Source organism: Portunus trituberculatus, chromosome 48, assembly GCF_017591435.1.
Source record: "Portunus trituberculatus isolate SZX2019 chromosome 48, ASM1759143v1, whole genome shotgun sequence".
NCBI lineage: Eukaryota > Metazoa > Arthropoda > Malacostraca > Decapoda > Portunidae > Portunus > Portunus trituberculatus.
The window spans coordinates 17980695-18251073 of NC_059302.1; the positions used below are offsets into that span (position 1 = coordinate 17980695).

Sequence of the window (270379 nt, forward strand, 5' to 3'; positions counted from 1 at the left end):
GGGACTCATCTCGCAGCATCTTGTCCTCAAAAAGAACTAGAGCAGAAGCGGGTGGCAGATGAGCGTCAAGAGCAAGGATGAAGAAGAGCCCCAGAGCAACATTCTGTCCTCACAGGAAGAACTGGTGGGAGAAGAGACACGAGCAAGGCTACAACCAGCTTTTATACCCTCTGCTCCACTCCTATTGTCTCATTCACTAGCCAATCACTGCTGGATTATCCACCTGCTTCCTGCTGCTGCACATCCAGTACCCCTTAATACCACCTCTGCAACCAGAAGCAGCAATACCAACGTGCCAGCACTGCCAATGCTACCTACCCCACTCTGCGTCGCCACAACAATATATATATATATATATATATATATATATATATATATATATATATATATATATATATATATATATACAGGCAAACCCCGCTTAACGAAGGGGTTACGTTCCTAAAAAACCCTTCGTTAAGCGAAACTTCGTTAAGCGAACCGATTATAACAAGTTTAATCCCTGACTTGAACTTCCATTGCGAGTAAACAAAGCGAGAGTGCATCATAGTCCAGTGAAAGGATTAATAAAAGTAAAAATTATGAAGTTAAACATTTAGGCAGTTTAAGTCATTATAATGTACACTAACGTATATATGTACGTAACTTTATAATGTTGATGATCTTAAAATTATGAAGGGAGGGAGAGTGAAACGGGAAAGACACTAACCGGCAACCTGTAGAATGTAAACAAAGGGCGCATCATTGTATCACATACAAAACTTATGTACCACATTTCCACAAGGTTTTCCATTTTATCCATTGTAGTCATGAGTTCAGATGGTTCTTTTAGCTTGTAAGGAAGATACGGTCTCACCAGCCTTCATAATAGAGTCTGCTGACTTGAAAATATTAGAGACAGTAGATGGAGTCAAGATGGTGGCTAGCAATGCTATAGTTTTCTCGCCTCTCGTGTCTGTGAATAATATCCAGCTTCACTTTGAGAGTAAGAGACTTCCTGATCTTAGGAACGCTAGGCCACATTGCAGGCTGTTTTGGTGGTAAGTTGAGCGAGGAAAGACAAGATGTTGCTGATGCTGTTATTGTTTTGAACAGGGGAGTGAGTGATGCGCATGTTATCCACGAGAGGCTTGATCTTGATCTTGATTCCATAGGTGTCCCAGGATTTCTCCTGAGGCAGGCCTTAGTATCGGCAGCTCCTTGTGTATTGAAAAGCCTGTTGGCTTGTGTGATACGGTGGGGCTTTCAAACTTGGAAAAAATTACCTGGATAAAACTTTGTTAAAGCGAGTTTGGTGTTCGTTAAACGAGCAGATGGTAGTAAAATGAAACCTTCGTTGTAGCGAAATATATATATATATATATATATATATATATATATATATATATATATATATATATATATATATATATATATATACAGTAAGGTCCCAGGTTACGTCGGTCTCGAGTTACGTCAAACTCGCACTTACGTCAGTCCACTATAAGGCAATTTAAGATTTAGAAAATTGAAAATTTATAAATCGTAAAGCGCGGGGTTTATTGTTATTGTTGGCCGCCAGGCGTCACTAGTGGTTATCCACCACACCGCCCACCTCATGCTTGAATACAATAACACTCTACGTACCTCAGTTCCACCACACCGTCGCACCTGGCAAGAGTGTTCCTACATCTGCGTTTGCTGACTATCTTAGTATCTTGCTCAATGGCACCAAAAAGAAAACTCCTGAGTGATAGCAGTGATGCTAAGAAAAGGAAAACCATTACGCTACAAGAAAAAGTGGACATAATTAAAAGACATGAGAAGGGAGGCAGCAGCTGTGTGTAAGGGAGTGAAGAAGAAAATGGGAAGCCCATTACCATGACAACGGGGAGGTTGACGACCTTCAGGGCTCACGCACCTATCACAACAATAACAACTCCGGAGCCTTTGCCTGGGCCACACGACACTCGCAGCTCACTTGCACCGTCTGCGCTTGTCTGCTGATCCCTATTGCCCTTTCCTATTGCATTTCCTGCCCCACTGCCCATGCTTCTACTCCCACCGCACTGCACTACGTTCCCAGCTGTCTGCCCTGGGCATCACAACATTCGACCTGCCCACCCTCCTGGCGGCCTCAGGCGTCCACCCCTCTGGCAACATGCATTCCTTCGCGTTTGCGGCCCTAATCAACAACAAAAACAAGCTTGTGTTTCATATTCCTACATACTTGTAAATAATATAACAATATAACCTTTTACTTATATAACGCTTCTACTCCTACCGCACTCCACAAAGCTCCCAGCTGTCCGCCCCGGGCATCACAACATTCGACCTGCCCACCCTCCTGGCGGGCTCAGGCCGCCCCTCTCGGCAACCTGCAGTCCTTCGCGTTCGCGGCTCTAATCAATATATTCCTACATAGTTGTAAATAGTATACCAATATAACAATATAACCTTTTACTTACCTGAATAACCATAAAAAATTATTGGTTGAAAACTCGATAATATGCTTTGAAAGTACAAAAACTCGAGTTACGTACAAAATCGACTTACGTCATGTTTCAGGAACGTAACTCTGACGTAACTCGGGACCTTTTTGTATATATATATATATATATATATATATATATATATATATATATATATATATATATATATATATATATATATATATATATATATATATATATATATATATATCGTATTGATATATAAAGATAGTCTTGGTAAACTTCTATTTTTCTTTAGTTTTCTATTTTATTGTTTAAAGGATATATGACATTATTTGTTTGCCTGGTCCTGTCTTATTTTGAATAATAATAATGATATACAGTGGAGACTCAATACTCGAACTTAATTAATTCCAAATGGCCGTTCGAGTATTAAAAAGTTCAACTATTGATACCTATAACTCAGGTAATTCGTTCCAGCCATTGCCAAACCCAAGTTTAGAAAAAAAGCAACAGTTTAATTTTGCAGTCGCCGCTAGCATTGATGCACAGAAGCAGGGTTAGCCTGTCTTTCAGGGGCTTGTGTCCTGGCAAACACTTCTTTTCCTTTGTTATACAGATTATGCTTGGTATTTTTTTTCCAAAACAGGCCAGTTTCATCACAATTAACCCCTAAAACTTGGAGATGTTGGAAGTTTTAGCTTGTGCTAATTCGGCAGCTTTGGCGAGAAACACACAAAAAAACCTGTATTGATTGATTGATTGATAACTTTATTGTTGTAACAGTGTATACAACAAGGGAGGAGGTTGGGTCATGCTGACCACCCCTTTAAACATGGGACAAAAAGGATTTAAGAGTGCATCAGGAGGTAGAGGTGAAGCACGTCTAGCCACACGTCTGGCACCGCAGCGTCCTTACTCTCCCGCACCGCCAACCTGGGACAGCGATACATGCTGGTGCCCCCAAGCAACCCCCTTGGTCACAGCAGCGAGCTTGGCCTGCAGCTGGTCCAGTGTTCAAGGAACCTTGTGTTCCCACTCCTCCTCATCCGTGTCCATGTCATTACAATCCAATACCAGGTCCGCCTCCACAAAGGGGGATCCAGACCGCGGAGGCATGTGGTCCGGCACAGACAGGGGCTGGACCAGGGCCAGCAGGATTGGTGGCTGGATTTGCCGGGGCCGAGAACTAGCTGGGACACCCTGGGGCTGTATCAGGGGCAAACTGGGGCGAAGGATGTACCGGGACAGACATTGGCTAGGACAGCGGGCTGGCTGGCACACTCTGGGGCAGACTAGTTGCTGCGACTATCTTTGCAGCTAGGTTACCGTAACTCTCCCGTAACTCGCCTAAGGTGTATTTTCAAAAGACATTAGAGCTGTCATTACGGTTTTCGGACCGCCATCTTTACTCGCAGAGCACCCTGACACTGGCCGCAGGGTTGTGTAGTGGACATTTCTCCACTATAAGAGCTGTATATAAAGGAGTTTGATTATTTATTTACCCTGCCATGAGTAGCCATCCTTTGCGCTGCATATAAGCCAAGAGAGGAGGTAAGTAAGAGAGGAATTAGGAAGCTGTAGACTCATAATATATATGAATATACTGTGGCTAAAGTATTTGCATGGGTAATGAACGATAAAATAATGGAGTGGATGGAAGAAATGAAGACTTAGGGGAAGACCAAAGCTGATTTAGGTCAGCAGGTAGAGGAAATAGATTAGGGTGCCAAACATATGCAGATGACAGTGTTAATTGCTGACAAGAAAGAGGATATGGAGGAGTTACTTAGAATTGCCAGAATATGGAAAGGAATGGGACATTAGGTACAGTGACAGGAAATGTAAGGTGATAGAATATAACAGCACTAGGGGAATTCAGTGCTAGAAGTATTAGATAAATAAACATATCTCGGCTTAGAAATTAATAAAGAGTGTGTAAGAGAAAAACAAAGGTAAATAAATGAAGGGAAGGCCAGGAAAATGACAGGCATGTTAATTAATGAAGGGATTAGATGAGTTAACAAGTATGAATAGGAAAAAAATCTGTGGAAAGGAATGGCAGTACCATTTTGTTTGTATGGGTTAGAAATACCTTATCATTTGGAAGATGATCCTAACACTATAGGTAGTGGAGTTAAGGGATTCCAAATAGTAATGCAGTAGAGGAAATCAGAGGTGAAATGGGGTGGAGTTCATTTAGGGAAAGGGTAATGAAAGAGATTCTTACTGTGATGGGACTATATGGTGGCAAGAAAGAAAGAGAAAATATAGCAAAAGAGATAAAAAAGTTTCTTGTGTAAGTGTGGGAAACAGCAGAGAGGTTAGCAGCAAAGAGACATGTTAATATTGAATCTGTGTTCATCTTTGTCCCTCCCAGAGGCTGAGAAGGATGACCTGCTAAGTGATCCAAAGCAGAAAAGGTTACAAGAAGAAGCAGTCTTGTCAGAGATGGAGTTGCAACAAGTGCTGCAAAATAATGCTGCAGTAAACAGGGCACTGAGATGTGAGCAAGTACATGTAAACAGAGACCTAACTGATCCATTTTCCGTCTGTGATGAACACTTATTGAAATATTATAGATTCCCAAGACAAGAACCTCTTCAATTGTGCCACAGACTGGAACCAAAAAATTTGCTGAGAAGATCCCATGCAGTGCCTTGTCACTTACAGGTGATGACAGAATTTATGGAAGTGTATCTTTTCAAAGTGTGTTGGCAGACATATGGAGTACCACAGGGATGTGTCAGCTTCTGTCAAATGTGGAAAGATTGCTGCAGTGACCATATTACTTCATAACTATTGCAGAAAGAGAAATATTCCACTACTGGGTGAAGTAATGGTGAACCTTAAAGACATGGATGACCCACAGGCTGTTCCTGTACTGGCTGGGGGTGGAAGAAGGGATGCAAGGGTAATAGTTGGGAATGGAATAAGAAGGCAAATCATTGCATGACACTTCTCATGATATAAAAATGAGCGTATGTTTTTGAAAATTAGTTGTCTTTAATTAATAAGTTTTATAATATATATATATATATATATATATATATATATATATATATATATATATATATATATATATATATATATATATATATATTAAGACTATACATAATAGTTTCTAAGTTATTTATTGCAGATTATAGTACATTTGTATTTAACTCATAATAATAAGACTTAAACACTACACAAAATAATTTTTAAGCAATTTATTGCAGTTTGTAAGCCTACATATTTAAATAAAGTACAAAATTAAGAAAGTATAGATTCTTCTTTATATTCAGTAATTGTATCCTTATCAAATAATTCATTTTGTACTAGTCTAACTACAAATACACAGTTTATTTGAGTACTTGCCCCCCTCTCTCTCTCTCTCTCTCTCTCTCTCTCTCTCTCTCTCTCTCTGATTAATACTAAGTTACCAATCCTCCTTATTTGTTGCATTCCTCAGGCTCTCTTCGGTCTGGACACACTTCTCAGTCTCCTCACCAGAGTCTTCTGTCTGTACACTCTTATCTTCTTTCTGGCACCGGTAGCTCCTCCACATGTTTCTGGTGACCTCCTTGCAAGGATCACAGAAGTACATGAGGTTGTCGTTGACCAATGCCTTGGTGTTGGACTTGAATCCAACACAAACCATATAATACCGGACCTCACACCCCTCACACGCCACTGCACTCACCCTGACAGCCATGGCTTCACCACACACGCCACAGTTGCACACAGGCATCTTGTATACACAAGATATCCACACAGGGTCGCAGCAAGCACGCACACACACACACACACACACACACACACACACACACACACACATGTAAAAAAAATAAAAATGAAAGCTCGTTCCGTAACGTCTGGCTGTTCGTCAGGGCCTGTCAAACGTGCGAAATTTTCCCTCCATGCGAAAATATTCCCTGAATTTCACACCCCTGTCATCTTTGCTCAAACTCGTAGATAGAAGGATCTATGGTGCTGATATCCTAGCCAGAGTAAGCACGATCATCAATTGCCATTATGAGCGTATATAAGACATCGTCAGTGGTCTTATAATGTATTATTTATCGAATGTTTAAAGCCTCCAAATAGCTCCGACAGGCATAGTTCCGCACGACACTGACATACCATCACGCACTTTCACTTTTTAAAATAAATACAGAGTTTCACATTTATTTTGGTAGGCTAGAGAAAAGGATGATTCATGCTGCTCCAGGCAAATTTTCAGTGAGAATGTTCACTGTTTACTAGTTTATTGGTCAAAATCGGTCACCCTTTCACCTCCGATGGGGAGATGCTCATGTCCGCTCCGAAAGTCACTTAAATGTCGTGTTTCTTAATTATTTCAAGACATATAGTGATCGTGGTAACACTCATCAGTAGAAGTTGATCTTCTACAACTTTGGATGAAAGGAAAACATAGACTTACCCCAAATAAACATGCAATAATGAAAACTATGAGACGCAGTCGATCCGAGCAAAGCGGACTAAACATCCTCGAGTCACAAGACTCCTCGCACTTCCATATTTTATTAAAACTAGGCTACAAAACAAATTTCTTTGGAAATATTTCGACAGAAGAATGAATATATCTTATTGATACAAAATTATGACTTTCTTTGTACAGTAATATTAACATGTGAAGGGAAAATTGATGCCTATCTTCCTTGCAATCTTGGGAGCCGTCCCTCATGCGAGATTAGCCAATTATAGATCTGTCACTGTCAGATGATAACTATTTTTTATTTCTGAGTCTGTAACCAGTGGATTGTTAAAGGATGACCCTACCTGTTCAGCATCAATCTACCTCACTCCCATGGGTCTATCCTCCCCCATCCATGCATTATAGGAGGCCTACCTTTTCAACAAGCAAACTCCTTTACTTAAATTCCATTTCTAAAAGAATTCATGTCTAATTCTTCAATGTGCTCTTGGTATTGTTAATTGTTTGCTTTAACGAAATACGCTACGTTAATGGCCTTCTTAACAATAACACTGCTACTTTTGCAATAACAAACATGGTCTTCTTCTATTCCTAACTCATGGTAATATCCAGTTATGTATTAGTCACAACTGATACTACAGGATTAGTTATGAAACATGAAGTGTCTGGATGTTCATGTTACTTTTCTTACTGTCTTCAAGGTTTATGATGTTATCTACAGACCTTGTTGTATTGTAGCTAATAATGCTAGTCTTATTGACTTCATTTATTTTTGAAATGATAGGTGATTTTAACCTTCATACTATTAAGTAGGGAGCTGATGACATATAATTAGTGATACACCTCTCCTCAATTGTTTCACTTCTCTTGGATTATCCCAGTGTATTAAGGAACCTACATTCATGCCAACACATAATATACATATTGATTAAGTAGATGTTTTCTTACCTTTTTCCTCAGTGCCATATCATTCTACAGTATTTTTTCCAGTGTTTTTTTATAGCTTCTAGTTTAACTCTTCTTCCCCTATTATAGTTATGGTCAGAAGCTGATGAATTCCCCATGTTGATATATTGGCATAGAATGGAATTTTGAGTTAGCTTATCTTTGTTAATAATATGTACTTACATTTTTTCAATAACTTAATTCCTCTTGTTAGTAGGTTTGTGCCTCTTTAACCATATTGTCTCTTCACCTCCACGGCCTACCAAACCTCCTTCATCCTTCATGAATGAAAGGAAAGAGATTTGGTTATCATAAAAATAAGACAGTGATGGGTGCCAGACTCTTCTCAAACCATTAATGATCTTGCTCACTATAAGAATCAAGATTACTAATGCTAAAACTAGTATATCTCAGTCTCAATATGAATTGTCCTTAATTTACTCCTTCAGTACCAACTCTAAGCTATTCTGACCCAGTCTGATAGGCCTCTACTGACTAAGGAAGAAATAATGAATAATGATCACAAAGTTATGGCTGCCTATTTGTTAAGGCTTTTACCTCAGTGTATCAATTAAAGTTAATACTTGAGATAAAGTTGTTTTGTGACAGCTCTATCTCTGATATTGAATTTGATTTGTCTACAGTCAGCATTATCTCAAGTTTCTCAATATCTTCTCTAGTATGGGACCTGACCACATTTAGCCTCACTGCAATCTTGTGTCAATCAACTTCCTTACCCTTATATGTCATATTTAAATCCTCTCTAACATCACGACACTTGCCTGTCTTATAGAAGGTTTCTAAGGTTGTTCTCATTTTTCAAAAAGGGCTCCAGAACAATTCATCTCAACTAGAGATCAATTACCTTGACCTCTGTTTGTGTTGAAACTTTAGAAAGATTACTGACACAACAGTTTAATCAATACCTTGGAGAAAAATGATTTATTTCTGACTCTAAGTTTGATTTTAGGCCTCATCATTCAACTGAAGACCAACTGTTATTGACATAAAATGACATTACCTCTTGGATTAGGCAGTTGATGTATTTTTTGACTTCAGCAAGATTCTTAATATTGTACACCATAATACTGCATGTGGATTGTAAACTCTATGCTTTTGGGATAAAGTCTCTCTTAAAGACAAAAACAGGATGGTTATAGCGTTTGGCACTGAGAGCTATATACTTGTCCTGCTATAAGCGATGTAGTTCTCGGGTTATGTTGAACACCTTAAACTTTTAGAGTTGATTCAAAGTATGTGGACAAAGAATATATCTAGGCCAGAAATTCTTTCTTATGCAGACTGACTATGATCCTTGCCTTGTGTTCTGTTCAGGGAAGTTAATCAAAGTCTGACCTAATCAAGTGCTGGTAAATATTTCATGGTGTATCAGCTATTAATGTGTCTGATATTTTTCATGGGGCTCCTGCAATTGGTGGTGTATCAAGTGTGGGTCTTTCCTTCAAGATATTCCATCCTCATAGTTGTTTAAATTGTAGAAGGAGATTCTTCCATGTAAGATGTACTACTGTTACATAATATTGTTACAGCTGCCAATCTATCCCCTTTCAAAAGACTGTTGCATAATGCCATGGGCAATACTGTATATTATGATTAAATTGAGTAAGATACTTATATATAATTGTATAATTGTTATATTACAAACACAACTGAAGGTACATAACTTCCAGTTCTATTTGTCTTTTACTATTTATTTACTATTTGTCTTTTACTATTATTATTATTGTTATTGTTATTATTATTATTATTATTATTATTATTATTATTATTATTATTAGTGAAAATATATTATATATATATATATATATTATTATTATTATTATTATATATATATATATATATATATATATATATATATATATATATATATATATATATATATATATATATATATATATATATATATATATATATATATATATATATATACAGTAAGTCTCCACACATTTGGCAAGTTAATTAGTCAGGCGAAACTACCGCCAAATGCGAATTTCGCCAAAACACGAGTTCTTTACACCATATGAATTGCCTAAAAAATGCCTCAATCAGTCTTACGTCATTGCCAAAGTCCCTCTTTTTATCCCTAAAATACCATTTTTTGAGCTGAAATAAAGTCTTTTGCCTTCACAACACATGTACAAAACAGACCAATAAACAATAAATAAAGCTAATAAGACATGATATAAAAGTTGTAACTCCTTTTTTTCCTCCCGTTTCCCTCGCCCATTTTCGTCCTTGCCGCCACAACCATTGTCCTTAACCCCACTGGTACCACCTGTTGCGCTGGTAGAGGCCATGTTGGCGGTAAATCGCCTTGCTAGCAGAGGGTAGCAAAAAAAAAAATGGCTGAAGGGGATCTCACATTGCGTTCTGATAGGTTTAGAAAAAGGTTTGACGTCACCGGTTCGCCGTGCGGCCGCCAGGGGACCGCCAAGTTTGAATTCAAATCGCCAAGCGTGCACTTGGTGGTTCGTGGCCACCCTACAGCCAAAAGTGAATTTTGCCAAGCTGAGATTCGCCAAGTGCGGGGGCTTACTGTATATATATATATATATATATATATATATATATATATATATATATATATATATATATATATATATACAGTAAAGTCCCGGGTTACGTCGGTCTCGAGTTACGAGGGGGCCGCCGTGGTATAGTGCATCCGTGCGTGCTTTGGGATCCGAGGGGTCTCCAAGCGCACGGGTTCGAATCCTGTCTACGGTCTGAGTGTAGGTTGGGCTTCCTCACTCAGGGCAACGGTTTCCTAGCGGGTGGGCTTTGAAATAGGAGGTACCCTTAATAAGTATCCCCTTTAGCCCATAAATTCCCGTGAAAAGCCCACATGGTATAAAAAAAAAACGTAGTTACGTCAGTGCACTATAAGGCAATTTAAGATTAAAAAAATTGAAAATTTATAAATCGTAAAGTGCGAGATTTATTGTTATTGTTGGTGGTTGCCCGCCAAACCGCCCGCCTCACGCTTGAATACAATAACACCCTGCCCTGCCTCAGTTCCACCACACCATTGCCCCTGGCAAGAGTGTTATCCTACTTCTGCGTTTACTGACTCAAGTTCTTAGTATCTTGCTCAATGGCACCAAAGAGAAAACTTCTTAGTGACAGTAGTGATACTAAGAAAAGGAAAACCATTACGCTACAAGAAAAAAGAGGACATAATTAAAAGACATGAGAAGGGAGGCAGCAGCTGTGTGTGAGGGAGGGAAGAAGAAAATGGGACACCCGTTACCATGACAACGGGAAGGTTGACGACCTTGAGGGCTCGCGCACCCATCACAAATCACAACAATAACAACTCCGGAGCCTTCGCCTGGGCCACACGACACTCGCAGCTGACTTGCACCGTCTGCGCCTGTCTGCTGATCCCTATTGCCCTTTCCTGTTGCATTTCCTGCCCCGCTGCCCACGCTTCTACTCCCACCGCACTGCACTACGCTCCCAGCTGTCCACTCTGGGCGTCACAACATTCGACCTGCCCACCCTTCTGGCGGCCTCAGGCGTCCACCCCTCTAGGCAACCTGCAGTCCTTCGCGTTCGTGGCTCTAATCAACAACAAAAACAAGCTTGTGTTTGATATTCCTACATAGTTGTAAATAATATAACAATATAACCTTTAACTTACCTGAATGACCATAAACAATGATTGGTTGAAAACTCCATAATATGCTTTGAAATGTACGGGAACTCGAGTTACGTACAAAATCGACTTACTTCATGTTTCAGGAACGTAACTCTGACGTAAACCGAGACCTTACTGTATATATATATATATATATATATATATATATATATATATATATATATATATATATATATATATATATATATATATATGCATCTTTTTTCTTTAATGATTTTATATAGGACTGCATCTCTCTTAAGCAAGTTCCAACTCCCTCATTCCTTCATATTCCACAAGGAAGTGTAACTAAATAGAAACTACAGGGTCACTAATGCCATAAAGTATACATGATGCCAGAATTAAGAAGAAACTTTATTCTGCCGGACAACTAACAGCATACCATGAAAACAACTTTGTTGTATTGTTAACAATTTCCATTTTTTTTTTTTAAGACATCAATAATTATTGTAGCTACATATAATGATCAACTTAGTTTTATCCTAGATTAAAGTTTTATGTTTTTATGTTACATTAATTAATTAAGACTTACTTTAATTTCAGTTTTCTGTAATAAGTTTTTCCCCAAGGTGGTGGTAGTTGTGACTTAGGTCATATAGTCACACACTTACACACCCATAGTCTCTATCATGGATGACAACTGATCTAGGAATATCTCCCTATGCCTTATTTAGGTTATATCATTCATGTAATCATATACGCCTACATTTGATATAGTTGTTGGACATCCTATATTGGTTACTGTCAAGCAATGACATCCTGCAACATTCAAAATTAACATAAAAGATTCAGATCTTTTAATGAATTTATGCATAAATTTGTTGCAAATATTATATGATTCATGTAGGCAAGTCCTGTACATGAAGTATATTTACAAACTGGGAAAATGATTACTCAACAAAGTTTAAGCATGGTCAATACGTTCATCAGGAAACAAAAAGGTGAATACACACAGCTATACAATACTCCCTGAATGTATAGAAAGAGGAATTAGCTTAATGAGAAAAGATGTGGGTTAGGATACCTACTGAATCAGATAGCTTAGATGTAAGGGAGGAAGAGGGTGGAAATAAAACATTTAGAGTGAGATGTGTTGATGCTGAATAGATAAAGAATTATGCATTGTACATCCAGACGCCTTATGTTTCATAACTAATCCTGTAGTATCAATTGTGACTAATACATAACTGTGGATATTACCATGAGTTAGGAATAGAAGAAGAAGGCCATGTTTTTTATTGCAAAAGTAGCAGTGTTATTGTTAAGAAGGGCATTAACGTAGTGTATTTCGTTAAAGCAAACAATTAACAATACCAAGAGCACATTGAAGAATTAGACATGAATTCTTTTAGAAATGGAAGTTAGGTAAAGGAGTTTGCTTGTTGAAAAGGTAGGCCTCCTATAATGCATGGATGGGGGAGGATAGACCAATGGGAGTGAGGTAGGTTGATGCTGAACAGGTAGGGTCATCCTTTAACCATCCACTGGTTAAGGCGGCGTCACACAAGTACTTGTTCCGTCGTCTCAGGCGATTTCCGTCGTCTTTTTACTCTTCTGTCAACTCTTTCCGTCGTCTTGAGTCAGACGGAACGCGTCGTTTTCGTCTAGCACCAATTTTTTTTCAAAATAAGAACTATGTTTCTAATCAACACTTTTATTAAAAAAATCTTTTTTGTTAAACGGAAGAATGCTATTATCATGACATGAAATTTAAATTAATTGATGAATATACATTTGTATACATATTTTTTTATCTTCTAGCCTAGCAATGAAAAGTTCCTCAGTTGTTTGTGTACATTTCCAGGGGAGTGTGAATGTGCGACGCTTTTGAATATTTCCAAGGCAACTTCCAAGTAGCTGGCCAAGATGAGCAGTGGACAAAACACACTGACGAATTTCTCATAGAGAGTATTAGTTGCCTTTGGGATCACAGAACAGCTGATTACATTATAAGGTGCAAAAAAGCCACGGCTTGCTGGGCTGAATGAGGAGCCATGTTTGTTTACAATCGACAAGCGTGGCAAAGGCGGAAGCAAGCTTGTGTGTGACGGCCACCGTCTGCAAAAGTTGACATTCGTCAGAAAATTGACAGAAAAAGAAGACGGAAAAGTGCTAGTGTGACGCCGCCTTTACAGACTCAGAAGTAAAAATGGTTATCATCTGACAGTGACAGATCTATAATTGGCTAATCTCGCATGAGGGACGGCTTCCAAGATTGCAAGAAAGAAAAGCATCAATTTTTCCTTCACATGTTAATATTACTGCACCAAGAAAGTAAAAATTTTGTGTCAATATGATATATTTATTCTTCTGTCGTGATATTTCCAAAGAAATTTGTTTTGAAGCTTAGTTTTTATAAAATATGGAAGTGCGAGGAGCCTTGTAACTCGAGGATGTTTAGTCCGCTTTGCTCGGATCGACTGCGTCTCTTATTTTTCATTATTGCATGTGTATTTGGGGTAAGTCTATGTTTTCCTTTCATCCAAAGTTGTAGAAGACCTACTTCTACTGATAAGTGTTACCATGATCACTATGTGTCTTGAAAGGATTAAGAAACACGACATTTTAGTGAGACTTTCGGAGCAGACATGAGCATCGCCTCATCGGAGTTAAAGGGGTGACCGATTTTGACCAATAAACTAGTAAACAGTGAACATTTCTCACAGAAAATTTGCCTGGAGCACTATGAATCATCCTTTTCTCTAGCCTACCAAAAGAAATGTGAAACTCGCCGTATTTATTTTAAAAGGTGAAAGTGCGTGAACTGTGCCTGTCGGAGCTATTTGGAGGCTTCAAACATATGATAAATAATACATTTTAAGACCACTGACGATGTGTTATATACGCTCATAATAACAATTGATGATCGTGCTTACTCTGGCTAGGATATCAGCCCCATAGATCCTTCTGTCTACGAGTTTGAGCAAAGATAACAGAGTTACAGAGGGTGTGAAACCCAGGGGATATTTTCGCATGGAGGGAAAATTTCGTACGCGACACCGCCAAGGTTGTACCAATTTGTGTCTCAATATATAGACTTTGGAGAAGGCTAGTTTTCTTTTATCCTCAACTGCCTCTGGGAAAGCCCTGAGGGACTAGATACCACTCAGGACTTGAGTTTAGGGAATGAACTACCAGGGGATAACCAAGGAAGCCTAGTCTTGTCACCCGAGTTAGAAAGACATATGCGCCTAAGGGGAGCTTTGTATTGCTGAAATTTTGTACTCTGGTCCGCACTGTCTGCTAGCTTGGGGCGACGCCAGAGACGACAAGGCTGCAGACTACCTGCCCCAACCGCCATGAGGATACAGCAAGGCGAGGGGACACGATACGCCATCTAGAAGCTACGACGGGAGCATTTTCCCACTGGCAGTCTACAGGAGGACCAGTCCTGCCTCTGTGTTGCTCACGCAGATGAAGTGTTCTGTGTGCTCTCCCTGGCCTCCCCTGCCTTGCAGTGTTTGTTGGGATATGCCTGCTGTAGGCTGTCGTACCAGGAGACGAGAACAGGTGAGGTGGCGGATGACGTAGTGAGTAGTGCAGAAGAGGTGGTAGCAGCCAGTGCGAGCTGGATTGCTTCGCCAGTCTCGGAAGAGGATGCAGTGTCACCAAGTATCAGTGGGACTACCTCCTCTGTCCTAGACAAGGTTGACCTGTTCATGCAGTTGATGTCATAGTAGATGAAGGAATAGACACAATAGCTGAGACAGGAGGTAAGGAGACAGTCTCAGCAGATGGAACAGCTGTCACGGGAAATGTCATAGCTGTCGCAGCTGAAAGAGCAGATGGAACAGCAGTTGTACCAGGTGGCAAGTGACATGCAGGACGGGATCCAAGCAGTGCAGGACGAGAGTATACTGATGTGAAATGTGGCATTGTTAAGGAAGAGATGAAAGAACTGCGTGGCATTATTGAGGAGCGCGGTGTGCCTGTGCTGAGGAGAAACACCGGGAGGCTCTAGTCAGCGCAATCCACTTCAAGGAGGAAACAGTGGAAGATCTGGAGAACGCAGGGGCAGCGGTGAGGGCTGTGTGTTCAGTCCCGGCGCTTGTAGCTGGCACAGCCTTTCTGTGCCCTCCTCCTCCCATCAATGAGGAGGGGCACTGTAGGTACAGTCAGTCACCACCTCCTGGCCCGAGGGCTAGTCATAAGTGGAGGAAGTCAGCGGAGTTGAACGGCACAGCCCAATTCGAGTTGTTGGCAGACGTCCACGGGTGGAGCGACAGGGAGCGGGCACTGCGCTTAGTCACCTGTCTATGGGGCCAGGCGGTGGATATCCTGAGCCACTAGATGCCTGCTCAGAGGGAATCTTACAGGTATGTGGTAGAGACCCTGCAGCGTTGTTTTGGGCATCTCCAGCAAGCGGAGGTGTACAGGTCACGTCTGAAGGTGTGGATGAGGGGCCAAGGTGAGCCTCTGACGTAGCTGACACAAGAGGTGGAATCCTTGATTTGCCGAGCATATCTGATGGTGCAGGAGGACATGAGGAGCTTCCTGGCAAGGGACTGCTTTGTAGACGCCCTTTAGGACTCATGTCTTTTTTTTTTTCTATCTATCCCATTTGGGCTTTTTCACAGGAATTTATGGGCTAAAGGGGGTACTTTTTGGGGTACCTCCTATCTCAAAGCCCACCCACTAAGAAACCCTTGCCCCGAGTGAGGAAGCCCAACCTGCACTTGGACCGTGGACAGGATTTGAACCTGTGCGATTGGAGACTCCTCAGACCCCAAAGCACGCATGGTTCCACTGTACCATGGCGGTCTGCAGATCTACGTGAAACAGGCTCACCCAAAGGATGTTCAGGAAGTGCTTATCCGAACTTTTGAGATGGAAGCTTTCCTAAGACCACCACTGAAGCCCCGTGGTTAGTTCCGCCCTATAATGAAGGAGGAACTGACGCCTTGCCCTGCTATATCAAAGCTAGTAGGGCAACGATGGGGAAGACGAACCGCCGGTGCAAGGAGGGCCCTGGAGGGTTCAGAGGAGCTTACTGGGGATGTGGCAAGTTGGCGGGCCATAAGCGGGGGCAGTGTGGCCAGCCATGAAGATCACGCTCGCTGGAAGACACAGTTCATATACTCTTCAGGTCGTGCTGTTGGAGCTGTGGCCAAACTGGACACTGCATGAGGGACTGCCAGAACTCCAAAGGAGTGATGGAGGCAGGAAACAAAACCGGGCTGAGCAGCGGGGTGAAGTATTACCTGGAGACAGTACTGCCCCACCAGAAATAAGTTGCTGTCTGACTACATCACCAACAACCGTGCGTGTATCGGGGACAGTGAATAGGTGTTCCATTCAGCTAGTGGTGGATACAGGATCCGAGAAGACAGTCGTGAGAGCAAACTTGGTGGATATGAGCAGCGTGCCAAAAGCTACACAACAGCTGTGTGTTGTCACAGGTTAGTGCGTTGCTATATGGGGCCCCATTATGTTGAACATCGGCGTGAGAAACGTGGTGGAAAGATTGCCTGTCTTTGTTGGTGCCTTGGAAGAGTCTTGCCTGCTGGGGATTGACTTCCCCATGCATGTGGGAGCAAGTTTGGACCTCCGAGAGGGGAAGTTGAAAGGTACGTGGCCAGGAAGTACCTTTCATCCTCGGAGGTTATGCTCTGTGTAAGAGGAGTGGACAGCAGGGCGGTGTGTCTTGCCAAGCGGGCGAGGAGACAGCGGAGATGGATCTACTACAACCAGGACCCAGACATGGCCAAGGTGATGATGACAGTGACGCTGAGAGCCGCCAGAGCAGCGGGGATGACGTCGAGGAAGCTGCAGTGGAGCGCGGCGGTAACATCAAAAGGCCTGGGAAGAAAAGGAGAAAATCATGGTGGCACGAAGATTATATCATGCATTTTTTTTTTTTTTTTTTTATGTCCATGTCTCTATTTTCTTTTGTCCTTATGTTCCGTTTTGTTGTTGTGTGATTTGTGTTCTCAATAAATAGACTTTGGAGAAGGCTGGTTTTCTCTTATCCTCAACTGCCTCTGGGATAGTCTTAAGGGACTAGATACCGCTCAGGACTTGACTTTGGCGAATGAACTACGCAGGGAGAATAATAAGGAAGCCTAATCTTGTCACCTGAGTTAGAAAGACATATGCACCTAAGGGGAGCTTTATACCACGGGAGTTTTGTACTCTGGTTCGCACTGTCTGCTAGCTTGGGGCATCACCAGAGACGAGGCTGCAGACTGCTTGCCCCAGCCACCATGAAGATACAGTAAAGTGGGGAGGCATGGCACGCCATCCAGGAGCTATGATGGGAGCATTTCTTCGCTGGCAGCCAACAGAATGACCAGTCCTGTGTGTTGTTCATGTATGTGTAGTGTTGCATGTGCTCTCCCCAGCCTCCCCTGCCTTGCTGTGTGTGGGGGACAGCAGTAAGTGGGAGTGGTTGCGTAGCAATATACAGTAAAGTCCCGGGTTACGTCGGTCTCGAGTTACGTCAAACTCGCACTTACGTCAGTTCACTTTAAGGCAATTTAAGATTTAAAAAATTGAAAAGTTCTAAATCGTATAGCACGGGGTGTATTGTTATTGTTGGTCGCAAGGCGTCACTAGTGGTTATCCACCACACCGCCCACCTCATGCTTGAATACAATAACACTCTACGTACCTCAGTTCCACCACACCGTCGCCCCTGGCAAGAGTGTTCCTACATCTGCGTTTGCTGACTATCTTAGTATCTTGCTCAATGGCACCAAAAAGAAAACTCCTGAGTGATAGCAGTGATGCTAAGAAAAGGAAAACCATTACGCTACAAGAAAAAGTGGACATAATTAAAAGACATGAGAAGGGAGGCAGCAGCTGTGTGTAAGGGAGTGAAGAAGAAAATGGGAAGCCCGTTACCATGACAACGGGGAGGTTGACGACCTTGAGGGCTCACGCACCTATCACAACAATAACTCCAGAGCCTTCGCCTGGGCCACACGACACTCGCAGCTCACTTGCACCGTCTGCGCTTGTCTGCTGATTCCTATTGCCCTTTCCTATTGCATTTCCTGCCCTGCTGCCCACGCTTCTACTCCCACCGCACTGCACTACGCTCCCAGCTGTCCGTCCTGGGCGTCACAACATTCGACCTGCCTACCCTCCTGGCGGCCTCAGGCGTTCACCCCTCTGGCAACATGCAGTCCTTCGCGTTCGCGGCCCTAATCAACAACAAAAACAAGCTTGTGTTTCATATTCCTACATACTTGTAAATAATATAACAATATAACCTTTTACTTATATAATGCTTCTACTCCTACCGCACTCCACAAAGCTCACAGCTGTCCGCCCTGGGCGTCACAACATTCGACCTGCCCACCCTCCTGGCGGCCTCACCTCTCGGCAACCTGCAGTCCTTCGCGTTCGCGGTCCTAATCAATATATTCCTACATAGTTGTAAATAATATACCAGTAACAATATAACCTTTTACTTACCTGAATAACCATAAAAAATGATTGGTTGAAAACTCGATAATATGCTTTGAAAGTACAAAAACTCGAGTTACGTACAAAATCGACTTACGTCATGTTTCAGGAACGTAACTCTGACGTAACTCGGGACCTATATATATATATATATATATATATATATATATATATATATATATATATATATATATATATATATATATATATATATATATATATATATATATATATAGTAGAGACTCATTACTCGAATTTAACTCATTCCATATAGATGTTTGAGTATTAAAAAGTTCAACTATTGATACCTATAAATCAGGCGATTCTTTCTAATCTTAACAAAACCAAAAGTTTATAAGAATTTCAATTTTTTTTTTTTTACAATTTTGATTTGTACGTACCGTAAGTGAAGGCTGGTGATGGATAACTTAGAAGAGGATGGGAGAAGGGCGGGGAGGAGGAGGGAGGTCACAAGAGGACGAGTCATTATCCATGTAAACATCTTTGTAATTTTTCTTCTTGTGTGATACCTGTGAATCCACTAATGGAGTGCTGTAGCTCACTAACACTTGCACTCTCACCAAATTCCTTATTTTCATCACTAATAAGCTTCTTAGGTGCCATCGTAAGTTTCTAAATGAAAAACTACCAACAGAATGCAGAACATTGTTTTTTCTCAACACTGTGGTAGGAATACTCTCTAAAGGGATCACTGACCCCCCTGTATCATGATCCTCGCACTCCTACAACACCATACCTCAGGAAGATCTTGGGAGTACTGACAAGTGTAGGTGTAGCCGAGACTTGTATTAACGTTGTTATGTCACCGCTGCAACCCGCCTGGAACCCTCACCGTGTCAGTGTTGATATTCACTCTTTGCATCAGCCCAAGAGGGACTGGCTCCCTCATGTGCTGCAAGACATGTTCATGACTAAATTGTCCAAGTACCCACACGTTCAGGCTATTCATGTTTATTGTGATGGGTCAGTCAATGGCAGCAGGTCTGGATGTGGGCTGTTCATCCGTGACTACATCTCTGCCAGTCTCTACACTGACACTGAGGTTTCCAGGCAGCTCCCTGCACCCATGTCTTCCACTAGAGCAGAATTGTATGCTGTACTGGAGGCGCTCCACATTGTGATGCCTCTCCATAAGAATGTATATTTCTTTATTGACAGTCAGGCTGCATTGTACGCCCTTCAATCCACCTCCCCCATGGACTGTGATCTAGTTAATAAGTGTCTTGATCTCATCCACGCCCTAGAAGGTGCCGGTGCCACGGTCCATTTCATCTGGATACCCTCTCATGTGGGTATCCCGTTAAATGAAAAAGCAGACCACCTTGCTCAGTGTGCCCTACAAGATGACACAGTGGACCCTGGCACTGAGCACACTCTGGGTTATGTTAAGAGTAGCATTAAGGACTTTGTACAAAGTAGCATTAGTGATCAGTTGGAGCTTTGTTGCCATAGGGGCAGTAGCACTAGTCTTCACTATGCACGTGTCTCCCAGAGCTGTGCTTACACCTACGGGAGACACACTGCATCACATGACAGAGTGGCAATGAGGCTCAGATTAGGCTACAAATACTTTTGGGAAGTCAGTGCTTCTCCTGGTGTGTGCTGTGTGTTGTGTGCTGCACGAAGGGGACACACACTACGTCACTATATCATGGAATGTCCTCTCATTGCTAAATTTAGGCCACAAGGTCAGCATGACTTGTACTCTGCCACCCTCAGGGATATACTCAGGGAATATCCTCAGTTTGCTCCCAGACTGTAGGATGTTTTAGGCAATAAGGTGTGCAATATGTGTATTTATTTATTGAAATACTTGTATTCTTGTTGTGTATACTGTCCAGTTATTTTTGTGATACTTTAACCCAAGGGGTGGGTGGCAAGGCCCATCCTCCTCCTTTGTTGTAATTATTTATTAATTCAACAATAAATGTATCAATCAATCAATCAATCAGGGATAGAGATGCGTACCGGCATACAGTATACCAGTATTACGATGATACCGGTATTACCGGTTTTACTAATAATACGGTATCAACGGTACAGTGGTGGCTGCGTGAAGGGAGATGACAGAGCTTTGTATACTACCAAATGTGCGGTCATTTGATTGCCAGATATTTTCACCACTAATAAGCCTTTGGTGTTAATGTAATTTTATAAATGAAAAACTACAGATAGAATGCAGGAGAACGTTATTCTGATGACCGCGGCAGCACAAGTCACAACAGGCGGATTGGGAAAGGGAGCCTTTGTTTACAACCACGTTGTAAACGTCTATCAAGTATTTTTCTATTACTAAATTGAGTATTTAAAAGTTTGAGTATTGAGTCTCCACTATATATATATATATATATATATATATATATATATATATATATATATATATATATATATATATATATATATATATATATATATATATATATATATATATATATATATATATATATATATATATATATATATATATATATATATATATATATATATATATATATATATATATATAGTTAGGCCACCCCATGTCCTCATAGCCTCCACAACCATGACAGGAACACACATAACTTCAGCAGCAGCCCAGGAAAGCACAGTATGGGATGGCAATAGACACAGGGATACTTCAAGGCGAAGATTCTTGGCTAGCAAGGGGAAGAGAGGCACGAGTACCCACCAGACTCAGGCAGATTTACTCAGAGAGGCAGGGTATAGGAAACAATTGGCACAACTCCTTCAGTTTTTTTTTTTTTTTTTTTTTTACGGTAAGGCCTATAGCGCCTGTAGGCACACTTGAAGAGTGCATGGGAAGTGCTGTTCAGCTTCCGCCCATTAGTGGTGCAGGTAATTTTATTTATAGTGGTACCCATATTAGGGCCCATATCACTGCCCAAGGTCATCTTGAGTGTGTGGTAGTTGTCGTAAAACAGGGGTAGCATGGAGACACCTGAGTCCATTATGAAAGTGTATTTACAGTAGCACAATACACAACAAGTGTAATCCGAGCGAAACGAGAGGCAGGAGCGAGCGTGTCGCCCTTAGGCGGTGGCGAGCGAGGACTGAGGGGAAGGACGTGACGTCAGACAGAAAGGGAGTATGGGAAAAACAAAGCACATGCTAACATAAGTGTAACCACCAAGAACCTGGGTATCATGGTGATATGTAGGTAACTTTAAACCACTCGACAAATGGCAAAGTGTTTTAAGACTGTACGTGGTGGGATTCTAACCTACGCGTGGATGTCTGCCCGATCCCACGCGCACCACCTTATCCACAGTACAATACAGTACAGGCTGGCACACAGAGTACTAAGTGGCATGACAAGAGTGAAGGGCGGAGAAGAAGGAGGGTGCCTAGGGGACGAGCCAAGCTGTGGCCCGCTTATATACCACCCCTACGCTACTCTACTCCCATTGGTTCACCCATGAGCCAATCACAGTTGGCTAATCCACCTGCTTCCGGCTGCTCACATCTGGTATCCCTCAGCACCACATCTACCAGCCAGAGGCAGTGGTGCCAACCGGTTAGTGTTGCAAACGCTACCTTCACTACCCCCTCACCTCCTTGCATCGCTGCATCACTGCCCTCCCCCACAAAAATAGTCGTCCCGACCATTCATCATTACTTTCACATATGTAGTCTGTCCACCACTGAGGTCTTTTCCTCGCTCTGATGGGGCACAATACACACAGTTCGCTCGCAGCCTCGTTCAGTGGGTCCTCACGCGCACCAACAACACGCTCTGCAACATTGTCTATTCCACTGTCGCCCTCCACCTCACTGTCTGGCGACGACATGGTCCCTGCTGGCTCCACGTGAAGTGGCCTTCCTCCACAGCAGCCCACAGGCGATTGACAGATCTGACGTCTCTGACAGATGAAGCCTCGAGGTGGTACCAGTATCCATGCTATTGAAACTGTGGAGAGGGGCATCTGACGAGTTCCTGCCCTTCCATACCACCCAATCATGACGCATAGTGAGGGAAACCCTGTCAGGCTGCTAAGCGGAGCCAAGAACCAGCCCGTCCCTATGGGGCCCCGTTCTGTCTACGGTACCCACAACTGTGGGTGTCCATTCCATCCAGATGCAGGGTAAACCCTGCAGTCTGAAGGTGGACACTGGCGCAGAGTGCAAGTTCCTGCATGTGAAAACCATAGTAGCAGGGCAGCCCTTGGACAACCAGAACAGCAACTGTGTGGTATCACAGGCCACTGCACACAGCTGAAGGGACCAGTGCTGACCACAATTGCTGTCAAAGGGGAGGATGAGACCCTGCCTGACTATGTGGCTGACATAGAGGAAAACCTCCTGGGCCTGGACTATCTCCAGGAAAGCGAGGCGGTATTGGACTTTAGAGACATGACCATGGAAGTTGGGAACAGGAAGGAGCCTCTGCTGGAGGAGAGCAGTGGTGTGCAAGTGTTGGCAGCACAAGCTACTCACATACCCCCAATGTCAGAAGCCAGTCTCTGCTACCATCTTAGCAGGAAGATGGAAGGAGAAAGCCTGGTCAGTCCACCCCTGCAAACACTACCCGATAGTATAGTGGATGGCAGGATCCTGGTTCCCCCAGGTACGGAGGAGGCACGTGTGCTGGTCGCCAATCTCTCCACTGAGCTACACCAAGTACGGGAAGGTGCGTTAATGAGGATATGTGAGGAGGTGCAACAGGAGAGGTGTGCAGTCACCGTCATACCCAAAGTTCCATGGATAAGTGACACAGAGGTTCCAACTCATCTGCAGGATCTATGGCACTGGAGTGTTACCTGCCTCACGGAGGAGCAACTAGAAAAGTGGGGGGGTTGTTTTCACAGTATGCAGATGTCTTCTCCAAAAGGAACTACGACCTGGGCCACACCGGCCTCGTAAAGCACCATATTCAAACAGGTAATGTTGCACCTATCAAGGCGACATCTCAAAGGATTGCACTGGCTCAGAGGGTGGAGATAAAAAAAGACTGAGGCAGAACTGAAGGATTAGGGGGTGATTGAGAGGTCATCAAGCCCCTGGGCATCTGTGATCATTCTAGTGCGAAAAAAGGACGGTATGGCGCGATTTTGTATGGACTACTGTGTTTTGAATGCTGTGACCACCAAGGATTCTTATCACCTTCCCTCACGACTCAGCAGTGCAGCTTCAGCCTCTCGTCCTCGAACGTGAACTGGTCACGGGGCTCTCCACCTGTTTAGCAGCATCCTCAAGGATCAGTGGTACCGTTTCCCCCCGTACCTGCATCTGCATTCTTCCGAGGTCCAGACACGCTGCACTCTGAAGCAGGAAATCCAGCCCCAGCAGACAGGGTTCCTCCATGTCGGCCATGAATATTGGTAGCATCTCTTTAATGCCACCCACCATGATCGTGGACATCACGGGGTCTTGTAGCGTCGTACAGTGGCCAGTCATGCCACACAGCTACCTGTCTGATATAGGGGGATCTTGAGCTACCACTACTTCTTCCCTGATGAAGGCTTTTGCAGCACCAGTGTCCACTACCAGGGAACACGAGTGGCCGTCCACTGTGCCCGAGGCTCGGAGTAGCATTGCAGCGGCACTTTACACAGATGGGGTCCAGGGACAACTTGGCTGGATAGTGGCCTGAACTTCCAGCCTGTTTGCATTTCCCCCCACCATCATGATGTCTTTCAGCTGCGAGCAGTTTGCACGGCGATGCCTCCACTGTCCACAATTCTTGCAGCAGGCCTTGGTGGGAGAACGTGCTCGCACATCCTTCAGCAAGCGTGTCCTCCACTCACCTCAGCTGTCATTGCGGCAATGGCAATGTTGGCCACACTTCCAGCAGAGGCCACTAAACTCACCTGAGCTGGTGTGCCTCCTCCTTCCATGCTGGACTTGCGTGCAATGAGCTGGTAGGTGGCGGCGCTATGGATTCTGTGCAGTGAGGCGGTGATGTGGCGTCACAGTGGAGCTGACAGTATGCAGGAAGACCTCAAATTCCATGGCCCTCGCTAGTCCCTGCTGCACATCTGCTCGGTGCACCTGCTTCACGTAGATCTGCACCTGCTGATCCTCCAGTACATCTATGAAGGCGTCCCGGGACAGTTCTGTCACCATCTCTTCTGGGGCCACTGGTTACGCATGACGCACCAGTGATTCCACTGCCTGAGCCAACTGTGGAAGAGACTCACCTGGCTGATGTGTTCTGCCCTTCATTTGCTCCCTGTACACCTCAGCCCGGAACAGACTTCTGAAGCGCCTCCTTAACGCCTCAGCCACCCTATATGGTGTATGTTGATTGATGGATTGCCGTCATGTTGGCCGGGATCTCCAGCGCTGGCCTGCGCAGACTGGCCACGAGCTGTAGTGCTTTCTCTTGAGCACTCCAGGCCTGTCCTTGGGCGAGCAGCTCAGACTGTACCTGGTATTCCTCCCAGACCTCCTAAACTCAGCCAGTTTGCGCTGGACAGATGTTCCACCTGCATGCTGGGCGGAGACAGCGACAGACGGTGGTGGCAGAGATTATGGTGGGGTGATAGTATCATCCTCGGATACAGGTGCGTACCAGAGGTGCGTCGACTACATCCTGCCACCACAACAGCCGACATTACCAGTCTCCGAGGATGCATAGGAATGGCCCTGTCCTGCTGGCTCAGGATACTCAGGCCAGCCCTACGTGCTGAGAGACTGCTTCTCAAGGGAACACCGCAGTCTCGTCACCTTCTCCCTCACTTCCTCCACTTTGCTCTCGACGACTTCAGTGCATCCCTCGCACTGTTGTATCACTGCCACCAGTTCTTCCTTGAACTCTTATGACAGGTCCTGCCGCAGCCTCTTGCCGTGTTCCAAGGTGAACTGTCTTGCTTCCCTGACTGCGGCTCGCATCTCCTCTGGCATCAGGTCCATTCACACCACCACTGCACTTGTTTCCTGTTTCACTTCACTTGTTTCCTGTGCTATTTTGTCCATTCGCACAGCAACAGCACTTGTTTCCTATGTCATTTTGTCCATTGTCTGTGCCAACCCAGTGACAAAGTTTTCCAGCCTTTTCCAACCTGGCTCACTGTTTTTCAGCCTCTCACTGCCTCTCGTGTCTGAGTCTGCCATGGTGCACTCATACCCAGCAACCTCACTAGCCAAATTTTATCCCACAGCTCCTGACACCAACTGTTACGCCCCCCACTGTCCTCACAGCCGTGACAGGAACTCACTTACCACAGCGGCAGCCCAGGAGAACATAGGACGGTTTGGCAACAGACATGGGGATACATCTGGGTGAAGATTCGTGGCTAGCAAGGGGAGTGAGGCACAAACACATACTCCAGACTCAGGCAGACTCACTCAGAGAGGCAGGGTAACAAGAAACACTGGGCACAACTCCTTTAGTTTACTGGCATGGAAAGTAATACAGTACAAGATGGCACAAAGAGTACTTACATTACACAGTTGTGTACAAGTGCTGTGAAAGGACAGCCTAGCAGGGGCAGAAGGCAGAAGAGCGTCTCGTCAAGTATTCTGGTCTCAGCAACATCTTGTTCTCAGGAGGGAGTGGGTGGCAGAAGAGAGCTGTCTCAGCAACGTCTTGTCCTCAAGGAGAGAGTGGGTGGCAGAAGAGAGCTGTCTCAGCAATGTCTTGCCCTCAAGGAAGAACGGGTGGTAGAAGAGAGACTGAGGAAGGTCCTGTCCTCAAGGAAGAACTGGTGGGAGAAGAGAGCCAAGCGATGCTGCTACCAGCTTTTATAACCCGTGCTCCACTCCTATTAGCTCATCCACGAGCTTATCACAGCTGGAGTATCCACCTGGCCACCACGCTACTTCCAGTCGTGGCACATCCGGTAGCATCAATTACCACCTCTGCAGCAAAACAGCGCTACCAATGTGCCAACGCTATCCTCCCTGCTCAGCGTTGCCGCAACAATATATATATAGAGTGGTCCCTCATTTATCGTGGTTAATGGATACCACAAACCCCCGCGAAGGATGAAAAACAGCGAAGTAGGATTCCCCCAGGAATTTTCGTGTAAGTGTATGTGGGTACCAGAATGTTTAAAATATGTAATCAGTATTTATACTTTACATATACAGTATTTTACTTAAATCTATTTAAGTATAAAACCTTATACAGTAATTATACATTTATTCTCTCTCTTTTTCTCCCTCTCTCTCCTGCTCTCATACGATACGTAACACTCACCCTCTTCTGCCCTCTTTGATCATACCCAAAAGTTTCACTTTTTCACTTATGGTCATCATCTTCCTCTTCCTCTTGGGCTCACTAGATGAAGCTTTTGCAGGGGCACAGCGCTTAGGTGGCATTGTAAGGGCTTAACGAATCACTACTTAAACAAAAAAAAGTTATCGCAAACACAACACTAAAGGCAGCGTCAAACAAGCACTTTTTCTGTCGTCTCAGACGATTTCCGTCTTTTTTTTCCTCTTCCGTCAACTCTTTTTGTCGCCTTGAGTCAGACGGAACGCACCGTTTTCCTCCAATGCCAATTTTTAATGAAATTAAGATCTATGGTTTCTAATGAACACTTTTATAATGAAATTAATTTTCTTGTTAATTGAAATGATGTCATAATCCTAAATTAATAGAATCTTCATAAGTAGATGTAAATATATTTGTGTGTATATATATTTTGTTCCGGCCTAGCAGTGAAAAGTGACTCAGTTGTTTGTTTACATTTCTGTGGGACTGTGGTGCTTCAAGGCAGAACTTCCAAGTACCAACTGGCCAAGATGAGCTGCTGTGTTGTTTATGAGTGGACAAAGCTGTCTGAAGAGTTTCTCATAGAGAGCAATAAAGGCCAAAAGTAGCAACGGCTTGCTGGGGGTGAAGGGGCAGCCATGTTTGCTTACAGTTGACAGATGCAACAAAAGTGGAAGCGAGATTGTGTGTGATGACCAGCGTCAACAAAAGTTGACAGTCTTAACAAAGTTGATGGAAAAGTGCTAGTGTGACGTTGCCTTAAGATACAGTATGCGAGAGAGTCAACAGCGTGGGAGACTGGCGAGATACAACAAGAGAAGATGTTGGGTGAGGCTGCGATGATGCGCAGCCAATCAGCTCACGGGATAAATCCACTTGTGCTCTCATTGGTCGATCTCGCGCCGGGAACCAATCATGTGCCTTGTATGAGTGCCCATGGGTATGTACAAAGCCTTTGAGTCAACTAATTTCTTTGTTTGGCATGCTGGGAAACCTTCTCTCTCACGCATCAACATGGAACAACGTGTTTTTCTGCAATATGGCTGTACTTTTTCATTTTTATTGCAAACTGGAAAGTGGCGGGGGAACACTGTATATATATATGAACAATACATGTACAGTACTTTACGTACATAGTAACGTACATTGTCGTCGTTATTACACACCAACTTACCAAATTATTGTACGTACATTATTTGTGCCATGGATCCCGTGATATAGTGAAAAATCCGCAGAACGTATCTACGAATATGTATAAAACCCGCGAAACAGTAAGGCCGTGAAAGTCGAACCGTGAAGTAGCGAGGGAACACTGTATACAGTGGAGACTCAATACTCGAACGCAAAAGTTTGATTTAATACTCGAAAAAATACCTTATAGTCGAACATCCACACCTGTGGTTGTAAACAAAGGCTCCCTGGCGTCCTCTCCACTAGTTATGACGTGCTACCGCGGTCATCAGAATAATATTCTCCTGCATTTCATTTATAAATTTACATTAACACCACAGGCTTATTAGTGGTGAAAATTGTATTGTACATGAAAGCTACTCACTCGTACTACGGGTGAAATTCCACGAGTATAGGCATTTTATGCCCGCTCCTCGTTTTGTTACTACGTGATCAGTAGAATCTTTATTTAGTCTTACTAACTAAAGTAAACTTAGTAAAGCAAATCCATTACATTAATCAAAATGAAAATGTCACCATATGTGAAATATTAACATATTTTTGTAAGACCCTCTGGCGACCCTAAAAAACACCCTCGCGACCCTGGGGTTGGAAACCACTAGTATAGATGTATATACAGGCAACCCCCGCTTAATGAAGGGGTTACGTTCCTAAAAAACCCTTCGTTAAGCGAAACTTTGTTAAGCGAACCGATTATAACAAGTTTCACCCCTGATTTGAACTTCCATTGAAAGTAAACAAAGGGAGAGTGCATCATAGTACAATGAAAGGTTTAATGAAAGTAAAAATTATAAAGTTAAACATTTAGGCAGTTTAATTTAAGTCATTATAATGTACACTAATGTATGTATGTACGTAACTTTTATAATGTTGATGATCTTAAATTTGTGAAAAGGAGGGAGAGTAAAACGGGAAAGACACTAACCGGCAATCTGGGGAATGTAAACAAAGGGCGCATCATTGTATCACATACAAAACTTATGTACCACATTTCCACAAGGCTTTCCATTTTATCCATTGTAGTCATGAGTTCAGATGGTTCTTTTAGCTTGTAAGGAAGATACGGTCTCACCAGCCTTCATAATAGAGTCTGCTGACTTTAAAATATTAGAGACAGTAGATGGAGTCAAGATGGTGGCGAGCAATGCTATTAGTTTACTCGCCTCTCTCGTGTCTGTGAATAATATCCAGCTTCACTTCGAGAGTAAGAGACTTCCTGGTCTTCTTAGCAAAGCTAGGCGACATTGAAGGGCGTTTTGATGGTAAATTGAGCAAGGGAAGACGAGCTGCTGCTCATGCTGTTATTGTTTTGAACAGGGGCAGTGAGTGGTGCGCGTGTTGTCCACGAGAGGCGCTGGTGTATTCAAAAGCCTGTCAGCTTGCATGATACAGCGGGCCTTTCAAACTTGGAAAAACTTACCTGGATAAAACTTCGTTAAAGCGAGTTCGGTGCTCGTTAAACGAGCAGATGGTAGTAAAATGAAACCGTCGTTGTAGCAAAATTTCGTTGTATGAACCTTCGTTAAGCGGAGGTTGCCTATATATATATATATATATATATATATATATATATATATATATATATATATATATATATATATATATATGGAAGAAACTAAAAAAAAGCAGAGAAATGAAAGCAACAAACAGCAGTATAAGGATGTGAGAAATTAATATATTGGAGTAAGGAAAGAGGAAGAAAGATGTGGTGCAGAAAAGCGAAGATGAACCCAAGCTTTTCTACAAGTATATAAATGGTAAGTTGAAGAATAAAGAAACAATAGAAAAAATAGTTAAAGGACGGAAGACATACCAAAAACCAGAGGAAATGAGTGAAATAATGAATGAGAGCTTGAAGACTGTTTTCACTGAAGAAGAGGATTTTACAGAACCAAATTGGACGTTGCATTGTCAAGGCTTGTAAGAAATCATAGTGAATGATTAAGAAATTGGAAGACTACTAGAAAACTTTATGTCAGGAAAGTGATGGGACCAGATGGTATGTCAGGCTGGGCACTGTGAGGGGGCAACAGTCGTCATCCTACACCAGCCGTTACCCATCTCAGGATTCGGCTTCAAACTGTGGCAAGGGTTCGGAGGCCGCGAACGACTCGCTCTGGCGTTCGAGCAACTCGGGTTGGCTTCAACACATCCCCAGGTTCTCCCTCCCATCTACCCTGGGACCCGGCCCCGCCGAGGCAACGTTGGCGGCATCGAGTGACGGGTCAGGTAGACAGCTCGCAAGCCGGCGCTGGGTAACACCTCTCCCGCGCTACCTTCATCATCACCAGAGCTGCTCAACGCTCTGAAAGCTGCTCGGAAGGATTGGGCTCCCTGCTGACTGCCTTTCACCCTTGGCATCTTCACCACCATCGTTGCCACCTTCACCTGGTGAACTTAGCCGTCACGCCACGCCACCTTGTACCAAGCTGCCGCAACCCTTACCCTGCCTCACGACGGGTGTGTACTTCGCCTGCTGCATTCCTGGCGACTATCAACCACCTCTGTGGAGCTTCCTACAACCTCCGGCCCTGGGATTCATCTAGAACCAGCGCCTGTCTGACCAGGGCTCGTGAGTGTGAGTCTATGGACTGCTTCACCCTCTGTCCCTGCTGGTGTCACCTGTGGCTGCCTCTACCAAGGTAACTTCTACTGTGAAGCAGAGACGGTCATGAGGAGCTGTAGTGGAAGGTATGGACTGGCCCATCATCGTGTTACGCCTGTGATGTGTTGTGTTGTGTATGGTGTATCTTTAAATATTATGTTATATTTGCTTCTATGTTTATTTAACCCAATTCTGTAAAGAGTAATTGACACACGTCACACAGCCACCCGGCCCTGACATATGTGGTGACCTCCCCAGGATATGGCTGTTGTGTTGTTACTCTTCATGGAATTGGTAGTTTGAGTGTTTTAGTCGCTGTTGCGTGCCCTTGCTGCCTGAGGCCCAGGAGTGAGGTTGTTTGGTGTGGTGTGAAATCTTTATTCCTCTCACCTGATGCTATCAAGTGCCATTATTGGCAAGTTTGTGGTAAGTACTCTGGTACTTTTGTGTAGTGAGGTGGAATTTTTGGTATCCTCTCACTTTATTGGCCAGTGTTAAGTCGGTCCTTGGTGGATAAGCGCCGATCTTTGTTATTGTGGCTTTACACTACCTTGAGGTGCGGGAAACATTCCCTCTCACTTGTAAATAGTTAGTGGTGGTGGTTGAATTATTTTTGGTGCAGCTTTCAATCCATTCTGTGTGTGGAGATGGAGAATTTAAAAAAACTCAAGGCACAAGCAAATTTGTTGGGTCTTGAAGGCAAGGACCTGGGCCAGTGGATCCTTCAACAGTAACAGCAGGCTATGGAACGGGAAGAACGCGCCCATGAACGAGAAGCACGAGAGCGGCGAGCAGAGAGAAGAGCGAGAGCGGCAGGTAGAGAGAGAAGAGCGGCAAACAGTGCGAGAACAAGAGCTCAGACTGGCTGAACGTGCTTTGGGAGGTAAGAGTCACACCACATCCTCCTCTGACTTTGTCCCCAGACCTACGTTGCCTGCATATAAAGACGACGAAGACATCACTGTACCTGGTAAGGTTTGAACGAGTTGCCCAGTTACTTGAGCTTGAGGAAGACTCTTATGCCGTCAAACTTGGTTGTTTGCTCACTGGTAAGGCTGCTGAATTATACACTTCTCTACCTGCTTCTGTCATAAGTGACTACCAGCAACTTAAACAGGCTCTTCTCACTGGTTTCAGTAAGACCCCTGATATCTACCGAGTAGATTTCAGGTCGGCCAAGATCAAGGTAGACCAGAACTACCAGCAGTTTGCCACTCAACTTGGCAGGTACTTCGACACTTGGCTAGAGTCTTCCCAAATACCTTCAGAGTTTAAAGCTTGAAGGAGTTTATGGCGCTTGACCAATTTCTCTCTACACTAATTCCTGAACTCCATCTTTTCATCAAGGAGCAACGCACTACCAGTTTGAGTGAGGCTGTCCAGCTGGCTGATGACTGGGCGTCCGCCCGTAATGCTTACCCCAAGGCCGGCCCCACTCAACCCAAGAGGATCCCTCATCGAGATGAGCTAATCCAGAAGTCACAAGTCCAACCCTTTGGCTGACAAACGCCTTCCACGGTCAGATGTCACAACTGTGGGGAGACGGGGCATATAAGGCCAAATTGCCCCAAGAACCCGCGAGCCTTTAAGGACCAAGCTGCCAGTGGTGCTGCATACAAGATAAATTTCTGTTTGACGGACAGTAGTGTCCCCCGTTATCCTGTTGCCGGGACTGTCAATGGCTCTTGGACTTCAACCATCATGAGAGACTCTGGGTGCACTGGCATGATTGTTTCTGAAGAAGTACTACCTGACTTTGATCCTGCACTTTGTCCTAAGGTCAAGGTGGCAGATTATCTGGGGCGGATTGATGAGTTTCCTTTGGTTTGGTGCTTCTTACGGTGCCCCTACTATACTGGCTGGGCCAGCGCCGCCAGAGCCCCACTCAAGTTCGCTACTGTCCTCATTGGCAACGTTCCAGATCCCATGGACTTACCGGCGGCTAGAATATTGCAAGACGCTGATGGTCCCAAAGACTACTTTACCAGAACAGCCACGAGAAGTTAATGTCAGTGGGTAAGAGTGAAACCATCTCTAACCATCCTATTACACCCTCTGCAATACCTTCATCTGTCACTCACAGCTCTACCACCCAGGTGTGTGCTGTACAGACCCGAGCCAGCCAAATGAAGAGAGTACATCCCCTTGTTCTGCCTAAGCTCCATCCTTTAAAGGTGACACCTCAACGTTTCATACAGCTCCAAGGTTCCTGTCCCACTCTTGAGGGTGTCCGTCATAAAGCAGCGTCGGAGGAAATGGAGGAGGCACAGAATGGCTCCAGATACAAGTTTATCTATCAAGAAGACCTGCTATATCGTAAGTGCATCTCCTCTGACTGCCCTCAAAGGACAGATACTGTATGCCTCGTTGTTCCTAAGGAGTGTTGCCCGTTGTGTTGCAAGTTGCGCATGAAGGACCTCTGGCAGGACACTTTTCACATGGGAAGATCCAGATTAAGATATCACAAGATTTCTTCTGGCCAGGAATGGGAGCTGATATAAGGGATTTCTGTCATTCTTGTGATAAATGTCAGCGCCTCTCAGCCAGAGAACGAGTAAGACCAGTACCTTTGCAGCCTCTACCTATTATCACTGAGCCCTTCTCGATGGTTGCTATTGATTTAGTGGGTTCTCTGTCTCCACCCTCTTCTGAAGGACACCGCTACCTACTTACTTTGACTGACTTTTCTACGGGTTTTCCAGAAGCCATGCCTCTGAAGGACATCGACACCATCTCCGTCTCCGAGGCATTGCTCACCATCTTTGCCAGAGTGGGAATTCCCAGGGAAACCCTCTCCGACCGAGGAACACAATTTACATCCAATCTAATGGCTGAGCTTCACAAGTTGTTGGGGGTGAAACCCATCTTCACTACACCCTTTCATCCACAGGGAAATAGACGTGTCGAGTGACTACACAGCACCCTTAAGTCTGCTTTGAGGAAGTTGTGTGCGGATAAACCACGGGAATGGCACCGGTACTTAGTACCAACCCTGTTCGCTCTCAGGGAAATTCCTAACGACCAGACTGGATTCTCTCCTTTTGAGCTGCTCTATTGCCGCAACGTACGAGGACCTCTATCCGTTTTACATGATCTGTGGGAGAATAGAAAGATGACCGAGGACGAGAGACCAGCCTTCCAATACGTTCTCGAGTTACGTGACAAACTATCAGATTGTTCTCAATTAACAGCCAGACATGCAGATGTAAGTACCTCACGTTATCGGGCTTACTTTGACTTAAAGTCCCAGGATCGCCAGTTTAAGGAAGAAGATGAGGTACTAGTCCTACTTCCAAGTAGTACCAGCAAGCTCTTAGTGGCCTGGGAAAGACCCTATAAAGTGTTGGAGAGGCGTGGGAAGGTCGACTACTTGATCAAGACGCCGAAGGGACCGAAGTTCTACCACGCCAACATCTTGAAGAAATACCATCGGCAGGCACAAGTTAATCAAGCATATGTGCTGGACGAGACTTCATCCTTGGAGGAGACTGACGATACAGGTAAGATCCCGTGTATGAACGACATAATAGATGAAGTACCTGAATTTCCACTCGCTTCCCAGGCCCAGGATGATTCAATGAAGCTGGACATCAGTTCATCCTGCTCCTGGCATCAAGCTGCAGACACAGAAGACCTACTGCGTGCCTACGCCTCCACGTTCTCACAATATCCTGGGTGCACTACCACCTTAGAGTATGACATTGTCCTCACCACAACGAGAATAATTCAAGTGAAGATCTACCCGGTGCCGATCCACCTCAAGCATCACCTTCAGAAGGAGGTTAACCAACTTCTTGACCAAGGAATAATCCAGCTTTTAACATCACAGCACTGCTCTCCCATAGTAATGGTAAGGAAATCAGACGGTACATACAGGATGGCCATAGATTACCGTCTCCTTAACTCAGTCACCATGTTCCACGCTGAGCTGTCCTGCAATGCCGAAACTGAGTTGCACAAGTTTTCAGGAGCAAGGTATTTCTCAGAGTTGGATTTGTGTAAAGCCTACTATCAAGTCCCCTTGACAGCACAGGCTCGTCCCTTAACTGCTTTTTCAATTCACAAGGGACTGATGGAGTTTACCAGGATGTCTTTTGGACTTGTTACTGCCTGCACCACCTATGTGCGACTTATGAGCATTGTTCTAGCAGGCCTGTCAAATGTCTCCTTTTATTTTGATAATATATTCATTTATTCTGCAGACTGGCCAGCTCACATTTTTGCCATTAGATCTGTTCTTCATAGACTACAGCAACACGGCCTTACGATCAAGCCTTCCAAGTGCCGGTTCGGAGTGAGCTCCATAAACTACCTGGGATTTGTCTTGATGCACAACCAACTGAAGCTCCAGAAGGACAAGATATTGGCCATCCTCTCTGTCACCTCCCACCGTAAAGAAGTTACTCTGAAGTTTCCTTGGTATGGTTTCCTTCTATAAAGTCTTTATTCCCCAGGCTTCTGAGCTGGCTGGTCCTCTTTCTGATCTGCTGAGGAAAACGGTACGGGAACCATTACCATGGACTGAAGACCTGCGCACTCGTTTTGACCATCTGAAGAAAGCCCTGTCCTCCTCACCGGTATTACGACTTCCTGACCCAGACCTGACCTTCGCCGTACGAACTGATGCATCAAGTCATGGAGTGGGAGCTGTGTTGCTACAGTACCACGAGGATCATCCGCATCCCATAGCCTACGCAAGTCGGAAGCTGTTGGACCGTGAGAGACGCTATTCAACCATCGAGCGGGAATGTCTAGCTGTTGTCTTCGGCGTCAACAGGTTTGACTTATACCTTTGAAGTAAGGAGTTTATCCTGGAAGTAGACCACAAACCACTGGTATATCTGGAAACATTTAAGGGCTGGAATGACAGAGTGCTACGGTGAGCCTTGGGACTACAACCATACAAGTTTACAGTCGTCCATGTGACAGGTGCTGACAACATTGGTTCTCAGCCGCTATTTTGACCAAGGGATGCGGGGACGCAAGTTCAAGTGTTTCCTAGATAAATTTTCTTTAGGTTATTAGTATTTAGTGGTGTATCCTTCCTCAGTTGCTGTTCTCTCATCAGCTGTACAGCAGATGTTTCAGTGAGGGGGCAACATTCGTCATCCTACACCGGCTGTTACCTATCTCGGGATTCAGCTTCAAAATGCGGCAAGGGTTCGGAGGCCGCGAACGACTCGCTCTGGCATTCGAGCAACTCGGGTTGGCATCAACACATCCCCGGGTTCTCCCACCCATACACCCTGGGACCCGGCCCCGCCGAGGCAACGTTGGCGGCATCGAGTGACGGCTCAGGCAGACAGCTCGCAAGCCAGCGCTGGGTAACACCTCTTCTGCGCTACCTTCATCATCACCAGAGCTGCTCAACGCTCTGAAAGCTGCTTGGAAGGATTGGGGTCCCTGCCGACCGCCTTTCACCCTTGGCATCTTCACCACCATCACTGCCACCTTCACCTGGTGAACTTGGCCGTCACACCACACCACCTTGTTCCAAGCTGCCGCGACCCTTACCCTGCCTCACGACGGGTGTGTACTTCGCCTGCTGCATTCCTGGCGACTATCAACCACCTCCGTGGAGCTTCCTACAATCTCCGGCCCTGGGATTCATCTAGAACCAGCGCCTGTCTGATCAGGGCTCGTGAGGGTGAGTCTATGGACTGCTTCACCCTCTGTCCCTGCCGGCGTCACCTGTGGCCGCCTCTACTGAGGTAACTTCTACTGTGAAGCAGAGACGGACCTGAGGAGCTGTAGTGGAAGGTGTGGACTGGCCCATCATCGTGTTACGCCTGTGATGTGTTGTGTGGTGTATGGTGTATCTTTAAATATTTGCTTCTATGTATATTTAAACCAATTCCTTAAAGAGTAATTGACACATGTCACACACCCACCCGGCCCTGACAGGCACTAAAGAAATGTAAAGATCAATTGTTACAACCAATTTGGGAAATGGTTACAAACTCATTAAAAGAAGGGAGAGTGCCACTGGAATGGAAGAGAGCTAACATAATCACAATATTCAAAGGAGGGAAGTCAACTGAGCCATTAAATTACAAACCTTTGTCACTTACAAGTGTTGTGGGAAAGATATGTGAGATTATTATCAAGGAAAAATGGGAAAATATCTGAAAGAAAACAAATTATATCGATCAGACAATTTGGGTTTACGACAAGAAAATGATGTGTGTCAAATTTACTAAGTTTTTACTCAAGAGCAGCAGAAGGACTGAAGAGCAGAGATGGGTGGGTGGACACTGTGTACCTGGAGATAAAAAAGGCTTTTGATAAATTCCCACAGAGCAGACTAATTTGGAAGTTGGAGAACATAGGAGGACTGAGAATAATAATAATAGATTGGATAATGGATTACTTGAAGGACAGAAAGATGAGATCTGTGATTAGAGATACGTACTCATTGTGGAATTAAGTAACAAGTCGAGTGCCACAGGAGTCAGTGTTAGCCCCCATTATGTTCCAGGTATATGTAAATAACATACAGTATGGAGTGACCAGTTATATCAATTTATTTGTTGATGCAAAATTGTTAAGAGCAATAAAGACCTGAGAAAACTGTTTACTGCTGCAGGAAGATATAGGCAAAATTTATGAGTGGAGTAAGAAATAAAAGTTAGAATTCAATGCCAAGAAATGCTATGTAATGGAATTAGGAAAGAGTAGGAGAGGACCAGTATGGAACTACAGGCAACCCCCTATTAACGAACGTTCACACAATGAAATTTTGAACGTTTCCTTTTACTACCATCTGCTCGAATAACGAACACCAAACTCACTTTAATGAAATTTTATCCAGGTAATTTTTCCCAAGTTTGAAAGCCCCGCTGTATCACGCAATCCGACAGGCTTTTGAATACACCAGCGCCTCTCGTAGACAAACCACTCACTCCCCTACCCTTCCCCACTCTTAGTTCAAAACAATAACAGCGTCCAGCAGCAGCTCGTCTTCCCTCACTCAACCTTTCACCAAAATGCCATGCATCCAGCCCTGCAATGTCACCTAGCATTGCTAAAAAGACCAGGAAGTCTCTTACTCTTGAAGTGAAGCTGGATATTATTCACAGACACGAGAGAGGTGAGAAAACTAATAGCATTGCTCGCCACCATGACTTGACTCTATCCCCTGTCTCTACTATTTCCAAGTCAGCAAACTCTATTAAGAAGGCTGGTGAGACCATATCTTCCTTGCAAGCTAAAAGAATCACCCAAACTCGTGACTCTGCAATGGATAAAGTGGAAAGCCTTGTGGAAATGTGTTACATAAGTTTTATATGTGGTAAAATGATGTACCCTTTGTTTACATTCCACAGATGGCCAGCTAGCGTCTTTCCTGCTCCACTCTCCCACTCTTCATAAATTTAAGATCATCAACATTGTAAAGTTACGTACATGCATACATTAGTGTATATTATAATGACTTAGTCTTAAATTAAACTGCTTAAATGTTTAACATCATCATTTTTACTTTCATTAAACTTTTTACTGTACTATGATGCACTCTCGCTTTTACTTTCAATGGAAGTTCAAGTCAGCGATCAAACTTGTTATAATTGGTTCACTTAATGAAAATTCACGCAACGAAAGATTTTTAGGAACGTAACCCGTTCGTTAAGCGGGAATTGCGTGTATATATATATATATATATATATATATATATATATATATATATATATATATATATATATATATATATATACAGTGCTTACTCAATTTTGCGAGAAATGGGGCGGCATTGTGAGTCATAAATTTGGAAATCGCAAAATTGGAAGTATTATTCCTATGAGAAAAATTGAATATGGTGGACCCCTTGTCCATGGTCGCGTAATTTTTCAATATTTTCCTAATATTTTGCCCATATTTATATCACATATATATTGAGCCAGGTATCTTTCCATATGAATGATCACAGTGTTTGTACAATGCTACGAGAATAAAAAATCTGTCCACCATAGGTTTTTACAGCTTTTTCAATTTTCTGACTGTTTTTAAACACCATTCTCACAATTGATTCTCCCACACCAAACTCTCTGGAAATATTACAGTTCCTTTTTCCATCTCTTTTCATCTTAATTATCTTCATCTTCTGCTCTAAAGTTAGCCTAATGTTTTTCTTGGTTGGTGGCACCATGTCGCACAAAGTCGAGCACAAGGATTCCTCCGAATTTGCAGAGAGAACTCCGTGGAGGTGTCCATAAACAAATGGAAGGCGGGAGGGAGCGGGGCAGTGTTGCCAGATGAGCTTCGTTGAATTACTGCCAGATTTTTATGAAAACTAGCCAAAAACCACCAAACTATGATAAATATAATATAAATATGATAATAATATAGTACAATATGATAAATAAGAATAAATTAATAAAATATTGCCTATATAATACAGTAATATATAATTTCCGGGAATGCTCTCTCTCCCGCCACCACTCGCAATACCGGAAGAAAGGAGCAAGATGGGGAAATTTGAAAAATCGCAAAATTTGAACTCGCAAAATTGGAGTAAGCACTGTATATATATATATATATATATATATATATATATATATATATATATATATATATATATATATATATATATATATATATATATATATATATACAGGCAACCCTCGCTTAAGGAAGGTTCACAAAACGAAATTTTGCTACAACGAATGTTTCCTTTTACTACCATCTGCTCCTTTAACGAACACCAAACTCACTTTTACAAAATTTTTTCCAAGTAATTTTTTTCCAAGTTTGAAAGTCCTGCCATATCATACAAGCTGACAGGCTTTTGAATACACCAGCGCCTGTGGACAAAACGTGCACTACTCATTCCCCTAGTTCAAAACAATAACAGCGTCAGCAGCAGCTCGTTTTCTCTCACTCAACATGCCACCAAAACGCCCTGCAATGTCACCTAGCTTTGCTAAAAAGACCAGGAAGTCACTTACTCTCGAAGTGAAGCTGGATATTATTCACAGACACGAGAGAGGTGAGAAAACTAACAGAATTGCTCGCTACCATGGACTCCATCTACTGTCTACTATTTTCAAGTCAGCAGACTATTAAGAAGGCTGGTGAGACGGTATCTTCCTTGCAAGCTAAAAGAAGCACCTGAACTCATGACTCTGCAATGGATAAAATGCAAAGCCTTGTGGAAATGTGATACATAAATTTTGTATGCAGTACAATGATGCACCCTTTGTTTACATTCCGCAGGTTGCTGGTGAGTGTCTTTTCCGTTTCACTCTCCCTCCTTTCATAAATTTCAGGTCATTATAAAGTTACTTACATACATTATAATGACTTAGTCTTAAATCAAACTGCCTAAATGTTTAACTTCTTAATTTTTACTTTCATTAAACCTTTCACTGTACTATGATGCACTCTCACTTTGTTTACTCTTAATGGAAGTTCAAGTCAGCGGTCAAACATGTTATAATTGGTTAGCTTAACGAACGGATTTTTAGGAATGTAACCTGTTTGTTAAGCGGGGGTTGCATGTGTGTATATACATACATATATATATATATATATATATATATATATATATATATATATATATATATATATATATATATATATATATATATATATATATATATATATATATATATATATATATATATATATATATATATATATATATATATATATATATATATATATATATATATATATATATATATATATATATATATATATATATGTATATACAGTGGTATCTTGAGATACAAGCTGCCTGAAATACGAGTTTTTTGAGATGCGAGCTATGATTTGGTCATTGTTTTTATTTTGAGATACGAACAAAATTTTGAGATATGAATCACGCTTAGGGATGTTGCCGCTGTAGTCGGCAGCTCGGCACATTGGTCCAGTCTCAGCTGAACTAGTACCTACATGTTTCCTGTGGATCTCATGCACTGTGATTGTTCTTTCATCATTTTCACACTATTTACTGACATTTATTTTGTCTAAAGGAAGTGCAGTTTTATTTTACATTTCATGTTTCTGTGTGAATGGTGCCTACATCCTTTCCTCCCTCCTCCTCTTCCTCCACCATTTAACATCATCAGCCAAAAACCTCAACAAATTTCTCCTCTCTTTCTAGCTCCTCCACCAATGCTTACCATGGAGGGGAAAACAATGTAAACAAACCTCTCTCTCTTTCCTTCTTAAAACTTTATTTCTTCAATGAATAATGTTTACAGAATCATCAATCATCGTGATTAGTAGAGTACCCAATCTTCTGTGGATGGCTATATCCGAAGTGAGGGTTGGGAATGCAGTAACGTTCCGTGGAATGCATCCTCCGAGATAAATATACTCTATAAGAGTAGTTTATCTATTTATATTATCTTTTGTTATGTTTTATTATGTTTCTGTACAATAATTATTATTTATAAATACAGTGGTACCTCGAGATACGAAATTAATTAGTTCCGGAGTGGCTTTCGTATCATGGTTTTTTTTGTATAACGAGTTGCGTTTTACGTGTAAATCGCCTAATTCGTTCCAAGCTCTACGAAAACACCACATTAAATTTTATAATAAGGATAAAACCAGAATGACATATGAGCCAAATACATTTGAATCATCCAATATACCTAACCTAACCATTAATACCTGTAAATGAAGTAGATAATAGAACATAATACAATAATAAATGAAAAATAATATGAAAATGATACGAAAATGTGGAACCTTGACTTTCAAGTGAGACGATGTCCAAAAGCAAAAGTGGCTGCAGAGGAGTAGGGCAACTGGCAGAAAATATAGAAAATGGCAGGAAACATTAACACTTAACTTTAAAAAAACACTTAAAATTATTATTATTAGCTATTACAAGTATTTCCAATACTTGCAATCCTTCCTGCAGCCTACTCGGTGTGTGGAGAAAATGGCCTGTTCCCTCGTCTCATAGCAACACACACGTACGTACATGCACACGAAGGCACACACGCCCGGTAGCTCAGTGGTTAGAGCGCTGGCTTCACAAGACAGAGGACTGGGGTTTGATTCCCCGGCCGGGTGGAGATATTTGGGTGTGTCTCCTTTCACGTGTAGCCCCTGTTCACCTAGCAGTGAGTAGGTACGGAATGTAAATCGAGGAGTTGTGACCTTGTTGTCCCGGTGTGTGGTGTGTGCCTGGTCTCAGGCCTATCCGAAGATCGGAAATAATGAGCTCTGAGCTCGTTCCGTAGGGTAACGTCTGGCTGTCTCGTCAGAGACTGCAGCAGATCAAACAGTGAAACACACAGAGACGAGACGCGGCAGAGGAAGGACGCGATACCGTCGCTCCCGAGAATCAGCTGATCTTCACTACCTTTGTTTGGGTTTACAGTGGCCTGGGCGATAAGTGTGGACTCATTTTTTTTTTCATGAATACAGTGTTAAATAATAATGAGTGAGAAAGATATTCCATCTAAATGCAGGTATGTGACAAGGGAAAGAATGAAAGCTGATGATGACAATGTTGGTGAGGGAGGGAGAATTTGAAGGCTTTGATACGGCGCAAACTTCACTATTTGATAGAGTCTTAACTATCGAACGTAAATTAGATAAATTGATAAAGGAGAGTATGGGAATGAAAGAGAATGAAGAACAGGATAAAGAGCTCCAGAAATTGAAAGAAAGGATAAAAAGAGTGGAAGAAAACGAAACTAGGCTAAGAACCGAAAATGAAGAATTAAAAGTCCAAATAGCGAACTATAAGAAATTGATGGAAGAAGGACTCGGTAAAGCCGAGAAAGAAAAGAAAAGCTAAAAGATCTAGTTAACAAAGAAGAAGAAAGAGTACAAGACGTGATTAAAAAAGAAGTACAAGCATGGAGAATCCAAGATAAGAAAGACAAGGAATCATTTCAAGAAGTATTTCAAGAACAGTTAAAAGAAAGAGATGAAAATATGACAAGCAAAATGATAGGAGTCCTCAAGAAAAAGAAAATTTAGTAAGAGAAATTGCGGAAAAAAAAAAGTGTAATTATTTTTGGACTGAAAGAAAAAAATGTTAAATATAGACCAAGAAGGGAAAAAGACGAAATGAAATCAGTAAAAGACCTACTAAAACATCTGAATGACGAGGATAGACAGAACTTAGAAGAGGAAGTAGAAGAAATCCATAGAATGGGACCATATCAAGAAGGAACAGTGAGACCAATTAAGATATTACTAAAATCACAAGCAGCAGCAGAAGAAGTACTATATAGAAAAACGAAACTCAGAGAAACAGAAGGTTGCAAAGATATATATATATATATATATATATATATATATATATAAAGAAAAATAGAAACGAGGAGGAAAGGAAGAGACACAATGAACTGGTGGCAGAAGCAAGAGAAAAAATAATGAAAGGTCAGAGGAGGAGAAGAAGGCATTTTTGGAGAATTATAGGAGACAGGATAAGGAAATGGTATATAAAAGAGAAAGAAGAGAAAAGAATGGAGCAAGTTTAACTAAAATGATAAGAACAAGAGATTAAAAATGATGTATACAAACATAGATGGGATTTTATCTAGTAAATTAGAATTAAGAGATTACATAAAGAAAGAAGAACCAGATATTGTATGCCTGGTGGAAACAAAGTTAAATGAGGCAATAAAAATAGACATAGATAAAAGGTATAATATATGGAGGAGAGACAGAGTGGGTAAAGGAGGAGGAGGAGTCATGATGATGTTAAGGAAGGAGATAGTGGTAAATCAAGTGGAGTTTGGGGAAGGAAAATCAGAAATACTGTATGTTAAGATGCATATTAACAAAAAGGAGTTAACAATCATTGGAACATATGTGCCACCAAAAACAAACTCATGGACTAACCAAGAATATAGAGACATGATAGATGACACAATAAGGAGTCTTACAAGAATCATTAAGGAAAGGAGAAAAGTGATATTGGTAGGAGATTTCAACTGTAAGGAGGTAGACTGGGAAAATTATGAAAGTGGTATGGGGGAAGATGCCTGGGAGATAGATTCCTGAACCTAATGATAGATAATTTGATGGTCCAAAGAGTAAAGGAAAACACAAGATTCAGAGGAAACGATGAGCCGGCAAGATTAGACCTAGTTTTTACAAGGGATATACCAATTAACGATGATATAAGATACAAGTGCCCATTGGGAAAGAGTGACCATGTAATATTAGAGATGGATATAGAAGAAGGAAAGGAAGATAGAGATGAATCATACAAAGGAGACCGATTAAATTACAGAAAGGCTGATATTGAGAATCTCAAGAACTATTTTAAAACGTAAACTGGGAGGAGATGGAAAACTCATTAACGGTTCAAGAGAAATATAACTTATTTTTGGAAATATACAAAACTGGGGTCAGGGAATATGTTCCGAAATATAGACCTAAAGAAGAAGGAAAGAAAGATTGGTTTAATGCAAGATGTGCTAGGGCAAAGGAGAAACGAGATGGAGCATGGAAAAGGTGGAGAAGAAACAGAAATCCAGAAAATAAGGAAAACTTCAAAACAGCAAGAAATGAATATGCTAAGGTGAGAAAGGAAGAAGAAAAGAACTATGAAAAGGACATTGTCGAAAAATGTAAGGAACAACCAAAATTGTTCTACAGATTCATAAATGGAAAAATAAGACAAAAAGAAACAATAGAAAGGTTAAAAGGAGAAAACGGAATGGTGGAAGACCCAAAAAGTATGGCAGAACTGTTAAATAGTAAATTTCATGAGGTCTTTACTAAGGAATCCAAATTTGAAAGACCACAGGGTAATAGAGAGACTGTCTATATGAAAGAGATTAAAGTAACCAAGCTTGAAATAAAAAGTTGATGACGGAATTGGATGAGGAAAAGGCAATGGGACCGGATGAAGTCTCAGGCAGAATACTGAAAGAATGTAGGGAAGAACTAGCAAGTCCAATATACAACATCATAAAATGCTCAATAGAAAATGGAACAGTGCCAGTGGAGTGGAAAAGAGCTGAGGTGGTTCCCATATATAAGAGCGGAAGGAAGGAAGAACCTTTAAATTACAGGCCGGTATCACTAACTAGTGTAATATGCAAGATGTGTGAAAAAGTAATAAAGAAGCAATGGATCGAGTTTCTTGAAGACAACAAAATATTATCAAATAGCCAATTTGGTTTTAGAAAAGGTCGGTCATGTGTGACAAATTTATTGAGTTTCTACTCTAGAATAGTTGATAAAGTACAAGAGAGAGAGGATGGGTTGACTGTATTTATTTAGATCTAAAAAAGGCTTTTGATAAAGTGCCACATGAAAGATTACTATGGAAGTTAGAGGAGAAGGGTGGCTTAAAAGGAAGCACATTGAGATGGATGAAGAATTACTTAAGGGGGAGAGAAATAAGGACGATAGTTAAAGATATGAAGTCCAAGTGGAGAACAGTAGACAGCGGAGTGCCACAGGGGTCAGTATTGGCACCAATACTTTTCTCGTATATATAAATGACATGCCAGAGGAGTGAACAGCTACATAAATCTGTTTGCGGACGATGCGAAACTGTGCAGAGTCATTAAACAAAAGAGGATTGTGAAATACTACAGGAAGACTTAAACAAGATCTGGAAATGGAGCAAAAATGGGAGATGGAATTCAATGTGGACAAAAGCCATGTCATGGAAATGGGAAAAAGTGAAAGACGACCAGTGGGAATCTATAAGATGGGAGATGGAGTAGAACTAGAAAAAGTAAAAAGGAAAAGGACTTGGGAGTGACAATGGAAGAAAATAATCAACCGGTTAGCCATATTGATAGAATTTTCAGAGAGACGTATAATTTGCTAAGGAATATTGGAGTAGCATTTCACTATATGGACAAGGAAATGATGAAGAAATTGATAAGTACTAAAATAAGACCTAGATTGGAATATGCAGGAGTTGTGTGGACTCCCATAAAAGAAACACATAAGAAAATTAGAGACTACAAAAATGGCTACAAGAATGGTTCCAGAATTTAAAGGGATGGCATATGAGGAGAGACTAAAGGCAATGGATCTACCAACCTTGGAGCAGAGAGAGAGAGAGGGATCTGATACAAGTTTATAAATTGATTAACGGAATGGATGAAGTGGATAATGAGAAACTGATCCTGAGAGAAGAATATGACTTTAGAAGCACAAGATCGCATAGTAAGAAACTAAGGAAGGGACGATGTCTGAGAGATGTTAAAAAATTTAGTTTCCCGCAAAGATGTGTTGAGACTTGGAACAGTTTGAGTGAGGAAGTGGTGTCAGCAAAGAGTGTGCATAGTTTTAAAGAAAAATTGGATAAGTGTAGATATGGAGACAGGACCACACGAGCATAAAGCCCAGGCCCTATAAAACTACAACTAGGTAAATACAACTAGGTAAATACACCGTCGCCGTTGCTGAGGGAGGACAGCTCATCTCCGGCTGCGGACGGGAAGAAGTGAAAATACCTATGGTGTTACAGGGCTTGGGTACCTCTGAGTTAGTGTCCTGTTGATGTCCTACTGTCGCATAGTGCTGAAAGTGAGGGATATGGAGAGTGGTCCCTGAGAGGAGAGTGTGGGCGGTGATTGTTTTGGCCGTAATCAGCTGACGATAGCAAACATGGCGGCTACCCTAGACAACCCAAGGATTTTGAAGGTTTTGTAACTACTCCAAGAGGACTGGAGAAATTAGATATGGATGCAAGAATCCAGGCACTGGAAAGTAAGTTCCTAACCATTTTGTCCATAGAAGAATAACTGGATAGAGTTATAGCCGAGAATGATTCGTTCAAAAAAGAGATCTATTTGTTAACGATAGCGAATAAAGAGCTATTGAAGGAAAAAGTAGAGATGGAGAAAGAAAACCAACAACTAAGGAAACAATGTGAAGAGATGAAGGCTAAACTCTAGAAATGGAGATGAAAATATCCGAAGGGGACTTGAGGAAGGAGGAATGCCTTAATCTAATTGATGCCAGGATGAAAGAAGTGAACCATGAACATCAGGAGGTACAAAGGTCCTTTAGGAGATAGTGAAAAAGCAGGAAGAGGAAAATAAAGGGATTACGCAGAGGAAATGGTAAAGGCACTAAAGGAAAATGAGTATGTGGTGAGAGATATTGCTGAAAAGAAAAATGTGTGATCATAATAGGATTGAGGAGGAAACTAACAGGAACTGGCAGGACAGGAGGATAAGGAAAATGACAGGATTAAGTCTTTACTGAACAAGATCTCTGTGGAAGAAGAGGACCTATATGCTGAGGTAGAAGAAAGTGTGAGATTGGGAGCTTTTGAGGAAGGCAAGAATAGACCATTAAAATTGAAATTAAAGTCTCAGGTGGCAGCTGAGGCCTTGTTGAGGAGGGCTTGGAAACTTAAGGACTCTGAGGAAACCAAAACAATTTACATAAGAAGAAATATGTCACAGGATGAGCGAATGAAAATGAAAGAGCTTGTAACTGAAGTGAAGAGAGGAATGACGAAAGAACAGAGGAGGAAAAGACCAAGTTTTTGGAGGATGAGAAATGGGAGGCTAAAGAAGTGGTGGATAAAACAGACGGAATAGACATTACATGGAAGAAAGAGACTAGGAATGGAATACAAGTGACTTACATGAATATAGATGGATTTCTGTCTAAGAGGCTAGAATGTATGGATTACCTAAGAAATAACGAACCGGACATAATGTGTGTAGTGGAAACAAAGCTAAGGCCGAAATAAAGCTAGACTGGTTTGTTGTAAAACACTACAAAGTATGGAGAAATGATAGAAAAATAAAGGAGGTGGTGGTATAATGGTTCTTACTAAGGAAGATCTGATAGTGAAGGAGGTGAACTATAGTAAGAGAAATGAGGAAGTGATAAGTATGCTTATAACAGATGGCAAGAGGGACATTAATATTATAACAGTATACATACCACCCAGAACCAGTGCTTGGGAATATGAACAGTACCAAATGGTGATGAGAAATACTCTAGACAGAATGAAGCAAGAACTCATCAGAAAGGATAGAGTGATGATAGTTGGAGACTTTAATTGTAAAGAAATAGTGTGGGAAGACTACGAAGTGGTGAACGGTGGTGAGTGGGCAGAGGAATTGTTAAAGGTAGCAACAAATAACTTGATGACACAGTGGGTGAGATCACCAACAAGGTGCAGGGGACAAGATGTTGCAGCAAGGTTGGATTTGGTATTTACCAGGGGCATCTCTCTAAAGAGGAAATTGAACATAAATGTCCCTTGGGAGAAGCGATCATGATGTCCTAAGCTTTGAGCTGGATACGGAATTAAGCACGAATAAGATTGTGGAACGCAGGGAGGAAAAATTAAATTATATTAGGGCAAATTATAACCATATAAGGGAGTTCTTTAATGAAATTGACTGGTCCGTGGTATACCAGGAAAGGGATATGCAATTGAAATACGATAAATTTATGGATTTGTATAACTCTGCTGTGAAAAAGTTTGTGCCATATTACAGAAAGAGGACTTTAAATAATAAACAGTGGTTTAATAGAAATTGTGAAGAAGCAAAAAAGAACAAAGAAAAGGCATGGAAGAAACTTAAGAAAAACAGTGATGTATTATCAAGAGAAGTTTACAAAACAGCAAGGAATAGATATGTTGAAGTAAGGAGAACAGCACAGAAGGAATATGAACAGAGGGTGGTGGAAAACTGTGATAGTGACCCAAAATGTTTTACAAATTCATAAATGGAAAACTAAATATAAGGGAGGCAATAGAAAAGGTAAAAATGGGAAGAAGTATATGAGGATGCTGGAGATATAGCTGAAATTTTGAACGACAACTTTTGCAAAGTGTTTACAAAGGAGGAGCATTTTATGGGAGGAAGGCCTACGGAAATAAAGCAAATGCAGGACATCATGGTTACTAAGGAAGATGTAAGGAAAATTATAAGCAATCTGGATATTAATAAATCAATGGGGCCTGATGGCATATCTGGGAGGTTGCTAAATGAATGTAAGGATCAATTGTTGAACCCCGTATTTGATATTGTGGAAACCTCCATACGAACAGGATTAGTCCCGAAAGAGTGGAAAAGAGCTGACATTGTGCCTATATATAAGAATGGTAGTAGAATGGAACCGCTAAATTATAGACCAGTATCGTTGACTAGTATATTGTGCAAGGTATGTGAAGAAGTAATTAAAGCTAAGTGGAGTGAGTATCTAGAAAGTGAAAACATTCTGAGTGAAAGACAGTTTGGTTTCAGAAAAGGAAGATCGTGCGTATCCAATTTATTATGTTTTTATTCAAGAGTGACTGACATACTACAACATAGAGAGGGATGGGTGGATGCTATCTACCTGGACTTGAGAAAGGCCTTTGATAAAGTACCACACAATAGACTGATGTGGAAACTAAAGATGATTGGAGGAGTAAATGATAAACTAGCAAAATGGATGGAAAATTACTTAATGGGAAGAGAAATGAGAACAGTGGTGAGAGGAAGGAAGTCCGAGTGGAAGAAGGTAACCAGTGGAGTTCCACAAGGGTCAGTGCTTGGTCCCATCATGTTTTTGATTTATGTTAATGATATGCCAGTAGGAATTGACAGTTACATGAACATGTTTGCGGACGATACTAAAATTATGAGGAGAGTAAAGAATGTGGAAGATTGTAACAAGTTACAGGAAGATCTTGATAAAATATATGAGTGGAGTAAGGAGTGGCAGATGGAATTTAATATAGACAAGACCCATGTTATGAAAATGGGAAGAAGTAGATACAGACCAAACTGGGATTACAGGCTGGGTGATGAGAAAATTAAAGAGACCAATGAGGAGAAAGACTTAGGAGTAACCGTGCAAAACACTTTGTCACCGGAGAAACACATTAACAAGATTTTTTGGAAAACATATAACATGCTTCAAAATATTGGCCTTGCATTCCACTACCTAGATGAAGGAATGATGAAGAAGATATTATGTACCTTAATAAGACCCCAGTTAGAATATGCAGCTTGTGTCTGGTCACGCATATGAAGAAAAATGTGAAGAAGGTAGAAAGGGTACAGAGGCTGGCAACAAGGATGGTACCAGGACTCAGGAGTTAGACTATGAGGAAAGACTGAGGAAGCTGGGGCTGACCACATTAGAAGAGAGAAGAACAAGAGGAGACATGATAACTATGTATAAATTGGTGAACAAGATTGACATACTGGACAGAGAGTTGATAAAGGTGACCACAAGTAATCATCTCCGAGGACATGGAAAAAGCTAATAAAGACATCTGTCTAAATGACGTGAGAAAATACAGTTTCCGCATCGTAGCATTGATAAGTGGAATAAACTGAGCAGTGATGTCGTTGACGCGGTGTGTGTCAATCAGATGAAGAGAGATATGACAGGAATGGACAAGGAGACAGGACACAGAGAGCTTAGCTCGGGCCCTGTAATACACAAATAGGTAAATACAGGTAAACACACACACACACACACACACGTGAATGTGTTCTTGTATGAGAATGACTTTTTTTTCTTAGAAATTTCTTTCAAATATTAGGGTGTGTCTTCCAAGATGTAGTGTCTTGCAAGATGTAAAGTATGGTATTTATTTATTATTTTTTATCAGTTTCTAAATGGCGAGAATTTGAAAATTTTCTGCACGCAGAAATTTCGAGCTTTGTTTTGTATCTATTGTATGCTGAGTAATTTTTTCCTAATATGAAGCAAAAAAATCTTCACATCATTTCATAAAATGAAATTTTCATATACAGAAGCTTGTGAAGACCTAAGACCTTTTTCTTAGAAGAAAAAAAAAAAAAAAAAAAAAAAAAATGGGGCTGCTCTTTTTATGGTGGCTGGAACGGATTAATGGTATTTCAATACATTTCAATGGAAAAAATTCTTTTGAGATATGAGCTCCGTCACAGAATGAATTAAACTCGTATCTCAAGGTACCACTGTATATTGGTAATAAAAAAGGTAATAAATATCATATGATAATTTCTCTTGATATGCTAACTTGACAAACACAAAATAAGAGGTCTCACAAGAAAAACAATGCTGTCTGTATGAGAGTTTAATGCTGACATATACTTGATAGTTATGCTTTTGAAGAGGCTACTAACCAAAAACTATACTATACTTTTGTCTAGATTGACAGACTGTACTACTTAAAGACTTTCCCATACTTTGTCTAGATTGCACAATACTGTCTTTTAATTAGGTAATGGAAGTAACAAGAAGGTAAAATAAACAACAATAATTATGTACATAAATAGTGTAATTTCTTCATAAGGCCTCTAGTACCTTGGTGTTGGTCTTTTCTTTACAAAGTACCACTTGAAATAGTGACTAAGGAAGCCCTCAAATTACATCTGCTAAATTTTCTTAGGAAATTTACACATTTACAAAGTAACACTTACATTACACTATAATATCTTTATACTGCATCAGAAATTTCTTCAGTATTATCAATGAACCTGTTCTTTGCATTAATACTACAAATTCATCAAATACCTAATACACGGGGCTACTTATTTAGCAATTTATCAACAAAACCTTTAACTTCTTTGTGAGATACTAGACCAACAAACTTCTCAACCACCATCCCCCGATGAATACCCAACACTGCTGGCACTGCAGTAACCTCAAAGGCATGCAGCAGATCAAGGTGTTCATCCACTGCCACCTGTGGAGAGGCAATCATCAAGTGCAATATTAGTCATTTTCCTTTTCAGTTTCTTACTTATATTCTGTAATAAGTACATATATAATTCTATATATTATTTGCATTTCATTCAATATGTTAGATTAAAAATGTCAATTTTTCACTATTAGTAATGACAAAAATAGTAATGCAACTGTATTTTCTCATGAAAAGAATATGCAGGGGGATGGAAAGAGATATGCTGACTTGCATGATATGTATGGATGAAGAAATGCATAAAAGTGTGGATGAAGTGGCAAAAGGAGAGAGAGAGAGAGAGAGAGAGAGAGAGAGAGAGAGAGAGATACTGTAGATGAATGTTAAATGAATGACGGAGGTTGGGGAAAAAAAAGAATAATATTTCATGAGAGGAAAGGAGACAACGTTATTTACGATAAGATTTCCAAATAACATGCATAAAACTGAAGTATGAAGGAGCAACAATCAGGAAAATAATTTATATTCAACTCATGTTTGTAAGAGTATGATAGTCACAAATTAAAACTTTATCTATTAATTTTTTTGCAATTCATTCTTGCATATCCACTTTCATTCCTTTCTCTTATATACATAAAAAGTCATGTTATCTAAACAAAGTAACTTTCTTACCATACCTCAGCCAAGTGGAGGTGACCTTCATTTTCTTGAGCAATCTTCTCCAACAGAGGCTTGAGGGAATGACATGGCTCACACCACTCGGCATGAAAGTTCACTATGACTGGAACAGGACTTCGCATGACTTTGTTCTTAAAATCATCTTCACTATTTACCATAAAAATTTCCATGGCAGGCTCACTACTGTGGAAATTCCTGCCCACAGTGCATGCAAGCTGTTGCGCATGTCGCCCGACAACAGGTTTTGCCACTACCTGCTGTAGCAGAGATCGAACTGCTGGGTTGTTAAGCATTTCTGTTATTATTTTTTACACTCACAGTCACTTAACAAACTTCAACATGACCATGATGATTATCATAACTTGCATGGGTAATCTATAGCTTAATTTTCTTGAGAGGCCTGGCTAAATTGGGATCAGTCCAGTGCACAACTACAGCTCCAAGCCCTGCCAGTGATGACAATGCCAACAACAGCAAAATCACAACTCGAGGAATGAAGAGCTGGTCTGTTGCCTAAAATAAAAAGAAAAGTACTTTATGTAATATATCTAATTACAAATGAAATAATAGTTATAAGATAATCAAATGTTTACAAACAGTAAACTGTTATAAAAATAAAACTACTCCACAAATTATCCTACAGCAAAACCTCACTATGAGCTATTTTAGTTGCAGTACAAGTTGATTATCATAAAAGGTTAAAAAACATTTTCAATTTGCAATTTGATATCAATTAAGTAAATTTTGTCATTAACTGACAAAGAATTTCTGTAATTTTCAATTTCCATTTCCTACAACTCAATAACAATTTCAAAACACAGTTTAAAATAATTACGATAAAATACAAGTAGCTAAATCAGCAAATAAACAAATAAATCAGACATGTAAATAAGAAAATAAATAATTGACAAGTAACATTGTATTACATTATCATTGTATCTGGCAAAACACAATTACTGTCAGAGGAAAAAAACTTTTAATACTCATTTAATTTTCCACATAACATTAGAGAAATTAAACATATTACTAAAATAATGTTAAAACATACTCAATAGAAGAAAAGAAACAAATAATAAAAAAACATTTGTCAAAAGAAATAAGACACCAAAGAATGAATGAAACAAATGTATGTATTCATTCCTTATATTATCTGTTTATCAGTGCATTTACCTGTCTTCTGAATAAAAAGACAAATTAATCAAAAAGTTAAATAAAAAAATATTTAAAAAAATATCTATCATGCTAATGATCTACTTCCCATCAAATTTGTACACCAATTTTATGCCACTAGCAGGTTAGATTTAGAAAAACTGCTACAATATTAAATTTCTCCAAAAAGACTATTTCTAAAAATATTACTGAGGTTTTGCTGTATCAATAGGAAAGTTTATAAATTTTTCATACCACATTTTCCACAACAGGCTGGTGGGGATCTGAGTGCTGGGGCAGAAGGAGTAGGGCAAGGGATAGTACTGTGGCCATGAGGGCAATTCCAACTGCTGCTACTAAACTCCTATGCGCACAAGCAAGGAGAACCACACCAGCTACCACCCAAACCACTGTCAGCACTATCACACCTGCTCCTACACCCAGCACCAGCATGTTATTCCCATAAGGTACGTCATGCACTAAAAACCTGTTTAAAATAATGGTTGGAGGTTAAAATCTTAATCAACAAATTTTTTTTTAGCTATTTCAGACACTTTTCAGCTTGATCATTTCATGTTTATAAATACTCCATACTTAACTCTGGTTATTAAAGTCTACTACTAAACAAGGATAAAGGAACAACCCCAGGCACAAATACAGTGAAAATCTCAAAATGGTTCTGAATTAATCTTCTTAGAATGTTAGTCCGCCATTCTACATGAACTCTTCTCTTGTCTTCTCTTTACATATCCAGTTTCTCTTGTCTTTAGAAGTCAACTTTTCTTTTTTTATTTTCTTACGTTTTAAGGACAATGGTTCCTTCTTCTGCCAGTCAATAATAGAGATCTCCACTAAAAAGACTTAATCAGGAATTGAAAAACCATGTTTTCAAATAAAAATATTGATTAAATCATTAGTCATATTGAAATCTGCTTGGTCAGTATGAAATGAGAAAAAAAGTGACAATTATACTACTTTACATTTACATGTGATACATAACTTAATTTTCCTTGTCCAGGACAGTCTGTGAATATATTGTTGTCTCTCAAATCATGATTTTGTGAAGCTTTCACACTGATTTCAAATGCTATACAACAGTACAGCAAAGCCTGATGAAGATCAGAGAAAAGTTTGATCAAATAAAGTCTGAGTAATGTCTGCAACCATTTTGAAAACACACATGCTTGTAACTTTAGTGTCTTGAAGAAAAAAATTATGATTATGCAATACTATTTGGTAAGTTGCATTTATTCATCATACAACACTATCTATGAAAATTTGACAATACTTAAAATGAAGATACAATTATCATGGTGAAGACTTTACTCCAATATGCCCATATTGCATGCCTTACTTATTATAAAAATATTTAAGTATAACAAAAAGGTAGTAAAATATTACAATTATACATAGTTATTTCAAAAGAACACTTCTTGGAAAGTAATATTTACAGACATCAATACAGGATAAGTATACTGTACTGTCAAAGCCATATATGAGTTTAATTATTCATCAGCTGATGTACTGTTCAGTTAAATTTTTTCAAGCCCTTTATTGATTCCTTCTTAAAGTAATGAATTCCAAAACCTAATTGTCCAAATCTTCATTTTTGCTTATTGATGCTCACACAAGTCTGGCAATTATTATGTATTTTATTTATTTATCTATTTGTTTTTATCTATTTATTTTTTATGTCCTAGGCCACCTGTAGGGATACTTGAAGAGTATAAGTGGGAAGTGCTCTTCAGCTTTTGCCCATTAGTGGCACAGGCAATTTTATTTACCCATATTAGGGCCCATATCACCACCCAAGTGCATCTTTGGTGTAACCACCTGGGTATCATGGTGACATGTAGCTAACTTTAAACCATTTAACAAATGGCTTAGCTTCAAAGCGATATGTGCTGGGATTCGAACCTACACATGGGTGTCTGCCTGATCCCACACTCACCACCTTATCCACTATGCCACTGTTTTCCTTTGTATATTTGGTTAACCCCTTCAATACAGGGACACATTTTTACCTTGAGATTTGTGAATGATTACACTATTTTATTGACATTAGGAAGGGGCTATGGTGGTCAGAAAATTAATGGTCACAGTCTTCAATTTCAATATCTTAATCTTCCATGTGAGTTTTTGAAGCTGTATAACATCACCAAATAGTAACCAGAATTAATATGGAAATGCCTCATAGTATTGAAGGAGTTAAATTAACAAATTTTTCCTTGTATATATATTACAGGTATGGACAAACTATGGCCTGTGGGCTGCATGTGGGTTGCTAAAGGATTCATGTGGCCCAACAAATGTTAGTAAATTTGAAAGAAAAAGTTAATAAATAATGCCAAATAATATTGTGAGTATTTCATTTTCTTCCAGCAGGTGTGCATATGCATGGGAGAATGGCTTTTCTTTAGAAGCTTTTAATTTTGTATTTCAAATATTAATAATTGGGTTAATATAGTGCACATTCCTATAAGATTGTGATTCTTGTAATGTGGCCCCAGCACTGAAAAGTTTGCCCACCCCTAGTATATTAATTTTTGTTGTATTCTATAACAAATCAACCTTTATTTCACTTTAAACAGTATATATTTTGGGGAAGAAAAGCATGTGCTGTGGAACAGTCCAAAACCTTTAGTGAACTTGTGGCAGTAATAATACAAAGTCCAAAGTTTTCTTCTTTACTTAAACTAGTAGGTAAGTGCAACAACACAGATTCACAACTGGCAGTGGTAAGAGCTGATGAATACAAAGCTTGTTGAGGATGGTGGTGTTCGCTTCTGGATGCCTCTGTTGCACTGCTTGTGCTCATTAGATAACTCCATTTCGGGGCCTCGAAACTCCTTGGTTGACACCGTGCCAGTATACCAAACTACTTTCAAATACTTGTGCAACCATCAGAACGTTTGACAATACAAAAATATAAGAAGCACCTTCACACACACACACACACACACACGGACATCGTCGATGGCGGAGGTGGTCGCTGAGCTCCAGAGCAATCATCTCTAATTCTACAGTTACCATTGCCTAAGAGAAACCAAGGTGGGAAAGGAGCTGGTAATGTTTGTCCCGTCTCCATATAGTCATGTTAACTGTTGATTAGCAAAATAATGTCCAGGGAAGGTAAATATAAACTGTAGCCTGCGTTTGAGCCATCAGCTGGTTTGTTTACATCTGCGCAACATGGCGGCCGTGAACTCGAAAGATGAATCAGACTTCACAGGATTTCAAGGAATAATGGAGAAGAGCGCTTATGTGAAGAAAATTCTGGAGTTGGAAGGTAAAATTGAAAAACTGTTTGAAAAGTATGGGGGCCTGGAAACGAGTTATGACAATGTAAAGAAAGACTGTGCCGATATGAAGAAGGAAAATGAAGCACTGAAAGAGGAAGTTAAGCTAATTAAAGTGAATTGCGAAAATGTGGAGAATCTCTAGGAAAAGTGATGGAGAAGCAGGCTGAATGGAAAAAAAGTCAGGAAGTGGAAAGAAAGGAGGTAAATTACAAAGTTGCAAGTCTGGAAAAGGAAATCAAAGAGTCTGGGAGAAAACTTTGGGCCTTGCTGAAATTATAGATCAACAGATCATAGAAGAGAAGATTGCTGAGAAAGTGGTGAAGGTTATTAAGTCAAATGAGACATTGGTGAGGAAACTGTAGACAAAAAGAGATGTGTGGTGATATTTGGTGTGGAGGAGGATAAGACACCGAGTAAAATGGAGAGAGAAAAACATAAAAAGGTGATAAATAATATCATTAATGTGGTGCAGGAGGAGGAAAAGACCTAGTACAAGAAATAGAGGACTTCCATAGAATTGGAAAGTTCACAAGAGAAGGTATGAGGCCAATAAGAATCAAACTTAAGTCACAAAAGGATGTAGATGAATTGGTGGAGAAGTCATGGAGGCTAGCCCAGCAGGAAACAACAAGGAAGATTTGGTTGAGAAGAGATCTCGGTGAAAAGGAAAGAGAAATGTTAAATGAGTTGAGAAAGGAGGCTTTGAAAAAAATGAAGAGAGGACAGAAGAGGAGAAGAAAGAGTTTTTCTGGAGAATCTTGGATATGAGACTGAGGAAGTGGTTCATAACCCAGAAAAGTACAGCAAGAAAGGACTAAAGAAACTTACATATGAGCGGAATGTAATGTATTCCAACATAAATGGAGTGATATCGGGATTTTAGAACTCAACGATTACTTGAGGGACAAGAACCCAGATATTGTGGGTCTTACTGAAACAAAACTGAGAGAGGAGAAGACCTGATGATGGTTGGAGAAGGAAATATAATGTTTGGAAAAGAAATAGAGTAGGTAAGATGGGAGGAGGAGTGATGTTGCTGGTTAAAAAGATATAAAGGTGGATCAAGTGAAAGAAGGTATGGGAAAGGCAGAAGTGCTAAAGATCAGAGCAGAAACTAATGAAGGAAAAAGAGGCACTACATAGTGGTGTACGTACCACCTAAGACAAATGCATGGTCAGTACAGGAATATGAAGAAATGATAAGTGATACAGGAACATGTCTGGAAGAAATGTTGGGTGGCTGTGAACGAACTATAATGATGGGAGATTTTAATTGTAAAGAGGTGTGTTGGGAGGACTGGTCAATGGAAGGATCAGAGACAACATGGGGAAATACACTATTGACACTGGCAATGGAAAATGTGTTAACTCAGTGGGTCAAAGAAGATACTAGGTTTGGAGGAGAGGGAGCATCGTCAAGACTGGACTTGGTCTTTAGTACAGAGCCAATGGTCATTGAGGAGATGAGGGTGGAGTGCCCTTTAGCAAAGAGTGATCATGCAGTTTTGGAGTTCAAGGTGATAGATGAAGAGAAATCTAGAAGAAATGAAGAATATAAAGTGGGAAGATGGAATTATGCCAAGACAGATTTTGGAAACCTAAAGAAATTCTTTCAAGAGACAAATTGGATGAAATTCAAGAGTGCTAAGGAGCAAATGAAAAGTGGAAGGAATTTATAAAAATATACAAAGAAGGTGAGAAAAATTTGTACCAATAAGACAACATAGAGAAGTTGGAAAGCAGGACTGGTTTAACGATAGATGTGAAAAGGCTAGAACAAGAAAAGAGGATGCATGGAAGAGGTGGAGAAGGAAAAGACGGATTAAGCAGTGGGAAAGTTACAAAAGAGCAAGAAATGAATATGTGTTGATTAGAAGAGAAGAAAGAAAGAAACAAGAAAAGGATATAATTGATAAATGTAAAGACCAACCAAGGCTTTTTACAGACATGTGAACAACAACATCAAAAATAGAGAAAGTATTGAAAGTTTAGAAGTAAATGGAGTATGCAGTGAAGATCCCAGGAAATGGCAGAGGCTATGAATGGATGCTTTCGGAAGGTATTCACAAAGGAGACTGCTTTTGACAAACCACTGGTAATGGAACAGAAAGGGATTATGAAGGAGTTTCAAGTAACTGTGGAGGAGATCAAGAACATGATGGGGAGTTTAGAAGTGAGAAAAGCTGTGGGACCTGATGGGGTATCAGGATGGATTTTAAGAGAATGCAGGGAGCAACTGGCAGAAAAAGTTTGTGAAGTAATTGATGCCTCATTAAGGGAAGGTGTAGTGCCCCAAGACTGGAAAAGAGCTAACATTGTCCCAATCTATAAATCAGGTAACAAGAGAGACCCATTGAACTATAGACCAGTGTCACTTACAAGTGTGGTAGCTAAGATGTGTGAGAGGGTGGTGAAGAATAGATGGACAGACTTCTTGGAGAAAAATGACATACTTTGTGAGTGTCAATTTGGTTTTAGAAAAGGGCGTTCATGCACGACAAACCTGATATGTTACTATTCGAGGGTGATAGATGTAATACAGGAAAGAGATGGTTGGGCTGATGGAATATATCTGGATTTAAAAAAGGCCTTTGATAAGGTACCACACCGGAGACTGATCTGGAAACTTGAAATGGTAGGAGGAGTGCATGGCAGTTTACTAAAATGGATGGAAGACTTTTGGTAGGAAGAGAAATGAGAACAATAATTAAGGACAGACCATCAGAATGGGGATTGGTGGAGAGTGGAGTTCCACAGGGATCAGTGTTGGCACCAGTAATGTTCGCGGTCTACATAAATGACATGGTGGATGGGGTGTCCAGTTATGTGAGCCTATTTGCAGACGATGCAAAATTGTTAAGAAAAGTGAGATGTGACAAAGATTGCGAACTACTCCAGGAAGACTTGGACAGAATATGGAAATGGAGCTGTACATGGCAAATGGAGTTCAACACGACAAAATGCAAGAAAATAGAGTTTGGCAAGAGTGAAAGAAGAATCAGGAGTATGTACAAGATAGGAAATGAAGACATAAAACCAGTCATGAAGAAAAAGACCTTGGGGTGACAATTACCAATGACCTATCGCCAGAGAGACATATAAACAAAATAATTGGAGAAGTATTGAACTTATTGAGGAACATAAGAGTGGCGTTCGTATATTTAGATGAAGAAATGATGAAGAAAATAATTACTGCAATGATAAGACCGAGGCTTGAATATGCAACAATACAGTGGGCTCGAACTTAAAGAAACACATAAGGAAACTAGAGAAAGTACAGAGGGCTGCAACAAAATGGTGCCTGACTTAAGAGATTTGACTTATGAAGACAGACTGAAAAGAATGCAACTTCCGACCCTGGAAAACAGAAGAGAAAGGGGAGACCTGATAGCAATATACAGAGTGATGATTGGCATGGAAAAATGGATAGGGAAGATCTGTGTATGTGGAATGAAAGAATGTCGAGAGGGCATGGGAAAAAACTAAAAATGGCCACTTATAGGAGAGATGTGAAAAAATATAGCTTCCCTCATAGAAGGGTGGAAGCATGGAATAGTTTAGACGTGGAAGTGGTCAACGCAAGGAATATTCATGATTTTAAGAAAAAGCTGGACATTAATAGATATGGAGACGGGACAACACGAGCATAGCTCTTTTCCGTATGTTACAATTAGGTAAATACAATTAGGTAACACACACACATACACACACACACGGACGTGCCTCCTGCGCATGAACGGCATCTAAATAACACTCCACACGCTAAGCAATGTGCTTGAGTGAGAATAGTTATTGCTATTGAGGGGCGACCAGAGCGAGTGAACGAGTGTAAAGAGTGAACGTAGCCTGGTGACGTGTACATGGGAGTGATCGGAGGTGGGAAAACCTCCACACTCCAAACGGCGGAGCGGGAACCCACAAAGGCCAGCCATAGCAGTCGCCAACGCATCCAACCACACACGTAACTACCAGGCCTGGCCCCCAGTGACCACACACCCACATGTTCCCAGGAAAAATAAGGAAAAATGGATAGACCGGTAAGGAATAAATTACCAAATTCAAAATATGTTGATGAGGGCCAGGGAGCAAAGCCAAAAGTGGCCAGTCAAAGCATGAGTCCAGCTTCAACAGGGGCAACATTGCAAGGTAGATTGGTGATGTTGGAGAAGAGATTTGAGGAGTTACTGAAGGAATTAAAAGTTCAGAGGAGTGAGGAGGAGCAGGATAGAGAATTCTGCAAGGCTTTGAAGGAAAGAGTTAAGAGACTAAAGGAAAATGAAAAACGATTGGTGGATGAGAATGCGCATTTAAAGGTGGAGGTTGAAAAATACAAGAGACGGTTGGAGGAGAAAATGGAGAGAGTAGTAAAGGAGAAAGATGACTTTAAGGAAATGATTAGTGAGCAGAATGAAAGGCTTGAAAGGGAATGGGAACTGAAGAAAACACAATGGACTGAGTCGAGGGAAGCAGAGATGGTTGGATTACAAGAAATAATTAAAGATCAGTTGAAGGAAGACAAAAAAGAAAGGTCCAAGGAACTGGTTAATGTAATGAAGAATAAGGAAACATTGATAAGAGAAATAGCAGAAAAGAAGAAGAGTGTGTTAATATTTGGGATGAAAGAACAAAATATAACATATAAGCTGAAGAGAATTAAGGAAGAATTGAAAACGGTAAGAGATCTGTTCAAAAATCTAAATGATGATGAAAAAAAAGACCTACAAGAAGAAGTGGAAGAGATCCATAGACTGGGTCCATATAAGGAGGAGTGAACAGACCGATTAAAGTAGTACTGAAGTCACAACAATCTGGAGGATGTCCTATATAGAACATCAAAGTTAAGAGAGATAGAAGGTTGTAAAGAGGTGTTTGTAAGAAAGAATAGAAATGAGGAAGAGAGGAGAAGATATAAGGAATTGGTGGAAGAGGCGAGAAGGAAAAATGATGAGCGGTCTGAGGAGGAAAGAGAAAAGTTTTTTTGGACAGTTATAGGAGAGAGAGTCAGAAAGTGGTATATGGAAAGAAGGAATACGGAGGAACCCCTAGAGGGAGCAGTGGGTGGACCGTAATGTATACTAATATAGACGGGATACTGTCAAGTAGATTGGAATTGCAAGACTATATGATAGTGGAGAAGCCTGATATAGTGTGTTTGACTGAGACAAAATTGCATGGAAAAACAAAGATAAATTTGGATAATAAATATAATATATGGAGAAAGGATAGAGAGTAAAGGTGGAGGAGGAGTTATGATTATGACGAAGAAATAAATAAATGTGGATAAGGTTTGGTATGGGAAGAACAACGCAGAAGTGATAAGCATAAGGATAAAAAGTGATGGAAAAGAATTAATAATCATGGTGACCTATGTACCTCCTAAAACAAATTCTTGGACATTAAGGAATACGACAATATGATCAAGGATACTTTACAGAGTTTGGAAAGTGTATTATCTGGAAAAGAAAGGTGATACTAGTAGGAGATTTTAATTGTAAGGAGGTGGATTGGGAAAATCTAGTAAGTGGTGTTGGAGAAGAAGCATGGGAGAGAGATTTCTTAATCTAATGATGGAAAATATGATGGAACAGAGGGTGAAGGAAAATACTAGATATAGAGGAGATGATGAACCGGCTAGACTGGATTTGGTGTTAACAAGAGAAGTGTACCTATGTGGAGATATACAATACAAGTGTCCTTTGGGAAAGAGTGATCATGTGGTTATGGAAATGCAGATAGCAACAACACAGCGAAGGAAGGACGAGACATACAGGAGTGGTAGATTGAATTATAGAAAGATGGACACAGAAAGTTTGAAAAATTATTTCAGAAAATTAGATTGGGAGATGTTACAAATCAGAGAAGTGCAAAAGAAATATGAGATTTTTATGAAATATTATAAAGAAGGAGTTATGAAATTTGTACCAAAGTATAAACCAAGAGAGGAAGGAAGAAAGGATTGGTTTAATGCAACTTGTGTTAAGGCTAAGGAAAAGAGAGATGTGGCTTGGAAAAGATGGAAAAGAGCAGGAATATACTAAATAAGGAGAATTATAGAGTGGCAAGAAATGAGTATGTGAGGGTAAGGAGGAGGAAGAAAGAAAATTTGAAAAGATATTGTAGACAAGAGTAAGGAACATCCAAAATTGTTTTACAGGTTCATAAATGGTAAACTTAAAAGAGAGAGTCCATTGAAAGATTAAAAGGAGAGCAAGGGATAGTAGATGACCCTAAGAATATAGCGGAATTGCTAAATAATAGGTTTCAGCAAGTATTTACTAAAGAAACAATGTTTGTAAAGCCACAGAATGTACAAGGAAATGTGCACATGGATGACATTAAGATACCTAAAAGGAGTTATATAAAATGTTGGAGGAACTTAAAGATGATAAAGCGATGGGACCAGATGAAGTTTCAGGAAAATTATTGAAGGAGTGTAGAGAAGAATTGATTGATCCATTATATGATATTATAAGGTGCTCATTAGAAACAGGGAAGTACCAGTAGAGTGGAAGAGAGCTGAAGTGGTGCCCATTTATAAGGGAGGCAGTAAGGAAGAGCCTCTTAACTATAGACCTGTGTCTCTAACAAGTGTGGTCGGTAAGATTTGTGAGAGGGTGATAAAGAAATATTGGATACGGTTCCTGGAGGATCATAAGTTATTATCGGATCATCAATTTGGCTTCAGGAAAGGGAGGTCATGTGTAACAAATCTACTGAGCTTTTATTCAAGAGTGGTTGACAAAATACAGAGAGAGAGGGATGGATGGACTGTGTATATTTGGATTTAAAGAAAGCTTTTGACAAGGTACCTCACATGAGACTGTTATGGAAAGTAGAGATTTATGGAGGACTGAAAGGAAAAGTGTTAAAGTGGATGGAAAACTACTTGAGATGGAGGGAGATGAGAACGGTAATAAGGGATGCAAAGTCGGACTGGTTGGTGGTGGAGAGTGGAGTCCCACAAGGCTCAGTGCTGGCACCAATACTTTTCCTGGTATATATAATGACATGCCAGAGGAGTAAACAGTTATATTAATTTGTTTGCGGATGATGCGAAGTTGTGTAGGTGTGTGAAGAGTGAAGAAGATTGTGAAATTTTACAGGCAGACCTGGATAAGATTTGGGAGTGGAGCAAGAGGTGGCAAATGGAATTTAATCTGAGCAAAAGTCATGTGATGGAGATGGGAAGAGTGGAAGACGGCCAAGAGGGTCATATAAGATGGGTGAAGAAGTAGTGTTGAAAAAGGTGGAAAAGGAAAAGGATTTGGGAGTGATAATACAAGACCATGGGCAGTTTGAGGCTCATATTGATAAGATGTTTGGAGAAACGTATAATTTGATAAAAATATTGGATTAGCCTTCCATTATATGGATAAAGATATGATGAAGAAATTAATTAGTATGGTAATTAGACCAAGATTGGAATATGCTGGAGTGGTTTGGTCCCCTTATAAAAAGAAGCATATAAGGAAGTTGGAGAGATTGCAGAGAATGGCAACAAAATGGTTCCGGAATTGGCAGAAATGACCTATGAGGAGAGATTAAAAGAAATGAATTTGCCTACCTTGGAACAAAGAAGAGAAAGAGGAGATTTAATACAGGTTTATAAACTGTTGAATGGACTGGATGAAGTGGATAATGAGCAAATGATGTTGAGAGAGGAAAACTTAAATAGAACTACAAGATCGCATAGTAAAAAGATAGCCAAGGAATATGCTTGAAGGATGTGAAAAATATAGTTTCCACAAAGATGTGTGGAGGTGTGGAATGGTTTGAGTGAGGAGGTGGTGTCAGCAAGGAGTGTGCATAGTTTTAAAGGAAAGTTGGATGTGTGTAGATATGGAGACAGAGCCACACGAGTATGATACCCAGGCCCTGTAAAATTACAACTAGGTGAATACAACTAGGTGAATACACACACACACACACACACACACACAGCTCAGTGGTTAGAGCGCTGGCTTCACAAGCCAGATGACCGGGTTCGATTGGCCGGGTGGAGATATTTGGGTGTGTCTCCTTTCACGTAACCCCTGTTCACCTAGCAGTGAGTAGGCAGGATGTAAATCGAGGAGTTGTGACCTTGTTGTCCCGGTGTGTGGTGTGTGCCTGGTCTCAGACCTATCCCAAGATCGGAAATAATGAGCTCTGAGCTCGTTCCGTAGGGTAACGTCTGGCTGTCTCGTCAGAGACTGCAGCAGATCAAAACAGTGAATTACACACACACACACACACACACACACACACACACACACACACACACACACACACAAGGCCCTGTAAAACTACAACTAGGTAAATACACACACACACACACACACACACGCTACTACGAAGTCGAAGTGGTGAACGGTGGTGAGTGGGCAGAGGAATTATTAAAGGTAGCAACAAATAACTTGATGACACAGTGAGTGAGATCACCAACAAGGTGCAGGGGACAAGATGTTGCAGCAAGGATGGATTTGGTATTTACCAGGGGCATCTCTCTAAAAGAGGAAATTGAACATAAATGTCCCTTGGGGAGAAGCGATCATGATGTCCTAAGCTTTGAGCCGGATACGGAATTAAGCACGAATAAGATTGTGGAACGAGGAGGAAAAATTAAATTATATTAGGGCAAATTATAACCATATAAGGGAGTTCTTTAATGAAATTGACTGGTCCGTGGTATACCAGGAAAGGGATATGCAATTGAAATACGATAAATTTATGGATTTGTATAACTCTGCTGTGAAAAAGTTTGTGCCATATTACAGAAAGAGGACTTTAAATAATAAACAGTGGTTTAATAGAAATTGTGAAGAAGCAAAAAAGAACAAAGAAAAGGCATGGAAGAAACTTAAGAAAAACAGTGATGTATTATCAAGAGAAGTTTACAAAACATCAAGGAATAGATATGTTGAGGTAAGGAGAACAGCACAGAAGGAATATGAACAGACGGTGGTGGAAAACTGTGATAGTGACCCTAAAATGTTTCACAAATTCATAAATGGAAAACTAAATATAAGGGAGGCAATAGTAAAGGTAAAAAAACGGGGAAGAAGTATATGAGGATGCTAGAGATATAGCTGAAATTTTGAACGACAACTTTTGCAAAGTGTTTACAAAGGAGGAGCATTTTATGGGAGGAAGACCTACGTAAATAAAGCAAATGCAGGACATCATGGTTACCAAGGAAGATGTAAGGAAAATTATAAGCAATCTGGATATTAATAAATCAATGGGGCCTGATGGCATATCTGGGAGGTTGCTAAATGAATGTAAGGATCAATTGTTGAACCCCGTATTTGATATTGTGGAAACCTCAATACGAACAGGATTAGTCCCGAAAGAGTGGAAAATAGTTGATATTGTGCCTATATTAAATGTTTGTGGACTTAAAGAGTAAGTTACAAGTTCCAGAGTTTGTCAATGTGTATAAAATTCAAGATATATTGTGTTTTAGTGAAATAAGATGTGATGAAATTGATATGCAGAATGTGAAGGATTCATTCGATACCATTGGCTTTGAAGTTTTCTATCGCGTAAGAAGCAACCTCTGTTTACACAGATCAGGTGGAATCATGATTGCTGTAAAAGCTGAATTGAAGCATTGTTTCAAACTCATCTGTGGGACTTCCGATGCCTACCTTTCTCTTATTCTTGGCAAGTCATGTTTAGGTTTAGGCAAACATATCATTATTACATCTGTCTATATCCCACCAAGTAATTCCAGATTTTCGAGTGTAGAGCTTTTGGAGACATTGGATACTGTTTTGTTGGTATTATTATATTGATGACTATTACCATGTAATATGTGGTGACTTAAATGCACACACGAGTGTTGTTTCTGACATTGAACATGTTAATGAGTATGTTTCCGATGATGACCACTCAAACATTATATTGGGCATGATAAATAATTGAATTACGTGTAACATCCCAATAGATAGGTATTCGTGTGACAAAAGTAATGTTAATGGTTATGGTAAAAAGTTATTGGAAATGTACGAGAATAATATGGTGTGTATATTCCAAGGGAGAGTAGGTGATGATTTAAGAATTGGTAAGGCAGCAATGTTTTTCATTACTGTTGTAGACTATGTAATTGGCTCACCTGTACTGTTAACTATGGTGCAAACATTTAAGGTTTGTGATTTTGACCCACTCTTTTCAGATGTCCATTGTGGTATATCATTTACTTTAAAGAATTTTCTGAATAAGGAAGAAACTTGCTTGGGAGAGATAGGAAAGTTGAACCACTGTGAGAAAGATATCAAGCCAGGTAAATGGAATAAGAATAAAGCTGACGAATATACCCAAAACATAAACCATAACCATGTCCTGAGTGTAACTGAAAATGCTGATCATAAATCTGTTAATGAAATTGCTAATGAGTTAAAAAAAAAATTCTGGATACAGCCTTGAAAACATTTCCTCCCAAATATAAGAAATACACAAAGAAATCTAACAGCAGGGCAATGTTAACTTATGAGAAGCAATGTTATGAGAGTAGACAAGAATATCATAAGGCTAAACATAAGAACAACATTTTGAAGACCGATATCTCCTATAATGACATGATTAGAAAGAGTAAGAAATACAAACAAGAAATTAAATGAGTTCAAACAAGAGAAAAACAAGATTTTTTTCTCAAGGCTAAGAAATGCTAGAACCAAGGATTCCAGGTTGTATTGGCTAATTTTACAGCAAACAAAGAAAAAATGTGATATATCAATTCTAATCACAAAGTTTAAAGAACATTTTAAGCATTTAGCTGAAACAGAACACAGTAAAGAACACCTAGATATCAGTGTTGATATTCAGGCTAATATCCCATTAAATAAAGAAATAACTGAAGCTGAAGTATTAAAATGTATTAGTAAACTTAAAAACAATCAAGCTGGTGGTATTGATAACATCATTAATGAATACGTATATAAAAAGTTCAAAAGAGATGATATGTCCTTTGTATGTTAAACTATTTAACAAAGTTTTGGATACAGGAGACATATATACAAGATGACTGGTTGACTGGAATCATTATTCCTTTCTATAAAGACGTGGGAGAAGTTACTGAAGTGAATAATTACAGAGGCATCATACTGTTTGGGAAAGTTATTTATTACTTTGTTAAATGTGAGATTAGCTGATTTCTGTGAGGAAAATTAAATTATTAAAGAAATTCAGACAGGTTTTAGACAGGGACATTCAACTATAGACCATATTTTTGTAATGAAGAGTTTGATTGATTTGTTTTTGCACACAAAGAAAAAATAGTTTTGCTTGTATATTGATTATATGATCTTGTCTGGCGAGATGGTTTGTGATATAAGTTACTAAAAACATGAGTTGATGGCAAGATTATGAGAGTTATTAAGAACATGTATAATAATATTAAGTCTTGTGTCAAATGTAATCAGAAATACTCAGATTCTTTATAAGCTATAGTGGAGCAAGGCAGGGAAAAAATTTATCACCAATGTTGTTTTCTTCATTCGTAAATGATATTGAAGATCATTTACTACAGAATGATTGTGATTTTGTTAAAACAGGTGATGAATGGATTGAAACTATGCTCAAGGTTTTAGTTCTCATGCATGCAGATGACACTGTCATAGTAGCTGAAGACGAAAGAGGTACAAGTAATGCACTTAAAGCTATGGAAATATATTGTGACAAGTGGAAATTAGATATAAATTGTAGAAAGAATAAAATCACTGTATTTACTAAGAGGAAAGATTATGCAAGAAAATATAATTTTCTTTTCAAGGGGGCACAAATTGATATAATGGATGAATATAAATATCTGGGCATGACTTTGAGCTATAATGGAAGTTTTGAGATATGTCAGGAAAATGTGTCAACAAGGAAGGAGGGTAATGTATAGTTTGACTGCAAAATGTCGAAAATTTAGTTTACCAATTGATTTACAATTATAATTATTTGATGCAATGGTGTTGCCCATAATAACGTATGGTTGTGAGATCTGGGGATACAGGCAACCCCCGTTTAACGAAGGTTCACACAACGAAATTTCGCTATAACGAAGGTTTCATTTTACTACCATCTGCTCGTTTAACGAACACCAAACTCGCTTTAACGAAGTTTTATCCAGGTAATTTTTTTTCCAAATTTGAAAGCCCCACTGTATCATGCAAGCTGACAGGCTTTTGAATACATCAGGAGCTGCTGGTACTAAGGCCTGCCTCAGGAGAAATCCTGAGACACCTGTAGAATAAAGATCAAGATCAAGCCTCTCGTGGACAACACAGGCTCTGCCGATACAAAGGCCTGACTCAAAAGAAATTCTGTGTCACCTTTAGGATCAAGATCAAGATCACACGCACCACTCACTGCCCAGTCAAAACATAACAGCGTCACCAGCAGCTCATCTTCCTTAGTTGAACTTACCACCAAAACCCCCTACAATGTGGCCTAACGTTCCTAAGAAGACCAGGAAGTATCTTACTCTCGAAGTGAAGCTGGGTATTATTCACAGACAAGAGAAAGCCCAGAAAACTAATAACATTGCTTCCCACCATGGCTTGACTCCATCTACTGTTTACTATTTTCAAGTCAAGAAACTCTATTAAGAAGGCTAGTGAGACCTCATCTTCCTTACAAGCTAAAAGAACCACCAGAACTCGTGACTCTACAATGGATAAAATGGAAAGCCTTGTGGAAATATGGTACATAAGTTTTGTATGCAGTACCATGATGCGCACTTTGTTTACATTCCACAGGTTGCCGGTTAGTGTATTTCCCGTTTCACTCTCCCTCCTTCATAAAGTTAAGATCATCAACATTATAAAGTTACGTACATACATACATTAGTGTACATTATAATGACTTAAACTAAACTACCTAAATGTTTAACTTCATAATTTTTACTTTCATCAAACCTTTTACTGTACTATGATGCACTCTCAATTTGCTTACTCTCAATGGAAGTTCAAATCAGGGGTTAAACTTGTTATAATCGGTTCGCTTAACGAAGTTTCGCTTAACGAAGTGTTTTTTAGGAACGTAACCCCTTCGTTAAACGGGGGTTGCCTGTACAAGGTATTTAACGCAATTGAGATTGTACATTTAACATTTCTTAAACATATTCTTGGCGTTAAGAAGACTACTTGTGATCTTATGGTCTATGGAGAATTAGGTAAATACTCGCATCAAAAGTAGAATGTTAAATTATTGGTTAAGGTTAATTAATGATAAACAAAGAAAACTTAGTTACATAATGTATCAGTCTTTTGAAACTGCATGATGAAAATAGTTTCAGGTCCCCTTGGCTGAAGTATGTAAATTCACTGTTAGATCATTCAGGTATGTCAGGTGTATGGTATAAACAGAATGGAAGTAATCCTTTGTGGGTAAAACTTGCTTTAGAAAGAAACGTTAGGTTCAGTGGATCGCAGAGTGGAATGTCACGTTTCGTAACAAATCTTCATGCAGCACTTATATTTCTTATATGGATCAAAATGATTTAGTAAGATCACCAGAACAAGGAAGAAGTTCCTTGTGTAGATTCAGAACTGCAACCATAGACTACCTATTGTTACCAGAAGATACCTGGAGAAAATAGAATTTGCACAAAATGTAATGAAAATGATATATGAGATGAATATCATGTTCTATGTAAGGATCAAGAAATCTTGAGATTGAGGAACCAATTCATACCAGTGTATTATAGAAACCTACCAAACCAGTTCAAATTTGTTAAGTTATTTCAAGATTCTTGGTGCGGGATACAAAATGGGCACTGCCCCCGAGAAGCCGTCCTGCGCACTCGCCTCGATTCCCGGCTCCCCCCTCCGCAGCTCCTCCACCCAGCGAATTTGAGGTCACATTAAATGAGAAATATATGGTATATAAATTTATTTTTGTGCGGGGTTCCTTGAGACATGTGATGTATTTGAAGCGTTACGCAGGGGTAAAAAGGTTGAGAAACGCTGCCTTATTCATTGCCATACTCTCTCTCTCTCTCTCTCTCTCTCTCATTCATTTTCATATTCTCTCTCTCTCTCTCTCTCTCTCCTTATTCCTTATCATATTCTCACTCTCCTTAATCGTTTTCATACTCTCTATCTCTCTCTCCTCATTCGTTTTCATATTCTCTCTCTCTCTCCTTATTTGTTTTCATATTCTCTCTCTCTCTCTCTCGCTGACCAATAGCATGACTTCATGTAAGTGACGTCAAATCAGCTGGGTGGAGGAGCTGCGAAGTGGGAGCCGGGAATCGAGGCGAGCGCGTGGGACGGCTTCTCGGGGACAGCGCCACAAAATGATCTAGCTATGTTCGCCAAGGTAGTACTGTTTTAGTAGATATGAAAATTGTGTAACCATAATGTGCAAAATAGTATTTGGAAGCTGTGCTCTATACTTTGTACAAAGTCTGAGCCAAATAAATCTATCTATGTCTGTCTCTCTCATCCCTTTATTTGTTAGCATATATTCTCTCTCTCTCTCTATCTCTCATCCTCTTATTCGTTACCATATTCTCTGTCTTTCTCTCGCTGACTAACAGCATGGCTCCATATAATATGACGTCAAATCAGCTGGGTGGAGGAGCTGTGAAAGGGGAGTCGGAAATCGAGGAGAGCGGGCGGGACGGATTCTTTGCGTGTGCCTTAAAACCCAGCTTCGTAAATCTTTAGAATAGGACCTCCTCTCTAATCCATAATAATAACACAAAATGATGAGTAGTTAATGGAGAACACGTACCTTGTGGTCTTGTTTGGGGGTCACACACGGTTATGTCACATTGCCTCACTGAAATTAGAGACGTCACTCGGAGTCTAAGTCCAAATAGTAAACATTGCTATTGTCTATTGTATATATCTCGTGTTTGTGGGTAACAGGAAGTGACTGTCTGTTGTTGACATCCTGGGTTTGTGGGTAACTGCTGAATAGGATTCTTATTGTGTCTATAGTTCTTTTGTCCAATGACGTGCCACCACCTCTTAACACTACAAGCTGCGCCAATGAGAATTTGCTATATGTATATTCGTAGGCGGGGCACAGCTGGGCAGACAGGTGCACAGAGATCTGTGTGCGCAGTTGAACCATGGCCACCAGGGACATTAGTTGTAAAGGTTGCGAATTTGATTACTGGGAAATCATCGCTCCTGCGATGCAAGTCAGTGTACAATCGAGAAGAGGACCAGCCAGGATCTTCATCCTTTCATTAAGGTATTGTGAGGAGGGGTATCGGTAGAGGTAGGGCATATTGTGTGAAGCTATAAGAGAACCAGTGTGGGGGGAGGGAAGTTGCCCCAAAGCAAGGATACGGTAGGTTAGGTTTATGTTAAGGTTAGGTTAGTGTTGCAGGGGCGGGTCCGTGGGGCGCAGCCCCCCCGGCTAGGTTAGGTTAATGTTGCAGGGGGGGATCCGGGGGAGCGCACCCCCCCCCCCGGTTAGGTCAGGATACATTAGGTTAGGTTAGTGTTGTAGGGGAGTTAGGTTAGGTTACGTTAGGTAAGGTTTTTGTCCTTAGATTTTTTTTAGATCGCCATATCTCGCCTCTTTTGACTCCCCCCCCACAAAACCCCCCGATTCCCCACGTGCCCCCAAGCTTGTTGGGGGGAAGGGGGTGATAGCAAAGAATATGTAAGGAGTTGCTGTTCTATAGATTTACCCCCGGCTTACCCATTAGCAGGTCACTGTGCTTGTTGGGTATAGAAAAGGAGAAATGTCTTATAATTTTCCCCCTTCCAGAAGAAAAATTACATGCAGAAAGGATCGATTGCAGCATTGTATAAACTCACTCTCGTTAGTATCAATACTTTTCCTTGTTAATCTCTATCCTACATCAATAAAAAAACATGTAGGTATTCTGACTGAAAGAACTACAATACCTCTTAAACCATCCTTACAAATTCTTGTCTGTGCAACTTGAGAGACGAGTGACAGGAGTGAGTCACTGAATATTGAGTGACGACACACCACAAAACAGGAGTAATCGTCAACATCAGAATGCAGATGATAGGAGCCGTTGCTGAGGCTGTACCTGTCTCTTCAATCTTCATCTGATTTTATAGGCCATATAGAACTATGTGAAGAAGTAGAAAACATGAAATATTTTAGCTTTTCATTGTGCGGGTGTCAAAGTGTGCGTGAGACATCCACAGTACTGCAGCAACCCTACCAACAAGACATTAACATCGGAAAATTCCTATTTGTAGAAAACATTGCCAAATTAGAAGAAAATAAGAAAATATTACATAAAATGTGAAAAATAAGATATAACAAGAAAATGCAACAACAACAACAACAAACAAACAAAAATAACAAGAAGTCATGAGCTGCCGTTGCAAAGGCTACAGGTCCGCATCTTCATTTACATTTACTGAGAGAAACTGAGGATTTGAAGGAACCTTGCGACGAGAGAGGACGCGTGTGACTCCGCTCCTACATTTTTTTGAAGCTATTTCCCGGATTTCACAACACAGTAAGAACCAGGATGACTGTAGAGGATTGCAAGGTGTGCGAGGAGAGTGTGACGACCAGGTGTAGTGGCGTGGAGTGTGAGTTGTGGTTCCACACAGCTTGTGTGGGACTGAAGGCCTCCACCAAGATGCTTAGCCCCAAAAACATTATATCTCTGTATGATGAGTGTCTGGAGGCAACCAAGGAAAAACTGAAGGCAAGGAAGGATGACAGAGGCACCCAAACAATGGCAGCTTTGACCAGTAAAACCACACAGACTGAAACCTAGGAAAGCAACAAGGATGTGCACGCCCGGAAAGCCTAGAAGAGACAGAACATTACATTACATTAACGATTTAGATAAAGGAATTAGTAGCAAAGTATCAAAGTTTGCAGATGATACTAAGATAGCATGTGCAGTACAGGGTGAAAAAGACAATTACAAAATACAGCGAGACCTGGACAGGCTGATAGCATGGGCAGACAGGTAACATAACATAACATAACATAAATAATAGGATAACAAAGGGCCACCAGGGCCCATCTAGGTTATCCTGTATCAGTCGCACAGCGACCTCGTCATCAGTACTTAAAGATACACTTACAAGTACACAATACATTATATACTAATTCTAAATATTTGGCCCATTAACAGGGCTAAGTCCTGCAGCGAAATCATCTACAATTTGTGGTCCCCATACATGGGGATCATGTCTTGTTTAACTATAGTAAATTTCTTATAAAAACTATCATGCAGCGCTATACATAATTATAAATCTAATAAATTTAAGTGCTTATCTAATCTGTTTTAAACATTGTCAAACTAGTGCTATTTACAACCGTCTCTGGCAATGCATTCCAGAAGTCTACCACCCTATGACTAAAGAAATATTTTCTTATATCTAACCTGCAGCCTTGCTTTCTAATCTTCCTGCCATGATTTCTAGTCCTACTTCCCTCCTCTAAGGTAAAGAAAGATCTCACATCTATGTAGTTTGTATCTGAGAACATTTTAAATAACTCTATCATATCCTCTTATACATCTCCTCTCAAATGAAAACATGTTTAATTCCTTTAATCTATCTCTATACTCCAGGTGCTTCAAAGCTGGTATCATCCTAGTTGCTCTTCTCTGAACTGCTTCTAACATGTTGATATCCTGCCTATAGTGGGGTGACCAGGCCTGTATGCAATACTCTAAATGGGGCCTAACATAGGAATTATATAAGCTATGCACCACTTCCTTACTTTTATAACTAACATTTCTATTTATAAAACCCAGGATCCTATTTGCCCTATTTCTTGCTTCTAAACATTGCTTTGAAAATTTCAGTCCTGTCTATCACTACTCCTAAATCCTTTCCTTCCTCTACTGCCTCTAGCCAACATCCCTCCATCTCATAGTTAAAGTTTGTGTTGTCTTTACCTAAATGCATAACCTGACACTTTTAGAATTAAACTCCATCTGCCACCTGTCTGCCCATGCTATCAGCCTGTCCAGGTCTCGTTGTATTCTGTAATTGTCCTTTTCACCCTGTACTGCACATGCTATCTTAGTATCATCTGCAAACTTTGATACTTTGCTACTAATTCCTATATCTAAATCGTTAATGTACACCAAGAAAAGAAGAGGTCCTAGCACTGATCCTTGGGGTACCCACTAACCACTTCCTTCCACTCAGACATTGCCCCATTTAATACTACTCTCTGTTTCCTATCAGAAAGCCATTCACTAATCCAATCAACTAACCTACCCCTATCCCATGTAGTCTCAATTTGTACACTAGCCTCCTATGCGGTACCTTATCAAACGCCTTGCTAAAATCTAGATATATAACATCTATGCTATTTCCATCATCTAACTCCTTGGTAATATATTCTAAGATATCGAGCAAATTTGTAAGACAGGACCTCCCTGATCTAAAGCCATGTTGGGTATCTCTAATTAATCTATTCTCATTTAAATGCTCCCAAATACTACCCTTAATGATTTTCTCTAGTATCTTACATACTATACTAGTTAAACTGATCGGTCTATAATTATTCGCATCATCCTTCCTACCTTTTTTAAATATTGGAGTAACATTAGCTAACTTCCAGTCCTGTGGTATCTCAGCAAACCTAAGTGATCTTTCAAAGATTAACTTAAGTGCTTCAGAAATACTGTCTACACCCTCCCTAAGTACTCTGGCATGTTGCTCATCAGGACCACTAGCTTTCAGATGGCAGATGGAGTTTAATTCTAAAGTGTCAGGTTATGCATATAGGTAAAGACAACACAAACTTTAGCTATGAGATGGAGGGATGTTGGCTAGAGGCAGTAGAGGAAGGAGAGGATTTAGGAGTAGTGATAGACAGGACTATGAAATTTTCAAAGCGATGTTTAGAAGCAAGAAATACGGCAAATAGGATCCTGGGTTTTATAAATAGAAATGTTAGTTATAAAAGTAAGGAAGTGGTGCATAGCTTATATAATTCCTATGTTAGGCTCCATTTAGAGTATTGCATACAGGCCTGGTCACCCCATTATAGGCAGGATATCAACATGTTAGAAGCAGTTCAGAGAAGAGCAACTAGGATGATACCAGCATTAAAGTGCCTGGAGTATAGAGATAGATTAAAGGAATTAATGGAATTTAACATGTTTTCATTTGAGAGATGTATAAGAGGGGATATGATAGAGTTATTTAAAATGTTCTCAGATACAAACTACATAGATGTGAGATCTTTCTTTACCTTAGAGGAGGGAAATAGGACTAGAAATCATGGCAGGAAGATTAGAAAGCAAGGCTGCAGGTTAGATATAAGAAAATATTTCTTTAGTCATAGGGTGGTAGACTTCTGGAATGCATTGCCAGAGATGGTTGTAAATAGCACTAGTTTGACAATGTTTATAAACAGATTAGATAAGCACTTAAATTTATTAGATTTATAATTATGTATAGCTGCATGATAGTTTTATAAGAAATTTACTATAGTTAAACAAGACATGATCCCCATGTATGGGGATCACAGATTGTAGATGATTTCGCTGCAGGACTTAGCCCTGTTAATGGGCCAAATATTTAGAATTAGTATATAATGTATTGTGTACTTGTAAGTGTATCTTTAAGTACTGATGACGAGGTCGCTGTGCGACTGATACAAGATAACCTAGATGGGCCCTGGTGGCCCTTTGTTATCCTATTATTTATGTTATGTTATGTTATGTTAAGACAATCACAGTTCATCAAAGTAGATCTTCTGGAAGAGGCACTAAGCCTGTGTCTCCAGATCAGTAGCCTCATCGTCGGCACCGGGAAGCGTGGTGGCTGTGCAGCGTGTGGTGGTTATGCTTAGGGCTTTATACTGAAAACGAAGTTCATAGTTTATCCAAACTTTATCCAACCTCTTCTCGAACTCAGCCACGGACCCAGCCTCCACTACCCACTCTGGTAACTCGTTCCAGTTGTTCACAACTCGGTTTGGAAAAGAATATTTTCTAATATCCAATCTTGCTCTAGTTTTGAATATTTTCTTTGAGTTCCCCCAAGTCATGCCATCCTCCCTCATCTGGAAGAGTCCTTCGGTACATTCCCAGTCGTACTTATGTCTGATGATCTTGTACATCTCTATCTGATCACCTCGGGGCCTTCTGTACGCAAGGGTGGGTAAGGCCAGCTTCCTCAGTCTTTCTTCGTATGGCAGATCCTTCAATTCTGGCACCAGCTTCGTGGTTCTCCGCTGCACACCTTCCACAGCCTCTATATCTTTGACCAGGTGAGGACACCACACCTGATTTGCACATTCCAGATGTGTCCTCACCAAAGCAGTGTACAAGGGCTTGATGACTGCAGGCTTTAGATGGACAAATGTTCTTATTAGGCCTTCTATTCTATTTGCTTTATTAATCTTCTCTGCAAGGTGGTCGGAGAATTTCAGCCTGTCATCTATTACTACTCCAATGTCCTTTTCCATCCTGGTCTTTTCAATGTCTCTGTACATAGAGTAGCCTCTATCATCCACATTGGATTTACCTATGCGCATGTACCTACTTTTCTCAGGGTGGAAATTTAGTAGCCATTTTTCGGGCCATTTTCTGAGCCCGTCCAGATCCTCCTGTAGCTTGTCACAGTCTTCTGAGTCCTTTATCCTCCTGAACAAAGGTATGCACACCGAGAAAGAGAAAGACCAGCAACCACGAAGATGATGCAGAAGGGTAAATGTTTACAATAACATGAACAGCTCACTTCGGTATGAAAAAAAAAAATTCTGGTAAATTCTGACCTGTTTTGAGTGAATGTGCACTTCGTTTCCGTCGCAAATCTGTACAGGCAACCCTCGCTTAACGAAGGGGTTACGTTTCTAAAAAACACTTCGTTAAGCGAACCGATTATAACAAGTTTAACCCCTGATTTGAACTTCCATTGAGAGTAAGCAAAGCGAGAGTGCATCATAGTACAGTAAAAGGTTTAATGAAAGTAAAAATTATAAAGTTAAACATTTAGGTAATTTAATTTAAGTCGTTATAATGTACACTAATGTATGTATGTATGTAACTTTATAATGATGATGATCTTAACTTTATAAGGGGAGGGAGAGTGAAACAGGAAATACACTAACCGGCAACCTGTGGAATGTAAATAAAGTGCGCATCATGGTAACGCATACAAAACTTATGTACCACATTTCCACAAGGCTTTCCATTTTATCCATTGCAGAGTCATGAGTTCAGGTGGTTCTTTTAGCTTTCAAGGAAGATACAGTCTCACCAGCCTTCTTAATAGAGTCTGCTGACTTGAAAATATGTGACACTAGATGGAGTCAAGATGTTATTAGTTTTCTGGCCTCTCTCTTGTCTGTGAATAATAACCAGCTTCTCTGCGAGAGTAAGACACTTCCTGGTCTTCTTAGGAATGTTAGGCCACATTGCAGGGCGTTTTGGTGGCAAGTTGAACTAGGGAAGATGAGCTGCTGGTGACGCTGTTATGGTTTGACTGGGGAGTGAGTGGTGCACGTGATCTTGATCTTGATGCTACAGGTGACGCAGAATTTCTTCTGAGTCAGGCCTTTGTATCGGCAGTGCCTGTGTTGTCCACGAGAGGCTTGATCTTGATCTTTATTCTACAGGTGTCTTAGGATTTCTCCTGAGGCAGGCCTTAGTACCAGCAGCTCCTGGTGTATTTAAAAGCCTGTCAGCTTGCATGATACAGTGGGGCTTTCAAATTTGGAAAAAAAATTACGTAGATAAAACTTCGTTAAAGCGAGTTTGGTGTTCGTTAAACGAGCAGATGGTAATAAAACAAAACCTTCGTTGTGTGAACCTTCGTTAAACAGGGGTTACCTGTAGTTTGTTTTTACCCTCCCCTTCCGGTTCTTACGGAAACACAATTTTGCGGTTAAACGAACCAACTCTTTCTTGCTTATGTTAAATTTTGACCTGTTTTGAATAGATGTGCACTTTCTTTTCAATGCGAAAGTTTTTTTTTCTTTGTTTATCACCTCCCTCCTACCCCTGTTTGTTGTGGATATATGAGTTTCCAGTAAAACTGTGCATTTTTTTTTCTGGTATGTTTTTATTGGTTTTCAATTAATATACACTAAGCTAACCTATCCTAACCTAACCTAACTTAAACCTAAGCTTACCTATCCTAACCTAGCTTAAACCTAAGCTTACCTAAACCTAACCTAACCTAAACCTAACCTAAACCAAACCTAACCTAACCTAACCTAACCTTACCTAACCTAACTTAAACTAACCTAACCTGACCTAACCCAACCTAACTGCAATGGGTAAGATATGCATAGGAAGTCATTACCCTATTGGTGGTCCAGTCCTTCCTTGTCGCTGGAGATGTCTCAGAGAGAAGGTGGATGGGTAAATTTTTACAATAACATGAACAGGTCACATCGGTGAATGGCAAGGAAATAATGCGCGCTACACCCAACGCACGGTGACATCTTCCTAAGACTGATTCAAATATTTCAAATTGAACTGCTTCTCTCAGTACATGTTGAAATACGACACTGTGATTGGCTGACTTAATTAAAAAAAAATTTTATTGGCTACTGGTTTCATGTTGAAACAAAAGAACCAATCACTGTCATAATATATCGGGCTTGCGCAGATAATGTAACATACGCACACACAAATGCACACACCAAAATGGTGTTCCTCAGTGCCAGCCTGTCCATTGCACGTGGTGGTGCGTCGCCTCCCGCCATTGACATAGCAGTGAGTTTGATCTTGAAAAAAAATTAATAAATAACAATTTGCAATGGGTATGTATGGGTTCAAATTGATCAGAAGAACAAGGTCTTTAAGATGAGAAGGGTAACAAAAGCCAACTTGCTATTCATGCTAAGGTAAAATAATACCAGAAGTCCCCGATCACCCCGACACCATGGTAAAGAACGCTGAGCGGAAGCTCACATTAATGCCTGAGGGGAGCCAGAATTCAGGACATCAAGAAGACTGTGGCTGAGAAGACAGAATTTTGAGAATGGCCTGCTGGTGATCCAGGGTGGCGGAAATGACCTCGAATGAATTGGAGAAGAAGAAACTGTAAAGGAAGTGGTAGAGGTGGTGAAGGCAGCTGAAGAGAAAAACTTGAGTGTGGCTGATGTGGGAGCAATAAGGAGACTGATACGAATGACTGAGAAGGCGAACAAACCAGAGACGTGCCGATACCAAAATTTAGGCCAATTTCAATACTGATACCGATACCACCTAATTGGGCCGATACCGATACTACTACCGATACCGATGCTACTACTCATAGTGATTACTGCTCTGGACACCAGAATGAGTTGGTGGACGGCGAGCGTTATCAGATGGGAGGCTTTGTTTTGGGGGATGCTGTAAGTCCTTCTGAGAAGGTTTGTGAAATAGGAGCAATTCTAGAAGCTTTTTGAAGCCATTTGCAAAGGTAAATTGCTCAGTAATTGGAATAAATAGCTTCTCAGTCTTCTGATTCTTGTCAGTTATTTTAAATTCTTACTTCTTACTCCTTTAGTGACCATTTGGTCTTGTGCATTTTCATTATTAATTTTATTGACGATATTTTGGCGATCAAAAATATTTTTAAAATTATTAAAATTGTAACAGACACAAAATATTAGTAAAAGAAACTCATTTTGTTGTGTATGTTTCTCTTTAATTAAATCTGACATCCTTTGATATTAATTCATTAGACATTAGTAGACCAATTCAGAAAAATGAGCTTTCACCTAATCTTTTCAATTAAATAGAAAAAAATTTAGTTTATTTTAAATTTCTATGATCTTAAATAATTAATATGCAACAAATTATACACAATGCACATGATTACAAAACAGAATCGTTACTTTCTTAGTTATGGAATTTTTACATCCTTAGGTTAACACAAGTAACTAAAAAATTAAACTTGCATTAAAATTAATATACATATATAAATCGAGCTTCCACCTATTCCAGTATGATATCTTGGAAAAGGCTAGCACTAGCACTGTTAATTATAAATCAAATAAGAATATGCTGTTATTTACAATAATGCAAAATGCCTAACTATATATATATATATATATATATATATATATATATATATATATATATATATATATATATATATATATATATATATATATATATATATATATATATATATATATATATATATATATATATATACACCAAATCATTTTGTTGGATTCTCAATATCTGAAGTTTGACATTTTTAGGTTATAGTTCAAAAACATAAGCTTTTCACCTGTGTGAACTTTGTGTGGGTGGAGGAGCAGCGTCTGACTGAGAGACAGTGAGAATGTGTGGTGACTCATGACCGACCATGTGACAGGATGCTGGAGTTCAGCCTATACGTGTTTCATAAACGTTCAATTTAGAGGTTGTGGCTTATTACCACAGAAAACAGTATTCTATGACATACGGTAATCACCACGGAAACTTAATACGCCGTATTATATTGATTTGGTATCATCAATATCTTATATCGAATATATCACTAAGTAGTAAATTCCTTTTAGGTATTGGAAGTATTGGCATAAAATAAGCCGATACCGATACTGATACCAAAAAATAGGCCGATGCCGCCGATTCAGAATATATATATATATATATATATATATATATATATATTTTTTTATACGTAGGGAAGAGGGCCAGCCAAGGGTAAAAAAAAAGAAAGTTAGAAAAAGGCCCACTTGAGTGCTGGCTCTCCAAAGACTTCAAAAAGTGCCATAACCGTCAGCCAGAATTAGGGGAGCAAATGCCTCGATACCTCCCTCTTAAAGGAAGAGAAGTTGTAGGAATTCGGAAATACAGATGCAGGGAGGGAGTTCCAGAGTTTACCAGTGAAAGGGATGAATGATTGAGCGTACTGGTTAACTCTTGCATTAGAGAGTTGGACAGAATAGGGATGAGAGGAAGAAGAAAGCCTTTTGCAGCGTGGCCGCAGGAGGAGGTGAGGCATGCAGTTAGCAAGATCAGTAGAACAGTTACCATGAAAATAGCGATAAAATATAGAAAGGGATGCAATATTTCGGCGGTGAGAAAGAGACTGAAGACAGTTAGTCAGAGGAGGGGAGTTGATGAGACGAAGAGCTTTCGATTCCACTCTATCAAGCAAAGCTGTGTGACTGGAACCCCCCCAAACATGCGAAGAGTACTCCATACAGGGTCGGATAAGGCCCTTATACAAAGTAAGCAGTTGGAGGGGCGAGAAAAACTGTCGGAGACGCCTCAGAACACCTAATTTCATAGAAGCTGTTTTAGCAAGAGATGAGATGTGAAGTTTCCAGTTAAGATTATGAGCAAAGGACAGACCGAGGATATTCATTGTGGAAGAGGGAGACAGTTGAGTGTCATTGAAGAAGAGGGGATAGTTGTCTGGAAGGTTGTGTCGAGTTGATAGATGGAGGAATTGAGTTTTTGAGGCATTGAAAACTACTAGATTTTTTCTGCCCCAATCGGAAATCTTAGAAAGATCGGAAGTCAGGCGTTCCGTGGCGTCCCCGCGTGATCTGTTGATTTCCTGAAGGGACGTCTCTGAAAGAACGTGGAAAGATGTAGGGTGGTATCATCAGTGTAGGAGTGAATAGGGCAAGAAGTTTGGTTAAGAAGGTCATTAATGAATAATAGAAAGAGAGTGGGTGACAGGACAGAACCCTGAGTAACACCACTATTAATAGGTTTAGGAGAAGAACAGTAGCCGTCTACCACAGCAGCAATAGAGCGGTCGGAAAGGAAACTTGAGATAAAGTTACAGAGAGAAGGATAGAAGCCGTAGGAGGGCAGTTTTGAAATCAAAGCTTTATGCCAGACTCTATCAAAAGCTTTTGATATGTCTAACACAACAGCAAAAGTTTCACCGAAATCTCTAAAAGAGGATGACGAAGACTCAGTAAGGAAAGCCAGAAGATCACCACTAGAGCAACCTTGACGGAAGCCATACTGGCGATCAGACAGAAGATTGTGAAGTGACAGATGTTTGAGAATCTTCCTATTCAGGATAGATTCAAAAACTTTAGACAAGCAAGAGATTAAAGCTATAGGACGGTAGTTTGAGGGGTTAGAACGGTCACCCTTTTAGGAACAGGCTGAATGTAGGCGAACTTCCAGCAGGAAGGAAAGGTACAAGTCGATAGACAAAGTTGGAAGAGTTTGGCCAGGCAAGGTGCAAGCACAGAAGCACAGTTTTTTGAGAACAATAGGAGGGACCCCATCAGGTCCATAAGCCTTCTGAGGGTTTAGGCCAGCAAGGGTATGGAAAACATCATTACGAAGAATTTTGATTGTAGACATGAAATAGTCAGAGGGAGGAGGAGAGGAAGGGACAAGCCCAGAATCGTCCAAGGTGGAGTTGTGAGCAAAGTTTGAGAAAAGAGTTCAGCTTTAGAGACAGAAGAGATGGCAGTGGTGCCATCAGGATGAAATAAAGGAGGGAAAGATGAAGAATTGAAGTTATTTGAGATGTTTTTGGCTAGATGCCAGAAGTCACGAGGAGAGTTTGAGTTTGAAAGATTTTGACATTTCCTATTTATGAAAGAGTGTTTGGCAAGTTGAAGAACAGACTTGGCATGATTCTGGGCAGAGATATAAAGTGCATGAGATTCAGGAGATGGAAGGCTCAAGTACCTTTTGTGGGCAACCTCTCTATCATGTATAGCACGAGAACAGGCTGAGTTAAACCAAGGTTTAGAAGGTTTAGGTTGAGAAAAAGAATGAGGAATGTACGCCTCCATGCCAGATACTAACATCTCTGTTATGCGTTCAGCACAAAGAGATGGGTCTCTGACATGGAAGCAATAATCATTCCAGGGAAAATCAGCATAATACCTCCTCAGGTCCCCCCAACTGGCAGAGGCAAAACGCCAGAGGCACCTTCGCTTTGGGGGATCCTGCGGAGGGATTGGAAAAATTGAACAAGATACAGAAATGAGATTGTGATCGGAGGAGCTCAACGGAGATGAAAGGGTGACAGCATAAGCAGAAGGGTTAGAGGTGAGGAAGAGATCAAGAATGTTGGGCGTGTCTCCAAGACGGTCAGGAATACGAGTAGGGTGTTGCACCAGTTGCTCTAGGTCATGAAGGATAGCAAAGTTGAAGGCTAGTTCACCAGGGTGGTCAGTGAAGGGAGAGGAAAGCCAAAGCTGGTGGTGAACATTGAAATCTCCAAGAATGGAAATCTCAGCGAAAGGGTAGAGGGACAGAATGTGCTCCACTTTAGAAGTTAAGTAGTCGAAGAAATTACTATAGTCAGAAGAGTTAGGGGAGAGATAAACAGCACAGATGAATTTAGTTTGAGAGTGACTGTTAAGTCGTAACCAGATGGTGGAAAATTCGGAAGACTCAAGAGCGTGGGCACGAGAGCAAGTTAAGTCGTTGCGTACATAGACGCAACATCCAGCTTTGGAATGAAAATGAGCATAGAGAAGTAGGAGGGAACAGAGAAGGGGCTACTGTCAGTTGCCTCAGATAGCTGTGTTTCGGTGAGGAAAAGAAGATGAGGTTTAATAGAGGAGAGGTGGTGTTCCACAGATTGAAAATTAGATCTAAGACCGCGAATGTTGCAGAAGTTAATGTAGAAAAAGTTGAGGGAGGTATCAAGGCATTTGTGGTCTTCAACAGGAGAGGTGTCCGACCTGGGGACATTTTTGGTCCCCTCCCCAGAGGGGGACTCCGAGGCGTTGTTTATTTCGGGTCCCATTTTTCTTTTAAATTTTGATTTGGAGTGAAGGTTGTATGTGTGGTAAGTGCATGTAATTTTGTGTGAAGAAGGAGAGCTGTCTTTAGAGGGTAGGCTGTGACTACTCCCTTGAGTTGTGAGACACAAAGGGAAACATTCAACGAGATCACAACTAGCTTTAATGGAAGGTTCACAGCATCTCCTGAACTAGTGCTATTAGATCTCACTGGGAGTAAGTTATTGTTTCGGTAGGTGTCTACTACCTCCTCCATATATATATATATATATATATATATATATATATATATATATATATATATATATATATATATATATATATTTATGTACGCCACACGGTTGCGGTTAACTGCTACAGCTCACTAGACTGTTATTCTGGCAAAATCGCCAACTTTGTTACGGTCAGTACAGTGGGGATTATAAAACACTCCACAGAGTCCCCACTACTATAACCCACAGCCACCGTAACCCTCAGGTTCTTTCAAGGTCGCCAACAGTATGATTTCCCCCACTGTAAGGGAATCTCCTCAGCAACTCCTTCTCCTCCTGTACCCAACCAAGTAGAATTTATAAATGGTAGATGTTATGTGTAACAGGGCGAGGCCTTAAATCCCCCTAGAGAAACCGCCCACAAGGACAATTCCACCCACTTCTCTATGAAGTATTAATGCCTCTCCGCACGCCTTGTCCACAGACTGTGATACTCACAAACTGGGACAACATGCGCAGTATATATATTACTATACTATCTTACTACGACAAGTGCTTACTAACACCTGTTAGACTGACATCCTTGGCCTACTACTACTGCAATATATATGATGTGTATAGCACATCCGGTGATGTACACACAAGCCCAGACACCACCTACTGATGACAACCACTATACACTGAGTCCAAATATTTGTTGCAGACAAGTCTGGCGGACGACAACTACGTACCACTGGCCGACATGAAGCCTCTCAGCATTCAATAGTGTGCGTGGCTACTACCACTACAATACAGTATACTACTGAAACTATACAAAAGACGGTGGGGGCACACAGCCACCCACCAAACCCCACTGATGACCACGGCCACCAACAAACAAACAGGACGAGACAATGCCGTGTCTCTCCCACGCGTTGCCGCCACACTACAGGACGGACACAAAACAGAAGTGCAGCCAAACCAACTACACCTCTCCTAGAGCAACAAGCCCGTTGCTCAAGCAGTCACTGTCTACCCAGTAACAAGCCAGCTACTCAACAGGAGGGCACAACTCCCAGACCAATGACTAGCAAGTAACAAGAGAAGCCCAGCAACACGAATCTCCCTAACACTATGCCAGACCGACGAGAGTGCGTGTCTATCTTCGCTGAAGGCTACCTTGAAACTATAAACAGTATACTACTGATACTACACAACAGATGGTGGCGGCACACAGCCGCCCACCAAACACACTGGTGACCACGGCCACCAACGAAACTAACAGGACGAGACAACACGTATCTCTCCTCCGCGTCGCTACCCACAGTGGACAACGACGAGAAATGTAGCCCCAACCGGCCACACTTTCTCAGAACAACAAGCCCGTTGTTCTAACACAGCCACGGTCTACCGAGTAACAAGCCAGCTACTCAACAGGAGGGCACAACTCCCAGACCAATGACTAGCGATTACTTCGAAAGCCCAGCCAACACGCGTCTCTCTCACTGTGCCAGACCGACGAGAAGGGTGTCTATCTCCGCTGAAGGCTAACTCGGTACTGAGTCCCGCTCGCAACGAGAAGCAGGGAATGGGAGGCGGGTTGTCTGCTCAACAGAACAGCCCGAGGGGCCCACGCTGGGTGGCCATAGGCTACACATATAATGAAATAATAAATTAAAGGGGATTAATACGGTGCCCATCACAATATATATATATATATATATATATATATATATATATATATATATATATATATATATATATATATATATATATATATATATATATATATATATATATATATATATATATATATATATATATATATATATATATATATATATATATATATATATATATATATATATATATATATATATATATATATATATATATATATATATATATATATATATATATATATATATATATATATATATATATATATATATATATATATATATATATATATATATATATATATATATATATATATATATATATATATATATATATATATATATATATATATATATATATATATATATATATATATATATATATATATATATATATATATATATATATATATATATATATATATATATATATATATATATATATATATATATATATATATATATATATATATATATATATATTATTTACACGTCACCGGATGCGGTTAGCTGCTACAGCTCACTAGACTGTTATTCTGGCAAAATTGCCAACTTAGTTATGGTCAGTGCAGTGGGGATTATAAAACACTCCACAGAGTCCCCACTATTATAACTCACAGCCGCCGTAACCCTCAGGTTCTTTCAAGGTCACCAACAGTGTATAATTTCCCCCACTGTAAGGGAATCTCCTCAGCAACTCCTCCTCCTCCTGTACCCAACCAAGTAGAATTTATAAATGGTAGATGTTATGTGTCACAGGGCGAGGCCTTAATACCCCCTAGAGAAACCGCCCACAAGGACAATTCCACCCACTTCTCTATGAAGTATTAATTCCTCTCCGCACGCCTTGCACCCAGGCTGTGAGGGTTCACAGACTGGGACAAAACGTGCAGTATATATATTACTATACTATCCTACTACAACAGGTGCTTCCTAACACCTGTCAGACTGACATCCCTGGCCTACTATTACTGCAATATATGATGTGTATAGCACATCCGGTGATGTACACACAAGCCCAGACACCACCTACAGGCGACACCAGCTATACACGAGTCCAAATACTCGTCGCAGACAAGTCTGGCTGACGACAACTACGCACCACTGGCCGACATGAAGCCTCTCAGCCTTCAATGGTGTGCGTGGCTACTACCACTACTGAAACTATACAAAAGATGGTGGGGGCTCACAGCCGCCCACCAAACACACTGGTGACCACGGCCACCACAACAGCAAAAACAGGATGAGACAAAGCGTGTCTCTCCGCGTCGCCACACCCGAGTGGACGAACGCACTAGAAATGCAGCCCCAACCAGCCACACTTTCTCAGAACAACTAGCCTGTTGTTCTACACAGCCACGGTCTACCGAGTAACAAGCCAGCTACTCAACAGGAGGGCACAACTCCCAGACCGATGACTAGCGAGTACTTCGAAAGCCCAGCCAACACGCGTCTCGTTCACTGTGCCAGACCGACGAGAGTGGTGTCTATCTCCGCTGAAGGCTAACTCGGTACTGAGTCCCGCTCGCAGCGAAGCAGGGAGAGAGAGGCGGGTTGTCTGCTCAACAGAACAGCCCGAGGGGCCCGCGATGGGGGTCATAGGCTTCACATATAATGAAATAATAAATTAAAGGGGATTAAGACGGTGCCCATCACAATATATATATATATATATATATATATATATATATATATATATATATATATATATATATATATATATACAGGCAACCCCCGTTTAACAAAGGTTCACACAACGTAATTTCGCTACAACGAAGGTTTCATTTTACTACCATCTGCTCGTTTAACGAACACCAAACTTGCTTTAACGAAGTTTTATCCAGGTAATTTTTTTTTCCAAATTTGAAAGCCCCACCATATCACACAAGCTGACAGGCTGGTGAATACACCAGGAGCTGCTGGTACTAAGGCCTGCCTCAGGAAAAATCCTGGGACACCTTTAGAATAAAGATCAAGATCAAGATCAAGCCTCTCGTGGACAACACGCGCAACACTCACTCCCCAGTCAAAACATAACAGCCTCAGCAGCAGCTTGTCTTCCCTAGCTCAACTTACCACCAAAATGCCCTGCAATTGGCCTAGTGTTCGTAAGAAGACCAGGAAGTCACCTACTCTCCAAATGAAGTTAGATATTATTCACAGACACGAGAGAGGCCAGAAAACTATAGCAGTGCTGGCCACCATCTCGACTGCATATTATACTGTCTCTATTTTCAAGTCAGCAAACTCTATTAAGAAGGCTGGTGAGACTGTATCTTCCTTGCAAGCTAAAGAACCACCTGAACTCGTGACTCTTTGGAGGTAACCAGAACCATAGCTCCACTGCCGAGTTTTATTACAAGGTACGTGCGAGCGGTAACACAGAGACCTGCAAGTCAATTGCAAGGTTGTCACAATACGTTCATAAATAACACCCGATAACATTAACACAAGTACTTAAACGAACGGAAATACAAAATACTAAGAGTGACTCACCCAACAGGTATTACAGATGAACCTGGACTTGTAGGCAGGAAGGCAGCCGGCCAGCAAGTGACCTGCGCTGCTCTGATCGTACTATATATACAGTAGTATAGGTGACGGTGAACAGGCATGTTAACAAGCTTAGGGTACTTTGTTGGTAATAACAATCCAATGATAATCTTAACTCTTAGGCAAACACTCGGCAGTTTGTACATAAAAACCCTATTATTATATTCACAGTTTTACACCACAGTACTCCCTCCAGAAGTACGGAATACCAAAACATTACAAGCAAAACAGAACACAGCATACCCCAAATGAACATCAAGCAATAAAAAAAAAAAAAAAACTATAATAAAATAAATAAATAAACATGAAACATAGAGAGTTCACATAAATATCACAAAAGTGTGTATACAATAACAATCAAAAGTAGTGATACTCTGGCTTGACACGAAAACACACTACCCTACCGGAACGCGTACGTTGAGGAGAGCTAGAAACAAGGTCTGGAAAAAGAGGAATAGAAAGAGAGGAAGGAGAGACAAGAGGATTACTTAAAGAACTGCCGCAATCTACACTCGCATGAGGAACAGGGAATGGGTCCTTCGGCAGCTCATAGGCAGGCTTAAGGCGATCAATAGAAACTGCCGTTTCCCCCTGAGGAAGCTGAAGAAGGAAGTACTTTTGCTCTATCCGAACAACATCGTATGGACCAGTATAAGGTGCCTCCAAACTCATCCGAACACGGTCAACACACACCCAGACCCGAGGGCACGTACGCAAGTCCTTAGGGACATAAGAATCACTAAGAGTGTGACAATCACCAGCTGCAAAGGATTCAAAATTTATAGCCCTCATTTCCTTGATAAAAAACTGCAAGGTGTCATCCGTAGTGTGAGTCTGTGAAGCATCAGAAAATAGCAGGTGAGGACACATCATGTACGCCCCTGTAACAGCAGTAAAAGGCAAAAAATTAGAACTATTTGGCATCATACGGAGACCTCATAAAACAATGGGGAGGGCAGTAAACCAGTTTTCCTTTCGCGCTCTAATAGCTGCCTTCAGGCGTCTATGATGCCTTTCAAAAACACCGTTAGATTGGGGGTGATAACTCGTCGTGCGAACACGATGAAATCCCACTAGGGAAGCCAGATCGGAAAATAACTCTCCCTCAAACTGAGCACCCCTGTCAGTCACCACATGAAGGGGAACGCCAAAACGCGTCACCCAGCCGTTCATAAATGCAATTGCGACAGAGGTCGAGGTGGTATTGACAAGGGGAATGGCCTCTGTCCACCGCGTAGCCCTGTCAATACACGTCAAAAGATACTTAAATGGCAAGGGATAAGGATAATTAGGCAGTTCCGCAGAAGGTAAGGGACCCACAATCTATCCGTTGGTGCACTAATAGGTGTGACAGGTGCGCATACATGTCTGTGAATTTTAAAATCTTGGCAAGGAAGGCAATGCTTGACAAAGTCTTGTACATGTTTATCAATGTTTGGCCAAAAAAAACTTTCTTTAACTAACCTTGCAGTATACTTAACCCCAGGGTGAGAAATATTATGCAAAGATGAAATAACTGCACCCCTAAGAGAGGCTGGCACAAAAGGTCTAGGAGAAGCTGTTGATCTATCACACCACAATGTAAGATCATGGGAAACATCATATTTAACCAAGTGCTCTCTATAATCTTGAAGTTCAGCATCATCCAGTTGAGCTCTTGCTATACCATGGAGATCAAAAACATCCACTGTGACTGCATGAGTTGACCGAGACAGATAATCTGCAACAACATTATTGTCACCACGAATATATTGAAGTGAGGTTACAAATTCAGAAATAAAGGACAGTTGGCACTGTTGGCGATCAGATTTAGGTATAGACTTAGAATAGAAAGCAGACACAATGGGTTTATGATCCAGGAAAAGCGTTACATCATGACCATCTATAACAGATCGAAAATGCAGCACAGCAAGATAAGCTGCTAAGAGTTCTCTATCATATGTTGAGTAAGTTTTCTGGACATTAAACAATTTCTTAGAGAAAAACCCTATAGGCGATGGTTTAGCGTCCACCATTTGGTAGAGTGCCGCACCAACAGCCAGACCAAAACTGTCAGTTACAAGTTGGTATTGAGTGGAGGAAGTAGAGGGATAAACTAGAGTAGGACAGTCAAGTAAAGCCTGCTTCAAACAATCAAAAGAGGCTTTAGCTGAATCTGACCAATGGAGAGAATTAGTAGAATGGTTATGTCTCAACAATTCCGTTACCGGATGAGCTATTTCAGCAAACCTTGGGATCATTTGCCGGAAGAAGTTGAGCATACCCATAAACTGTCTCAGCTCTTTAGATGTTCCAGGTAAGGGGAATTCTGATATAACAGCAACTTTATCGGGTGGTGGTCGAACTCCAACAGCACTCACCTCATATCCTAGAAAACTCAATACAGGTTTAAAGAAAGTACATTTGTTCACATTCAGTCTTAGTTTGTGCTTAGAAAGTATTGCAAGAACATTATCTAAGTCAGTAAGATGTTCCTCAATTGAGGTACTAGCCACAAGGATGTCATCAAGATAACAAAAAACATCAGTGTTGGCTAGAATACTATCCATGAACCTCTGAAAGGTGGCCCCTGCATTCTTAAGACCAAAAGACATGTATTTATACTCAAAGAGCCCAAAAGGTGTACAGACTGCAGTCTTAGCAATGTCACAGGCAGCAACTGGGATTTGTAGATAAGCTCTCTGTAAATCTAATTTTGTAAACACAGTTTTACCATCTAAAGACATTGTTAACGAACGCAAATGAGGAATGGGATACTTATCGCTTACCGTGACACTGTTTAGACCCCTGTAATCACCGCACGGCTGCCATGTGCCTGGCTCCTTCTTGGGAACGAGGTGGAGTGGCGACGCCCAAGGTGAATTCGATCTCTGAATAATACCAGCATTTAACAAAAATTTGAATTCCTGTTTGGCTGCTTCAAGTTTCGTACCTGTGAGAGGTCTAACCTTGAAATGAACTGGAGAAGAATTTCCAGTATCTATGTGATGGGCAATGGCTCCTTCCGCACAGTTTTCAGAGTGAAGCTGTAATGGGGCTGTAAGTATAGGATACTTTAACCCCTTCATTACCGACTCCGTGATCCTGCGCGTACCAACCCCCTCCCCCCAGCACCGAGTTTTTCGAGTGCTCATAATTTCGCATAGGTAGTCTATTGTTCATTTCTATGCCCATATTTAGTCATCTAAGTATTATTTTTCATGTCTTTTGATAGATTTGGTCATGGGATGTATACTTTTTCAAATCGGAAGTTGTTATACATGATTTCCTATGACCTCGTCTGACATGAATAGCTGGAAGCAGTCCAAAACACTAATGTTATCCCGTGAGATATCAGGATGAACACCTGAAAAATCTTCTACTAGGGCAGGAACAGTGCCAGGACGATGATCAGAAAAGGGATCAGCCATGAGTGTGAAGGTGTGAGGTGAGGGGCTGGGTGGTGTCTCCTCATCGTCACCATCACTCTCATATAGGTCATCACTACTCGCCTCACTGTCATTTTCTGGCAAATATTCATCATCTGAATCACTTGTGAGGCCTTCTGATTGTGTCAGATTATCATCTGATCCTTGCAAGTCATTGTCAAGAGGGTATAACTCTCAGAATCACTGCTGGAGGAGCACAAAGATGCCATAATGCGCGTGTCAAAGTCAAACACACGCGTACCAACCCCTCCCCTGCACCGAGTTTTTGAGCGCTTCTCATAATTTCGTAGGTAGTCTAATGTTCATTTCTATGCCCATATTTAGTCATCTAAGTATTATTTTTCATGTCTTTTGATAGATTTGGCTCATGGGATGTTTCAAAGTCAAACACACACACTGATGGGTGGGCGGTTCACATCACCATCCCCCGCCACCACGGGCCAACGTCCTTAAAACACCAGGTGCCAATTAGTCAATTTGTCACTGTCGTAAATTACAACCATACAAACCGAGAAATATGGAGCCCTGGGTATCATTACTAAGCAATGAAGTACGCACGTACTTCATCGGTTCGGCAGCCGAAAGTTGACATGAAGTACTATGGTACCTCATCGGTAATGAAGGGGTTAAAAGTAAAGATTGAACATTAGAGTCATGAATACCATAATCGATATTATAAGCTAGCAATAGGGAACTTGAAGCTTCCAGGGGAATTTTACTTTTGGTTGTTTGATCAAAGAGTGTATTACTTCGACAATCCACAAGTAAATTTTGAGCACTCAAAAAATCTGTCCCACGGGAAAGAATGCCGTAGGCGTTGAATCCCGAGCTCCACATTGACTTCACCATGACACTTAATCACTTCACCTGAGGCATTAGTTAAATTAACATTAGTTGGTCTTAGGAATGGCAACATATCAGGGTGGTAAGGCAACAATGAAATAGAGGAACCAGTATCTATAAGAAAGGAATAAGTCTTACAACCGATTTTGGCACTAATCTTAAGTGGCAATCAGACGGTTGTTAAGTTCACAGATTGCCCACCTAGTTTTCCGAAAAATCAAGGAGTGGCTGGTTAGTACCTGGTCTACTTGGTGAACGAGAAGGGGATGACGAGCGTGAAGGTCGCCGAGAACTTGGCAACATGTTGAGACCAACCTTTGAAGAAGACAGCATGCACCAAGGTTTACATGATTTGGCATTTTGTCCATAATATAAATGATACCTACATACCTGTGGCCTTTGCTTGTCATGGAAAGCTCTAACACCAACTAGAATAGAAGAGTGGGCATAATTTATAGTCATATTTCCACCTGTTGGATCTCTGTGTGAGTATGATGGTTTGGATGTGTACACCTGATTGACTTGGGCACCACAGGTCACGTTATAAGACATAAGGGTGTCTGAGACTCTGGCTAGCTCCTCCAATGACGTGCTGGTATCATAAGTGGCAATTAGAGGCCTGATGTTGTTTGGCAAGGCTTTTATGAATTTTATTCTAAGAAATTCCTCACCAAGAGCCAATGGAGTTGCTATCTTGCGTAGTTCACGCAAATACTGAGTAGGTTTAGTGAACAAGATTTGGTTCTGAGTCACTAATGAATCAAAAAGTTCTGGCTTAGACTGTGAGAATAAATTAGTCAAGGCTGTCTTGAGTTTGTCATAACAAACGGATTGGATCACGTCATCACTCACCTGATTAAGAACCCTAACAGGCAAATTTGACAACACATGGTGAAACTTGGTGCTAGATACTGTTATATTCGCCAAAATGAACTGTGATTCAATGATACTAAACCATCTTGCTACCGCGGTCTCATCTAACACTGGTGGCTTAACCGCCACAGCCGCAGCAGCTATGCTAGTGGTGTCACTCTTGACAGGATCAGACATTATTGCGAGTCACTGTCACCCCAAAAAAAATTGTTCCTTACGGTGCGTAAACGTGATCACAGGCTAACACACTGCGCTGACAGTCCAACACATCTGAAGCAGTGAGGAATTAGGGAGCTTGGCAGGGTTTCGATCAGTACCACTGTAGCAGAACAGAGTGTTGGTATGTGTAACAGCCAGCTACACAGACCTGGAAGACGTAAATAGGCAACAAGCCGCCACATCACTCGTAACGACTGCCGCTTCACTCCCGGATGTGTCGCTGTGTTCCCCGCCTATCCACCGGTCGCCGGCCCGTCACTCCGTGCGCCTGTCACTCCGGGGTCACCAATTTGGAGGTAACCAGAACCATAGCTCCACTGCCGAGTTTTATTACAAGGTACGTGCGAGCGGTAACACAGAGACCTGCAAGTCAATTGCAAGGTTGTCACAATACGTTCATAAATAACACCCGATAACATTAACACAAGTACGTAAACGAACGGAAATACAAAATACTAAGAGTGACTCACCCAACAGGTATTACAGATGAACCTGGACTTGTAGGCAGGAAGGCAGCCGGCCAGCAAGTGACCTGCGCTGCTCTGACCAGACTATATATACAGTAGTATAGGTGACGGTGAACAGGCATGTTAACAAGCTTAGGGTACTTTGTTGGTAATAACAATCCAATGATAAGATATCTTAACTCTTAGGCGAACACTCGGCAGTTTGTACATAAAAACCCTATTATTATATTCGCAGGTTTATACCACAACTCTACAATGGATAAAGTGGAAAGCCTTGTGGAAATGTGGTACGTAAGTTTTATATGCGGTACAATGATGCGCACTTTGTTTACATTTCACAGGTTGCCGGTTAGTGTCTTTCCCGTTTCACTCTTCCTCCCTTCATAAAGTTAAGATCATCAACATTATAAAGTTACATACATACATACATTAGTGTACATTATAATGACTTAAATTAAACTACCTAAATGTTTAACTTCATAATTCCTACTTTCATTAAACCTTTTACTGTACTATGATGCACTCTCGCTTTGCTTACTCTCAATGGAAGTTCAAATCAGGGGTAAACTTGTTATAATCGGTTAAACGAAGTTTTTAACGAAGTGTTTTTAGGAACGTAACCCTTTCGTTAAAGCGGGGTTTGCCTGTATATATATATATATATATATATATATATATATATATATATATATATATATATATATATATTTAAACATATATATATATATATATATATATATATATATATATATATATATATATATATATATATATATATATATATATATATATATATATATATATATATATATATATATATATATATATATATATATATATATATATATTTATATATATATATATATATATATATATATATATATATATATATATATATATATATATATATATATATATATATATATATATATATATATATATATATATATATATATATATATATATATATATATATATATATATATATATATATATATATATATATATATATATATATATATATATATATATATATATATATATATATATATATATATATATATATATATATATATATATATATATATATATATATATATATATATATATATATATATATATATATATATATATATATATATATATATATATATACATGTTTATGAATATATATATATATATATATATATATATATATATATATATATATATATATATATATATATATATATATATATATATATATATATATATATATATATATATATATATATATATATATATATATATATATATATATATATATATATATATATAAATAATATATATATATATATATATATATATATATATATATATATATATATATATATATATATATACATATATATAAACATATACAGGCAACCCCATTTAACGAAGGTTCACACAACGAAATTTCGCTGCAACGGAGGTTTCATTTTACTACCATCTGCTCGTTTAACGAACACCAAACTCGCTTTAACGAAGTTTTATCCAGGTAATTTTTTCAAAGTTTGAAAGCCCCACTGTATCACACAAGCCAATAAGCATTTGAATACACCAGGAGCTGCAAATACTAAGGCCTGCCTCAGGAGAAATTCTGAGACATCTGTAGAATCAAGATCAAGATCAAGATCAAGCCTCTTGTGTACAATACGCACCACATAACGGCGTCAGCAGCAGCTCGTCTTCACTCGCTCAACTTACCACCAAAACGCCCTGCAATGTGGCCTAGCCCTCCTAAGAAGACCAGGATGTCTTTTACTCTGGAAGTGAAGCAGGATATTATTCACAGACATGAAAGAGGAGAGAAAACTATAGCATTGCTGGCCACCATCTTGACTCCATATACTGTCTCTACTATTTTCAAGTCAGCAGACTATTAAGAAGGCTGGTTAGACTGTATCTTCCTTGCATGCTAAAAGAACCACCTGAACTCGTGACTCTACACTAGATAAAATGAAAAGCCTTGTGGAAATGTGTACATAAGTTTTGTATGCGGTACAATGATGCGCCCTTTGTTTACATTTCACAGGTTGCTGGTTACTGTCTTTCCCGTTTCACTCTCCCTCCCTTCATAAATTTAAGATCATCAACATTATAAAGTTACGTACATACATTAGTGTACATTGTAATGACCTAAATTAAATTTAACTGCCTAAATGTTAAACTTCATAATTTTTACTTTCATTAAAACTTTCACTGTACTATGATGCACTCTCGCTTTGCTTACTCTCAGTGGAAGTTCAAGTCAGGGGTTATAATCGGTTCGCTTAACTAAGTGTTTTTTAGAAACGTAACCCCTTCGTTAACCTAACCTAACCTAACCTAACCTGTGTGTGTATATATATATATATATATATATATATATATATATATATATATATATATATATATATATATATATACAGTCAGCGCTAAAATACTTGGCGCGAAAATCCAAGTTTTCCTTCAATTTATTAAGTACCCCCTATAATCATGTAACAAATACGCCAGATTTCTTGGCGTGAGAGAGACGGTAAAAGGGGGCAGAGCTTAATCAGTTGAGTGAGTTTCAAGGCCGCTAGTCTGCCTCAGTCACTTGTGGGGAGTGGATTTAGTCTGTATTTTTATAGCGTCACGCGGTTTGCGACCCTGACCTTTGTGCCTTTTTGTGCCTTATGTGGGATAATGGGAGGAGGCAAAGACTTGACAGAAGACCAGATAGCTGCCATAACTTCCCTGAGCCTTGTGGGGAAATCTAATAAGGAGATCTCCATAATAAGTGGAGTAGCACTGCGCTCTGTGCAGCACTGGACCAAGAAAAAAAGGGAGGCGGGAGACGCTGATGTACTTCTTCACAAGAAGAGGCCAGGAAGGCCACGTAAGAACTCACAGAGGACCCTCAAGTTACTCCAACGTCAAGTGGAACAGGAACCTCGAATTACTGCAAAAGAACTCAAGGAAAGGAACACACAGTTTCTCGAAAACACCTCTGTTACAACAATCCAGAAACGCCTTCGTGACGACCTTGGGTTCCAACATCGTGCCCCTCTAAGAAAGCCGCTGCTAACAAACCAGCAAAAGAAGAAAAGGGTGATATTTTCAAAGAAATATCTCAATTGGGATCTGGAGAAGTGGAAGACTGTACTCTGGAGTGACGAAGCAACGTTCAATGTGACTGGCAATCGTGGGGGGAAGGTGAGGTTGCGGCGAGGTGCAGATCCCTTCCACCCCAAGTATACAGAGGGGACAGTGAAACACCCAGACAGTGTTATGGTGTGGGGTGCCTTTGGGTACCATGGGGCTGGAAAACTTATAGTGCTTCCCAAGAACCTTACAGTGAATAAAGACAGGTACTTAGAGCTGCTCGCTGACCACCTCGAGGACTGTTTTACCGTTTGTCAAAGTGAAATTTTCCAGCAAGACGGTGCCCCGGCTCACACTGCCAAATTAATCCGTGAAGGGTTTGAGTGGATGGGTGTGGACTATATCAGGGACTGGCCAGGGAACAGCCCTGATCTGAACCCTATCGAGAACCTGTGGGGTCTGATCAAACGGCGTCTAAGGGGACGTGACACCTCAACAGTCCCCAAGCTGGTTAAGGAAATAGAAGACATCTGGGAACACTTTGAGCCCTCACTCCTCCAGAACCTCGCCCTGTCGGTCCCCTTACGTGTAAAGAGCTGCGTGAAAAGAAAGAGTCACCCGACAAAGTGTTAAAGTCTAGGTAAGTACCCCATAAATATCTCTAACCATTCGTGAAAGGGCGTCACGAAGCGGAAAATGTTTGGCGCCAAGTATTTTGGCGCTGACTGTATATATATATATATATATATATATATATATATATATATATATATATATATATATATACATATATAACAACTTGAATTACAAACAAAAAATCGTGTCTTTTTTTTGCATTGGAGGACAAACTTTGCTTTGGAGTACGAACAATAACAAATGCGGTCAACAGATTGCGTGCAGCACTGCACGATCAGCTGACTGCATGCTGAGGCACCACGCTGCCTCACTGCCTCAGGACTGTTGTTTGCAGTTGTTTGGTTGTTTTGTAGTGCCTGGGATAATAATATTATGTGTTTTTAGTTATTAAGATCATTGCCTAGCGTAGCAGCACACATGGTTACAAGACATACAGACAGACGTATGGAAAACTCTAGAAGATCCAAGGGGAAGAGAGAGTATACAGCTTAGAACTAAAAGCCTTAACCCTTATAGCCTGTCAAGCACGATCGTTGCTCTTACGAAAGAGCACTTCAGGCATGATCTTGACGCTTTTCAGAAGCCGTGCTCCTTTATGCCACACAGTTTGTTTATGCTTGAGCCTATCTGTCATATATTGAGGCCTGTCATTCCCCCATTGTTTTCAAGATGGTGGACACTTAGCCAATCATGTATCAGCCTTTACAAGGATATGTTTGTGTAGGTGTGAGGGCGCCAAGCGTGAGGATGGTGAAAGCACTTATGTCAGTATGCTGTATTTTATAATTTTTTATGTATTTCTTGGTGAGATATAAGATATACATGTATTTCCGTGAATAAGTAAGCGGTTCAGAAACATATTATGATGCATGACAATATTGGAATTGTTATTGGTTTAGATAAGAGTGTGTAGTGCTGGCTTGATGGTGTCAGCTGAGGAGGATATGTTGACGCTGGGTCATGGTCAAGACGGCCCCTTACCACGATGGTCCTCCACAATGGTGCCCCCACCCCCCCAATGGCCCCACGTTTACCACGACGGCCCCACACTACAGACCACGGCAGCCTCAGTTTCTTTTTTACCCGTAAGATGGTTTTAAATTATGCTTGTTAATAGAGCATCTTATACTAAGACAGATTGTATTAATAAATCAATCGCTCCCTGCTCCCCCATCCCTCCCCATCCTTCCTCACCCATTGATAGGTACTGTACCACGTAATACTGTACGTGAGTGCTTACTTTTAATCACTGCAATAATGTTATCGTGTAATGTTTATCAGTAAATTGCATACTTGTTGATACAATCTGTCTTAAATGTAAGATAGCAAAACGTAATATTAAAACAGTATTTAGCCAAGTGGCACCTCCGGCTGCTGCAGCAAGCCAGCAACAGTCGTCGTCACTTCATAAAAAACACAATGGACTATTGTGCGCCTCTCAGAAATTTAAAATCATCTTACGGATAAACAAAACCTTAAAATGCATATGTGTATATAACATTTTCTGGTAAGAAATGCATGTTCTCTTACCTCTTTCAATATTTACAGAAAGTTGTGTTACACCCTGGATATGTATATGCACTATATGCGCAAGGTACAATACACTGGTGTACCAATACGTTATGGTTATTAATGCTCCATACTACAAAACACTATCTCAGAAACGCTGAGTAGCCATCCGTGGTTAACGTGTTAACATAATGAAAGAAATAAGAGGACAATAATCTAAAATTTGGTGTGGGATCGTCATGGTAAACATGGGGCCGTCGGGGAGGGCCGTCATGGTCAGGGGCTATCTTGACCAGGAAACATTGACGCTTGTTTCTGACCGCGAAGAAGTTGAATTTTCATATTACAATTTGCTTACTTCCCTGATTTATTTTCCATATTGAATGCAGTATATCAAAGAAAAACTTATTGGCTTATATAAGAGTGTGCAATGCTGGCTTGATGGAATCACATGGGGATGTGGTGATGCTTGTTTCTGACCACGAGAAGTTGAATTTTCATTATATAACATTTTGCTTACTTTCCTGCTTTATTTTCCTATCTTTTATAGTTATAGCATAATAGTAGTAATATATATAGTTATAGTATTCCAAAAGTAAGAAATTAGATGGAAAATAAAATTTTGTTGGTCGTGGGAGGTGGTTTGGAAACGAATTATAATTACTTCCATAAGAAAACAGTAAATCCTTGTTATATGGTAGTTCTTTATCCGGTAAAATCAGTTACAGTATTTGGATATTACTACCCTCGATTCGATATACAGTAAAACCTCACTTGACGAACGTCTCTAAGGATGAACAATTTGGGAGACAACCAAAATATTTGTCAATATATCGACCCAGGGGACGAATGATATTTCGGGGGATGAACGTGGTTAAACGGCTTGCCGGCAGGCGAGCCATTTGTGTGATAGCCAACCGGTTATATATATATATATATATATATATATATATATATATATATATATATATATATATATATATATATATATATATATACAGGCAACCCCCGTTTAACGAAAGTTCACACAACGAAATTCGCTACAACGAAGGTTTCATTTACTACCATCTGCTTGTTTAACGAACACCAAACTCGCTTTCGAATGAAGTTTTATCCAGGTAATTTTTCCAAATTTGAAAGCCTCACCATATCACGCAAGCTGACAGGCTTTTGAATACACCAGGAGCTGCTGATACTAAGGCCTGCCTCAGGAAAAACCTGGGACACCTATAGAATGAAGATCAAGATCAAGATCAAGCCTTTCGTGGACAACACACGCAACACTCACTCCCCAGTCAAAACATAACAGCGTCAGCAGCAGCTTGTCTTCCTAGCTCAACTTACCACCAAAATGCCATGCAATTGGCCTAGTGTTCGTAAGAAGACCAGGAAGTCTCTTACTCTCCAAGTGAAGCTAGATATTATTCACAGACACGAGAGAGGCCAGAAAACTATAGCAGTGCTGGCCACTATCTTGACTCCATATTATACTGTCTCTATTTTCAAGTCAGCAGACTCTATTAAGAAGGCTGGTGAGACCGTATCTTTCTTGCAAGCTAAAAGAACCACCTGAACTCATGACTCTACAATGGATAAAATAGAAAGCCTTGTGGAAATGTGGTACATAAGTTTTGTATGCAGTAAATGATGCGCACTTTGTTTACATTCCACAGGTTGCCGGTTAGTGTCTTTCCCGTTTCACTCTTCCTCCCTTCATAAAGTTAAGATCATCAACATTATAAAGTTACATACATATATACATTAGCGTACATTATAATGACTTAAATTAATCTACCTAAATGTTTAACTTCATAATTTTTACTTTCATTAAACCTTTTACTGTACTATGATGCACTCTCGCTTTGCTTACTTACTCTCAATGGAAGTTCAAATCAGGGGTTAAACTTGTTATAATCGGTTTAACGAAGTTTCGCTTAACGAAGTGTTTTTAGGAACGTAACCCTTCGTTAAGCGGGGTTGCCTGTATATATATATATATATATATATATATATATATATATATATATATATATATATATATATACAGTCCGCTCCAAAAGTTCGTGTGGCACCAACACAATAACCATAAGGGGCATCAAAAGTACATTAACAGTAATATAATGGGTACTTACAAATGGTTAGTATTTCAATGGTCTTCCTTTCTTCTTCAGGCACTCCTTGAGACATTTAGGTACAGAATCAGCTAAGTCTTTTAGATGCTCTGCGTTGATATTCCTCCACGCCTGCTGCACTGCCTCGATCAGCTGCGGGATGGTGCGTGTGTCGTGCTGCCTTAGATCCCTTTTAATGATGGCCCACAGGTTTTCGATGGGATTTAAATCTGGAGAATTTCCTGGCCAGTCTACAATAAAGTCTACCTGACAGTCTTTTAGCCATTGCTGTACATCACAGGCAGTATGACATGGTGCCCCATCCTGCATAGAAATGTCAGTCTGGCAAGCCTCAAAACACTCAGGCAGGTGGTCACACGAAAGCTCCAGGCAGGTGTTTTTATTGAGGTTTTCATTTCTCGGCAGCACAACTAATTGTCCCTGGCCATGGTACCCAAAAGCACTCCACACCATAACACTGTCAGGGAATTTTTCAGTCAGGCATGTGTAGCATGGGTCAAGCGGGTTGCTGCCACTGTGACGGTACACATTCCCACCTCTGTTCCCAGCCACAGAAAAAAGTTATTTATCACTCCACAGGACCCGCTGCCACTTTGTTGCATCCCACTCTAAATATTTCCGACAGAAAGCAATCCTGTTCTTCACTTGCTGCTGGGTGAGACGAGGCTTGTGGCGAGGGCGACAGCTGCGGTATCGTAGCCTGTCGTGGAGGGTATGCTGCACCGTCCTCTTGGAGACATCAGCCAGCAGGAGGGGGTTATTTTCCTTTATTTCACTTGCTGAAATCTGTGGGTTACCCTCAACTTGCCGCCTGATTATATTAGCAGTCCGTTATGTAACTCTTAATGGCCTCCCAGAGCGGTGTCCATGCTCCGGTAAATCCACGGCGCCACCATCCTTGTAGTGCTTGACCCACTTTTGAACAGTTCGATCTGCCAATCCTACAATTTTAGTAATATCCTTCACAGACTGCCCTAACCTGTAGAGGGACACAATGCTTGCCAGCTGCTCCTTTGTAGAGTGCCTGGGATTTTCCATGTACTCCGTGTAGGGAACAATGAGACTGTGTCAAGGTCACCTTACTCGCAGACCGTTTGAAAAAAACTGCCAGCTTGGAGCCAGTGAAACATACCCCAAGGTGGTTGCAGTAGCAGAGCGTTGCACTGACACTCCCTGATGTACGATGTCATTATCAGCTGGCTATGAGAGAGACTCAACACACTGTCTCTATCAGTGAATTACGTTACCATAAAAAGTAATTCACGGATAAAGGGCTATTTCAGCTGTCCATTAACTTTTGTTATTATAATGAGAACAGACGTATCTATCTTTCGTCTGTCATAAGTTTGAAAAATGCCATCTTAGTGAGTAATGTTCGATCAATCAATATACGCATAAAGTTGGGTATGACAATCATAATCATCCGTGGTCCTCACCATTGCCTCGTCACGCGATACCGGGCGATACATTGCGTAGAGTATCGTTCACTATTATAGAGAAAACGGAAAAGCCATATTATAGGGAAAACTTCTGTAAGATTGCTGAACAGTTAAAGGATGCCTCTATGACACAAAAAAAGTTCAATTCAAAGGTTAATAATATGTAGGGCTCACTCTCATTTGTTTTACGCTTGTTGTGTCGGAGCTGCACAAACTTTTGACGTGGATTGTATATATATATATATATATATATATATATATATATATATATATATATATATATATATATATATATATATATATATATATATATATATATATATATATATATATATATATATATATATATATATATATATATATATATATATATATATATATATATATATATATATATATATATATATATATATATATATATATATATATATATATATATATATATATATATATATATATATATATATATATATATATATATATATATATATATGTATACAGTAAGGTCTCGGTTTACGTCAGAGTTATGTTCCTGAAACATGACGTAAGTCGATTTTGTACGTAACTCGAGTTTCCGTACATTTCAAAGCATATTATGGAGTTTTCAACCAATCATTGTTTATGGTCATTCAGGTAAGTTAAAGGTTATATTGTTATATTATTTACAAGTATGTAGGAATATGAAACACAAGTTTGTTTTTGTTGTTGATTAGGGCCACGAACGCAAAGGACTGCAGGTTGCAGAGAGGGGTGGACGCCTGAGGCCGCCAGAAGGGTGGGCAGGTCGAATGTTGTGACGCCCAGAGTGGACAGCTGGGAGCGTAGTGCAGTGCGGTGGGAGTAGAAGCGTGGGCAGCGGGGCAGGAAATGCAATAGGAAAGGGCAATAGGGGTCAGCAGACAAGCGCAGACGGTGCAAGTCAGCTGCGAGTGTTGTGTGGCCCAGGCGAAGGCTCTGGAGTTGTTATTGTTGTGATGGGTGTGCGAGCCCTCAAGGTCGTCAACCTCCCCGTTGTCATGGTAACGGCCTTCCCATTTTCTTCTTCCCTCCCTCACACACAGCTGCTGCCTCCCTTCTCATGTCTTTTAATTATGTCCTCTTTTTTCTTGTAGCGTAATGCTTTTCCTTTTCTTAGCATCACTGCTGTCACTAAGAAGTGTTCTCTTTGGTGCCATTGAGCAAGATACTAAGAACTTGAGTCAGTAAACGCAGAAGTAGGATAACACTCTTGCCAGGGGCGACGGTGTGGTGGAAGTGAGGCAGGGGGTTATTGTATTCAAGCTTGAGGCGGGCAGTGTGGCGGGCAACCACCAACAATAACAATAAATCCCGCACTTTACGATGTATAAATTTTCAATTTTTTAAATCTTAAATTGCCTTATAGTGGACTGACGTAACTACGAGTTTGACGTAACTTGAGACTGACGTAACCCGGGACTTTACTGTATATATATATATATATATATATATATATATATATATATATATATATATATATATATATATATATATATATATATATTTACAGTGGTGCTTCGACATATGATTTTAATTCGTTCCGTGACGATCGTTGTATATAAAGAAAATCGTATATCAAATAAATATTTCCCATCTAAATTAATGGAAATACAATTAATTTGATGTTGTGATATAAATTTACAGTAACCCCACTCCAAAAAAAAAAATGAATAAATAATATGCTTTAAATACCAACCAAATATAGATTTGATATAAGAAAAATACCATGTTTATTGTATGCATGATATAGGTTAAATATATTGCTCAAAATAACAACTTAACCCACAAAACTCGGGACACATCGATAGACGTTCATCACACAAGACACGGGGCACGTCTATAGACGTTTAGGCTTTTTACGGCTATATTTTGGCTATTTTCTTCCCGTTTTCTTTGCTTGTGAGCTGGTAACACTCATCAGGAATATACATATGCTCTACGTCACTGGGTCACCAACGATAAATGGTAGGAGCGATCGACAGTGATTTCATTGTGTCTGATTCCACCACCTCTCCCACACGCCTTACTTCTATACCTTGGGTCTCTTGCCATGTTACTTTTGAATGAGAGTGGTATCAGAACAGGAGAGAGAGAGAGAGAGGGAGAGAGAGAGAGAGAGAGAGAGAGAGGATACAAGGTTTTTCTGCTAGCCAAGGCTGCTGAACCCGATTGAACGCAAGGCCACGTAAACCGGTTACTACAGGCAACCCCCGTTTAACGAAGGTTCACACAACGAAATTTTGCTACAATGAAGGTTTCATTTTACTATCATCTGCTCATTAAATGAATACCAAACTTGCTTTAACGAAGTTTTATCCAGGTATTTTTTTTCCAAGTTTGAAAGCCCCGCCGTATCATGCAAGCCGACAAGCTTTTGAATACACTAGCAGCTGCAAATACTAAGGCCTGCCTCAGGAGAAATCCTGGGACACCTGTAGAATCAAGATCAAGATCAAGCCTCTCGTGGACAACACGCACCACTCACTCCCATAACAGCGTCAGCAGCAGCTCGTCTTCACTCGCTCAACTTCCCATCAAAACTCCTTGCCTAGCATTCCTAATAAGACCAGGAAGTCTCTTACTCTCGAAGTGAAGCTGGATATTATTCACAGACACGAGAGGCGAGAAAACTATAGCATTGCTGGCCACCATCTTGACTCCATCTACTGTCTCTACTATTTTGAAGTCAGCAGACTATTAAGAAGGCTGGTGAGACTGTATCTTCCTTGCAAGCTAAAAGAACCACCTGAACTCGTGACTCTACAATGGATAAAATGGAAAGCCTTGTGGAAATGTGGTACATAAGTTTTGTATGCGGTACAATGATGTGGCCTTTGTTTACATTCCACAGGTTGCCGGTTAGTGTCTTTCCCGTTTCACTCTCCCTCCCTTCATAAATTTAAAATCATCAACATTATAAAGCTACGTACATACATACATTAGTGTACATTATAATGACTTATATTAAATTTAACTGCTTAAATGTTAAACTTCAAAATTTTTACTTTCATTAAACCTTTCACCGTACTATGATGCACTCTTGCTTTGCTTACTCTCAGTGGAAGTTCAAGTCAGGGGTTAAACTTGTTATAATCAGTTCGCTTAACGAAATTTCGCTTTACGAAGTGTTTTTTAGGAACATTACCCCTTTGTTAAATGGGGGTTGCCTGTATCTCATTCAACCTGTGATATTTTGGTAACCATGACATCTAGAGACTTCTGGTTTTTTGCATTGCAGAGGGGAAGAGTTGCTTGTGGATAGGAGTAAACATATGCTCTACATCACTGTGTCATCAATGATGGAGGGTGGTAGCTAGTGATTTCACTGTGTCTGATTCCGCCACTTCTCCGGCTAGCCTTACTTTACTTTTATACCTCAGGTCTCTCACCATGTTACGGGGAGACAACTTTTGAATGAGAGTGGTATCAGAACAGGCGACAGCAGGAGAGAGAGAGAGAGAGAGAGAGAGAGAGAGAGAGAGAGAGAGAGAGAGAGAGAGAGAATACAAGGGGCCCATTTTCTCTCACTCTAGCCAAGGCCACTGAATCCTATCGGACATAAACCGATGATACTACCTCAATCAACCTGTGATATTTTGGTAACCATGACATCTAGAGACTTCTGTTTTTTTGCATTGCAAAGAGGAAGAGTTGCTTGTAGGCAGAAATCCATTTGTACTCACTCGTTAATTGAATTTCTAAGTGTAATCAGTATGTGAATACAGGCTATTTTGTGTGTATCTCGCAAAACTTTTACTTTTGGGACCAATGTTCACAAAACTTAATAAAAAATACACACTGCCGAGGAGCACAGACACATACATGCTCAAAGGATGAACAACGATACACAATGCGGACTGAATGTTCGGGTTAGCCAGGTAGCTGAGCGATCGCTGTGCCACCTACCGATGGCTAATTGTATCTTAAAAATATCTTCGTATTTCAAGACGTATATTATGTGAAATCTTTCGTCGTATATAAAAAAAATTGTATGTTAGGGCAATCGTATGTTGTACCACTGTATATATATATATATATATATATATATATATATATATATATATATATATATATATATATATATATATATACAGGTAGGTAACCCCGTTAACGAAGGTTCACACGAAATTTCGCTACAACGAAGGTTTCATTTTACTACCATCTGTTCGTTTAACGAACACCAAACTCGCTTTAACAAAGTTTTATCCAGGTCTCTATTTTCAAGTCAGCAGACTCTATTAAGAAGGCTGGTGAGACCGTATCTTCCTTGCAAGCTAAAAGAACCACCTGAACTTGTGACTCTACAATGGATAAAATGGAAAGCCTTGTGGACATGTGGTACATAAATTTTGTATGCAGTACAATGATGCGCACTTTGTTTATATTCTACAGGTTGCCGGTTAGTGTCTTTCCCGTTTCGCTCTTCCTCCCTTCATAAAGTTAAGATCATCAACATTATAAAGTTACATACATACATACATTAGTGTACATTATAATGACTTAAATTAAACTACCTAAATGTTTAACTTCATAATTTTTACTTTCATCAAACCTTTTACTGTACTATGATGCACTCTCGCTTTGCTTACTCTCAATGGAAGTTCAAATCAGGGTTAAACTTGTTATTATCGGTTAAAACGAAGTTTCGCAACGAAGTGTTTTTAGGAACGTAACTTCGTTAAGCGGGGTTGCCTGTACATTTATATATATATATATATATATATATATATATATATATATATATATATATATATATATATATATATATATATATATATATATATATATGGAGTAGGCAGTAGTCACCTGCCGCCCGGTGGAATACTCCAGGAGAGGTACTTACGGGATGTAGGCAGTGCTGCAGACTGAGTGATTCCCCGTGTCCTCTCTTCCCGGTTCCCTTTGTGGTCTCATTTATACAATTGAGCAGCTGCAGCCTGCCCTCTAAAGACAACTTCTACTACTTCCTACACTACACTACAACACCTTACACTTTTACACTCTCTTCAAATCAAAATTTAATAATGGCTTCACCACGCCCTGCCTCGGAGTCCCCCTCTGGGGAGGGGACCATAAATGTCCCCAGGTCGGACTGCCCCTCTGCTGTCGACCTTGGGTGTCTTGACACTTCATCTAATACTTTCACTATCAATTTCTGCAACATTCGTGGCCTTCGTTCTAATTTTCAATCTGTGGAACACCACCTCTCCTCTACTAAACCTCATCTTCTCTTCCTAACCGAAACACAGTTGTCTGTGACTACTGACAGCAGCCCTTTTCTGTTCCCTCCTACTTGCTCTATCCTCATTTTCAATCCAAAGCTGGATGTTGCGCATACGTGCGTAACGACACCACTTGCTCTCGTGCCCACAATCTTGAATCTTCAGAATTTTCTACCATCTGGCTAAGACTTCAATGTCACTCTCTAACTAAATTCATCTGTGCTGTATACCTCTCACCTAATTCCTCTGACTATGTAAAATTCTTTGACTATTTGACTTCCAAGGTGGAGCACATCTTATCTCACTTTCCTTTTGCTGAGATCTCCATTTTAGGGATTTCAATGTTCACCACCAGCTTTGGCTTTCATCTTCTTTCACTGACCAACCTGGTGAACAAACCTTCAACTTTGCTATCCTTCATGACCTAGAGCAGCTAGTGCAGTTCCCTACCCGTATTCCTGACCGCCTTGGAGACACGCCCAACATTCTTGATCTTTTCCTAACCTCCAACCCTTCTGCTTACTCTGTTAAACTTTCCTCTCCGTTGGGCTCCTCCGACCACAATCTAATTTCCGTTACCTGTTCTATCACTCCAGTGCAGCCTCAGGACCCGCCTAAGCGGAGGTGCTTCTGGCATTTTAACTCTGCTAAGTGGGAGGAACTAAGGCAGTACTATTCTGATTTCCTTGGGATGATTATTGTTTTCATGTCAGAGATCCTTCTCTTTGTGCCGAGCGCATAACAGAGGTGATTATCTCTGGCATGGAGCTATACATTCCTCATACTTTCTCTAACCCTAAAGCTAAAAAGCCTTGGTTTAACTCTGCTTGTTCTCGTGCTGTCAATGATAGAGAGGCGGCTCACAAACGGTTCCGTAGCCATCCAACTGCTGAAACTCATGCCCTATATATTTCTGCCCGTAATCATGCCAAATCTATTCTCCAACTTACTAAAACTCTTTCATCAATAGAAAATGTCAAAGTCTTTCCAATTCTAACTCCTCTCGAGATTTCTGGCATCTAGCCAATAATATCTCTAACAACTTTACTTCTTCGTCTTTCCCTCCTTTACTTCATCCAGATGGCTCTACAGCTGTCTCTTCTTTTCTAAAGCTGAACTCTTCGCTCAAACCTTTGCTACCAACTCAACTTTGGATGATTCTGGGCATATTCCTCCTACTCCTCCACCCTCTGACTACTTCATCCCTAAAATTAAAATTCTTTATAAAGACGTTTTCCTGGCCCTCTCTGGCCTTGATTCTCGGAAGGCTTACGGTCCGGATGGAGTCCCTCCTGTTGTTCTCAAAAACTGTGCTTCCGAACTCGCTCACTGCCTGGTCAAACTCTTTCATCTGTGTCTCTCTACTTCTATTTATCCTTCTTGCTGGAAGTTTGCTCACATTCAACCTGTCCCTAAAAAAGGTGACCACTCCAATCCTTCTAACTACCGCCCTATAGCTTTGATTTCCTGCCTTTCTAAAGCCTTTGAGTCTATCCTTAATAGGAAGATAATGAGGCATCTATCAGCTCACAACCTTCTCTCTGATTGCCAGTATGGTTTCCGTAAAGGCAGATCTACTGGTGATCTTCTTACTTTCCTAACTGAATCTTGGTCATCCTCTTTTAGGGACTTCGGTGAAACCTTTGCTGTCGGCCTTGACATATCGAAAGCCTTCGATAGAGTCTGGCACAAATCTTTAATTTCTAAACTACCCTCCTACGGATTCTATCCTTCTCTCTGTACCTTCATCTCCAGTTTCCTTTCCGATCGTTCTATTGCTGCTGTAGTAGACGGTCACTGTTCTTCCCTAAAACTATCAACAGTGGTGTTCCACAGGGTTCTGTCCTATCACCCACTCTCTTTCTATTATTCATCAATGATCTCCTAAATCTGACTCAATGCCCTATCCACTCCTATGCTGATGATACCACCTTGCATTATTCAACAGCGTTCAACAGACGCCCAACCCAACAACAATTAAATGACTCAAGGCGAGATGCTATAGGACGCCTAACTTCTGATCTTTCACTTGTTTCTGATTGGGGCAGAGAAAACCTGGTTTTGTTCAATGCCTCAAAAACTCAATTTCTACAACTATCTACTCGACATAACCTTCCAGACAACTATCCTCTCTTCTTCAATAACACTCAACTTCCCTCTCCTCTACATTAAACACACTCGGTCTATCCTTCACTAAAAATCTAAACTGGAAATTTCACATCTCTACTCTTGCTAAATCAGCTTCCAAGAAGTTAGGTGTCCTGTGGCGTCTTCGTCCATTTTCTCTCCCTCCCAGCTGCTTGCTCTGTACAGGGCCTTATCCGCCCGTGTATGGAGTATGGCTCTCATGTCTGGGGATCCACACACAGCTTTACTAAACAAGGTGGAATCTAAAGCTTTTCGTCTTATCAACTCTTCTCCTCTAACTGACTGTCTTGATTCTTTAAGTCACCGCCGCAATGTTGCATCTTTATCTGTCTTCTACCGCTGTTTTCATGCTGTCTGCTCTTCTGAACTTGCTAACTGCATGCCTTCCCCCTCCTGCGGCCTCGCTGCACAAGACTCTCTACTTCTTCTCATCCCTATTCTGTCCATCTTCCTAATGCAAGAGTTAACCAGTATCTTCACTCCTTCATTCCCTACACTGGTAAACTCTGGAACTCTCTACCTGTGTCTGTATTTCCACCTGCCTATGACTTAAACTCTTTCAAAAGAGGAGTGTCAAGACACCTCTTACGTTAACTGGACCCTCCTTTTAGATTTTTTGTTTTCTCTTTCTCCTACTTTCCTCTTAACAGGGCCTGGCAACCAGCGGGATTTTTTTTCCAACACTTTGTTTTCCCTTGGCCAGTGCCCTTGTAATGTAAAAAAAAAAAAAAAAAAAAAAAATATATATATATATATATATATATATATATATATATATATATATATATATATATATATATATATATATACATATTTACATCTATGTATCAAGATTCTATTAATTTGAAATTATAGCATCATTCCAATTAACAAGAAATTAAATTTTATAATTAAAGTTCTGATTAGAAACCATAGATCTTAATTTGGCTAAAAATTGACACTAGAGGATAATGGTGTGTTTTATCTGACTCAAGAGGACGGAAAGATTAGACGAAACAGTTAAAAACAACAAATTGTCTAAGACAACGGAAAAAGTGCTAGGGTGACGCTGCCTTAAGTGGTGGTGGGACATACGTACACTCCTGCCATGCTGGAATGACGAAGAACACTACAAACTCGCCGAATAGCATCGTCATTACTCGAGTTGTTGGCAAATGAGAGCGGGCCAGATCCAAGAAGCAGGTTCTTGTCTATGTTGGTACAAATAACTTCCATACCAACCTCCCGTTTTCATAGCAACCCTCGTCAAATGGCATCTACAAAGATTCATTGTTGTTGGCGGTTGGAGGTTGGTAGCCTGCCTAAGAGTCCTCATTGGCTGCCAGAGCTGATATGTCACTACCGTGTCGTCACAAGGACAGGCAGCCAATCATGATGCGGCTTTATTTTATCCCTACAGTAGGGCTGAAGAAATCTTATGGTATTGTTCAGAAACACTGATACAGTGTCACATGCCCACAGCTACTAATCAACACAGTCAGCAGTCCTCACAGTGCTTGCATCATGACTAGTGAACCCCATAATAAAACAAGGATTCAAGGAGTCGCTGACATTGAGGCTTTAACACTTGTAGAGGAGGTGTAGTGTTGTGGTGTGATTTCAGGCAGGGCAGGCAATAAACTGAAATCAAGACAAAAATAGAGAAATATTGTTTGAATGTTGGCCAATGCTAGCAAACACAGTGAGCTGTTTGCTTATTGTTTCATCTTGAACAAATTGCATGTGGAATTTATTTAATGATTTTGTGTGAAAAAAATAATAATAATCTTTCCGTTTGCTTTTTTCTAACATTAGTGACTTACATGTCCAGTATGTTTTATGTGGGCATTAACCTATTTCTCGACCTAACTGCTGGAATATGTTTTATTCATTTGTTCTACATTGCTAAGAAATGGAAATGTTAAGATTAGGGTGGGTTAGAATGGGATGGTATAGACAGTGTTGAAAATCCATCAATTTATATATAACAATAGTTTGCTTTGGTGTACATATAGTCAGTATATAAGTGAAGCAAAATCTGGGTATGAGTGAGAATTGCATACCCCACTTAGTCACTGTGAGTCCTCCTCTGCTAGATGAAGTTCCAAAGCAAGTAATTCATGCCGAGGGAAACGGTATTTCAATAATAATTCACTATCATTCGGTGCCACGGAGTCAAGGTAATCCTTGTGGCATGATCATATATGAACACAGAAACATGGTATCCATTATAGCAGGCAATAAATGAGTGGAAACATAAATATCGTGGTGAAAGCGTCACGTAAGCTAAAAGGGTCACAAGAAGAAGAAGCGGTTGAGTCGCTGCGAGTCCCTGCCACGTCTGCGACCAATCTCATCTCTGCTTTACTTTTGGTATTCCATGTAACATTTTACTTTATGCATTACAAAACAATCCTTTCTTGGAGGCAAGGTTTGCAAAAGGGTAATAGAAATTTTGTTTTGTGAATATAAATGTATAAGACAGTAACACCACTTCTTGGGAACGCTCGAGAGGTGGTGTTCCCAGCAACCTCATAGCAACCTTGTTACCATCCCTCCAAACGTTCATGGATGCCATTTTGCGGCAGGAGGTTGCTCTGACATTGTTAAAGTTTCTTGGATCCAGCTCTGGGAGGGCATGGGAGTAAATGCTGCCTCCTAGCGGGATTGAGGGATTGCTTGCGTGGTAGGTTTGAATACGCTTGGGGGCGGCTCCGGATAGTAGCGAATTCCAGATAATGGCGATCCGAATATGCAGGCGATTACTGTATTTTTTTGTAAAGATCGATTCACACACAGCCCTGGATACCTTGGCTGGGTGGATGAAGCATCTGCTTCCATCAAGGGAGAATATAAGCAATACCTGCTTATGGGTAGGGGGGGCAGGTTTGGGGGCCAGCAGACGCAGCAGTGGCTACAAATGCGTAGGAGCGGGTAACACAATCAGGAGCGGTTTTAGTGGATTTATTGGTCTTACCAGGCGATGGTGTTCATATGCACTTTGTGACTGTGGTGGATGCTTCCATGTGGTCACCTGGTGATGTTGAGGTAGTGATGGCAGAGTCAGAGTCCAGCTGGACCACTTTTTATGCCAGAGGCATTACCTTGTCAGCGTCATCCAGGTTATTGACTTTTCCTGCACTTTAGGCTTCTCTTGCGGTGATCTTGAGCACTGTGGGTGGATACAGTTATCGGCACGGAGCTGTTCAGAATCCACGTCTGGTCAGTACATTGACAAGCATGAGAGTCAAACCATCTCTTGAGTGGTAGTTTCAGCAACTAATGTAAAGAAATTTGAGGCAAAATTAGATATATTCTGGGCAAATCAAGAATTATGTTATGATTATAAAGCACATGAGATCCACCATATGCTACCAAATTATGGAAATGAAGATCGGGAACCACATGTGTAAGCCTTTTCTACGAGGTCTACTGTAAGAACTTGATGGTATCAGTTCAAAGGTCAACGAAACGATTAGTCTGGTATTCTTGTGGATGACCCCAGAATCTTTGTTTAACTATTGCTAGTCATGTAAATACAATGGAAGATATATTTGTGATGTAGATTAACCCAGAATGCCTAAACTCCCCTTTTCTTTCTTTTTTTTTTACCATGAAAACCTCATAAAGAACTAAAATTTAGTGTGGATACAAAAAAAAAGAGATAATGGCTCACAAACCGAAAGGTAACATTCACTCCTGAAGAAAATATTTCTGGGATCTGACAATCACCATCCTGTTATTTGTGATTTTGTGTTAACCTCAATCATCAGCTAATGGGCTTGTCAGAGTTAGATATTTATCCTGCCTCTGTATCAACTTCTTAGTGTTTTAGTGATCCTCTAAAAGGGGTGCAAGGACAGGCTAGCCAAGACTGAGAGATGAGATTAGTAAGGATATATGAACTGGGTGTTTTTACAGGCATTGGACATCTGTAGGCTGCTGCTGCATCTTTCACCCACACAACTCTGTTGGCAAGCATAATGGAATCCACTGAGAGTGTCATCAGAATTCCAGCTGTACTGATGCCTTCCTACAACAAGTTGATCAGTAAGTTGCATTTACCTAGTTGCATTATACCTGAGCTGCAGCTGTGGGTTCTGATCCTTCTATCAATATGTATCCAGTCTCATTTGATTTGGTATCCTCTCTCTCTCTCTCTCTCTCTCTCTCTCTCTCTCTCTCTCTCTCTCTCTCTCTCTCTCTCTCTCTCTCTCTCTCTCTCTCTCTCTCTCTCTCTCTCTCTCTCTCTCTCTCTCTCTCTCTCTCTCTAAAGAATAACCACTTCATAGTGGAATAAATATTTTATTATTAATTTTCTCTCTCTCTCTCTCTCTCTCTCTCTCTCTCTCTCTCTCTCTCTCTCTCTCTCTCTCTCTCTCTCCATATCTAGTGTGTAGAGTCACAATTTTTTCCTTCTTTGCAGTTTTTAGTATGTAATATTGAATGCAGAACTTCATAGCTTAAGTCCTTCTGCTCACAGTTGAAGGCATCAGAGAGAATCACATCTGACCAGCTTCCTTATTTTAGCAACGGAGGAAGGCAAAAGTGCAATGAAGAGGATTCGAGTGGAGTGTGGTGTGTGCAAAGCCACTCGCTTCTATTCCATCCATCGTGGCATTACACGCATTGCAGGGGTGGTGGCTTGCGAGGGATGTCGACAGTTTTATCAACGATTTAAGAAACAGCCGAGACTGGAGCAGTGTGACAAGGGAGGCAGGTGAGAGTTGTTTGAGTGAATGGGATCAGTGTCCAAAAAATGGTATAGGACTGCTTATGACAAGACAGAATTAGTTATTTATCATTATGTATTCTGCTTAGAATTACCTAACATGAGAAGTATAGAGAGAAGAAAAGTGAGAATTAGTGTTTTGTATTATGCTTTTCTAATTCTTTGTATGTGGTTGATGTGTTTATATTTCAGGTGTTTCCTTCAGGACGAGATGCCCAAGAAGTGCAAGGCTTGTGGGATGGCTCATATCTTGACCAGATGCCCAGTGCCGCCCTCTCTGTACCACAATTTGCTCAGCTACCTTCCCACAGACCTTAAGGTGGCTCTGCATTCACACACACACACACACACACACACACACACACACACACACACACACACACACACACACACACACACACACACACACACACACACACACACACACACACACACACACGGGACACCGTCGATGGTGGATGTGGTCGCTGAGCTCCAGAGCAATCATCTCTAATTCTACAGTTACCATTGCCTAAGAGTAACCAAGGTGGGAAAGGAGCTTGTAATGTTTGTCCCATCTCCATATAGTCATGTTAACTGTTGATTAGCAAAATAATGTCCAGGGAAGGTGAATATAAACTGTAGCCTGCGTTTGAGCCATCAGCTGGTTTGTTTACATCTACGCAACATGGCGGCCGTGAACTCGAAAGATGAATCAGACTTCACAGGATTTCAAGGAATAATGGAGAAGAGCGTTTATGTGAAGAAAATTCTGGAGTTGGAAGGTAAAATTGAAAACTGTTTGAAAAGTATGGGGCCTGGAAACGAGTTATGACAATGTAATGAAAGAGTGTGCCGATATGAAGAAAGAAAATGAAGTACTGAAAGAAGAAGTTAAGCTAATTAAAGTGAATTGCGACAAATGTGGAGAATCTCTAGGAAAAGTGATGGAGAAGCAGGCTGAATGGAAAAAAAGTCAGGAAGTGGAAAGAAAGGAGGTAAATTACAAAGTTGCAAGTCTGGAAAAGGAAATCAAAGAGTCTGGGAGAAAACTTTGGGCCTTGCTGAAATTATAGATCAACAGATCATAGAAGAGAAGATTGCTGAGAAAGTGGTGAAGGTTATTAAGTCAAATGAGACATTGGTGAGGGAAACTGTAGACAAAAAGAGATGTGTGGTGATATTTGGTGTGGAGGAGGATAAGACACCGAGTAAAATGGAGAGAGAAAAACATAAAAAGGTGATAAATAATATCATTAATGTGGTGCAGGAGGAGGAAAAGACCTAGTACAAGAAATAGAGGACTTCCATAGAATTGGAAAGTTCACAGGAGAAGGTATGAGGCCAATAAGAATCAAACTTAAGTCACAAAAGGATGTAGATGAATTGGTGGAGAAGTCATGGAGGCTAGCCCAGCAGGAAACAACAAGGAAGATTTGGTTGAGAAGAGATCTCGGTGAAAAGGAAAGAGAAATGTTAAATGAGTTGAGAAAGGAGGCTTTGAAAAAATGAAGAGAGGACAGAAGAGGAGAAGAAAGAGTTTTCTGGAGAATCTTGGATATGAGACTGAGGAAGTGGTTCATAACCCAGAAAAGTACAGCAAGAAAGGACTAAAGAAACTTACGTATGAGCGAATGTAATGTATTCCAACATAAATGGAGTGATATCGGGATTTTAGAACTCAACGATTACTTGAGGGACAAGAACCCAGATATTGTGGGTCTTACTGAAACAAAACTGAGAGAGGGAGAAGACCTGATGATGGTTGGAGAAGGAAATATAATGTTTGGAAAAGAAATAGAGTAGGTAAGATGGGAGGAGGAGTGATGTTGCTGGTTAAAAAGATATAAAGGTGGATCAAGTGAAAGAAGGTATGGGAAAGGCAGAAGTGCTAAAGATCAGAGCAGAAACTAATGAAGGAAAAAGAGGCACTACATAGTGGTGTACGTACCACCTAAGACAAATGCATGGTCAGTACAGGAATATGAAGAAATGATAAGTGATACAGGAACATGTCTGGAAGAAATGTTGGGTGGCTGTGAACGAACTATAATGATGGGAGATTTTAATTGTAAAGAGGTGTGTTGGGAGGACTGGTCAATGGAAGGATCAGAGACAACATGGGAAATACACTATTGACACTGGCAATGGAAAATGTGTTAACTCAGTGGGTCAAAGAAGATACTAGGTTTGGAGGAGAGGGAGCATCGTCAAGACTGGACTTGGTCTTTAGTACAGAGCCAATGGTCATTGAGGAGATGAGGGTGGAGTGCCCTTTAGCAAAGAGTGATCATGCAGTTTTGGAGTTCAAGGTGATAGATGAAGAGAAATCTAGAAGAAATGAAGAATATAAAGTGGGAAGATGGAATTATGCCAAGACAGATTTTGGAAACCTAAAGAAATTCTTTCAAGAGACAAATTGGATGAAATTCAAGAGTGCTAAGGAGCAAATGAAAAGTGGAAGGAATTTATAAAAATATACAAAGAAGGTGAGAAAAATTTGTACCAATAAGACAACATAGAGAAGTTGGAAAGCAGGACTGGTTTAACGATAGATGTGAAAAGGCTAGAACAAGAAAAGAGGATGCATGGAAGAGGTGGAGAAGGAAAAGACGGATTAAGCAGTGGGAAAGTTACAAAAGAGCAAGAAATGAATATGTGTTGATTAGAAGAGAAGAAAGAAAGAAACAAGAAAAGGATATAATTGATAAATGTAAAGACCAACCAAGGCTTTTTACAGACATGTGAACAACAACATCAAAAATAGAGAAAGTATTGAAAGTTTAGAAGTAAATGGAGTATGCAGTGAAGATCCCAGGAAATGGCAGAGGCTATGAATGGATGCTTTCGGAAGGTATTCACAAAGGAGACTGCTTTTGACAAACCACTGGTAATGGAACAGAAAGGGATTATGAAGGAGTTTCAAGTAACTGTGGAGGAGATCAAGAATATGATGGGGAGTTTAGAAGTGAGAAAAGCTGTGGGACCTGATGGGGTATCAGGATGGATTTTAAGAGAATGCAGGAGCAACTGGCAGAAAAAGTTTGTGAAGTAATTGATGCCTCATTAAGGGAAGGTGTAGTGCCCCAAGACTGGAAAAGAGCTAACATTGTCCCAATCTATAAATCAGGTAACAAGAGAGACCCATTGAACTATAGACCAGTGTCACTTACAAGTGTGGTAGCTAAGATGTGTGAGAGGGTGGTGAAGAATAGATGGACAGACTTCTTGGAGAAAAATGACATACTTTGTGAGTGTCAATTTGGTTTTAGAAAAGGGCGTTCATGCACGACAAACCTGATATGTTACTATTCGAGGGTGATAGATGTAATACAGGAAAGAGATGGTTGGGCTGATGGAATATATCTGGATTTAAAAAAGGCCTTTGATAAGGTACCACACGGAGACTGATCTGGAAACTTGAAATGGTAGGAGGAGTGCATGGCAGTTTACTAAAATGGATGGAAGACTTTTGGTAGGAAGAGAAATGAGAACAATAATTAAGGACAGACCATCAGAATGGGGCTTGGTGGAGAGTGGAGTTCCACAGGGATCAGTGTTGGCACCAGTAATGTTCGCGGTCTACATAAATGACATGGTGGATGGGGTGTCCAGTTATGTGAGCCTATTTGCAGACGATGCAAAATTGTTAAGAAAAGTGAGATGTGACAAAGATTGCGAACTACTCCAGGAAGACTTGGACAGAATATGGAAATGGAGCTGTACATGGCAAATGGAGTTCAACACGACAAAATGCAAGAAAATAGAGTTTGGCAAGAGTGAAAGAAGAATCAGGAGTATGTACAAGATAGGAAATGAAGACATAAAACCAGTCATGAAGAAAAAGACCTTGGGGTGACAATTACCAATGACCTATCGCCAGAGAGACATATAAACAAAATAATTGGAGAAGTATTGAACTTATTGAGGAACATAAGAGTGGCGTTCGTATATTTAGATGAAGAAATGATGAAGAAAATAATTACTGCAATGATAAGACCGAGGCTTGAATATGCAACAATACAGTGGGCTCGAACTTAAAGAAACACATAAGGAAACTAGAGAAAGTACAGAGGGCTGCAACAAAATGGTGCCTGACTTAAGAGATTTGACTTATGAAGACAGACTGAAAAGAATGCAACTTCCGACCCTGGAAAACAGAAGAGAAAGGGAGACCTGATAGCAATATACAGAGTGATGATTGGCATGGAAAAATGGATAGGGAAGATCTGTGTATGTGGAATGAAAGAATGTCGAGAGGGCATGGGAAAAAACTAAAATGGCCACTTATAGGAGAGATGTGAAAAATATAGCTTCCCTCATAGAAGGGTGGAAGCATGGAATAGTTTAGACGTGGAAGTGGTCAACGCAAGGAATATTCATGATTTTAAGAAAAGCTGGACATTAATAGATATGGAGACGGGACAACACGAGCATAGCTCTTTTCCGTATGTTACAATTAGGTAAATACAATTAGGTAACACACACACACACACACACACACACACACACACACACACACACACACACACACACACACACACACACACACACACACACACACACACCAAAGGACCGGGGTTCGATTCCCGGCGGGTGGAGATATTTGGGTGTCTCTTTCAGCGTGTAGCCCCTGTTCACCTAGCAGTGAGTAGGTACAGGATGTAAATCGAGGAGTTGTGACCTTGTTGTCCCGGTGTGTGGTGTGTGCCTGGTCTCAGACCTATCCGAAGATCGGAAATAATGAGCTCTGAGCTCGTTCCGTAGGGTAATGTCTGGCTGTCTCGTCAGAGACTGCAGCAGATCAAACAGTGAAACACACACACACACACACACACACACACACACACACACACACACACACACACACACACACACACACACACACACACACACACACACACACACACACACAGTTTGAATGAAGAAGTAGTGTCTGCAACGAGTGTGCATACTTTTAAAGTAAGATTGGATAAGTGTAGATATGGAGACAGGGCCACACGAGCATAAAGCCCAAGCCCTGTAAAACTACAACTAGGTAAATACTCACACACACATGAAAGATTACTATGGAAGTTAGAGGGGAAGGGTGGCTTAAAAGGAAGCACATTGAGATGGATGGCAAATTACTTGAGGGGGAGAGAAATAAGGACGGTAGTTAAAGATATGAAGTCCAATCGGAGAGCAGTAGACAGCGGAGTGCCACAGGGGTCAGTATTGGCGCCAATACTTTTCTCGTATATATATATATATATATATATATACGACATGCCAGAGGGAGTGAACAGCTATATAAATCTGTTTGCGATGCGAAACTGTGCAGAGTCATAAAACAAAAAGAGGATTGTGAAATACTGCAGGAAGACTTAAACAAGATCTGGAAATGGAGTAAAAAAATGGCAGATGGAATTCAATGTGGACAAAAGCCATGTCATGGAAATGGGAAAAAGTGAAAGACTACCGGTGGGAATCTATAAGATGGGAGATGGAGTAGAACTAGAAAAAGTAAAAAAGGAAAAGGACTTAGGAGTGACGATAGAAGAAAACAATCAACCTATAGAATTTTCAGAGAGACATAATTTGCTAAGGAATATTGGATTAGCATTTCACTATATGGACAAAGAAATGATGAAGAAATTGATAAGTACTAAAATAAGACCTAGATTGGAATATGCAGGAGTTGTGTGGATCCCCATAAAAAGAAACACATAAGAAAATTGGAGAGACTACAAAAAATGGTTACAAGAATGGTTCCAGAATTTAAAGGGATGACATTTGAGGAGAGACTAAAAGCTATGGATCTACCAACCCTGGAACAGAGAAGAGAGAGAGGGGATCTGATACAAGTTTATAAATTGATTAATGGAATGGACCAAGTGGATAATGAGAAACTAATCTTGAGAGAAGAATATGACATTAGAAGCACAAGATCGCATAGTAAGAAACTGAGGAAGGGAAGATGTCTGAGAGATGTTAAAAGATATAGTTTCCCCGCAAAGATGTGTTGAGACTTGGAACAGTTTGAGTGAGGAAGTGGTGTAAGCAATGAGTGTGCATAGATTTAAAGAGAAATTGGATAAGTGTAGATATGGAGACGGGGCCACACGAGCATAAAGCCTCAGGGTTCTGTCCTGTCAACTCTTTCTATTATTCATTAATGACATTCTCAACCAATCTTCTTGCCCTATCCACTCCTACGCTGACGATACCACCCTACATCTTTCCATGTACTTTGAGAGACGTCCAACCGTTCAGGAAGTCAACAGATCAAGCAGGGATGCCACAGAATGCCTGACTTCTGATTCTTCTAAGATTTCTGATTGGGGCAGAGAAAACTTAGTAATTTTTAATGCCTCAATAACTCAATTCCTCCATATATCAACTCGACACAATCTTCCAGACAGCTATCCCCCTCTTCTTCAATGACACTGAACTGTCTCCCTCTTCCACACCAAATATTCTCGGTCTGCCCTTTACTCATAATCTTAACTGGAAACTTCACATCTTGTCTCTTGCTGAAACAGCTTCTATGAGGTTAGGTGTTCTGCGGTGTCTCTGCCAGTTTTTCTCGCCCCTTCAACTGTTAACTCTGTACAAGGGCCTTATCTGTCCTTGTGTGGAGTACTTTTTGCATGTTTGGGTGGGTTCCACTTTTATAGCTTTATTAGATAGGGTGGAATCAAAAGCTTTACGTCTTATCAACTCCCCTTCTCAGACCGATTGTCTTTAGCCTCTTTCTCACCACTGAAATGTTGCCTCCCTTTCTATCTTTTATTGCTATTTTCAAGCTAACTGCTCCATTGATCTTATTAACTGCATGCTTCCCCTCCTCCTTTGGCCTTGCTGCACAATGCTATCTTTTTCCTCTCACCCCTATTATATCCAACCTTCTAGTACAAGACAACCAGCATTTTCAATCATTGATACCTTTCACTGGTAAACTGTGGAACTCTCTGCCTGCTTCTATATTTCCATCTTCCTGCAACTTAACTTGTTTTAAGAGAGAGAGGTATCGTGACATTTGTCCCTGAATTTTGACTAATTCTTTTGATTTTTTTTATGGAGACTACAATTCAAGTGGGTCTTTTTTTTTTTTAATATTTACTTATTTGCCATTTGTAGTTCTCCCTCTAACATAAGAGAAAAGTTATATACAACTAGGTAAATAGCACACTCGACTCACAAATGAGAGGGCCGGGTTCGAGTCCCGGAAGCGGCGAGGCAAATGGGCAAGCCTCTTAATGTGTGGCCCCTGTTCACCTAGCAGTAAATAGGTATGGGATGTAACTCGAAGGGTTGTGGCCTTGCTTTCCCGGTGTGTGTTGTGTGATGTGGTTTCAGTCTTACCCGAAGATCGGTCTATGAGCTCTGAGCTCGCTATGTAATGGGGAAGACTGGCTGGGTGACCAGCAGGCGACTGAGGTGAATTACACACACACACACACACACACGTGGTCGAGACAAGGTCAAGGTCAGACGTGCGGACCAACGCTCCCGCGATCAGCTGATCTCAATACCAGAGGTTGTGTGTTTACAGAGGCCTGGGCAAATGCATGACTTGTGTGGCAATAGTCTCCAGAAACTACATTGAAAGACACCATGAGTAGGAAAGAACTTACACCCATAAGCAGGTATGAAAATAGAGGAGGATTACAAGAAAAGGATGATGATGATGATGAGAAAGAGGCTAGATTCAGAGGATTTGATGAGACAAGTACCACCCTCCATAGGTGAGTAATAACTTTGGAGGAAAAATTAGAAAACTGGATAAGAGAAAGTATGAGAAGTAAAGAGAATGATGAACAGGAGAAAGAGTTTCTGAACTTGAAAGAATGGATAAAAAAAGTAGAAGAAAGTGAAGCTAGGTTAAAAGTAGAGAATGCAGAACTGAGAAAAGAACTAGCCAAATATAAGAAACAGATGGATGAAGGACTTGGTAAAGTAGAGAAAGAAAAAGAGACCTGAAAGATCTAGTTAGCAAAGAAGAGAAAAGAGTACATGACGTGATTAAAAAAGAAGTGCAGGCATGGAGAGTACAAGATAAAGACAAAGATAAATTACAGGAGGTGATTCAAGAACAACTAAAAGAAAGAGACAAGAACATGGTGAACAAAATGATTGGAGTCCTTAAGGAAAAGGAAAACCTAGTAAGGGAAATTGCAGAAAAAAAGTGTAATTATCTTTGGACTAAAAGAAAAAAAATGTAAAATATAGACCAAGAAGGGAAAAGGAGAAAATGAAGTCAAAGACCTACTAAAAAATCTAAATGACGAAGATAGGCAGAACCTAGAGGAGGAAGTGGAGGAAATTCACAGAATGGGACCTTATCAAGATGGATCAACAAGACCAATTAAGATACTACTAAAATCACAAGCAGCAACAGAAGAGATGTTATATAGAACAACAAAACTCAGAGAAACAGAAGGTTGCAAGGATATATATATAAGAAAAAATAAGAATGAGGAAGAAAGGAAGAGATACAACGAATTGGCGGCAACACAAAGGGAAAAAAATAATGAAAGGTCAGAGGAGGAAAAAAGTCTTTTTTTTTTTTTAGAATTCTAGGAGACAGGATAAGAAAATGGTATATAAGAGAGAAGAAAGCGCCAACAGTGGACCAAGTGTAACTAAAAGTGATAAGGGTAAGAAACTAAAAATGATGTATACGAACATAGATGGGGTTCTATCAAGTAAATTAGAACTAAAAGATTACATAAGGAAAGAAAAACCGGATATTGTATGCCTGGCTGAAACAAAACTAAATGAGACAATCAAAATAGGCGTAGATAATAGATATAACGTATGGAGGAAAGACAGGGGGTAAAGGAGGAGGAGGAATCATGATAATGACAAGGAAAGAGATGGTGGTAAACCATGTGGAATATGGGGAAGGAAAAGCAGAAGCACTGTATATTAAGATGCATATTAATAAAAAAGACTTAACAATCATTGTAACATATGTGCCACCAAAAACGAATGCATGGACCAACCGAGAATATAAAGATATGATAGATGACACTATAAGGAGTCTAATGAGAGTCATTAAAGAAAGAAGAAAAGTGTTATTAGTAGGAGACTTCAACTGTAAAGAAGTGGAGTGGGAAAATTATGAAAGTGGTATGGGGGAAGAAGCTGGGGGACAAAGATTCCTGAACCTAATGATAGATAATATGATGGATCAAAAAGTAAAGGAAAACACAAGATTCAGAGGAAACGATGAGCTGGCAAGATTAGACCTGGTTTTTACAAGGGGTATACAAATGAATGATGATATAAGGTATAAGTGCCCATTGGGAAAGAGTGATCATGTAATATTAGAAATGGATATAGATGAGGGAAAAGAAGATAGAGATGAATCATACAAAGGAGACGGATTAAATTACAGAAACGCTGATATTGAGAATCTCAAGAACTATTTCAAATTCGCTAACTGGGAGGAGATGGAAAACTCTGAAGGGGTGCAAGAGAAATATAACTTATTTTTGGAAATAAACAAAACAGAAGTCAGAGAATATGTTCCAAAATATAGACCTAAGGAAGAAGGAAAGAAAGATTGGTTTGACGCAAAGTGTGCCAGGGCAAAGGAGAAAAGAGATGGAGCATGGAAAAGGTGGAGGAGAAATAGAAATGCAGTAAATAAGGTAAACTTCAAGATAGCAAGAAATGAACATGTTAAAGTGAGGAAGGAAGAGGACAGGATCTATGAAAAGGACAGTTGCAAAATGCAAGGAGCAACCAAAATTGTTTTACAGATTCATAAACGGAAAAATAAGACAAGAAGAAACAATAGAAAGGTTAAAAGGAGAAAATGGGATTGTGGAAGACCCAAAAAGTATGGCAGAACTGTTAAATAATAAGTTCCAGGAGGTCTTTACTAAGGAATCCAAATTTGAAAGGCCACAGGGTAATAGAGAGACCATCTATATGGAAGAGATTAAAGTAACCAAGCTTGAAATAAAAGAGTTAATGAAGGAACTGGATGAAGAAAAGGCAATGGGACCGGATGAAGTCTCAGGCAGAATACTGAAATAATGTAGGGAAGAACTAGCAAGACCTATACAACATCATAAAATGCTCAATAGAAAATGGAACAGTACCAGTAGAATGGAAAAGAGCTGAGGTGGTTCCCATATATAAGAGCAGAAGGAAGGAAGAACCTCTAAATTACAGACCAATATCATTAATTAGTGTAATATGTAAGATGTGTGAAAGAGTAATAAAGAAACAATGGATCGAGTTCCTTGAAGACAACAAATTATCAAATAGCCAATTTGGCTTTAGAAAAGGTTGTTTGTGTGTAACAAATTTACTGAGTTTCTACTCTTGAATAGTTGACAGGGTACAAGAGAGAGAGTGATGGGTTGATTGTAATGACTTGGATTTAAAAAAGGCGTTTGATAAAGTGCCACATGCAAGGTTACTGTGGAAATTAGAGGAGAAGGGTGGTTTAAAAGGAAGCACATTGAGATGGATGGAAAATTATATGAGGGGGAGAGAAATAAGAATGGTAGTCAAAGATATGAAGTCCAAGTGGAGAGTAGTATAAAGCAGAGTGCCGCAGGGGTCATTATTGGCGCCAATACTTTTTCTCATTTATATAAACGACATGCCAGAAGGAGTGAACAGCTACATAAATCTGTATGCGGACAATGCGAAACTGTGCAGAGTTATAAAGCAAAAAGAGGATTGTGAAATACTGCAAGAAGACCTAAATAAGATCTGGGAATGGAGTAAAAAAAGTGGGAGATAGAATTCAGTGTGGACAAAAGCCATGTCATGAAAATGGGAAAGAGTGATAAATGACCAGTGGGAATCTATAAGATGGGAGATGGAGTAGAACTGGAGAAAGTAAAAAAGAAAAAGGATTTGGGAGTGACCTTGGAAGAAAATAATCAACCGGTACGTTATTATTGATAGAATTTTCAGAGACATATAATTTACTAAGGAATATTGGAATAACATTTCACTACATGGACAAAGAAATGATGAAGAAACTGATATTTACTATACTAAGACCCAGATTGGAATATGCTGGAGTAGTGTGGACCCCTTACAAAAAAGAAACACATAAGGAAGCTGGAGAGACAACAAAAAATGGCTACAAGAATGGTCCCAGAACTTGAAGGGTAGACATATGAGGAGAGACTAAAGGCTATGGATCTTCCAACATTGGAACAGAGAAGGGAGAGAGGGGGATCTCATACAAGTTTATAAATTTATCAACGGAATGGGCCAAGTGGACAAAGAGTATCTGATCCTGAGAGAAGAATATACCAGTTGAAGCACAAGATCGCATAGTAAAAAGCTGAGGAAGGGAAGATGTCTAAGAGATATAAAAAAGTATAGTTTCCCGCAAAGATGAGATGTGGAACAGTTTGAATGAAGTAGTGTCTGCAACGAGTGTACACAGTTTTAAAGAAAGATTGGATAAATGTAGATATGGAGACGGGGCCACACGAGCATAAAGCCCATGCCCTGTAAAACTACAACTATGTAAATACAACACACACACACACACACACACACACACACACACACACACACACACACACACACAAAACAAAAGAAAAAAAAAAGAAAAAAAAAATAGAATCAAGAGATTACATAAAAAAAGAAGAACCGGATATTGTATGCCTGGCTGAAACAAAACTAAATGATGCAATCAAAATAGACTTGGATAATAGGTATATTGTATGGAGGAGAGACAGAGGGAGTAAAGGAGAAGGAGGAGTCATGATAATGTTAAGGAAGGAGATGGTGGTAAACCAGGTGGAATGTGGGAAACGAAAAGCAAAAATACTGTATGTTAAGATGCATATTAATAAAAAAGAGTTAACAATCATTGTAACATATGTGCCACCAAAAACAAATTCATGGACCAATAAAGAATATAAAGACATGATAGATGACACAATAAGGAGTCTAATGAGAATCATTAAAGAAAGGAGAAAAGTTATATTAGTAGGAGATTTCAACTGTAAAGAAGGGGACTGGGAAAATTATGAAAGTGGTATGGGGAAAGAAGCCTGGGGAGAAAGATTCCTGAACCCAATGATGGATAATATGATGGACCAAAGAGTAAAGGAAAACACAAGATTCAGAGGAAATGACAAGCCAGCGAGATTGGACCTAGTTTTTACAAGGGGTATACAAATGAATGATGATATAAGATATAAGTGCCCATTGGGAATGAGTGACCATGTAATATTAGAAATGGATATAGAAGAGGGAAAAGAAGATAGAGAAGAATCATACAAAGGAGACCGATTAAATTACAGAAAGGCTGATATTGAGAATCTCAAGAACTACTCCAAATACATTAACTGGGAGGAGATGGAAAACTCAGAGACAGTGCAAGAGAAGTATAACTTATTTTTGGAAATATACAAAACAGGAGTCAGGGAATATGTCCCGAAATATAGACCTAAAGAAGAAGGAAAGAAAGATTGGTTTAATGCAAGGTGTGCTAGGGCAAAGGAGAAAAGAGATGGAGCGTGGAATAGGTGAAGGAGAAATAGAAATCCAGTAAATAAGGAAAACTTCAAGGTAGTGAGAAATGAATATGTTAAGGTGAGGAAGGATGAGGAAAGGAACTATAAAAAGGACATTGTCGAAAAATGTAATGAGCAACCAAAATTCTTCTACAGCTTCATAAATGGAAAAATTAGGCAAAAAGAAACAATAGAAAGGTTAAAAGGAAAGAATGGGATGGTGGAAGACCCCAAAAGTATGGCAGAACTATTAAATGATAAATTCCAGGAGGTCTTTACTAAGGAATCCAAATTTGAAAGGCCACAGAGTAATAGAGACCGTCTATATGAAAGAGGTTAAAGTAACCAAGCTTGAAATAAAAGAGTTCATGAAGGAATTGGATGAAGAGAAGGCAATGGGACCGGATGAAGTGTCAGGCAAAATACTGAAAGAATATAAGGAAGAACTAGTAAGTCCTATATACAACATCATAAAATGCTCAATAGAAAATGGAACAGTACCAGTAGAATGGAAAAGAGCTGAGGTGGTTCCCATATATGAGAAAGGAAGGAAGGAAGAATCTTTAAATTACAGACCGGTATCACTAACTAGTGTAATATGCAAGATGTGTGAAAGTAATAAAGAAACAATGGATCGAGTTTCTTGAAGACAACAAATTATTATCAAATAGCCAATTTAGTTTTAGAAAAAGACGTTCGTGTGTAACTAATTTATTGAGTTTCTATTCTAGAATAGTTGAGTACAAGAGAGAGAGGGATTTAAAAAAGGCGTTTGACAAAGTGCCACATACAAGGTTACTATGGAAGTTAGAGGAGAAGGGTGGCTTAAAAGGAAGCACATTGAGATGGATAGAAAATTATTTGAGGGGGAGAAAAATAAGGACAGTAGTTAAAGATATGAAGTCCAAGTGGAGAGCATTAGAAAGTGGAGTGCCACAAGGGTCAGTATTGGCACCAATACTTTTCCTCATTTATATTAACGACATGCCAGAAGGAGTGAACAGCTACATAAATCTGTTTGCAGATGATACGAAACTGTGCAGTGTTATAAAGCAAAAAGAGGATTGTGAAATACTGCAAGAAGACCTAAATAAGATCTGGGAATGGAGTAAAAAGTGGGAAATGGAATTCAATGTGAACAATAGCCATGTCATGGAAATGGGAAAGAGTGAAAGACGACCTGTGGGAATCTATAAGATGGGAGATGGAGTAGAACTGGAGATAGTTAAAAAGGAAAAGAACTTAGGAGTGACGATAGAAGAAAACTATCAACCAGTAAGCCATATTGATAGAATTTTTAGAGAAACATATAATTTGCTAAGGAATATTGGAATAGCATTCCACTACATGGATAAAGAAATGATGAGGAAATTGATAAGTACTATAATAAGACCCAGATTGGAATATGCAGGAGTAGTGTGGACCCCTCATAAAAAGAAGCACATAAGGAAATTGGAGAGACTACAAAAAGTGGCTACAAGAATGATTCCAGAATTTGAAGGGATGACGTATGAGGAGAGACTAAAGGCTATGGATCTACCAACAAAGAAGGGAGAGAGGAGACCTGATACAAGTTAATAAATTGATCAACGGAATGGACCAAGTGGATAATGAGAAACTGATCCTGAGAGAAGAATATGACACCCGAAGCAAAAGATCGCATAGTAAAAAGCTGAGAAAAGGAAGATGTCTGAGAGATGTTAAAAAATATAGTTTCCCGCAAAGATGTATTGAGACATGGAACAGTTTAAATGAAGTAGTGTCTGCAATGAGTGTGCATACTTTTAAAGTAAGATTGGATAAGTGTAGATATGGAGATGGGGCCACACGAGCATAAAGCCCAGGCCCTGTAAAACTACAACTAGGTAAATACACACATACACACTACATGGACAAAGAAATTATGAAGAAATTGATAAGTACTATAATACGACCCAGATTGGAATATGCAGGAGTTGTGTGGATCCCCCATAAAAAGAAACACATAAGGAAATTGGAGACTACAAAAAAATGGCTGTAAGAATGTTTCCAGAATTTAAAGGATGACATATGAGGAGAGACTAAAAGCTATGGATCTACCAACCCTGGAACAGAGAAGAGAGAGAGAGAGAGGGGATCTGATACAAGTTTATGAATTGATTAAAGGAATAGATCAAGTGGGTAATGAGAAACTAATCCTGAGAGAAGAATATGACATTAGAAGCACATCGCATAGTAAGAAACTAGGAAGGGAAGATGTCTGAGAGATGTTAAAAAATATAGTTTTCCTCAAAGATGTGTTGAGACTTGGAACAGTTTGAGTGAGGAATTGGTGTCAGCAATGAGTGTGCATAGTTTTAAAGAAAAATTGGATAAGTGTAGATATGGAGATAGGGCCACATGAGCGTAAAGCCCAAGCCCTGTAAAACTACAACTAGGTAAATACACAGCATAGTGTAGTGGTTAGCACACTCGGCTCACAGCTGAGAGGGTCAGGGTTCGAATCCCAGAGAGCAGCTAGGCAAATGGGCAAACCTCTTAATGTGTTGCCCCTGGTTCACCTAGCAGTAAAAAGGTACGGGATGTAACTCGAGGGGTTGTGGCCTCACTTTCCCAGTGTATGGAGTGTGTTGTGGTGTAAGTCCTACCTGAAGATCGGCCTATGAGCTCTGAGCCCGCTCCGTAATGGGAAAGGCTGGCTGGGTGACCAGGAGACGACCGTGATGAATTTCACACACACACACACACACACACACACACACACACGTATATATAAATGACATGCCAGAGGGAGTGAACAGCTACATAAATCTGTTTGCGGACGATGCGAAACTGTGCAGAGTCATTAAACAAAAAGAGGATTGTGAAATACTACAGGAAGACTTAAACAAGATATGGAAATGGAGCAAAAAATGGGAGATGGAATTCAATGTGGACAAAAGCCATGTCATGGAAATGGGAAAAAGTGAAAGACGACCAGTGGGAATGTATAAGATGGGAGATGGAGAAGAACTAGAAAAAGTAAAAAAGGAAAAGGACTTTGGAGTGACAATGGAAGAAAATAATCAACCGGTTAGCCATATTGATAGAATTTTCAGAGAGACGTATAATTTGCTAAGGAATATTGGAGTAGCATTTCACTATATGGACAAGGAAATGATGAAGAAATTGATAAGTACTAAAATAAGACCTAGATTGGAATATGCAGGAGTTGTGTGGACTCTAAAAAGAAACACATAAGAAAATTAGAGACTACAAAAATGGCTACAAGAATGGTTCCAGAATTTAAAGGGATGGCATATGAGGAGAGACTAAAGGCAATGGATCTACCAACCTTGGAGCAGAGAAGAGAGAGAGGGGATCTGATACAAGTTTATAAATTGATTAACGGAATGGATGAAGTGGATAATGAGAAACTGATCGTGAGAGAAGAATATGACTATAGAAGCACAAGATCGCATAGTAAGAAACTAAGGAAGGGACGATGTCTGAGAGATGTTAAAAATTTAGTTTCCGCAAAGATGTGTTGAGACTTGGAACAGTTTGAGTGAGGAAGTGGTATCAGCAAAGAGTGTACATAGTTTTAAAGAAAAATTGGATAAGTGTAGATATGGAGACGGGACCACACGAGCATAAAGCCCAGGCCCTGTAAAACTACAACTAGGTAAATACAACTAGGTAAATACACACACACACACACACACACACACACACACACAATTAGGTAAATACAGGAAATACACACACACACAACAAGTACCTTTAGGAGATAGTGAAAAAGCAGGAAGAAAATAAAGTGATTACACAGAGTGAAATGGTAAAGGCATTAAAGGAAAATGAGTATGTAGTGAGAGATATTGCTGAAAAAAAAAAAAAAAAAAATGCGTGATCATAACAGGATTGAGGGAGGAAACAAACAGGAACTGGCAAGATAGGAGAGATAAGGAAAATGACAGGATTAAGTCTTTACTGAATAAGATCTCAGAAGAGGAAGAATGCCTATATGCTGAGGTAGAAGAAAGTGTTAGACTAGGAGCTTTTGAGGAAGGCAAAAGTAGACCATTGAAATTGAAATTAAAGTCTCAGGTGGCAGGTGAGGCCTTGCTAAGGACGGCTTGGAAACTTAATTAAGGACTCTGAGGAGACCAAAACAATTTACATAAGAAGAAATATGTCACAGGACGAACGGATAAAAAATGAAAGAGCTTGTAACTGAGGTGAGAGAGAGGAATGACGTAAGAACCGAGGAGGAAAAGACTAAGTTTTTTTTGGAGGGTTAGATTGGTTTGATGTCAAACACTACAGAGTATGGAGAAATGATAGAAAAAATAAAGGAGGTGGTGGTATAATGGTTCTTACTAAGGAAGATCTGATAGTGAAGGAGGTGAACTATATTAAGGGAAATGAAGAAGTGATAAGTATGCTTATAACAGATAGTAAAAGAGACATTAATATTATAACAGTATACATACCATCCAGATCCAGTGCTTGGGAATATGAACAGTATCAAATGGTGATGAGAAATACTCTGGACAGAATGAAGCAGGAACTTACCAGAAAGGACAGAGTGATGATAGTTGGGGACTTTAATTGTAAGGAAATAGTGTGGGAAGACTACGAAGTGGTAGACGGTTGAGAGTGGGCAGAGGAATTGTTAAATGTAGCAACAAATAACTTGATGACACAGTGGGTGAGATCACCAACAAGGTGCAGGGGACAAGATGTTGCAGCAAAGTTGGATTTGGTATTTACCGGGGGCATCTCCCTAAAAGAAGAAATTGAGCATGAATGTCCCTTGGGGAAAAGCGACCATGATGTCCTAAACTTTAAGCTGGATACGGAAATAAGCACAGATAGGATTGTGGAACACAGGGAGGAAAAATTAAATTATACTAGAGGAAATTATAACCATATGAGGGAGTTCTTTAATGAAATTGACTGGACTGTGGTATAGCAGGAAGGAGATATGCAATTGAAATACGATAAATTTATGGATTTATATAACTCTGCTGTGAAGAGGTTTGTGACATATCACAGAAAGAGGACTTTAAATAATAAACAGTGGTTTAATAGAAATTGTGAAGAAGCAAAAAAGAACAAAGAAAAGGCATGGAAGAAACTTAAGAAAAACAATGATGTATTATCAAGAGAAGTGTACAAAACAGCAAGGAATAGATATGTTGAAGTAAGGAGAACAGCACAAAAGGAATATGAACAGAGAGTGGTGGAAAACTGTGCCCTAAAATGTTTTACAAATTCATAAATGGTAAACTAAATAAAAGAGAGGCAATAGAAAAGGTAAAAAATGGGGAAGAAGTATATGAGGATGCTAGAGATATAGCTGAAATTTTGAACGACAACTTTTGCAAAGTGTTTACAAAGGAGGAGCATTTTATGGGACAAGGCCAACGGAAATAAAGCAAATGCAGGACATCATGGTTACTAAAGAAGATGTAAGGAAAATTATAAGCAATTTGGATATTAATAAATCAATGGGGCCTGATGGCATATCTGGGAGGTTGCTAAAAGAATGTAAGGATCAATTGTTGAACCCTGTATTTGATATTGTGGAAACCTCCATACGAACAGGAATAGTCCCGAAAGAGTGGAAAAGAGCTGACATTGTGCCTATATATAAGAATGGTAGTAGAATGGAACCGTTAAATTACAGACCAGTATCGTTGACTAGTATATTGTGCAAGGTATGTGAAGAAGTAATTAAAGCTAAGTGGAGTGAGTATCTAGAAAGTGAAAACATTCTGAGTGAAAGGCAGTTTGGTTTCAGAAAAGGAAGATCGTGTATCCAATTTATTATGTTTTTATTCAAGAGTGACTGACATACTACAACATAGAGAGGGATGGGTGGATGCTATCTACCTGGACTTGAGAAAGGCCTTTGATAAAGTGCCACACAATAGACTGATGTGGAAACTAAAGAAAATTGGAGGAGTAAATGATAAACTAGCAAAATGGATGGAAAATTACTTAGTGGGAAGAGAAATGAGAACAGTGGTGAAGGAAGGAAGTCCGAGTGGAAGAAGGTAACCAGTGGAGTTCCACAAGGGTCAGTGCTTGGTCCCATCATGTTTTTGATTTATGTTAATGATATGCCAGTAGGAATTGACAGTTACATGAATATGTTTGCGGACGATACTAAAATTATGAGGAGAGTAAAGAATGTGGAAGATTGTAACAAGTTACAGGAAGATCTTGATAAAATATATGAGTGGAGTAAAGAGTGGCAGATGGAATTTAATATAAACAAGAGCCATGTTATGAAAATGGGAAGAAGTAGATACAGACCAAACAGGGATTACAGGCTGGGTGGTGAGAAGATTGAAGAGACCAATGAGGAGAAAGACTTAGGAGTAACGTGCAAAACACTCTGTCACCGAAGAAACACATTAACAAGATATTTGGGAAAACATATAACATGCTCCAAAATATTGGCCTTGCATTTCACTACCTAGATGAAGGAATGATGAAGAAGATATTATGCACCTTAATAAGACCCCAGTTAGAATATGCAGCTTGCGTCTGGTCACCGCATATGAAGAAAAATGTGAAGAAGGTGGAAAGGGTACAGAGGCTGGCAACAAGGATGGTACCAGGACTCAGGGAGTTAGACTATGAGGAAAGACTGAGGAAGCTGGGGCTGACCATATTAGAAGAGAAAAGAACAAGAGGAGACATGATACACTTAATGTATGCAATTGGTGGAACAAATAGACCATAGTCAAAAATGCGATAGCCGAATTGATCTTGGCAGGAAGGCGGTTTTGGCCAATGAGTGCTCAGATATCCCATGACGTCATGGCTGGGTGTGTAGCAGCCATCTGAGGTCACGATAATGAAATTTTAGCAGCTTTTCATGGGTGCGTGATAGCAATAAAACGCGATAGCTGAAGTCGCGATAGCCGAGGGTTGACTGTATGTATAAATTGGTGAACAAGATTGACATACTGGACAGAGAATTGATAAAGGTGACCGCAAGTAATTACCTCCGAGGACATGGAAAAAAACTAATAAAGGACATCTGTCTAAATGACCTGAGAAAGTACAGTTTCCCGCATTGTAGTATTGATAAGTGGAATAAACTGAGCAGTTATGTCGTTGACGTGGTGTGTGTCAATCAGATAAAAGAGAGATATGACTGGAGTGGACAAGGAGACAGGACACAGAGAGCTTAGCTCGGGGCCTGTAATACACAAATAGGTAAATACAAATAGGTAAATACACACATTTGGAAGTCAGAAAAGCAATGGGGCCAGATTGTGTATCAGGATGGGTATTAAAAGAATGTAAAGAGCATGTACTGAATCCAATTTGGGAAATAATTACGAGTTCCATTAATGAAGGGAAAGTTCCACTAGAATGGAAGAGAGTCAATGTAATACTGATATTTAAATGAGGAAAGGCAAATGAACCACTAAATTGCAGTCCAGTGTCACTTACAAGTGTTTTAGGGAAGTTATGTGAAATGATTATCAAAGAAAAATGGGTTAAATTTCTAGAAGAGGAGCAAATCATATCGAACAGACAATTTGGGTTCAGGACAGGGCGGTCATGTGTATCAAACTTATTAAGCTTCTACTCGAGAGATATTGCAGGACTTGAAAACAGAGATGGATGGGTAGATACAGTATACCTGGATATTAAAAAAGGCTTTTGATAAAGTCCCTCATGGAAGACTACTTTGGAAAGTAGAGAACATAGGAGGACTGCGAGGAACTTTGCTTGAATGGACAAGAGATTATTTGAAGGATAGGGAAATGAGAACTGTGATCAGAGATACATACTCAACTTGGGGTAAAGTAACTAGCGGAGTGCCACAAGGGTCAGTGTTAGCCCTCATTATGTTTCAGATTTATATAAACGACATTCACGTTGGGATAAACAGTTATATAAATTTATTTGGTGATGATGCAAAACTGCGAAGTTATCAAAACCAGAGAAGACTATCTGCTGTTGCAGGAAAATATGAACAAGATCTATGAGTGGAGTAGGGAGTGGAAATTGGAGTTTGATGCCAAGAAATGTCACATAATGGAACTAGGAAAGAGTAAGAGAAGACAAGTATGGAACTATTTGATGGGAGAGGAACAAATAATGAAGACTAAAGAGGGAAAAAATCTGGGAGTGATCATACAGGAAAATCTGAGCCCTGAAAAACACATAAGCAAGATATTTGGAGTATCATATAAAGTGTTGACTAATATAAGAGTGGCATTTCATTACATGGATAAAGATATGATGAAAAAAATCATCACAAGCATGATACGTCCAAGGCTGGAATATGCAACAGTGGTATGGTCTCTGAGCTCTAAAAAGGATACAAGAAAATTGGAAAGGATACAGAAGATTGCTAGAAAGATGGTGCCAGAATTAAAGGACCTCACATATGAAGAATGATTGAAGGAAATGGGACTGCCATCCTTACAAGATAGAAGAGATTGTGGGGATTTAATAACTATGTATAAGATAGTAAATGATATTGAAAAGATAGACAGAAAAGATCTGGTGCTGTAGACAAGATGATGGAAGGACAAAAGGACATGAAAAGATCAGGATGAGGCAGTGTGTGAAGGATATTGGAAAATACAGTTTTCCACACAGAACGGTGGAAAAATGGAATGCATTAGATAATGAAGTTGTTACAGCACATAATGTGCATAACTTTAAGGAGAAATTAGATAAATGGAGATATGGAGACAGGACACTATAATATGTAAACACACACACAAAACAATGGCACAACTATTAATAAAAAATACACACACACACACAATTTGAGAGGCCACAGGGTAATAGAGAGACAATCTATATGAAAGACCGGATGAAGTCTCAGGCAGAATACTGAAAGAATGTAGGGAAGAACTAGCAAGTCCTATATACAACATCATAAAATGCTCAATAGAAAATGGAACAGTGCCAGTAGAATGGAAAAGAGCTGAGGTGGTTCCCATATATAAGAGCAGAAGGAAAGAAGAACCTTTAAATTACAGACCGGTATCACTAACTAGTGTAATATGCAAGATGTGTGAAAGAATAATAAAGAAACAATGGATCGAGTTCCTTGAAGACAACAAATTAATATCAAATAGCCAATTTGGTTTTAGAAAAGGACGGTCTTGTGTAACTAATTTATTGAGTTTCTATTCTAGAATAGTTGATAGAGTACAAGAGAGAGAGGATGGGTTGACTGCATCTATTTGGATTTAAAAAAGGTGTTTGACAAAGTGCCACACGCAAGATTACTGTGGAAGTTAGAGGAGAAGGGTGGCTTAAAAGGAAGCACATTGAGATGGATAGAAAATTATTTGAGGGGGAGAGAAATAAGGACGGTAGTTAAAGATATGAAGTCCAAGTGGAGAGCAGTAGAAAGCGGAGTGCCACAGGGGTCAGTATTGGCACCAATACTTTTCCTCATTTATATTAACGACATGCCAGAAGGAGTGAACAGCTACATAAATTTGTTTATGGATGATACGAAACTGTGCAGAGTTATAAAGCAAAAGGAGGATTGTGAAATACTGCAAGAAGACCTAAATAAGATCTGGGAATGGAGTAAGAAGTGGAAATGGAATTCAATGTGAACAAAAGCCATGTCATGGAAATGGGAAAGAGTGAAAGACGACCTGTGGGAATCTATAAGATGGGAGATGGAGTAGAACTGGAGAAAGAAAAAGGAAAAGGACTTAGGAGTGATGATGGAAGAAAACAATCAACCAGTAAGCCATATTGATAGAATTTTAGAGAAACATATAATTTGCTAAGAAATATTGGAGTAGCATTTCACTACATGGACAAAGAAATGATGAAGAAATTGATACCCACACACAAACACATAACACATTGGAGAGGCTACACACACACACACACACAGAACTTGAAGGGATGACATATGAGGAGAGACTAAAGGCTATGGATCTACCAACCTTGGAACAAAGAAGGAGAGAGGAGACCTGATACAAGTCTATAAATTGATCAACGGAATGGACCAAGTGGATAATGAGAAACTGATCCTGAGAGAAGAATATGACACCAAGCACAAGATCGCATAGTAAAAAGCTGAGAAAGGAAGATGTCTGAGAGATATAAAAATATAGTTTCGCAGAGATGTATTGAGACGTGGAACAGTTTAGATGAAGAAGTAGTGTCTGCAACGAGTGTGCACACTTTTAAAGTAAGATTGGATAAGTGTAGATATGGAGTTGGGGCCACACGAGCATAAAGCCCAGGCCCTGTAAAACTACAACTAGGTAAATACAACTAGGTAAATACACACACACACACACACACACACACACACACACACACACACACACACACACACACACACACAAGCCAGTAGTTGTGGAGAGTGGTTGTTTTGCCAGGAGCTCCCAGAGGAACATTCTAGTAACAAGCGTAGTGAAGCAGAAGGACCTAGACTATATGTACATGAGGGAGATGGGGTCATAAGGTGTCCTGTCTCCAAAGATAATCAAGATTTGGGTAGTGTTAAAATGAAAAGTATAGGTGTAGCCGGATATTGGTGTTGCTGCCAGACTAAAGGCTAAATAAGACAAGCCTTATTGCTCTTGCTGGATTGAGGAAATTGGGAGAGAAAAATGCTGATAAGGAATTTTCAGGATTTTGTGAAGACAAAGGTAATGTAAGAAGACTGATGAACATGGAGAGGGACTTGAGATGCATGAAGGAACTGATCTCATGTATTTTGAAAAAACAAGACAGTTTATCTAAGGAAAACACTGAACTAAAGGAGAGAATAAGAGAATGTGAGATAGTAAGAAAAGTGAATCAGGTGATGAAAAAAGGAGATGGAGGAGTTAAAGAAAAAAAATGGTAAATTAGTGGCGAATATGAAGAGACATTAGTCTACAAGAAAAAGTTCAAGATGGGGCAGGCAAGGTGCAAAGTGGAGTCGGTGAGATCAAGTTGGAGGAATTAAGAATGCTTGGAAAAAGGAACAGGAGGATAAAAAAGTTAAATTCTCTGAAGTAGTAAAAAAAGCAGATACAAGAAAAGACAAAGAACACAGTAATACAAGTAATTAAGGAGAAGGAAGATTTGTTGAGGGACACAGTGGACAAGAGGAAAAGTATCTTAATTTTTTGAAAAAAAAAAAACAACCTAACAAGTTTGAGAGAGAGAGAGGGAGAGAGAGAGAGAGAGAGAGAGAGAGAGAGAGAGAGAGAGAGAGAGAGAGAGAGTTGGCAAAAAATGTTAAGTTGGCTCAGGACAGTACACAGGAGTTGGAGCAGAAAGTGGAGGAAGTGCTTAGATTGGGAAGGTATAGTGAAGATGGAAAGAGACCACTGAAAATGAGAATAAGATCTCAAATGCTGGTGGAAATAATGGCAAGTAAAGTGAAATTAATTGGCTGAAGATACTGAATTTAAAGAGATATGAACTTGGAAAAGAGAGAAAAGGAGAGAATGCTAAGAAATGAAGCTAAGGAAAAAAAAACGAGAAAAGGACGGAGATCAAGAAGAAGAAATTCTGCTGAAAGGTTCGAGATATGAGACTGAGGAAGAGGTATCTTTGGGAAAAAGAAGAGGTAATGGAAAAAATACATGTGGAGGGATAGGCAAGAAATTAAGAGTGACATATACAAATATCGATGTGTTGTCCAATATGTTGGAGGTTAGAGACTATTTGAAGGAGAAACGACTGGATGTAATGTGTATAGTAGAAACAAAGCTAAAGGGGGAGGTCCATGTTAGTTTTAAGGAAGAGAGATATAAGAGTTGGAAAAGAGACATGAAGGGAAAAGGGGGAGGAGGAGTACTAATAATGGTTTGTGATGATATATATGTGGAGGTAATGCACAAAGGAGATGGCTTGCCAGAAGTAATAGAGGAACAATCAAGACCGAAGAAATGAAAAAAAGAAACATAATCATGTATGTGCCACCTAAGACCAATACATGGAGAATAAAAGAACATAAGAAAATGCAAGGAGAGTGATTAAGTTCTTGGATAATATGATAAGAAGAGATGGAAAAATACTATTAGTAGGAGACTTCATTTGCAAAAGAGTAAACTGGAGAGAGATGGATATAATGAGTAACGCTGGATTGTTGAGCGAGGAGATGTTATAGTTAACTATGGTGAATATACTGGATCAGTGGGTGGAAGAATCCACACGGGACAGAGGTGAAGAAGAACCATTACCTGACCTAGTATTCACAAAGAAGCTGGATCCCCCTCCAATCATTCAATATCAGAGTCCACTGGGAAGAAGTGACCATGTGACATTATAATTCAAAATGCAGGAACGGAAAGTGCTAAGATACAGGGAGGACTACAAAAAGGAGAGATTGAATTATGCAAGAGCAAATTTGGAAACTTAAGGGAAGTATTTGGTGGCATAGACTGGAAGGACATTATGAATGGCAAGACAGTACAGGGGAAGTATGATTTATTCCTACAAAAGTATAACAGAGGAGTGAGGAAATATATACCAATCTATAGAGTAAGGAAGAGTGTTCGAGCCTGGTACAATGGTAGATGTATAGAAGCTAAGAGGAAGGAAGATAATACTTGCAAGAAACTCAAAAAAAAAAAAAAACGAAAGCAACAGTATAAAGATGCTAGAAATTAATGTTAGAGTAAGAAGAGAGGAAGAAAGAAACTGAGAAGGATGTGGTGCAAAAAAGTGAAAATGAACCCAAGTTTTTGTTCAAGTATATCAATGGTAAGATGACGAATAAGGAAACAATTGAAGAAATAGTTAAAGGAGGGAAGACATACCAAACAGATGAAATGAGTGAAATAATGAATGAGAGCTTTAAGACTATGTTCACTGAAGAAGAGTATTTTACAGAACCAAATAGGACATTACATTGTACAGGCTTGGAGGAAATCATAGTGCACAAACAAGAAACTGGAAGACTACTAAAAAATTTGGATGTCAGAAAAGCAATGGGATCAGATGGTGTGTCAGGCTGGGCACCGAAGAAATGTTAAGATCAATTGTTGAACGAATTTGGGAAATGGTTACAAGCTCATTAAAGGAAGGGAAAGTTCCACTGAAATGGAAGAGAGCTAATATAATCCCAATATTCAAAGGAGGAAAGTCAACAGAGCCATTAAATTACAGACTGGTGTCACTTACAAGTGTTGTGGTAAAGATAAACTATATTGTTATCAAAGAAAAATGGGTTGAATATTTGGAAGAAAAACAAGTTACAGAGGAAACTCAATACTCAAACTTAATTAGTTCCAAATGGCTGTTTTAGTATTAAAAGTTCGACTATTGATACCTATAAATCAGGTAATTCGTTCCAGCCATTGCCAAACCCAAGTTTAGAAAAAAGTGGTTTAATTTTGCAGTCACCGCTAGCATTGGCGTACAGAAGCAGGGTTAGCTTGTCTTTCATGGGTTTGTGTCCTGCCAAACACTTCTCTTCCTTTGTTATATAGATTATGTTTGGTAGTTTTTTTTTTTTTTTTCCAAAACAGGCCAGTTTCATCACAATTAAGTGCTCCTTATCCACAAATATCTTAAATTCAGGCACAAATTACTCAGTAGCAACTCTGTCAGCACTTGTGGGCTCACTGTGCATCACAAAAGAATGAATTCCAGTTCTTTTCTTGAAATTCACAAACTTGCTTTAAAATCATCATTGGAGTCAGATGTAATATCAGAAATAAGATCACGATGCGGCAGCCTAGCCTTCACACAAATTATGCCCTCTAACAAAGAGTCACCAGCCATCTGCCTTTGGTTTATCCAATCAACAATTTTTCCATTTCTTCCACTGGCGCAGGTCGCTTAAATTGCCTTTTCACACCAATCATCACATCAGCTCTTTTAATGAGCTCTGTCTTCTTCAGTATTGTGGCTACTGTAGATTTAGCCATACAGTATATTAATACTCCGCTTAACGAACAGGATAGGGGGTGTCAAAGCTGTTCGTAGAGTGGAAATTCATTAAGCGGACGTAATTTTCCCATAGGAAATAATGGAAATAGGGGGATGTGTTCTATATATATATATATATATATATATATATATATATATATATATATATATATATATATATATATATATATATATATATATATATATATATATATATATATATATATATATATATATATATATATATATATATATATATATATATATATATATATATATATATATATATATATATATATATATATATATATATATATATATATATATATATATATATATATATATATATATATATATATATATACAGTAAAGTCCCGGGTTACATTGGTCTTGAGTTACGTCAAACTTGTAGTTACGTCAGTCCACTATAAGGCAATTTAAGATTAAAAAAATTAAAAATTTATAGATCGTAAAGTGCGGGATTTATTGTTATTGTTGGTGGTTGCCCGCCACACCGCCCGCCTCACGCTTGAATACAATAACACCCTGCCTCAGTTCCACCACACCATCGCCCCTGGCAAAGAGTGTTATCCTACTTCTGCGTTTACTGACTCAAGTTCTTAGTATCTTACTCAATGGCACCAAAGAGAAAACTTCTTAGTGACAGCAGTGATGCTAAGAAAGGAAAACCATTGCGCTACAAGAAAAAAGAGGACATAATTAAAAGACATGAGAAGGGAGGCAGCAGCTGTGTGTGAGGGAGGGAAGAAGAAAATGGGAAGCCCGTTACCATGACAACGGGGAGTTTGACGACCTTGAGGGCTCGCACACCCATCACAACAATAACAACTCTGGAGCCTTCGCCTGGGCCACACGACACTCGCAGCTGACTTGCACCGTCTGTGCCTGTCTGCGCTTCTACTCCCACCGCACTGCACTACGCTCCCAGCTGTCCGCCCTCTGGGCGTCACAACATTTGACCTGCCCACCCTCCTGGCGGCCTCAGACGTCCACCACTCTCGGCAACCTGCAGTCCTTCGCGTTCGTGGCCCTAATCAACAACAGAAACAAGCTTGTGTTTCATATTCCTACATAGTTGTAAATAATATAACAATATAACCTTTAACTTACCTGAATGACCATAAACAATGATTGGTTGAAAACTCGATAATATGCTTTGAAATGTACGGAAACTAGAGTTACGTACAAAATCGACTTACGTCATGTTTCAGGAACGTAACTCTGACATAAACTGAGACCTTACTGTATATATATATATATATATATATATATATATATATATATATATATATATATATATATATATATATATATAAACACTCGACCCTCGAAACAACGGACAAATGCGTGCACGACCCTGTCCGTAGATTGTAAAAGTCCGTTCTTTGCAAAAGTACGTAAAACACTGTATAAAATGTACATAAAATACTGTGTAATCATTAAGAAATCATTCAAGCAGTATTACAAACCATTCAGTACAACAAATAACCTGAAATAGATGACATGAGCATAGTCAGTTTAATAGATATTAATAAACAATACAGAAAACGAAGTTCTCTCACACAACTTCGCAACACTTGTTCCTTTTACTAATTTTCGTATTAGTTCAAGCTTAGCAGCCAGTGGAAGAGCCTTTCGATTACGCTTCACTGGTTTACTAGGTTTAGGAGGCATTTTGGATAGGTTAAGCACTCGTGGGAAGGGTACAAATGCATAAAAAAAACCGTGGTAAGCACACACAGACTGAAGATTAAACACGGCAGCCAACAGCTGATGACGCGACCGACCCGCCACCTGCCGGACAATAATTTGCCAGGAACGGACAATCGCGCGCATTTTAATATTCGTCCGTATATTAAACTGGACTCCAGAATTTGTCCGTAGTTTCCGAAATCCGTTGATGGGAGGTCTGTTGTTACGAGGGTCAAGTATATACTCGTGTGTATATATATATATATATATATATATATATATATATATATATATATATATATATATATAAATATATATATATATATATATATAAATATATATACAGGTGTCCCTCGGTTAACGATCGACTACTTAACGATATTTCGCTCATACGATCCCTCCAAATTAATCCCTATTTTTGGTTAACGATCGCCAAAATTCGGTTAACGATCGGATTGACCAATCGCAATCGCGATCGCAATCGCGATCGCAGCGCCTCCATCCACCCGCGGCCCGTGCAGTAAACACACCACAGTCTTTCCGCTGTTTTGATTGTGCAACAACAACTCTATCACGCTCGCTCTAAACTTCTTTTTGTGCTTATTTGTGATCAAGTGAACTTAGTGATGGCTTCCAAGCGACCCAACGATTGTTCTCCACCGGGAGATAAGGCTAAAAATCGAGAAAGAGCATTGGCCTTGATATTAAGTTGAACATTGTGACTCGTCATGAGGGTGGTGAAGGGGTAAACTCTATTGCTCGTGCCCTTGGTTTATCTCAATCAACTGTATCAACAGTTCTCCAGAAAAAGTACAAGTGAAGCAGCAGGCCAACCAAGTCACAAACCTGCACAAACACACAACAACTCGTAACAGGAACCGATTATGGAAAAATTGGAACGTTTGCTGAGGCTATGGATTGAAGACCACACACACCGCCGCATGCCTCTTTCTACCCAACTCGTTACTACTAAGGCACTGAGCCTGTGGGAGGACCTGAAACCAGAATTCAACATAGGCGAGACAGTGTCCTTCAAGGCCAGTAAGGGGTGGTTTGAACGTTTCAAACATCGTGGGAGTCTACACAACCTCAAGGTTAGTGGGGAGGCAGCGAGTTCGGATCAACCGCTGCAAACGCCTTCAAGCCTTTGCTTAAAGAGCGCATCGAGGAAGGAGGTTATTCAGCCAAGCAGGTTCTAAACTTTGACGAGACAGGCCTGTATTGGAAGAAGATGTCATCGAGAACGTTTATAGCAAAGGAGGAGAAGTCGGCACCAGGATTCAAGGCATCTAAAGACAGGTTAACATTATTGGTGGGGGGGAATGCCGCTGGTGATCTTAAGCTTAAACCATGCCTTATTTACCATTCCCAAAACCCAAGAGCTCTGTCTGGCTATATTAAGGAATATTTGCCCGTAGTATGGAAGGCAAACAAAAGGGTGGATGACGACTGTTATCATGCAAAGTTACGTGACAGGATACCTCTCCAAATTCCTAAAAGAATATGCTGCCCAAAACAACATTGCTAACAGATTTCTCTTGCTGTGTGACAACGCCCCAGCCACCCAGAGAGCATGAATGACTGGGCAGATAATATTGAGGTCATGTTTATGCCCCAAACACAACTGCCCTCATCCAGCCGATGGACCAAGGAGTCATCGCTACTTTCAAGGCCTATTACCAGCGGCGCACCATGAAACAGCTGTTGGCCTGCATTGACACCCCTGACAAGCCGACCATGAAACAATTTTGGAAGGATTATAACATTAAAAAGGGGATCGACAACATCGACGAGTCATGGAAGGAGGTGTCCAAGTCGGCAATGAATGGATGTTGGCGTAATTTGTGGCCTGAGTGCGTGGAACGTAAACAGGAAGTCCCTGTCGATGTTACAGCAGTAAGGAAAGACATCGTTCATATCTCCCATAAGGCAGGCTTCAATGAGGTGGACGAGAATGACGTACAAGAACTGCTGGACAGTCATTCTGAGCCTCTCTCCAACGACGACCTCATGGAGTTGGAGAAACAAAATACTTTGGAGGAAATGGAGGAGGACAAGGAGCCTGAAAGAACCCTCTCCGTCAAGATTTTCGAGGAGATTTTTAATCATATTAACCAGGCCATACATCTTCTCCAGGAGAATGACCCCAACCCAAACCGAAGTAATGGCGTGACTAATGCTATAGAAAATGACATGAAAGTGTATAAAGAACTATTTGAGGCAAAGAAAAGGATGGCAAAACAGACAGTCATCTCATCTTTCTTCAAACCACTCACCGCCCAAGCAACCCCATCCACATCCCAAGCAACCCCATCTACCGATCAAGCAACTCCATCCACCTCCCAAGCTACCCCATCCACCTCAAAAGCAATCCCATCTACTTCCATAGGAGTCATCTCGTCGTACTTCAAAGTTCGTCCTGCTACCTCGAAAAAAACTCCACCCACTTCCAAAACAACTCCATCCACCTCCAAAACAACTCCACCCACATCCAATCTATCCTTCACATCCACCGTAACCTTGAGTGACGATGAGGAGAGCCTGGATGACCCACCCCCACTGGAAAACGTATTCTCTCAAGAATTTGAAGGGTTTGAAGCAGCTGACCGAGTTTGGGTCGGTGTGGGCATGATGAGATTTAATCCTCCAAGGCCCTGTGTCCCTCGGGGCACAAAACAACACACTACGCATATCACATCCACTCCTCAAGGTAAGTACTACCAATTCTAAAGGTGTAAATAACAACTAACAACATAGAAAGTGTCGTTTATTTACGCATCGCGAAATACATGTATGTAGTTGATAATTTCAAATCCCTCAGTTAGCGATCGTTTCGGTTAGCGATCTGTTTTTGGGAAACGTAACCCTATCGTTAACCAAGGGATACCTGTATATATATATATATATATATATATATATATATATATATATATATATATATATATATACAGTAAGGTCTCGGTTTACGTCTGAGTTGCGTTCCTGAAACATGACGTAAGTCGATTTTGTACGTAACTCGAGTTTCCGTATATTTCAAAGCATATTATCAAGTTTTCAACCAATCATTGTTTATTGTCATTCAGGTAAGTTAAAGGTTATATTATTTACAACTATGTAGGAATATCAAACACAAGCTTGTTTTTGTTGTTGATTACGGCCACGAACGCGAAGGACTGCAGGTTGCCGAGAGGGGTGGACGCCTGAGGCCGCCAGGAGGGTGGGCAGGTCGAATGGGTGGGAGTAGAAGCGTGGGCAGCGGGGCAGGAAATGCAATAGGAAAGGGCAATAGGGATCAGCAGACAGGCGCAGACGGTGCAAGTCAGCTGCGAGTGTCGTGTGGCCCAGGCGAAGGCTCCAGAGTTGTTATTGTTGTGATTTGTGATGGGTGCGCGAGCCCTCAAGGTCGTCAACCTCCCCGTTGTCATGGTAACGGGTTTCCCATTTTCTTCTTCCCTCCCTCACACACAGCTGCTGACTTCCTTCTCATGTCTTTTAATTATGTCTTTTTCTTGTAGCATAATGGTTTTCCTTTTTTTAGCATCACTGCTGTCACTAAGAAGTTTTCTCTTTGGTGCCATTGAGTAAGATACTAAGAACTTGAGTCAGTAAACGCAGAAGTAGGATAACACTTGCCAGGGGCGATGGTGTGGTGGAACTGAGGCAGGGTGTTATTGTATTCAAGCGTGAGGCGGGCAGTGTGACGGGCAACCACCAACAATAACAATAAATGCCGCGCTTTAAGATTTATAAATTTTCAATTTTTTTAATCTTAAGTTGCCTTATAGTGGACTGACGTAAATACGAGTTTGACATAACTCAAGCCCGACGTAACCCAGGACTTTACTGTATATATATATATATATATATATATATATATATATATATATATATATATAAATATAAATATATATATACAGGGAGTCCGTCTCGACTTACGATGTTTCGTGGTTACGAACGCGCCCATAAAAACATAAAAAAATAATATTAGGCGTCATTCCGTCTTACGTGGTTTAGCGTCGTAAGTGATGTAAACAAACATGAACTAGTTTCGGACGCGCGGCGGAAGAATACGCTTTGTTGTGGTTGTAGGGCGAGGAAGACGGTGTGTCAAGTCTCTGAACATACGCCATTTTGGTTGTTTGCACTGTCTCTCTCTCTCTCTTGGTTATGGCTCCCAAGCGTAAGGTTCTGCCTCTCTTGATTCACCAGCCCCAATATCTCCAGCACCTTCTGTAGCTTCCTTTACACAATAAGCCTGTCTCTCCCTCCCTTGCAATGCCTCCTTCCAATGTGCAAGCCAACCAAAGGAATAAAGGTAAGAATTTTTTTTTTCCGATGTTCCGACTTACACGAAATTCGGGTTATGACGTGTGTCAGAACGGATCACGTTGTAACCGAGACTCTGTATATATATATATATATATATATATATATATATATATATATATATATATATATATATATATATATATATATATATATATATATATATATATATATATATATATATATATATATATATATATATATATATATATATATATATATATATATATATATATATATATATATATATATATATATATATATATATATATATATATATATATATATATATATATATATATATATATATATATATATATATATATATATATATATATATATATATATATATATATATATATATATATATATATATATATATATATATATATATATATATATATATATATATATATATATATATATATATATATATATATATATATATATATATATATATATATATATATATATATATATATATATATATATATATATATATATATATATATATATATATATATATATATATATATATATATATATATATATATATATATATATATATATATATATATACAGTAAGGTCCCAGGTTACGTCGGTCTCAAGTTACGTCAAACTCGCACATACGTCAGTCCACTATAAGGCAATTTAAGATTTAAAAAATTGAAAATTTATAAATCGTAAAGCACGGGGTTTATTGTTATTGTTGGCCGCCAGGCGTCACTAGTGGTTATCCGCCACACCGCCCACCTCACCCTTGAATACAATAACACTCTACCTCATTTCCACCACACTGTCGCCCCTGGTAATAGTGTTCCTACATCTGCGTTTGCTGACTATCTTAGTATCTTGCTCAATGGCACCAAAAAGAAAACTTCTGAGTGATAGCAGTGATGCTAAGAAAAGGAAAACCATTACGCTACAAGAAAAAGTGGACATAATTAAAAGACATGAGAAGGGAGGCAGCAGCTGTGTGTAAGGGAGTGAAGAAGAAAATGGGAAGCCCGTTACCATGACAACGGGGAGGTTGACGACCTTGAGGGCTCGCGCACCTATCACAACAATAACAACTCCGGAGCCTTCGCCTGGGCCACAGTACACTTGCAGCTCACTTGCACCGTCTGCGCCTGTCTGCTGATCCCTATTGCTCTTTCCTATTGCATTTCCTACTCCGCTGCCCACACTTCTACTCCCACCGCACTGCACTACACTCCCAGCTGTCCACCCTGGGCGTCACAACATTCGACCTGCCCACCCTCCTGGCGGCTTCAAGCGTCCACCCCTCTGGCAACCTGCAATCTTTTGCGTTGTGGCCCTAATCAATATATTCCTACATAGTTGTAAATAGTATACCAATATAACAATATAACCTTTTACTGACCTGAATAACCATAAAAAATGATTGGTTGAAAACTTGATAATATGCTTTGAAAGTACAAAAACTCGAGTTACGTACAAAATCGACTTACGTCATGTTTCAGGAACGTAACTGACGTAACTCGGGACCTTACTATATATATATATATATATATATATATATATATATATATATATATATATATATATATATATATATAAGGTCTCGGTTTATGTCAGTTATGTTCCTGAAACATGACGAAAGTCGATTTTTACGTAACTCGAGTTTCCGTACATTTCAAAGCATATTATTGAGTTTTCAACCAATCATTGTTTATGGTCATCCAGGTAAGTTAAAGGTTATACTGTTATATTATTTATAACTATATAGAAATATGAAACAAAAGTTTGTTTTGTTGTTGATTAGGGCCAGATGAAGGACTGCAGGTTTGCCAGGAAAGGTGATGTTGTGATGGGCAGACAGCTGGTGTGCAGCTGTGGCAGCAGGAAATGCAAGAAAAAGGCAGGGATCAGCAGACAGGCGCAGATGGTGCAGTGAGCTGCAGTGCAGGCAGGCTCGAGTTGATTGTTGTGATGGTGTGCGCCAAGGTCGTCAACCTCAGGTCGGCTTCTCATTTTCTTCTTCCTCAGTTCTCTCCTTCCTCATGTCTTTTCGCCTCTTTTCTTGTGGCGTTTCCTTTTTCAGCATCCCTGCTGTCACTAGGAGTTTTTCTTTGGTGCCATTGAGCAAGATACTAAGAACTTGAGTCAGTAAACACAGAAGATAACATCTTGGACGGTGTGGTGGAACTGAGGTGTGTATTGTATTCAAGCGGGCGGTGTGACGGGCAACCACCAACAACACAATTTTGATTTATAAATAAATTTTCAATTTTAAATTGCCTTATAGTGGACTGGACTAATACGAGATTTACGTAACTCGAGACCGACGTAACCTGGGACTTTACTGTATATATATTATATATATATATATATATATATATATATATATATATATATATATATATATATATATATATATATATACAGTAAGGTTCGGTTACGTCGGTCTCGAGTTACGTCAGACTCGCACTTACGTCAGTCCACTATAAGGCAATTTAAGATTTAAAAAATTGAAAATTTATAAATCGTAAAGCGGGGTTTATTGTTATTGTTGGCGCCAGGCGTCACTAGTGGTTATCCACCACACCGCCCACCTCATGCTTGAATACAATAACACTCTACGTACCTGAGTCCCACCACACCGTCGCCCCTGGCAAGAGTGTTCCTACATCTATGTTTGCTGACTATCTTAGTATCTTGCTCAATGGCACCAAAAAGAAAACTCCTGAGTGATAGCAGTGATGCTAAGAAAAGGAAAACCATTACGCTACAAGAAAAAGTGGACATAATTAAAAGACATGAGAAGGTAGGCAGCAGCTGTGTGTAAGGGAGTGAAGAAGAAAATGGGAAGCCCGTTACCATGACAACGGGGAGGTTGACGACCTTGAGGGCTCACGCACCTATCACAACAATAACAACTCCGAGCCTTCGCCTGGGCCACACGACACTGCAGCTGACTTGCACCGTCTGCGCTTGTCTGCTGATCCCTATTGCCCTTTCCTATTGCATTTCCTGCCCCGCTGCCCACGCTTCTACTCCCACCGCACTGCACTACGTTCCCAGCTGTCCGCCCTGGGCGTCACAACATTCGACCTGCCCACCCTCCTGGCGGCCTCAGGCGTCCACCCCTCTGGCAACATGCATTCCTTCGCGTTCGCGGCCCTAATCAACAACAAAAACAAGCTTGTGTTTCATATTCCTACATATTTGTAAGTAATATAACAATATAACCTTTTACTTATAAAACGCTTCTACTCCTACCGCACTCCATAAAGCTCCCAGCTGTCCGCCCTGGGCGTCACAACATTCGACCTGCCCACCCTCCTGGCGGCCTCAGGCCGCCTCTCGGCAACCTGCAGTCCTTGGCGTCATGCCCTAATCAATATATACCTACATAGTTGTAAATAATATACCAATATAACAATACAACCTTTTACTTACCTGAATAACCATAAAAAATTATTGGTTGAAAAACTCGATAATATGCTTTGAAAGTACAAAAACTCGAGTTACGTACAAAATCGACTTACGTCGTGTTTCAGGAACGTAACTCTGACGTTACTCGGGACCTTACTGTATATATATATATATATATATATATATATATATATATATATATATATATATATATATATATATATATATATATATATATTTATATTTCTATTGCTTTTACAAATGAAGAAAGGATTGTTTTATAATGCATAAAGTGAAATCTTACATGAAATACCAAAAAATAAAGCAGAGATGATGAGATTGACAGACGGCGGAGACTCCGGCGAGTCGCTTCTTCTTGTGACCTTTTTACAGCATGTTGTCCACCACGATATAAATTGTTTCACTCCTCTGTTGCCTGCTATAATGGATATCATATCTTAGTATTCATATACGCTCATGCCATGAGGATAAGCCCGGACTCCATGGCAGTGAGTGATAGTGAATTACTAATTGATATGATATCCATTATAGCAGGCAATAGAGGAGTGAAATAAATTTAATATGTGGTGAAAGACAACATGCTGTTAAAAAGATCACAAGAAGAAGAAGTGGCAGTGCTGGATCATCTCTGCATCATGATTTCATATCAAATCTTCAATAAAAAATAGAAATGTTATTTGAACATAAGATCATATATAAGACAAAACAAAAGGTGGTTTCTTCAGAGCAAGGTCATGGAAGATTTCGCAGCAAGGTTACTCTGATTGTTAAAGAATCTTGAAAAGTTGTTTTGTGAACATAAATGCATATATTATGTGGACTTTTTGGTCTAACTTTATAAAGTACGTTAAACCGGAAATTCGTTAGATGAACGTTCGTTAAGCGGAGTATTACTGTACTCGGCTGCAGTTATTCTTCCTTTTTTCTCATTTTTGTCAATAATCTCCTTTTTCCTTTTGGTAGCTGTCATTACATTCTTTCTTGTAGGCTTATTCACACCACTAACAAGCCTCTTTGGTGCCAATGTAAGCTTCTAAATGAAAAAAAAAAAAAAAAAAAAAAACTCTGGAGAGAAAGCGCAGGACAATGTTATTTTTACAACAGCAAAGGATCAACTGGCTGCGGTGGATCGGTGGGGCGCGTGGGGCGGTGGAAAGGATGAAAGCGCAGGACAATGTTATTTTTATGACAGCGAAGGACCAATTGGCTACGGTGGACCAGTGGGGCGCGTGGGGCAGCGGGAAGGATGAGGTCTTTTTTGTTTACAGTCACATGGACGGACGTTTGATTAATAGGTATTTTTTATTAATATCAAGTCGAACTTTTGCATTTGACTATTGAAAAGTTTGACTATTTAGACGTTCGAGTATTGAGTCTCCACTGTATATTGAACAGACAATTTGGGTTCAGCACAGGAAGATCATGTGTGTCAAATTTACTAAGTTTCTACTCAAGAGTAGTAGAACGACTGGAGAGCAGAGATGGATGGGTGGACACTGTATACCTCGATATAAAAAAGGCTTTTGATAAAGTTCCACATAGCAGACAGTAGACTACTTTGGAAGTTGGAGGACGTAGGAGGACTGAGAAGAAAATTGCTAGATTGGTTAAAGAATTATTTGAAGTATAGAGAGATAAGAACTGTGATCACAGATACATACTCATCCTGGAGTAAAGTAACAAATGGAGTGGCACAGAGGTCAGTGTTAGCCCCCATTATTTTCCAGATATATTTAGACATCAGTATGGAGTAACCAGTTATATTAATATGTTTGTTGGTGATGCAAAATTTTTAAGAGTAATAAAGACATGAGAAGACTGTTTGCTGCTGCAGGAAGACATAGACAAAATTTATGAGTGGAGTAAGAAGTGGAAGTTAGAATTCAATGCCAAGAAATGCCATGTAATAGAAGTAGAAAAGAGTAAGAGAAGACCAGTATGGAACTATTTGATGAGAAAGGAACAAATAATGAAGACTAAATAGGAAAAAGATCTGGAAGTTGATGTACAAGAAACTCTGAGCCCTGAAAAACACATAAGTAAAATATTTGGAACATTGTATAAAATGTTGATTAATTTTAGGGTGGCATTTCAATACATGGATAAGGATATAATGAAAAAAAAATATTACGAGTATGATACGTCTAAACTTGGAATATGCAACAGTGGTGTGGTTGCCAAGCTTGAAATAAGATATAAGAAGATCAGAATGGATCCAGAGGATACCTACAAAGATAATGCCGGAACTAAAGGACCTAACATATGAAAAAAGGTTGAAGGAAATGGGACTGCCAACCTTACAAGATAGAAGAGAAAGAGGAGACCTAATAACAATGTATGAAATTGTTAATGGCATTGAAACTATAGACAACCAAGACTGTTGCTGGTGACAGAAGAAGCTTGAAGGACAACAGGACATGCAAAGTAGATTAGGAAGAGGTATTGTGTAAAAGATATTGGAAAAAACAATTTTCCTCATACAATAGTGGAAACATGGAATGCATTAAATGATGAAGTTTTTTCAGCACATAATGTGCATAGCTTTAAAGAAAAAATGAGATAAGTGGAAATATGAAGACAGGACATTATGAGCCCTGCTTGAACCTTGTACAATACAACTACGTAACTACAAGTAGCTAAACACACACACACACACACACACACACACACACACACACACACACACACACACACACACACACACACACACACACACGAGACGCGGTAGAGGAAGGATGCAATACTGTCGCTCCCGAGAATTAGCTGATCTTCACTACCTTTGGGTTTACAGTGGCCTGGGCGATAAGTGTGGACTCATTTTTTTTTCATGAATACAGTGTTAAATAATAATGAGTGAGAAAGATATTCCATCTAATTGCAGGTATGTGACAAGGGAAAGAATGAAAGCTGATGATGACTATGTTGGTGAGGGAGAAAGAGAATTTGAAGGCTTTGATACGGCGCAAACTTCACTATTTGATAGAGTCTTGACTATCGAACGTAAATTAGATAAATTGATAAAGGAGAGTATGGGAATGAAAGAGAATGAAGAACAGGATAAAGAGCTCCAGAAATTGAAAGAAAGGATAAAAAGAGTGGAAGAAAACGAAACTAGGCTAAGAACCAAAAATGAAGAATTAAAAGTCCAAATTGATGGAAGAAGGACTCGGTAAAGCTGAGAAAGAAAAAGAGAAGCTAAAAGATCTAGTTAACAAAGAAGAAGAAAGAGTACAAGACGTGATTAAAAAAGAAGTACAAGCATGGAGAATCCAAGATAAGAAAGACAAGGAATCATTTCAAGAAGTATTTCAAGAACAGTTAAAAGAAAGAGATGAAAATATGACAAGCAAAATGATAGGAGTCCTCAAGAAAAAGAAAATTTAGTAAGAGAAATTGTGGAAAAAAAGAAGTGTAATTATTTTTGGACTGAAAGAAAAAATGTTAAATATAGACCAAGAAGGAAAACACGAAATGAAATCAGTAAAAGACCTACTAAAACATCTGAATGACGAGGATAGACAGAACTTAGAAGAGGAAGTAGAAGAAATCCATAGAATGGGACCATATCAAGAAGGAACAGTGAGACCAATTAAGATATTACTAAAATCACAAGCAGCAGCAGAAGAAGTACTATATAGAAAAACGAAACTCAGAGAAACAGAAGGTTGCAAAGATATATATATATATAAAGAAAAATAGAAACGAGGAGGAAAGGAAGAGACACAATGAACTGGTGGCAGAAGCAAGAGAAAAAAATAATGAAAGGTCAGAGGAGGAGAAGAAGGCATTTTTTTGGAGAATTATAGGAGACAGGATAAGGAAATGGTATATAAAAGAGAAAGAAGAGAAAAAAATGGAGCAAGTTTAACTAAAAATGATAAGAACAAGAGATTAAAAATGATGTATACAAACATAGATGGGATTTTATCTAGTAAATTAGAATTAAGAGATTACATAAAGAAAGAAGAACCAGATATTGTATGCCTGGTGGAAACAAAGTTAAATGAGGCAATAAAATAGACATAGATAAAAGGTATAATATATGGAGGAGAGACAGAGTGGGTAAAGGAGGAGGAGGAGTCATGATGATGTTAAGGAAGGAGATAGTGGTAAATCAAGTGGAGTTTGGGAAGGAAAATCAGAAATACTGTATGTTAAGATGCATATTAACAAAAGGAGTTAACAATCATTGGAACATATGTGCCACCAAAACAAACTCATGGACTAACCAAGAATATAGAGACATGATAGATGACACAATAAGGAGTCTTACAAGAATCATTAAGGAAAGGAGAAAAGTGATATTGGTAGGAGATTTCAACTGTAAGGAGGTAGACTGGGAAAATTATGAAAGTGGTATGGGGGAAGATGCCTGGGGAGATAGATTCCTGAACCTAATGATAGATAATTTGATGGTCCAAAGAGTAAAGGAAAACACAAGATTCAGAGGAAACGATGAGCCGGCAAGATTAGACCTAGTTTTACAAGGGATATACCAATTAACGATGATATAAGATACAAGTGCCCATTGGGAAAGAGTGACCATGTAATATTAGAGATGGATATAGAAGAAGGAAAGGAAGATAGAGATGAATCATACAAAGGAGACCGATTAAATTACAGAAAGGCTGATATTGAGAATCTCAAGAACTATTTTAAAACGTAAACTGGGAGGAGATGGAAAACTCATTAACGGTTCAAGAGAAATATAACTTATTTTTGGAAATATACAAAACTGGGGTCAGGGAATATGTTCCGAAATATAGACCTAAAGAAGAAGGAAAGAAAGATTGGTTTAATGCAAGATGTGCTAGGGCAAAGGAGAAACGAGATGGAGCATGGAAAAGGTGGAGAAGAAACAGAAATCCAGAAAATAAGGAAAACTTCAAAACAGCAAGAAATGAATATGCTAAGGTGAGAAAGGAAGAAGAAAAGAACTATGAAAAGGACATTGTCGAAAAATGTAAGGAACAACCAAAATTGTTCTACAGATTCATAAATGGAAAAATAAGACAAAAAGAAACAATAGAAAGGTTAAAAGGAGAAAACGGAATGGTGGAAGACCCAAAAGTATGGCAGAACTGTTAAATAGTAAATTTCATGAGGTCTTTACTAAGGAATCCAAATTTGAAAGACCACAGGGTAATAGAGAGACTGTCTATATGAAAGAGATTAAAGTAACCAAGCTTGAAATAAAAAGTTGATGACGGAATTGGATGAGGAAAAGGCAATGGGACCGGATGAAGTCTCAGGCAGAATACTGAAAGAATGTAGGGAAGAACTAGCAAGTCCAATATACAACATCATAAAATGCTCAATAGAAAATGGAACAGTGCCAGTGGAGTGGAAAAGAGCTGAGGTGGTTCCCATATATAAGAGCGGAAGGAAGGAAGAACCTTTAAATTACAGACCGGTATCACTAACTAGTGTAATATGCAAGATGTGTGAAAAAGTAATAAAGAAGCAATGGATTGAGTTTCTTGAAGACAACAAAATATTATCAAATAGCCAATTTGGTTTTAGAAAAGGTCGGTCATGTGTGACAAATTTATTGAGTTTCTACTCTAGAATAGTTGATAAAGTACAAAAGAGAGAGGGATGGGTTGACTGTATTTATTTAGATCTAAAAAAGGCTTTTGATAAAGTGCCACATGAAAGATTACTATGGAAGTTAGAGGAGAAGGGTGGCTTAAAAGGAAGCACATTGAGATGGATGAAGAATTACTTAAGGGGGAGAGAAATAAGAATGATAGTTAAAGATATGAAGTCCAAGTGGAGAACAGTAGACAGCGGAGTGCCACAGGGGTCAGTATTGGCACCAATACTTTTTCTCGTATATATAAATGACATGCCAGAGGGAGTGAACAGCTACATAAATCTGTTTATGGACGATGCGAAACTGTGCAGAGTCATTAAACAAAAGAGGATTGTGAAATACTACAGGAAGACTTAAACAAGATCTGGAAATGGAGCAAAAAATGGGAGATGGAATTCAATGTGGACAAAAGCCATGTCATGGAAATGGGAAAAAGTGAAAGACGACCAGTGGGAATCTATAAGATGGGAGATGGAGTAGAACTAGAAAAAGTAAAAAAGGAAAAGGACTTGGGAGTGACAATGGAAGAAAATAATCAACTGGTAAGCCATATTGATAGAATTTTCAGAGAGACGTATAATTTGCTAAGGAATATTGGAGTAGCATTTCACTATATGGACAAGGAAATGATGAAGAAATTGATAAGTACTAAAATAAGACCTAGATTGGAATATGCAGGAGTTGTGTGGACTCCCATAAAAGAAACACATAAGAAAATTAGAGACTACAAAAATGGCTACAAGAATGGTTCCAGAATTTAAAGGGATGACATATGAGGAGAGACTAAAGGCAATGGATCTACCAACCTTGGAGCAGAGAAGAGAGAGAGGGGATCTGATACAAGTTTATAAATTGATTAACGGAATGGATGAAGTGGATAATGAGAAACTGATCCTGAGAGAAGAATATGACTTTAGAAGCACAAGATCGCATAGTAAGAAACTAAGGAAGGGACGATGTCTGAGAGATGTTAGAAAATTTAGTTTCCCGCAAAGATGTGTTGAGACTTGGAACAGTTTGAGTGAGGAAGTGGTGTCAGCAAAGAATGTACATAGTTTTAAAGAAAAATTGGATAAGTGTAGATATGGAGACGGGACCACACGAGCATAAAGCCCAGGCCCTGTAAAACTACAACTAGGTAAATACAACTAGGTAAATACACACACACACACACACACACACACACACACACACACACACACACACACACACACACACACACACACACACACACACAGACGTATGTTTATTTACTTACAAATAACTTTGATTTGTTATTACACAATACTATCCATAATTGATAATTATTGCTTTAAACCCCCTTTCTCAGCAAACTTGCATCATGTCTAACAGCTCAAGAAGTAGAAACAAAAGAAATACTTGAGGTGCCCTTTCTTGTTTTCTTTTAGAAGGCACTCAGACTGTTTTCTACTCCCAGGTACCACCCTGCAGGCTGATTCCTTTAATTTGCTTCTTTGCTGTGAAAGGGCTTACACTTGTTTGGCTCAGTGCTTGCACCAGCTAGTTTTTTTTTTTGGGGAGCGGTACTTTTTGTTGCTCCTTGGTTTGTCTGTCTTCTACAGGGAGATTGTAAGTGTGTTATCATACCACATAAGTGTTCGAAGTGTTCTTGCTCCCTCTCGTCACTTACGGTGGATCCTCATGGGTAATGTCTCTCATATAGGGAGTTTTGTAGCCTTGCTTCCTGTTGTGATTGCTATAAGGCCTTGTCCCACGACCAGTGTCTACGTCTTTTGGAGAGTAATAAAGACCGTACTGAGATTAGGAAGGCTTCTTCTACTTCCTCCATGACTCAGCAGCTGCAGAAACATATGTATAGGATGGAGGAGATGTTGGACCGGCTTTCCTTCTTTCTCTCCACTTCCCAGGGTTCTCCTATCTCTGGTTTTTAAACTCCAGCTTCCCAGGTAGATGGTTCCCAGCCAGGAACAAGTGGTGCTATGCAGAGGCTGGGGTGGGCCAGACCAGCTGGTGTCGCCGGTCCTGAGGTTGAGATGGTGCCAATGTCCGCCATGAGCCCAACAGGTGGCTTCCATGCCCCAGTTCCTGGGACAAGTAACACAATGTACTTGGTAGTTTTTGCAGTGTGTACAGTGGTCGGGTTGGTGACAGCCATCCGGTTCCCATGCCCAGCAGCCGTCCAACTATCCAGGATATGGAGGTTGACATCTGCCATACAGCTCCCATACCTGGCAGCCAGACTCCTATCTGCGATATTGATGATGGCGTCTGCCATAAGGCTCCCATGCCTAGCGGTCAGCCTCTTATCCCCTCCCATGGTTTAACCCTTAAACTGCGCAATTATGATTTCAGGACAGCTGCAGGGTGTGCAAAAAATGGCAAAAAATCAACTTGCTTGAAAACTATCTATGATCTTATGAAACTCAAAGGAGACAAGTAGAGCACTGAAAAGTGAAACAAAAAATGAAAAAAATTACATTGTGTGGCAGTGATGGCTGGCTGAAGTTCTTTGGGAAGTGGGGGCCAGTGACAGGGGAGCCAGGAGGGTGGCAGAGATCATACTGCACTTCCCAATCATGTTTGATTTTTCTCCCTTTATCCAAAATTATTTATAGTTTGCAGCATGGTGTTATTCAGTATTGTTTCAGTGTGTGATACTCAGTGAAACAAAGTACAGCACACATTGGTACTTGACATTCTTCAGTGCGCTCGTGACCTTGAGAGGCAGGAGGGTGTTTACGGCATCTCTTGGGCTTTCTCACAGCACCAGAAGTTGATTACTGTAAATAATCTACATCATCAGGGCCTAGTGCAAGCTTTCTTTTTACTATCTCCTCCTTTTTACGACATCTTCTGCCTCCCCCATGGCCATGAATGTGGGAGCCAGGAGGCTGGCCAGCATCGGAAGATGATCATGAATTACCGTCTTCAATGACTGCCTAAGGCTGACTGAGATAATAATGCCTATATGAAGCCGCTTGAAGCGAAAGAGGGATGATGTTGTCACATGATGTTCATTAGATTTTATGGTAGCTGTGCGGGAACTTTTGAAATACAGCTTAGAAAACCTGTCATCTTAAGATGTCTGGCGCAGTTGGTCACATAGCATCTTAAGATGTCTGGCGCAGTTTATGGGTTAATCTGCTGTGTAGGTTAGGAAATGTCTGGTGCTCCTGGTATTTTTGGCAGTGTTTACGTTGGGGTCGGCGACAACCATCCAGCTCTTATGCTTGATGGCTGCCCCACTACTTAAGATATGGATGTCAGTGTCTGCCATACAGCTCCCCATGTCTGGCAGCCAGACTCCTTTCTAGGATGTTGAGGCTCGCGTCTGCCATATGGCTCCCATGCCTGGCGGCCAGCTTATCATCCCCACACGTGCTTTAGGCCTAGGTGAGACTATTCCACTTTCTTTGGTGGTTTAGTTTGGCCACAGCCATGCTGCTAAATGTCTGGTGGCCTTCTCCATACCCAGAATATGAGTGGTGGTGTAAGCCACAAGGCTCCCATGCTGGGTGACCAGACTCATGTCCCTTGTGTAGGGGTTGGCATATGCTCCTCGGCTCCCATGCTTGGTGGCCATCCTCTTCTTCGCAGTGGCTTTGACCATATGGATCCTGGTGTGTCTGTGCTGGGTGGCCTTTCACTTATTCAGGAGGCTTCTGTTGAGGCTGGCCAACCATCTCCTGTGCCTGGTGGCAGTGGGGTGGGCCAAGGTCTTTTGGCTCCCATGCCAGTTGGCCACCCCTTTTTTGCAGCTGGGACCCATGAGGATGATGAGAAGGAAGTGCCCCCAATCAATAGTGTTTCCCCTTTTATGCACCTTATAGGCCAAGTGATTGCCCATTTTCATCTGCCTTGACCTGAGGCTTCTCCCTTGACTTCTCAGCTTTGAACAAGTGTTTGGTGGTCAGCCCTTTCTGGATGGAGACTGTGGCGTCAGCTTTGGTGTCCGTAAACATGGGCAATTGGATGGTGTCTCTGGAACTGAGAGATGCATATTTCAAGTTCCAATCCACCCTCATTCCTGCAAGTACCTGCGGTTCATTTTGGCGAAAAGTTTTTTCAGTTCAAAGTTCTTTGTTTTGGCTTTGCCACCATCCCACCCAAGGTGATGGTGCCTGTGTCTTCATGGGCTCATCGACACAAAATCTCCTAGTGCTATTACCTGGACGATTGGCTGGTCACAGGGCCCATGCTCCAGGGGTGCATAGGTGCCATCTGGGTTGTTTTGTGGCTGTGTGCTCAGTGGGGTATTCATATTCATATCAGACCTGGTATTCAGCCAAAGGAAGCAGTACCTGGTCATGGTGCTGGATTTAGTGAGGGCTCTGATATTTTTATTGCCAGAAAGAGTCAGCCGGTTTCTGTTGGTGGCACAAAGTTTTCTAGAAGATAGAGCCCGGATGGTGTCTCTATGGATGTCACTCCTAGGTCATCTGGCTTTCCTGGAGAGGCTGATACCAGGCAGCCAGGTATGCTCTCAGTCCCTTCAATGGTGCCTGGAGAAACACTGGATGGCAGCGTCGGACACAGCCAGGGGGCGGGTTTCTCCTTCACAGCTGTGTTTGGAAGATCTCTTCTGGTGGATGGATCCAGGTCATCTTCTCAGGGGAGCTCCCTTTGTGATGGCTCCTTCAGAACAATCTCTGTTTTCCGATGCATCCCTTCACGGTTGGAGTGCTCATCTGGGGACTCTTGTCTCTGGGGTGTGGTCTCCACAGGAGCAGAGGTTTCACATCAACCACCTGGAGATGATGGCTGTTTTTCAGGCTTTCCAGTTCTATCAACAGGAATAGTCAGGCACAGTGGTGTCTCGTGTCAGACAATTTGACTGATGGCCTATTTACGGAACTCAGGGGGCACTCGATCTGAGTCTCTGTTGTGTGTGGCAGGGGACATTCTCTGGTGGTGCGAGGACAACTCGGTCTCTCTTCGCCCCAGGTTCGTGCTGGGATGGCACAATGCATTGGCAGATGTCCTCAGTTGTGAGTGTGTGAGGTCAGAGTGGACCCTACATCCAGTAGTGTGCAGGCAGGTCTTTCAGGTGTGGAGTGCGCCACAGGTGGATCTATTTGCAACGGCCTTAAATCACCAGTTACCTCTGTATGTGTCTCCCCTGCAAGACCCGGGAGCTTGGAAGGAGGACGCGTATGCCTTTCCATTGGAGGGCTTGGATCAGAACGCCTTTCCTCCCTTCTCTCGGATGCGTCGGGTGCTGCTTTGGATCAGAGGGGCTGCTTGCATTCATGTAAGTCTGATTACCCTGTGCTGGCATCAGGCAGACTGGTTTCCTCTACTTCTGAGTCTGTTAGTGAACCATCCTCGAGTGTTGCCTCCATGGGCCTCTCTGCTCCGCCAGCCTCATCGCCACCTCTTTCACAAGTCTCCAGGGGCTCTTCACCTTCATGCGTGGAGACTCTCTAGTGCCTCTTCTGAAAGAGAGGCTTTTTGCAGAGGGCTGCTAGATTTATGGCCTGTCAGGTCAGACAGTCCTCTCCCAGAGTTTATCAGGCAAAGTGGACCATCTTCTGTGGTTGGTGTGAGTTAGGGGTTTTCATCCTCTCTCGTCCTCTGTGATGGACTTAGGCGACTTTTTTCTTTTTCTTTGGGACACACAGCACTTGTCCTTGCCGTCCATTAGGGGATATCGTTCTACTTTGGCCTCCATTTTCTGGCAGGATTGCTTGGATATCTCACAGGATTTGGATCTGTCAGCTCTGTTTCGGGGATTTGCCAAGTCGGCTCCTTCCCGTTTGCCACGCATTCCTTTGTGGGATTTGTCTTTAGTTTTCTAGTTGTACGTTCTTTAATGAAGTCCCCTTATGAACCTCTTCATTTGGCTTCATTGAGGGACATTGCACTGAAATTGTTGTTTCTTTTGGCTTCAGCATCTGCTTGTTGGGTTGTAGGACTAGGAATTGTCATCCAAGATGTTCCTGCCTTTTTGTGACTGTTCCTGAGCCTCGACATGTGGTGCACCCTCATACTATTTCTCACTGGTTATGTCAGGTTATCTAGCATACACATCAGGATGTTTCTGAGGAGGACATGCTCTTGGTTCAAGTGAAGGCATATGAAGTTAGAGCAGTGGCGACGAGTACCTTGCTCAAGAAGATTTGGAGTATTATTCCTGTTCCTTGGGCAGGAACCTGGAAGAGTATGTCCACTTCTGCTTTTTTTTTTTCTAAGGTATATTACTCATCGGCAATTGGATACATTTTCTCTGGGCCCTGTTGTGTTGACTCTCAGGGTAATTTAATAGTTTTTCTTTTGGGTTCCTTAAACATACTGTTCTATGTATTGTGCTCTTTGGGTTATCTGGGTCATTGGACCTTTCTCGTGGGGAGATTTGTGGTGTTCCTGTCACTCCTCTTGTTTTGTCTCTCTGTCATGGGATACAAGTGCTGCACCCACCTCAGGACATGACCTCTGCCTTGTAAGTTTTTGGTATGTAAGGATGTGTTTCTTGGGGAGTGAAAGTTGTTAGGGGTGAGGTCCTTTTTCCTCCTATACTTGGGATTCAGTTCTTAACCAGTGATTAATAATTATGGGTAGTAGTATGTGTAATAACAAATAGGATTTTTTTATGTAAAATCCATTTTTATCTACATACTTACTCATGATTATTAATTATAATTGAATTTCCCTTCCTTCCTACCCTCTATGACCTTTTATGCTAAAGACGAATGAGGGAATTGCCCTGCTAGGTAGTACCTGGAAGTAGAAAATGGTCTGGACGTCTTCTCAAAGAAAACAAGAAAAGGCACATCAAGTATTTCTTTTGTTTCTATTTCTTGAGCTGTTAGACATGTAAGTTTGCTGTGAGAATGGGGGTTTAAGCAATAATTAATGATTATTGGTAAGTATGTAGATAAAAAATGAATTTTACATTAAAAATCTTATTTTTCATGCTTCTGGATTTGATTGGGGTTGTATTCTTCATAAATATATGATGATTGTCATAGTTAAGGCAGATGTGTCATATCTTAGAATGTCTATCATAAGTTGCCTGTCATAAGTTATGAATTAAGCCAATCTAATTACCATATGTATCTGCTATATCAAGTGCTTATTTGTTTTTTAATATTGAAAGGTGAAACAAAAGCTCTTATTTATTGTAATCTTTTAGCTTCTGTAGATATTTCCATTGCCTTTTGTATTTAGAGAAGAGACATATTGGATAAGGAAATTGGCCAATTTTTTAAATAAGGTAAATGTGATGTCATAGATGAGCTTCAATTTAAACAAACACTGTTTTTGAATGGTAAGGATAGCTCTCTTAATGTCCCCTAAATTCATCATTACTGCACAACTACATTTTTCCAGCAGCAAGATATCTAAATATTATGGTTGTCTTAATTTTTTTGGGAGAGTGGATTGCTTCTTTCCATGTCATTATGTAAGGCTTCTCATACCAACTTGGTGACAGAGTACATAGATGGTGTAAATAGTATTTTCTGATGAATTTTGTCACTCTATTCATTCGATATTTCATTTCTGGGTAAATAATTTCTGAACTGGAGATGTTATTTTGACTATAGAAACCTGTCATAAACTGTAGTAAGGCAAGTTTAACTCAGTCTTGGCAATCTGCACAGAGATTTGATTGACAAATGATCACAATTTTTGGTAACTTTTCGAACTTATGTATGATCGTGTCATTTTGTCCTCACTACGACATATTTCATAGCTAAGACTTGCTAGGACTACTTTGTGAATACAGTCCCTCAATGGAACCATGAGAGCAACCTTGTAAACATCACTATCTTTTACTTGGGTCTGTTAACCTGTAAATTAAAAGCCACTGCTCAGGTTGGAGAGCATGCATATGTGAGCCACATTTCAGGCTTTAGAAACTTCAGTAAGGTCTCTTAATTTGCACACTTGTAGTGACAAATATACCTCAGTGGTGTGTACTGGGATGCCTATTGACTTATTTTTGCCCAGCAAGCATCATGTAACCCGTAAGCTGTTGCATACATGAGTATGTAACTGTGACCTTCATCTTACGATGTAAAGGCTATTTTCAAATTTGGTGACATGTATTTTGTTCTCATATGTCTTGATATGATGTCTGGAAATTGAGTGTTGATGATACATTGGAAGAAACTTTTACTTTATGTCTGGCTAAGTAGAAAAGTGTAGCCTACTCTATAGATAAGAATACCATATTTGATGGGTCATAAGACTCACCTTTTCTCCAAAAAATGTTTCTAGAAGTGACCCTGCATCCTATGAGGCCAAGGTTCAGTATTGAGACAGTGGTGGGTGGTAACTGAGGCTCAAAAATCAAACCTCAGACATCTTTGCAGATGTAAACAAAGTGATGATTGGTACTACACCACAAAACAACTCTTTCTCTCAAGGTAGCAATATATAATAGGTCATATTTACTGGTAATTCACATGGAATGACACCAATCAGGAAGAATTTCCCAAGTGACCATGCACCATGCATTGTATGAACAAAAACAAACACAGTCGGTGTTGGTGATCTTGACTTTGACACAGGCAAGCTTCACTGCATTCTTTATTAACTTTAGTGTGATGCTATTACTCCTTGAAGTAAGACACACTTTCATATAATTAAAATTGCACCGATCTTATAACATTCTTACCTTGCTTACATGTAAAAAGAATGATATTAAAAAAAATGATTATTAGCCCTGTGGTTTCTGACTCTCACAGTCACTGCCAATGCCATATGCCAGGTATATGTTTACATCTCACAAGTCAGAAATGGATTAGTGTGTATCCTTCTAGCAAAATATTGGGATCTAATAATGATCTAAATGCATGTGAGTTTTCAAATATCAAGCAAAATCCTTCACTTAATGTTCAGAGCTTAAATCTGCTCATTTATCTTTTTTCAATGTCTTCCAAAAGTAGAGGCATCTTATGAGCCCATGCATCTTATGAGGCATCAAATACGGTAGATGGTTCTGAATTATAAATAAATCTGTTTATTACCATATTGTGTTTAGTGTTGAAGAACATAAGAAAATTAAGGAAGATGCTAGAGGCCATCAGACTTACACATGACTGCATTTATGAACACATCTACTTATTTCCACCTATCATTCCCATCCATATCCGCTTGATATAATATTGGACCAATTGGACCTAGTTGTTCCATTATTATGGCAAGAAAAGAAGGTACTCTAAGGGGGTTGAATTTTCATGCCACATTATTGAGCTGCCTAACATAGTGGTGTAGTAAGGGGGGTTTATAAAGCCATTGTTGCTAATGCTGATCAATTGCCCTTGAGATCCTAATGAGGAAGGTTGAATGCCATGATTGCTCTGAGTGTCCCACTCTTGACCTCCAGTCCCCCTTCATCTAATCCAGTGTTATTATTGTGGGCTCTATCAAGGATTTATCACAAGAAACTATTGCCTTGCTCATAGCCTGGAAAAAAAAAAAAAAATAGCTGCACAATTAAACAAACAGCCAAACATGTTCAGATATGCCGCTGTAGTGCACGGCACTGGGTTGGTAGCTTTAACCGTGACGGAAGTGCCACCACTCTTACTCAGGAACAAGGGCATGACAGGAAACATAAGATTGGAAAATAAAGGGCCTAGACATTGGTAAAATATTAGACCTCAATCTGATATTTTATTATTGTCTGGACTCCTTTTTTTAAGAATGCAGACTTGACTAACTTCAACCTACTTAGAAGTGATTGCAGCTCTGGTTTCACACATGCTACTTTTATAAATTATGCCATTATAGAAGAGGAGTGGAGCTCTCTCAGTCACTTATAATCTCATTCTGTTGCACAGAAAAGGATGCCCGATCAGCCACCCACATCTGTGGAGGTGCCTCAGGAGCGTCGGGGAGGCCTGGGTCTGGAGGTGTACAAAGGGGATACATGGGAGGATGTGACAGACAGGAGTGAGGGACGAACATCTACCATCAGGGCTGAGGAGGACACAGATGCAGATGATCCCAATGTGGATGACTTGGACATGGAGTTTGAGGAGATGGTAGTGGATGATCCTGTGAGTATACTTGTTTTATTTATTTTTTGTTATTTATTTTTTACTGATGTTAGAGGTGAGAGAACTCTGGTGCAAGGAAACAGGAAAGCTATAAGAAAAAAAAAATGATTAGATAGATTAAGATGAACAAAATTACTGAGTGCTATATCCTAAAGAGCATAATTAAAAAGTTGATCAAAACATGATGATGAGTGGGTTTAGATCTTTTTACTGAAACATTTTAAGTCAAAGATAGGAAATACAGAAGCAAGCAGAGAGTTCAGAGTTTACTAAACTGGATATATGCACCTGTAGTTAAAAAGAAATGAGATTATGCTAGTTGAAATTATTGTTTCAAAATAACAAATACACTTCATTATTTATTTATTTTCCATTTCCTTATCCAGATAATTTGATTATACCTATAGAGAAGGTTGTATTCCCTTGTACTGTTGACCCTAACTGACTCGGACTAATAGGGAGACAGGTTCCACCAAACACGAATATCTGACTTATACAAATTCCCACTCCCCCCACCCGAACTAAAAAAAAGAAAGAAAATGGGTGGGCAGTTAGGGGAGCAGTGCAGGTTTTATTTATTTAATTTTTGGGGATTAAAAATTTTGGGATTATTGTCTCTCCAAAACCCTCAGACCCTAAATTACTAATAGATGTAATTTACTTTTTGACAATTGAATATCCTTCCCACCAGGAAGCCATTTATAGATGTCTTGTGCAGTTGTGTCATGGCATAACTCATGCCCTAAAAAATTTATGATCACTTAATGCTTGTGTCTATGCAAAAAAGTTTATATGAATATTTTTCTTGATAAATTTCAAACTTTGGCATCCATACTAGAGCAGGAGGTGTCTCTCTCTCTCTCTCTCTCTCTCTCTCTCTCTCTCTCTCTCTCTCTCTCTCTCTCTCTCTCTCTCTCTCTCTCTCTCTCTCTCTCTCTCTCTCTCTCAGTGACTCAGTATATGGCCAGGCATCAAGAGAGGAGGTGTGTCATTTAGCTCTCTAATTTTTCAGAAATAATGTCCTTACAGGCACAAATTGACAAGAATTAGACTCAGGAACTTCAAGAAGATGAGAAGGCAACAAGAAACAAACAAGCAAATGTGTCATTTAGAGACAGCTATGGCTGACAGTTGGACCTTGAACCCTCACCTTCGCTCCATTACTCGTGTTATCTCTCCATCCGAGACCCTTGCCTCACCCCATGCCTCACTGCCACATTTCTTCACCCTCGCTCTATATCATAAGACTGTTATGATCTTTTCAAACACTGTTTTATCTCATTACCTTTATCATCACAACAATACATCACATAACTCTCACAATAACACTTATAACAAAAGATTATTTTGAGATAGGTATAAAGCCGGACCAGATGAGTAATAATTACTTCACAGTATCATTATTATCTCACTTCAATACTAATAACAATTCAGTGTCCAGTTCAGTCGTAAAACAGAAGATTGCTGTGATGCTGCTGATGGCTTCTTCTGAACTCTCACATATGAGTGAATAATATTTCTAGAGAACCGGAGATTTGATGCATTATCTTCCTGTCATGCTCGAGGAGATCACCATTGTGTAAATAATCATGTGTTAAAATTTCATGTCAGTCATATAAATACAAATAGCAAAGCAAAGAAGAAATTATGAAGAATCTTTTGGAGCAAATATTTTGAAGTCTTATTTTTGCACCAGAAATTTTCACAAAATCGTTATAAACTCTGGTTGTCTTTTGTTTGTTATCATTTTCAACTACAATTATAATGCAATATTTTGTTGGAAGTAGATTTTTTATAATGTCGGTAGAAAACGAGATACAAGAACGTGAAAACTTTTGTGAAAAAAACCCGGGTGGGTAATTAAACTCAGACTTTAGTCCTTGGGTCAGTCTGAGTCCGACTTATCGTGAAATCCAAGGGCTCAATTTATCAAGGTTCAACAGTATCTTTCAAATCCTTGTTTTCTTCGAATAGATTTAAAATGAATTTTTTTGATGTTAACCTCTTTACTATAGGCAATAAAAAAACCCCAGCACTCTATTCTGAGCTGGGAAACAGTGGCTCATAATCAGCTCTCTCTCTCTCTCTCTCTCTCTCTCTCTCTCTCTCTCTCTCTCTCTCTCTCTCTCTCTCTCTCTCTCTCTCTCTCTCTCTCTCTCTCTCTCTCTATATATATATATATATATATATATTATCAATAAATAAATATATATATATATATATATATATATATATATATATATATATATATATATATATATATATATATATATATATATAAATAAATAAATAAATATATATATATATATATATATATATATATATATATATATATATATATATATATATATATATATATATATATATATATATATATATATATATATATATATATATATATATATATATATATATATATATATATATATATATATATATATATATATATATATTCTTTCACTGACCAACCTGGTGAACAAACCTTCAACTTTGCTATCCTTCATGACCTAGAGCAGCTAGTGCAGTTCCCTCACCCGTATTCCTGACCGCCTTGGAGACACGCCCAACATTCTTGATCTTTTCCTAACCTCCAACCCTTCTGCTTACTCTGTTAAACTTTCCTCTCCGTTGGGCTCCTCCGACCACAATCTAATTTCCGCTACCTGTTCTATCACTCCAGTGCAGCCTCAGGACCCGCCTAAGCGGAGGTGCTTCTGGCATTTTAACTCTGCTAAGTGGGAGGAACTAAGGCAGTACTATTCTGATTTCCTTGGGATGATTATTGTTTTCATGTCAGAGATCCTTCTCTTTGTGCCGAGCGCATAACAGAGGTGATTATCTCTGGCATGGAGCTATACATTCCTCATACTTTCTCTAACCCTAAAGCTAAAAAGCCTTGGTTTAACTCTGCTTGTTCTCGTGCTGTCAATGATAGAGAGGCGGCTCACAAACGGTTCCGTAGCCATCCAACTGCTGAAACTCATGCCCTATATATTTCTGCCCGTAATCATGCCAAATCTATTCTCCAACTTACTAAAAACTCTTTCATCAATAGAAAATGTCAAAGTCTTTCCAATTCTAACTCCTCTCGAGATTTCTGGCATCTAGCCAATAATATCTCTAACAACTTTACTTCTTCGTCTTTCCCTCCTTTACTTCATCCAGATGGCTCTACAGCTGTCTCTTCTTTTTCTAAAGCTGAACTCTTCGCTCAAACCTTTGCTACCAACTCAACTTTGGATGATTCTGGGCATATTCCTCCTACTCCTCCACCCTCTGACTACTTCATCCCTAAAATTAAAATTCTTTATAAAGACGTTTTCCTGGCCCTCTCTGGCCTTGATTCTCGGAAGGCTTACGGTCCGGATGGAGTCCCTCCTGTTGTTCTCAAAACTGTGCTTCCGAACTCGCTCACTGCCTGGTCAAACTCTTTCATCTGTGTCTCTACTTCTATTTATCCTTCTTGCTGGAAGTTTGCTCACATTCAACCTGTCCCTAAAAAAGGTGACCACTCCAATCCTTCTAACTACCGCCCTATAGCTTTGATTTCCTGCCTTTCTAAAGCCTTTGAGTCTATCCTTAATAGGAAGATAATGAGGCATCTATCAGCTCACAACCTTCTCTCTGATTGCCAGTATGGTTTCCGTAAAGGCAGATCTACTGGTGATCTTCTTACTTTCCTAACTGAATCTTGGTCATCCTCTTTAGGGACTTCGGTGAAACCTTTGCTGTCGGCCTTGACATATCGAAAGCCTTCGATAGAGTCTGGCACAAATCTTTAATTTCTAAACTACCCTCCTACGGATTCTATCCTTCTCTCTGTACCTTCATCTCCAGTTTCCTTTCCGATCGTTCTATTGCTGCTGTAGTAGACGGTCACTGTTCTTCCCTAAAACTATCAACAGTGGTGTTCCACAGGGTTCTGTCCTATCACCCACTCTCTTTCTATTATTCATCAATGATCTCCTAAATCTGACTCAATGCCCTATCCACTCCTATGCTGATGATACCACCTTGCATTATTCAACAGCGTTCAACAGACGCCCAACCCAACAACAATTAAATGACTCAAGGCGAGATGCTATAGGACGCCTAACTTCTGATCTTTCACTTGTTTCTGATTGGGGCAGAGAAAACCTGGTTTTGTTCAATGCCTCAAAACTCAATTTCTACAACTATCTACTCGACATAACCTTCCAGACAACTATCCTCTCTTCTTCAATAACACTCAACTTCCCTCTCCTCTACATTAAACACACTCGGTCTATCCTTCACTAAAAATCTAAACTGGAAATTTCACATCTCTACTCTTGCTAAATCAGCTTCCAAGAAGTTAGGTGTCCTATGGCGTCTTCGTCCATTTTTCTCTCCTCCCAGCTGCTTGCTCTGTACAGGGCCTTATCCGCCCGTGTATGGAGTATGGCTCTCATGTCTGGGGGATCCACACACAGCTTTACTAAACAAGGTGGAATCTAAAGCTTTTCGTCTTATCAACTCTTCTCCTCTAACTGACTGTCTTGATTCTTTAAGTCACCGCCGCAATGTTGCATCTTTATCTGTCTTCTACCGCTGTTTTCATGCTGTCTGCTCTTCTGAACTTGCTAACTGCTTGCCTTCCCCTCCTGCGGCCTCGCTGCACAAGACTCTACTTCTTCTCATCCCTATTCTGTCCATCTTCCTAATGCAAGAGTTAACCAGTATCTTCACTCCTTCATTCCCTACACTGGTAAACTCTGGAACTCTCTACCTGTGTCTGTATTTCCACCTGCCTATGACTTAAACTCTTTCAAAAGAGGAGTGTCAAGACACCTCTTACGTTAACTGGACCCTCCTTTTAGATTTTTTGTTTTTTCTTTCTCCTACTTTCCTCTTAACAGGGCCTGGCAACCAGCGGGATTTTTTTTTCCAACACTTTGTTTTCCCTTGGCCAGTGCCCTTGTAATGTAAAAAAAAAAAAAATATATATATATATATATATATATATATATATATATATATATATATATATATATATATATATATATATATATATATATATATATATATATATATATATATATATATATATATATATATATATATATATATATATATATATATATATATATATATATATATATATATATATATATATATATATATATATTATATATATATATATATATATATATATATATATATATATATATATATATATATATATGTGTATATATACCTATATTGTATTTATATATGTGTGTGTGTGTGTGTATTTACCTAGTTGTATTTACCTAGTTGTAGTTTTACAGGGCCTGGGCTTTATGCTCGTGTGGTCCCGTCTCCATATCTACACTTATCCAATTTTTCTTTAAAACTATGTACACTTTGCTGACACCACTTCCTCACTGAAACTGTTCCAAGTCTCAACACATCTTTGAGGGAAACTATATTTTTTAACATCTCTCAGACATCGTCCCTTCCTTAGTTTTTTACTATGCGATCTTGTGCTTCTAAAGTCATATTCTTCTCTCAGGATCAGTTTCTCATTATCCACTTCATCCATTCCGTTAATAAATTTATAAACTTGTATCAGATCCCCTCTCTCTCTTCTCTGCTCCAAGGTTGGTAGATCCATAGCCTTTAGTCTCTCCTCATATGTCATCCCTTTAAATTCTGGAACCATTCTTGTAGCCATTTTTGTAGTCTCTAATTTTCTTATGTGTTTCTTTTATGGGGAGTCCACACAACTCCTGCATATTCCAATCTAGGTCTTATTTTAGTACTTATCAATTTCTTCATCATTTCCTTGTCCATATAGTGAAATGCTACTCCAATATTCCTTAGCAAATTATACGTCTCTCTGAAAATTCTATCAATATGGCTTACCGGTTGATTATTTTCTTCCATTGTCACTCCCAAGTCCTTTTCCTTTTTTACTTTTTCTAGTTCTACTCCATCTCCCATCTTATAGATTCCCACTGGTCGTCTTTCACTTTTTCCCATTTCCATGACATGGCTTTTGTCCACATTGAATTCCATCTCCCATTTTTTGCTCCATTTCCAGATCTTGTTTAAGTCTTCCTGTAGTATTTCACAATCCTCTTTTTGTTTAATGACTCTGCACAGTTTCGCATCGTCCGCAAACAGATTTATGTAGCTGTTCACTCCTCTGGCATGTCATTTATATATACGAGAAAAGTATTGGTGCCAATACTGACCCCTGTGGCACTCCGCTGTCTACTGTTCTCCACTTGACTTCATATCTTTAACTATCGTCCTTATTTCTCTCCCCCTTAAGTAATTCTTCATCCATCTCAATGTGCTTCCTTTAAGCCACCCTTCTCCTCTAACTTCCATAGTAATCTTTCATGTGGCACTTTATCAAAAGCCTTTTTTAGATCTAAATAAATACAGTCAACCCATCTCTCTCTCTTGTACTTTATCAACTATTCTAGAGTAGAAACTCAATAAATTTGTTACACATGACCGACCTTTTCTAAAACCAAATTGGCTATTTGATAATATTTTGTTGTCTTCAAGAAACTCAATCCATTGCTTCTTTATTACTTTTTCACACATCTTGCATATTACACTAGTTAGTGATACCGGTCTGTAATTTAAAGGTTCTTCCTTCCTTCCGCTCTTATATATGGGAACCACCTCAGCTCTTTTCCACTCCACTGGCACTGTTCCATTTTCTATTGAGCATTTTATGATGTTGTATATTGGACTTGCTAGTTCTTCCCTACATTCTTTCAGTATTCTGCCTGAGACTTCATCCGTCCCATTGCCTTTTCCTCATCTAGTTCCGTCATCAACTTTTTATTTCAAGCTTGGTTACTTTAATCTCTTTCATATAGACAGTCTCTATTACCCTGTGGTCTTTCAAATTTGGATTCCTTAGTAAAGACCTCATGAAATTTACTATTTAACAGTTCTGCCATACTTTTGGGTCTTCCACCATTCCGTTTTCTCCTTTTAACCTTTCTATTGTTTCTTTTGTCTTATTTTTCCATTTATGAATCTGTAGAACAATTTTGGTTGTTCCTTACATTTTTCGACAATGTCCTTTTCATAGTTCTTTCTTCTTCCTTTCTCACCTTAGCATATTCATTTCTTGCTGTTTTGAAGTTTTCCTTATTTTCTGGATTTCTGTTTCTTCTCCACCTTTTCCATGCTCCATCTCGTTTCTCCTTTGCCCTAGCACATCTTGCATTAAACCAATCTTTCTTTCCTTCTTCTTTAGGTCTATATTTCGGGACATATTCCTGACCCCAGTTTTGTATATTTCCAAAAATAAGTTATATTTCTCTTGAACCGTTAATGAGTTTTCCATCTCTCCCAGTTTACGTTTTAAAATAGTTCTTGAGATTCTCAATATCAGCCTTTCTGTAATTTAATCGGTCTCCTTTGTATGATTCATCTCTATCTTCCTTTCCTTCTTCTATATCCATTTCTAATATTACATGGTCACTCTTTCCCAATGGGCACTTGTATCTTATATCATCGTTAATTGGTATATCCCTTGTAAAACTAGGTCTAATCTTGCCGGTTCATCGCTTCCTCTGAATCTTGTGTTTTCCTTTACTCTTTGGACCATCAAATTATCTATCATTAGGTTCAGGAATCTATCTCCCAGGCATCTTCCCCATACCACTTTCATAATTTTCCCAGTCTACCTCCTTACAGTTGAAATCTCCTACCAATATCACTTTTCTCCTTTCCTTAATGATTCTTGTAAGACTCCTTATTGTGTCATCTATCATGTCTCTATATTCTTGGTTAGTCCATGAGTTTGTTTTTGGTGGCACGTATGTTCCAATGATTGTTAACTCCTTTTTATTAATATGTACCTTAACATACAATATTTCTGATTTTTCTTCCCCAAACTCCACTTGATTTACCACTATGTCCATCCTTAACATCATCATGACTCCTCCTCCTCCTTTACCCACTCTGTCTCTCCTCCATATATTATACCTTTTATCTATGTATTTTTATTGCCTCATTTAAGTTTGTTTCCACCAGGCATACAATATCTGGTTCCTCTTTCTTTATGTAATCTCTTAATTCTAATTTACTAGATAAAATCCCATCTATGTTTGTATACATCATTTTTAATCTCTTGTTCTTATCATTTTTAGTTAAACTTGCTCCATATTTTTCTCTTCTTTTTCTTTTATATACCATTTCCTTATCCTAAATAAGAACTAATAGGGCAGAGATTCCCGATGTAATCAAAACTAAAAAACAAGCTAATGCAAGGACTACCGAGAGACAGCCATGAGAGGTTACAGCTATTTAAAGATGATAACAGGTTTATGGACAGATTCTTGTTAGAGAGAACAGTGATACTAGCCCAAGAAAGGAAGGTCAGGCAGATCAAGTCCTCCCTGCCCAGCAAACCATCAGGGGCCAAGGCAGACAAGAGGCTGGATGAGATAGAAGAGCAGCTAAAATGGTTAAGTATGAACCATTGGAAAAGGAGACCCCCCCCTCCCACGTCGTCATATTGCCTGTACTGCCGTGCCACTCCCCACAATCCCTCGAAATGTTTGAAAAGACCTGAACCAGGCTCATGCTATGATTGTTTACGCCTTAATTGTCGCAAGGGACAGCCTAATTGTCCGGATCGTACCAACTGCCAGAGATGACTGGCCAAGCCCAAATCACCTGTGGTTGACATGACCATACATAGCCAAGTGGTGGCATGTCTCTTAGACACAGGCAGCGATTACTCGCTTATCAGACAAGACATGGCTAAGCAAATGGAAGTGAAGATTCAACCAGCAAAGAATATCCCTCCTTTGTAAGGAGTGACAGGCCAAAAACTAAGAATTTTGGGGAGAATATATACGACAATGCAAATAGGAACGGACGAGATTCCAATCTCGCTGGTAGTAGTGCCAAACAGCTACATCCAAAATCTGGTACTGTTAGGTATGGATGCACTAGGGAGAGTACAGCTGGTTATCAACCACCTCAGGCAAAAAAGTGTTAATCAATAATGTGAAGTTCCAGTTACGGTATGAAGAACACGGTATTGGACAAGTAGGGAAATGCTACTCCAATATTCCTTAGCAAATTATATGTCTCTCTGAAAATTTTATCAATATGGCTTACCGGTTGATTGTTTTCTTCCATCGTCACTCCTAATTCCTTTTCCTTTTTTACTTTCTCCAGTTCTACTCCATCTCCCATCTTATAGATTCCCATGGGTCATCTTTCACTCTTTCCCATTTCCATGACATGGCTTTTGTCCACATTGAATTCCATTTCCCACTTTTTGCTCCATTTCCAATTTCCATGACATGGCTTTTGTCCACATTGAATTCCATTTCCACTTTTTGCTCCATTTCCAGATCTTATTTAGATCTTCCTGCAGTATTTCACAATCTTATTTTTGGTTTATAACTCTGCACAGTTTCGTATCATCCGCAAACAGATTTATATAGCTGTTCACTCCTGGCATGTCGTTTATATATATGAGGAAAAGTATTAGTGCTAATACTGACCCCTGCGGCACTCTGCTTTCTACTGCTCTCTACTTCGACTTCATATCTTTAACTACCGTCCTTATTTCTCTCCCCCTCAAATAAGTTTCCATCCATCTCAATGTGCTTCCTTTTAAGCCATCCTTCTCCTCTAACCTCCACTAATACTGATCCCTGCAACACTCCGCTTTCTACTGCTCTCCACTTGGACTTCATATCTTTAACTACCGTCCTTATTTCTCTCCCCTTCAAATAAGTTTCCATCCATCTCAATGTGCTTCCTTTTAAGCCATCCTTCTCCTCTAACCTCCACAGTAATCTTGCATGTGGCACTTGTCAAACGCCTTTTTTAAATTCAAATAAATACAGTCAACCTATCCCTCTCTCTCTTGTACTCTATCAACTATTCTAGAATAGAAACTCAGTAAATTAGTTACACACGACCATCTTTTTCTAAAACCAAATTGGCTATTTGATATTAATTTGTTGTCTTCAAGGAACTCGATCCATTGTTTCTTTATTATTCTTTCACACATCTTGCATATTACACTAGTTAGTGATACTGGTCTGTAATTTAAAGGTTCTTTCTTCCTTCCGCTCTTATATATGGGAACCACCTCAGCTCTTTTCCATTCTACTGGTACTGTTCCATTTTCTATTGAGCATTTTATGATTTTGTATATAGGACTTGCTAGTTCTTCCTTATATTCTTTCAGTATTCTGCCTGAGACTTCATCCAGTCCCATTGCCTTCCCTTCATCCAATTCCTTCATTAGCTCTGTGTGTGTGTGTGTGTGTGTGTGTATTTACCTAATTGTATTTACCTAATTGTAACATACGGAAAAGAGCTATGCTCGTGTTGTCCCGTCTCCATATCTATTAATGTCCAGCTTTTTCTTAAAATCATGAATATTCCTTGCTGACCACTTCCACGTCTAAACTATTCCATGCTTCCACCCTTCTATGAGGGAAGCTATATTTTTCACATCTCTCCTATAAGTGGCCATTTTAGTTTTTTCCCATGCCCTCTCGACATTCTTTCATTCCACATACACAGATCTTCCCTATCCATTTTTTCCATGCCAATCATCACTCTGTATATTGCTATCAGGTCTCCCTTTCTTCTGTTTTCCAGGGTCGGAAGTTGCATTCTTTTCAGTCTGTCTTCATAAGTCAAATCTCTTAAGTCAGGCACCATTTTGTTGCAGCCCTCTGTACTTTCTCTAGTTTCCTTATGTGTTTCTTTAAGTTCGAGCCCACTGTATTGTTGCATATTCAAGCCTCGGTCTTATCATTGCAGTAATTATTTTCTTCATCATTTCTTCATCTAAATATACGAACGCCACTCTTATGTTCCTCAATAAGTTCAATACTTCTCCAATTATTTTGTTTATATGTCTCTCTGGCGATAGGTCATTGGTAATTGTCACCCCAAGGTCTTTTTCTTCATGACTGGTTTTATGTCTTCATTTCCTATCTTGTACATACTCCTGATTCTTCTTTCACTCTTGCCAAACTCTATTTTCTTGCATTTTGTCGTGTTGAACTCCATTTGCCATGTACAGCTCCATTTCCATATTCTGTCCAAGTCTTCCTGGAGTAGTTCGCAATCTTTGTCACATCTCACTTTTCTTAACAATTTTGCATCGCCTGCAAATAGGCTCACATAACTGGACACCCCATCCACCATGTCATTTATGTAGACCGCGAACATTACTGGTGCCAACACTGATCCCTGTGGAACTCCACTCTCCACCAAGCCCCATTCTGATGGTCTGTCCTTAATTATTGTTCTCATTTCTCTTCCTACCAAAAAGTCTTCCATCCATTTTAGTAAACTGCCATGCACTCCTCCTACCATTTCAAGTTTCCAGATCAGTCTCCGTGTGGTACCTTATCAAAGGCCTTTTTTAAATCCAGATATATTCCATCAGCCCAACCATCTCTTTCCTGTATTACATCTATCACCCTCGAATAGTAACATATCAGGTTTGTCGTGCATGAACGCCTTTTCTAAAACCAAATTGACACTCACAAAGTATGTCATTTTTCTCCAAGAAGTCTGTCCATCTATTCTTCACCACCCTCTCACACATCTTAGCTACCACACTTGTAAGTGACACTGGTCTATAGTTCAATGGGTCTCTTGTTACCTGATTTATAGATTGGGACAATGTTAGCTCTTTTCCAGTCTTGGGGCACTACACCTTCCCTTAATGAGGCATCAATTACTTCACAAACTTTTTCTGCCAGTTGCTCCCTGCATTCTCTTAAAATCCATCCTGATACCCCATCAGGTCCCACAGCTTTTCTCACTTCTAAACTCCCCATCATATTCTTGATCTCCTCCACAGTTACTTGAAACTCCTTCATAATCCCTTTCTGTTCCATTACCAGTGGTTTGTCAAAAGCAGTCTCCTTTGTGAATACCTTCCGAAAGCATCCATTCATAGCCTCTGCCATTTCCTGGGATCTTCACTGCATACCCATTTACTTCTAAACTTTCAATACTTTCTATTTTTGATGTTGTTGTTCACATGTCTGTAAAAAGCCTTGGTTGGTCTTTACATTTATCAATTATATCCTTTTCTTGTTTCTTTCTTTCTTCTCTTCTAATCAACACATATTCATTTCTTGCTCTTTTGTAACTTTCCCACTGCTTAATCCGTCTTTTCCTTCTCCACCTCTTCCATGCATCCTCTTTTCTTGTTCTAGCCTTTTCACATCTATCGTTAAACCAGTCCTGCTTTCCAACTTCTATGTTGTCTTATTGGTACAAATTTTTCTCACCTTCTTTGTATATTTTTATAAATTCCTTCCACTTTTCATTTGCTCCTTAGCACTCTTGAATTTCATCCAATTTGTCTCTTGAAAGAATTTCTTTAGGTTTCCAAAATCTGTCTTGGCATAATTCCATCTTCCCACTTTATATTCTTCATTTCTTCTAGATTTCTCTTCATCTATCACCTTGAACTCCAAAACTGCATGATCACTCTTGCTAAAGGGCACTCCACCCTCATCTCCTCAATGACCATTGGCTCTGTACTAAAGACCAAGTCCAGTCTTGACGATGCTCCTCTCCTCCAAACCTAGTATCTTCTTTGACCCACTGAGTTAACACATTTTCCATTGCCAGTGTCAATAGTGTATTTCCCATGTTGTCTCTGATCCTTCCATTGACCAGTCCTCCCAACACACCTCTTTACAATTAAAATCTCCCATCATTATAGTTCGTTCACAGCCACCCAACATTTCTTCCAGACATGTTCCTGTATCACTTATCATTTCTTCATATTCCTGTACTGACCATGCATTTGTCTTAGGTGGTACGTACACCACTATGTAGTGCCTCTTTTTCCTTCATTAGTTTCTGCTCTGATCTTTAGCACTTCTGCCTTTCCCATACCTTCTTTCACTTGATCCACCTTTATATCTTTTTAACCAGCAACATCACTCCTCCTCCCATCTTACCTACTCTATTTCTTTTCCAAACATTATATTTCCTTCTCCAACCATCATCAGGTCTTCTCCTCTCTCAGTTTTGTTTCAGTAAGACCCACAATATCTGGGTTCTTGTCCTCAAGTAATCGTTGAGTTCTAAAATCCCGATATCACTCCATTTATGTTGGAATACATTACATTCCGCTCATACGTAAGTTTCTTTAGTCCTTTCTTGCTGTACTTTTCTGGGTTATGAACCACTTCCTCAGTCTCATATCCAAGATTCTCCAGAAAACTCTTTCTTCTCCTCTTCTGTCCTCTCTTCATTTTTTTCAAAGCCTCCTTTCTCAACTCATTTAACATTTCTCTTCCTTTTCACCGAGATCTCTTCTCAACCAAATCTTCCTTGTTGTTTCCTGCTGGGCTAGCCTCCATGACTTCTCCACCAATTCATCTACATCCTTTTGTGACTTAAGTTTGATTCTTATTGGCCTCATACCTTCTCCTGTGAACTTTCCAATTCTATGGAAGTCCTCTATTTCTTGTACTAGGTCTTTTCCTCCTCCTGCACCACATTAATGATATTATTTATCACCTTTTTATGTTTTTCTCTCTCCATTTTACTCGGTGTCTTATCCTCCTCCACACCAAATATCACCACACATCTCTTTTGTCTACAGTTTCCTCACCAATGTCTCATTTGACTTAATAACCTTCACCACTTTCTCAGCAATCTTCTTCTATGATCTGTTGATCTATAATTTCAGCAAGGCCCAAAGTTTTCTCCCAGACTCTTTGATTTCCTTTTCCAGACTTGCAACTTTGTAATTTACCTCCTTTCTTTCCACTTCCTGACTTTTTTCCATTCAGCCTGCTTCTCCATCACTTTTCCTAGAGATTCTCCACATTTTTCGCAATTCACTTTAATTAGCTTAACTTCCTCTTTCAGTACTTCATTTTCCTTCTTCATATCGGCACACTCTTTCATTACATTGTCATAACTCGTTTCCAGGCCCCCATACTTTTCAAACAGTTTTTCAATTTTACCTTCCAACTCCAGAATTTTCTTCACATAAACGCTCTTCTCCATTATTCCTTGAAATCCTGTGAAGTCTGATTCATCTTTCGAGTTCACGGCCGCCATGTTGCGCAGATGTAAACAAACCAGCTGATGGCTCAAACGCAGGCTACAGTTTATATTCACCTTCCTGGACATTATTTTGCTAATCAACAGTTAACATGACTATATGGAGACGGGACAAACATTACCAGCTCCTTTCCCACCTTGGTTACTCTTAGGCAATGGTAACTGTAGAATTAGAGATGATTGCTCTGAGCTCAGCTGTAGTATTTCACAATCCTCTTTTTGTTTAATGACTCTGCACAGTTTCGCATCGTCCACAAACAGATTTATGTAGCTGTTCACTCCCTCTGGCATGTCGTTTATGTATACGAGAAAAAGTATTGGCGCCAATTTGTGTGTGTGTGTGTTCTTATTTAATTAAAGTTGATTAGTTATATCTATCTTTAAAGCTATAAATGCTCCTTGGACACACAACAAGATCGCATAGTAAAAAGCTGAGGAAGGGAAGATGTCTGAGAGATTTTAAAAATATATATTTTCCCACAAAGATGTGTTGAGACTTGGAACAGTTTGAGTGAAGAAGTGGTGTCAGCAATGAGTGTGCATAGGTTTAAAGAAAAATTGGATAAGTGTAGATATGGAGATGGGGCCACACGAGTGTGAATCCTAGGCCCTGTAAAGCTACAGCTAGGTAGATACGAACACACACACACACACACACACATACTTACGTATGAGCGGAATGTAATGTATTCCAACATAAACGGAGTGATATCGGGGATTTTAGAACTCAACGATTACTTGAGGGATAAGAACCCAGATATTGTGGGTCTTACTGAAACAAAACTGAGAGAGGGAGAAGACCTGATGATGGTTGGAGAAGGGAAATATAATGTTTGGAAAAGAAATAGAGTAGGTAAGATGGGAGGAGGAGTGATGTTGCTGGTTAAAAAAGATATAAAGGTGGATCAAGTGAAAGAAGGTATGGGAAAGGCAGAAGTGCTAAAGATCAGAGCAGAAACTAATGAAGGAAAAAGAGGCACTACATAGTGGTATACGTACCACCTAAGACAAATGCATGGTCAGTACAGGAATATGAAGAAATGATAAGTGATACAGGAACATGTCTGGAAGAAATGTTGGGTGGCTGTGAACGAACTATAATGATGGGAGATTTTAATTGTAAAGAGGTGTGTTGGGAGGACTGGTCAATGGAGGATCAGAGACAACATGGGAAATACACTATTGACACTGGCAATGGAAAATGTGTTAACTCAGTGGGTCAAAGAAGATACTAGGTTTGGAGGAGAGGGAGCATCGTCAAGACTGGACTTGGTCTTTAGTACAGAGCCAATGGTCATTGAGGAGATGAGGGTGGAGTGCCCTTTAGCAAAGAGTGATCATGCAGTTTTGGAGTTCAAGGTGATAGATGAAGAGAAATCTAGAAGAAATGAAGAATATAAAGTGGGAAGATGGAATTATGCCAAGACAGATTTTGGAAACCTAAAGAAATTCTTTCAAGAGACAAATTGATGAAATTCAAGAGTGCTAAGGAGCAAATGAAAAGTGGAAGGAATTTATAAAATATACAAAGAAGGTGAGAAAAATTTGTACCAATAAGACAACATAGAGAAGTTGGAAAGCAGGACTGGTTTAACGATAGATGTGAAAAGGCTAGAACAAGAAAAGAGGATGCATGGAAGAGGTGGAGAAGGAAAAGACGGATTAAGCAGTGGGAAAGTTACAAAAGAGCAAGAAATGAATATGTGTTGATTAGAAGAGAAGAAAGAAAGAAACAAGAAAAGGATATAATTGATAAATGTAAAGACCAACCAAGGCTTTTTACAGACATGTGAACAACAACATCAAAAATAGAGAAAGTATTGAAAGTTTAGAAGTAAATGGAGTATGCAGTGAAGATCCCAGGAAATGGCAGAGGCTATGAATGGATGCTTTCGGAAGGTATTCACAAAGGAGACTGCTTTTGACAAACCACTGGTAATGGAACAGAAAGGGATTATGAAGGAGTTTCAAGTAACTGTGGAGGAGATCAAGAATATGATGGGGAGTTTAGAAGTGAGAAAAGCTGTGGGACCTGATGGGGTATCAGGATGGATTTTAAGAGAATGCAGGAGCAACTGGCAGAAAAAGTTTGTGAAGTAATTGATGCCTCATTAAGGGAAGGTGTAGTGCCCCAAGACTGAAAAGAGCTAACATTGTCCCAATCTATAAATCAGGTAACAAGAGAGACCCATTGAACTATAGACCAGTGTCACTTACAAGTGTGGTAGCTAAGATGTGTGAGAGGGTGGTGAAGAATAGATGGACAGACTTCTTGGAGAAAATGACATACTTTGTGAGTGTCAATTTGGTTTTAGAAAAGGGCGTTCATGCACGACAAACCTGATATGTTACTATTCGAGGGTGATAGATGTAATACAGGAAAGAGATGGTTGGGCTGATGGAATATATCTGATTTAAAAAGGCCTTTGATAAGGTACCACACCGGAGACTGATCTGGAAACTTGAAATGGTAGGAGGAGTGCATGGCAGTTTACTAAAATGGATGGAAGACTTTTGGTAGGAAGAGAAATGAGAACAATAATTAAGGACAGACCATCAGAATGGGGCTTGGTGGAGAGTGGAGTTCCACAGGGATCAGTGTTGGCACCAGTAATGTTCGGTCTACATAAATGACATGGTGGATGGGGTGTCCAGTTATGTGAGCCTATTTGCAGACGATGCAAAATTGTTAAGAAAAGTGAGATGTGACAAAGATTGCGAACTACTCCAGGAAGACTTGGACAGAATATGGAAATGGAGCTGTACATGGCAAATGGAGTTCAACACGACAAAATGCAAGAAAATAGAGTTTGGCAAGAGTGAAAGAAGAATCAGGAGTATGTACAAGATAGGAAATGAAGACATAAAACCAGTCATGAAGAAAAGACCTTGGGGTGACAATTACCAATGACCTATCGCCAGAGAGACATATAAACAAAATAATTGGAGAAGTATTGAACTTATTGAGGAACATAAGAGTGGCGTCAGATATTTAGATGAAGAAATGATGAAGAAAATAATTACTGCAATGATAAGACCGAGGCTTGAATATGCAACAATACAGTGGGCTCCGAACTTAAAGAAACACATAAGGAAACTAGAGAAAGTACAGAGGGCTGCAACAAAATGGTGCCTGACTTAAGAGATTTGACTTATGAAGACAGACTGAAAAGAATGCAACTTCCAACCCTGGAAAACAGAAGAGAAAGGGGAGACCTGATAGCAATATACAGAGTGATGATTGGCATGGAAAAATGGATAGGGAAGATCTGTGTATGTGGAATGAAAGAATGTCGAGAGGGCATGGGAAAAACTAAAATGGCCACTTATAGGAGAGATGTGAAAAATATAGCTTCCTCATAGAAGGGTGGAAGCATGGAATAGTTTAGACGTGGAAGTGGTCAACGCAAGGAATATTCATGATTTTAAGAAAAGCTGGACATTAGTAGATATGGAGACGGGACAACACGAGCATAGCTCTTTTCCCGTATGTTACAATTAGGTAAATACAATTAGGTAAATACACACACACACACACACACGGCCCGGTAGCTCAGTGGTTAGAGCGCTGGCTTCACAAGCCAGAGGACCGGGGTTCGATTCCCCGGCCGGATGGAGATATTTGGGTGTGTCTCTTTTCACGTGTAGCCCTTGTTCACCTAGCAGTGAGTAGGTACGGCATGTAAATCGAGGAGTTGTGACCTTGTTGTGGTGTGGTGTGTGCCTGGTCTCAGGCCTATCCGAAGATCGGAAATAATGAGCTCTTAAGCTCATTCCGTAGGGTAACGTCTGGCTGTCTCGTCAGAGATTGCAGCAGATCAAACAGTGAATCACACACACACACACACACACACACACACACACACACACACACACACACACACACACACACACACACACACACACACACACACACAAAGGAGGAGGATTTTATTATAGGAGGAAGAGCTACGGAAATAAAGCAAATGCAGGACATCATGGTTACTAAGGAAGATGTAAGGAAAATTATAAGCAATCTGGATATTAATAAATCAATGGGGCCTGATGGCATATCTGGGAGGTCGCTAAATGAATGTAAGGATCAATTGTTGAACCCCGTATTTGATATTGTGGAAACCTCCATACAAACAGGAGTAGTCCCGAAAGAGTGGAAAAGCGCTGACATTGTGCTTATATATAAGAATGGTAGTAGAATGGAACCGCTAAAATAGACCAGTATCGTTGACTAGTATATTGTGCAAGGTATGTGAAGAAGTGATTAAAGCTAAGTGGAGTGAGTATCTAGAAAGTGAAAACATTCTGAGTGAAAGACAGTTTGGAGTTTGGTTACAGAAAAGGTTGATCGTGCATATCCAATTTATTATGTTTTTATTCAAGAGTGACTGACATACTACAACATAGAGAGGGATGGGTGGATGATATCTACCTGGACTTGAGAAAGGCCTTTGATAAAGTACCACACAATAGACTGATGTGGAAACTAAAGAAGATTGGAGGAGTAAATGATAAACTAGCAAAATGGATGGAAAATTACTTAATGGGAAGAGAAATGAGAACAGTGGTGAGAGGAAGGAAGTCCGAGTGGAAGAAGGTAACTAGTGGAGTTCCACAAGGGTCAGTGCTGGGTCCCATCATGTTTTTGATTTATGTTAATGATATGCCAGTAGGAATTGACAGTTACATGAACATGTTTGCGGACGATACTAAAATTATGAGGAGAGTAAAGAATGTGGAAGATTGTAACAAGTTACAGGAAGATCTTGATAAAATATATGAGTGGAGTAAGGAGTGGCAGATGGAATTTAATATAGACAAGACCCATGCTATGAAAAAGTAGATACAGACCAAACGAATTACAGGCTGGGTGATGAGAAAATTAAAGAGACCAATGAGGAGAAAGACTTAGGAGTAACCGTGCAAAACACCTTGTCACCGGAGAAACACATCAACAAGATTTTTTGGAAAACATATAACATGCTTCAAAATATTGGCCTTGCATTCCACTACGTAGATGAAGGAATGATGAAGAAGATATTATGTACCTTAATAAGACCCCAGTTAGAATATGCAGCATGTGTCTGGTCAACGCATATGAAGAAAAATGTAAAGGTGGAAAGGGTACAGAGGCTGGCAACAAGGATGGTACCAGGACTCAGGGAGTTAGACTATGAGGAAAGACTGAGGAAGCTGGGGCTGACCACATTAGAAGAGAGAAGAACAAGAGGAGACATGATAACTATTTATAAATTGGTGAACAAGATTGACATACTGGACAGAGAGTTGATAAAGGTGACCACAAGTAATCATCTCTGAGGACATGGAAAAAAGCTAATAAAAGACATCTGTCTAAATGACGTGAGAAAATACAGTTTCCCGCATCGTAGCATTGATAAGTGGAATAAACTGAGCAGTGATGTCGTTGATGCGGTGTGTCAATCAGATGAAAGAGAGATATGACAGGAATGGACAAGGAGACAGGTCACAGAGAGCTTAGCTCGGGCCCTGTAATACACAAATAGGTAAATACAAATACACACACACACACACACACACACACACACACACACACACACACACACACACACTCACACTCATAAATTAATATGGGATGGATTGGAGGAGGAAACATTTGTGTGAAGATTATTCATAATTTAAAGAAAATTTGATAATTAATTATTGGTGTGACAAGGGATAACTCTGACATAGCTCTTTGTTTTTGCATGTCACAACTAGGTAAGTACAACTAGGTATATGCATCTTCAGCTTTTGCCATGGATCTTTTTCATCATAAAATTCTACAACAGGACCTCCCTGATGCTGAGCCCTGTGAGCAGACCCCTTCCCCAGTACCTGTTCCACACCAGCACCTCGCGTTGGCCGCCCTAAGAAGAAACCTGGGCCCAAGGCTGCTGGCGATCCTGACCAACGGGTAAGCTGACCTAGTCTGCCTTCTTGTGTGCGTGTGTGTGTATCTGTTTTTTTTGTGTGTCTCTTTGTGTCAGTTTGTCATCATTTGTTATGATAATACTAATACTAATATTACTAATCAACAGTTTATTCAGTTTGTAGTGTGATGCTGACAAGTAGAAGTGTTTTACATTGAAGCTAAAACAAATCATACTGGTTTTGGGGTTTGTAGTGCTCCTCATGCAAAGTTTAGTCCTGCAATTCAGGGATAGGGTGTCAGGGCACTTGCTTGAAATAATGAGAAGCTGTGGGATCGGTCCAGCTTGGGCATCTTTGTGGGTGGTGGTGGGTAGGAGACAGGATACTGGTGGGAGTCATGGTCTGCATGTGGTGTCAGGATGACAGACTCATGTTGCAGTCTGGAACAAGTGAGATGGTGGTGAGGGTAGTTGTAAAGGGTGGCAGGATCTTCATGCATACCGTGCCCTGTGAATATTAGTATTTGATGCAGATGTTGGCTCTGGCCACTCACAAGCTCTGTGTGCCCACTCCACTTACAATGTAGCTTCATCATCAAAGTTCATCAGAATACACATTGTCATTGCTTTTCATATGTTGTCCTGATATTGTTTATAATGTATCTATAATAATGCTGCATATCCACTTGTCACTGAAGGATGGTATGTTTAATTAAAGATGGGATGGAGGAAAGCTCACTTACTGACCTGTGACTTCCCTAAGGATCTTTGCAAACATGTCTTGTCCCTTTGCAGGTCTGGAGACTATGTGATTGCATATTGATGTGTGTGTGTGTATTTACCTAGTTTTATATTACAAGGTTTGAGCGGGGCTCACAGTGACCTGTTTCCATATCTAATTTTATCCAACTTTTCCTTAAACTTATGCACACTTTCTGCTGTTACAACCTCATCATTGAAGCTGTTCCAGATGTCCACCGTCCTATGTGGAAAACTTAACTTTTTAATGTTTCTCAGAAATTAACCTTTCTTGATCTTCTTAAGAGTGTCCTCTTGTCCATCTATCTCCATCTTCAATCAGTGATCCCAGGTCATGTTTATCAATCTTTTCCATATGGCTCACTATTTTGTATATGGTTATTAGATCTCTCTCCTGTCTATCCTTCAAAGTTGGTAGTTCCATTTCCTGTAGTCTATCTTCATAGGGAAGGTCATTTATTTCTGGCACCATCTTTGTGGCTGCCCTTTGGATTCTTTCTAGTTTCCTGATGTCCTTTTGCATGTGTGGTAACCACACCAATGCTGCATATTAAAGTCTAGGTCTTATCATTGTGGTTATGATAATTTTCATCATACCCTTTGTCCATGTAGTTAAATGCCAGCCTGATATTTGATATTGTCTTGTATGTTGAAGCAAATAACCCATATATGTCTTTCTGGGGTCAGGGTATCTTGTATAATCACTCCCAGGTCCTTCTCTTCCTTCTTTTTCATTATAACTACTTCTCCTAATTTGTACTCCCATGTAGGTCTTTTACTTTTATCCATTTCCATCACTGCATTTTTTGCCATTAAATTTTATTTTCCAATATTAGCTTCTTTCCAAAATCTTATCAATATCTTTCTGCAATTCCTTTGTTCCTTGTTACTCTCTAAAGTTTCGCATCATCGCCAAACAAATTTAGGCAGCTATTCATGTTCTCCTGTATATCACTAATATAAGTTTGAAACATTTTGGTGCCAGCACTGATCTCTGTGGTACTCCACTAGTTACTGTGCTCCAACTTGATGAGTTGTCTCTTATCACTGTCCTCATTTCTCTTTCTGTTAGGTAGTCCCTCATCCAGCTTAAGATACTTCCCTGAACTCCTATATGTTCTATTTTCTATAGGAGTCTTCTATGTGGTACTGTCAAAAACCTTTTTAATATCTAAATATACTGTGCCCACCCATCCATCTCTCCCTTGTACTTCATCTTTTACCCATGTATAGAACCTTGGTAGATTTGCTACACATGATCTTCCTTTTCTAAATCCAAATTTGGAGTTCTTTATTATTTCATTTTCCAGATGATCCAGCCAATTTTCTTTAATTGCAATTTCACAGAGTTTTCCTACAACACTAGTCAGTGACACAGGCCTATAATTCAAGGCTTTGTTCTTTTCCCTCCTTTGTATATTGGGACTATATTTGTTTTTTTCTGTTCCCTTGGTACTTTCCCCTCTACTACTGAGCAGTTGATCACTTCCCAAATTGGGTCTACCACTTGTTTTCTACATTCTCTCAGTGTCCATTCTGACACTCCATCTGACCCCATTGCTTTTCTTACATCTACATTTTCTAGTACATTCAATCCTTGTTTTTCCGGACTAAATGGTGCAGGCACTGGTCTGGATAATGAAAGTCTGGATAACACAAATGGGTCCTTTGTTTCCCAAATATGACTGTTTGTCTCCTTAGACATTTCCAGGAATACAAAATTTACTCTATTTTGGTTTCCAACTAGACCAAAACAAACTTAAGGGTATGCTGCAGTCGAGATTTGAAAAAATTAATAAAAAAAAGTTGTAGGATTTATGACTTGAAATTTTTAGAATTTTATCAGCAACAGTTGTCTTTGATGTGTATGAATATGAATGTAATAGAGTAATGATGTTATGACTTCCTGACATCATGCATAGAGTTGCATTGAAAATGTTCTACAGGCCTTATTTCAATTTTTTTTTTAAATATGCTTTGGCATAGACTTACTTGAAAGATACTTACAGAAATGTAGAGAATGCTTTTTTTCAATTTCTCCATAGGTCATGAGATATGATCTTTTGAATATTTTGAATGTCATGATGTCATCAAGACAGCATGAAAAGCTGTTATTTTGCCTCATTAAAAACTTTCTAATCACTTAAGGGAAAAACCGGTCTGACAGAATGTTACCCCAGTCCCTGCCAATAAGTACTCAAAGTTTCAAGGCAACTTATATAATGATTGATTTTATACAGTTATCTGAATCTCAAAAAATCATGGCTCTTTAAAGTTTTAAAAGTTTAGCACCCACATTATGTTTTAATCAAAATTAGTAGATTTATATGTTGTGTGTTGATCTGTAGAGAAGCTGCACACAAAGAGTGATCTAACTATCCCCATATTTAGTACTTCATTTTTAGGGGAGCTATTTACCTTGTGGTGACACTATCAGAATTCCTGGCTCTGGTTCTTTGTGCCTTTGCCAGTAGAGTTAGCTGGTGGGTGTACTAAGAATGCTATTTCATAGAATTATGACTTATTTTATCCATCAGTAGGCACCTTCCCCATTCTCCATGAGACGATCTTCTCCTGGTAGATTTATTGGTCCTAATCAAAATCGGTGCCCTCAAGTATGTTTGTTTCTCCCTCTGATTTCCTTTTCTCCTCCTCCTCATGTATTTTTGAAATTTTCTTTTCCTTGAGTTTATCTTTCACTCAAACCCTGTACAATACAACTAGGTAAATACACACACACACACACACACACACACACACACACACACACACACACACACACACACATCATCAATTTGGCTTCAGGAAAGGGAGGTCATGTGTAACAAATCTACTGAGCTTTTATTCAAGAGTGGTTGACAAAATACAGGAGAGAGAGGGATGGATGGACTGTGTATATTTTGATTTAAAGAAAGCTTTTGACAAGGTACCTCATGAGAGACTGTTATGGAAAGTAGAGATTTATGGAGGACTGAAAGGAAAAGTGTTAAAGTGGATGGAAAACTACTTGAGATGGAGGGAGATGAGAACGGTAATAAGGGATGCAAGGTCGGACTGGTTGGTGGTGGAGAGTGGAGTCCCACAAGGCTCAGTGCTGGCACCAATACTTTTCCTGGTATATATAAATGACATGCCAGAGGAGTAAACAGTTATATTAATTTGTTTATGGATGATGCGAAGTTGTGTAGGTGTGTGAAGAGTGAAGAAGATTGTGAAATTTTACAGGCAGACCTGGATAAGATTTGGGAGTGGAACAAGAGGTGGCAAATGGAATTTAATCTGAGCAAAAGTCATGTGATGGAGATGGGAAAGAGTGGAAGACGGCCAAGAGGGTCATATAAGATGGGTGAAGAAGTAGTGTTGAAAAAGGTGGAAAAGGAAAAGGATTTGGGAGTGATAATACAAGACCATGGGCAGTTTGAGGCTCATATTGATAAGATGTTTGGAGAAACGTATAATTTGATAAAAAATATTGGATTAGCCTTCCATTATATGGATAAAGATATGATGAAGAAATTAATTAGTATGGTAATTAGACCAAGATTGGAATATGCTGGAGTGGTTTGATCCCCTTATAAAAAGAAGCATATAAGGAAGTTGGAGAGATTGCAGAGAATGGCAACAAAAATGGTTCCGGAATTAGCAGAAATGACCTATGAGGAGAGATTAAAAGAAATGAATTTGCCTACCTTGGAACAAAGAAGAGAAAGAGGAGATTTAATACAGGTTTATAAACTGTTGAATGGACTGGATGAAGTGGATAATGAGCAAATGATGTTGAGAGAGGAAAACTTAAGTAGAACTACAAGATCGCATAGTAAAAAGATAGCCAAGGGGAATATGCTTGAAGGATGTGAAAAAAATATAGTTTCCCACAAAGATGTGTGGAGGTGTGGAATGGTTTGAGTGAGGAGGTGGTGTCAGCAAGGAGTGTGCATAGTTTTAAAGGAAAGTTGGATGTGTGCAGATATGGAGACGGGGCCACACGAGTATGATACCCAGGCCCTGTAAAATTACAACTAGGTGAATACACGCACGCACAAGTTTATAGATTGATCAACGGAATGGATAAAGTGAATAATGAGAAACTGATCCTGAGAGAAGAATATGACATTCGAAGCACAAGATCGCATAGTAAAAAACTGAGGAAGGGAAGATGTCTGAGAGGTGTTAAAAAGTATAGTTTCCCGCAAAGATGTGTTAAGACTTGGAACAGTTTGAATGAAGAAGTGGTGTCAGCAACGAGTGTGCATAGTTTTAAAGAAAAATTGGTTAAGTGTAGATATGGAGATGGGGCCACACGAGCATAAAGCTCAGGCCCTGTAAAACTACAACTAGATAGATACACACAGCTGTACCGACATGCAAAAACAGCTCCCAGGGGAAGCACTCCAGCAGGCATTGGAACCTGACCTAGACTTTATGTGCAGGGTGGTAGGGGGCCATAGGATTCTCCCGTCTCCAAACGCCATGTTTTGAAAACCAAAGGTTTATCGAAACACCAATTGGCTTGAAGAGCTTGAAGATTTTTCTGAATTTAGAGAGGAAACCCGTAATATGAGGAGGCTGATAAATGTAGAGAGGGAGATCAGATACATGAAGGATGTGATGTCAAGTATGATGGAAAAACAAGATGAGTTAATAAAAGGAAACACTGAACTAAAAGTGAGATTAGAAGAATGTGAGAAATTAAGAGAAATAAATCAAGAGATGAAGTAGGAGATACAAGAAACAAAATTATATACTAAAGGCTACATGTTGTGACTATGAAGAATCCTTAAGGAGCCTACAGGAAAAAAATACAGGATGGGAAGGATAAAGTCGAGAATGGAATGGGAGAAACCAAATTGGTAGAATTACGAAATGCCTGGAATGGGAAGAAGAAAAAAATTACATTTTCAGAGGTAGTAAGAAAGCAAATTCAGGAAAAGACAAAAGACACTGTTGTACAAGTAATTAAGGAGAATGAAGATCTAGTGAGGGATACAGTGGATAAGAGGAAATGTATCTTAGTTTTTGGGATGAAGGAAAATAAAAATCCGAACAAGTTTGTGAGAAAGTGAGAAGAGAGAGAATTGGCTAAAATTTATCAAACAGGTCCAAGACAACACAGTATTTGGACCAGGAAGTGGAGGAAATGATTAGGCTGGGAAGCTTTAGTGAAGGGGGAAAGAGACCAATCAAAGTGAGAATGAGATTGCGGGTGGCGGTGGAGGAGATTATGACAAGAGAAAAGAAACTGGCTAATGATACTGAATTTAAGGATATATGGATAAAAAAAAGATATGAACCTGGAAGAGAGGGAAAAAGAGAAAGTGCTGAGAAATAAAGCTAAGGAAAAAAAATATTAAAAAAGGTTGAAGATTGAGAAAAAGAATTTCTATTGGAGGGTTCTAGATATGAAGAAAGAATAAGAAATGGTATTTTTGGAAGGAGGAGGAAGTCATGGAAGAGGCAAGAAATTAAGAGTGACTTATACTAATATAGATGGGTTGTTATCCAGTGTGTTAGAGGTTAGAGATTATTTGAAAGAAAAAAGACCAGATGTAGATAATAGAAACAAAACTAAAAGAGGAGATCCATGTTAGCTTTAAAGAAGAACAATATAATAGCTGGAGAAGAGACAGGAAGGGAAAAGGGGGAAGAGTGCTAATAATGGTTCGTGATAATGTATGTATAGAGGAAGTGCAATATGGTGATGGCATGGCGGAAGTAATGGGAGTAACAATCAAAACAGAGGAAATGGAAAATCATAGTTACGTATGTGCCACCTAAGAAAAATACATGGAGAACTGAGAAACATAAGGAAATGCAGAGAGGTGATTAAGTGACAAGATAATATGATAAGAGATGGAAAAATACTATTAGTGGGAGACTTTAACTGTAAAGGAGTAAACTGGAAAGAGATGGAAGATATGGTTAACACTGGATTGTGGAGCAAGGAGGTGTTACAGTTGATTATGGTGCATACACTGGATCAGTGGGTGGAAGAATCAACATGGTACAGAGGGGAAGAAGAACCTAGTATTCACAAAGAAGCCACAGCTCCTCCCAGCATATGATACCTTAATCCAATGGGAAGAAGTGATCCTGTAACATTAGTATTAGAAATGCAGGAATAAGATGATATAAGATACAGAAAAGACTACAAAAAAGAGAGATAAAATTATGCAAGAGCAGATTTTGAAAATTTTAGAATATTGAATAGAGGAACATTATGAACGGAAGGAAAATATTCCTACAGAAATATAACTATGGAGTGAAGAAATACCTACTTATCTATAGAGTTAAGAAAAGTATACACGCTTGGTACAATGCCAGATGTACAAAACCTAAAAATGCAAAAGATAAAGCTTGGAAGAAACTCAGAACACAGAGAAATGAAAACAAAAGACAGCAGTATAAGGATGCGAGAAATTAATATACCGTAATACTCCGCTTAACGAACGTTTGTCTAACGAATTTTTGGTTTAACGTACTATATAAAGTTAGACCAAAAAGTCCGCATAACGCACAACCACATCCATTTTAGCGAATTTTCTGGGTTTGAATTGGCTGGCAGAGAGATCGAACACGGCAGCTTCGCTGTGATTGTCTGGCTCCCCGCCTGTCTCTAGCGCTCCTGGAGCTGGATGCAAGATTCTTCAACAACCTCAGAGCAACCTCCTGTCGCAAAATGGCTTCCATGAACGCTTGGAGGGACGGTGGCGAGGTTGCTCTGAGTTGCTGGGAACACCACCTCTGGAGGTGGTGTTACTGTCTTATACAGTAATACTCCGCTTAACGAACGTTCGTTTAACGAATTTCCAGTTTAACGTACTACATAAAGTTAGACCAAAAATCCGCATAACGTACAACCACATCTGTTTTAGCGAATTTTCTGGGTTTGAATTTGCCGGGTGAGGGACCGAACGCGGTAGTTTCGCTGTGATTGGCTGGCTCCCTGCCTCTGTCTCTAGTGCTCCTGGAGCTGGATCCAAGATTCTTTAACAACATCAGAGCAACCTCTTGCAGTGAAATGGCATCCATGAATGCTTGGAGGGACAGTGACAAGGTTGCTATCAGGTTGCTCTGAGGTTGCTGGGAACACCACCTCTGGAGGTAGTGTTACTGTCTTATATATGCATTTATGTTCAAAAAACAACATTTCTATTAGCTTTTAACAAACCTTGCCCCCAAGAAAGGATTGTTTTGTAATGCATAAAATGAAATCTCACATGGAATACCAAAAAATAAAGCAGAGATGAGATGAGCCACAGACGAAGCGGGAGACTCGCTCCCACTCGGCCGCTTCTTCTTCTTGTGACCCTTTTGCTTGCGTGTTACTTTCATCATGATGTTTATGTTTTCACTCCTCTATTGCCTGCTATAATGGATATCATATCTTAGTATTCATATATGCTCATGCCACGAGGATAACCTTGACTCCGTGGCACTGAGTGATAGTGAATTACTAATGAAATACCGTGGTATTTCATTAATAATTCACTGTCACTCAGTGCCACGGAGTCGAGGTTATCCTCATGGCATGAGCGTATATGACTACTAAGATATGATATCCATTATAGCAGGCAATAGAGGAGTGGAAACAAATATCATGGGGAAAGACAACACGCAGGCTAAAAGGGTCACAAGAAGAAGAAGAAGCAGCCGAGTCGCCGCGAGTCTCCCGCTTCGTCTGTGGCTCATCTCATCTCTGCTTTATTTTTTGGTATTCCATGTAAGATTTCACTTTATGCATTACAAAACAATCCTTTCTTTGGGGCAAGGTTTGTAAAAAGCTAATAGAAATGTTGTTTTGTGAACATAAATGCGAGAATGTGAGAGAATTTGTACTAAGCTCCTCTAACTTCCAATGGCTCATGTGACATCATAAAAGTAGTGGTAAACCGGTGGCTCAATATGCTGCCAAACGTATATATAATTTTTTTTTTTAACCCATGTGGTATGTTGGGGACCAGCCCAGAACGCATCCCCCCTATTTCTATTATTTCCTACGGGAAAATTACGTCCGCTTAACAAATTTTCACTCTACGAACAGCTTTGACATCCCCTATCCTGTTTGTTAAGCGGAGTATTACTGTACTGTATATGCATATATATTCACAAAACAACATTTCTATTAGCTTTTTACAAACCTTGTCCCCAAGAAAGGATTGTTTTGTAATGCATAAAGTGAAATCTTACATGGAATACCAAAAAATAAAGCAAGAGATGATGAGATTGGCCACAGACGGCTGAGAATCCAACGACTTGGCCGCTTCTTCTTCTTGTGACCTTTTTAGCTTGGCTTGTTGTCTTTCACTCCTCTATTGCGTGCTATAATGGATATCATATCATAGTATTCATATACGCTCATGCCATGAGGATAACCTGGACTCTGTGGCACTGAGTGATAGTGAATTACTAATGAAATATCGCGGTATTTCATTAGTAATTCACAATCATTCAATGCCACAGAGTCCAGATTATCTTCATGGCATGAGCGTATATGAATACTAAAGATATGATATCCATTATAGCTGGCAATAGAGGAGTGAAAACAAATTTAATATCGTGGTGAAAGACAACATACCGAGCTAATAAGGTCACAAGAAGAAGAAGAAGCGGCCAAATCGCAGGAGTCTCCGCCGTCTGTGGCCAATCTCATCATCTCTGGTTTATTTTTTGGTATTCCATGTAAGATTTCACTTTATGCATTACAAAACAATCCTTTCTTGGGGGTAAGGCTTGTAAAAAAGCTAATAGAAATATATATATATATATATATATATATATATATATATATATATATATATATATATATATATATATATATATATATATATATATATATATATATATATATATATATATATATATATATATATATATATATATATATATATATATATATATATATATATATATATATATATATATATATATATATATATATATATATATATATATATATATTTTAACCCATGTGGTATTTTGGAGACCAGCTCAGAACGCATCCCCCCTATTTCCATTATTTCCTATGGGAAAATTTTAAAGTATACGAGACTTATCGTAGGTCAGTTGAAGTATGCTTTGGATTTTAGGAGTCAAATCACCTCTGCCGTAGTGGAGATTTTTACATGAGATAAGCCATCCGCGCACCGGGCCAGTCAGACTTAAAAGCCACGAACACCCACATGATATCAGCTAACATGTTATTAATCATAAATACAAGTAATCCTTGTAATACATTTGAACAAGGGTGGGAAGTGGTGGGCATGTAAAAATCTCCACTACAGCAGAGGTGATTTGACTCCTAAAATCCAAAGCATACTTCAACTGACCTATGGTAAGTCTCGTATACTTTATAATTTCACTTCGTCAAATCACCTTCTGCCACTTGGAGATTCCTACATGAGGCTTTAAACCCATGTGGGTGTCGTGCCTAAACAACTGCCTCTCAAAAGCATTGTAATATGGGATCAAAAACCACGATCCTGCATTGGAAATTTCATTATACATAAATTCATTATCACATGAAGTTCACTACCCATTACAATTGAACCTTTATACCAAATTTCATATACATCTGTATTTTAAGAGAGTAACAAAACCACTCTGGCAATTCCAACTTCTGCCACACTACCTTTGTCCCAATAAACTTGCAAAAGTAATTTTTTAAGCAATTTTTTCAATATCCAAACATAAGAATACAATTGTAACACAAATGAGTAACCAGCCTACTCCAACACTGCTTCTTGAAAAGAGTCTACTTCTTTAACAATTTGTTTGTCATAGTACTTTGCAAAAGTACTTTCTCGTGTCCATCCCGCTTTGGACATAATACAAGTGATGGGTATTGACATAGCCTTGGCTTTAGATACTGCAGCAGATCTAACACTACCTGCTGTAAATCTTGATGTATCCACTCTTGACCTATAAAGCATTGTTTTAATCCATTGGGATATGGAATCTTTAGTAACCGGCTTGTGTGGTTTAATGTAACTGATGAGTAATGTATCGTTGAACTGGGAAAACTCCTGTCTGAGTCCCTCAGTCCTTTCCAAATAATGTTTCAATGTTGCACAAACACATAAACGTGAGTTCCTAGAATATGCTTGAAATTCAACAGTCCGTTTATTAAATGTAGGCCTACACTGCTTAATGTTTCCCCTTAAATAAACTGAAATGAAATCTTTATCTATGTGCATACCCTGTGTACACAACAGATGCAAAGTTTGTACTCTAGCTGCTTGAGTCAATGCCATTAGCATAACCAATTTCAATGACAAATCCTTAAGTGTCAAAATGTGCAAAGGATACATAGATGTTAACATTGTCAGAACTGGCTGAACATCCCATGTTTCCGTGTATCTAGTTGATGGTGGTCTTAGGTTAAATATGCCCTTCATGAACCTGATGACTAATGGATGGTTACCCGCTCTGCATCCATTCACGACAATCCCTAGTGATGAGAGGGCACTTCTTGCAGTGTTGACCGACTCATAACCCACATTCCTGTTGAAAGTTTCAGATAGAAAATTTATGATGTTTGAGACAGTGGGATCAAATGGACTAACGTCCCATCTATTACAAAACTGTGTCCATCTCTTAAGGTGTGGTCTATATTGTTTCCCCGTCCCCGGTTTCCACGAGGCCAGGATGATGTTCGCACCTTCCTCAGAAATACCTCTGCTTTGCAGGTGCTGCCTGATAGAAGACACGCAATCAGTTGAGTGTGCCTCATAATCGGATGTTCTTCCCCTGAAGATGGGTTCACTAGCACCTCTCTCTTTTGCGTGATGAGGCGAGGGTGATTTATCAGCATCCTAACTAGTGTGCCCATCCATGGTTGTGATAGCCACAGCGGGACCACCATCCACACTCTCGCCTCTTCTTCACTTAATTTCTGCAGACACCTAGCGATCAGTGAAAAGGGTGGAAAGATATATGAAAGCTTAAATCTAGACCAGTTTAAAGTGAATGCATCCAAATATGTTGCACCTGGATCTGGGTTCCAAGAGCAATAGCAAGGTAGTTATTTATTGAGCCTTGATGCAAACAAGTCAATCACTGGAGTACCAAAAATAACGCATAACTGTTGGAAAATATTAACATTGAGTTTCCATTCATGTCCGTCCTTAACTAACCGAGACGCCAAATCCGCCAACGTGTTCGCCTTTCCTGGGATGTGAGAACATGTTATCCAAGCATCATATGTGATGCACCAATCCCAGATATTGGTGGCTATCTCATTACAAATACTAGATTTTATGCCACCCATTTGATTAACATAAGTCATTACAGTAGTATTGTCACAAAAAACCTTAATGTGTTTTCCTTTGAGAACTGGAGCAAACACTTGCAAAACTAATAGAATGGCCTTAAGCTCCAATGCATTAATGTGCATCAATCTTTCTTCAGCTGACCAACTACCGGCGACAGACTGATGGAGAACATGGCCTGTGTTTGAAGCGTCTGTATAGACGTCAATGTCCGTGCCTGTTCAAAAAATTTTCCTATTCTGTCTAGAAATGTTATTAATCCACCATTGAAGGTCAGATTTCATACCCTTTGTAATTCTCATGTAACTATCAAAGTTCCCTTGTTTGATTTTCAAAGCTGCAATTTTTTCAGCTTCCAAATTCCTGTATTGTAGCTTGCCAAGCTCCACTGCTGGAATGGCAGCAACCAGTAGACCAATAACTCTGGCTACTACCCTGATTCTATCTGTACATTTATTTCTTAAGTGTCTCACAGGCTTGCGTGATTTTCTGAATCCTGTGTTGTGGCAATGAAACAGTCATATTATTAGTATCAATAATATTACCCAAGTATTCAATGGTCTGAGTGGGCTCCAGCACAGACTTGTCCACGTTAATGCAAAAACCTAGTTTATGAAGTAATTCAATGGTATCATCTACACAAGCCAGACAGCCTGTCCTAGACTTATTACAAATTAAAGAATCATCAATAAAACTAGTAATTATATGGCCTTTTTCTCTCAATGCAGCAAAAACTGGCTTCATTAATTTGGTGAAAATTCTTGGCCCTCGGAAATACCATTAGGTAAGCACGTGAACTGATAGATGAAGTCTTTCCATTTAAAACATAAATATTTCTGTTGTTCTTCTGCCACTTTCACTGTGTAATAAGCGTGTTTGAGATCAACTGAAGCTAGATAGTCACCTGCATTAATAAGCCTAATGGCTTGCTCAAAATTCTCCATCTTAAAATGTTTATATGGAATGTGTTTGTTAAGTTCACTTAGGTTGAGCACCTCCATCCTTTTTAGGTCTCAAGAAAATAGGAGAAATAATTTCCTCCTGACTCTTCTTTGTCATAACAATAACCCCTAGCTCCAACAGTTTCAAAATCTCTTTATCAACAATATTAAATTTATTAGCTAATTCATGCAAAAATGAATCTTCAATATCATTGACATTAATGTCCAGATGGCAGTTTTGTACCATGTCTAGAATAACTGGGTCTTTAGTAATTTCCAACCACTTATGTACAAAATAATGCAGTCTGCCTGCCACAAAATGTTGCTAACCTGATTTATCGTCAGGGCCTTTGTTGACCCCGACCCTTGGTGTTTTTTGGATCCAGGTCCTGTCATGCCGAGTACTGCCTTCTGGCTACCTTGGAAACTCCTCTGTGTTCCGTATGGCTGGAATCTTGCTGTGTGGCTCCTGATTGCTGCCTTGCCCCAGAAGCTCTGTGTTCTTCCAGAAGTGGACTTCCATGGGAAGAAAGGCTTCTTGTTGGATAACTTAACTTTCAATTTCACAATTTCCTCAGTCTGTTTAGTTGATTGAGAAATATCATCCCAAACAGAAAACGGGTTATTGGCACTCTCTCAGAGCACAGATGTGCGTATTTGGGATTAATCTCTCTCTTCATTATGCATCGCCTTGCCAAATTGGTCCTGAAATTGGCATGACCCAGAAGCGCCAGTGCACCATTAATCTTACTAACCTCTTGTACAGCTGTGTGTTACTAGTATTCTGCGCCAGGTTATCCAACTCCAAGAGGGACTTTGTTATAATGGTACAGGCAACCCCTGTTTAACGAAGGTTCACACAACGAAATTTCGCTATAACGAACTATAACGTTATAACGCTATAACGTTTAACGAACACCAAACTCGCTTAAACGAAGTTTTATCCAGGTAATTTTTTTCCAAATTTGAAAGCCCCACTGTATTATGCAAGCTGACAGGCTTTTAAATACATCAGGAGCTGCTGGTACTAAGGCCTGCCTCAGGAGAAATCCTGAGACACCTGTAGAATAAAGATCAAGATCAAGCCTCTCGTGGACAACACAGGCTCTGCTGATACAAAGGCCTGACTCAGAAGAAATTCTGTGTCACCTGTAGCATCAAGATCAAGATCAAGATCACACGCACCACTCACTACCCAGTCAAAACATAACAGCGTCACCAGCAGCTCATCTTCCTTAGTTCAACTTACCACCAAAACCCCCTGCAATGTGGCCTAACGTTCCTAAGAAGACCAGGAAGTGTCTTACTCTCGAAGTGAAGCTGGGTATTATTCACAGACAAGAGAAAGGCTAGAAAACTAATAACATTGCTTCCCACCATGGCTTGACTCCATCTACTGTCTACTATTTTCAAGTCAAGAGACTCTATCAAGAAGGCTAGTGATACCTCACCTTCCTTGCAAGCTAAAAGAACCACCAGAACTCGTGACTCTACAATGGATAAAATGGAAAGCCTTGTGGAAATATGGTACATAAGTTTTGTATGCAGTACCATGATACGCACTTTGTGTACATTGCACAGGTTGCCGGTTAGTGTATTTCCCGTTTCACTCTCCCTCCCTTCATAAAGTTAAGATCATCAACATTATAAAGTTACGTACATACATACATTAGTGTACATTATAATGACTTAAACTAAACTACCTAAATGTTTAACTTCATAATTTTTACTTTCATTAAACTTTTTACTGTACTATGATGCACTCTCACTTTGCTTACTCTCAATGGAAGTTCAAATCAGGGGTTAAACTTGTTATAATCAGTTCGCTTAACGAAGTGTTTTTTAGGAACGTAACCCCTTCGTTAAACGGGGGTTGCCTGTACTTGCAGAAATAATGTTGGCACTTACCTCCATGAGGCGAGAGTCATCTTTCTTGGCATCCGTTTTCAAGGCTGCCGTGATTTGCGGGTTGCACTCTACAGGTGCCAGGGCAGGACAGTTGTTGGGATGCCTGGTAACTGTATCTTCTGTAACGGCTTTATAATCCTCCTCCTGCAGTCCTTTTTCAAAAAATAAATTCACCATAGCTGCCACCTTAGGGTCAATATCCTCATCAACACTGTCTGTGGGACCCAGAACTTTGGCAACCTGCAATAAAACACTGCACCGATGAGGAACCTCTCTAATCTCACCGTCCTCCTCATCAGTGGAGACCACAAACCCAGAAAAAGTCGCAGGCGAAGCAGCTGCCTGCAACCCTGAAGTACTTGCCTGGTAATTTACTTGGTGCGTGTGTGGGTCAGGGGACTTGTTAGCCGACAGTTTAGCCACTTCACCTTTCAAATGCACCAGTTCTTTCATGACCATTTGCCAGGAAGGAACATTTTCCTCATGAACTGGGGACGTCTGTGCACGTGTGTGCCGAACTGGTTTGTTTACATCCTGGTGGCGCCGAATCCGACTGTCATGCACCCTCTCCAGCCTTGCCTGGGAGTTGTTCGAGCTATCCATTGACCTCACACTATCCCTTGATGACCCAGTGGCACTCCTCCTGCTGTTACCATGGCAGGACACCTCAGGTGGCAGGGCTGTGCCGTCCTCCAGCCCTGACATGACTGACACCTGCACCCAACAAGCCAAAAGCCTGCATTAGCCCACAAAATTTACTAACTTGGCAAATTAGCAGGCCCATCCCAATGCCCTATGGCAGGCCCATCCCATACCATAGATCTAACCTGAGTATATAGGGCAAAGTATCTGTCGTGACAAATGCCGATCGAAGGAAACACCGTGGAATACGATGACCACGTCTGAAGTACACGTCTGACCAGCACGGGAACTGTCCAGCAACTGAATGACCGGTGCGCGGATGGCTTATCTCATGTAGGAATCTCCACGTGGCAGAAGGTGATTTGACGAAGTAAAATTACGTCCGCTTAACGAATTTTTGCTCTACGAACAGCTTTGACACCCCCTATCCTGTTCGTTAAGCAGAGTATTACTGTATTAGAATAAGGAGAGAAGAAGAAAGACACTTTGAGAGAGATGTGGTGCGAAAAAGCAAAGATGCACCCAAGCTTTTCTACAAATTTATAAATGGTAAGATAAAGAATAAGGAAACAGTACAAAAAACAATTAAAGGAGGGAAGACATAGCAAACAGCAAAGGAAATGAGTGAAATAATGAATGAGAGTTTCAAAACTGTGTTCACTCAAGAAAAGGAATTTACAGAAACAAATAGGACATTGCGTTACCAAGGATTGCAGGAAATCATAGTGCAGAAGGAAGATATTGGAAGACTACTAGATAATTTTGATGTCAGAAAAGCAATGGGGCTGGATGGTATATCAGGCTGGGCAGTAAAGGAATTTAAAGAAGAGCTGTTAGATCCAATTTAGGAAATGGCTACAAGTTCATTAAAAGAAAGGAGAGTACCACTGGAATGGAATATTCTAAGGAGGAAAATCAACTAAGCCATTAAATTACAGACTGGTGTCACTTATGAGTGTCATGGGGAAGATATGTGAAGTTGTTATTAGAAAAAAAAAAGAGTTAAATATCTGGAAGAAGAGCAGATTACATTGAATGGACAATTTGCGTTCAAGACAGGAAGGTCGTGTGTCAAACTTAAGTTTCTACTCGAGTAGTGGAAAGACTGGAGAGCAGAGATGGATGGATGGACATGGTATACCTGGACATAAAAAATGCTTTTGATAAAGTCTCTCATGGCAGACTACTTTGGAAATTAGAGAGCACAGAAGGATTGAGAGGAACTATATTGGATTGGATAGGGGATTACTTGAAGGACAGAGAGATGAGAACTGTGATAAGAGATACATTCTCATCTTTGAGTAAAGTAACAAGTAGAGTGCCACAAGGATCAGTGTTAGCCCCCGTTATGTTCCAGGTATATGTAAATTACATACAGAATTTCTTTGCCAACAATGCAAAATTGCTAAGAGTAATCAAAACCTTAGAGGACTGTTTGGTGCTGCAGGTAGGTATAAACTAAATTTATGAGTGGACTAAGAAGTGGAAGTTTGAGTTCATTGCCATGAAATGTCACGTAATGGAATTAGGAAAGAGTAAGAGAAGACTTGTATGGAACTATCTGATGGGAGAGGAACAAATAATGAAGATTAAAGAAGAAAAAGATCTGGGACTAGTTATACAAGAAAATCTGAACCCCCGAAAAATACATAAGATATTTGGATTAATATGTAAAATATTGATTAATATTAGAGTGGCATTTCATTACTTGGACAAAGATATGCTGAAGGAAATTATTACGAGCATGATACATCCAAGGTGAGAATATGCAGCAGTAGTGTGGTCACTGAGCTTGAAAAAGGATATAAGATTAGAACAGATCCAGAAGATAACTACAAAAATGGTGTTGGAACTATAGGACCTAACATATGAAAAAAGGCTGAAGGAAATGGAACTGCCAACCTTATAAAATAGAAGAGAATGAGGAGACCTAATAACAATGTATAAAATAGTAAATGGCATTGAAAAGATAGACAATGAAGATCTGGTGCTGGTGACAAAAGAAGCTTGAAGAACAAGAGGATATGTAAAGAAGATTAGGATGAGGCAGTGTGTGAAGGATATTGGAAAATACAGTTTTCTATATAGAATGGTGGAAAAGTGGAATGCATTGAGTGATGAAGTTGTTATAGAACATAAAGTGCATAACTTTAAAGAAAAATTGGATAAATGGAGACATGGTGACAGGACACTATGAGCCCTGCTCGGTTGAACCCAAGGAATAATGGAGAAGAGCGCTTATGTGAAGAAAATTCTGGAGTTAGAAGGTAAAATTGAAAAACTGTTTGAAAAGTATGAGGGCCTGGAAACGAGTTATGACAATGTGTGCAATGGAGAATCTCTAGGAAAAGTGATGGAGAAGCAGGCTGAATGGAAAAAAGTCAGGAAGTGGAAAGAAAGGAGGTAAATTACAAACAATCATAGGTAAACACACACACACACACACACACACACACACACACACACACACACACACACACACACACACACACACACACACACACACACACACACACACACACACACACACACACATGGTCATTGAGGAGATGAGGGTGGAGTGAGACGTTCAGCAGAGGAAGGACGCGATACCGCTCGCTACCAATAAGACCGAGAATCAGCTGATCTTCACTACCTTTGTTTGGGTTTACAGTGGCCTGGGCGATAAGTGTGGACTCATTTTTCCTTTCATGAATACAGTGTTAAATAATAATGAGTAATCAGGTAACAAGAGACCCATTGAACTATAGACCAGTGTCACTTACAAGTGTGGTAGCTAAGATGTGTGAGAGGGTGGTGAAGACTAGATGGACAGACTTCTTGGAGAAAAATGACATACTTTGTGAGTGTCAATTTGGTTTTAGGAAAGGCGTTCATGCGACAAACCTGATATGTTACTATTCGAGGGTGATAGATGTAATACAGGAAAGAGATGGTTGGGCTGATGGAATATATCTGGATTTAAAAAAGGCCTTTGATAAGGTACCACACCAGAGACTGATCTGGAAACTTGAAATGGTAGGAGGAGTGCATGGCAGTTTACTAAAATGGATGGAAGACTTTTGGTAGGAAGAGAAATGAGAACAATAATTAAGGACAGACCATCAGAATGGGGATTGGTGGAGAGTGGAGTTCCACAGGGATCAGTGTTGGCACCAGTAATGTTCGCAGTCTACATAAATGACATGGTGGATGGGGTGTCCAGTTATGTGAGCCTGAGAAAGATATTCCATCTAAATGCAGGTATGTGACAAGGAAAGAATGAAAGCTGATGATGACAATGTTGGTGAGGGAGGAGGAGAATTTGAAGGCTTTGATAAGGAAACGCAAACTTCACTGTTTGATAGAGTCTTAACTATCGAACGTAAATTAGATAAATTGATAAAGGAGAGTATGGGAATGAAAGAGAATGAAGAACAGGATAAAGAGCTCCAGAAATTGAAAGAAAGGATAAAAAGAGTGGAAGAAAACGAAACTAGGCTAAGAACCGAAAATGAAGAATTAAAAGTCCAAATAGCGAACTATAAGAAATTGATGGAAGAAGGACTCGGTAAAGCCGAGAAAGAAAAAGAAAAGCTAAAAGATCTAGTTAACAAAGAAGAAGAAAGAGTACAAGACGTGATTAAAAAAGAAGTACAGGCATGGAGAATTCAAGATAAGAAAGACAAGGAATCATTTCAAAAAGTATTTCAAGAACAGATAAAAGAAAGAGATGAAAATATGACAAGCAAAATTATAGGAGTCCTCAAGAAAAAAGAAAATTTAGTAAGAGAAATTGCAGAAAAAAAGAAGAGTGTAATTATTTTTGGACTGAAAGAAAAAAATGTTAAATATAGACCAAGAAGGGAAAAAGACGAAATGAAATCAGTAAAAGACCTACTAAAACGTCTGAATGACGAGAATAGACAGAACTTAGAAGAGGAAGTAGAAGAAATCCATAGAATGGGACCATATCAAGAAGGAACAGTGAGACCAATTAAGATATTACTAAAATCACAAGCAGCAGCAGAAGAAGTACTATATAGAAAAACGAAACTCAAAGAAACAGAAGGTTGCAAAGATATATATATATAAAGAAAAATAGAAACGAGGAGGAAAGGAAGAGACAATGAACTGGTGGCAGAAGGAAGAGAAAAAAATAATGAAAGGTCAGAGGAGGAGAAGAAGGCATTTTTTTTGGAGAATTATAGGAGACAGGATAAGGAAATGGTATATAAAAGAGAAAGAAGAGAAAAGAATGGAGCAAGTTTAACTATAAATGATAAGAACAAGAGATTAAAAATGATGTATACAAACATAGATGGGATTTTATCTAGTAAATTAGAATTAAGAGATTACATAAAGAAAGAAGAACCAGATATTGTATGCCTGGTGGAAACAAAGTTAAATGAGGCAATAAAAATAGACATAGATAAAAGGTATAATATATGGAGAGAGAGAGTGGGTAAAGGAGGAGGAGGAGTCATGATGATGTTAAGGAAGGAGATAGTGGTAAATCAAGTGGAGTTTGGGGAAGGAAAATCAGAAATACTGTATGTTAAGATGCATATTAACAAAAGGAGTTAACAATCATTGGAACATATGTGCCACCAAAAACAAACTCATGGACTAACCAAGAATATAGAGACATGATAGATGACACAATAAGGAGTCTTACAAGAATCATTAAGGAAAGGAGAAAAGTGATATTGATAGGAGATTTCAACTGTAAGGAGGTAGACTGGGAAAATTATGAAAGTGGTATGGGGGAAGATGCCTGGGAGATAGATTCCTGAACCTAATGATAGATAATTTGATGGTCCAAAGAGTAAAGGAAAACACAAGATTCAGAGGAAACGATGAGCCGGCAAGATTAGACCTAGTTTTTACAAGGGATATACCAATTAACGATGATATAAGATACAAGTGCCCATTGGGAAAGAGTGACCATGTAATATTAGAGATGGATATAGAAGAAGGAAAGGAAGATAGAGATGAATCATACAAAGGAGACCGATTAAATTACAGAAAGGCTGATATTGAGAATCTCAAGAACTATTTTAAAACGTAAACTGGGAGGAGATGGAAAACTCATTAACGGTTCAAGAGAAATATAACTTATTTTTGGAAATATACAAAACTGGGGTCAGGGAATATGTTCCGAAATATAGACCTAAAGAAGAAGGAAAGAAAGATTGGTTTAATGCAAGATGTGCTAGGGCAAAGGAGAAACGAGATGGAGCATGGAAAAGGTGGAGAAGAAACAGAAATCCAGAAAATAAGGAAAACTTCAAAACAGCAAGAAATGAATATGCTAAGGTGAGAAAGGAAGAAGAAAAGAACTATGAAAAGGACATTGTCGAAAAATGTAAGGAACAACCAAAATTGTTCTACAGATTCATAAATGGAAAAATAAGACAAAAAGAAACAATAGAAAGGTTAAAAGGAGAAAACGGAATGGTGGAAGACCCAAAAGTATGGCAGAACTGTTAAATAGTAAATTTCATGAGGTCTTTACTAAGGAATCCAAATTTGAAAGACCACAGGGTAATAGAGAGACTGTCTATATGAAAGAGATTAAAGTAACCAAGCTTGAAATAAAAAGTTGATGACGGAATTGGATGAGGAAAAGGCAATGGGACCGGATGAAGTCTCAGGCAGAATACTGAAAGAATGTAGGGAAGAACTAGCAAGTCCAATATACAACATCATAAAATGCTCAATAGAAAATGGAACAGTGCCAGTGGAGTGGAAAAGAGCTGAGGTGGTTCCCATATATAAGAGCGGAAGGAAGGAAGAACCTTTAAATTACAGGCCGGTATCACTAACTAGTGTAATATGCAAGATGTGTGAAAAAGTAATAAAGAAGCAATGGATCGAGTTTCTTGAAGACAACAAAATATTATCAAATAGCCAATTTGGTTTTAGAAAAGGTCGGTCATGTGTGACAAATTTATTGAGTTTCTACTCTAGAATAGTTGATAAAGTACAAGAGAGAGAGGATGGGTTGACTGTATTTATTTAGATCTAAAAAAGGCTTTTGATAAAGTGCCACATGAAAGATTACTATGGAAGTTAGAGGAGAAGGGTGGCTTAAAAGGAAGCACATTGAGATGGATGAAGAATTACTTAAGGGGGAGAGAAATAAGGACGATAGTTAAAGATATGAAGTCCAAGTGGAGAACAGTAGACAGCGGAGTGCCACAGGGTCAGTATTGGCACCAATACTTTTTCTCGTATATATAAATGACATGCCAGAGGGAGTGAACAGCTACATAAATCTGTTTGCGGACGATGCGAAACTGTGCAGAGTCATTAAACAAAAAGAGGATTGTGAAATACTACAGGAAGACTTAAACAAGATCTGGAAATGGAGCAAAAAATGGGAGATGGAATTCAATGTGGACAAAAGCCATGTCATGGAAATGGGAAAAAGTGAAAGACGACCAGTGGGAATCTATAAGATGGGAGATGGAGTAGAACTAGAAAAAGTAAAAAAGGAAAAGGACTTGGGAGTGACAATGGAAGAAAATAATCAACCGGTTAGCCATATTGATAGAATTTTCAGAGAGACGATAATTTGCTAAGGAATATTGGAGTAGCATTTCACTATATGGACAAGGAAATGATGAAGAAATTGATAAGTACTAAAATAAGACCTAGATTGGAATATGCAGGAGTTGTGTGGACTCCCCATAAAAAGAAACACATAAGAAAATTAGAGAGACTACAAAAAATGGCTACAAGAATGGTTCCAGAATTTAAAGGGATGGCATATGAGGAGAGACTAAAGGCAATGGATCTACCAACCTTGGAGCAGAGAAGAGAGAGAGGATCTGATACAAGTTTATAAATTGATTAACGGAATGGATGAAGTGGATAATGAGAAACTGATCCTGAGAGAAGAATATGACTTTAGAAGCACAAGATCGCATAGTAAGAAACTAAGGAAGGGACGATGTCTGAGAGATGTTAAAAAATTTAGTTTCCCGCAAAGATGTGTTGAGACTTGGAACAGTTTGAGTGAGGAAGTGGTATCAGCAAAGAGTGTACATAGTTTTAAAGAAAAATTGGATAAGTGTAGATATGGAGACGGGACCACACGAGCATAAAGCCCAGGCCCTGTAAAACTACAACTAGGTAAATACAACTAGGTAAATACACATACACATGGTTAGCATGCTCGGTTAGCAAGCTTGCTTCACAACCGAGAGGGTCTGGGTTTGAGTCTAGGGAAACGGCGAGATAAATGGGCAAGCCTCTTAATGTGTGGCCCGTGTTCACCTAACAGTAAATAAGTACAGGATATAACTCGAGGGGTTGTGACCGCGCTTTCCTGGTGTGTGGAGAACGTTGTGGTCTCAGTCCTACCCAAAGATCGATCTATGAGCTCTGAGCTGGCTCTGTAATGGGGAAGGCTGGCTGGGTGACCAGCAGGCGACCAAGGTGAATTACACACACACTCCGTCACGACGCCACACTGTCAAGACGTTGCTAAGCAGCTCCCAGGGAAAGCACTTCATCAGGCGTTGCAGCCTGACCTAGACGTGTGTACAGGGGGTAGGGGGACATAGGGTTCTCCTGTCTCCATAATAAATAAGATTTGGATACCGTGTAAACAGAAAAATGGAGAGAGAGAGAGAGAGAGAGACAGAACTGGGTGGCAGAGCCAGACATATGACATCAAAACAAATGCCATGTTGTGAAAATGAGCGATTTATTGAAACACCTGTTTGACTGAGGAGATTGACAGATGATAATACGAATAAGGACTTTTTTGGATTTAGAGATGAAAGAGGCAATATGAGGAGGCTGATAAACAAGATACATGAAGGAACTGATGTTGAGTTTAATGGACAAGCAGGACAGACTGGTTCACATCCCTTTATATTTATAAATCTTTAGATTTGGTATCATTGGCCAGCTTCCCTTTTCTTATTATAATTTCCTCCACTAACACCTGTCATCTCATTGGTCTCTTATCCCCTTCACTAAATCTTCCCAACCTAATCACTTCTTCTACCTCTTGGTCCAACTCATGTGTGCTGTCCTGGACCTGTTTGGTAATAGGTTTTGCCTATTCACGCTCTCTCATGAAATTTTTTTTTTTCTTCATCCCCAAAAATTAAGAAACATTTAATCTTATCCAATGTATTTCTCACTAGATCTTCTTTCTCCTTAATTACTTGTATAACAGTGTCTTTTGTCTTATCCTGAATTTGCCTCCTTACTACTGAAAATTTTACTTTTCCTCTTATTGTTCATGTTTCCAGGCATTTTGTAGTTACTCCAGTTTGCTATCACCCATTCCATTTTCTACTTTGTCCTCCCCATCCTGCACTTTTTTTCTGTGGGCTCCTTAGGAGTCTTCATAGTTGTAACATGTAGCCTTTAGTATATAATTTTGTTTCATTATCTCCTGCATTTCCTCCTTCATCTTGATTTATTTCCCTTACACTCTCATATGCCTCTAACCTCACTTTTAGTTCCGTGTTTTCTTTTATCAGTTAGTCTTGTTTTTCCATCAAATGTGACATCATCTTCCTATCTTATCTCTCATTCCACGTTTATCAGCCTCCTCATATTGCCTCTTTCCTCTCTAAATCCAGAAAAGTGCATGTCCGTATTATCATCACTCAATCTCCTCAGTCCAACAGGTGTTTTGCTAAATCTCAGGTTTTCACAACATAGTGTTTGTTTTGGTCCCATACATTTGGCCACTCAGCCTAGCTCTTTCTCTCTTTCCATTTTCCATTCTATATGGTATCCAAATCTTATTTTGGAGACAGGAGAACCCTATGGCCTCCTACCCTCCTGTACATACATCTAGGTCAGGTTCCAATGCTTAGCAATGTCTTGACAGTGTGGCAGCAGTGGCGTGTGTGTGTGTGTATTTACCTAGTTGTATTTACCTGTTGTATTGTACAGGGTTCAAGAGGGGCTCATAGTGTCCTGTCTTCATGTCTCCATTTATCCAATGTTTCCTTAAAGTTATGCACATTATGTGCTGTAACAACTTCATTATTCAGTGCATTCCACTTCACCGTTCTGTGTGGCAAACTGTATTTTCCAATGTCCTTCACACACTGCCTCATCCTGATTTTCTTTACATGACCTATTGTCTTTCCATCTTCTGTCACCAGCACCAGGTCTTCCTTGTCTATCTTTTCAATGCCATTGACTATCATGTACATTGTTATTAGTTCTCCTCGTTCTCTTCTGTCTTGTAAGGTTGGTAGTCCCATTTCTTTAATCCATTCTTCACATATTAGGCCCTTTAGTTCCAGCACCATCTTTGTAGCAATCTTCTGTATCAATTCTAATCTTTTTATATCTTTTTTAGAGCTCGGAGACCACACCACAGCTGCATATTCCAGCTTTGGGCTTATCATGTTTGTGATGATTTTTTCATATCTTTGTCCATGAATTGAAATGCCACTCATATTTTATATGATATACCAAATATCTTGCTTATGTGTTTTTTGGGGTTCTGATTTTCCTGTATAATCACTCCCAGATCTTTACTTTTTAGTCTTCATTACTTGTTCCTCTCTCATCAAATAGTTCCATACCAGTCATCTTTTGGTCTTTCCTAGTTCCATTACATGACCTATCTTGGCATTGAACTCCAATTTCCACTTCTTACTCCACTCATAGATCTTGTTTATATCATCCTGTAACAGCAAACAGTCCTCCTGGGTTTCGAGAACTCTTAGTAGCTTTGCATCATCAACAAGTAAATTAATGTAACTGTTTATCCCATTGTGAATGTCGTTTACATAAATCTGAAACATAATGGGGGCTAACACTGACCCTTGTGGCACTCTGCTTATTACTTTAACCCAAGATGAGTATGTATCTCTGATCACAGTTCTCATCTCCTTGTCCTTCGAATAATCCCTTGTCCAGTCTAACAAATTTCCTTGCAGTGTGTGTGTGTGTGTGTGTGTGAGGGGGGGCATGGGTGTGCGCAGGCACCTAATACGTATCAGTTTTTCTTCATAGGCAATATCAACTGGTATATATTTAACAATCAAGTGATGAATAATGCAATAGTGTATTTCTAGGAACTGACAGCTGCTTTAAATAATGAACACCTTCCTGATGCAAGATACCATAGTCTACCAAGTTGACCGAACAATTAAATGTTGCTTTCATTTTATTATTTTTATCCATCAAAATAAGTCACTTATAAGACTGCTCACAAGAATTTAATTAACAGCACATGTCAAAATACATTCCTAAACCATACTTACTATCATCCTAATCCATAATTCATCTAATCTTTTAACGTTCCCAAGTAGCTTGTTAGTATTGAGTCATTAGGGAGCTTTAAAATAGCAGTTAAATTGATGGAAGAAGATGGTGTATGGAAATTGGCTGGTAGGTTTCATGCAAGGACTGTCATATGTAAATCTGATGGGTTCTTATAGCCTCCCTTATTTTCTTATGTTCTTAAGGACATGAGCTTGACTCCATCCTATTGAAATACAAATTCATAAGTAGATAAGTAAATACTACTATTCTTTCTTTTGTTTTTGCATTTAGTTTAAAGTTCATACCTTAAAATTATACATCAAACAGTAGTGAATGCCACATAGAGCTGACGACATCTTCCAGCTTCCATTATTTTCGTATGTTCTTGTGTCATCATAAGTGATTCTACAGTAGTGTAGCCATACAGAACAGTTACATGGTACCACGATACTTTCAGATATATTTTTTCCCCACAGATAGCTCTTTTTCCCAGTTTTGCTCTACAACCATAGAGGCTTTTTTTTCTTTATCCCATCCTGTGTTCATTTGCATTTCATTCTCTCTCTCTCTCTCTCTCTCTCTCTCTCTCTCTCTCTCTCTCTCTCTCTCTCTCTCTCTCTCTCTCTCTCTCTCTCTCTCTCTCTCTCTCTCTCTCTCTCTCTCTCTCTCTCTCTCAAGAAGTTACATGTAAGCATAACTTAGAGTCTAATATCAAACTAAATTGCTTTTGTTAAGTGTGACACATGAATTTCTAGGAAACCTTCACTACCTGTATTTATTGCCTAATTATGTATTGAATGTCTTTTTTTCCTGTCATGATGAGCTTCTGAAAATTTCTCTCATTCATAGACTGCTCAAGGGTCAACCAGAGGAGAAACATTGGTCAGTATATGTGCATTGTTGTTAGTTTTGCTACTCAGTTCGTTTTTTAAAAGCCTTTAGAAATTATGAATGATAAAATATTTAGAAAATTTAACAAAATAAAGTAGTAAGAGCCTATTTATGAGCTGAGAGACCTAAGCTTCACCCTTTTACTGCTATGGTCTTCCATTTGATAATACTTAGAGTATTGGAAATTTGCTTGTCTATATGAAAAAAAAGAGAATAGGAAGTGAATATTTGTCCTTATTTTTTAGGACACCATATTAACTAAAGAATTGAGAAAAAAAAGGTCTAGCAGTGAAAGGGTAAGATAGGATTATATAATGACTTTCATGAGATAGAAATACTTAGTAATTGTGAATCCTTGATATGCTGTAAGATAACTGTATTGCCATATGTAACAAGGCTGATGACACTGCCACTGGTGGTTCGCATTTTGACTGATGGCTTCCATATTTAGTGAGTGAGCTTGGTGCAGTTCCATTGTTTTGCTGGCCATGTATTATGTGCATAATATGCCTTAAGATACTGTCACTTGCTCTTGAGATGCATTGCTTAAGTTTACTGACCTTTTTACAGTCAACTTGTTCTATGTTCTTATGCCTCTTGCACAATGAATATTCTTGAATACAGTAAAGCCTTAATGTAAAGAACTTTTAGAGGAAAACCTTCATTGTTATTTCTTTTAATTGCCTACTTTATGGTCATTACAGGAAAATCTTTTGACAAAGCCCCATATTTTGAAATGCCTCTGTAAAAGGTTATCACTGGTTAAAGGTGTTTAAGCCCGCCCAGGCTACTCGTAGTATGTGATACACCTATTACACTTTTACCACTATACTTTATTTCATAACGGTCTCCCTCAACGTGGCATCATACTTATTTCTGGGTAGAGCCAGGGTCGTTAAACACTTAACACTATTTTAGTTTATTGCACACAAAGAAACACTCGCAACTGACAAAACAAATACACATACACCACAACTGCAAAGAAACACAACCACACCACAATGAAAGAAACACAACCACACCACATTGACAAAGGAACACAACCACACCACATTGACAAAGGAACACAACCACACCACATTGACAAAACACACGCACACCACAACTGCAAAGAAATACAACCACACCACAATGAAAGAAAGACAAACACACCACAATGAAAGAAACACAAACACACAACAATGATAAAGAAACACAACCACACCACAATGACAAATAAACACAAACACGCCACAATGACAAAGAAACACAATCACACCACAATGACAAAACACATGCGCACACAACTGACAAAAGAAAACACACGCACACAAACAACTGACAAAAGAAAACCCACGCACCCACAACTGACAAAACACACACACACACACACACCCACCACTGACAAAAGGAAGCACTCACACCCACCACTAACAAAAGGAAACATTCACACCCACCACTGACAAAAGGAAACACTCACACCCACCACTGACAAAAGGAAACACTCACACCCACCACTGACAAAAGGAAACATTCACACCACCACTGACAAAAGGAAACACACACCCACCACTGAGAAAAGGAAACACACACCCACCACTGACAAAAGGAAACACTCACACCCACCACTGACAAAAGGAAACACTCACACCCACCACTGACAAAAGGAAACATTCACACCCACCACTGACAAAAGGAAACACACACCCACCACTGAGAAAAGGAAACACACACCCACCACTGACAAAAGGAAACACTCACACCCACCACTAACAAAAGGAAACACTCACACCCACCACTGACAAAAGGAAACATTCACACACACCACTGACAAAAGGAAACACACACCCACCACTGACAAAAGGAAACACACACCACCACTGACAAAGGAAACACTCACACCCACCACTAACAAAAGGAAACACTCACACCCACCACTGACAAAAGGAAACACTCACACACACCACTGACAAAAGGAAACACTCACACCCACAACTGACAAAAGGAAACACTCACACCCACCACTAACAAAAGGAAACACTTACACCCACCACTGACAAAAGGAAACACTCACACCCACAACTGACAAAAGGAAACACTCACACCCACCACTGACAAAAGGAAATACTCACACCCACCACTGACAAAAAGGAAACACTCACACCCACCACTGACAAAAGGAAACACACTCACAACCACCACTGGCAACAGCGAGCACTAAGTACCGAACAGTTTCCCCACACACACGCACAGCACAGAGTAGAGCACAAATTCTACTTTGTCAAAAGTTTCGAAACACTGTCTCTCCACTACTGGCAAGGCGTCACAAAGTACACAGCACAGTTTTTACACTTTGTCAGGCAGTCCCAAGGCACTGTCTCTTTACTGTGGAACACTATGTTAGAGGAACGGGTAGCAGACGGGAGGGGCCACACAAGCACATGCGGCGTGGATGGCGACGAGAAGTACGCACGTTTTAATTGTGTAGCCGTGAAAAGCCAAGTCGTGGCTTGCCATGGAGGAAAAGCAGAAGACGGTCTGCCTGCCTCTCGCAGCAAGTACACAGCTCGGTTACCCCTACAGCAGTGAGAACAGGGCGAGGAGCTGTAAGTTCTTCCTTGCCTTGAGCATGTCTGCCTAGCTCTTGTCCTGACAGCTCCACGTTACCTCTCTTCGACACGGCTCATACCCTGGCTCGCGATTCATGACGTCAGTGAACCAACACATGATTGTTAGGCAGTCCTTGTAGTGGTGACTGCCCTTGCCAGGAGTGAATAAATTGTGACAGCCTCTCTCTCTTAACTATTTTCAAAAGCCAGATATTCTTTTTTTTCTTTCTTTTTCTTTTCTCCTAACCAGAACCTTTTGAAAATATGGTTTTAAATTGTTGTTGTTTTTTTGGTGGAGGGGTTCATTCGGTGATATTTATTCAAGCAACAGTTAATTTTAATTTCACTGACGTTTTTGTGCACATAGTGAAAATTTGTTTGTTATTATGTATTTAGTCTTGAGAAGCCTCTCAGAGTTTGTTATTTTTGCCTTAGTACCTTAAATCTGAGGCTTATTTAGTAGTCTTCAAGCATTTGTTACATCCATTATTCACAATGTCAGTGTTTGCTTTATCAGCAGTTTACTGTACTCTTGATGCATCCTTGGGTGTATTTGGTGTGGTGTTCATTAAGGCTGAACAAATTAGTTTTCTTCTTTTTATTATTTTGCCTGTATCTGGTGTTATGAGACAGTGGTGCATTGTGATGTATGTAGTGAGAACATTTGAATATCTTCCAGATATACAGAAAATAATAGAAGAATGAAATAATGAGAAACCTAATTAAGACGTTAAAGACAGCTGAGTAAGTAGCATAGAGTTGGATAGAGATTTTAATGAAGACCTTAGAGGAAAATTGAAAAGTCATATGCATAAGAAAAAAGGAAGTGTGCCTTATAAGTCTAGTTGTGGGAGTCACTCAAAGCTGTGTAGGTGATGGGGAAGTCTTATCTAGCACTCTCGAGGAATGTTAAGTCTATGATGAACATAACAATCATTGTTTCACTTAAGCACCTCTGAGACATAATGGGCAATGGAAAAACACATGATGCCTTACTCACTATGGACCTAGCTTTGGATGATCACAATATGAAGTGGTTGTTTTTGTGAAAAATTAGTTTTTTTTTTGTTTTGGGACATTGAAGTCTCATCCCAACCACTCACTCAAGTTCTGATTTTTATTCATATAACCATGGCATAAATCTTTGCTGTTTTGCATTGCTATGATATGTCATCATCATTTTTTTTTTACGGTAAGGCCTATAGCACCCGTAGGCACACTTGAAGAGTGTATGGGAAGCGCTGTTCAGCTTCCGCCCATTAGTGGCGCAGGCAATTTTATTTATAGTGGTACCCATATTAGGGCCCATATCACCGCCCAAGCTCATCTTGAGTGTAACCACCTAGAACCTGGGTATCATGGTGACATGTAGGTAACTTTAAACCACTCGACAAATGGCAAAGTGTTTTAAGGCTGTACGTGGTGGGATTCGAACCTACGCATGGACATCTGCCCGATCCCACGCTTACCACCTTATCCACTATGCCACCGCCTCCCTATGTGGTTGACTGCTGTTCTGTGGAGTCTATCATAGCCACTGTGTATAATTCCTGTGTTTTCATTTAATGAGAGATTGATTGATTAATTAATTGATTGATTGATTGATTGATTGATTGATTGACAGGTGATGGCATCTTTGCTGGAGGGCCTCAAGGTCAACAATCAATTCATGGAAAACTTTAACCCTAAAACAAGTGAGCGGATGAGACGCAAGAAGAAGAAAGTGCAGTATTTCCACAGCTCAGGCAGGTTAGTGAATAACTTAATATTATTATCATCATTATTTATGTTACTATTATTATCATTAGTAGTAGTATTTTTAGTCTTGTGTGGGATTACCAACCTGTTATATATATATATATATATATATATATATATATATATATATATATATATATATATATATATATATATATATATATATATATATATATATATATATATATATATATATATATATATATATATATATATATATATATATATATATACATACATACATACATACATACATACATACATACATATATACACACAGTAATCACCTGCGTATCCGGATTATAGCAGCCAAGGCCTTGGCGGATACGCGAAATATCTGGATACACGGAATTTCCTCTCCCAACCCCTTATAAATTGAGAAAAAAACATGTACATAACCCAAATGGGTAAGAAAACAATGAATAGAGGCACATGAAATGTATAATCTGGAACAAAGAATGGTACATAAGCAGTACAAGGGGTGGTGGGATGTACACACAACAGTAAAGGCGGCGTCACACTAACACTTTTCCGGCAACTTTCTTAAGACTGTCAACTTTTGTCGCCGCTTGTCGTCACACACAAGCTCACTACCGCCCTCGTTCCTTTTGTCAACTGTAAACAAACATGATGGTCCCTTCACCACCAACAAGTCATTATTTTTTCGTTGCTAATTTTGGCCTTTATTGCTCTCTATGAGAAACTCTTCAAACAGCTTTGTCCACTCATAAACAACAGAGTAGCTCATATAGACCAGTTGCTACTTGGAAGTTCTGCCTTGGAGTGTCTCAGTCCCTGAGAAATGTAAACAAACAACTGAACCACTTTTCACTGCTAGGCCAATATATATATATATATATATATATATATATATATATATATATATATATATATATATATATATATATATATATATATATATATATATATATATATATATATATATACACACACACACACACACACACACACACACACACACACACACACACACATGGCCCGGTAGCTCAGTGGTTAGAGCGCTGGCTTCACAAGCCAGATGACCGGGATTCGATTCCCCGGCCGGGTGGAGATATTTGGGTGTGTCTCCTTTCACTTGTAGCCCTTGTTCACCTAGCAGTGAGTAGATACGGGATGTAAATCGAGGAGTTGTGACCTTGTTGTCCCGGTGTGTGGTGTGTGCCTGGTCTCAGGCCTATCCGAAGATCGGAAACAATGAGCTCAGAGCTTGTTCTGTAGGGTAACGTCTGGCTGTCTCGTCAGAGACTGCAGCAGATCAAACAGTGAATTACACACACACACACACACACACACACACACACACACACACACACACACACACACACACGGGACATCGTCGATGGCGGAGGTGGTCGCTGAGCTCCAGAGCAATCATCTATAATTCTACAGTTACCATTGCCTAAGAGTAACCAAGGTGGGAAAGGAGCTGGTAATGTTTGTCCCGTCTCCATATAGTCATGTTAACTGTTGATTAGCAAAATAATGTCCAGTGAAGGTAAATATAAACTGTAGCCTGCGTTTGAGCCATCAGCTGGTTTGTTTACATCTGCGCAACATGGCGGCCGTGAACTCGAAAGAGGAATCAGACTTCACAGGGTTTCAAGGAATAATGGAGAAGAGCGCTTATGTGAAGAAAATTCTGGAGTTAGAAGGTAAAATTGAAAACTGTTTGAAAAGTATGAGGGCCTGGAAACGAGTTATGACAATGTAAAGAAAGACTGTGCCGATATGAAGAAGGAAAATGCAGCACTGAAAGAGGAAGTTAAGCTAATTAAAGTGAATTGCGAAAATGTGGAGAATCTCTAGGAAAAGTGATGGAGAAGCAGGCTGAATGGAAAAAAGTCAGGAAGTGGAAAGAAAGGAGGTAAATTACAAAGTTGCAAGTCTGGAAAAGGAAATCAAAGAGTCAGGGGAGAAAACTTTGGGCCTTGCTGAAATTATAGATCAACAGATCATAGAAGAGAAGATTGCTGAGAAAGTGGTGAAGGTTATTAAGTCAAATGAGACATTGGTGAGGGAAACTGTAGACAAAAAGAGATGTGTGGTGATATTTGGTGTGGAGGAGGATAAGACACCGAGTAAAATGGAGAGAGAGAAAACATAAAAAGGTGATAAATAATATCATTAATGTGGTGCAGGAGGAGGAAAAGACCTAGTACAAGAAATAGAGGACTTCCATAGAATTGGAAAGTTCACAAGAGAAGGTATGAGGCCAATAAGAATCAAACTTAAGTCACAAAAGGATGTAGATGAATTGGTGGAGAAGTCATGGAGGCTAGCCCAGCAGGAAACAACAAGGAAGATTTGGTTGAGAAGAGATCTCGGTGAAAAGGAAAGAGAAATGTTAAATGAGTTGAGAAAGGAGGCTTTGAAAAAAATGAAGAGAGGACAGAAGAGGAGAAGAAAGAGTTTTTCTGGAGAATCTTGGATATGAGACTGAGGAAGTGGTTCATAACCCAGAAAAGTACAGCAAGAAAGGACTAAAGAAACTTACATATGAGCGAAATGTAATGTATTCCAACATAAATGGAGTGATATCGGGATTTTAGAACTCAACGATTACTTGAGGGACAAGAACCCAGATATTGTGGGTCTTACTGAAACAAAACTGAGAGAGGGAGAAGACCTGATGATGGTTGGAGAAGGAAATATAATGTTTGGAAAAGAAATAGAGTAGGTAAGATGGGAGGAGGAGTGATGTTGCTGGTTAAAAAAGATATAAAGGTGGATCAAGTGAAAGAAGGTATGGGAAAGGCAGAAGTGCTAAAGATCAGAGCAGAAACTAATGAAGGAAAAAGAGGCACTACATAGTGGTGTACGTACCACCTAAGACAAATGCATGGTCAGTACAGGAATATGAAGAAATGATAAGTGATACAGGAACATGTCTGGAAGAAATGTTGGGTGGCTGTGAACGAACTATAATGATGGGAGATTTTAATTGTAAAGAGGTGTGTTGGGAGGACTGGTCAATGGAAGGATCAGAGACAACATGGGGAAATACACTATTGACACTGGCAATGGAAAATGTGTTAACTCAGTGGGTCAAAGAAGATACTAGGTTTGGAGGAGAGGGAGCATCGTCAAGACTGGACTTGGTCTTTAGTACAGAGCCAATGGTCATTGAGGAGATGAGGGTGGAGTGCCCTTTAGCAAAGAGTGATCATGCAGTTTTGGAGTTCAAGGTGATAGACGAAGAGAAATCTAGAAGAAATGAAGAATATAAAGTGGGAAGATGGAATTATGCCAAGACAGATTTTGGAAACCTAAAGAAATTCTTTCAAGAGACAAATTGGATGAAATTCAAGAGTGCTAAGGAGCAAATGAAAAGTGGAAGGAATTTATAAAATATACAAAGAAGGTGAGAAAAATTTGTACCAATAAGACAACATAGAGAAGTTGGAAAGCAGGACTGGTTTAACGATAGATGTGAAAAGGCTAGAACAAGAAAAGAGGATGCATGGAAGAGGTGGAGAAGGAAAAGACGGATTAAGCAGTGGGAAAGTTACAAAAGAGCAAGAAATGAATATGTGTTGATTAGAAGAGAAGAAAGAAAGAAACAAGAAAAGGATATAATTGATAAATGTAAAGACCAACCAAGGCTTTTTACAGACATGTGAACAACAACATCAAAAATAGAGAAAGTATTGAAAGTTTAGAAGTAAATGGAGTATGCAGTGAAGATCCCAGGAAATGGCAGAGGCTATGAATGGATGCTTTCGGAAGGTATTCACAAAGGAGACTGCTTTTGACAAACCACTGGTAATGGAACAGAAAGGGATTATGAAGGAGTTTCAAGTAACTGTGGAGGAGATCAAGAATATGATGGGGAGTTTAGAAGTGAGAAAAGCTGTGGGACCTGATGGGGTATCAGGATGGATTTTAAGAGAATGCAGGGAGCAATTGGCAGAAAAAGTTTGTGAAGTAATTGATGCCTCATTAAGGGAAGGTGTAGTGCCCCAAGACTGGAAAAGAGCTAACATTGTCCCAATCTATAAATCAGGTAACAAGAGAGACCCATTGAACTATAGACCAGTGTCACTTACAAGTGTGGTAGCTAAGATGTGTGAGAGGGTGGTGAAGACTAGATGGACAGACTTCTTGGAGAAAAATGACATACTTTGTGAGTGTCAATTTGGTTTTAGGAAAGGGCGTTCATGCACGACAAACCTGATATGTTACTATTCGAGGGTGATAGATGTAATACAGGAAAGAGATGGTTGGGCTGATGGAATATATCTGGATTTAAAAAAGGCCTTTGATAAGGTACCACACCAGAGACTGATCTGGAAACTTGAAATGGTAGGAGGAGTGCATGGCAGTTTACTAAAATGGATGGAAGACTTTTGGTAGGAAGAGAAATGAGAACAATAATTAAGGACAGACCATCAGAATGGGGCTTGGTGGAGAGTGGAGTTCCACAGGGATCAGTGTTGGCACCAGTAATGTTCAGTCTACATAAATGACATGGTGGATGGGGTGTCCAGTTATGTGAGCCTATTTGCAGACGATGCAAAATTGTTAAGAAAAGTGAGATGTGACAAAGATTGCGAACTACTCCAGGAAGACTTGGACAGAATATGGAAATGGAGCTGTACATGGCAAATGGAGTTCAACACGACAAAATGCAAGAAAATAGAGTTTGGCAAGAGTGAAAGAAGAATCAGGAGTATGTACAAGATAGGAAATGAAGACATAAAACCAGTCATGAAGAAAAAGACCTTGGGGTGACAATTACCAATGACCTATCGCCAGAGAGACATATAAACAAAATAATTGGAGAAGTATTGAACTTATTGAGGAACATAAGAGTGGCGTCAGATATTTAGATGAAGAAATGATGAAGAAAATAATTACTGCAATGATAAGACCGAGGCTTGAATATGCAACAATACAGTGGGCTCGAACTTAAAGAAACACATAAGGAAACTAGAGAAAGTACAGAGGGCTGCAACAAAAATGGTGCCTGACTTAAGAGATTTGACTTATGAAGACAGACTGAAAAGAATGCAACTTCCAACCCTGGAAAACAGAAGAGAAAGGGGAGACCTGATAGCAATATACAGAGTGATGATTGGCATGGAAAAATGGATAGGGAAGATCTGTGTATGTGGAATGGAAGAATGTCGAGAGGGCATGGGAAAAACTAAAATGGCCACTTATAGGAGAGATGTGAAAAATATAGCTTCCTCATAGAAGGGTGGAAGCATGGAATAGTTTAGACGTGGAAGTGGTCAACGCAAGGAATATTCATGATTTTAAGAAAAGCTGGACATTAATAGATATGGAGACGGGACAACACGAGCATAGCTCTTTTCCGTATGTTACAATTAGGTAAATACAATTAGATACACACACACACACACACACACACACACACACACACACACACACACACACACACACACACACACACACACACACACACACACACACACACACACAAAATGAAGAGAGGACAGAAGAGGAGAAGAAAGAGTTTTCTGGAGAATCTTGGATATGAGACTGAGGAAGTGGTTCATAACCCAGAAAAGTACAGCAAGAAAGGACTAAAGAAACTTACGTATGAGCGGAATGTAATGTATTCCAACATAAATGGAGTGATATCGGGATTTTAGAACTCAACGATTACTTGAGGGACAAGAACCCAGATATTGTGGGTCTTACTGAAACAAAACTGAGAGAGGGAGAAGACCTGATGATGGTTGGAGAAGGAAATATAATGTTTGGAAAAGAAATAGAGTAGGTAAGATGGGAGGAGGAGTGATGTTGCTGGTTAAAAAGATATAAAGGTGGATCAAGTGAAAGAAGGTATGGGAAAGGCAGAAGTGCTAAAGATCAGAGCAGAAACTAATGAAGGAAAAAGAGGCACTACATAGTGGTGTACGTACCACCTAAGACAAATGCATGGTCAGTACAGGAATATGAAGAAATGATAAGTGATACAGGAACATGTCTGGAAGAAATGTTGGGTGGCTGTGAACGAACTATAATGATGGGAGATTTTAATTGTAAAGAGGTGTGTTGGGAGGACTGGTCAATGGAAGGATCAGAGACAACATGGGGAAATACACTATTGACACTGGCAATGGAAAATGTGTTAACTCAGTGGGTCAAAGAAGATACTAGGTTTGGAGGAGAGGGAGCATCGTCAAGACTGGACTTGGTCTTTAGTACAGAGCCAATGGTCATTGAGGAGATGAGGGTGGAGTGCCCTTTAGCAAAGAGTGATCATGCAGTTTTGGAGTTCAAGGTGATAGATGAAGAGAAATCTAGAAGAAATGAAGAATATAAAGTGGGAAGATGGAATTATGCCAAGACAGATTTTGGAAACCTAAAGAAATTCTTTCAAGAGACAAATTGGATGAAATTCAAGAGTGCTAAGGAGCAAATGAAAAGTGGAAGGAATTTATAAAAATATACAAAGAAGGTGAGAAAAATTTGTACCAATAAGACAACATAGAGAAGTTGGAAAGCAGGACTGGTTTAACGATAGATGTGAAAAGGCTAGAACAAGAAAAGAGGATGCATGGAAGAGGTGGAGAAGGAAAAGACGGATTAAGCAGTGGGAAAGTTACAAAAGAGCAAGAAATGAATATGTGTTGATTAGAAGAGAAGAAAGAAAGAAACAAGAAAAGGATATAATTGATAAATGTAAAGACCAACCAAGGCTTTTTACAGACATGTGAACAACAACATCAAAAATAGAGAAAGTATTGAAAGTTTAGAAGTAAATGGAGTATGCAGTGAAGATCCCAGGAAATGGCAGAGGCTATGAATGGATGCTTTCGGAAGGTATTCACAAAGGAGACTGCTTTTGACAAACCACTGGTAATGGAACAGAAAGGGATTATGAAGGAGTTTCAAGTAACTGTGGAGGAGATCAAGAATATGATGGGGAGTTTAGAAGTGAGAAAAGCTGTGGGACCTGATGGGGTATCAGGATGGATTTTAAGAGAATGCAGGGAGCAACTGGCAGAAAAAGTTTGTGAAGTAATTGATGCCTCATTAAGGGAAGGTGTAGTGCCCCAAGACTGGAAAAGAGCTAACATTGTCCCAATCTATAAATCAGGTAACAAGAGAGACCCATTGAACTATAGACCAGTGTCACTTACAAGTGTGGTAGCTAAGATGTGTGAGAGGGTGGTGAAGAATAGATGGACAGACTTCTTGGAGAAAAATGACATACTTTGTGAGTGTCAATTTGGTTTTAGAAAAGGGCGTTCATGCACGACAAACCTGATATGTTACTATTCGAGGGTGATAGATGTAATACAGGAAAGAGATGGTTGGGCTGATGGAATATATCTGGATTTAAAAAAGGCCTTTGATAAGGTACCACACCGGAGACTGATCTGGAAACTTGAAATGGTAGGAGGAGTGCATGGCAGTTTACTAAAATGGATGGAAGACTTTTGGTAGGAAGAGAAATGAGAACAATAATTAAGGACAGACCATCAGAATGGGGCTTGGTGGAGAGTGGAGTTCCACAGGGATCAGTGTTGGCACCAGTAATGTTCGCGGTCTACATAAATGACATGGTGGATGGGGTGTCCAGTTATGTGAGCCTATTTGCAGACGATGCAAAATTGTTAAGAAAAGTGAGATGTGACAAAGATTGCGAACTACTCCAGGAAGACTTGGACAGAATATGGAAATGGAGCTGTACATGGCAAATGGAGTTCAACACGACAAAATGCAAGAAAATAGAGTTTGGCAAGAGTGAAAGAAGAATCAGGAGTATGTACAAGATAGGAAATGAAGACATAAAACCAGTCATGAAGAAAAAGACCTTGGGGTGACAATTACCAATGACCTATCGCCAGAGAGACATATAAACAAAATAATTGGAGAAGTATTGAACTTATTGAGGAACATAAGAGTGGCGTTCAGATATTTAGATGAAGAAATGATGAAGAAAATAATTACTGCAATGATAAGACCGAGGCTTGAATATGCAACAATACAGTGGGCTCGAACTTAAAGAAACACATAAGGAAACTAGAGAAAGTACAGAGGGCTGCAACAAAAATGGTGCCTGACTTAAGAGATTTGACTTATGAAGACAGACTGAAAAGAATGCAACTTCCGACCCTGGAAAACAGAAGAGAAAGGGAGACCTGATAGCAATATACAGAGTGATGATTGGCATGGAAAAATGGATAGGGAAGATCTGTGTATGTGGAATGAAAGAATGTCGAGAGGGCATGGGAAAAACTAAAATGGCCACTTATAGGAGAGATGTGAAAAATATAGCTTCCTCATAGAAGGGTGGAAGCATGGAATAGTTTAGACGTGGAAGTGGTCAACGCAAGGAATATTCATGATTTTAAGAAAAAGCTGGACATTAATAGATATGGAGACGGGACAACACGAGCATAGCTCTTTTCCCGTATGTTACAATTAGGTAAATACAATTAGGTAAATACACACACACACACACACACACACACACAAATATATTTACATCTACTTATCAAGATTCTATTAATTTGAGATTCTAGCATCATTCCAATTAACAAGAAAATTCATTTTATTATAAAAGTGTTGAATAAATGAATAAAAGCCATAAATCTTAATTTGACAAAAAATTTACGCTAGAGGAAAATAGTGCGTTTCGTCTGACTCAAGACGAGGGAAAGAGTTGATGGAACAGTTATAAACGACGGAAATCGTCAAAGACGATGGAAAAATGCTAGAGTGACGCCGCCTTAAGTGATGGTGGGACGTACGTACACTCCTACCATGCTGGAATGACAAAGAACGCCACAAACGTGCCGAAGAGCGCCACAATTACTCGAGTTTTAGGCGAGAGGCAAGCTGTAGACTAGTGAGACGCAGGAGGGCATGGGAGTAAGTGCTTCTGCTAACGGGATCGAGGGATCGCTCGCGTGTTAGGTTTGAATAATCTTGGGGGTAGCTCCAGATAGTAGGGAATTCCGGATAACGGCGATCCAGATACGCGGGCGATTATATATATATATATATATATATATATATATATATATATATATATATATATATATATATATATATATATATGCACACACATATATGTATACAGGCAACCCCCCTTAACGAAGGGGTTACGTTCCTAAAAAACCCTTCGTTAAGCGAAACTTGGTTAAGCGAACCGATTATAACAAGTTTAACCCCTGACTTGAACTTCCATTGAGAGGAAGCAAAGTGAGAGTGCATCATAGTACAGTGAAAGGTTTAATGAAAGTAAAAATTATGAAGTTAAACATTTAGGCAGTTTAATTTAAGTCATCATAATGTACACTAATGTATGTATGTACGTAACTTTATGATGTTGATTATCAAAAATTTATGAAGGGAGGGAGAGTGAAACGGGAAAGACACTAACTGGCAACCTATGGAATGTAAACAAAGGGCGCATCATTGTATCACATACAAAACTTATGTACCACATTTCCACAAGGCTTTCCATTTTATCCATTGTAGTCACGAGTTCAGGTGGTTCTTTTAGCTTGCAAGGAAGATACAGTCTCACCAGCCTTCTTAATAGAGTCTGCTGACTTGAAAATAGTAGAGACAATAGATGGAGTCAAGAAGGTGGCGAGCAATGCTAATAGTTTTCTCGCCTCTCTCGTGTCTGTGAATAATATCCAGCTTCACTTCGAGAGTAAGAGACTTCCTGGTCTTCTTAGTAATGCTAGGCGACATTATAGGGCGTTTTGGTGGTAAATTGAGGGAGGGAAGACGAGCTGCTACTGACACTTAGTTTTGAACAGGGGCAGTGAGTGGTGCGCGTTTTTTCCACGAGAGGTGCTGGTGTATTCAAAAGCATGTCGGCTTGTGTGACATGGTGGGCCTTTCAAACTTGGAAAAAATTACCTGGATAAAACTTTGTTAAAATGAGTTTGATGTTTGTTAAACGAGCAGATGGTATTAAAATGAAACCTTCGTTGTAGCGAAATTTAGTTGTGTGAACCGTCATTAAGGGGGGTTGCCTGTATATATATATATATATATATATATATATATATATATATATATATATATATATATATATATATATATATATATATATATATATATAGAGAGAGAGAGAGAGAGAGAGAGAGAGAGAGAGAGAGAGAGAGAGAGAGAGAGTAATAAGGGAGTACTGTACTTTTAGATCTTTCAGCTCATGTACTTTTATTTTTCTAGTATTACTCAAATAATAAGTGTCAGATGTAGCACCAGGGTTTTGTGTTACATTATCTACATTATCTTTTAAAATTTTTCTTGTTGAATTACTTGCCCTTTTTTTATTTAATTTTAGTTATCTTAGTTACTTTATTCCCTAGGTAGCATTTTCTTCAGTCCAAGTATTAACTGGTGGAATTCATTTTTCTTTTGTAGCATTTCTTCTGTTTTTTACTGACACATCTTTTCAGATGATTTTATTTTTTTTTATGAAAAGGAGTTGATGTAACTGGGGAAGAGATAGTCACCACTCCATCTCAAAACAAATTGGTTTATTTCAACATTTCATCAGTTCGATTATGATTCACAATGTATATCAGGAGTGCTTTGGAGATCATGACAGAAGAAACTAAATTTTAAGTTTTGTACATACTTTTCTAGTACAGTAAGTCCTCGTTATATGGTACATATGCGTTCCTGAAAACCTTACCGCATATCAAATTTACCGTATACTGAACCCATTACAACATGTAATAATAGGGAATGCGTTCCAGTACGTCAAAAGTCACCCATACAGAAATGAAAATACATGAAAGTAATCATTAAAAAAAAAAAAAAAAAAAAAAAAAGTAAAGTACTGTGCAAAAGAAATAAACAAAATGTTTTTATTTACCTTTCAATCTCCTTGTTGTCTATCACATGATGTCCTTCCTGAGGCTAAGGAACAGTAGGGATTTCAGCCCTTACTCATCTTCCGCTCACGCACAGGTTCTTCCTTGTTTCCCTCTTTTTCTGCCTCCTTTGATGCCTTGTCTAGCTCTATAAGTTCATCATTTGAGAGAGATTCAGCATGGCTTTCCAAAAGATCTTGAACATCATCATCATCAACTTCATCGAAGCCAGCCCTATGGCACAGATTTACTATGTCATTTCTGATCTCACTGATGTCATCTTCAGCAAAGCCTGGGAAGTCATGCACTCATTCTGGCCATACTTTATTCAACACCAAGTTCATGGTAGACGTCTTCACTTCGTCCCAAGATGAATTGATGTTATCTAAGGCATGCTTGATGTTATACGACTTCCACCATTTTCTGGTAGTGAGCTTGCTAGGCCCATCTGTGCCCTTTATCAGTTGCTCCATGGTTCGCTGCTGGTAGTAGGCTTTTAGTGTTTGCCATGATTATTATGAATATATTTGTGCTTACAATAGACCCTTTAATATTCCATTTATTCATCTAATTAGTAATGCATGTAAGTAATATGTAATGCAGTTAAAAAAAGGGGGGGAGGGGAAGAGATAACAGGCTCCAAGAGTGGTCAAGTTAAAGTCAGTACTGTGAGTGGCGGGGAGGTGTGGCATGGATGACGTCATCACCCCTGCTCCCCCGTCCTGGTCTCTCTTGGATGACATGAGCGGATACCATATCTGTGAATTTTTCTTACTGTATATCGAATCAAGTGTAGTTATTTCCAAATACCGTAATTGTGAATTTACCGGATAAAGAACTACCGTACAATGAGGACTTACTGTACATATTTTTGACTCCTATAACCCAATTTTGAAAAACACCTCTTAAGGCCAAAATTTTAAGTGAAGGTAGTCAAGTGACTGACATTTCTCACTCTATGCAACACTCTATACCATGACTGCCAGGTGATGTCTCAGGTGCAAGTGACCAAGTTTTAGACATGTGATAACCTACACACTCTTGACCATCAAAGTACAGATAGTCCTCGATTTATACTAATTTACTTTATGCGAATTCAGAGTTACGTGGTGTCCAAAAATAGGGGTTATTGTACGAATTCCTCAGAATTATACGGTTTCAAGAAAGTTAAAATTCGCGCGGCGATTTAGTTCAGTAATGCAGGTGTCACTAGCTAGCTGTTTCCCTCATCCCGCATCCCTGTCACCCTGGCTGCGCACCAAGCAGCCTCATTGTTCACCTATGCGTGTGTGGTTGTGGCAACATCTCTCTCTCTTGTGCCCAGTGTTTACTATGGCTCCCAAGCGCCCTTCTGCATCTCCAGGTGGCGGTGATACGCCAGACACATCGGGACAACCTCAGCAAGCCCTAACAACAGCCAACTTGTCTGAGTGTATGGACTTGTTGGCGTAGTCAATGAAAATTCTCGAAGAAATTGACCGAAATATTGTGGAGTCGGATTTTCAAAAGTCCGACTTCAACTCCGACTCCGACTCCAGTAAATTCAAATGTTGCGACTCCGACTCCAACTCCGACTCCAGAAAATTTGAAGGTTGTGACTGACTCCGACTCCACATTTTTTTCTCTCGCTGATGAGGCCTTCTTGGCATCTGCTGAAGAGCGTTGTCAGCCTAGCTCAGCAAGGGCGAGAATAGAGATGCATATGTGACGCGTATAATACAGGATCACACGATGTACTAGTACCACACTCATTTTACCATCGTTGGATATCACTTAATAATTAACCTCTATGATAAATATACACATTAACTCACGCAAAACACCATAAAATATGGCAAAAAGGGATACCCGTATTATCTGCTGTCTGGGTGGTTGTTGTGGCATGTACCGCCCTCCTTCCTTAGGGTATATCCTCAACAAAATACAAAATAAAAAGCATGACAAAATATTAAAAATACCAATATTCCCACAGACTGCTTGATTGGACACATCTTCCACAAAGTCAATTTCTCCCAATTTGTAGGAATCTGCATGAAGTGGAATCTTTACTCGAAAATTTATCACGTAAAGGAGTCGGAGTCACTCATATTTTTTCCGACTCCGACTCCGACTCCGACTCCGGCCAAAAGTAGCCGACTCCTCGACTCCAACTCCGACTCCGACTCCACACCCCTGGTCATCAGAGGGGTCATGGAAAAAATGACGTGCTATGAGGTTCTTCTCAAAGAAAAACAACAAAAGAAAAAACAGCAGTCAATAACAAGCTTCCTCAGACCGCACACACCAAGTCAAGTAACAGAATCGGAGACAGACGATTACAATGGTGACACATCAGAGGAGGAAGTAGCAAAATAGAGGAAGAAGGTACTAATAAAATGATTTTGTGTTTAAACATTTCACTTTTTCATAGTCGTTTTTATGTCTTTGTAAGTTTATTAATAAAAGCATTAATAAGCATAATAGAAATATGTTTAATGCAAAATGTTTACGTACAGTGAAAGATTATTCTATTTTGAACACATCCTTCAAAGTCTAGTGGTGGTGGCGGTGGTGGTGGTGATGATGGTGGTGGTGGTGATGGTGATGGTGATGGTGATGGTGGTGGTAGTGGTAGTGGTGCGAGGACGCCCCTGAGCCTCGCCCTGGAGGGCGAGACTGTTCAATCAAGGGACGAAGTGGATGTGCTGGTAGTCACACTCATGAGGATCGCGGGTTGCTTGATGGAAAGGGGCTGGAGGTACTGTACAAAGCTCAGGTCTGCTCTTTTATATAAAAAAAAAAAGTCGAGTGAGTTAGGTATTCATTCCTTACTTTATACAAGTTTTACTTTATACGGTCCCTTCTGGAACACATCTACCGTATAAATCGAGGACTACCTGTATATTGGCTTTACTAGATTTTACACCCTAATACACAAACTCAACATTTCACAAATACTTTTAAGATCATCGTAACTTACCTTGGTAAATGTTTGATGATCAGGATTCCTCTTAGGCTGTGCTGTTCAACTATATGTGGTCATGCGTGACTTATGGTGTGCTGATGCCAAAGCTCAGATTTCATTCGGAATTGGGAATGAGAAGATGATGTGGTGAACCACATCACCAGAAAAACAACCACTCACAATGCATAACATTGAATTTAGGTTATCACAGAGTTGACAAAAGTAAATGACAACAAAACCATATACAGATATGCATGGAATGACAATAACTCATCTAAAAAAAAAAGTAACAGGTAATCTGGTCCAATTTCAAAATCTTACACTTACTAGTATGTGCTCTATAACAAACATTTCCCCAAAAAACAAAGGGACATAATTGAAATGGGATGGGCAGGCACGCATGATCACGCATACATAGTTGGACAGCATAGCCTAAGAGGAACCCTGATCATCGCACACTTACTAAGGTAAGTTACAATGATCTTACTCATATAATTCTTCAGCGGCTGTGCAGTCCAACAGCATGACATCATGCATGACTTCGTAGCTTCATCCCCAACATGACAAAAAGGTTGTAACACCAAATATGTGTCTATGCAATAAACAATAAAAAAACAGATATAAGGAACAGATCATTATATGTTCCCAGCATATGACTTCAGAATGTTCTGTCCAAAGGAACCCACAGGCAAAATGGTCTTGTTAGTGTTGAGAAAAAGTAGATTCACATCGCCAACCAGTTGCTTTCCTAAGTCTTTTCCAGGCCATTCCTGTTCTTAATGCCTTAGAAGTGGATGCAGACCGAACTGAATAGGCATTAAACCAATCCTCACTTATACCAGACTCTCTCATGACATCCTTGACCCATCTAGTAATTGTGGTCTTTGATGCTGGCTTAAAAGTTTTCTTGGTTGTTAACAACAGTTTATTTTGATCTGGTCTAACTCTCAGCTTATCTGTCAACTGTAAATATGTCCTTATGGCATCAACAATACAAAGGTTAACATTCAAAGGAAATGCACTAAAATTTATTTCTTGCAAATGATGTTTGACATTAGATGTTATAAGTGGATCACCATTTCTAAAAATTCCCTGAATAAGGAACATATTCCTAATGTCCAAACAATCAATTGTTTAAAACCTTTGCCCAGAAAAAAGCATGAGTAAACCTGCCACTTTTTTGGTTGAAGTTGAAAGTGACGAATGGGTATTGCTTCCTCAACCATCAAAAGTCTTTACTAGCAAATCAGGATCCCATGTAAATCCACCCTTAGGCAGTTTTGAGTGTTGTTTTGCCACTGACCTCATAAACAAGCACATAATTCCGTGCTGGCTTGCTGGAATCCCATTAATTTTGGCTACTGTAGAGATAGCTGGCATTTAGGGCTGCATTTAGGGTACTGTAATTGTAGCCAGAACCATCTACTTTACCCTCATTGAATGAAGAGTAAATGATCCAACAGTTTATTTAAAGGGGGGTCAAAAGGATCAACCTATTCTTGTAAACAAAAATCATTCCATACACCTAACCCTCCATTATTGCGCGAAATTGGTGCATAAAAAACAGCGCGATAGTGGAAAACGCTATAATGGAAGTGAAAAATAAGTAGGAAATAAATAAATTGGTGCCTCAACCCAAAAATTTTCCTAAAAGATTTTCCTGTTACCCTAAATTTACTACCATTAATACTGGAGTAGCTTATTAACATTTGCCAATCTGAAATGAATGAAAACCAACTCTGATCAACAGAATACCATGTGTGAGACTGAGGGGTGGTGGTGGTGGTGGTGGTGGTGGTGGTGGTGGTGGTGAGCAGGGTGAATGAAACCAATCAGTTCCCTTATTCAAATCACGTGACGTGAATACACAGTGATGATTGGCTGCTGGCTCCTCCTCATTATCATCATCTTTCTCCCCCTCCACCTCTTCCTCCTCCACCTCCCCCCATCTAAACATTTGTCAGTGTGTGATTGGGATATGGGTACTACTACTACTACTATTACTACTACTACTCAGGTGCGCAATAACGACTTTCCAGATGCGCTAAAACTGAATTTTGCAGATTTTCATAAGTGCACGATAATGCCTAAACACGATAACGGAAGGGCGTGATAATGGAGGGTTAGGTGTACTTTGATATGCCTCCTATATGCAATAAGGGTTTTCTCATCCCAGGCCTTACACACAAAGTCTGTAATTCGCTCCAAAATTCCTGCCCTGCTGAAAGATTTCCTGACAGAGGCCATACTCTCAACCTCAGATTCCTGACTGGGTGTATCCATTTGGGATCATGAGGCAGATACAAACACCTTTGAGGAAGAAGTCGAGGTGCATCTTCTTTGTTTTGTTGTTTTCATATTATTTTTTGCTTTCTCTTATTATTTCTTGCTTTTCCCTTTACTTTATTATTTAGAATGGTAAATGATAAAAAACATTAATTTAGCCAAATAAATAGAGTATTTTGTATGAGTTTTTTTGGACCACATCCTGCATCCTCCCTATTATCTATTGTTTCTTATGAGAATGACATGTTTTTTTACGCAAATTTTGATGTACGCAATGCCTCTTGGAACGCATCTATCATGTAAATCGAGAGTTACCTGTATTGGCGCCAATACTGACCCCTGTGGCACTCCGCTTTCTACTGCTCTCCACTTGGACTTCATATCTTTAACTACCGTCCTTATTTCTCTCCCCTTCAAATAATTTTCCATCCATCTCAATATGCTTCCTTTTAAGCCACCCTTCTCGTGTAACTTCCACAGTAATCTTTCATGTGGCACTTTATCAAATGCCTTTTTTAAATCCAAATAAATACAGTCAATCCATCCCTTTCTCTTGTACTCTATCAACTATTCTCAAGTAGAAACTCAGTAAATTTATTACACACGATCGACCTTTTCTAAAACTAAATTGGCTATTTGATAATAATTTGTTGTCTTCAAGAAACTCGATCCATTGTTTTTTTATTACTCTTTCACACATCTTGCATATTACACTAGTTAGTGATACCGACCTGTAATTTAAAGGTTCTTCCTTCCTTCCGCTCATATATATGTGAACCACCTCAGCTCTTTTCCATTCTACTGATACTGTTCCATTTTCTATTGAGTATTTTTTGATGTTGTATATAGGACTTGCTAGTTCTTCCCTACATCTACATTCTTTTGATATTCTGCCTGAGACTTCATCCAGTCCCATTCATCCAGTCCCATTGCCTTCTCTTCATCTAATTCCATCATCAACTCTTTTATTTCAAGCTTGGTTACTTTAATCTCTTTCATATGGACAGTCTCTCTATTGCCCTGTGGTCTTTCGAATTTGGATTCCTTAGTAAAGACCTCCTGAAATTTACTATTTAACAGTTCTGCCATACTTTTTGGGTCTTCCACCATCCTGTTCTCTCCTTTTAACCTTTCTATTGTTTCTTTTTGCCTTATTTTTCCATTTATAAATCTGTAGAACAATTTTGGTTTTTCCTTACATTTTTCAACGTGTCCTTTTCATAGTTACTTTCTTCTTCCTTCCTCACCTTAGCATATTCATTTCTTGCTGCTTTGAAGTTTTCCTTATTTTCTGGATTTCTATTTCTCCTCCACTTTTTCCATGCTCAAACTCTTTTTTCCTTTGCCCTAGCACACCTTGCGTTAGACTTAGATTTAAGAAGAAGGAAAGAAATATTTTCTTTCCTTCTTTAGGTCTATATTTCCTGACATATTACATATGAACATAAGAAAAGAGGGAAGCTGCAAGAGGCCGCCAGGCCTATACCAGGCAGTCCAAATGTGCTTAATCTACCTATTTCCATCTATCTTCCCCATCCATGAATTTATCTAACCTTCTTTCAAAGCTCCCTATTGACTCAGCCCTGACTACATGACCACCGAGACCGTTTCCACTCATCGACCACTCTATTTGAAAACCAGTTTCTTCCCATTTCTTTATTAAACCTGAATTTTTCAAGTTTAAATCCATTATTTCTGGTTTTTGTCCCTGCTACCGATCCTAAGAACTACATTCATGTCCCCTTTGTTAAAACCCTTATACCACTTAAATACTTCTATTAGGTCTCCTTTTAACCTACGTCTCTCTAAGGAATGCAGATTAAGTTTTTTCAGTCTCTCTTCATAGGGAATATCCCTCATTCCCAGTATCTTTTTAGTCATCCTCCTTTGCACTGACCCCAATAGAGCTATGTCTTTCTTGTAATGTGGGGACCAGAATTGTACCGCATAGTCAAGATGTGGCCTGACCAGCGCCAAGTGTAATTTTAGTACTACTTCAGGACTCCTGCTTTTAACACTTCTAAAAACTAACCCTAATACTCTATTCACCTTATATCTGGCCTCTATACATTGCTCCCTTGTACCGAGATCAGAGCTAACTATGACTCCTAAATCTTTCTCATATGTATTTGGAACTTCCTAGTGCCACGTTATCTATCGTGTACCTATTGCTTGGATTATCTCTACCTATGCTCAGTACCCTGCACTTGTTAATATTGAACTGCATTAGCCATCTATCTGTCCATTCTTTCATCCTATCCAAGTCAGCCTTCAAAGCCTTAGCATCTGAATCGGACCTAATTACTCTACCTATCTTTGTGCCGTCCGCAACTTTACTGATATCACTATTAATTCCACTATCCAAGTTGTTGATATGTATTAGAAATAATAATGGCCCTAAAACTGACTCCTGTGGCATCCCACTAACTATTTCCCCTTCCCCCCACTCGGAATTAGATCCATTAATTACTACCCTTTGTCGCCTGTCGTCTAACCACGCTTTAATCCAGTCTAATATTCTACCCTCTATACTGTGTGCTTTAACCTTTTTTAAGAGCCTCTGATGAGGTACCTTGTCAAAGGCTTTACTGTAATCTAAGTACACTCGACCCTCGAAACAACGGACCTCCCGTCAACGGATTTCGGAAACTACGAACAAACTCTGGAGACCGGTTTAATCTATGGACGAATATTGAAATGCGCGCAATTGTCCATTCCTGGCAAATTATTGTCCGGTAGGTGGCGGGTTGGTCGCGTCATCAGCTGTTGGCCGCCATGTTTAATCTTCAGTCCGTGTATTTTCAACCAACAGCGAACATTGTCCAGTGCTTACCACGGCTTTTTTATGCATTTGTACCCTTCTCACGAGTGCTTAACCTATCCAAAATGCCTCCTAAACCTAGTAAACCAGTGAACTGTAATCGAAAGGCTCTTCCAGTGGCTGATAAGCTTGAACTAATACGAAAATTAAAAAAAGGAACAAGTGTTGCGAAGCTGTGTGAGGAGTATGGGGTGGCCAAACAGATTGTTTCAGACATCAAGAAAGCCAAACTAAATTAATGGAATATGCTGCCCAGTATTGTGTCGATGCCACAACTAGTAAGAGTGGCCAAGGATTACCTAGGAAACATATGAAGACTGCAAGAGAAACTGGATTAGATGCTGCGGTAATGAAATGGTACGTGCAGGAACGATCTTTGAGGATTTCAGGTTATTTGTTGTACTTAACCCATTCGCCCCGGAAGTTAGAAAACACGCACCGCGCTCCATCCGGGTGGCCCGCGCGCGCCAAGATTTGAAGCTTTAGTATTGAATAATCAATGTTTTAGCCATAAACTCAATATATTCATCACATACTATATATCAGGATTTGTAAAAATATTTGTATGTTACAATACACTTCCCATTGCTATGCTAAAAAGGAAAACAATACAAAATTTTACTTTTTATATTTTCTTATGTTTTTTTTTTTTTTTTATTATTTATTTATTTATTTTTTTTTTTATTACAGTTTGGGAGATTTCTCCCTGAATCTCTTGGGTGGTGGTGCTGTGATGGCAGAGGTGGAGGGCTGTGAGAGAAAGGCGGAGGTGGAGGGGAGTGCGGTGAAGCCGGAGATGGAGGGCTGTGAGGGAAAGGCGGAGGTGGAGGGGAGTGCGGTGAAGCCGGAGGTGGAGGGCTGTGAGGGAAAGGCGGAGGTGGAGGGGAGTGCGGTGAAGCCGGAGGTGGAGGGCTGTGAGGGAAAGGCGGAGATGGTGGGGAGTGCTATGAAGTCAGAGGTGGAGGGCTGTGGCCTGGTGGTGGTGAAGGTGGGGTAGAGGAGGCATCTTGCATTGGGTGGTGGGGAGTGGTGGCTCCAGGCATAGAAGGTGGTGGCAGACCCTCACCACCCCTACTTCATCCCCACCAGGATCCTCAGACTTGTGGAAAGAGAAAGATAAAATTTAGATTTCATTTAATAAAATAAAGCCTCCATAATATATACAGTACAATATATAATTTCATATAATGAATTATATACTTACTAAAATGAAGTATTCCAGCTCCGACACCTGGTATAAGGGCACCTTCACCCTCTTGCCCTCCATGACGAAAGATGAATGGACCATATAGCTTATAAAACTCTGCGCAATATATGGCAATCATGAATTGCCATATTTCTGTCTGTACAGATAGCCTAAAGTGTCTTATATCAGAGTGAAGCATCTCATTTGCGGTAAACACTGTTATTTATTATTGAAAAGAGTCCCCTAATATATCTAGCATTTGCATGCCAGTATGTGTAGCAAATGGCAACATATACCTGTCATGCAAAATATACATTATTTCAAACGCGAAATAAATTGCACGCGAGACAGAGAGAGAGAGAGAGAGAGAGAGAGAGAGAGAGAGAGAGAGAGAGAGAGAGAGACACACACACACACACACACACACACACACACACACACACACACACACACACACACACACACACACACACACACACACACCTACAAAAACTACGAATGGAAACAGAGAGAGAGAGAGAGAGAGAGAGAGAGAGAGGATAGGATTATCACCTGGCATGTGAGACTGATAAGTTCTCTCTCTCTCTCTCTCTCTCTCTCTCTCTCTCTCTCTCTCTCTCTCTCTCTCTCTCTCTCTCTCTGTAAGCTGGTGGCTGTGGCTGCTACAGCTGACGAAACAGAGAAAAAATAAACCTTCATGTGAAAACTTATTCTTGTCTGCGATATAATAGTTACATATATTCATTTTCCTAGATAATATACATATCTAAGAGAACGAATGGCTGCTGGTTTTCTTGGGTACACTCATCTAAAACGCTTATGGCCCGCAAGACGTAATAATACGTCACCAGACTGGTGCGCGTAGCCACCATGACGTATATATATGTCCCCGGACTGAAGGGGTTAATGCTTTATAATACTGCTTGAATGATTTCTTAATGATTACACAGTATTTTATGTACATTTTATACAGTTTTTTACGTAATTTTGCAAAGAACGGACTTTTGCAATCTACAGACAGGGTCGTGCACGCATTTGTCCGTTGTTTCGAGGGTCGAGTGTATAGAATGTCATAATTATCACTTTTATCTGCCGCCTCATAAACCTTTCTATAAAAGCTCAACAAGTTTGTAAGACACAACTTCCCCTTCGTAAATTCATGTTGTGTGTGATTTATCAACCCGTGTTTGTCTAGTCTAATGTTTTTCGCTATTATTGATTTCATTAATTCACCCACAACTGAAGTTAAGCTGACAGGCCTGTAATTAGACATTAGGGTTTTATCCCCTTTCTTAATTAAATATGGGAACCACATTAGCTTCTCTCCACATTGTAGGTACCTCATCTGACTCCAGTGACATCCTAAAAAGTACCGCTAGAGGCTCGCTTACTACTTCCTTGCATTTCTTTAGAACCCTTGGATATATTTCATCAGGTCCTGGTGACTTGAATTTCTTTAGTTTATCTATCTACTGTTCTACCAATGCCTTAGTTATATGAATATCTGTCAGCTTTTCACTATCTTCTCCCCTAAATACCTCTTTGCTATCTGGGATTTCCTGTGTGTTCTCATGGGTGAAGACAGTTAAAAAATACTCGTTCATAATTCTACTAATCTCTTCCGCTGAACTAGCCATTTCTCCATTTGTTGTCTTTAATGGATCTAATTCTTCTCTACTCTTTGTCTTGTATAACTGTAAAAATTCCTTGGGGTATGTCTTTGCTTGGTTGGCTACCCTCAACTCATATTCACTTTTAGATTTCCTCATTAACCGCTTAACTGTTCTTACTAATTCATGGTATAGTGGTCTTAAAGCCTCATTTCCTGCCCTTAGTGTCTTATATATATTCCTTTTTTGCCCTATACATTGTTTTAATCTGTCTGTCATCCACTTAGGATCGTTGTTTCGTGGTTTTATTGTTCTATATGGAATGTTGGGTAACTGACTGTCACTTATTTTACTTAGGAAATCGGTATACATCTCACCAATCCTCAGCTGACCGGGGTTTCTCCCATGTTCTAATCCAGCTCCCCTCTCCGCCTCACTCTCTCTCTGTCCCACTCCGAATTTGCACCTCCCCCCCTTTCTCTGCTCACCCCTTCCTTCTACCTGACTAAATCTGCCTTGTCCCTGCCAAGTGATTTGTAAATACTCCCGTAAGTCCTAGAAATTAGCCTACCTGAAGTCAGGGACTTTTCTTTTTTTTTTTTTCCTAAAAGTTTCATGCCCTTTCAATTTATACCATATCTCTTTGTGATCGCTGTTACCTAATTAACCACCAACCTCAACCTGTGTAACTGCCTCCTCCCTGTTTGTCAGAATTAAATCTAAGATATTATTTCCCTGTGTGGGTTCTAAAATGACTTGCTTTAAAAGATTATCTTGTATGATCATAAGGAACTCATCTACTTCCTTGTTACCCACCATCAAGTTCCAATCAACGTTTCTATACAGTCAACCCTTGGCTATCACGACTTCGGCTATCGCGTTTTATTGCTATCACGCACCCATGAAAAGCTGCTAAAATTTCATTATCGCGACCTCAGATGCCTGCTATCGCGCGGCCCGCCATGACGTCATGGAATATCTGAGTGCTCATTGGCCAAAACCGTCTTCCCGCCAAGATCAATTCGGCTATCGCGTTTTCGGGTATGGCGGCTATTTCGGCCCCAATTGGGCGCGATAGCCGAGGGTTAAGTGTAGTTAAAATCCCCTACCACACATACCTTACTGTACCTGGCTGCTCTATTTATTTCTTCCCATAGGGCAGAGCTTATTTGGTCTGAAGCATTTGGTGGCCTGTACACTAAACCCATTACTACTGATTGAGACCCTTCCTTAATATCTACCCATAGAGACTCTGTTTTGCTGTCTGTCTTAATTCTGCTGTTTATGCAACATTGCAGTGTGTCCTTGATGTACAAGGCCACTCCTCCCCCTCTTCTGTTTTCCTTGTCCTTATGAAAAAGTGTATAGCCATCAATTTTCACCTCCTGATCAAATACCCTCCTTGATATATCTAACCAGGTTTCTGTTAAAGCAATTATGTCAAAATTTTCAACACCAGCTGCTCCTCTCAGCAAATCTATCGTATTTGAAATACTTCTACAGTTTGTGTAATACAATTTTAAACTATTTTTCGCGTTTACTAAGCTGGTCACTTTTCTAGATTTGCCTATTCCTTCTTACCTGTGGATCACCGATGCTCTTCCCTCTCCTGTCCACCGAAAAAAGCGCCAGAGTGCATTTAACTCGCATTCGAGTGTTCCAGCCAAAACCCGAACACCTTGGAGTGATAAATGCACTCCATCCCTGGCATACAAGGTGTCTTTGCTGTAAAAGAGGTCCCAGTTAACGATGAATGCCCATCCATTGCTCCTGCAGTGATCTGCAAGTCTGCAATTTAATGCAATAGCCCTGGACAGCCATTCACCTCCCAGTCCCCTCCTTGGCAACACACCGCATACCACAGGGGTTGTATCCTTATTTCTAATGGCAGCCAAAGCCTCCTTAAATCTCCTAAACAGCTCCTCACTTCTTACCTTACAAAGGTCATTTCCCCCCGCACTGAGGAAAACAATGGCTTTGGTCCCGTCCGCCAAACATGTGTCTAGCTGAGTACTTACCCTCTCAATTCTTGCCCCCGGTAGGCACACTCTTGTCATCCTCCTCCTGTCCTTATCACAAAATGCCATTTCCAAATGTCTCACCTGACTGTCACCTATAAGTACTATCTTACCTACAGGTAGGGACCCCTCTACCCTCCTCACCTCATCGCTTCCTGCCTCCTCTTTCTCCTCCACTTCCTCCAACACAGTGAAGGAATTTTTCGTTTCCACTCGCTGTGTCGCCCTGAGGACCTTTCTCCTCTTTGCATCTGAGGACACCACTCGCCACTCCTCCTGGCCCTTTGTCTCAGTACTTGGTAAGGAGACTGCAGGAACCTCCACTCCCTCAGTAGCTGAGTTCACTCGGCAGAACTCAGCCTGCAGGTCAGAGATTCAGCCTTGAAACTCCTCCCGCACCTCCAAGATCCTTCGATGGAACTCAGCCTCCACTTCTGAGACCTTCATAACGAAGGCCTCAAGGATAGAACTAACACAACCAGCCGAAACCGTAGGGAAAGCTGGGAAAGCCATCACTACATAAAGAAGCCAACACTTTGCCATTTGTCGAGTGGTTTAAAGTTACCTACATATCACCATGATACCCAGGTTCTAGGTGGTTACACTCAAGATGAGCTTGGGCGGTGATATGGGCCCTAATATGGGTACCACTATAAATAAAATTGCCTGCGCCACTAATGGGCGGAAGCTGAACAGCGCTTCCCATACACTCTTCAAGTGTGCTTACAGGCGCTATAGGCCTTACCGTAAAAAAAAAAAAAAAAACAAAAAAAAAAAAAACAGATCACACACCACTAACAGGAGACTGGTCGCATATATTCCCTGACTCCTGTTTTGTATATTTCCAAAAATAAATTATATTTCTCTTGGGCCCTCTCTGAGTTTTTCATCTCCTCCCAGTTAACGTTTTTGAAATAGTTCTTGAGGTCTTCAATATCAGCCTTTCTGTTGTTTAATCAGTCTCCTTTGTGTGATTCATCTCTATCTTCCTTTCCCTCTTCTATATCCATTTCTAATATTACATGGTCACTCTTTCCCAATGGGCACATATATCTAATCATCGTTCATTTGTATACCCCTTGTAAAAACCAGGTTCAATCTTGTCGGCTCATCGTTTCCTCTGAATCTTGTGTTTTCCTTTACTGTTTGGTCCATCATATTATCTATCATTAGATTCAGGAATTTATCTTCCCAGACTTTTTCCCCCATACCGCTTTCATAATTTTCCCAGTCCACCTTACAGTTGAAATCTACTCTTTCCTTAACATCATCATGACTCCTCCTCCTCCTTTACCCACTCTGTCTCTCCTCCATGTATTATACCTATTATCTATGTCTATTTTAATTGCCTCATTTAATTTTGTTTCAACCAGGCATACAATATCTGGTTCTTCTTTCTTTATGTAATCTCTTAATTCTAATTTACTTGATAAAACCTCATCTATGTTCGTACACATAATTTTTAATCTATTGTTTTTATCATTTTTAGTTAAAATTGCTCCATTTTTTCCTCATCCTTCTCTTTTATATACCAATTCCTTATCCTGTCTCCTAGAATTCTCCAAAAAAATGCCCTCTTCTCCTCCTCTGACCTTTCATTATTTTTTTTCCCTTGCTTTTGCCACCAGTTCGTTGTGTCTCTTCCTTTCTTCCTCATTTCTATTTTTCTTTATATATATATATATATATATATATATATATATATATATATATATATATATATATATATATATATATATATATATATCTTTGCAACCTTCTGTTTCTCTGAGTTTTGTCGTTCCATATAGTATTTCTTCTGTTGCTGCTTGTGATTTTAGTAGTATTGGTCTCACTGTTCCTTCTTGATGTGGTCCCATTCTGTGGATTTCGTCTACCTCCTCTTCTAAGTTCTGTCTATCCTCATCATTTAGATTCTTTAGTAGGTCTTTGACTGATTTCATTTCCTCTTTTTCCCTTCTTGGTCTATATTTTACATTTTTTCTTTCAGGCCAAAAATAATTACATTTTTTTTTTTCTGCAATTTCCCTTACTAGATTTTCTTTTTTTTAAGGACTCCTATCATTTTGTTTGCCATATTCTCATCTCTTTCTTTTAACTGTTCTTGAAACACTTCCTGAAAATTTTCCTTGTCTTTCTTATCTTGGACTCTCCATGCATCTATTTCTTTTTTAATTATGTCTTGTACTCTTTCCTCTTCTTTGTTTACTAGATCTTTCAGTTCCTCTTTTTCTCGGTTTTACTGAGTCCTTCTTCCATCTGTTTCTTGTCCTTAGCTACTTCCTTTTTCAGTTCCTCATTTTCTGCTTTTAGCCTAGCTTCGTTTTCTTCCACTCTTTTTATCCTTTCTTTCAATTTCTGAAACTTTCCTGTTCTTTGTTCTCTATAATTCCCATACTCTCCTTTATCCATTTATCTAACTTATGTTCAATAGTCAACACTCTCTTAAATAGTATTTGCTGTATCAAAACCTTTGAATGCCTTTTCACCGTCATCAACATGTTCATCCTCTTCCATTCTTTCCCTGGTCTCATACCTGCATTTAGATATAATGTCTTCCTTACTCATGATTCTCTAACAATGTATTCATGAAAATGAGTCTACACTACTTGCCCAGGCCTCTGCAAACACAAACACAAGGTAGTGGGGATCAGCTGATGCTCAGAGCGACAGCACCGCTTCCTTCCTCAACCGTGTCTCGTGTGTGTGTATTTACCTAGTTGTAGTTTTACAGGACCTGGGCTTTATGCTCGTGTGGCCCCGTCTCCATATCTACACTTATCAAATTTTTCTTTAAAACTATGCACACTTGTTGCTGACACCACTTCTTCACTCAAACTGTTCTAAGTCTCAACAAATCTTTGTGGAAACTATATTTTTTAATATCTCTCGGACATCTTCCCTTCCTCAGTTTCTTAATATGCGATCTTGTGCTTCTAATGTCATATTCTTCTCTCAGGATTAGTTTCTCATTATCCACTTGATCCATTCCGTTAATCAATTTATAAACTTGTATCAGATCCCCTTTCTCTCTTCTCTGTTCCAGGGTTGGTAGATCCATAGCTTTTAGTCTCTCCTCATATGTCATCCCTTTAAATTCTGGAACCTTTCATGTAGCCATTTTTTGTAGTCTCTCCAATTTCCTTATGTGTTTCTTTTTATGGTAGGTCCACACAACTGCATATTCCAATCTGGGTCTTATTATAGTACTTATCAATTTCTTCATCATTTATTTGTCCATGTAGTTAAATGCTAATCCAATATTCCTTAGCAAATTATATGTCTCTCTGAAAATACTATCAATATGGCTTACTGGTTGATTATTTTCTTCCATCATCACTCCCAAGTCCTTTTCCTTTTTTACTTTTTCTAGTTCTACTCCATCTCCCATCTTATAGATTCCCACTGGTCATCTTTCACTTTTTCCCATTTCCATGACATGGCTTCTGTCCACATTTAATTCCATCTCCCATTTTTTACTCCATTTCCAGATCTTGTTTAAGTCTTCTTACAGTATTTCACAATCCTTTTTTTTTTTTTTTTTTTTTTTTTTTTTTTTTTTTTTTTTTTTTTATGACTGCACAGTTTCGCATCGTCCACAAACAGATTTATGTAGCTGTTTACTCGCTCTGGCATGTCGTTTATATATATGAGAAAAAGTATTGGCACCAATACTGACCCCTGTGGCACTCCGCTGTCTACTGCTCTCCACTTGGACTTCATATCTTTAACTACCGTCCTTATTTCTCTCCCCCTCAAGTAATTTTCCATCCATCTCAATGTGCTTCCTTTTAAGCGACTCTTCTCCTCTAACTTCCACAGTAATCTTTCATGTGGCACTTTATCAAACGTTTTTAAATCTAAATAAATACAGTCAATCCATCCCTCTCTCTCTTGTACTTTATCAACTATTCTAGAATAGAAACTCAATAAATTTGTTACACACAACCGACCTTTCCTAAAACCAAATTGGCTATTTGATAATAATTTGTTGTCTTCAAGAAACTCGATCCATTGTTTCTTTATTACTCTTTCACACATCTTGCATATTACACTAGTTTTAGTCCGGCTCAAATATAAAGGCCGTTAAGGGGGGGAGACCTAACGGGGATTCCCCGGCTGTGGCGTCGCCAGACGTCGCAGCCCCAATTGTAGGATTAACACTGAAGTGTGGAGAAACGCCCATCTCTCTCGCTCTCCCTATTTTTTTGAGAATTCTGCGCACAGACTCTTTGCTTCCATTGAAGGGAATACTCTCCTTCAGTTCTTCCTTTATTTTGTTCAGTGTAGGCATTTCCTTCCTCTCGTTGAAATTCAAGACTGTCCTCCTCACCACACGTATGTCGAAATCGTCCAAGTTTGTCACGGTTGCAGAGCGATTCTTTTGGGGTGATGAAAATGCAGGCTGTGTCTCGCAGGCTTGATTGATGCCAGAGCAGATTCGTCAAACAGTTCTCTCACTGACGTTTGTTACTCTTGCTGTCTGGGCAATAGCTTTGGAGAAATCAATTATAGGTGCTCCCTTTCCCTTCTCCTCTAAGCAGAACTTGTTGATGCTGTAAATAACTTCTTTCTTTCAACTATGAAGGTTGTGATGGCGAGTAGCGCGGACGAGATATTCACCTTCCATCCTGAGCGACAGGGAGGGGAAGAGTGACTCGATTTGACCTGGGGATTATCAGCCGTCAGGGAGGTTGACCTCACCCATGTCCAATCTTGAAAAGTAGCAATGCTGGAGAGCAATGGTGCTACATTTTGTTGTATCTAAACAAAATCATTGTCTTCATTAGACTAAAACAATATTCAAAGCTCTCTATACATCCTTATTAGAAATTTAGAGGAATACACTTTTATAACGGTTTATTAAGATGTAAGCTAATAATGAGATCGAAACATGTGCTACGATGCTTGGCGACGCCGCAGCCAGGGAATCACCGTTAGGTTTCCCCCCTGAGCAGCCTTCATATTTGAGCCGGACTATAGTAATACCAGTCTGTAATTTAAAGGTTCTTCCTTCCGGTCTTATATATGGTAACCACCACAGCTCTTATCCATTCTACTGATACTGTTCCATTTTCTGTGTATTTACCTAGTTGTATTTACCTAGTTGTAGTTTTACAGGGCCTGGGCTTTATGCTTGTGTGGCCCCGTCTCCATATCTACACTTATCCAATTTCTCTTTAAAACTATGCACACTCGTTGCTGACACCACTTCCTCACTCAAACTGTTCCAAGTCTCAACACATCTTTGCGGGAAACTATATTTTTTAACATCTCTCAGACATCTTCCCTTCCTCAATTTCTTACTATGCAATCTTGTGCTTCTAATGTCATATTCTTCTCTCAGGATTAGTTTCTCATTATCCACTTGATCCATTCCGTTAATCAATTTATAAACTTGTATCAGATCCCCTCTCTCTCGGTGTGTGTGTGTACGTGCATGCACTCATTGATAATAATGATGATGATAGTAATAATAATAATAATAGTAACAAAAATAATGAAAGAGAGAGAGAGAGAGTCGTGGGTAGATAGCGTGGTGCTGGTGCTTATCCATCCTTGACTTTCCTCATCCCTTGTGTCCCTTCCCTTCACGGTGGGGTTAACAGTCACTACTCAATCACAGGCTACTTTTCAAACCCAGCTGTGGAAGTGACCAATGAATCTGTATTGCAGCCTATTTAGAGAAATTATTATCCTAAACTTTTTGCAATGTATGAGTGAATAATATTTTCTAGAGAAGTGAGGATCTGATGCATTATCATCCTCTCATGCTCCAGGAAGTCGCCATTGCATAAACAATTATGTGTGAAAATTTTATGTCAATCTGATGAATACAAATACCAAATCAAGGATGAAATTATGAAAAATCTTTAGTAGCAAATATCTCGGAAAAGTGTTTCTTTTACACTGATCAACTTTTGTTTGATTTAATTTTAAACTACAACAAAAATGCTTTTTTTTTGTCAGAATTAGATTTTTGATAATGTCAATAGAAAAAAAAAAAAAAAAAAAAAAAAAATTGGGTGGTCAGTTCAACTCGGACTTTAGTCCCTGGGTCAGTCAGAGTGTGACTTATTGCGAAATCTGAGTTATCAGGGTTTGAGTTATCGAGGTTCATCAGTATTCAGGGCTTGAATTTGATCATTCTTTTCAGAGTAAGTTGGTATCTTTTCCTGTTATGTCATAAGAGATTTTATTTTTAGTCAATATAGTAATTATTTATTTATGCCAACAGATTATTCAAAACATACTGAATGATCAAAAGGGACAAAAGAAAAGGGGAGGGGGTGTTTTTACAATGGCATTATACAATACCATTATTAATAAGTTAATTAATTTTGTTTCTTCAGAGGGAGAGGAGGTTATATAACAGCCTTCCATGGCTCTGATGGATCACTGATTGCCTCAGGGAAGGATTTGTGTGACTGCTTGATTGAGGATTGTACTGGATGCCATTTCCCATGCATCAAGTGTGGGTCAGGGAAGTGTGGCAAGGAGTGCAGGTAAGATTATGGTCTCTGCTTTCACCTTTAAGCAGGCAGGCAGTGTTCATTAAAAACATGAATAGAAGTGTGTGTTAATCATTAAAGAAAAAATAATTTTCATTATTATTGTCAACATTTGCTTTGCACTTCCTCATTCATGATTTTTCTTCTCCCCAGAATAAATCGTAAATGGTATTATGACAAGGTGGAGGTGGAAGGATCAACTCTCTCCTGGAACAATGAATACATCAAGAAAATCTGAGAGGGAAAATTTTGTGTAATCATTCACTTTACTACCTGTGTCTGCTAAATTTCATAACTCATAACCTCTGTCTTACTCCCCTCTCACTCTCTCTATATAAAAACACTCACTAAGTGTGCACTATAACCACCACCACCACCATTACTACTACTACTACTACTACTACTACTACTACTACTACTACTACTACTACTACTACTACTACTAAGCTACCACTATATTCATGTCTCTCTCCTGATGATGATGATAGTGGTGGTGAGGGAATAATATAGTGACATAAGAGAGAAAGAGAGAGCACTGGTGACTAGTTAAATGGCCAAGACTTTTTTATTTTTTCTGGAAAAGACCATCTATACTATTACTATCCATTTACCCATTTATCATTTTAATAAAATGTGAAATGTTTGTAAGACCACTGTGGAAGTGTGTTTGTTTTCCCCTGTCCAGTAAAACTTGGCTGTCTGTCTCAACGGTAGGGTATGTCCACTTGGTCAAACTGTTCATCAGGCAAACACTGTTACCATATCATAAGGCAAAGCAGGATGATATCGTAAGCATTGAAAGGAGCAAAGGTTATAGACCAGTGTCATTAACTAGTGTTGTGGACAAGCTACGTAAAATGTGATCAAGGAAAAGTGGGTATAGTATTTGGAGAATAAAGTTACAAACAGTGGTACCAGATGAAGTTGTATACCACAGTTTCTGCTCTATTTATCAGGCAAAAAAAGGCATACAATGTTTGAAGCTGATGTCCACTGACAACACACTGGTATTTAAGTCTGTGTTAGTGTGGACTTGGGGATACAGACTGACCCCAAATACCATGGTAATCATATGTCCTCTGCCACTTACTTTCTCTTGCCACTTCCGTATGGATTTTTTTTGTATACCTATCAGGCTAGAGTTCATCCACACAGTTGAACCATGTCCGTCAGACAAACACTGTTACCAGTTAAAAATGGAAAATGGAAAGGCTCACTGATGACATCAGAAGGGAGCACCAAGAGGTGTACCAGACACTGCCGATGTTCATAGTATTGGAACTTTGGACACTGTCTGATGGAACAGGTGTGGAAGTATATGATACTGCTAGACACATGAACAAAGTGTCTAGTTACTAAATTTTATGTCTGTTACTCGAGGATTGGCCAGGGAGGAGCTTTTTAGGGTCATACTGTCCTGCCTAACCACTCTAGCGAAGCGTTACAGTGTCAATTCACCCTGAAAGCACATTTACTGAGATGGTTCCTCCTTAGGAGAGAGAGGAAACACAATTTGACAATCTGGTAATAGACACTCTCTGTTGCCCCTTAGAGAGAGTACTGAAAGGCAAAGGTAAGAACACCGGACAGAGGGACACCTAAATTTATTTAGCTCTCTTAAGCCTGATGGATGTAGAGAGAAATTCACATGGAGGTGTGTGATTAGCCCCCTGGGATGGCCCAGACAGTTATCAGGTTGGACACTAAAGGAGTGTAGAGAACAGTTCTTGGAGTGGATTTGGGTTATGATTAGTAGCTCACTGATCTAGAGAAGAGTACCAAGAGTGGAAAAGAGCAAACATAGTGCCGATATACAAAGAAGGAAAAAGACTAAGCCACTAGGTTATAGACCAGTGTCATTAATTAGTGTTGTGGACAAGCTGCGTAAAATGTGATCAAGGAAAAGTGGGTATAGTATTTGGAGAATAAAGTTACAATAAACTACCGATTTGGCTTCAGGAAATGAAGATCATGCATGACAGACCTATTAGGTTTACATAGAAGAGAAATTAGATGAAGTACAAGGAAAAGATAGCTAAGTACATGCAGAGTACTTGAACATCAAGAAAGCATTTGATAAAGTTCTGCATGAGAATCTTGTGAAAGATGGAATATATAGGAGGTTTGAGAGGGACATTACAAAACTGGATTAGGGACTACTTGAAGGACAGAAATTAGAATTGTGATCAGGGACATCTCTTCTGAAGGAGTGATGTAGCACAGGAGTCACCCATCATGTTCCAGATGTATAGTAACAATAATGAGGATGGGATGAGTAGTCACATGAATCTTTACTGATGATGCAAAATTGTTGAGAATAATAGAGACATGATGATTGCTTGGAGTTACAAAGTGATACATATTAACAAGATTTATAAGTGGTGCCAGAGGTAGAAACTGGAATTTAATGTTAAAAAATGCTATGTGATCAAAATAAGTAAGGGTAAGAGATCTGCATGGAACTATACAATGCGGAAGATCATCATAATGAATAATAAGGAAAAAGGATTTTGGAGTGGTTATTCAAGATAATATGACCCCAGAAAGGCATACAAGCAGGATGTTTGGCTCAACATACAAGATGTAAATGAATATATCAAAGTGGTATTTCATTACATGGACAAAAGTGTGATGAAGATCATAACCATCAATATCAGAATTAAACCTAGGTTGGAATATGCTGCAGTGTTGTTGTCTCTGCACATGAAAAGTAATATGAAGAAGTTGGAAAGAATCCAAGGGATTGTTATAAAGATGATACTGGTACTGAATGACCTGATCAACAAAGAAAGGCTGAAGTAAATAGGACTGCCAATTTTGTGAGAAAGAAGAGAAAGAGGAGATCAATATATGAGACACAAAGAAGACAGACAGACAAGACTTAGTGTTGATGGAAGGGATAGACAAGAGGACATTCAAATATTGGAGAGAGTCAGTCTTTAAGAGACATAAAAAAGTAGTGCTATGCCGGGAAGAACCTGAAAAACTCTCCGGAAGACCAGACAGGAGCTGTCACCAGAGGGAGGGAGTGCATGAAGCTGTTCCAACTTGTTCCTACTACAGGTGGGTGGAGCCTAATCTAGCATTGTTCTGTATGGTTTAAGCTTATATTTGTGTATTGCATAACTGTAGTTTTTATGTTATGTGACAAAGATGACCAAAAAGATTCTGTAATGTAGTAGAATTATCTAGATGTATCAAATATTTTATAGAAGTAAGTATTGAGCCAATACAAGTCAGTATTAACCCCTTCAACACGATGACGAATATTTTGCCTCATTGGGGCACTCGTGACATTCAATGACGTGCATATTGCATCATGGCTGCTTTCTGCTAAGATGTTATGTTTTTTTTCCTGGATACTGTATGAGATCTCTCAGAACATAGGTCGTATATGATATGATGGCATACTTGACTTTCATCATTATTACAAAGGTGTATGACTCTCTTATATCATGGTAAGTACTGATGTGCCATGCTGGAAATAGTATTTTTTTTTTTTTTTTTTTTTTTTCATGGTAACAATAAAATAGTTTACCATAAAAATTAACGTTTTCTTTTGTTTGTCTTTTTCAGAGAATGGTTTTGAGAAGGCAAACTATCATTTTTTTTCTATAAAATTTGTGTGGGTTTTATTCTTATTGTATGTACATATGAAAAATCACTTACCATCATCTATATTTCTGTATTGGGGAGAGAGAGAGAGAGAGAGATGATTGTCATGACTGATTGACGAGAGAGAGAGAGAGAGAGAGAGAGAGAGAGAGAGAGAGAGCTGCCTCTGAGTCAGGTATCTCCCTGCCCCAATTCAGCACGGAAATGGGGCCAGGGGCCACCTTATGTTGCCCATAGAGAAGAGGTTAAGTTGGAATATAAAAGTCTGGAAATCACTGTGCAAGTTGGAATTACGTAAGTAAGTAGAGGAACACTGAGTTAGAAGACCAGGATCAGTGAGTTAATAAGAAGAGTGTTAAGACCAGACATGGGCATACTGTAATCATAAAAAAAATATTAAGATTTGATTTTAATTATGGTCTGGAATACTTTTTTTTTTATTATGACTGAATTATGATTACTTTTTCTTTTCTTTAATTTTTCATTTTCTGATTATGGTTTGATTATGAATACTTGAGTTTTGCTGTTTTTTATTATTTTTTTTCTTTTTGTTCATAATTATGATTCAATTATGATTATAATCACATTTCACAGTGATTATTTATATATAAAAAGAAAAAGAAAAACAATAAGTGTACTGGTTGCGGCAGAGTGAGACCCTAAGATCCTTTTTTTTTTTTTTTTTTAAGGATCCACCACAAAAATCCTTATACTCCACACTTTCATATAATTATTGAATGTAATGTTATATTTAGATAGGTAATATTAGTTGTGGGGAATGATAGACACAAATGGGTATTGTGGATATATAGAGTGGTGATGTCACAGAGCTTATAAATCTGCTGGTTCAACTTCATACCTCTGCATGTGTCAAAATAATATCTAGAAATAGTGTTGTCAAGCTTTATTTTTGAGTTGTATAATGATAATAGGCTAGTTGTGATGGTAAATGAGTCATGAAATGAATTCTTAGACAGCTCACAACATTTGTGTGGCCAGACAAACCAGTGTGGTGGTGGTGGGATGAGGCAGTGCTGTGTGAGGGAGAGGCATGATGGCCCAGGGCAAGGATTCTAGGGAGGATATATGGGTTCAATGGGAGGGCTGGAGGAATTGATTAGGGAGTGGAGCCCGCAACAGATGGCACGTAGGTCACAGGTAGTAAAGGGGAGAGGGATGGAGTGTCCATCAGCGGGGGAGGACGAACATTGTTACAAGAATCAAACAGTCAGTCAGTCACAAGGAATATGCAAGGAGGAAGTTGTGGTGTGGATTAAAGTTTGGAGGACAGCGACGGTGCTGCCATCTGTTAGGAGCGAGCATTTTCATAGAAAACGTTTTCAGAAGTAACTTATGAAGATTTCTCCCATGCTTCCCCCACCTCCTATTCTTCTCTGCATTCTCTTGTGGTTATGAACTTGTAAGGCAAATAAAACATGTTTATATATATATATATATATATATATATATATATATATATATATATATATATATATATATATATATATATATATATATATATATATATATATATATATATATATATATATATATATATATATATATATATATATATATATATATAGAAACGAAGAGGAAAGGAAGAGACACAATGAACTGGTGGCAGAAGCAAGAGAAAAAAAATAATGAAAGGTCAGAGGAGGAGAAGAAGGCATTTTTTTGGAGAATTATAGGAGACAGGATAAGGAAATGGTATATAAAAGAGAAAGAAGAGAAAAAAAATGGAGCAAGTTTAACTAAAAATGATAAGAACAAGAGATTAAAATGATGTATACAAACATAGATGGGATTTTATCTAGTAAATTAGAATTAAGAGATTACATAAAGAAAGAAGAACCAGATATTGTATGCCTGGTGGAAACAAAGTTAAATGAGGCAATAAAAATAGACATAGATAAAAGGTATAATATATGGAGGAGAGACAGAGTGGGTAAAGGAGGAGGAGGAGTCATGATGATGTTAAGGAAGGAGATAGTGGTAAATCAAGTGGAGTTTGGGGAAGGAAAATCAGAAATACTGTATGTTAAGATGCATATTAATAAAAAGGAGTTAACAATCATTGGAACATATGTGCCACCAAAACAAACTCATGGACTAACCAAGAATATAGAGACATGATAGATGACACAATAAGGAGTCTTACAAGAATCATTAAGGAAAGGAGAAAAGTGATATTGGTAGGAGATTTCAACTGTAAGGAGGTAGACTGGGAAAATTATGAAAGTGGTATGGGGAAGATGCCTGGGAGATAGATTCCTGAACCTAATGATAGATAATTTGATGGTCCAAAGAGTAAAGGAAAACACAAGATTCAGAGGAAACGATGAGCCGGCAAGATTAGACCTAGTTTTACAAGGGATATACCAATTAACGATGATATAAGATACAAGTGCCCATTGGGAAAGAGTGACCATGTAATATTAGAAATGGATATAGAAGAAGGAAAGGAAGATAGAGATGAATCATACAAAGGAGACCGATTAAATTACAGAAAGGCTGATATTGAGAATCTCAAGAACTATTTTAAAACGTAAACTGGGAGGAGATGGAAAACTCATTAACGGTTCAAGAGAAATATAACTTATTTTTGGAAATATACAAAACTGGGGTCAGGAATATGTCCGAAATATAGACCTAAAGAAGAAGGAAAGAAAGATTGGTTTAATGCAAGATGTGCTAGGGCAAAGGAGAAACGAGATGGAGCATGGAAAAGGTGGAGAAGAAACAGAAATCCAGAAAATAAGGAAAACTTCAAAACAGCAAGAAATGAATATGCTAAGGTGAGAAAGGAAGAAGAAAAGAACTATGAAAAGGACATTGTCGAAAAATGTAAGGAACAACCAAAATTGTTCTACAGATTCATAAATGGAAAAATAAGACAAAAAGAAACAATAGAAAGGTTAAAAGGAGAAAACGGAATGGTGGAAGACCCAAAAGTATGGCAGAACTGTTAAATAGTAAATTTCATGAGGTCTTTACTAAGGAATCCAAATTTGAAAGACCACAGGGTAATAGAGAGACTGTCTATATGAAAGAGATTAAAGTAACCAAGCTTGAAATAAAAAGTTGATGACGGAACTAGATGAGGAAAAGGCAATGGGATCGGATGAAGTCTCAGGCAGAATACTGAAAGAATGTAGGGAAGAACTAGCAAGTCCAATATACAACATCATAAAATGCTCAATTGAAAATGGAACAGTGCCAGTGGAGTGGAAAAGAGCTGAGGTGGTTTCCATATATAAGAGCGGAAGGAAGAACCTTTAAATTACAGACCGGTATCATTAACTAGTGTAATATGCAAGATGTGTGAAAAAGTAATAAAGAAGCAATGGATTGAGTTTCTTGAAGACAACAAAATATTATCAAATAGCCAATTTGGTTTTAGAAAAGGTCGGTCATGTGTAACAAATTTATTGAGTTTCTACTCTAGAATAGTACAAGAGAGAGAGGGATGGGTTGACTGTATTTATTTAGATCTAAAAAAGGCGTTTGATAAAGTGCCACATGAAAGATTACTATGGAAGTTAGAGGAGAAGGGTGGCTTAAAAGGAAGCACATTGAGATGGATGAAGAATTACTTAAGGGGGAGAGAAATAAGGACGATAGTTAAAGATATGAAGTCCAAGTGGAGAACAGTAGACAGCGGAGTGCCACAGGGGTCAGTATTGGCACCAATACTTTTTCTCGTATATATAAATGACATGCCAGAGGGAGTGAACAGCTACATAAATCTGTTTGCGGACGATGCGAAACTGTGCAGAGTCATTAAACAAAAGAGGATTGTGAAATACTACAGGAAGACTTAAACAAGATCTGGAAATGGAGCAAAAAATGGGAGATGGAATTCAATGTGGACAAAAGCCATGTCATGGAAATGGGAAAAAGTGAAAGACGACCAGTGGGAATCTATAAGATGGGAGATGGAGTAGAACTAGAAAAAGTAAAAAGGAAAAGGACTTGGGAGTGACAATGGAAGAAAATAATCAACCGGTAAGCCATATTGATAGAATTTTCAGAGAGACGTATAATTTGCTAAGGAATATTGGAGTAGCATTTCACTATATGGACAAGGAAATGATGAAGAAATTGATAAGTACTAAAATAAGACCTAGATTGGAATATGCAGGAGTTGTGTGGACTCCCCATAAAAAGAAACACATAAGAAAATTAGAGAGACTACAAAAAATGGCTACAAGAATGGTTCCAGAATTTAAAGGGATGACATATGAGGAGAGACTAAAGGCTATGGATCTACCAACCTTGGAGCAGAGAAGAGAGAGAGGGGATCTGATACAAGTTTATAAATTGATTAACGGAATGGATGAAGTGGATAATGAGAAACTGATCCTGAGAGAAGAATATGACTTTAGAAGCACAAGATCGCATAGTAAGAAACTAAGAAAGAGACGATGTCTGAGAGATGTTAAAAAATTTAGTTTCCCGCAAAGATGTATTGAGACTTGGAACGGTTTGAGTGAGGAAGTGGTGTCAGCAAAGAGTGTACATAGTTTTAAAGAAAAATTGGATAAGTGTAGATATGGAGACGGGACCACACGAGCATAAAGCCCAGGCCCTGTAAAACTACAACTAGGTAAATACAACAACTAGGTAAATACACACACACACACACACACGTGCCTCCTGCGCAAGAGCGGCATCTAACTAACACTCCACACGCTAAGCAATGTGCTTGAGTGAGAATAGTTATTACTATTGAGGGGCGACCAGAGGGAGTGAACGAGTGTACAGAGTGAACGTAGCCTGGTGGCGTGTACATGGGAGTGATCGGAGGTGGGAGAACCTCCACACTCCAAACGACAGAGCGGGAACCCACAAAGGCCAGCCATAGCAGCCACCAACGCATCCAACCACACACGTAGCTACCAGGCCTGGCCCCCAGTGACCACACACCCACATGTTCCCAGGAAGAGTAAGAAAAAATGGATAGACCGGTAAGGAATAAATTACCAAATTCAAAATATGTTGATGAGGCCCAGGGAGCAAAGCCGAAAGTGGCCAGTCAAAGCATGAGTCCAGCTTCAACAGGGGCAACATTGCAAGGTAGATTGGTAATGTTGGAGAAGAGATTTGAGGAGTTAGTGAAGGAATTAAAATTTCAGAGGAGTGAGGAGGAGCAGGATAGAGAATTCCGCAAGGCTTTGAAGGAAAGAGTTAAGAGACTGGAAGAAAATGAAAAACGATTGGTGGATGAGAATGCGCACTTGAAAGTGGAGGTTGAAAAATACAAGAGACTGTTGGAGGAGAAAATGGATAGAGTAGTAAAGGAGAAAGATGACTTTAAGGAAATGCTTAGTGAGCAGAATGAAAGTCTTGAAAGGGAATGGGAACTGAAGAAAACACAATGGACTGAGTCGAGGGAAGCAGAGATGGTTGGATTACAAGAAATAATTAAAGATCAGTTGAAGGAAGACAAAAAAGAAAGGTCCAAGGAACTGGTTAATGTAATGAAGAATAAGGAAACATTGATAAGGGAAATAGCAGAAAAGAAGAAGAATGTGTTAATTTTTGGGATGAAAGAACAAAATATAACATATAAGCCTAAGAGAATTAAGGAAGAATTAAAAACAGTAAGAGATCTGTTCAAAAATCTAAATGATGATGAAAAAAAAGACCTACAAGAAGAAGTGGAGGAGATCCATAGACTGGGTCCGTATAAGGAGGGAGTGAGCAGACCAATTAAAGTAGTACTGAAGTCACAACAATCTGCGGAGGATATCCTATATAGAACATCAAAGTTAAGAGAGATAGAAGGTTGTAAAGAGGTGTTTGTGAGAAAGAATAGAAATGAGGAAGAGAGGAGAAGATATAAGGAATTGGTGGAAGAGGCGAGAAGGAAAAATTATGAGCGGTCTGAGGAGGAAAGAGAAAAGTTTTTTTGGAGAGTTATAGGAGAGAGAGTCAGAAAGTGGTATGTGGAAAGAAGGAATACGGAGGAACCCAGCTAGATGATGAATTTCGCCGTTACTTTCCTGACTTGAGCATGTGCTTGCAAGCTCAAAAAGGGCAAATATTATAAAGATAGTTTTTGCACACAATACCTACAACTATAACAACATTAACATAACATTTTTCCTATGTGTTTTACTTAAATCAAAAAGTGCTGAACGGAATGTTTTCTGATTTCATATAAATAGGCCTACATCTTAATCAGCATAACAATAGAAGGCATTTTACATTAATATATTCATTTCTTGCAGAAAAATCTTTTATTAATTTTCTTGGCTTAACCTATTTCGTTGTAGGGGGTCCACAGGTGAAACAATGACTGGAAAAGGGGGAACGGGACAAATAAGGTTGGGAACCGCTGCACTAGAGTGTTATTCTGGCAAAATCGCCAACTTTGTTACGGTCAGTAGAGTGGGGATTATAAAACTGCACAGAGTCCCCACTACTATAACTCACAGCCGCCGTAACCCTCAGGTTCTTTCAAGGTCGCCAACAGTGTATAATTTCCCCCACTGTAAGGTAATCTCCTCAGCAACTCCTTCTCCTCCTGTACCCAACCAAGTAGAATTTATAAATGGTAGGTGCTATGTGTAACAGGGCGAGGCCTTAATACCCCCTAGAGAAACCGCCCACAAGGACAATTCCACCCACTTCTCTATGAAGTATTAATGCCTCTCCACACGCCTTGTCCACAGACTGTGATACTCACAAACTGGGACAACACGCGCAGTGTATATATTACTATACTATCTTACTACGACAACTGCTTCCTAACACCTGTCAGACTGACACCCCTAGCCTACGACTACTACAATATATGATGTGTACAGCACATCCGGTGGTGTACACACAAGCCCAGACACCACCTACGTGTGACAACAGCCATACACGGAGTCCAGATACTCGTCACCGACAAGTCTGACGGACAACAACTATGCACCACTGGCCAGCATGAAGCCTCTCAGCATTCAATAGTGTGCGTGGTTACAACCACTACAATACAGTATACTACTAATACTACACAAAAGATGATGGGGGCCCCCCACCAAACCCCACTGGTGACTACAGTCACCAACAGCAACAACAGGACGAAACAATAACGCGTCCCTCCGCGTCGCCACACCCGAGTGGACGAACGCACAAGAAGTGTAGCCAAACTTGCCACGCTTCTCTAAGAACAACAAGCCCGTTGTTCTACAGCCACGGTCTACCGAGTAACAAGCCAGCTACTCAAGGGAGGGCACAACTCCCAGACCGATGACTAGTGAGCAACAAGAGAAGCCCAGCAACACGAATCTCCCTACCCTGTGCCAGACCACGAGAGTGCGTGTCAATCTCCACTGAAGGCTACCTTGGTACTATAAACAGTATACTACTGATACTACACAACAGATGGTGGGGGCACACAGCCGCCCACCAAACCACACTGGTGACCACGGCCACCAACAAAACAAACAGGACGAGACAAAACGTGTCTCTCCTCCGCGCCGCCACACCACGAGTGGACGAGCGCACGAGAAATGCAGCCAAACTTACTACACCTATCCTAGAGCAACAAGCCCGTTGCTCTAAGTCACGGTCTAGCCAGTAGCAAGCCAGCTACTCAACAGGAGGGCACAACTCCCAGACCGATGACTAATGAGTACTGCTAACGCACAGTCCAGCCACACGTGTCTCTTACTGTGCCGAGAGCGTACGTGTTAACTCCGCTGAAGACTGGCTGGTACTGAGGCGAGGGCGCGAGGCTCGCAGGCACAACAAAATGGTGGAAACAAAGAGAGGGTGGTTGGCCGCACAGCGGAACAGCGACAGCCCCCGCTTGGGCCGCCATACAATGGGCATATAATAAAATAATAAATTAAAGGGGAAACAAGGCAGTGCCCCTCACAATAATAATTTGTTGTCTTCAAGAAACTCAATCCATTGCTTCTTTATTACTCTTTCACACATCTTGCATATTACACTAGTTAGTGATACCGATCTGTAATTTAAAGATTCTTCCTTCCTTCCGCTCTTATATATGGGAACCACCTCAGCTCTTTTCCACTCCACTGGTACTGTTCCATTTTCTATTGAGCATTTTATGATATTGTATATAGGACTTGCTAGTTCTTCCCTACATTCTTTCAGTATTCTGCCTGAGACTTTGTCCGGTCCCATTGCCTTCTCTTCATCTAATTTCGTCATCAACTTTTTTATTTCAAGCTTGGTTACTTTAATCTCTTTCATATGGACAGTCTCTCTATTACCCTGTGGTCTTTCAAATTTGGATTCCTTAGTAAAGACCACCTGAAATTTACTCTATTTAACAGTTCTGCCATACTTTTTGGGTCTTCCACCATTCCGTTCTCCCCTTTTAACCTTTCTATTGTTTCTTTTTGTCATATTTTTCCATTTATTTAATCTGTAGAACAATTTTGGTTTTTCCTTACATTTTTCGACAATGTCCTTTTCATAGTTCCTTTCTTCTTCCTTTTTCACCTTACCATATTCATTTCTTGCTGTTTTGAAGTTTTCCTTATTTTCTGGATTTGTTTCTTCTCCACCTTTTTCATGCTCCATCTCGTTTCTCCTTTGCCCTAGCACATCTTGCATTAAACCAATCTTTCTTTCCTTCTTCTTTAGGTCTATATTTCGAGACATATTCCCTGACTCCTGTTTTTGTATATTTCGAAAAATAAGTATATTTCTCTTGAACCGTTTCTGAGTTTTCCATCTCTCAGTTTACGTTTTTTAAAATAGCTCTTGAGGTTCTTAATATCAGCCTTTCTCTAATTTAATCGGTCTCCTTTGTATGATTCATCTCTATCTTCCTTTCCTTCTTCTATATCTATTTCTAATATTATATGGTCACTCTTTCCCAATTGGCACTTATATCTTATATCATCCTTCATTTGTATACCCCTTGTAAAAACTAGTTCCAATCTCGCCGGCTCATCATTTCCTCTGAATCTTGTGTTTTCTTTTACTCTTTGGACCATCAAATTATCTATCATTAGGTTCAGGAATCTATCTCCCGAGGCTTCTTCCCCCATACCACTTTCATAATTTTCCCAGTCCACCTCCTTACAGTTCAAATCTCCTACTAATATCACTTTTCTTGTTTTTTTAATGATTCTTGTAAAACTCCTTATTGTGTCATCTATCATGTCTCTATATTCTTGATTTGTCCATGAATTTATTTTTCGTGGTACATATGTTCCAATGATTGTTAACTCCTTTTTATTAATATATGTATCTTAATATACAGTATTTCTGATTTTCCTTCTTGCCACTCTATAATTCTCCTTATTTAGTATATTCCTGCTCTTTTTCCATCTTTTCCAAGCCACATCTCTCTTTTCCTTAGCCTTAACACAAGTTGCATTAAACCAATCCTTTCTTCCTTCCTCTCTCGGTTTATACTTTGGTACAAATTTCATAACTCCTTCTTTATAATATTTCATAAAAATCTCATATTTTTTTTGCACTTCTCTGATTTGTAACATCTCCCAATCTAATTTTCTGAAATAATTTTTCAAACTTTCTGTGTCCATCTTTCTATAATTCAATCTACCACTCCTGTATGTCTCATCCTTCCTTCGCTGTGTTGTTGCTATCTGCATTTCCATAACCACATGATCACTCTTTCCCAAAGGACACTTGTATTGTATATCTCCACATAGGTACACTTCTCTTGTTAACACCAAATCCAGTCTAGCCGGTTCATCATCTCCTCTATATCTAGTATTTTCCTTCATCCTTTGTTCCATCATATTTTCCATCATTAGATTAAGAAATCTCTCTCCCCATGCTTCCTCTCCAGCACCACTTACTAGATTTTCCCAATCCACCTCCTTACAATTAAAATCTTCTACTAGTAGCCTATCACCTTTCTTTTTCCAGATAATACACACTCTGTAAAGTATCCTTGATCATATTGTCGTATTCCCTTAATGTCCAAGAATTTGTTTTAGGAGGTACATAGGTCACCATGATTATTAATTCTTTTCCATCACTTTTTATCCTTATGCTTATCACTTCTGCGTTGTTCTTCCCATACCAAACCTTATCCACATTTATTTATTTCTTCGTCATAATCATAACCCCTCCTCCACCTTTACTCTCCCTATCCTTTCTCCATATATTATATTTATTATCCAAATTTATCTTTGTTTTTTCATGCAATTTTGTCTCAGTCAAGCACACTATATCAGGCTTCTCCACTATCATATAATCTTGCAATTCCAATCTACTTGACAGTATCCCATCTATATTAGTATACATTACGGTCCACCCACTGCTCCCTCTAGGGCAGCGGTTCCCAACCTTATTTGTCCCGTTCCCCCTTTTCCAGTCATTGTTTCACCTGTGGACCCCCTACAACGAAATAGGTTAAGCCAAGAAAATTAATAAAAGATTTTTCTGCAAGAAATGAATATATTAATGTAAAATGCCTTCTATTGTTATGCTGATTAAGATGTAGGCCTATTTATATGAAATCAGAAAACATTCCGTTCAGCACTTTTTGATTTAAGTAAAACACATAGGAAAAATGTTATGTTAATGTTGTTATAGTTGTAGGTATTGTGTGCAAAACTATCTTTATAATATTTGCCCTTTTTGAGCTTGCAAGCACATGTATGAATAAAAGAATCACAAAACTGTATGAATACAACAAAAATCACAAAACAGCAGTGAATGAAACTTTTCATTGGTTGCGAAAAGTATGTCACTTTATATTTCTCAATGGGACTTTTGTGGTTGTTTTGAGCAACCAGCTCATGAATCCTTGGCTCAGTGGCAGCCAGTGCACACCTCAAGTCATCTTCCACAGACAGCTTGTTCCTTGATTTTGTTTTTATTGCAAGTAATGAAGAAAACCCACTTTGCACAGGTAGGTTGAAGCAAAAGGCAAAAGAACTCGAACTGCCAGATCACTTATTTTTGGATATGATTCCATCATTGAACACCAGAAGCTAGACAAGGAGTTTGACTGGAACACATTCTTGGCTGTTGAATCATGGAGAAGCTCAATGAACTCTTCTTGTGCGTCTTCTAACACATCATCAACCTGACATAAGAAAGGATTTTTTGCTAATCCTGCATGCTGAGGGCTCAAGTCAGGAAAGTAACGGCGAAATTCATCATCTAGCTGAGACAAGTGGTCCATGATTTCCTTGGACAAGGTACTTGAAAACTGACCATCAGCAAGAACTTCATTCAATGATGGAAACATCATAAATTTTCCTACACTCACTCTCTTCTTATACAGCTCCAATTTGGCCAAAATGCATGTATTGAGTCACAGTGGCTGAGCAAGTTTGAATCCTTTCCTTGAGTCTCAAGTTCAGCTGGTTGAAGATTTCAAATATGTCCACAAGATAAGCAAGGCGGAGCTCAAAGTGTTCTGATTTCAATATCTCCAACAGGTCACATTTTTCTGTACATCAAGAAACATTTCAACTTCCTGGCGAAGAGAGAAGAAGGGACAAAATCTCCTGCAGACAACCACCTGACGGATGTATAAAAGAGCAAGGAACTATGCTCGGATTCCATGTCATGACACAGTTGCTGGAACAGTCTCGTGTTGAGGGCAGAGTTTTCACATAGTTCACGACCTTGACAATACCAGTGAAAATTGTGAGAAGCCCAGAAGGAAGCGATTTAGAAGCCAGAGCCTCCCGATGAATGAAGCAGTGCACACCAACTGCATTTGGTGCTTTGGATTTTACTTTGCTTGAAACCCGACCTCGACCCAAGCATGGCTGGAGCTCCATCAGTTGTGATTCCAACAAGATTATTCCAACTCAAACCATGCTTGTCAAAAACGATGACAGCATTCATCACATCAGTGGCCGTACTTGATGTTTCAAGATTTTGACAGCAAAGAAATTCCTCCTTTATTATGCCTTTGAACAGGTATCGGCAGTATACCAACAGCTGGCACGCCATTGCTACATCAGTGGATTCATCGACCTGTATAGCAAAAATGGGGGATGCTTTTATCTCTTCAATAATCTGATCTTTCACTCATGACCATCCCAAGGGCCAAATTTGTCACATGGACCGTGAGTTTGACACCGCTGATACTGTTAGCTAATGTAGAGCAATTCTAACATTTAAGCATTCAGTTTTAAGGATTGTGAACAGTAGTATAAATTTTATTCTGAGCCGCATGTCTCCTAATTCCAGTATAATAAATTTAAAAATAAGTAGAATCTCTATGGACCCCTTGAAATTCTTCCATGGACCCCTTGGGGTCCATGGACCCCTGGTTGGGAACCACTGCTCTAGTGAGCTGTAGCAGTTAACTGCAGCCGTGTGGTGACCGTAACATTATCAAATAGCCAATTTGGTTTTAGAAAAAGACGGTCGTGTGTAACAAACTTATTGAGTTTCTACTCTAGAATAGTTGATAAAGTACAAGAGAGAGAGGGATGGATTGACTGTATTTATTCAGATTTTAAAAAGGCGTTTGATAAAGTGCCACATGAAAGATTACTATGGAAGTTAGAGGAGAAGGGTGGCTTAAAAGGAAGCACATTGAGATGGATGAAGAATTACTTAAGGGGGAGAGAAATAAGGACGATAGTTAAAGATATGAAGTCCAAGTGTAGAGCAGTAAACAGTGGAGTGCCACAGGGGTCAGTACTGGTGCCAATACTTTTTCTCGTATACATAAACGACATGCCAGAGGGAGTGAACTGCTACATAAATCTGTTTGTGGACGATGCGAAACTGTGCAGAGTCATTAAACAAAAAGAGGATTGTGAAATACTACAGGAAGAATTAAACAAGATCTGGAAATGGACTAAAAAATGGGAGATGGAATTCAATGTGGACAAAAGCCATGTCATAGAAATGGGAAAAAGTGAAAGACGACCAGTGGGAATCTATAAGATGGGAGATGGAGTACAACTAGAAAAAGTAAAAAAGGAAAAGGACTTGGGAGTGACAATGGAAGAAAACAATCAACCGGTAAGCCATATTGATAGAATTTTCAGAGAGACGTATAATTTGCTAAGAAATATTGGATTAGCTTTTCACTATATGGACAAAGAAATGATGAAGAAATTGATTAGTACTAAAATAAGACCTAGATTGAAATATGGAGGAGTTGTGTGGATCCCCCATAAAAAGAAACACATAAGGAAATTGGAGAGACTACAAAAAATGGCTACAAGAATGGTTTCAGAATTTAAAGGGATGACATATGAGGAGAGACTAAAAGCAATGGATCTACCAACCCTGGAACAGAGAAGAGAGAGAGGGGATCTGATACAAGTTTATAAATTGATTAATAGAATGGATCAAGTGGATAATGTGAAACTAATCCTGAGAGAAGAATATGACATTAGAAGCACAAGATCGCATTGTAAGAAACTAAGGAAGGGAAGATGTCTGAGAGATGTTAAAAAATATAGTTTCCCGCAAAGATGTGTTGAGACTTGGAACAGTTTGAGTGAGGGAGTGGTGTCAGCAAAGAGTGTACATAGTTTTAAAGAAAAATTGGATAAGTGTAGATATGGAGACGGGGCCACACAAGCATAAAGCCCAGGCCCTGTAAAACTACAACTAGGTAAATACACCGCGTAGTGTAGAGGTTAGCACGCTCGGCTCACAACCGAGGAGGGTCCGGGTTCGAATCCCGGAAAGTGGCGAGGCAAATGGAGTATGGACAAGCCTCTTAATGTGTAGCCCCTGTTCACCAAGCAGTAAAAGAGTACGGGATGTAACTCAAGGGGTTGTGGCCTCGCTTTCTCGGTGTGTCGAGTGTCTTGTGGTCCCAGTCCTACCCGATCTAAGATCGGTCTATGATCCATGACCTCGCTCCGTAATGGGAAAGGCTGGCTGCGTGACCAGCAGCTAACCGTACGTAGTGAATTACACATACCTAACGTTATATATCCAATGCATTTACACCAAGGAGGTTAGATTTATAAGAAGGCGGCGTGACGTCACAAAAGTAGAGGTCAAGAGCCAACAAACGCTCTTAGTAGGACAGTCCAGTCATTCCGTCTATGTGTCGAGTCCACGACCTCTGAACACTTTCTAGCATCTTTAGGTCTCCAAGATAACATGTGTTCCATAGGCATGAACAGTATTCTAGTAGTGGTCTTACATGTGTAATAAAAAGATTTAGCATGAAATTCTGTGATCTACAAATAGTTGCTTTTAGTAAATTTGCTGCCAGACCTGCAGCCTTGTTAACTGTGGTTTTTATGTGCATGTGGAAGCGTAAAGAAGTGTCAACCAGTACACCAAGATCCTTGTGGACATTTACCTTTTGTATATCTGCACTATTGAGTGAGTAGGTATTATATGGGCCTATGTCTTGTTCTGGAAAAGTGCCTCTGTTGAATCTCAGTGTGACACACTTATCTATATTTAAAGAAAGCCCCCAGGAGTTAGATATGTCAACAACTGTATGGGTGTGCGGCAAGTTACGAATGGGCAGATAAATCTTTAGATCGTCAGCAAATATTTTGCAATCACTCTTTATGTAAGACGGTAAGTGGTTTACATAGATAATAAAAAGTAAAGGACCGAGAACTGAACCCTGGGGTACTCCACTGGGGATTAACTTGTGACTGCTTGGGACGCCTGTAACAGAGACAGATATTGTTCGCTGAGTGAGGAAGTCTTTGATCCACTGTAGGAGGACACCAGAGATGCCAAGACAGGAAAGTTTTTGTAGGAGAATAGTGTGGTTGACAACATCAAACGCTTTAGAAAAATCAAACAGAATTAAGTCTACTGTATATCCACTGTCTAGCCATGATGTGATAGAGTTGTAGCTAAGTAAGCAGTAGTTGGTCTTCAGTTGATCTCTCACTCCTGAAGCCAAACTGGTCTGTAGATAAAATGCCATCACTATTAAGATATTCTGTAAGACCGTCAACCACTATGCGCTCAAGAGTCTTGCAATACACTGATGTTAGGCTTCTTATTGGTCTATAGCAGGGGTTCTCAACCTTTTTATCGTTAAGAACCCCCTGAGTTATAAGACCATCTACCAGTACCCCCAGTATTGTCACATGGAACATGGAACTCAATATGCAATGGCACTGCAAAGGATTTTATTAGATCAGCCATCTAAGTACCCCTGGAAATCTTCTTATGAACCCCCTGTGGTTTCGCGCTGTCAGGATGGCCACTGTCCATGAGCTAACATCATTAGGTCTCTATGACGCTGAAGACGTCTATGCAGAACGGTTTGGTTGGCAATAGACAATCTCATTATCAGACTTTGATTTCTAAGTTATGAAAATAATCTCATTTACGGGGCTTCATAGGTTCATGGTGTCTTGTAGTCTACTTACTAACCTAGAAGGAAAGAAAATATCAAACTAACTTCGAGCTATCAATTGAGGAAGAAGTAATCTTTGTTCCAGGAATAGAGCAAGATGGTATATAAAAAACACAATGCATAGTTATAACCTAACTCTACTATTATAGCGTTTTTTGTCGTAGATACATGTTTAGAAATACTTTACCTATCTTGATATCTCCTTATGTGACAAAAGAATATCCAAAAATATACGATATGCAGTTGACCATCTTTTCTATGAAATATTACGATATCTGTTGAATCTGGCAACTTCAACGGGAGTTTGGGTCCTCTCCTAGTGTTTCCTTATGATTGGAACATTGATATTTACACGTCATTGTGATCAGGGAAATAAAGAAAACTAAGTTTGCTTTTTTCTAAGAGCATGAAATAGAAAAATTTATGTTTACAAGTGGCAGTTTATGTATAAGACACGCAAACCTGTGTGCACTCATCCACTCTATCCAGAAGCTTAACTAATTTTCAAAAGTTCCCCAATAGCTACACAACTACCATTGGTCTACTGTTTCTATCCAGTTACCTACAAACACGTACACATTCAAGGCAGCAACATGCAAAGTACACTAAATACTCCGGAGCAAAGCTGCCTCACCTTGTTTCATTAATCAGCTAACTCTTGCACACTTTCACACCAAAGCTATTTTTCATTTACCATCGACGATTTTATATTCGAATCAAAATTAAAACGACGATTGAGAACTTTCGGCCTAAAGATGTTTGAGGGCCGTGACGGCCTTGGGCGCCGCACGGGGGAAGGAGGTGGCCGTCGGGTCCGGCCTGGGGCCCAAGGCAGGGAACTGGCTGCAGGTCCTGCTTTTCCTTGGTGGCCTCAAGCTTCACTACTAGTCGTCCACTTGCAGCGCATCACACTAGGCAAGGGTCGCCATAAGCAAGAGATCAATGTCTACCACTCACCGGATGGTACCGTGAGGGGCCCTAAAGGGGTGATAAGGGCTCCTTGCATAGAATATGATGGTGAGTGGTGTGTACGGGACCTCTGCTTATAATGACACCGGGCTGAACAACTCGCCATGAACGAGGGCACGCTGTGCGCCATGAGCCAGGCACTGACAGTACCAGTGGTCCTTTACGTTAGGTTAGGTTAGGTTAGGTTAGGTTAGGTTAGGTTAGGTAAAAGGACTCACTTCATGACAGCGTTTGGGGAGTGGTGTGTGGCGGGTCATTGCTCATGGCGACCTGTGTGAGGCATTGCAAGGTTGCATCGTCACTGCTCTCATAACCACGGGACTGGGGTTGACCCTTTCTGGGTAAAAGTTTCGTCCCAGTACCTGTGTAGGTAATAATACTTTGGATCGTTTCGCCATCGCCATCGCCGCACCGTTAGCCTCGATAAACGGATCGTTATCCTCAACAAACACATCTGTACCGTGGACACTGGAATCGCAACCTGTCGTGGAATCCCATTGTTAGCGTGGACTCATTTTCCTTCGCGGCTTCAAGCTCACTGATTGTTGTCAACTTGCAGCGCCTCATACTAGGCAAGGCGTCGCCTTAAGCAGGGTGCCGTGTCTACCGTCCATCAGATGATGCCGTGAGGGGCCTTTAAGGGTGATAAGGGCTCCTTGCATAGAGTCTGGTGGTGAGTGGTGTGTACAGGACCTCTGCTTATAATGACATCGGGCTGAACAACTCGCCATGAACGAGGGCACGCTGTGCGCCATGAGCCAGGCACTGACCGTACCAGTGGTCCTTTACGGGGTGAAAAGGACTCACTGACAGTGTTTGGGGAGTGGAGTGTGGCGGGTTATGCTCATGGCTACCCGTGTGAGGCGCAGTAAGGTGGCAGCGTCACTCTCCTCGCACTCACGGGTCTGGGGTGAACTCTTACGGGGTGAAAGGGTTCGCCCCAGTACCTGTGTAGGCAAGTGAACTTCAATTGCGTCGCAGTGAGGTGGCAGCGCCACTCTCCTCGCACCTAAGGGTGTGGGATGGACCCTTACGGGTGAAAGGGTTCATCCCAGCACCTGTGTAGGCAAGTGGACTTCAATTGCAGCGCAGGAAGGTGGCAGCGTCACTTTACTCGCACTCAAGGGTGTTGGGTGGATCCTTACGGGTGAAAGGGTTCGTCCCAGTACCTGTGTAGGCAAGTGGACTTCAATATTGTGTCTTGAAATCGCATCGTGAGGACTGGAACCGCATCGACATCGTGGAAACCCGCATCGTTCCCGTGGAAACTGGAATTGCATCTTGATCGTGGAAACTCGCATTATTATCTTGGAAACTGGAAGGGCATCTTTATCATGGAAAGGCATCGTCATTTTGGAAACTTGCATCGCTATCGAGGAAACTGGAATGCCATTGTTATCTTGGAAACTCGGAGCGCTATCGAGGAATCTGGAATCAAATCTTATCGTACACACTGTTATCGTGGAAGCTCTCGTGATCGTCGTTCGTTTCGTTATCTCTGAATTACTTAATTAGTCTTGGTATTATTATTAGCCTCCGTAATAATAGAGATGTTGGTCATTTTATCTTATCTCTTTTACTGTATTTTTTTTCAGGGTACAGTTTAGTGTTCTTCAACCTTTTCTAAATTCGTGCACCTTTTCGAGAAGCAAGGAGGACTATAAAAGAAATGCATCAATATTCGTAATTTTCCCTACTTTAAGACTGAAAATCGATAGATAACATTATTGAATATCTACCTGAAGCTACAGTTTTTTAGTCCTAAACAGTCGCTATATAGAGCGAAATGTACTATAACAAAATGCCACATCTCAAACACATTAGGCCCGTGTTCCGTCGGAGTGTAATATATTACTATTGTGAATAAATCGCAATACTTTGATTAATATCAATAGGAGAGGACCCAAACTGTCACAATTTCAGTGTTCGCAGGAGAGAGTCAGTATCGTCTCGCGGTACAGAGTAATCGTCTCTAAACACTGTATTACGATGTATCTATTGATTTGCCAGGGTTTTACTCCTACCAGTATTTTTCTGTTCTTATTCTACCATGGTATTTCTTTATAGTTACTTGAGTTTATACGACTGACATCATAATATAGAGCAAAACATAATTGTCTGGTGTACCAAGATCTTTCATTTCTAGAGACTTAATTAAATACAGCACGGAACCTTAACACACATTTCACCTCGCTTCTGCACAGGTTAATTCTTCTTCTTCTCAACCTTTTTAATGTGATGTACCCCTCGAAGTCTTTCAGTATTGATCACGTACCCTTACCCACAATGCAGCGTCAGGAAGGGTAACAATAAATGCATGGTTTATTGACTTAGTTTATTAAGTTTAAATTGTGTTATATATGTGGAGCAGACACAATTTTTAATTAATATTAGTATGTTTCTATGAGGTAGTGTCGATAGGAACTGGTACCTCACAGGGAGACACTATATGTGACTAACATGCAATGCATTTACCAAAAAGGAACTATATCAGACAATTTTCGATCATTATGGCAGTGAACTAGTGTTGCTTGCAGCTAGTTGCAACTTGTAACTAGTAACAGTGATAAATAAGTCACTGTGTGTGTGAATAACATATAAAATAAGAAATCGGAGCAAATATTATAGGTTTGCAAGGTTGTATGGCAACTGTAATCCAAGAGAGCTTCCTCTCAAGTGATATAACTCCA

The 270379-nt window shown here is 39.6% G+C and overlaps 2 protein-coding genes across 7 annotated transcripts; one reads left to right on the forward strand and one right to left on the reverse strand.

Moving 5' to 3' along the window:
- Positions 1-51045: 51045 nt before the first annotated feature.
- LOC123498684 (thioredoxin, mitochondrial-like) lies at positions 51046-72550 on the reverse strand. Of its 5 annotated transcripts, none has more exons than XM_045246029.1 (3): positions 72414-72550; positions 52100-52618; positions 51046-51472 (listed from the first exon to the last, which is right to left on the reverse strand). In XM_045246029.1, exons 2-3 carry the CDS (start codon positions 52396-52398, stop codon positions 51364-51366), a joined length of 408 nt encoding a protein of 135 aa, XP_045101964.1. In that variant the 5' UTR covers positions 52399-52618; positions 72414-72550; the 3' UTR covers positions 51046-51363. The 5 variants fall into 5 exon arrangements, with proteins under 5 accessions (XP_045101964.1, XP_045101962.1, XP_045101963.1 ...); XM_045246027.1 differs by having other exon boundaries at positions 52105-52618; positions 72414-72547; XM_045246028.1 differs by having other exon boundaries at positions 72396-72544.
- A 297-nt stretch (positions 72551-72847) lies between these two features.
- On the forward strand, positions 72848-217596 carry LOC123498683. Of its 2 annotated transcripts, XM_045246023.1 has the most exons (8): positions 72848-72988; positions 114492-114620; positions 115101-115290; positions 115495-115621; positions 166450-166668; positions 186534-186658; positions 213217-213249; positions 217471-217596. In XM_045246023.1, exons 2-8 carry the CDS (start codon positions 114554-114556, stop codon positions 217472-217474), a joined length of 765 nt encoding a protein of 254 aa, XP_045101958.1. In that variant the 5' UTR covers positions 72848-72988; positions 114492-114553; the 3' UTR covers positions 217475-217596. The 2 variants fall into 2 exon arrangements, with proteins under 2 accessions (XP_045101958.1, XP_045101959.1); XM_045246024.1 differs by lacking the exon at positions 213217-213249 and having other exon boundaries at positions 217471-217595.
- The last annotated feature ends 52783 nt before the right edge of the window (positions 217597-270379 follow it).

What these genes read in the sequence shown, in the direction of transcription:
- LOC123498684 (XM_045246027.1), bottom strand. Translation starts at nt 52,398, where the DNA reads ATGCTTAACAACCCAGCAGTTCGATCTCTGCTACAGCAGGTAGTGGCA. An exon ending in GTCACCTCCACTTGGCTGAG is followed by an intron (nt 51,473 to 52,104) that starts GTATGGTAAGAA and finishes GCCTCTCCACAG; the next exon opens with GTGGCAGTGGATGAACACCT.
- LOC123498683 (XM_045246023.1), top strand. Translation starts at nt 114,554, where the DNA reads ATGGAATCCACTGAGAGTGTCATCAGAATTCCAGCTGTACTGATGCCT. An exon ending in CAGTGTGACAAGGGAGGCAG is followed by an intron (nt 115,291 to 115,494) that starts GTGAGAGTTGTT and finishes TTTATATTTCAG; the next exon opens with GTGTTTCCTTCAGGACGAGA. An exon ending in AGATGGTAGTGGATGATCCT is followed by an intron (nt 166,669 to 186,533) that starts GTGAGTATACTT and finishes ATTCTACAACAG; the next exon opens with GACCTCCCTGATGCTGAGCC.